We start from the raw sequence: 229,961 nt of genomic DNA on the forward strand, positions 1-229,961 counted from the left end.
ATGTTAAAGATCAACAGGTCAGTCTATCGCATGTGTGTATCATTAAAGTATAGCTGTGTCATATGAGCTCCATTGTAAAATTAGTGAAGGTAGGACAAAGTCTTACGAAGTGGCCAAATCAATGGTGTGTAAGCAGTTCTCACCTATGGAACAATATCAATCTAGGTCTATATAAGTATTACTGTATCATAGGCCACATATAAAGGTAAACAGATAACATATTAAATTAAGTATTTTACTTTGCTGGTATAGAGAAATCCACCATTATATAGTAGAACTAGCTGATATACCCGGCGTTGCCCGGGCGTGGAAGGGCAGGGGGCATGGAGTGGAGGGGCGGGCACAGGGCAGGGGGGCAAAGGGCAGGGAGGGGCGGGGGGGCAAAGGGCAGGGAGGGGCGGGGGGGCAAAGGGCAGGGAGGGGCAGGGGGGCAAAGGGCAGGGAGGGGCGGGGGGGCAAAGGGCAGGGAGGGGAGGGGGGCAGGGAGTGCAGGGGGGGGCAGGGAGGGGCGGGTTAGGCAGGGAGGGGCAAAGGGCAGGGAGGGGCAAAGGTCAGAGAGGGGCAAAGGGCATGGAGGGGCAAAGGGCAAAGGGCTGGGGGGGCAGGGGGCAAAGGGCTGGGGGGGCAGGGGAGGAGGGGCAGGTGGAGAGTGGCAGGGGACAAAGGACAGGGGGCAAAGGGCAGGGGGAGGGAGGGCAGGGGGCAAAGGGCAGGGGGAGGGAGGGCAGGGGGCAATGGGCAGGGGGCGGGAGGGCAGGGGACAAAGGCCAGGGGAAGGGAGGGCAGGGGGCAAAGGGCAGGGGAGGGCAGGGGGCAAAGGGCAGGGGAGGGCAGGGGGCAATGGGCAGGGGAGGGCAGGGGGCAAAGGGCAGGGGGAGGGAGGGCAGGGGGCAAAGGGCAGGGGGAGGGAGGGCAGGGGACAAAGGGCAGGGGAGGGCAGGGGGCAAAAGGCAGGGGGAGGGAGGGCAGGGGGCAAAGGGCAGGGAGGGCAGGGGGCAAAGGGCAGTGGGGGCAAGGGGCAGGTGGGCAGGGGGGCAGGGAGGGTAGGGGGGACAGGGAGGGTAGGGGAGGTAGGGAGGGTAGGGGGTGCAGGGAGGGTAGGGGGGGCAGGGAGGGTAGGGTGGACAGCGAGGGTAGGGGAGGCAGGGAGGTTTAGGGGGACAGGGAGGGTAGGGGGGGGCAGGGAGAGTAGGGGGGGCAGGGAGAGTAGGGGGGGCAGGGAGGGGGCAAAGGGCAGTGGGAGTCAGGGACGCGTTAATTCCCTTGCGTTTCCTCACCTTGCACACGGCCGCGCTCCTGTTCCTCCGGGTACCGGCCGCCCTCCTCCTCCACCTCGGGCTCCTCCGCGGAGAGGCTGAGCCGTGGGGAGCGCTCTCGGGGATGGTCAGCTGGGGGAGCGGCCTATGTGAGGGGAGAGCCGCAGAGAGCGTGGGGGAGGGGGGGGTGGTGTGTGTCTCTCCGTCTCTCCTTTGGCCCGTCACTCCGCCTCAGGTCAATGAGAAGTGTGCGGGGGCGGGCGGGCCAAGGGAGCAATCTCATTGGCCTGGCCCAAGGTCCAATGGGATTGCCACTAGGGACACAGGGAGGGACACAGGGAGACACATACAGACATAGACACATAAGACGCTTTCACAAATATATAGTAGATACAGCATTTCAAATGAAAAAAAAAAAATTCTCTTGTCTTTTGCGTCCAAGGTCAATTGGCGTTATGCCCAGACAGCTGGCTATACGCTCAGAAGTGTATCACAGGTCCCTCGTGGTACTAATGTTATTAATTAAAAATGAGTGATGCTGAGTGAAGTAAAATAAGGAATCACTGTAGACGTTTAAAGTACTACATAAGAAGAAGAAAAAAACAAAAGAACTTCTTTTTCCCTCTAGGAATAATTATTTAAATATAATATAATAATGATAAATAATTATACTAATTGCATTACACTGATACAGTATGAAGGTGAAACACACATTTGTGCGGAGATGCTGACTTCATTTCTGAAGTCCAAAAAATCAACATTTGTCTAATGCCAAAATTACAAAATATGTGACATGCTTTATAACTGCTGACCATTCTTTCCTTCTTTATCCATTTACTCATTGATCTACTTGGTAAAGAATTGCCATGTACCGTAAATTAGGTTGTACTATTTACTTTCACTCCAGATGGAGTTTATCTTGATGTTCTCAGCAATAACTTTGGTTTGGCAGTCTCATATATTTTGCAGGACTCTCTCTGCTGCACCTATTTTCGTGCTTCGGGCAAAGGATTTAGAGGGAGTGCCTGACAATGTTTGGGCTGCAAGTCTTTCTGATTTCTTCCGCAGAACCTGTTCACATTACGCTCCAAACCAATAAACCCCGCCCTGCGGTATCAGAATACCCTTTGAGACAGGAGGTACTCACCAGCATACGTCCTGTTATAACATTTTCCGTTAATCAAATCCTTTGCTACATTGAAAGTCTGTCTTGGTTCTCCCCACATTTTTTTTTAGAAAAGATCTTTAGGATATTGTTTTTGCAGGTCAATATGAACTTATCCAGTATGTAGATGACCTGCTTATTGCATCTCCTTGAGCAGCGTGCCTTCGAGATGATGATAAAAAAAATAATTTCATGCAACATTGGCTCAGAAGGGTCACAAGGTTAACAAATGAAAGCTTCAATTAGCAGAATCTTCTGTTTTTTTTATGTGGGACATAGGTTGTCTCCTGGCCAACGAGAACAGGTTGCCCCAATTTTTCCAGACCCACACACTTTGCAGGTATCAGGGGTAAGGGTTATTTCTGGGAATGGCTAGGCATTGTCAAAAGTGGGTTCCCAATTTTATCATTACCTCCTCCTGACAAAATTATATTTAAAAGATGCCCACCACTTAACCCTGCCTCTGTTTTGGCTTTCACACTGCACCAGGAACTCTTACCATGAATGCAGTATTAGGTCTATGATTCGCTTAATTCCCTGTTACTTCCCTCCAGTATTACTGGTGTTAGAATGTAAAGCACATACTTTTTCTAATGATCCAGTGTCTAAAGGCAACACTTTTGCTGATACTGTTGCAAAGGAAGCTGCCCTTCAAAACAACATCTATTTTTTACAAAAGAGCTGATGGGCTCGAGCGAGACACATATTGAAGTGCCCCTAGCACGTGATCAGTTCTAGTTAGCCTCCTCAGCAGAGGAGAACGGTTCCTAGTAAGCCTCTGGATGTGCACAAGTTTCAGGTGGCTTGTGGAGATCATGCAGGCTTGTCTCTTTCTTGCCTTATTTTGTTCGCTTGGTCCACGGAGTGGCCATGGGAACAAAGAGGGGATAATTTAATCCATCTCTCGCGAGTGGTACTGTATGTGCCGCAGGTTGTTACAATAGCACAATATTACTATTCTTCTTGTGTAGTTTGTCAGCAATAGAATGTAGGCTACAAATGTAAGATGTAAGATTGTACAGAGGGCTCATCCTGCCTCTGGGGTCTGTTTTTAAATATTCAGATCGGTTTTTATTGAACTTCCTAAATTGGTGCATTTCAGATATGTTTTGCTCCTCCTTTTGCACCTTCTCCGGATGGATAGACGCATACCCATGTGCAGGTGAAACAGTTGCAAAGAAACTGCTGCAGGAATTTCCCCCACAATTTGGGTTGCCCCTCTCGATAACCATTGATCAAGGTACTCACTTCACAAGTCAAATTGTCCAAGATGTGTCCAAGGTTTTGGGCATTACCTATCAGTTTCATTGAGCATATCGCCTCAGTCAGCGGGTGTAGTAGAAAGGGCCAAGGGACCCTTAAGCTTAAGATAGCAAAGATAGGAGCTAAGGCAGATTGGAAATGGCCAGACGCTCTACCCTTAGCCCTAATGAGTATGAGAAGTACTCCAGCTAGAAACATAACTTAATTATGTACTTTGTGTTACTTGATTCACTATATTCACTATTATAATAAAAAGTCAGAATTGATCATGGTTTGACTCACATGGGGGTCCATCCCTGTGGTCTAACCAGTCCCCATTACAGTGTGATGTCTGGATGTTGCACCTGTTGGCAACAGGACTCCTGAGTCTCCCGCATGATGTTGTGTTGGGGATTGCCAACCCAGACAGGCAACTGAGGTAGTGTGCTTGAGTCCTACCTAGATCCAGTGCAGCGCCTCCACCTCATCAGGATCCCAGCGTCCGCTTGTGGATGGTCCTGGTGAGGAACTCCTCTGTGGTGCAGCCCCCTGTGTAATCACTCCACACTTACACACGAGGGTATCTTTTATCAGAGTCATCTTTATCAGTACGGTGGGCCAGCTGCCCTCCACAATGGGTGTAATTAGCCCTCCATTGTTCACCGTACTTCCCTTTGAAAGGTATTGTCCTCCTAATGTAGGGATTCCCTATCCCCGTAGGGATATCTATTCTGCGCCAGGTCCCTGGTCACAGTCTCATTAGTCCTGTAGTGTACCAACTCTGAACTCCTCCAACTACTTAGCAACAATCTCTGAACCTAACTTTTGATCAGTGCTGTGCCTTATGTATCCTCTGGGGGCTGACACAACTCTGACATCACTAACCAGAGAGTCAGAGCCTGTGACCACTCCCATCCATACATAGGGCACCTCACCAGGGTGTAAGGGCAAACCTCCATAATTACTGCTGGCATGCCCATAACTTACCAGGCCTTACTGTCAGCAGGAGAGATGACTGCAGCCATTTTACAGCATGGTTACATATATGTAATGAGAATGGAGTTTCTTGTGTTTCTGAGGGCCTATGTGCATGATGAGTTAACTTTTGTCTCTTACAGATATGCTTAAATGTAGTTAATTTTGCTGTGAACAGGATACAGAGTGGAAAGTTACTTTTATAATGAGAAAGCTCTCCAGAGATGTGTGGGAGTCCCCTGGGAGCGGGAGTCCCCTGGGAACAGGCCTCCCCTCCTGCCTCCATAACTGGGATGTTCGCTGAATGCCTGGATGTGTTCTCTTATACATTTGTACAGCACAGAAATGTGCCAGACTCTCAACTGTCACAAAGCTGATAGAATACTCAGGACTGCGCGCAGAACAAATGGATCACAGAAAAGCAGCAATTGACCAGGCAGTTCATCTTAACCGATGATGGGAGTCCCCTGGTTGTTGATGACATCATGAGCGGTATCCTGAGTGCCAGAGAATGCTGAAATATATCCGAAGCTAAGTACCCAATAAATTATATTTACTCATAACAACGGGTGTTGGTGCTATTCATGTGTGTACTCGTGCCTAAGATCGACAATCCGAATCAATCTCTTAAACAAGTAATTTTCTTTTCAGAACAATATATAGTCACATGAAGAGTGCCGGGTGATTATCTGTTCACGCCACCATCAAACCAGCCCTGAATGGCCCTGTAAGATATAGCATGCTTCTTACATCAGCAAATCTAAATGTCAAACTACGGTACTTGTATCTCACAGAGTGTTTCCACTCACACTTCCTTTTAGATTGCAAGTTGCGTGGAGCAGAGCCATTTGTACCTACTGTATCAGTGTGTGTTAATGTTGTAAGTCTATTGTTATTGTCTCACACCCCATTGTACTGCACTGCAGAATACAGATATACTGTAGCAGTAACTATTGCTCCCGCTGGCGCGTTGCAGTGAGACACTCCACCAGTCTGTCACTGCAACGAGGGAAACCTTCTTTGTGTGTGCATTAAAAAACGTGTAAAACAAGGTGCCGGTTTTTGCACCCGATGGTAAGCACCAGTGGGTGCAATAGCACTTGCTAGATCTGTATGTTTGTGTAAATAAATGAAAAAAAACAAATTACAGTCAAATTGTACTTGTAGGTATAATGTTTTATCAACCATGTTATCTAGATTTCATGGGTAACTAAACCAGCTGACAATTTTTCACACCACAAAATATACTCCATTGCTATGTATAATTCTGCCCTCAGATCTGCTGTACACTTTTTCATGTTTAATGCATTTTCAATCTTCTCTATAAAAAAAAAGCAACTTGGTTATTACCACATCATTTCTTCCTGTCTTAACTCTCTGTGGCTTATAATAATCAAGCACAAGAGCACAGAATATTACCTTTCCTTGAAGATATAAAATACATCTCAAAGGCATAATTCAATTGTTCTTAGCCTTAAATGTGACTTACAGTAGGATGGTATGAAATTGTTACCTGAGGATGAGAAAATGGTTATCTGATTTTTGAAATATACCCCCTAGAACCTACATGGGCTTAGCATAGTCCTTATAAAATAAAAAGTAGGGCAATAGTTTTCTAGAAAAAATTATTGCTGTGGATAAGATGTACCTACCAATGGTATGCCATGTAAAGACAACTTAAAATTAAAATAATCATACTGTATATTGAATAATAAGGGGAAACGCGGGGCCATTTATTAAATTGTCTCAGCTGCAAAACAAGTGCAAAAATATTGCACCAGGTTTATAAAAAAAAACAATATCCCATTGATTTAAAAGAAAATTGTAGGAGAGGAGTGCAGAGGTACACCCAGAGAGACAGCTTTGGGAAATAAACAGTGGCTTTTATATAGCTTTTATCTTCCCAAAATAACACAGATTTAAGGCAGCACACAAATAAACAAAACAGGCTATCCCTTTGTAAGGGCTTACTCACACTTCCCAGTCCCTATCTGCAGGGCTGGGAGGCTAGGCCTCTTGCCAACCTCTGACCTCAAAGGCCAAAGAGGTACCTGTAAGCGGGGGGCTCTTTAGATCAGTCTCCTGGCCTGGGTTGGTGTCCATGAGGTGCACCCTCTGGTAGGATCCAGTGACGGTTGTGTCCTGGAATAGAATCTGGCTCCCTGGGATCCCTCTCTGATCAGCACACAGCTCCTTAGTGCTAGAGAGATCCCCTGCAATTTATGCAAGAGGCTTTTCTACTTGACTAATGAGCCAGGTGGAGACTGGCTAATTGTTTAGCGGCAATTAAACAGCTCCCTGCTGGACTCATCAACCAGATACAGGCTTCCCATTTGGAGCCTTATTTAGACAGGGTTCAAGGCCCACTACCAAGAATGTTTCACATTAATGAACAAAAAATAACCTCCATTTTGCACCCAGGGGAATTTGATAATTAAACAAATTCAATCTGTAGGGTAGTCCTTAATAATAGTAACTCTTGCATTTGAAAGAATAAATGCCTATCATATGGGAATATTTTGGTTATGGACGGTCTCTAGCATGTGCATTCAATCTATATTTATCAAAATGTAGGGCTGCAAAACAGTGTAAAAAAAACTGCACAAGATGTATTAAGGAAAAACATTACCAATTTGTGAAATTTAAACTATTTTATTAAAGGCATAAATACGATGTTTCGACCTCCACTCAGGCCTTTCTCAAGTGATAAAGTGGCATAACACACCTAAACAAAAATGTCTCTTATATAGTCCTTAAATTCCCAAGGTGCCTTCTGTTGGTAACGACCCACCAGTACCTTACATCTATTCTGATTAGTCCCATCCAGTTCCTCATTTGCGCATGTGACGTCATCCTGATGTCTCTATTGATTGGTCCTAAAATGGGCATCGCAGAATCACGTGTTCCGAAGGTGGGCGTTATCTGACATCATCAAAATCCTCTGTTTTCCGGCTCCACTGGTTGGTCCCTGCAGTATCACGTGTTCTGAAGGTGGGCGTCGTTTGACGTTGTCATAATCCTCTGTTTTCCGGCACAATAATGGGAAAAATTCCTATTATCCAGATCTGGAAAATAGCTAATTTGTCCATAAAAATAAAACATTATCCAGCATAAAGTAAATTAAAGTTGGACTTACCCCTGCCAGGATGAAGGCTACCCTCTTCTTCTTCCGTGTACTCTTCATCCTCAGTGGGCAGCAACATTAAAATCAAGAAACAAACTACTGGCCAATACCCCTTTAATTACATTAGCGGTTAGTAACCACTATAGTAATTAAGGGGGTTAACACCACCCCCTCCCCCTCCCGATACCCATCTGGGAGGCCTAACCACCCTCCCCAGTACAACTGCCCCACCCCCTCTACCCCCATCCCCACATATACAAATGGGCAAAGGTACAGTACTAGTAGCCAAAAATGGCTAATGACACATTTGCCCAAGAAAATACACAATCAAATAACATTGGTATAACAGTACAATACATTACACTTGCCTATAAATCCACAATTTGGGCATGGACTGCCACAATGACAATGAATGGGCAACCTAAAAAAAAAAAGAACCACTAAATAACACATTACATTGAAATAAAAACAAGCATTGGACAATAAAGCCATTGATTGTGACTGTGGTAAACCATGCCCACAATATAGGCATAGACTGCCACAATGGCAATGAATGGGCAACCTAAAAAAAACTTAACAAAAAATACAATACATACCAATTAAATAAACACAAGTATTTGCCAAAAAAATGCATTGATTGTCACGGTGCTTATATAAACCCAGAAAGGGGCATAGATAAGCGCATAGATAAGCACATTGGCAGTGAATGGGCACCCCTAAAAAAACACACAATTAAATAAAAGCATATCAATGTGTTTTGCCGTATTTACCCTCGTCCTACTCCAGCACCAACTCTTGACACTCGACGCAATGCTCAACAGCCTGATGCATAGAAGTCTATGGTCCTCTGTTGATTGAAGAGACGTCTCCAGTGAGTTTTCATTCTTCCTTCTTTTCCTCTTTCTTTTCTTCTTTGTAATCCAGATGTTCCTCTGACAGCTTCTTGGGCTCAAATGAGAGAGGACCGGCCTTATGTAATTATGTAATGAAGGGGTTAACGCTTCCTGGTAGGCATAAATACCCACCACGGGCCAACTACCACCTAAACCCACCCCCCACTACCCCCAATAAACCGGGGTATTTAACCCCTTTATTACATTACCGGTTAGCCACTAAGGTAATAAAGCTGCCTGAATGTATTTTTATTACATAGGATTGAAGTAGGGGGTCTCCGGAGCTGTTATTAATGCATATCCGCTCCAGAGACTCCCGGCTTTAATCCGGTGCAGTAAAAATATATTTTTTCTTCTAGGTGACATCACGGATCCCATCTTGCCATCTTTGATGTGGTAAGATAAGAACCTGTGAGTTGCTTGCGAGTTGCATCCACGATGTGATTCTTTGAGCTATTAGAATTGCTCAATATTTCCAAAAATGTGAGTTTGAGCATTTTTGGAGCTCCCACACAGTTTCTCTGAGCGGGAGTGCTACCGATCGTGGAGAAGCACTTCTCGAACGAGTTTGGCATGTTATCGCATACAGACTAATGGCCCATCAGATTAACATCGGGGGTCCCTGGCAGTCCCATTCAAACTGACTATGATTATACTTTGAAAAAGTTGCCTGGAGTGCCGAAACGCGTCAGGACGTACGCAGCGTCATTACGTCATCACGGAGGGACGGTGTATCATGGCCGGATCTCGTCTCTGGAGCTGCAGGAGGCTTAACAGCATTTACTGCTCATTGGAGCTAGCTCTCTTTGTGGGACTTTTTACTGAGGACCCAGGCTCTTCCCGGAGCTTCGTAAAAGTTGCTGAGGACCCCACTTGTGGTTGCCGGACAGTGTACTTAATTGATGTGGTGGTGACTATTTGTGTTCACAGCTGCTTTAATATCTGCATCCCTTGTGAGTGAGCCTGTTTCCCCCCCTTCCCCTAACCTTTTAATTAAATGTTTAAAGATTTTATGCGATGGGCCGTGCGCTTTCTTTTTTTCTTCTGTTTTAGATTTCATTTTGAATTTGGTTCACTCCCTCTGAAAGCAGCCCTCTCCCAGCTTGGACTTTTCATTTAAGTGGACTATCAAAAGGATTGGTTTATTTTATTTGTGTTCATTTTTCTCTCTGTTCTCTCTGGGGTTTTTTTGTGTTTTTTTTATTGAGGTTAGAGATGATTCCTTTTGGTCGTTTTTATACTTGAACTGTGCACTTAATTGTATTGGATTGTTTTATTACTTTATTTATTATAATTTTATTTTGCATTATTAGTTTATTAGTGTTGATCACGTGGCGCTGCTTGATTTATGTGTGTGTGTGTATATACACACACACACACACACACACACACACAACTCCGGCAGTCTGTATTTGAGCAAGTGACTAGGTGTAATGTTATATATATATATATATATATTACATTACACCTACTGTAGTCACTTGCTCAAATACAGGCTGCAGGGGTTGGGCCTATGCTTTGTCTATGCAATGCATAGGCTATGCGTGTCATTTAATAGGAAGGAGAATTTCAGATTGCAATTGTGTAAGGGGTTAATATTAACTTATTGAAAGTACCTTGCGCAGGAGAAAGGTGGGTTGGCTAGAGTAGCCGTGTGTATTAACTCTGGTTGCATATTTAAGTCACGTGCCCACTTGTGCGCTGTTGACAGATGTATATTGGGATGGATTGAGGGGAAATATTGTTAATTTGAGGGACCTTTGCGAAGGTGAAAAGTGCGCCAGCATGGGAGCGTATATTAACCCTTGTCACATGCTCACAGGTGTGCCGTATGGGACACACTCAAGGGGAGTTGCTTCTCTTTGGCATCTCCTAAAGTTGACACAGAGGAGAATGTTTCTCCATACAACTATACATGAAGAACTGCAAGTGAAGTATTCTAACTGGCTTTTATTAAGGAGTGTTAAACAAGTGGCTTATTCTGACAATAGGAAGTATATTGTGTTTGATAGTCTCTATGGTTTAGATTTAATTTAGTATTTCTATTTTGCTATTTATTTTACAGGTATGCTGTTGTATATCAGGCTTGCACGATATCATATTGGAAAGCACGATATCATGACATCATAATGTTGCGATGATACTGGAAGTGCATCTCAATGTGTTGTCCATGTAGGGAATGGGTGATTTTTTGGGGGTATATGTAGTGGTGTTTTTTGTATATTTTTATTATGAAGCCCTGATTAAGGTCTCAGTCTGGACCAAAACATTAGCATTGGATATGTAATAAAATATTCTCTATATTTTTAAGTTCCAAAAAGCATCCATAGCAGACTGACTTAAACTTGTTGCACTCTTATGTCAGAGTGTATGTACTTCTTACCCTTATGTAAGATTAAGCAATGCCCTCATAATGCATTTGATTGTACAGGTGGGTGTGTATTCTAAGTGTAAAGGGGTCACTCCCGGTTTCCCTGATTTTCCTTTGCCCCCTGCCTTACCCCTGTGGCAGTGGGGGAAGGGGACGGCGACTTCTCCCGGTTGGCGCCGCCATCTGGGCTGGCGCCATCGGGGTCCTGATGCTCGCGCATGCGCAGATAGCCATGGCGGCCATGTTGTGGTTGGCACGAGGTTCGCGCAATGCGCAGAGGTTGGCAAGGGTAGTGGTGGCCATTACAAGTGTGCAGGAGCTCTGGGAGGTTGCGCAGGCGCAGTTAAGCGTAACGGCGGTCATTACAGCTTCGCACAGGTGCAGTAGAGATCGCGCACGCGTCCCCATAGGAAAGAGGTCCTGAGTGGACTACATCCCCCAGCAGCCTCTGGGGAATGCCCTATGATCCCTGTCACCTGCTGCCAGCCAGCCACTGAGACTTGCAGATTCTCTGCAGCAGGGAATTGGTTACATTGTTGTGTGCAGTGTCAGGTAGCAGACTGTGAAGCACATGAGTCAGTGAGACTTAGGAGACAGAGGGGGAAAGAAGGGGGGCAGAGATCTGCGAGCTTCTGCCCTAGGCCAGAAATCCCCAGGCTAGCGTTGAGGCCTTGACTTCCCACTAGTGAGGGTGGGTGGTCACAGGGACAGACCCTAGTACAGGAACCTGCCCCATTAGAGCAAGCAAGAGGAGTATTATACCCACAGACTGTCGCGGTACTATAACGGAGGTTTGGGCTCAGACCTCTGCAAGCACAGCAGCAGCCGACCGGGTGGGATCGCCCTGGAAGGTATCCCTGGAGTGTCTTCATCGTCGGATCCTTTGTGAAGCCCGTTTGCAGGTCCGAGCGTGGGAGCGCTCGGCAGGTAACATCCACAAGTGCACCAACTATAAAACCAGAACATAGTTGCTGCGCAATCACACACACACATACCGCACTTTGGGGGTGGGATTGTGGTGTGGGGGAACTGGACACTGTGTGGGTACACGGTGAAGGGGTTGTGTCCTGCGAGACACGTTAGTTATAGTGTCTCCTATACAGAGAGACACTTAATGTATGACATGCATGGTTATGGTTACTGTTAGTAAAGTCACTGTTCTTTTATATGCTGTGTGCGTAGTATTAGGCCTCGGGCATAGTCAGCGCTTATGCGCTGACCCGTGCTGAGGCGTGCTGCTGCTCGGCACTGAGCCCCTGCAGCCGCAATGAGAGCGGCTTTAGCAGGGGCTCGCGCACGCGTCCGCACGCTTGGGGAAGCGTGTGTCTGACGGATGTTTGAAATTTGGCGCTCGCCGGATCACAGGGCCGGTCACGTGAGGTCCGTGATGTCACTGGCCCGCCCCCAGACCCACCCCCGACACGCCCACGGACGGCGCGCTGGGTAAGGCCTCGGCGCGCCTCAGCCCGGATCAAAGCACTATGTCCCAGGCCTTATATTATTGTCCTGTGAGGAACAACTCCCGCTCTGCTGGGAGCCATCGCAGGTGGAGGCGCTGCCCCCTATAGTATTGTTCAGGAGGATACACCCCAGGCACGTGGAGGCTCAGGCCTCCTGTGAGCCTAACAGGTAAAGCACCACACTGGGTAATACATATAGATCCCCTCACATGCACCCTATCTACGATTGGGTGGGGGAATATGGGTTACATATAATTTATTGCTCATAGGGAATATTAGGGTCTTAAACTGGTTTAATTACTATGTCCTTAAATCCTAAGTGATAACCCAAGATAATTTGGTCATTTGAATTAATTTACATAAAACAGTATGTGAAGCTTTCCCATAAAATGCCTTGCTATGCCAATACTTCTAATATATGTGATAAAGCAGCATCTGACCAAGAATCATCTCTGCAGGATAAACCACATGCTAATTTCCATATGCAAATTCACACGCTTCTTGCTTCTCTGGTAAATATCTGTCTACTCTAGAGATGTCTGCATATACTGTACATATATTTTGTGTATAATACATTGGGAAAGGATTTGAAAGGCAAAACAACAACAAAAACAATGATGCAGCACTCTGTCTGTAAAATAGTTTGGCAGGTGAGATGCAGTTTATATTTCCTTCATTTCAACTGATTTCTCATTTGCACGACCAGTACAGTGGTTTTTATTGGGTGCCGTTTGGCACCTGACATTGATAAGCAGAAAAATCAAGACTCAGCAGTTACCAAACGGTCACAAGAATCAATCAGAGTATTTTGGGCAGGCAGAAAAACCAAAGGGAGCAAAAGATTGAAGGAAGAATGTTGAAGAGAATAACAATTTAGGGAGAGTTGCCTTTGGTTTCTTTTCCCAATGACCTTCTATTACAAGTTGGAAGAGAAAGAAGCCAGCACACGGACTTAAGCAGTAATGTTTTATTCTCTCGGGTTTTCCGATGTTTTGGCTGTGCAATACAGGCATGCCCTGGTTTAAGGACACTCACTTTAAGTACACTCGCCAGTAAGGACATATCGCCCAATAGGCAAACGGCAGCTCGCGCATGCGCCTGTCAGCACGTCCTGAACAGCAATACCGGCTCCCTACCTGTACCGGAGCTGTGCGCAAGCGGGGAGACTATAGAGCCTGTTACAAATGCGTTATTTACATCAGTTATGCACGTATGGGATGATTGCAGCACAGTACATGCATCGATAAGTGGAAAAAAGAGAGTGCTTCACTTTAAGTACATTTTCGCTTTACATACATGCTCCTGTCCCATTGTGTACGTTAATGCGGGGTATGCCTGTATAGCCTTTTACAAGGTTGTAAAAGGCTGTACTGCACAGCAGAAACGTCGGAAAATCTGGCTTCTTTCTCTTCCAACGCTGACTACTACTGGGATCCTAGGAGCACCCTGATTGCCACGCACCAGCAGCTAAGTGCCCCACCTACCTCCTATCCATGCATTATCCCCACTGCACCACTTCTATTACAAGTTATCATGTCCACCAAAGGAAAAGGCATGTTTGCAGGTACAGAAAGTGGGGTAATCATGTTAACATCAGCTGCTTGCATTTTCAAAACAGGAAAAAAATATTAGTCCCAAGGTATGTCCTATTTTGGACATTTTTAAGGCTACAATGTAATAAGCTACAAAATGGTAATCCTTAGTCGACAACGCAGTGCCACAGAATCATGAAAGCGTGATCCACTGCATCGCGCCCCAATCGCCACAGATATTAATGGCAGATATCTACGATTTGAGCTCAATACAGAGGATCGATCTTTGATGACTCTGGAACAATGTGTTATGCTTCACTTTGTCACCAAGAATGGTAACAGGGGAATGTGTACACTAAATACTGTACGCAATAGACACAGCTGGTATAACACAAATACATTATTTTTTTTAACATTAAAAGATTTCATTTATTTGATATACAACAATGTTTTATATAAATATATATGTATATCCTGGAGAAATGTCGTGTTGTAGATTGGGATAAATTTGTTGTATATTGATAGTGACAGTGATGTCATCGCAGGATATATCGAGGGAGCCAAGCACACCCAAAAATAGTAAAGATAGAGTTAATGCATTTGTCATTTAATGACTATATAAGTCAAAGTATCCAGCGATTTAGTGCGGTGCATCTTCATCAGGGGGTCGTTGTACTGTGACTTGTATAGTCATTAAATGACCTTTTTGCATTAACTCTATCTTTACCATTGTTTGGTGTGCTTGACTCCCTCTGTGTGGTATGCTGTTGCTTGACTAGGAATTTTTGCCTGTAGCACCCACTTTTTGCAGTTCTTTTTCTCCCAGTCCCCACTACCTAGGGGCACCCCAAGTTGCTTTTTCCTGATTCCCTTTTTCTATTTTGACATCACAGGATATATATCATAGGGAGAGGGTTCCAGAACAGGGGTGCGCAAACTATTCCCCCTGCGTAACCCCTGCCTGCCCCCCCCCCCTTGCTCGTGCCCCCCTCCCCCTCCGGCTCTGCTCCAGTGCCAAATGACGCAGCAGAGTCATGTAACGTAACATTGCCATGGCGACATTTCACACAACACAAAGGTAAGCGAAGATACAGAGGCCTCGCGTGATCCCCCGCAGGGCTCTCCCTCCCCCCAGAATGGAGAAGATGTGAGTGGTACTCCATGTGCCTGTTTCATGTGTTTTAATAAATTGTTTTAGTGCATCTATGCTATGCTGCTTTCTCTTCCTATCCTATGTCACTGATGCAACAATATATGCATAACTGCAATCCACGCCTACAAAAGGACTCTTGAAGTCTATCAAGTTGTAACATATGTGAGTCTGTCTAAATCATAAGAGCACTATTGAATGCACTAACTACACTGTAGGATACAGATAGGTTAAGGTGTGCTCAAGAAGATCTCTACAACAAGGGTGTGTACTATTTCCTTTAATACAATCATCTCGGGTACTTACAACCTATGAGATTTGGAATTCTGGTATCAGACCCTTTTGTTAACAAATGTCCATCTTCATGTGGATGCCTCAGTGAAAACAGCTTTACTGTCTGATATTTGACACTGTTTCTTCTTCTCATATTTCCAATTGCATATATACCACTGCGCACTAACTGTTGGAGACCAGCACAAAAAAAAGGACAATTTTCCATAAAGATAAGTAGAAGGATTTGGACAATCTGAGTGACCTCAAAGCTGCAAGACTACACAAATAGATGTTGTAAAACACCCTGTATCACATTTTCATGTGTATATTTTATATGTTTTTTCCACTACAGTTTATTCCTGTTTGAGGTTGTATATAATCACTATTAATACTGTGGGTATAGCGGTGAGGTTGTGTTTCATTCTGTGGTATATTTTTATAGTGCCCACAGTGTACTCAGCGCTTTATAAAAAGAGACAGCAAAGGGAATTATAATATAATATAATAATATAATAAGAGCAACAAGCTCAATCATAAGAAAGGAAATCCATGCAACAGAAAGTTTACAATCTCAGTGTTGTGAGATTTACAGAGACAGCAGGTGAGGGAATAAGTGCTTGACCCCAATTTTTGGTAGGAGTGGCTGTGGGTGTGGGATAGTAGCCATGAGTCCAGGTTATTGCTTCATTGAATGGGTGAGTTTTAAGGTTTGGTTGAAAGGTGATGAGTGAAAGTTCTTGGCGTATTACTGAGTTCCACAGGTAAGGGACAGCGAGGAAAAAAAGTTTAAGGAGAGAGAGAGAGAGCAGCAGAGGTGAAAGGGGTAGAAAGGAGACCGGCATGGGAAGAGCGCAAGAGATGAGCAGGAGCATAACAAGAGATCAGAGCTGATATGTTGGGAGGAGCAGATCAGTTGAGAGCCTAAGGTAAGGAAAGGTAAGGACTAGAACTTGGTAGGTACTTGATCTGAAACTTGATGGAAAACCATAAGAGGAATTTAAGGAGAAGATGAGCAAAGACTGTTTTGGTGAATTATTTTAGCAGCAGAATTTTGGATAGATGGCAAAGGAGAAAGTTGTGAGGCAGGTAGGCCTGTTAGCAGTGTGCTGCAATAATCCAGGCGGTAGAGGATAAGAGTTTTGCAGTAGTTTGACAGACGAAAAGGTGGATCTTGGCAATGATACCGAGGAAGAAGCAACAAATTCTAGCAATGCTGTGAAAGTTACATAGTTACACCGTTAATGTGAATGGAGAAGGAAAGGGAGGAGTCACATTTCACTCCTGGGCACCATACTTTGGTGACAGGATAGATGGTAGTACCATTTACTGTGATAGAAAAGAGAGATATTAGGTCAGGTTTAGAGGGAAATATGAGGAGCTCAATTTTAGACATATTAAGTTGAAGGTGGTGGAGCATCATCCACAAGGATATAGCCAGGGGACAATCAGAGATTTGGGACTAGGTGTGAAGTTAAAGGTGCATAGATATATCTGTGTATCATCTACATAGAGATTATACCTAATGCCAAAACAGTTGATGAGGGATAGTGTGTAGAGAGAGAAAATGAGAGGTCCCAAGACAGAACTCTGAGGCACACAAACCGACCGATAAACAAGAGACATAGATATGTTGGCAACAGAGAACAACAATGTGCGATGGGACAATAGGAAAGAAAAAAGTAAATGTATTTTTGAATTTTAGTAGTTATTTTACTGGTGTTTTTGTTTGTTTTGAGTTGTATGAAGCTGGTTGCTCATCCAGCAGAGGGAGAAATTATTTCAACTGGATCTTAATAGATCAATATAATTGTTAAAAGTTTATTTTTTTTTCTCCAAACAGGTAAAGCTGTTTTGACCTTCCAGAGCAATTTATACCAGCCTTCAAACCACTGTAGAATCTCCAGTCATATGAAGGATTGTCTAATTTCCTCTGAAATGTTAGTCTAGCGTTACGTGTTGTTTACATTAAAAAAAACCTTTAGCATGATTAAGGATGTTGCTATGTAATTCAGCTATATTTGGAAGCCATAAACTCCTTGAATATTTATATAATCACTAGATGGATATGTTTTAGATTTTTTTTTTTTTTTTTTTTACAGCTTTAGATTGAGATATTATTAGTTTGTGTTTTAAAGTACTTTCTGCCCTTAGACACAGGGATCTCTTTACCAAAGTCTCCTAGTTGCCACAGCAGTGCAGAAATTAGCACTAGATTTATCAAAGTAAAGGAATCCTAGAGAAAGCAATACAACTTTTCCATCAATAAATCTAGAGCTGGTTTATGGTACAGGTTTTGCAGCCAAGACACTTAAATAGACCTGTAAAAGAAAACATACGCTAAAATCTTCTTATTTTTACAATTCCTCTGTATTCCTACTCACAAACATATTAAGATCAACAGCTCATCATAATAAAAATGAAAAAGGAGCCAAAAGCATGGCCCGACCGGCATACTACTGAGGCCAAGGTTGATGAATATGCCCCTGGTTCAGCTTCACTGCGAGTCTGTAATGCATGCAAGCTCCTACTCTGACGTCACTCTGATATAAATAGACCCCTTTGGTCCCATTCAATGAGCAATGAAACTGTCATCCCTCTGCTTGAGAAGAACAAGGGGAACTGTATTCACAGCATTATTGACTGTAGATGTGTACTGGAAATAAGTATTACCAGACATTTAAAAAGTTATGGTGGGTCAAAAAAAAGTGACAAAATAAGTACTGTATGTAAGTGAAGTTCATAGAATGTTAAATGTTTTCAAAAGTTTATTCACTACTCAAACCATCTGTCCTGGGCCGTCCGAAACTTGATGTTAGGCCCCAACAGAAGTCGTGCCCAACTTCCGCTCTAGGCCACCTTGGTGGTCCCCCTTCCACCGCCGGGTAGGGCCTGGACGGACACCACACACCTGTGCCACATATAGGGCCCAGGAAGAGAGAGGAGGGCAGGGGGTGAGAGATAAGGGGAGGACTGAGAGAAAGGGGGCAGAGTGCGAGAAGAGGGGGGGGGGAGAGGACAGTGAGAGAGTGAAGGGGCGGGTGTGTGATGTGGAGGAGTGAGGGATGGGGGTTGAGAGAAAGAGGGGTAGAGAGAGGGGGAAGAGTGAGAGTGGTGGAGAATTATAGAGAGGGGGAGAAATACTGTAGATGGTGGAATAATGAAAAGAGGGCTCAGCTGAGCATAAATAATATGCATTTCTATCCATATAATTTTTTTAGTTTACAGTGTAGCCAGGTTCCCCTCTGGGGTATGCCCCTTGTATTTGCCTCCGCATGGTCGGGAGCATGCAGTGGGAGGTTACCGGTGCGCTGAGAGGGCGATCGCGTCGCCAGTGCTTGCGGAGGGCGTCGCCATCTTGGAAGAGTTTGCACATGTGCAGTTGAGCGGCGGCGGCCATTCTGGGTTGCGCATGTGCAGTGGAAAAGCGCGCAAACACCAGCCATCAGCTTGATGAAGTCTGAGTCACACTGAGAGACAGCAGAGATCCGCTGAGGGAGAGCAGTACCTGGTGCAGAAAGGCCCAGCAGATCCGTGCCAGAGAGCACACAGAGTTCTTGATCACCATGGGAGGGGAGCTCAACAGTTGCAGTTAACAGTGATACCGAAGAACCTTTGTATCGCACACGCTTTGTACTTATTTCCTAACATCTGCATGAAGGCCCCGTGTTGCATATTGAGTAACAATAAAGGACTCGGCCTCCCAACTCAGCACCAGGTGATCTGTCTGGGGCCTTGAAGTATAGAGGGGTTACACAAATATAGGATAAAGTATAATCTGTCATCTAAATTTAGCATAGGTTGAACTTGATGGACGTGTCCTTTTTCAACCCTGTCTACTATGTAACTACAGTATGTAACATATGAGATTAGGAAAGGTTGAGACATTAGGGAGGACAATGGGAACAGGGAGCTCAGAGAAATTAGAGACTTTAGGATTAGAGAAGTGAGATTAGGGGAAATGTGACAAGAAAAGGGTGTGTGTGAGAGAGGGAGAAGGAGAGATGGGGACATTAAGGTTAAAAAAAAACTGACTTGAGTGGCAGTTAATGCAGATCGAGCCCCATTGTCCCTCATTGGAGCTTCATGAATTCCGCCATTAAATGGGGACATACGCGCAAAAGAGTTTTGGACATAAAGTTAGAAAGAAGGGACTGAAAGAGGGGGGGGGTGTCGTTGAGAGGGCATGAGTCGTAATGACACGATGCTGCAAGGAGCTGAAAAAAATACAGCAATGCACTTCAGTGGAAAGATTATATGTCGGCAACTCCATTTGTGCTGTGGGTTATTATAATTGTATCAATAAGTTATGTTAACATGGCTGTGATCAAACAATAATCAAATAATAATACAAAGTACACTTCTCAAATGTGAAGAAGTAACGATAAATGCCATTTGAACAAAAAACACATTTGTGAATCTCTAACAATGCTATCTGTTTAAAAGGAAAATAGTGGTGGACTAGCCTTGCAGCAGAGGTGGTAATACCGCAATATATGTAAAAAGAAATGCTTGGGATAGACCCAATATTAAAGAAAGCCAAGGATCAAATAAGGTCAGATAGGAAAATGGACCAAGTGGCTCTGATCTGCCTTCTAATGCAATGTTTCCATGAAATACAATGAGCTTTCACTGACACCTAATGGAAAAATCAGGCACTTACACTGCTGTTCACAGCTATACGGTGTGTACACTGTATGTATGTATGTATGTATGTATGTATGTACTGTATGTAACATGTTGTCCTCCTCCTTGAGGGTTATTAAATACTCCATGAAGGTTCATATTTACTAGAGTCACCCCGGCTGCAAAAGTCGGGCAAATTCAGGGCACAATATGAAACCAGATTTTTGAAAGGAAAATTGCTTTTGGTGGGATTCATGGATACTTTTCATCAGTAGATATGGTGCTGGGGGGGGGGGGGGGGGTTGCACCGGTTTTCTGGATGGGAGACTTTAGTCTTTTCTTTTAGTATTTGTCTCCGAAAAAGGATTGTAGGTAAAATCTTAATAAATATTTATAAGGCAACCAAACATTACAAAAACGGGCTGTCCGGAGCTGTATTCATGGGGAAATGTGTGGCGACAATGATTGTGCGTAAGAAATGCCTCTTTCTTTGCTTTTCCTGCATAGTAAATCTTCCTCTCCCACTTTTTTGTGCTTGATTATTTTTATGTGTATATTTGGTAGAAGAAAACTACACAACTACTAATTCACTTTTAAAATTATTTTGGTTTCAGGAATTAATAGGACAAACATTGCAGAGCCTAAAATAAAAAATTATATTTTTGGTGAAAAGCTGTGTATTTATTCCCAATCGTTCATGTTGTATTAAGCTCTTGCTATCCTAGATGTGTTGTATTGACTACTTAAGTAATAATCCCCGAAGAACAGGGCATTACTGGCCAATAATGCCCTGGCTGGAAGATTGCCAGAGGCAAAGCCGAGGGACTTTAACTCAGCCAGGGCATTATTGGCCAGTAATGCCCTGTTCTGAGGGGATTATTACTATTATAGGCTAAATGTAGACTTTTTTCATAAATAATAGACACTTTTGTATAGTTAAATAGATTTTTTTTACTGCCGCCCCCTCTGTGTACACACACATACACATACAAACTGCTGACACACACACACACACACACACACACACACACACACACACACACACACACACACACACACACACACACACAGCAGCTCTACACACACAAGCACACCACACACACACACAATGTACATTATAGGCTAAAGCAGTAAAATTCAGGGCATTATTGAAAACCCTTCTCTCTGATTCGATAATGCCCGGAATTTTAACCAATCAGTAATGCCCAGAATTTAAGCAGCTTGCAATGTGTAGTTTTCAATGTGTTTATTTCCAGCCAATCAGCTTCAGAACAGCTGAGACAGGGCAGGGGATTCGTCTGAATGAAGTAACAGCTCTGAGACAGGGCAGGGGATTGGTCAGGACGTATCAGCCACGGGTTGACTCCTCCCCCTCCCGAGCTGACTGAGATTTTCTGAGCATATTCAGTTGAATTGGGGGGGGGGGGGAGAGAGACTGCAAAGAAGTAAGTGGCTGTCTGCAGTTTGTGTGGCTGCTGTTTGCGTGTGTCAGTAGCAGTGTGTGTGTGCTGTGCTGCTGTATATTTGTGTAGAGGTGCTGTGTGTGTGTGTGTGTATAAAGCTCCAGTGTGTGTGTGTGTGTCAGCAGCAGTGTTTGAGTGTAGCATGTGTGTGTAGCAGCAGTTTGTGTGTGTGTGTAGAGGTGCTGTGTTGTGTGTAGAGGTGCTGTGTATAGAGGTGCAGTGTTGTGTGTGTATGTTGTGTGTGTGTAGAGGTGCTTTGTTGTGTATAGAGGTGCAGTTTTGTGTGTGTGGGGTGTGTGTAGAGGTGCTGTGTTGTGCTGTGTTGTGTGTAGAGGTGGGGGGGGGGAGGGTGCAACGTTTAGTAAGTGGCTGCATTTTTTATTGTGGCTGCAGTCTGTGTGTGTGTGTGTGTTGTGCTGTGGTATGTGTAGCAGCAGTTTGTGTGTGTAGAGCTGATGTGTGTGTGTGTGTGTGTGTATAGAGCTACTGTGTGTGTGTGTGTGTGTGTGTGTGTGTGTGTGTATATATATATATACAGTGGTTGACAAATCACCAAAAAATCTACTCGCCACACAAAAAAATCTACTCGCCACCTAGTACCAAATGTGTGCTGCTTGGGCCAATATTTACTCGCCCGGGGGTTAAATCCACTCGCCCGGGGCGAGCAAATGTATAGGTTTGTCGAACACTGTATATATATATATAGAGCTCCAGAGTGTGTGTGTGTGTGTGTGTGTGTGTGTGTGTGTGTGTGTGTGTGTGTGTGTGTGTGTGTGTGTGTGTGTGTGTGTGTGTGTGTGTGTGTGTGTCAGTAGCAGTGTTTATGGGTGAATCATGTGTGTGTAGCAGCAGAGTTTGTGTGTGTAGAGCTGATGTGTTGTGGGTGTGGGTGTGTGTAGAGCTGCTGTGTTGTGTGTGTGTAAAGCTGCTGTGTTGTGTGTGTAGCGCTGCTGTGTTGTGTGTGTAGAGGTGCTGTGTTGTGTGTGTGTATGTGTAGATGTGCTGTGTTGTGTCTAGAGCTCGTGTGTGTGTGTGTGTGTGTGTGTGTGTGTGTGTGTGTGTGTGTGTGTGTGTGTGTGTGTGTGTGTGTGTGTGTGTGTGTGTGGTGTGCTTGTGTGTAGAGGTGCTGTGTTGTGTGTGTGGTGTGCTGTTGTGTGTGTGTAGCAGCAGTTTGTGTGTGTGTGTGTGTGTGTGTGTGTGTACACAGAGGGGGCGGCAGTGTGTGGATATAGATATCTACAGTGTAAGCGTATATAGGAGGTGGTTTCATGTATTTACCATTTTATTTTAATAAAAAAATCTATTTAACTATACAAAAGTGTCTATTATTTATGAAATAAGCCTACATTTAGCCTATAATAGTAATAATCCCTGAAGAACAGGGCATTACGGGCCAATAATGCCCTGGCTGGGTTAAAGACCCTCGGCTTCGCCTCGGGCCTTCAACTCTTCCAGCCAGGGCATTATTGGCCAGTAATGTCCTGTTCTTCGGGGATTATTACTTAAGTATATCATCCCAAACTCTTTGCCTGCACAGATTTAAGGGACTAGCAGCATGCTCAGTAAAGGTCAGAGGTTACCAGAATACTAAAGGTGGGTTATGTATTTTGCAAGGAATGTGTATAGAGAATGGGTTTGTGCTCAAGTGCTTGGTCCCACGTAGATAATAGTTATAAGTGATCAAAGAGAAGACAGTCCATGGGGTCTATAGATCCATAATTCAGTGATACCAGTGATCAATCATTGAAACCTATATAAGGGCTCTATAACTCCCTGAAGCTGGAGAGAAGAATAAATTATACCTTTCCCCTCCTCATTGGGATGGCCCTATAGGTAAATCATAAAGTACTCACTGTATGTCCCCAGATGTCTCCTCAGGCATGCAGCCGTAGCAGACTCCAGAGATATCCCAAAAAAGTATCATTCCAGCGCACAGCAACAGAGAGCCAGGTCATAAAAATAAGATTCTTTATTTAAGCTGCATTAAAAAAACGTAGGATGCAACACTCCTACGCGTTTCGTGCGTGACCGCATGAAATGCGTAGAAGTGTTGCATCCTCCGTTTTTTTTTTAATGCAGCTTAAATAAAGAATCTTATCTTTATGACCTGGCTCTCTGTTGCTGTGCACTGGAACTATACTTTTTGGGAGTTATGTATTTTGCAAAGGCATCAATGCATGATTGTAATCTTTTCAATAAACAATCTATACTGGTAATTGTTGGGACTGTGCCAGAGTTAGACCAGTTGAATCTCTGAGACCTCAGACAGGAAGGATCTTGCTGTAAGTTGCATAAAAGTTGAATATCTTAGAATTGTTATATGTACAATATGTTCTGCAAGGAAGCATTTTGAGATTCAAATTGTTAATGGAAGGTCCGACTCGTAAAAAATCTATCCAAATCAGTGAATGTTCACTTTGGAAAAAGGACAACTGTGGAATATGATTTTTATTTAAAAAATATGTATACAATACAAAGAGCTTTTCAAGAATTGTAAAATGGAGATGGCAGTCTTTGACTTTATAGGGGGAAAAATGTACAGTAAAGGTAGTAATGTAGAACCTTTAAAGTCGTGATGGTAGATAAAGTGGGTACACCAAAGAAGATATTAAATATCGTCTTGGTGATAAAAGGTATTAAAGGATATGCTAATCAGGTTAAAACATGCAGAATATTGACCCCAATATAGACCTGATTTATGGAAATAATTTTATTATTTTGCCTTGTGAAGCATACCTAGTAAATGCACTGTTTCCCCCCCTGGATCTGCATACATTCAGATTTGTCACATAGTTTAGCATTATACAACAAAGTTGTATGTCTTTTTCAACATTATCTACTGTGTTAGAATTTAGTCCCTAACTCATTATTGTTTGTATCCATAAAAAAAGCAGTTTTACAACGTCTACAAGAGTTCATAGTTGTGTCTAGAAATTCTCAAAGTGATGGCTAAAATGGGCCTGGTCCCGTTTGTTGAGTAGCTGACAAGCCTTCTCCACGTTTTTGGTCATTCCAGGTGGTCCACAGCTGAAAACTCCAATTTTATGAACCTTAAAGAAAGAAATAGGGTTATCAATTATACTGGCATCCAGTAAACAATTCTCCATTTTATAAACTGTACCTGTATGTACTGTATGTATGTCTTTATTTATATAGCGCCATTAATGAACATAGCGATTATAGCAGTAATACACACGTGACAATCATATAAATAACAAATACAAACAACACATAAAGGGAAGAAGTGCTTCAGACATAAAAGTAACATTTAGGAATAGGAGTCCCGGCTCCGAAGAGCTTACAATCTCAGTTTTAGTAGTCAAATTGGTCCTGGGGAAATGTCGATTTGTTGTAGGTTGTGATACCTTTTAGGGGTTCAGTACAATTCTTCATGGATTAAATGATAGTGTGTAAAAATGTCACTCAAAGCAGACGTTTTGAAAAGCGCTGAGAATCTGTATTTTATAATGTTATCTACTATATGTAGAACTCTAATATTAGTCCCATAAAATATATCACAATCATTATAAATATACTTAGAAACCATAAGCACATACAGTATTCTACAACATAAAAGAAAAAGAAGTAGAATTACAGTGATAAGAATGACAATTATAACCTTTCTTCCCGTTCCCATTTATATCATGGAGTATGACTATAATTACGATTTTCCATGGTAGGCCACCAACACAACCATTTGTCTTTACATACAGTACAGTAGGCTACTATAGAACTTCAGAATTCTCTAAACATTTTGTGGTAAAGTCTACTCGTTATTTATAGAACTCTCCACTTATGAAAGTCATCAAATAATCTTAGAATAGTTCCACTGCAGCGGGGGCCAGCTGACACAATATGAAATGCAGTCGGCACTAACCGGTCTCTGAAATTATATCTAACAGTTGGAACCTGCCAATGCAATTGCTCATATTTTCGTAGCTTGAAGTTTTTTTTAAAGATTTTTCATTGAGCTTTATAAGGTTTGGAGAGAAAAAGCCATACTACCCATATAAAGAAATATGATTCACAAGCAATGCAAACTTTCACATTGTGACGGATGCTTTTTTATGAAGTTCTTTCATATTTATATTCTTTAAAACAGTTAATTAAAAAAAAAGTATATGCACTGTATACCAGTCTGCAAATCTGTGTATCCAAAGAAATATATTTCAGCTGAAATGATATCTGCACAATTTTGTTATGTATGTATGTATGTATAGTAGCTTTACTACTTTTGTTTGGCTATTGCAGAACTGAAAACGATGTGTTACAATAAAAACTGGATTACTTGCAGAACGTGACACCATTTCTCAAACACCATGGAACAGATGAACGTGGATTTTCAAGATCACAAAAGAACCTTCATCTGATATTGGGCCACATTTACAGAGCCATGCTACTCCATAAGATACCTTTAGCATGGCTTATAAATAATGCCCTTTATGGCCCTTTCATGTGAATGGAATTTAAGGTGTCTTCAAGCTTTGAAGGTGTCCAATCAAGTACATTGGCTTAGTAAATATATGACTCTTTATGGCCATGAAAAGGACCATAAGAAGTCTTCAAGCATGGGTGTTTTTCTTATGGTGTTGTAAATACTGCCCATTGGCCCTTTTTTCCAAGCAGTCCTCTGCCATCAGAAACCTTCTGGCGTTGGAATATACTGTATTGTATTGTATGTCTTTATTTATATAGCGCCATAAATGTACATAGCGCTTCACAGTAGTAATACATATCATATAAATAACAAATAATATAAATTACAGGTCATGGGAATAAGTGCTTCAGACATAAAAGTAACATTAAGGAAGAGGAGTCTCTGCTCCGAGGAGCTTACAATCTAATTGGTAGGTAGGGAGAACGTACAGAGACAGTAGGAGGGAGTTCTGGTAAGTGCGTCTGCAGGGGGCCAAGCTTTATGTATCATGTGTCCAGGATTATTCAGTGCTATTCATATGCTTCTTTAAGCAGATGAGTCTTAAGGTGAGTCTTAAAGGTGGATAGAGAGGGTGCTAGTCGGGTATTGAGGGGAAGGGCATTCCAGAGGTGAGGGGCAGAAAGTGAGAAAGGTATACCGTAGAGTCCATTTGCTTGAATGCCCCACAAAGAGCCTTATGGCAGAAGACTGCTTAGTGAATACGAGCCATTATCTGTGCCGACACCTATATTATGTGCTCTAAAATGAATTGAGCCATCAGAAATAGGCTATACAGACATACCCCGCTATACAGACCTTCACTTTACGGACTCGCGAGTACGGACATATTTACAATAGCACCATCCCCATGTATCCGTACGCTCGCTTCGCAAGTACGGACACTTATTCAGCCCTACAGACCGCCGTAGTTGTGTGACGCGCTGATTCCCCTCGCCCAATTGGAAAACGGCAGCTTGCGCAAGCAATACCGGCTTCCTACCTCTACCGAAGTGAAAAAAGGCAGTGCTTCACTTTAAGGGCATTTTCGCTTTACATCCATGCTCTGGACCCATTGCGTACGTTAATGCGGGGTACGCCTGTACTTTACCACTGAACAAATTGAATACTGTTAAAGTACTCATTTTTGGTTTGTTTACTTTAGTTCATTCCAGAGTGAGCAAAAATAGTTTGTTCTAAATTGTCTGCATTAAATAGGTTTGATGAAAAATAAATGATGTAGTTTAATTTATCTACAGTGGCTACAATATAACTGGATGTATCAGCCGGGAAAGTTATCGATATTAGTAAACACTCACCTCAGGATGAACTTCCTGCAGTGAAAGGAAAAATTGCTCAAACTGTGGTCTTCCAAAATGTGTGATAGAGCGTAAACCAGTGAACAGGCTGCGATTCAGGACTTTCTGGAAGTGACGTTCACAGATGTACTGAAATAGGAAATACAGCATGGGTTATCAAAAAATTATATTTATGAAGTCAGTTTAGATCCAGTACATGCTTTAAAAGTTAGTTTACTTGGGAATAAACTGCTACTTTCTTCACTATCGCCAAAACGGTCTTTCAGTGAATCTGAACAATTGACAGTATTCTCGTCTGCAGCAGCTAAGCAGTCAGGTAAAATCTCTCCAACTATACTGTAGGTTCACCGAAACTATATCATAGTCACATAGTTACATAGACGATGAGGTTGATAAAAGATATATGTCCATCAAGTTCAACCAATGCTAAATTTACACAACAGATACCTATCCTATATTTTGATTTACAGTATATTTATCCAGAGGAAGGCAAACAAAACCCCCACTAAAACATCATCCAATTATGTCTCATAAAGGCAAAAATAAATATCTTCCTGACTCAAAATATTGGTAATCAGATTTCTCCCTGGATCAACGTGCCCAAAACTGTACTACATATTCATATCGTACAGGTTATTGTCACAGTTTATTCTGGAGGCCAGGGTCATGTGTAGGATGATTAGCCCAGATAGGTTCAACTTGTTCCTTCTACAAGCACAACAAGTTATTTGTCTTTCTTCACTTTATTGAGAAAAGGCATGGATTAACAAAGGCACTTGTGGATGATGGTGTTGGGAGAGAATGTCTCTATGGTGCGTGCGCTTGATAGTGGGGAAAGGTGAAAAAGGATAAGTCCTTGCCAGTAGAGCAAATTACAGGAGGGTACTCACTCAGCCAGTGGTGAAGGTGGAAAAGAAAGTGCCAGTGTATTCTGGGTAGCAAGATAGCCTGGGGACAGACCATCTGTAGGCAAGGCAGAGGGGGAGAAGGCAGACTAGCCCATTCTCACAGAAAAGCTGAGGTTGCTGTAGCAACTCACTGACATAATGCAGAGACAGGGATCACAACACTGTGTCTAACACACAGGCACTGTGAGTGTACAGAGCAAAATACATGCAGCTGGAATGAGAACATGACAAGCAGAAGCTGCAAAGGAAGGGGGGGGGGCGGTGAAACAGAAATGTGGTTCTTGTTCCATGACACAGTTCATAAAGGATATACATGATGTCAATTAAGGGCCAATCATTTTTGTCAAAAGTTAGTTTACTTGAAAATAAGTGTTTATTTATTCAGTTTTCAAGTTTTTCCAAAACGTTGTGGTGAAAGCAGATGCCCCGTTTGGAGTTGGGAATTTCCCCATTTTGGGGATATTACTCAGGCAGGAAAAATTAAGCGTGTGTGAAAGAAGAGAGCGATAAATAACCAACAATGGAATAATAGAAAGTCTTTGGATAAGTAGTGAAGTCACTGCAGTGCTTGAGCTGATCTGCAAAGACAACACTTGTACTGTAGCACAGAAACATGTGCAGTACAGTACGCATTTGCACGAAGGAGTGTGTTTGAATAAAGAGGTTCAAGTCCCAAGATAATTGACCATTTAGAAAATAAGTTATAACATCTTCAATGTAAGAGGGCTTATGTTTATAGGACATACAACAGTGAGAATGAAAGTGACATAGGGAAAGATTTAGTAAACCTCACTGCACTGTACCACTTATTATAACTCAGTATCGTAGCTTCTGATTTGTATTGTATGTCTTTATATTGCGCCATTAATGTACATAGCGCTTCACAGCAGTAATACACGTGGTAATCAAATAAATAACAGATAATATAAATAACAGATCATGGGAATAAGTGCTTTAGACATAAAAGTAACATTAAGGAAGAGAAGTCCCTGCCCCGAGGAGCTTACAGTCTAATTGGTAGGTAGGGAGAACGTACAGAGACAGTAGGAGGGAGTTCTGGTAAGTGCGTCTGCAGGGGGCCAAGCTTTATGTATCGTGTGTTCAGAATATCCACAGTGCTATTCATATGCTTCTTTAAGCAAGTGTGTCTTAAGGTGGGTCTTAAAGGTGGATAGAGAGGGTGCTAGTCGGGTACTGAGGGGAAGGGCATTCCAGAGGTGTGGGGCAGCCAGTGAAAAAGGTTTAAGGTGGGAGAGGGCTTTAGATACAAAGGGGGTAGAAAGAAGACATCCTTCAGAAGAACGCAAGAGTCTGGATGGTGCATAACGAGAAATTAGGGCTGAGATGTAAGGAAGGGCAGAACAGGGTAAAGCTTTAAAAGTGAGGAGAAGAATGGAGTGTGAGATGCGAGATTTGATCGGAAGCCAGGAGAGGGATTTCATGAGGGGAGATGCTGAGACAGATCTAGGAAAGAGTAGAGTGATTCTGGCAGCAGCATTTAGGATAGATTGTAGAGGAGACAGGCGAGAGGCAGGAAGGCCGGACAGCAGGAGGTTACAGTAATCAAGACGGGAGAGAATGAGGGCCTGAGTCAGAGTTTTAGCAGTCGAGCAACAGAGGAATGGGCGTATCTTTGTTATATTGCAGAGGAAAAAGCGACAGGTTTTAGATATGTTTTGAATGTCTGGGGCAAATGTGAGAGAGGAGTCGAGTGTGACCCATAGGCAGCATGCTTGGGCTACTGGGTGAATGATTGTAGTTCCAACAGTAATGTGGAAGGAGGTAGTAAGGCCAGGTTTGGGAGGAAGTATGAGGAGCTCTGTTTTAGCCATGTAGAGTTTAAGGTGGCGGAGGGCCATCCAGGATGATATAGCAGAGAGGCATTCAGAAACTTTGGTTTGTACAGCAGGTGTAAGGTCGGGTGTTGAAAAGTACATTTGTGTGTCGTCAGCATAGAGGTGATATTTAAACCCAAAAGATGTTATTAGGTCACCTAGAGAGAGTGTGTACAGAGAAAAGAGAAGAGGTCCCAGGACAGAGCCCTGGGGTACCCCCACAGAGAGATCAATAGAGGAGGAGCTGTTAGCAGAAGAGACACTGAAAGTACGATGGGAGAGGTAGGATGAGATCCAGGATAGAGCTTTGTTCCGAATACCAAGAGTATGGAGAATGTGAAGGAGAAGAGGGTGGTCCACAGTGTCAAATGCTGCAGAGAGGTCGAGTAATATGAGCAGAGTGTAATGACCTCTGTCTTTGGCAGCATAGAGGTCGTTAGTTATTTTAGTGAGGGCTGTTTCCGTGGAGTGAGCAGTGTGGAAGACAGATTGTAGAGGGTCTAGGAGAGAATAGGTGTTGAGAAAATGGAGCAAGCGAGAGAACACAAGACGTTCAATGAGTTTAGAGGCAAAAGGCAGGTGGGAGACAGGTCGATAGTTAGAAAGACAGGTAGGGTCAAGCTTGCTGTTTTTCAGTAATGGTATGACTGTTGCATGTTTGAAGGAGGATGGAAAGGTTCCAGAGCAGAGGGAGGAGTTAAAAATGTGTGTGAGCGTAGGGATTATAGTAGGAGCAAGAGGTTTAAGGAGATGGGAGGTAATGGGGTCAAGAGAGCAAGTGGTAGAGGGAGAAGAGGCTATCAACAGCGACACATCCTCCTCTGAGACAGTGGAAAAAGAGTCAAGGAAGGCAGGAGGAGAGTTAGGAAGAGGTGTAGGATGGGAGCAAGAAACAGAGGGGATCTTCTGCCGTATGGATTCCACCTTTTCCTTAAAATAGTCAGCAAAGTCCTGAGCGGAGATGGAGGAAGGAGAGGCAGCTGAGGGTGGTTTGAGTAGAGTATCAAAGAATTTATTTAATAAATGATGTCTGACTGCATGACACTATACCCTCCAAATGTACCTTTTTAACACCCGTTTATCATGTCCTGTACTTACAGTAATAAACTCAGCCGTACTTGTTATACCTATTTCTGCCTGCGGTTGAAGCTTGGAAACTTCAGCAAATTAAGGCATTTGGGAGATTGATGACTTCTTTTGTGTGCGTATATATTTCTCATGTTAGGGACACCCTGCACATCATTGACTCGATCTCTGGGTTTACAGTAAGTGGAAATCTTCTTATAAATGTGTGTCTGCTGTGTGTGTTTTGTGTGCGTGTGTGTCTCCTGCGTGTGTGTGGCGATGTATGTTGTGTGTGTTTTTTGCGTGTATGTTTGTGTGTATGTACAGAGAGAGGCTACATTGTGTTTGTGTAAAGTGGGGGGCTGCATTGTGTGTTTGTGTGTATAGAGGGGCTGTAGTGTGTGTGTGTGTGTGTGTGTGTGTGTGTGTGTGTGTGTGTGTGTGTGTGTGTGTGTGTGTGTGTGTGTGTGTGTGTGTGTGTGTGTGTGTGTGTGTATATATATATATATTTATGCTTTAGTGTATTTACAATTTCATTTTAATATTTTAATAAACAAGTACAGTAAATGTATAAGAAAATGTAGAATAGCATGTTGATTAAATCAATATGACTGTACAACGTGGCTATCTAAGAAAAAAACAAAACAAAATTTAGCCTATAATAGTAATAGTCCCCTCAGAACAGGGCATTACTGGCCAATTATGCTCTGACTGTGTGTTTAAGTCCCTCGGCCTTTCTGCTAAAAATTATAATAAAGCCCTGGTAGAAGAGTCATTTTAAAAGCTAAATCCCTTGACAGAACAGTTCTTCTGTCTAAATATAAAGATAGAACTTCAAACTCTTCGATTAGATCATCCAATAAGAACCAATCCAGTGATTTCTCGTCTTCCTTTATTACTAAATTCAACCAGTCTGGATCTGGGATTAGGGGCATACTGTACAAGAGAAACACTGGAACTTTTTGGCTTGTGATCCAATACTGAATGGACATATTCCTGCCAAACCTAGTGTCATTTTTCGCAAAGCTAAGAGTGTCAACAACATTCTAGCACCAAGTAGATTAAAGACCATTATTCCTGAATCTGACTATTCAGATCATTCTTTGCGAAGAATAGGTCATTTGAAACCATGATACTCTCTCCAACCAGGTAACTCGCCTTCTCTACAGATGTAGCACGTCTCATTGACTCCAGAACCATGGCTAAAAAATAACAAGGCCACGACTCAGGAGGCAGTGTCTGCCACAACAGTGCTGTGGGGGGTCCATGCTTCCGGATTGGACCCCCAGCCCCCACACCGTTAATCCTCTGGCAGCCACGGTTGCATTTCACACAGCTTGCCCCGGTGCCGAAGACTGCCTGGCTTGGAACCTCTGTACCTTCCATGTCACCTGATTTCCCCTCCCCCTACACTCATCTAATATACATATTTTACAAATTCAATACCAAACACAAAACATTTTTTTGATACCAAAGAAAGTGCCCATCTTTACCTTTAAAGGATCGTACAGTAATTAGAAAGTGATTTAAAAGTTGCAGTGATTTCCGAAGTCACTGTATACTGTAGCTCATCTCTTTAAAAGGGACTAGAAACTTTTGTAATGTGCATTTTTATTTTTTGCATTCATTTCTTACCAGCATAGTCGTGCGGAGATCAAACTTTTCAGCAAGCTGAGTAATGTAGATGTGGACGGACACCAAATCACTCTTATCGTTCTCCTCTACCTCTCGAATGATGTCAGCCACCCACTCGAACTGGCGCTGAGTGCGTGTCACCCATATAAAATACACCTACAAAAGCAATTCAGACTTTTCATTTCAGCCCAGTACAGTAACCTCCGTTTGTGAATGGTTAACTTTTTTTTTTAAAAGCTTATTCTTTTTATAAAGCAATATTGTACTATTTGCTTTTTTCATTTTGATATATCTGGTAGTTCTTCCTATACTCTGGATTACATATTGGAGACAGAGTCCGCTTAAAGTTGTTTTTACAATCCAAATGCCTGATTATCTCCCTCAACACTGAGATATTCCACACCCGTACTTTAACCAGCTGAATTCTTTCCAAACAGTGTTACACCACATATTTCTGTTTTCTATTCCACATATTCCCTGGGACACTTTGCGCTGTAGATACTGTTTTTCTCTGTATTTGCCAAGACGATTGGAAAAGCGTCTTCTTTCTACGGAGCTTCACTACTCCCAAGGATTGTATTTTTACGGATTCCTTTCTGCACTTTGTTGCACATATAAATTCATTTACTTTTCACATTTATTCATCATCAATTTATAAGTGATAGATGCGCTTGAATTTCTTCTTTTTTTTTTTTTTTACATTTCTTATATATGCAAAAAAATGTACGTAAATGCCTGCAACATATTGCTGTAATATATCTAATATTTACTTCTGAGACTCAAAAATGCGAGTAGCTATATATTGTATATACATACAGTACAGTATGTAGCCAACGTTATTTCAACCCATGGTGTGTTCCCGTTGGTAACATGGTGCGATAGCCATGCCCCTTCTCACACGTGTCTAATTCAAAAAAATTTTTTTAGAAACAATGTATAAAAAAAATTATAAAAACAATTTTATACTTGACTACACTCTCTCCTCCACTCCCTGCTTCTAAGGTCCATTATTATACTTTTATAGTAAGGGAGTTTCACTGAAATAAAAACATTGTAACTGCAAAATATTGTAACAGCAGTAGGCTGTTTCTCTTGTAATATTTACATGTACTGAGTGCTGACTTAGTGATTTGGCCACAATATTGGCACAACTTGCCTACACTATCTACTGCATAGACAAAGCATGCACACAGGATCCTGTAAGCAAAAAAAAACGCCCATTGCAGATACCTGTAGTCAAGGTCCGATCTGATTTTTTAGCCTTTCGTTCATGTGAAGACAGCCCCCCACCCTCTTCTTAAATTCAAATTCAAAGATACACATATGCATTCCATAGACGCATGTACATAGACAAATCATGCACACAGTACCTTAAGTCTTTATTTCTTCAAGTATTAAAGTATAGGAAATATAGGCAAAGTGACTCATTGATTAAAAAATATATAAATATTACTAAGAACAGCCGAATTACCAGAAGCTAGAACTTATTAAAAATCTTAATTAAAATTCCAATTAATTCATTCTCTTTCTCTGCTCATTCTCTTTCTGTGTCCCAAATATGTAACATTCTTTAACATAATTTTATCCTCTTATGTTCCACATGTCCCTCGTTTTTATATCTCTTCACTAAAGTGTTACAGTTAATAAATGATAATGGCTATATATTTTAATGGAAGTTAATTAATAATAATGCAACTTACTGAATGTACCCATGAGTGTACTGTACCAACCCCTTCTCAGTCTTTCTCCTACACCCTTTTCTGTACCCTATAACTTTAACCTTTCTGGTTCCTCATCCTCATTTTTTTTGTAAACACCCAGAGAGGGGATCCATTTGCTCAACTCTGACATTGTAATTAAACAATTTCCCCAGTTTCATGTTTGTGTATCAATATAATGTCCTCACCTTTTTGCACAGTATCTTCGAGTTGACAGATGATTTGAAAACCAAATCTTTAAGAATAGACGCAAAGGGAGTAACCCCTATTCCTCCTCCAACCAGAACAGACACTTCATATTTGTTCCATTCTTGGTGCCCTTCTCCAAAAGGTCCATCCAGGTATATCTAAAAAGACATTATTTTGTATAGTATTACAAATTGGCATGTACATTACATAGTTACATAGTAGATGAGGTTGAAAAAAGACATATGTCCATCAAGTTCAACCTATGCTAAATTTAGACGACAGATACTTTATCCTATTCTTGTACTTGAAGTATATTGATCCAGAGGAAGGCAAACAAAAAAGCCCAGTGAGATATATAATTACTCCAAATATGCGCAATCAGCTTACTCCCTGGATCAACATTCTTACCATGTTTACTTATTTGGTATATCCCTGGATACCTTTCCTTTCTAAAAAAGATGTCCAATCTGTTTTTGGAGATATTTATTATATCTGCCTTCAGTCTCCATGGGTAATGAATTCCACATTTTAACTGCCCTTACTGTAAAGAACCCTTTCCTTTGTTGCTTGTGAACAAGCACCGGAGTTCGTTTTTTGGAGTGAGGGGATACAATTCAAGCCATAGGAGCAGCAAGAGAAGGGAGAATAATTCATTTCTGCAACACTAGGAAGCAAGAGCGCGGACTGAACTTTCTTTGTTTGCTTTTGAAGCTACTGCGTGGCTATGGGCACTATCTTTCTCCATCACGGATTCTCCTTATTTATCCCCATATAACTTGTAAGTTGCCTGTTTATTCTTGTTTCCCAAATGCATAACCTGACATTTATCTGTATTAAACCTCATCTGCCATTTACCTGCCCACGTTTCCATTCTATCCAAGTCCTTCTGGAGAGAAATTACATTCTACTACTGTACACAATTTAGTGTCATCAGCAAAGATGGAGACTTTGCTCTCTATGCCAACCTCAAGGTCATTAATAAACAAGTTAAAAAGCACGGGTCCCAGTACCGATCTTACAGAGACTATCCAATGTAAACTCCCTAGGAGCCGAGCAGGGAGGGTTAAACTAAAAACAGATGCAAAGCACTTTGCAATGATAAAAAGAAAGTAGAACTTTATTTTTTAATTGTTAGTAGATCCTTTTGCTGATTTAAGCTTTCTACGCTTAATGTACGGCATACAACAAGTATCTCTGTGTGTATGCAAACAATTATTGCTCACCAACCAGACCACCATGAAATCCCCATGAGTTAGGGAGGTGAGAACTTGGCTACTAGAAGCTTCTTCTGACTAAGCCATGTGATGCAAAACGCACATTAAATGTAGGAAGATGCTGAGAAAATAATGACCTATGTTATTTAGAGATCCACTGTTAATTACTATACCTGATTTTACATTTCAATTTTTTTTTCATTATGAACTTGATGCCTAATTTAGGATTATTTGTTTAATTATTTAATGATATATATATATATATATATATATATATATATATATATATATATATATATATATATATATATATATATATATATATATATATATATATATATATATATTGGGGATGTATCATGAGTGATTATCCGGTTTATGCTTTTCATACATGTATATATTTATTGCTCTCAAGTTACTTAGCATAAGGAGACTAGTCCTATTTTATGGTTAGTAATACAGCTCAACCCCGTTAAAGCGTGATCTGCTACAACGCGGATCCGCTTATAACGCGGTCTGAGCGTGGCTCCCGAATTAGAACATCTAAAAAAAAAAATCAAAAACTTTATTGCTAACAGACACACACGGGGATGGATGGACGGACACACACACACACAATAAAAATATATGGTATAACAGATTTAAATTTTGACAACAGTCCTGGCTTTCCTGCTCCCACCCCTCTGGATGCAGGGGTCTACAACTCCCACAGTGGGGACACAAACTGCTCTGATGATTTGGAGCTTGTCATGTTTGTCATTGCCAATCCCGTTTTTTCACTTACATCTCATTTTTCTGCTGTATTTTTGTTATTAGGGAGATCACACTAAAGTATACTTGGAAGGTGACGACTGTAAGAGGGGACAAATGCTGTGCTGGCTCCTGTGACTCCCTATAGGGAGTCTTTGCACCCCAATGCTTCCCACAGCCAGTAATAAGAAGTCATTCCGTCCCCCCAGACTACAAATCACCAGCATACTGTGTGACTGACAAACAAACACACACACACACACACACACACACACACACACACACACACACACACACACACACACACACACACACACACACACACACACACACACACACACACACACACACTTACCTTCTCCACTTTCTTGGGCCCCTTCACCAGTTCATGCCACTTAGGGATAGTTCCTCCGTCGCACCCCATGTTATTCCCCCAAACAAACACCTCTGACACAAAAGACAACCTCCGCTTCCGACAACAACGAGCTCCAAGTCATCTAGCCTACTGACTACTTCCGCACGGCCATATTGCTACACTCGAGAGAGTGCGGATCTTCTTACACCCGAGAGAGCGTGGCCGTGAATAGGTACAGTTATTTAAACATCATTTTGTGAGGAAATCAAGAGGAATCTAAAGCTTCGAAACTATTGCCATATATTTATACACATGGAGACAGACAGACACACACACACCACAAGCCCCGCGCGGTGGCCATTTCCCCCCCCTGCGATCCCGGTTATAACGCGGTCGCATCGGGTGGACCCCGTGCACCACATAATAACGGGGTTCAGCTGTAGTATTGTATGTCCACACATGTATTTTCGTTTGGTGGCGATACTACAGGTACAGTATGTACTCTGTACAGTCATCAGTTGTGATTTTATTTTATTATTTTTTATACTTTGGTCCTGAGTACAATTCACCTAATTTTGAAGGCTCCTTTTAAATGTGTATTAACTACAAGAATGTATTCCATGGGAAGAGTTGGTTTCTTTTTCTGATATCCCAAACACTGTAACATTTAAGTATTAGTGGAACTATTATTGACTAAAGTCTCCCAGATGCAAAACTAGGGTAAAACCAGTGCAAAAAAAACCCAGCATAATATTTATCAAAGAAAACGAATCCCATAAAGCAGTCACACTCAAATATGCCATCACAGGCCTTGATACACTGCATGTTTGGTGCAATACTTTTGCACTCTGGGACTTTAGTAAATAAACCTGCGTTTTTTTAACATTTGATAATAGGCATCTAATAGGGCATATGATAACTATGATATTTTCATTATAGGCCACTTTCAAGGAATAATTTCATGGACAGTATAAATAATTTCAAATGATAAAGGGTCATCCTTTGACACACAAAAAAACATTAGTTACAATTAAAAAATATATTTGGAAAATGTAAAAAAGAAAGAAACTGGGGAAGTAACAGTATTTAAAATATATCTCGCTTTTTTTTTTTTAACTTAAAAAGAATTCTGAAATTACCTTTGGGTATCCGCCGAGCTGAGCGACGCTTTGTGGGGAGTATAGCTCCCGCAAGCGTGTGGTCCAGGGCCCTGCAGCTCTGATGTGCAAGGTCAGTGTGTCCTCATGTGGAGCAGTGGTTAAAGTGAATGCATGGTATTCATTGGTCCCTAAAGTAAGGCAGGCAATTTTCACCCACTGACCAGATTTGTATTCAAAATCCCCGGGACGCTGGAATCGAAGGTGAGTGACATCTAGGAGACAAGCAAACAACTGTGATGTCTGCGGAGATTGAACCGTTGAATTTTTTTCTTTAAAAGTTATTAGACAATAGAATTGATTTAGTACAAAGCAATAATAAACATCAATACTTTATCAAGTACCGTATATATATATACTGTAACAAGAAAGTATGTGACAGAGTTATTATTAAGGCCGAAGACACTACTAGTGAGCATGAAAAAACACATATAAAAACGGAAGAATTAAATACTATAGGTGTTTGTGTGCAAGGTTAGAAAATGCACCGGTAATTTAACTTTTGGAGTTCATGTCAGGGGAAACGTTAAGCTTGATTTCAACATATAGGTCTTAGTGAACAGCATATTAAAACAAAGCTCTACGAATGGTCGTTTCACTTCCAGAGGGGCCAGTGCAATCCAGGCCCCTTTGGCAGCGAAAGGTAAAACTGTGTTTCCCTTGCAGCTGGGTCCGATATGGAAAACTTCAGAACCAAGTGGCACATGTATCATGATGATTCAATTTGCACCACAACACAGAGCAGGAATGTTCATCAAATTGAGCAAGTGACATATTATAAGCCTTGTTACTTTTGGCACAGACTTCCGAGAAGCACACCTACAGGGGTCTATTCTGGGAGTACCCAACTGTGACAAACCGCTTCTAAAGTGCACTTTAGAAGCGGATTGGCATGCTTTGCTATCCTGAAAGCCCTTATCGCATGTACAACCCGCATATAAACGGCTTTTTTAGAAGCATTATCACTCTTGCTCTGACAATCTGATCAGTTTGTCAAAAAAAAGCCTCAAACGTGGATTATTTGCCCACAGCTGCTATTCTCGTAGCTTCATATGCAAACCGCTTCTAAATACACTTTTTAACACCACCTAAAGAGTGACAAGATTGATATTGCGAGTTACATCCGGAGCCTGAAAGATAGGTTTGGCTGAGAGAGCAAAACTCAGCCAGACAGGGGAGGGAGTTAGCAACACCCCTGCTCATTCTGCTTCTAAAGCACAAACCGTGCGCTTTGGCTGTTAAACTGTGCGGTCATTTTTTAGCGGTTTGCAATACAGATGTACTGTAGATACAGTAATAGGGTTTTTTTCCCACATTTCATTCTGCTGCTTCTGTACATGCCAAACTGTGCGGTTTGCCAATGACAACTTTAGAGCTACTAGAATAGGCCCCACAGTATTTATTTGACACAAAGAAAAAAGAAAGCTGCACAAGCTTATACTGTAGGTACAAATGTTAATACATCTCATTATCATTCCCCCTGACTAACTCCTCCCCTGGCACCTTCTATAACCCCTCCCCCAAACCGGTCACTGATGCAAGTGGAGCAAAATGAGTCCGTTAAAAGCGTGCAATTAGCACCTGTTTTTGGAGCAATGCCCTTTCCATGCTGAAGATGTACAGTATGAATATATCTGCTCTGAATTAGTTTCATAGTCTCGAGAGGGCATTGGTCTTATTAATGCCACACTGTACCTGCTCTTACATTGAATGCCTGTTAATTATAGTACGCTACTGCTAATGGGAAGCGTATGCCAGTGAGCGCTGCAAGACACAGTTCCCAAATGTACCTGAAGGGAGCAGTTCAGCTTTTGTCACACTGATCTCTGTCTTCTTTCTGCTCAGACTTATCAGGCTGTCCCCCACAAAAACAATAGCGGGAAACATGAAATAAACATAAAATCTTGGCTGCTGAAGTAAGCCAAAACTGCCATGGAACATAATCTGAAAGAGGAGGACAAATGCTGTTAAAATATATAAACAATTCATGTACAGTACATTCCACAATTTAGTATATACTTTATATTTATTTTGTTTTTAAACAAATAATGTATGTAACGTGGTGTCAGAAGCTGGTTATACGGCATAATACATAGGACAAATCAATTGTCCACATTTCAGGGCAAAATCCTGGCCCCCTTATAAAATTGCTTACTCACTTTGAATAAGATTATGGAATTCAGCATTGTATTTTGAGGTGGTGTTTACAATTGCCACTTGGTGGAAAAAAAAACATGGATCAGTAAATCTCCCTCCATATAGGAAGACAACTGAAAAGACTGCTAGAAGAGTAACTTCAAATCCTTATCTTTAAAAACGCTAAAAATCCTATATAAAAACAAGCAGCGTTGACGATGATCATTTGTTTCATCCAATATGGGTGGATGCTTTTGAATATGCACCACCCATCCTGGTCAAGTCTTTTGAATATATGACCGTTCGCTGTGCCATGCATGACAGTCAAACTTTGTATTTTACCCTGTGTATAGACCGCCTGGACACAGGGGGTGATTTTGTGTCTCAGTTGTCGGATGTGGTAACTCCCATATTACTGGAGTTCCATCAATCTCAGGGGCTTGGGAAGCTCAACATGTGGGTTGATGAACCAGACAATGCGGAGGCTAGGGATCTTTTGAATACTAATGGGATCCATGGGATTTAGTCAATTTGTGCATGGCCCGACACATGTGCACACTCAGACACTCGACTTGAACTTCACGCAGGGTGCATCAGTTGGGGAGGCGAAGTTTTCCTACCCCCTGTGGACAGATCACAGGGTGATCCAGGCTCAGATTGGAAGTGCCCCACCAGCCCTTAAACGGAATGGTAGGCCCGGGGCAGCATGGGTATGGAAAGAGAGGCTGCTAGAGCCTTAGGCCCGGGCCATAGAGGGGGGGAGCTGTGCTGAGGCGAGCGGACGCTGAGGCGAGCCTGCAGAAGCTGGGCGATTTCATGCCCATACAGGCGAGCCAGCGTCCACGATCGGAGGTGGGGGGAGACTGTAGGGAAGCGGGGCAGTGATGTCGCTGGGCCAATCGCCCGCGACGCACTGACGTCGACGTCACGGCGCCGACGTCACGGCGCCGTGACGTTGACACAGCCCCACTCTCATTGGAGGGTTTCAGCCGACAGCGCGCTGAAAAACATCTTGGCGCTCGGCTGAAACCTCCAACTCCTCCGCACGCCTGCGGACGCTCGCGTGAGCCCCCTCTCAAGGCATCCTCATTGAGGATGCAGGGGCTCAGCGCGGAGCGTCCACATGCCTCAGCACGGCCTGTCCATCTATGGACACGGCCTTACTGATTCATGCTTTTTTCCCAGCATGTTACCATTTTCATCTCCTTAGTTATAGAAGAGCTTGCAATACAAACTGGGAAACCATATGCAGTATTTATGTAAATCACAACTACACTGTATGCAAGCCGTTAGTATATGTCATACAGTAGTATTGTCAAGGGAAAATAAAAATAAAAATTGAACAAATACAGTATGTTAATAGTTTTAAGCTCTCAAGACTACTATCTTAATTTTCTGCTTCTTAATATTTGTAAATCCAAACTTTCAGTCCTGATTGGGCCTGACATTTTGAATTGATACCAAAGCATTTGTTATTTAAAATACGGTCAGTTTGCTTTTGATCAAATGTATCCGATTGCCTCAAAATGTAGAAACTACTCAATTAAGCTTACTAAACGTTTACAATATAGGGGGGGCAGTGGATTAGATTAAGCCATTGATTTTAAACCAGGGTTGCGCGGGCACTCTTCAAGGCAAGGGTTCCGCGGCGAAGGGGGAGGGGGGAGCGGAGCTGTGTGTGTAAGTGTATGTGTACAGTAAGTGTGTGTGTGTGTGTGTGTGTAACTGTGAGAAGTGGGAGTGTAGGAGGGGAAGTGAGAGAGGGCAGAGAGAGACAGGGGGGAGAGTAGGAGGTGTAGAGGTTTAGGAGGGGGGAGAGAAGGGGGAGTTTAGGAGGGGAATAGAGCGGGAAGGAGTGTAGGAGGGGGAGACAGAGGGGGGGAGTGTAGGTAGGGAGAGAGAGACGGGGTGCGTTAGAGGGAAAGAGAGAGGGGGAGTGTAGGAGGGGGGAGAGAGAGGGGGGAGTGTAGGAGGGAGGAGAGAGGGTGGGGTGTAGGAGGGGGAGAGAGGAGTGCAGAGGGGGAGAAGGAGGGGAAGAGAGTATAAGAGGGGGAAAGCGAGGGGGGAAGTGTAGGAGGGGGGGAAAAGAGAGGGGGGAGTGTAGGAGGAGGAGAGAGAGGGGGATGGAGTACAGGGGCTGGAGAGACAGGGGGAGTGTAAGTGGGGAGAGAGAGGGGGGGGGTGTTAGAGCAGGGTTGCGCAAACTGGGGGGAGCTTCCCCCGGGGGCGGGAGATTTTTTTTGGGTGGTGCGGGCTGTTGCAGAGGCCCAGCGCTCTTCCCCAAGGCATTTAAATTAAATGCCCGGGGATCGCGTTAGGCCTCTGCAACGCTATACTTACTAAGGTAGGGAGGGGGGCCATGATCCAGGCAGGAAGGACAGGGGGGCACAGCTGCAAAAGTTTGTGCTCCCCTGTGTTAGAGGGAAAGAGATTGAGAGGGGGAGTGTGGGGGGAGAGGAGGAGGGGGAGAGAGAGAGGGGAGTTTGAGGGGATTGTAGGATGGGGAGGAGGGGTTGTAGGGGGAGAGAGAGTGGGAGTGTAGGGGGAGAGAGAGGGGTGAGTGTAGGAGGGTGAGAGAGAGAGAGGTGGCGTGTAGGAGGGTGAGAGAGGGGGTGGAGTGTAGGAGGGGATGAGAGATTGAGAAGGGGGAGTGTGGGAGGGGACTGTAAAGGGGGGAGTGTAGGAGGAGAGAGAGGGGGGTGAGTGTAGGAGGGTGAGAGAGGGAGAGGGAGAGAGGTGGAGTGTAGGAAGGGGAGAGAAAGAGAGAGAAGGGGGAGTGTAGGAGAGAGAGAGTGGGAGGGTAGGAAGGGAGAGAGAAGGAATGTAGGAGGGGATAGAGAGAGGGGGAGTATAAGAGGGAAGAAAGAGAGGGAGTGTAGAAGGGGGAGGGAGAGGGGGGAATATAAGAGGGGAAAAGGGGGGGTGTAAGAGGGGACGAGAGGGTGGTGTAAGAGGGGACGAGAGGGGTGGTGTAAGAGGGGATAACAGGGGGGAAGTGTGAGAGGGACAGGGAGTGTGAGTGTAAGAGGGATGGACGAGGAGTGGAAGAGAGACAGACGGGGATTGCAAGAGGGAGAAGAGGGAAAGACGGGGGGGGGGGGGAGGGGAAGAAGCATGGGGTTCCCAGAATGTCACATTATAATTATAGGGTTATTTCACCAAAAGAAGGTTGAAAATCACTGCATTAAGCATTAGACAATACCTGTTCATTTCATCTTCTTTTAAATTGTAAACTTGTTAGGGTAGGGTCCTACTTACCTACTGTATCAGTATGCGCTACTCTGGCACTTTGTATAATATATTATGTTACTGTCTTGACTGTGGAAAATGTTGATGCCTTAAAATGAATGAGAGCAAATGCCTTACAGTATTTGACTTATACTAGCAATAGCAGTGTAGTCAAATCCGGCCTTACCAAGATATACAGCAGGACATATAAATGATGGGTTACCCAAAACCCACGAAAGCTGATGCGTCGGAAATGGTGAGAGGCAAAAACATACATCATGGCTAGAACTGCCAGAAGTAGAACGCCTGTAAATCCTGTGGATAAAAAACACTGAAAGATAAATGAACAGAAAAAGTAATCACAAGATAACATAAAATCACTGTGTATAAATCTTAGTTGATGCTATTTAAGCCAATATACACTAGATGGTGCTACCCTTTACCATGCCCAAATGAATTTAGTTTAACGCGTCCTCAATCTTAGCATCCTTTAGGGTATATGGACCTTAGAATTTTGAGATGCCTTCATTTTTTTTAGCTGTACAATATGTTTAACTGTTTAAAAGTACCAAACTTTCTAGAACTTAAAGCTGCAAACCAAAAAAAAAAAAAATCTGTTCTGTACTATGAGAAAATACTTGTAGCATTTAAAAAAAAAAAATAAGTCTATGTCCAGAAAAAGGGGAGAATGAACTCCAATGTCCCATATGCTAAACAATCATATGTAGAAGTATACAATCACTGTCCAGGTAGAGCCAAGGATTGGAATCTCCAAGCAGGTATAAAATATAAAGTGCATGTACTATAAACATGGGGTGGTGTATGATTTTATGAAGGAATCAGTCGGAGGTTAATGAGCAAATGTGGACAAGGGGCACAGAAAAAAATGACCACCGTCAACCTAACTGTGACCCATAAGAGTCCCAATAATGCTAACCTTACCGACTGGTCTCACATACCACCCTTTCCAGCCACGTCAAAATATCATCTTTTTTAAGAGATATATTGACGATTTGATTATTATTTGGGATGGTGATGAGAACACCCTTATTTCCTTTATTCACTATTTAAACACTAATGATTATAATATTAAATTCACCTTTGAGCACAATATGAATTATGTAAATTATTTAGATTTAACACTGTACGTTGACAATGGGATGAAAATACAGACCGATGTTTATCGAAAGGAGAACTCCAGGAATATGCTTCTCAATGCGCGGAGTTGCCATCCCCGCTCATTGATAAGGAATATTCCTGGATCTCAATTTATGAGACTAAAAAGATTGTGTTCAACAAAAGACACTTTTCTGTCTAGATCAAAAGAAATGTCTGACAGATTTAAGGCCAGGGGTTATTCAACTAGTGACATAGATGCTGCCTTCATGAGAGCAGATTCTATGGATAGAGATAATCTCATTCAAGAAACTGTCTCTAGGAAAAAACATTCAAATTTTTTTAATAAAACGGATAATACGGTTAATAATTCTACACAGAGTCCATTTTTTATAACCACGTATAGCTCACAGTCCTCATCAATCTCAAAAATTGTACAAAAACATTGGCATACACTTTTGCTGGATGAAGATATTGGTCCCTCGTTGTCCAGTGGTCCAAGGTTTACCTTTCGCAAGGCCAAAACCTTGGCCTCACATTTTTCTCCCAGTCTGTTTGATTCAAAGACGCCCAAGAATCACTAATATACCCAAAGGTTTCTTCAGTTGCGCAAATTGTTCAATGTGCCAATATGCACTTCCAGCAAAATTCATTATGCATTCCAATGATAAAAAGAAGTTTAACATCAACAACTTTTTAAACTGTAATACATCTTATGTGGTTTACGTTCTCTCGTGCGCTTGTGGCCACAAATATGTGGGCCGCACAATTAGATCATTGAGATTACGCATAGCTGAACATACTCGGTTAATAAAAAAGCATGATTTAATACATCCAGTATCCAGGCATTTCTCCCAATGTCCAATGGGAGGCATTGGTAATTTTTCCTTTACTGCCATTGAACATATACCCCATCACCCAAGAGGCGGCAATAGAGAAAACAGGTTAAACAAAAGAGAAATGTACTGGATATACATACTTAACTCCCTTCACCCTTTTGGAATGAATTCAGATTGGGAGCTGAAACATTTTCTGTTGGATTAATATAGAATATATATGTGGTTACCTATTGAGTTTAAAATCTTATATGTATGATTTTTTAACTCATGATTTCTCTTTATGTATCTATTAAATGATTGAAATATAATAATGATAGTACTTATCGAGACTATTTAGTATTAATAATAGTTATGAATTTTTGTAAGTTTCTTATTTGTCATTTATATATACATTGTACATCTGTATTTCACTTGGAAGTCCATGGAATATTTAATTTTTATTATTATGCTTGACATCATGTTTCGTTGTTTTTAATCACATTGTAAAAAATTTTTTGTATACACATTGTCTATTGTATATATATGTTCGTATGTGTTCTACCAGACTGGCAGAGGTTAATATACTACACATGAGAGTCGCTACTCATTGTGATGATTGACATCTGCTGAGTCTGGGTCTAGAGTAGACCAATCAGATTTTGTTTGTACCTATATATATGTGCTTGGTGTATGTAACAAGTATCTTTGATAAAGTCCCTTGCACGGGATGAAACGCGTCAGAGCTTGTGTCTTGATGTCCAGCTTTTTGTAATAAAGAACTTTTAATTCACCACGCTTGTGATCGGTGCTTCAGGACGTAGTGACCATTCTTTTCCCTCTACAACCTCGCTAAAAAAAAAATAACTCTGAATGACATTTTTGCTGTATTATAATGTAACAAGCATTTGTTGTTTCAATAGCAACCATTTACAAAGTCACATCTCCTTCCTCTTTTGAAACAGGCTCTGGCACACCCCTTGTTGAGCCCTGCCCTCTCTCTAGCAGTGCACCTAGTATCTAGTGACTGCCTGGTCACATGATCTTCCCCACAGAATTTTGCATCTTTGATCCTCTTCTGCAGCACTGACAGGGATTTAGTGAACCCTCGAGCCGAATCTTCGCTGATCCATCATGGGAGAACGGATCGATCGGCAACTTAGCTAATTAATTATTGTGTGGACTGTATTGATGCACATATTAAAGTGGGGGGGGGGGGGAATGTAAATGTAAAAAAAAAAAAAACGGCAGCATGGACTGGTGCTTACTATCTGTCCACATTGATACAATTCCACATTTTCCAGCTAATTCGGTAAAGAAAAATAAAGATTTATTGTGTTTCATTACCATCTGTGTCATTTGTAGGAAACCTGTTACAGTATAACAAATAAACTTTTGTTTTTTTGTTTTACTCTAAGAAAGAGGCAAGGAGGACCTATAGACAGACACTTGTACAGTATATACTTTACCACATTAAAATGTGTACAATAGAGATGTGTTTTGGTTCTAAATAAAAAAAATGCCCTTTGGTTTTGCTCATTGATTGGTTTTGAATTAAGGGGAAAATTTTAATTTGATTTAAAAAAAAAAACCATAACGTCATGTAATCTAAAACTGTTTTTTTGCTGCCTATGTAAGTATTTGTCATTTTCAAACTAATTAGTAAAAATGATAATAAATAATAAGGAGGTGTATGTTTCCAAGTCCGGTAAAGAACAGGAAAAGGTCAAACAAATACAGCTCAACCCCGTTATAGCGCGATCCGTTACAACGCGAATCCGCTTATAACGCGATGCAAGCGTGGCTCCCAATTGTTGTACTTTTGAATACTTTACAACACGATTATTGGTGTCTTAAATACTTTATTGCACAATGCATACAATTGTACATTATTTCTAACGTCATCCGCTTATAGCGCGATGTGATTCTTTGGACCCCAAGCACAGCGTTATAAGGGGGTTGAGCTGTATAGGACACAAACTGCATGAAGAAAGTCAGGTCAACGCTACTAGATACAGGGAAGAGATTAGTTAGAAATATAAATCAAATCAAGTATTTTATGTTGGAGGTACGGTGCGTGAAGGGTACTGTTTTGAAGTAAGTCAAGACAAGACTACTAGTTGGAGATGGAGTCTCAAATGGTGAACCGCACCAGCTACAAGTTCAATGTACGGATGTCCATAGCACTCTCTAATGCAATTAAAATGGACTTATATTTATTGAAGTACAGCGGAGACAATGATGAACAAAAGGAGCAACCAAACACGCACAGGGAAGCCTTTTGAATTAAGAAATTTGGCACACCGGGGCCATTTGGTATTAATAAGGAACTTGGCATGGGTTTTTATTGACGTTGCCCACACAAAACACCCCCCAATTTCAGTGAAAAGACCTTGACACCAAAGTGACATAATTTGGTCTCAATTTTTTTTTGCCCTCTATCCATTTGGCAACATTTTCTTCCCAGATTTTCCTATTCTATTCTGGCTCTTAAGTTGCCCAAAACTCGAGTTGGTGCATCTTCCTGGGTAACTTCCCTCCTAAACTCTTTGCCGAGACTCTGTCTCTGCCTTATCCATCACACTCTGCCTTACCCACTATCTCCTGGCATCACAGATATGTCTGATCCTTTGCCCCTCTTTTTACTTTATCTTGTTGTCACCCCTCATGTCATTACCCTGTGTTTCTTCCCTTTGAGTTTGTGAGTGCAGTACTGTTTCCCCCCCCCCCCCCCCATTTTTTCTCCCTTCTAATCCTGTACAATTGACCTGGATATTTCCCCAAGAGATTTGGGGGTCTCCAGCTGCTACCCACATGACTCATGAAGAGAGTGTTAATGACTCTCTGGTCTTCTTACAGGCATTCAAAAATGTATTTGATGTCCCAGGTCAAGTGTTCTCGGCTTCCTCATCACTCCTTCGCATTAGTCAGAGAACATGTACAGTGGGCCAGTTTGCGATTGAATTCCATACCCTCGCTGCTGAGACAAGATGGAACAGTGAAGCTCTGGTGGCAGCATTCTGGAAGGGGCTTCCAGAGCATTTGAAGGATGAACTGACCTGTCGGGACACCCCCAAAGACCTGGAGGAACTCATCACTCTATGTATCCGAATGACCTCCGGATACAAGATCGGCAAACCGAGCAGGATTGTACTTCAAGAGCCTCTACTATCTGGCTAGCCCCCTGTTTCCAGTTTCCTCTAACTGCTCCAACCAATGCAGCTGAATAGTATGAAATTCTCCAAGCAGGAGAAAACTAGGAGACAATCCGTGTGTCTGTGCCGCTACTGTGGACTCTAAGGTCACTTTGCCCGAAACTGTCCTAACAAAACAGGACCCAGGGAAATTAGAGGAATATTATCTGAACATTTCCACTATTCCTCCACCAGCACAACCAGAATGGCTCCTCCTGCTGGCGTCATTTTCCTGGGGAACAGCTTCTATCTCCACCCAGGCTTTTATGGATTCTGGAGCCGCAGGGAATTTCATTGACCACACCTTTGCGGAACACCATTCCATCCCTCTGCAGACAAGAAATATTCAGTTGGCTGTGAAGGTCAATGATGGAAGAGGTGGCAAGGGCTAGTCACAGCATGATGCCGTGAGGGGGGGTGCAAGGGGGTGAAGCGAGCCGGGACCCTCCCTCAAGACTCTTGATTACCACCAACGTGGTTACAGAGGCCCTGCGCTCTTCCCCACAGCAATAAAACTGATTCCCGGGGAGAGAGCGGGTCCTCTAACAGCAGCCATCCTCCGTGCCGTCGCGGCGTCATGTGATGCTACATAGTCATGGTGACACGCCGTCACATAGCGATTAATGCAGCGATGTAATCAGGTCGCCCTGGGACCCCTTAAGACATAGTTTCGCCACTGGCAGTTGCTATTGAAAATTAATTAGCTACGCACAAAAAAAGGCCAGAGATAATCCGTTATTGCACCTCCTGGTGCGCCAGGGAGTGAAGTAGCACCTGCTACATCTGTATATATATTTATACACACACACACCTACTTATATCTTTAAAACAATATATTACTTATTACTCTTACCTGGTATGGTTTGGAAGAACCACCAATGATAGCTATGGGGCAGTTCAGACCTTTAATAATAATAGAAATGATTAAATTAGCAACTTGTCTTAACTTAATTCATTTTTAATGTCATAACCCCTACACACACACACGTTGATTGCTCCACATACTGTAACTAATTTAAAACACTTTAACTACATTTAATTGGTGTTGTTTCATATCTATAATACGGAACACTTATGAGTACATTCACATGTCTGAGACAGATCCACAAACCTGCCTTACAACATATTCACACAGCATACCGTGCGTCCACTACAGCAAAGGATTCTGGGTAATAACAAGCAAATGAGAACTCACTGTTTGTCACTTTTTGCTTCTTATCCACTTTAACATGGATTCCTGTAAACTTATGCCTGCTGTTTTACAGTTTTTAAAGAAAAGCTTGGGCGAAAGTGCATGGCCAGTAAACCTACAGTACCTACAGTACCTACAGTACTCACAGACCACAGTTTCAACATTTTGTGTCTCATCAGTGAAAAGATTGTTACTGATCATGCATTATGAAGCTGGTTGTGGCTACAAACAAAGTACACAAGTAAGTTATGGCAGAAAAAGAAAGTCTCATATTAAATATTATGCAAATTTCAATTCTTTAAAGCCGCAATCCCCCCCCCCCCCAATATTGTCACCTAAACCGTGGCTCCCGAGATATTTCTATTCTTTTCTGCAGGCTTAAAAAACAAAAAAGATGGCCACTGCGCTACAAATAAAGATTCATAATGTCACCTCACTGCTATTGGCTGCCGGAGGGAGCCTGCCCCCGGAGACCATTTTGTGCCCACTGGGATATTAAACACAAACAAATAGTAACCTTTCATGTGTTTATTGTATGTATGTATGTATATCATTATTTATATAGCGCCATCTATTTACATAGCGCTTCACAGCAGTCATACACATGACATAACAATAGAACACACAATAATAAAACACATAGGGGCCTATGCAGAGAGCAGCGAATTTTAAAATTGGCGAATTTATTAAAAAGTAGCTTTTTTGGAGAGTTTTATTCTCCATATGCAGAAAAGTGCGAATTCTGCTACGTTTAACATGGATGCGTGTGGCGAGTTTAAATTGGCGAGATGCGCGCTTCAGAAACGTGTAAAAACAAATTCGCGCCTTTTTTTTCCCATTGCAATGGCCGCGAGCGGCAGCTTCTTGCCAATTTTTTCTGGCGAGGCAAAAAGGAGACAATCGCGCCATTTTATTGGCGCGAACAGCCGCCAGATGCCGTTCGCGCCTCTCTGCATTAGGATATTTTTTAAACTGGCGAGATTGAGGTTCTCGCCAGCCGCGAGGCGAGTTTTACAAATAGAAAAGAAAAATTGGCGCGTTTTTCGGAACTCACCATTTTCTGCTGCTTTCTGCGCGATTTTCTCCAAAAAATGGCGAATTTCGAAATAGCGCTGCTCTCTGCATAGGCCCCATAATGGGAATAAGCGCTTGATACATTAATGTAACATTAGGAAAAGGGAGTCCCTTCCCAGAAGAGCTTACAATGTAAGTGGTAAGTAGGAGGAACGTACAGAGACAGTAGGTGAGCGTTCTGGTAAGTGCGTCTGCAAGGGGCCAAGGTCAATGTACAGTATGAGGTTTATAGTATGAGGCACGGAGCTACTCATATGCTTCGTTAATGAGACGTGTTTTAAGATGGGCTTTAACGGAAGTTGGAGAGGGAGGGTGCTAGTTGAATATTGAGAGGAAAGACATTCCAGTGGCTGTGACATCACGTGAGCAGTCTGCCCTCATTGGCTGAACCGCTTCACGCTGACGTCACGCGACCATTGCTTGGAAAGACAAAATATGTTGTCTTTCCAAAACGCGGTCGCGCCCACTGTGTGCACCTCCATTGACTTTAGGTATTTGTTCCGGCGTCGCCACCACTATAATCTCAGCCTTATCTGAACCAGACATGTCACATGACTCATGGTGAGATGAAGTAGTTCCATTTGACATTTGCTTAGCTCTGTTGAAGTGAATTTAAAAGCCATGTGGGGAAGAAACCTATAGAAGCACATAGGCTGTGGGGAGATAACTTAATATCAATCATTGTAAATACTTACAGCTGCCAAGCATCCTGATATGTTAGGGACAGTAGTAGCCTAACTGTGTCTGTCTTGGTGTCCCCAAGACCCTGCTTAAATCATTAAAAAAAATAATCCCCGTTTTCAAAATGTTACCTGGGTCAGGATATTGGGTGAAGCAGCTGAGGGTCTGATAAAATAAGGTCCCAACTGGCCGCTATCACTGCAATTGGCTGAAAACGGTCACTGGCTTGAATGGCAGTTTTAGACTAATTGCGATATCGGATCATTCAGCAAAGGTAGAGGATGCTGCCCCATTTAACATCACTTATATCAGAACTGAAGGTGTTAATTTAATGTAATAATTACCTGAATCATTGTGTATTTTTTAAAAAGATGAATTTGTATACTCCTCGTGCGAGGTCACAAACTGCAACAAAATGGCGGGCCCCCGGCAGGTAAAGGGTTAAGGCGGACAAACTGGTTTTTATTGAATCGAAAATGGCCCCGTTCAGTTTTTTAGGAACTTTGTAGCCTAATATACTGTATGCTGAGCTGGTGTAAAATCATTGCATGCTTCTTGGGAATAATTATTTACATGTACAGGTTTCGCTTCTCGGCGATCCGCCAATACGGCGTTACCGGGAAGGGGGCCGGCATGTTTGCGCATGCGCAGAACGGGGACGTCTGAGGTCGCGCATGCGCAGAACGTGGACGGCCGAGGTTGCGCATGCGCAGAACACAGTTCGCGCATGCGCAGAAGGGGGGACTGCAGGTCTGCGCATGCGCAGAAGACCTGCAGGAGACGCCGAAAATCTCCAGTTCCACTTTTCGGCGCTTTGCGCTTTGCGGCGGGGCCATAGAACTGAACCCGCCGTATTAGTGGGACCCTACTGTATAGTACTTACCCATCATCGGTAAACACTTTTGGAAACAGGCAGGAGAGAGTGCTGAGGGGGCTTATGGAGAACATGTAAATGTTGACTGCGTGGCCCACACTGTGGAGAACTGCGTAATAAAGAAACACAACTGTAAAAGGGGAATTCACATGGGTCCACTAAACACGGCAAACATTTGGGTGTGCGCAATTTTATTTGTATTTATTTATCAAAATGTTTTACTGGGAAGTAACGCATTGAGAGTTGCCTCTCGTTTTCAGGTATGTCCTGGGCACAGAGTTATAACAATACATGGTTACATTTAAAAGAGCAAAGAGGTTATACAGTCAATTCCCAGACATTTCATGGACAGGTAGAGTTGGTAAATTGGGTACAGGGGATAAAGGGGCGGGTGGGTTTCAGAGTTTGCAGAACCAGTGGACAGCAACTGTACTCACAGCAGGGTAAAACGCAAGTGCTGAATAGCAGTTAATGTGGAATTGCTTAGTGAAGTTCCCCCCAGCGCCTCACATGCACTAAGTAGCAATAAATTACTGTACATTAATGTCATGTTATTTGCTTCAGTAAATCCTTCATTCATTTTAACATGTTAACTTGTAGTAATCATCAGCATCATTGCACACCCCAACCCCTTTTTTAAAGTTTTCTTTTTTTCCTTAGTATAAGAGTCGTGGGAACCGTATGAACAGATTCTACTTTCTAATGAAACAATCTGAGCTACACAAAAAAAAAACAATACACACCCGTTAGTATAATGGCTGTTTTGGCTATAAGACGGTGGAAGTCCACAGCCGCGTCAAAGGGGATGTATTGGTTTAGGAACGTCTCCCTCAGGAAAGTGATGAGGTTACGACACATAGTGAGGAGGATGTATGAAAACATAAAGGAGATGCTTGCGGCCGAGCCTCTTGATACAATGATACCAGGCAAGCTTACTTCAGCTATTCCAGTGTGCTGTGATTCATAAGCATAATCTGCAGGCAAATTAGGAAATGAGTGTTATTGACCATGCAACAAAATCACTGCAAATTGATGCAAAGAACCCTTGGCCATATACAGTTTGGGACTTCTTAAAATACTGTAGTTACCACTTACACTTCTTTAAAATCATCGATTTAACATTCACAATCTTTGCCACTACCTATCGTGCATGCACGGTCGGCAAGTGCCTATTACGCCTGCGCGGCAGGCAAATTGACAGCTGCTCATGCGCAATGGGTGCTTGCCAATTGCATATGCGCGGTCAGCACTACCATTCGCGCATGCGCAAAATTTGTCCCGGTGAAAATATGGTAATTCTAATTATAGCTCAACCCCCTTATAACGCTGTGCATGGCGTCCAAATAATCACATTGCGTTATAAGCGGATTGTGTTAGAAATAATGTACAATTGTAGGCTTTGTTCAATAAAGTATTTAAGATACCAATAACCGTGTTGTAAAGTAGTCATAAATACGGAAATTAGGAGCAACGCTTGCATGTCGTTATAAGCAGATTCGCGATGTAACAGATGGCGTTATAACGGGGTTGAGCTGTATGTAGCAGTAGCTACCCTATGAGTATGCAGATAACGATGTTACGGTGGCGAGAACAAGTTTGTGAACCCCTTAGGATTTTCACATATTTCAAACCTATAATGTTATTAGATCCTAATTTAGGTCAGTGATTTTCAACCGGGGTTCCGCGAGCAGCACTCAGGGGTTCTGCAGCCATTGGGGGGGGGGGGGGAGAGATGGGACAACTCTCCCATGCTGTCCCAGGCCTGGCAGTGCAGCGGTACCCCACATAGCAGAGATCGTGTCTCCAGAGCTCAGCAGCAGCCGCCCCGTCACTGCTATCCTTCATCTGCCTGCTCCAGTCAGCGCCAGAAGTCGTGTCAACTTCCGGCTGACAGGTGGGCAAGGAAGGATCGGGTAAGAGCACGCTGTCAGGTGTGTGCAAGAGGGGAAGAGTGTGTGTGTAAGTGAGAGGGGGAGTGTGTGTGGGTAAGTGAGAGGGGGAGTGTGTGTGGGTAAGTGAGAGGGGGAAGAGTGTGTTGATGTAAATGTGAGGAGGACAGTGTATGTGCGTGCGCAAGGGGGAGATGGAGGGTAAGAATGTGAGGGGGAGAGAGTGTGTGTGTGTGTGTGTGTGTAAGTGAGAGGGGAAGAGGGTGTGTGTGCGTGTGTGTGTAAGTGAGAGGGGGAGAGTGTGTGTGTGCGTGTGTGTGTAAGTGAGAGGGGGAGAGTGTGTGTGTGCGCGCGTGCGCAAGGGGGAGAGGGAGTGTAAGGGTGAGGGGTGAGAAATACAAAAGACGAGTGGCGAGGGGGTGCAGGGCGAGAGTTGGGGTTCCCCAGAATTTCACAATAGATTTCTGGGGTTCCCTAACCAAAAAAGGATAAAAAACACATAACACATAACATAACTAAGTTGTAATAGACAAAGATAACCTGATCAAACAAATGACACACAAACATGATACTTTTTCAACATTTTGTTTATCAACAAATGATTCAACATTCAATATCCATGTGTGAAACAGCATATGAACCTTTAGATTCAGTACCTGGTGGCACTCCCTCAGCAATGACTTCAACCAAGCGTTTCCTGTAACTGCTCATCAGTCTCTTAAGTCGGTTTTGAGGAATTTTGGCCCATTCCTTCATACCCAACTGCTTCAACTCAGTGACATTTGAGGGCTTCCTTGCATGGACAGCTCGCTTCAGGTCGGCCACAACATTTCGATGTGACTAGGCCATTCTAAAACGTGGCATTTCTTCTTCTGCAGCCATTCTTTTGTAGATCTGCTTGTATGTTTAGGATCATTATATTGCTGCATGACTCACTTTCAGTTCAGCTCCCAGACAGATGGCCTGACATTCTCCTCTAGAATCTTCTGATACAATAAAGAATTCATGCTTGTGTCAACGATGGCATGCCGTCCAGGTCCTGAGGCAGCAAAGCAGCCCCAAATCATCCCATTCCCACCACCATGCTTGATGGTTGGGATGAGGTTCTTCTGTTCGAACGCAGTTTTGGATTTCGACAAACATAACGTTTCTCAGTGAGGCCAAAAAGTTTTACCTTTAACTCGTCTGTCCAGAGATCATTGTTCCAGAAGTCTTGTGAATCATCTATGTGCTCTGTGGCGAACTTTTGATGGGAGCAATGTTCTTTTAGAGAGCAGTGGTTTCCACCTGGCTATCCATCCATGAACACCATACTTGTTCAGTCTTTTTCTAATAGTTGAGTAATGAACACTCACATTAGCCAAGGCGAGAGTGGCCTGCAGATCCTTGGCTGTTACTCTGGGGTTCTTTGTGACTTCTTGGATGATTTGCCGCTTTGTTCTTAGAGAGATTTTGGTAGGACGACCGCTCCTGGGTAGAGTTACAGTGGTCTTGAACTTTCTCCATTTGTAGACTGTCTGACAGTGGATTGGTGGAGCCCCAAATCCTTCAAAATGGTTTTGTAACCCTTCCTAGACTGATGAGCATCAATAACTGTTTTCTGAGGTCCTCAGAGATTTCTCGTGGCATGATATGTTTCCACACACCTCTATGGTGAAGACCAAACTTACAAAGTAAGTATATGGTGAGCGAAGTGTTCTGTGTGTCTTTTATGAAGACCAAACTTACAAAGTTTCTGATCTTTGTATAGGGTGGGGCCTCCCAAACTCACACCTGAAGATCTACCTAATTATTTAAACACCTGATTCTAATTATCCCCTTTAAATGTTGTTGACAAAACCAGGGTTTCACTTACTTTTTCACATTCCCTGACTCTTAATTACTCATTATTTGTCGAATTCATACATCATTTTGTTTAAAAAGATATGGAATTGGTTAATATAAACCCTTTTGGATATTTACGGAAAAAAATGGTTTTGATTCAAGAAGGTTACCATGGACAAACTATGGAATTTCCGTAATTATCATTGGGGTTCACAAACTTTTTCTTGCCACTGTATATAGGCAGACCAATTCAGATAACTGCAAATAATAGTCATCTGTCTGCTTTTGGAGAAACGGAAAACTAAACAAGATTCAAACATTCTGGTCAATGATAAATACATTAGGTTCAAAGAAAAAGCAAACAAATGATGCAGTACTTACAGTAAGCTCTCTCTATAAACAGTCCAATGGAAATGCCATAGAATAATACCACACAGACAATATGGCGCCGGTAGTTTTCGATGAAGCGCTTAATCTCTTGCAGGTTCTGATGCAGTTTGCTTCTTTGGTATTTTTCCTTTTTAGCCTCTGTGTATAAATGCGGTTCTGCAGAATTATTTCTTGAAAGAAGCCAAAATAATTTTGTTTAGAAACAGATTTACGTTCTAGGGGATGACCTATTATGTAGTAACCATAGATTTTCCTTTCAATCTAATTAAAGAGATTACAGTACAGGCATACCCCGGTTTAAGGACACTCACTTTAAGTACACTCACGAGTAAGTACATATCGCTCAATAGGCAAACGGCAGCTCACGCATGCGCCGGTCAGCACGTCCTGAACAGCAATACCAGCTCCCTACATGTACCGAAGCTGTGCGCAAGCGGGGAGACTATAGAGCCTGTTACAAATGCGTTATTTACATCAGTTATGCACGTATATGACGATTGCAGTACAGTACATGCATCGATAAGTGGGAAAAGGTAGTGCTTCACTTTAAGTACATTTTCGCTTTACATACATGCTCCGGTCCCATTGCGTACGTTAATGCGGGGTATGCCTGTACAGATGTAGCAGGCATTATTACCAGCAGGTGCAATAGCGCATTAGCCCTGCCCCCTTGTTGGGCGCGTCTAATTAAAACAAAATGGCGTCCGCTCCCACTGGTGCTTTGTGTGTCCTGCTGCTTGCATCAGCGGGAGCAATAACTTCTGCTACATGCGTAGGTAAATCATCCCCCAGCAATATCAATACGTTTTTGAAATTGTAGACAACATGTTATCAAAAAATGTATACAAATTGACATGAAAATGAAGCATATTGCACCAGACTTGCCTATTACGCTGTGTATTTCCTTCGTCATAGTGTGCTTTATCTTTTTAGGTAGCGAGAGACTTCCTTTTGAGTCACTTTCACCTTATATATGTTACCCTTATTTCAAATTGTTTTCCTTTTTTACTCCAATTGGGACAGTTGTGGGGACTGGTGCTTGTTATTGTTTCAGCTGACCTGGTACTGTTGTGTAAGGCACTAGGGGTGCTTGCCTTTTGCTAGAACAACACAGGCACATACTGTAGGGGTAATCGTGTTAAAAAAATGGGTGTGTAATGAGAAACGTATGAAAGAGCTGGGTTTGCAAACAAAAATATACAGAGCAATAAGATATAAAAGTGTCAACAGTAACTTTATATCGAGACTATGCAACATTAATTGTAATATTATTATTACACCTGGTAAATCTAGACTTGGGACAGAGATTTCTGGACTTGAGGACTGGCTTGTGGAAAGTCTTTTACTATTAGACATTTCAGAGTGGGCCCAAAACTGGACGCTCTCTCTCAATTCACCGATTATGGAAAGCCGCACAGCGCCAGTCATCAAAGGCCACTGGTTCCAATGTTTGCTTTAAAGTAGCTGTTAACAGTGTATAATCCTAGCGCACTTCAGATATTAAACTTCTGTAAACGTCTCTTGCAATAAACACATGATGTTCCAGTGAACGGACACCGCCCCCCCGTTAAACTCTGCTGCCATCTCAAAATGTTCTAACCAGTAAGTTTCACTCTCGCTGCTTGCCATTATAGGTCTCTAATGTCCACTCTCCTGTAATGGGGAATTTACATTAACCAGATTACCTAACTCAGCCTGAACAGGGGCCCATGCAGAAGCAAGCTGTACCCTGTCTAGCTCCATTGCAATATGAACTAAAACAAACCAATGATTTTACAATACCAAACACCAACAAACCACTGAAAACGTGTCCAGATTTTGACAATTGTCCATCGGAATACTTTCTGGGTCCCACAAAGGCGACCTCACTGCTGCCAGCAGATGTACTGGAGCAGACTTGTAAGGCAGTAGGTGCTCTTTGCTCTTCATAGTAAATAATAGGCATGCATAAGGCCCGAGACATAGTGCATTTGACAGTGCTGAGGCGCGCTGAGGCTCAGGGAAAGCGGGTGCTTCCCCTGGCCTTACACGGCCCATCAGGGGGCGGGTCGGGGGCGGGTCGGGGGCGGGCCAGTGACGTCACGGAGCTGGTTCGCCCTCATTGGGCGAACCGCTCACGTGACCGGCCCTGCGCTCCGGCAAGCGGGGAAATTTCAAAACTCCGTCAGACACACGCTTCCTCAAGCGTGCTGATGCGTGCGCGAACCCCTGCTAAAGCCGCTCTCATTGCGGCTGCAGGGGCTCAGTGCCGAGCAGCAGCACGGGTCAGCGCATAAGCGCTGACCATGCCCGAGGCCTAAGGATGATTGTGTAAAAATGGGTGTTTTAAAGAAAGGGTAACGGTGCTGGGTTTACAACCAAGATACAAAGAGCAACACAATATAACAGTAACTTTATCTCTAGACTATCGGTGCGCAAACTGGGGGGCGTGCCGGAAGATTTGTCAGGGGCGGTGCGGGCAGTTGCAGAGGCCCCGCACTCTTCCCCAAGAAATTTAAATTAAATGCCAGGGAATCGCGTGAGGCCTCTGCAACACTCTACTTACCTTGGTTCAGACGCTCTGTGACGTGATGTCACTGGCGTCAAATACACCGCGGGTTACGTGACCTGGCGTCACATGACCCCATAGCGTCATTTGACGCAGCTTCCAGGTAGGAGGGGGGGGGCACGAGCTCCGGAGCAGGCAGACAGGGTGGGCGCAGCAGGAAAAATTTGCGCTCCTCTGAACTAGACTAATGGACATTCATTAAACTCCCAGCCCACTGGCTTTACAGTAGCTCAAAAATGGAGGGGAATGGGACAGGCAACTCTTAGCTTCCAGAACCCTCTCAGGTATTTCTCTCTCTCTCAAGATCTCTGCTAGCACGCACACTTTTTGTCACATGGGCTTCATGAAGAAATTGATTTTCTCCTTGTAACAGCCTCTTACAAACGTTTGCTCGGTAGCTGAACTCTTTGGCTCCCCTACTCTCTTAGGCTGCGATTATACAGAAAAACGCCTGTGGTGTCGCCCGTAGCGACACTACACGGCGCAAAAACAAATTTTGAAAACGCATCAACTGTCTCCTGCTTTGCAGTAGCAAGCGGGGAGAAAGTTGAATTGGTATGGCCACTTATCACATTTGTATGGAAAAAACATTTGCGCCGCGTGGTGTCGCCACGGATGTTTTTCTGTATAATCGCAGCCTCGGCACAGATTATAGTAGCGGCATGCGCAAGAGTGAAACATGCACGAGGCTGGAGGTGGCAGGGAGGCGAGCCGTGGCTGTGATGTCACGTGAGTGGTTCGTCCACATTGGCTGAACCGATCACGTGACGCCAAAAAAAATTGTATTTTCAAAAATCGCGCTCGCAATCGTGCTTGGTCGCGCGCTCTATGGCCTGCCTTATAGAGGTACCACCTTTTGTTCACGGCCTGCGTGCATCAACTATAATCACGGCCTTATAAGGTAGTAGACCTTCAGAGGTAGCATGACTTCTTTGGTGCCGCGACCACTTATGGTGGTCAAAGGAGTAACGCTGTGGGGGTTCCCATTCAGTGGTATGCCTCTTGCTTGTTCAGCCGCGGTGCTGGGGACAGTAAGCCTTACTACACCTTTAGGTCTATTACAATATTCATATACAATTCAACACATTCTAGGCAACATCACTCGATGTTGAATGAGGACTTTAATCCCTATAGTGATGAGAATATTCATTATTATTAGATTTATTACAATGGTTTAAAATATATAATAGACATTAGAAAATCATGTCCTGCTACTTACTCTTTTGTGTCCAATGTATCTAAAAAAGACACTCTTCTGCACATTTTGTTGAACACTTCAGGAGCATCCATACCTGCAAAACATGGATCGCTCTCATGAACGCCTGGGATACGGTATGTATACAGTATATGTCTTTATATATACTGCCACCCATGTACATATTGCTTCACAGCAGTAAAACGCGTTGTCACTATAATATAACACATACTGGGAATAAGTGCTCCCATCATAAAAGTAACAAAACGAAAATAAGTCCCTGCCAGAAGAGCTTACAATCTAAGTGGGAAGTGAGGAGGAGAACTTACGGAGACAGTAGGAGGGTGTTCTGGTTAATGCGTCTGCCATGGGTCAAGGTCAGTTTATATGAGATGAGTGGTACCAGCCAACGAAGCTGCCCATATGTTTTGTTAAAGAGGTTTGTTTTAAGATGGGTCTTAAAGGTGGAGAGAGAGGGTGCTAGTCGGATATTGAAGGGAAGGGCGTTCCAGACATGTGGGGCAGTGAGGGAGAAAGGTTTTAGGTGGGAGAGGGTTTTAGATTTAAAAAAGGATACATAGAAGTCATCCTTGACTAGAACGCAAATGTCGAGGTGTATAGCAAGAAATTAGGGCTCAGATGTAAGCTGGGGCAGAGCGTAGCCTTAAAAGAGGAGAATTTTGGCAGTAATACGTCATTTAATAGGAAGCCAGGAGAGAGATTTCAGCAGGAGAGATACTGAGACAGAATTAGGAGAGAGTAAAGTTATTCTAGCCACAGCGTTTAGGATGGATTGTAGGTTAGACAGATCAGAGGCAGGAAGGCCGGACAGTAGAAGATTACGATTGCCGAAACAGGAGAGGTTTACATTAGAGTTTAAGCAGTTGAACAACAAAGGAAAGGGCGTAAGTTTGCAATGTTACAGAGGAGGAGGAAAAAAGACTGGTTTTAGTTACATTGTGAATGTGAGAGGAGAATATGAGGGAGGAGTCAAATGTGACACGCAGGCAGCGTGCTTGTGATACTGGGTGTATGATAGTGCTGCCAACAGTAATGTAGAAGGGGGCAGTGGGGCCCAGCTTGGGAGGAAGTATGAGGAGCTCTGTTTTAACATGTTACGTTTGAGTCAGCGGAGGGCCATCCAGGATGATATTGCAGAGAGACATTCAGGAACTCAAGTCTGTACAGGAGGTGTAAGGTCAGGAGTTGGAAAGTAAATTTGTATACCCCACATTTTTCTATACTCTTAATAATCAAACTACAGATGTAGCAGACGTAATAGCACCTGTTATCGTTTTAAGGCACAATAATGAATGCAATACCTTCTGCTATATCTGTACTTGGAATAGTCACCATCGGCCACAGGGAAAAGCTATCGGTTCTGGGTCCTATAAATGACTTAAAATATTCTTGGCAAGTCTCGAATATGCACCATTAATAAAGAAAAGGGGCATTCCGAATACTATAATGCTAGAAAACAATGTAATAGTGTAAAATCGATCAGGCCTTAAAGCAGTAGTTCCACCGACCTTATTTTAATTTCGGATATGTAGCAGGAGTCTCTGGAGGAGAACCGCATTCATTTCAGCTCCAGGGAACCCCTGCTTTCCGAGATACTTACCGGGGAAGGGGCCGCTGGTACTGTACCGTCTTGGGGGAAAACAAAATGGATGTTTAAATCTCCCGCGTTGGGCCAATAGGAAGTTGCGACATCATCCATCCTGGCTTCCAAATGTCCCATGTGAAGCGGGGATTTAAACCTCCATGAAGAACCGACGGCATCTTCTCTGGTAAATATCTCGGGAAGCAGGAGCAAATGAATGCGGTTTAATGCAGGAGACCACCTGCTTCCCCAAAAATGGGAAAACTGCTCCTTTACGTAATACTGGGGGGGGGGGGGTAAAAAAAAACCACCGTACAGTATAAAGAGGAATATTTCCCAAAGAACTATGTTTCAGAGTATACTTGATAAAGAAGTTTCTGTAAAAGAGTACACTGGGCATTTTTATTTCTTTGTACACGATTCGCTTCTGGTTTTTTTGTGATGTTGAGCTATTACAATTAGACTATTTCTGTAACGTTCCCGTTTTCTGACTGCTGGGTGCCCTTTTCCTCTGTGAATGTCTCACACTGGATGCAGCCAATTTGCCCTGTAATTCACCCTCCATTGGTGTTAACCTTTGAAACGTAGTTGTGTAAATTGGAGCTCCTTGTTGTGGTCCCGGAGAAGATAATGGAAGTCCTCCCAAGTTAGCTCCTCTTTATTTTGGAAGCCGGCCTCTTTGAACATGATTTCGACCACCTGCTCTGCTTGGTCTTTGGAGAGGCAGTTGTTAGAAATTTCAATAAAAGATCTGAAATAAAGGAAGAATCCTATAAAAACCGACTGCTGCATCCTGCTGCTGTGCACAAACAATTTGTATTTGGGGTAAACAGAAAATACTATCATTTATTTAAATCTTTCTTTTTCCAAGCATATTGTAGAAGATGTTTCTCAAACTGCCATATTTCACTTATTTCCATATTTACTGGAACACCTCATGGAGGAGAAGGACGCGGTGCACCGCCGTACAAACTGAGCAAAGGCTGGTCAGGTGACAAAGGCCAATCGGCTGAAACGCGTCAAAGTATCTGCTAGCTCTACACTTGTAGCAATAAAGTTTTTTTGAGTCACCTGACCAGCCTTCGCTCAGTTTGTACGGCGGTGCACCGCGTCCTTCTCCTCCATGAGGTGTTCCAGTTCATCTGCTGTTCCCGGTTGCACGCCGGGTTGCTGGATCGGCCGCAACTCATCACACCGCCGGTCATAGACCGCCCTCACGACGGGTGAGTCGTTCGAGGGTTGGCGGTGCAACACATCAATAAGATTGTTACAGGCACGGCTCCGATGGCTACACCTGGGTGAGTCCTCCATATATTATTATAGTGCTCCGGGGGAGCCAATTTATTGTGAGAGACAATTCATCACCTGGGGAGCTTTGCCTAAGACCTACAACACTTATATATATAGAAATTGGCCATTTCTCAGCAACTGCTATATACTTCTGGAGCACCTAATTGGTCCACTTATGTGTACTTGCTTTTACCTATTTCCATATTTAACCATATTTCTATCATATTAAACATAAGTCTCCCATGGTTGGTTCACAACGTCATAAACATTTCCCAAATGTGACCATATGAAAGACAAGTGCTATACACAAGTAGTTTCCAACAAGGATGCTACGGTGCTGCTGACTTGCCCAAAGGTATCTGTGTACTGTATGTTCCAGGAATGAAGATCGGGCTGTGCAAAGTATTCTGATTTGCAACTGTAGTACTGTATGCTCTTTTTAGATCGATAGGTGTTTCACCATCGCCATTGTAGTTATAATGTTCATCTTGTGTAGTTATTGAAAACAATTAGGGTGCCCGATTTTCAGTCCAAGGAGTTCCAATGAACTCTTAAGGCTACTCCACAACCTCCCAGTCTACGGAATCTTCTACTCACCGCACAACACTTGCCTTTTCCTAACATACAGACAGAGGAATTGGTCAACACTTTGTTGTAGAGCTGTATATATGGGGGGTCTCTATTATTATTGGGTAAAATAAATCTGTATTGATGTTATAGGGGTATACCGTAGCAGGTATTAGTAATGAGAAGTTATGTATTAGTAATGAGGCTGAATGCTGCATTGGTAAAGGGGATGGGCGGGAGACGGAGGGGTCTATATTGCTGCTGAGAGGTTTCCTTGTGCCAGAAGACTACTTAGTAAATATGACCCACTGAGGATTTTTCTGTTAAAAGGAAAATAATATCTTAAAAATGGGAAACTACTTTTGACTGCTACAGGCATCCATACCAGGTATACATACGGTGGTTTAAAATATGAAAAACAACAGTTACATTACTTTAGCATTGTGCAAAACTCCTCCTTCGAAAGAAATCCATTTCCATCAATATCATACATCGTAAACATCAGCCTTGATTTCTCTTCTGGAGAGCCTACTTGGCAAAAAAGAATAAATATTTCTTTGTGTATATAAAATGAAATAGTAAAAAAAAAAAAAATACGTAATGCGCATAGATGTAAAGTACAAAATTATAAATAAATAAAGGACACATAGATGTAGCAAAGCTTAGTGCGGCGGTAGGTAATGGCACCGAAGTACTAACGGTGTGCGGGGTCCCATTCAGAAGCATGGAAACCCGGCAGCTCCATTGTCGCAGAAACTGTCCCAGGAGCTTGAACCTGAGGTAGAAATCTAAATCCGTTCTTCTGCCTCTGACTAATATTCGAATTGGTTTCTCATACCCCTAACCATCCAAGTCCTCCCTTCCTTATGGGGTGGGTGGGTGGGTTGGATAATCTAAAGTCAGTGGTGGTCAGGAGGGAGGGACCATAGAGGTTTAACTGTAGATCAGTGGCTCCATCTCTCTGGCTGGCCCCCCCTCTTCTGAAACCAAGGATCACATTATCATAGTAAGTGGGACTAGCAGTAGAGAGAGAGGCTCTGGTGTGCAGTTAAACCCCCTGCTATTCCTACAGCATGCGTTCTGCTATGTGGAGACGCTCAGCTCGCGATCAGCTGGGAACCAACGAAGCTGTTAAGCGGTTACATGTTAACTCTGCTAGTCGGTTTGTGAGTCCGGCGCGGCTCTGTGGTTGAGACGCTCTAGCAGCGGATCCGCTGGGTTCTGCGTAGCTTTCACGGTTTCCAGGTGCAGCGAGCAGTCAATCCATTGACTTGGAGCACCGGATCCATACAGAACATCATTGGACTGTCAGCTCTCACTTGGACTTAGTGGAACCCACTTTTACTTTCTTAAATGTAAGCTCATGTATTTGTTGTGTGTTTTTTTATATTGCACATATTACTATTCACTTCTGGTGCACTCTGTCTTCTGTTATATCTATCTATATATATATATATATATATATATATATATATATATATCAACCCTGATCATGTGTATTATATAAAATGTATTCACTGTTGGGCTGTTATGGGTCAGAAAAGGATCAAGTGACCCTCTTCTGAGCTCGAAAGTCAAATTGAAAGCCACGCGCAGTAAGTCAAAAAAGCAGCAACCAGACACCAGGAGCTATAACACTACGCTTTGGGCTGGACTTTCTTTTTACAAAGACTTTAGATATTCTAATCTTATCATGGAGCGCACCCCATACATTGTGTGTATTTTTTTTTAATATATTACATATACATATACCTTCCTCTGAATCAATATACTGTAAATACAAATATAGGACAAGTATCTGTCATCTAAATTTAAAATAGGTTGACCTTGATGGACATATGTCTTTTTTCAACCTCATCAACTATGTAACTATGTAAATCACACATACATAAGCGGCATGGGACTTGCCTTTCATCAAAATCACAAGTATGTTCAGGAACTCCCTGAATGACAAGTATCCGTTCCCATCTTCATCTGCTAGAGAGAACATTGACTCCACAAACATGGACTGAGGTTTCAGTCCCAAGGATTCCGCAAATTCAGTCCTGCTCAACTCGCATTTCAGAGCTTCTTTCACCTTGGCGCTGCTCCCTGTTGTGAAACTTTCAATGTCTGACTGACTGATGTGAAGAACCTACAGTGTTAAGAAACATAAAAAAAGAACAAAACATAGAGCCTATGGACTAATAGTCCCAAATATATTTTAGTACAAAATTGGTGTGTGTCAAACTCTATTTCAATTGAGCTTGTGTCTATGTTCTAATCTCAAATTCTCCATCAGCTTCAGCTTCGTCAAAAATGATTTGATTTCTTGTGTTTAGATGCGCAGAAAAGGACTGCACTTGGAATGCAGGTGTGAATGGGAAGTACTAAAGAAAAAGGTTTCTGATCACTAAAAAAAAAATAAGTGCATCAAAATAGCCCAGGAAATAGGCTTGGTATAAACCCCCAAAAAATACTCTTTATGGTGTTAGCGCAAAATCATGTTGCTATTTATAAAAACAAAAAAATTAATACATTTGATGCAGCAGGGATATTTTAGTATACAGGATGATATTTTCACGGTATGGCAAATATAAATAATATTACACCGACAAATGATATTCACTAATACAAGTTATAAAGAAAAAAAAAGCACATACTTTTGTGCGACTAAAAATAATTTTAAACAAATTATGCGTCATATTTATGAAACCTTCATACATACAACGCACATTTTCTGAAAATTTGTATTACTTAAAAAATATATATGTTGGTACATAGGCCCTGGTATTTTCAGTCTATTAATATGGGATGTATCAAATTCTGTGTCAGACCCATTCAAATCAATCTAATGAACATAGGAATGGCGTAATCGTACCACCAGCTTTGTTGCACTACAATGTACAGTAGATAGATTGTGCCATCATATCATCCTTTACAAGATAGGTCATCTCCCTCACTCATGAACCGTAGGCCGCGCTTATAGTCCCGGCTACGGCGACGCGACCGCGTGACATCATCTGTCGCCATTGTATTAGCGATTTCTGCCCATCGTGTAGGAGACAAGAGAAGGCGACCAGGGGGCGTGTCTATGAGCGGTACGCCCTCATTGGCTGAACCGCACATGTGCCCTCTGACGTCACGCGGCAGTCGCCGGGAAAAAAAAAATCAATTTTCATTGACTTCAGCGATTTTCAGGGCAGACTGAGAACCTGGACACCAATGACATCACAATATTCAGATTAACAGATATATAAAGTACCTGCGCGAATGATTGACGAAAGAAGGTTTCCAGAATTTGTCCTCTCTGCTTTTTGGTAACCGTTTCCTTTAGTAGGCAATGCTCATTCATTTTGTGTACGGTGAGGGGGATCCCATTCTCTTGTAGCTGGTGAATGAAGCTGGTGCATTCTTCCTCGCTATTAAAAAACAGCAGCTAAAGGAAAATATATAGGCAAGAGCGGTGTACGTTTAACCGGTTCTTATTTTGAATTATTCATTAAAGTTACATATTGCAGAATGGAAAAAGCATTAAAAAAAAAAAAACAAGTAAATACAGAATAATCAGAATAGGCGGATTAATAATACTTTTACATCATAAAATTGACGGTATGAGCAAATAATGAGGAACCTCAACAAGTACATCTGAGAAGGGATATGATTTGTAACTTTCAAGTATATCAAAGGTATATCAACAAGGTACTGGAAGGAAGCATATTTCAGAGAAAGAGAAGAGCAAGAGGTTATAATCTTAAACTGGAGGGTAGCAGGGTCAGTGAAAAGATGGGGAAGTACTTCTTCATAGAAAGGGGGCAAACCCTTCAAAATGCCTCTTGGGTTGCTAGATTATAATACAGTAAGTGCGTTCAAAACGGTTTGGGGTAGACACAAGACCTAACTACCTAGGACAAAGAGGTGGGACATTTGCCCTCTACCAAAATCCTCTGAAGTGACGTCATCATGTCATGAAATTAGCAGGCAACTCTAAGTAATATAGCAACTGAGAAGGGAGGAGCCGTGAGAAAGAGACAGAAGGCTGCTAGACCAAACAATGCCATCTTGGACCATCCCGAGGAGGCAACCTGAGATGAGAGGCTAAATACTTGATGTGCCTTTATCAAGCAGAAGTTTGTGAGTGCATTATTTAGCATTTGACCTTATTTACATTTAATAAACGTGCTGCACTCTGAGTGCTGTTTTGCTGCGCCCCTCTTTGCTCTAGATTTGCATTTTACACAGAGGACTGGGAACCTTCTTGACGAGGAGGCACAAAGCACTCACTGATGGACGGAGGAACACCTACAGTATACACATCAACGCAGACTAATCAGTGGTATTGATTGTGCGCATTCTGAACCTGTTTTTCTCCAAGACCTGAGATTTTGCAACAGATACTGTATGAAAAATGGACAGAGTTGATTGATTGTCCAAGTGGTTATTATTTCCCATCTCTACAGTATATGCAGCGCCATTAAGAACTAAATCTACATGTGGTCTTGCTGCACAAGCTTTTCTCATGTATAAGAATATATACAGTATATACAGTATAATGATACGCTTTAAGTACTCCTACCAGCATTGAGAGTATTTCAGTTATGTAAAGTCACACTTGCAATGTCATTGTTCTTATATTTAAACACATGCAACAAAGTCATCGAATCTTCTTAGATACATTTCTTCTAGCTTTTTCATGGAGATACACACTTCAGATAATGCTTTATATGTGTGAGTGTTCAAGCTTATTACTTTCCTTTAAATGAATAGTGTTATTTGAGTATTACCGCATTAGTTCTTCTTAGATTAATTTCTAGTTAGTCTGGCGTTTAAAAAACTCTGTACACTAGTGTTTCATCTATAAAGATCTCTTGTGTTGGTGCACTAAAGGGTATCAACACCTGCAAGGAATCTACACTTTGCCAAAGCCAATATAGCTACAGCAATAGAACTTTGTACTACAATATTACCCACCAAATCATATTCCTTGGGGACCTTAACCAACAATGTTTTGCATCCACGGTTGTTAGACTGGATCACGATGACCTGGTTGTGGTTCTGTAAGTTAATAGTACGGGTCACAGTGCACCGACTATCCAGCACTTTGATCACTTGCTGCGGGTGTAGCTGTAATAGCACATGACATGTGGGTTCTTTTGGCCCTTGCCATTCTTCAGCTGTGAGAAGGAAAATCACTTGACTAAAAGTAAGACAACAAAAAGTAATATGTACTGCAAGATATACAAGTAGATTTCAAATTAGAATGACAAATGTTGCCTTATAATGCCTTGCAGTATGAGGGTTAAATACAGAACCACAAAATGTTAGAATACACACATACAGTATACAGATGCAGCTGCCGGTTTTACAGCACTTGCCTTGGAAAATCTGTGGCTATCTCGCAGTAACTCGTGAGATTGTCCACAGAAGGCTGTAATGGCCCATCGGATTAACACAGCAGGAGTCCCTGTGTTTGAATGGGATTCACATCCCAGGTAAGATTCACACAGCGCGAGTCCCATTCAAATGTAGGGTCCCCCGCTGTGTTCATCCGATGGGCCTTTAGTCTGGCTGCAGAAATCTCGCAGCTTTAGATGGGATTTAGACCAGATTTCTCAAGGCAAGTGGTCTAAAACCTGCAGCTGTACAGCGATACAAAATTAAATCTAATATGAGAAAAATATGCTTATTTTCTTCTAAGGAATTAGTACACAACCTAATGACATCTCTATTGCAGATGTCATTTATGGTGCAGGGCCATGGTATAAAAGTTGCTAAACTGAATCACGATTCACTAGTAATTCTTTCTGCCGCCATTGAAACCACCATTATCTGTCTGTAATCCTTCTAATTCTTTTGTTATGTATTGAAAATAGTATTTGTTTAGAGATTATTTTTAGACATGACTTATTTTAATATCCACACCTCCCAAGTACTCAAAATAATATATTAGGTTGTCTCACTTGGTTAGTCAAAATTCGCTATAATTACCGTGGTGCTACCTGGGATCAAATACTTTGGAAATTATCGGGGTAGATCCACAGCACTCTGTTAATGACAATAAGACGTTAATATCACGTTAAGTGCTAACGAGGATGTCTAATGCTCAGTAACGATGTTTTAAGTGCTGTTTAACGCTAATGATATGAAAAGTGGTGTTCCCTCTAACAACGCATATCAGAGAGCTCCGTTATAGTTAATGCAGGGAGTTAACATTACATTAGTTAGGTTATAGCTAAAGGCGTCATTACTCCTATCCAGACCCTGAAATAGGTCTTTTACAGGGTCTGGTACGTGTAAGACCAATGCTAGGTATGATTTAACCATCATATTGTCATTTACAGGGTTGTTTTCCTGTCTCTCCTATCTTCTATTGTAACGCCACCTTTGGGTATTACAGGCTTAACGAATTGTTATATGAAGCCAACGCAATGCAGTGCTAACTTCACATAGCGCTAAATCTATGCTAATGAGACCACTAATGACAGTTGGTTTTGCATAGATTAAACACAGCGAAGGTAACAGACGTTACTATGATTTAACGGAGCTATGTGGATCAACCCAGTAGCGTTAATTAATCTCTCTCTCTCTCTCTCTCTCTCTCTCTCTCTCTCTCTCTCTCTCTCTCTCTCTCTCTCTCTCTCTCTCTCTCTCTCTCTCATATTTATATATCAAGGACATACTTGAAAACAAGCGGTAACTCTCAATGTATAACTTCCTGGTAAAACATTATACCATATATTATATAAATAAATATAGTACGGGCAGAATTTTACAGAATAACACAAAACGCAATAGTAGTGCACATTCTGCCTTTAACTATTGAATGTATGCCTTAAAAAGGTCTATGTGCAGGTTACTGATCTTTCAGGATTTTCCTGTTTTTCAATACAGAAATGAAGTAAAATGTAAGTAAGATTAGGTATGTATGATTTCTATGGGTTTATACGTTATTTGTATTTGGGTATACAGTACAGAATGTAACACCCAATGGAGAAAATTTCAACGTTGTTTACCCACTACAATGACCTACTGTCGACCAGTGCAAATCAGTTGCCAGGAAGCACCTTTTTCTAATCTAATGTTAATAAAGTATATAAATAAAAAGTCACAATAATTACTAGCACTATTCTAAAAACATCACCATTTATAATGTAAATATATATTCACCTGCCACTCCTTCCGCTGATAACACCTTTTTCATGCTGGAATTTGCCTGCTTCTTTAGGATTTTTTTAAAGTCTCTTTTTCGGGATTGAGCAACGCTCCAGGCAATGAAAAAACTTACTGGTAAATTAGTCCAAGAACAAAAGAGAAAAATCGGTAACGTTAAAATGCAGACAGTCAAAATGTCAGACATCGTCTATCTGAAAGAAACATTTGCTCCTAATCTATTCTCTGTGATATTCAAGATCTGCGCTATTAAAACATCCGTGACATATTTATTACTGTACATACTGTACATAGCTATTGTATGAATATACAGGTGCGCCGATGAGTATTCTAAAACTTGTCTTGGAAAATCTGGGGCTATCACCAACAAGACCCAGGTACATGCTGGGTACATGCTGGGATTAACACTGCAGGGGTCCTTGGCAGTCCCATTCAGTATGAATGGGACTGCCAGGGACTCCCGCTGTTAATCCGATGGGCCCTTAGTCTGTCTGCAGAAATGTCACTGAAATGTGGCAGCATGTACCCAGCATGTACCTGGGTCTTGTTGGTGATAGCCCCAGATTTGTTTTAGAATACTCGTCGGCGCTACAGTAAACATATTCCTGTTATTATTATTACGATTATTATAATTTATTTGTATGGTGCCAACATTTTCTGCAGCACATTGTGGGAGGGAGGACAATAATATTGTATGGACCAAAGAGTACAAACTGAGACCATAGGAAGGAGGTTCCTACCCAAAGGAGTTTATCATGTAGAAGGAAGGGAGTGGAGACAGTGTGTGTGTGTGTGTGTGTGTGTGTGTGTGTGTGTGTGTGTGTGTGTGTGTGTGTGTGTGTGTGTGTGTGTGTGTGTGTGTGTTCATTTCTTAGCAAGGGTTTGGCTATCAACATCAAGAGCTTGTTGGATAAGGCTCATTGAAAAAGTGTGTTTTGAATTAACGTTTAAATGCAGCGGAGAGTCTGATTGTGCCAGAGTTGGGGTGCAGCACGGGGAAGGTTTTAGAGGCATGAGTAGGCTGAAGGAGCAGTTCAGTGAGTAAAGGCACTGACACTGAAAACAGCACTGAGATTGAAGCACGGGAGCCCTTGTTGTAATTTCCCAGTGTCAGCTCCTTGTGACCTTGAGCAAGTCACTATCTCCCTGTGCCACAGTCACCAACAAAAAGAGATTGTAAGTTCTACGGGGCAGGGACTCATGCCTGCAACAATTCTATGTACACTGTCAGTGCCACACAAGAAACCCCATTGTTGTAATATGGGAGGTGGAGAGAGGTACATTAAGAGCATAGACTGTGTGTAGGCGTGTACTTGGAAATTAGGTCAGGGATGTATAGATGGATGTAGAGAGGAGCAGTATTATGCGTAGCTTTGTAGATGAACACAAGTGTCTTGAATGTGACTCCGTAAGTAAGTAACTTGCATAATGGTGCAGCAGAAAAAGAGCAATTAGTGAGGTAAATTAGCTTGAAAGTGGCATTTAGAATGATCTGGAAAGCAGACAGACAACAGAGGGGAGACAGACTAGTGGTCCAGTCGGGATATAATGGGGGCGTGAGTAAGAATTTTGGTGGATTGTTCCATGAGGAAGGGACGTATTTTAGCAATATTGAGGAGGTGGAAACAATATGGTTTGGAGAAGTACTGAATGTGGCAATTAATTCGTGATATCAGGTTTATGGTGGAATCCTTTATTGCAAGTTAGAAACCTGGTATAGGTATAGAGTTAGGAGGAGGAGAAATGATAAGTTCCGTTTTTGACATGTTAAAGTTTAAGATAGTGATTTGATATCCATGAGAAAATAGAAGAAAGGCAGTTAGTGACACAGGATTGGAGAGAAAGGGAGAGGTCAGGAGAGAAGAGGTCGATTTGGGTACCATCAACATAGAGGTGTTAGTGAAGAGGTTTAACTGGAGAGGCCTAGAGGTCCTAGAACAGAGCCATGGGGTACATCACCTGTGAATGTGAAATTAGCTCATGTGAATTAAATAATAGTGCTTGTATCTAAAAGTCTCATTCTGGCCACCCGGTGAAAAATCCAGTACGTCTCCTGGGATCACACTTCCAGGACACAGTTGACTCTATGCCCCTGAGGAAGTTGCAATAGCGACGAAACGCTTAGGGTTTAGGGCCTCTTTCCAAGTGGAACTTGGCAGTTACAGCAAAGCAGAAAATCTTACCTGTTATAGGTTATCTACAATGCGATTTCAACCTTTACCGTATGTTTGTGAGTGTGCATTTATAAGGTTTCTTCAATTTGCCAATTGTATTAAATGATAATACACTATGGGGCATGCGCTTCTGCTTTTTGTTTGTTAGAGTCTTTTGTAACTGATTATCTACTTTTATAAATAAATATACATAAAAACATTTTATATATACAGTTGTGTGAAAAAGAAAGTACACCCTATGAATTCTATGGTTTTACATATCAGGACATAATAACAATCATCTGTTCCTTAGCAGGTCTTAAAATTAGGTAAATACAACCTCAGATGAACAACAACACATGACATATTACACCGTGTCATGATTTATTTAACAAAAATAAAGCCAAAATGGAGAAGCCATGTGTGAAAACCTAAGTACACCCTTACTGCTTCCATAGGAATTAAGATGCTAAGTAGCAGACAGGTGCTGCTAATCAAATGCCCTTGATTAATTGATCATCAGCAAGTGTGACCACCTCTGCAAAAGCTGAAGTTTTATCAGTTTGCTGGTCTGAGCATTCAGGTGTGTGTTAACACAATGCCAAGGAGGAAAGACATCAGCAATGATCTTAGAGAAGCAATTGTTGCTGCCCATCAATCTGGGAAGGGTTATAAGGCCATTTCCAAACAATTTAAAGTCCATCATTCTACAGTGAGAAAGATTATTCAAAAGTGGAAAACATTCAAGACAGTTGCCAATCTTCCCAGGAGTGAACGTCACAACAAATTCACCCCAAGGTCAGACCGTGCAATGCTCAGAGAAATTGCAAAAAAAACAAGAGTTACATCTCAGACTCTACAGGCCTCAGTTAGCATGTTAAATGTTAAAGTTCATGACAGTACAATTAGAAAAAGACTGAACAAGTGTGGTTTGTTTGGAAGGGTTGCCAGGAGAAAGCCTCTTCTCTCTAAAAAGAACATGGCAGCACGGCTTAGGTTTGCAAAGTTGCATCTAAACAAACCACAAGACTTCTGGGACAATGTCCTATGGACAGACGAGACCAAAGTGGAGATGTTTGGCCATAATACACAGCATATCAGCACAAACACCTCATACCAACTGTCAAGAACGGTGATGGAGGGGTGATGATTTGGCCTTGTTTTGCAGCCACAGGACCTTGGAACCTTGCAGTCATTGAGTTGACCATGAACTCCTCTGTATACCAAAGTATTCTAGAGTCAAATGTAAGGCCATCTGTCCGACAGCTAAAGCTTGGCCGAAATTGGGTCATGCAACAGGACAATGATCCCAAGCACACCAGCAAATCTACAACAGAATGGCTGAAAAAGAAAATAATCACGGTGTTGCAATGGCCTAGTCAAAGTCCAGACCTCAACCTGATTGAAATGCTGCTGCTGGACCTTAAGAGAGCTGTGCATAAACAAATGCCCACAAACCTCAATGAACTGAAGCAACGTTGTAAAGAAGAGTGGACCAAAATTCCTCCACAACGATGTGAGAGACTGATAAAGTCATACAGAAAACGATTACTTCAAGTTATTGCTGCTAAAGGTGGTTCTACAAGCTATTGAATCATAAGGTGTACTTAGTTTTTCACACATGGCTTCTCCATTTTGGCTTTATTTTTGTTAAATAAATCATGACACGGTGTAATATGTCATGTGTTGTTGTTCATCTGAGGTTGTATTTACCTAATTTTAAGACCTGCTAAGGAACAGATGATTGTTATTATGTCCTGATATGTAAAACCATGGAATTCAAAGAGGGTGTACTTTCTTTTTCACACAACTGTATATATATATATATTGTGTATCTGGTGTGCATGTTTATTGTGCTTTTGTATGTGTACAAAGCTTTCTCTTTGTATAGTGTATAGCATGCATGTGTGTATGGTGCATGTATGGTGCACGCATCTGGTGTGTGTGTGTGTGCGTCTTTGTATGGTGCGTACATCTGTGTATGGTGCATGTATCTGGTGTTCGTGTGTCTGTGTATAGTGTGTTGGCCGTCTGAGTCTTGGGCCAGCAGGTTGGACTTACCCCCCAGGCCAAAATTTGCCAGCCCCTGAATGTCACTGAGGCCAATAAAATGGAAGGTGTGCAGAAGGAGAAAGGAAAAATCAATGGTAGCAGAAAGGTCCAAGAGAATAAATAAGGAGACCTTCCCTTGAGATTTGGCCTTAAGTAGGCCATTAGTGACTTTTGTTAAAGCAGTTTCAGTGAGGTTAGGAAGGAATCCAGACTGGAGTATCAAAAACAGTTAGAAGAGAGAAAGTCCAGCATGTGGTTATAAATGAGTCGTTCAAGAAGTTTGGATGCAAATGGTAGAAGGGAGATAGGACGGAGAGAATGTTTCTTCACGATTGGTGTGACAGTAGATGGACAGCATGAGGTACTGTATGAGAAACGTCTTCAATTGAACAACGATTTCCTAGTCAGGCTTATGCCTCCACACAGAACTAGCACCAATGTTTCTGTACTGTACATATAAAGGAACAAAAAGAAGTTATGAATCTGTAACACTTATTGCTCGGTGTACTATATAATATTACCAATTTGGCAACATATACAGTAGCAACCGCTCCAAGATTTTTTTTTATACTATATATGAATGCTGAGAAAATATGTACTTTAGGGAGAATTGCATTCGAAACACAGACCACTTAAATATCTAAACACATTTGAATGTATTATTTATTCATTGTATCGAGTGAGTATTGAGAGTAATATTTCAGGTTTTCATACATTCATACAGAAAACTGGTTGGTATACGCTGATGTTTTCGCAGATATGTATTTCAATATTTTTTTTAATAACATTAATTAATAAATTATACATTTTTATTTAGTGTGTGTTGTTGATGGCTTAGTCGTTTTAGGATCCGGGAGAATTTTGTCACTAGCAAATATTATATATTACCTCTGGCTTTATTGATTTATCAGAAAAGCTCAAGGTAGAGAATGCAAATATAATAAAGTTTAAGAATATGGACTTATTCAAACCCTCTTTTATATTATTATTATTATTATTATTATCGTTTATTTGTATGGTGCCAACATATTCAGCAGCGCGGTAGAGAGCAAAAGAACATTATATTATAAAAGAGTACATATATGTTAAGACAAGTTGAGAGCATAGGAAAGAGGTTCCTACCCCATGGAGCTTACAATCTAGAATGTGAGTATATCAATGCTTCTAAGAATCTGTGGTTGTTTTTAACCCTGGAAAGTTCATGGGTTTTTCTATAGATACATGGGTAGAATAGGTAGGTGAGGTGGCTCTTATCTATGTGTCTATGATAAACGTCTAAAACCTCGACGGACAATGATACATACCTAAAGGAAAAGAGCAAATAGCTATAATAAGAATGCTATATCCAGTTACACTATCTGCAAAGTAGTTAGTCACAGTTAGCGGAGTGCACTTGGAAAGCTGTCCAGCTGTAATTTGTTCTGGTTGAGGACATGGATCACCTGTTAGGAGAAAAAGCAACGTGAGGAACAAGAGTGGCCCAGGGTGTATAATTGCAGAGTGCAGCGATGTGTATTCTGCAGGCCCATGTGGACCACACACTGACGCTAGCCAAAACAATAAAAGAAAATTGACAGAAGCCAAAAAAAAGTTTTAGGTCTGTAAATTCCTGTGTTTTTATTAATTATGGGATACTTGTATGTGCTGTCACCAAGAACAAAAGGTTTCTTGGCATAGCACCGTTTAGTAAATATTTTAATTATATTCCAAGCAAAACATAGTTGGGTCATGTGTAGTCCTACATCTAATCTGCTCATCCCAGTACCACAGCAACTGGAAATATGATACAGAAATAACTATTTATAAGAAGGAATTAGGTGAAAAGATGACGTTCAGTTTAATTGTCCTGTGTCTACAATACGTGGCATTCTTTAAATGAATATACTGTATTTACAGTAACTGCCTTTTTTATTGAAAAAATGGGGATAGTCAAATATAAGCAAGTCTCTTCCAGAACCACGTGAATGTCTTTTCATTTCACAGATACAGCTCAACCCCCTTATAACGCTGTGCTTGGGGTCCAAAGAATCCCATCGCGTTATAAGCGGATCGCGTTAGAAATAATGTGCAATTGTATGCATTGTACAATAAAGTATTTAAGATACCAATAATCGTGTTGTAAAGTATTCATAAATACGAAAATTGGGAGCCACGCTTGCATCGCGTTATAAGCGTATTCGCGTTGCAATGGATCGCTTTATAACGGGGTTGAGCTGTATACTGTAAGTTGGAAACGGTGAGAGAAGGATATCAATGTGTGGAAAACTAGACATTTTGTTGGCTTACTGTAAATTCAAAGATCAAAAAGACATTTTTACATAAATAAATTCATAGGTCTTCTGTGTTCAGAGTTTTGTTAATGCTTAAAGCTCTGGTATTTAAAAATACACTCATATTTTCACTCTTTATTAAGCACTTTATTTTTTCCTTTAGCACTTAATCAACCCAAAAATGGTTTACAGTATTTACTAAAAATGGAGATCCACACTGCAAGAGATAAAGCCAGTGGTACCGCAGGTGCAGTGAATAAGTGACAGAAGGGGTTAATGGACAATTTCCAATCTATGATTGTGGGGGATTCAGCTGCCATTTGCTTTGAAGGTTAATATACCTGTAGCTGTTCAAGAATGATACTACAGTATCACCCAAAAATGTGTCGCTGTATATATATATATATATATATATTTCCACGTAAAATACAGTACTAATCGGAGACGTTTGTAAGAAATCAGGACAACAAACCAAATGACAAAATATAGGTAATTATTAAATACAGTGATATTTGATACTTTGAGAAAGAACAGGTGCTTTTAAGATCTTATGCAGCCAGCTTAAATGTTTCCTTTATGAATAACGTCAAAAGACAAAGCACCAAACACTCACCATCGACCCAGGTAAACACTTCCGTCTGAATATCTCCAACCTCTGCAGCGGTAACGGCCAAAAGGACATCATGAAATGAGCTATTTCGAATCCTTCCTATTTCATCACGAGTGAATAACCTGGGAGAAAATATACATACAGTATACACCGACTGATACATGGAAGTAATCAGAGTGGAGATAATAGTGCAGCACTGGAAGACAGCCTGCCACGCATTGACTTTAATGGATCTTCCACGGCTTCCAGTGCTATGGCAGGAAACTGCTTATTAAATCTGGCCCCCCATGTGCAGAATTGGGGAAATACAATGTTAATCTTGTGTTACTAGAACGCTTTCTTGACAAAGGATGTGGTACTCTAATTATCCATAAAACCAGGGAAGTATTACTTTTTAGTAAGGATTTAATACTAGTGTTTCTGTATATATTATTTTACGCCTTTTCAGTGCTGTGTTTATTCATTCTAGGTTAATAAGTAATACAATACTAACATGCTACCTTGTAGTGATGTTAATTGAAAATATTTTATGTACCCATTCTTAGCATTTTCAAACCAAAATCGATCTCCATCCCTCAAGCGCTGGAACTGGTCCCTTATGATGGCAGCGAGAAGCTCGCCTGGATCCCCGGCACTCTCCAGCATGGCCCCAGGAAGAAGCTCGAGTTTCCCAATGTCATTGTCATACAGTATTGCCAGATCCTCAAAGAGCTGCGGGAAACAAAGTGGCACCAATTAATGGGGAAGATTTTATTGGCAACTATAAATGTCCTCGATGTAATAACTACTGTATTAAACCAGTTGTAAAGTCAATACAAGAATACGTGTATGTCCGAATTCAATGGATGTCCACATGGTACACAAGCCACCTCCTATTGTTAAATCATGTAGGCAGACACTGGCCCCTATTGAATATAGCGATAAGTAGTGTAAAAAGCACGTAATGATACATTGAAAGTTACTGAATGCTTAACTGTGTGTTAACTTGATTCTCACGTATGTATATTGAATTGGTGCAAAAATGAATGGGTACTTAAATAGAAGGTGATACCTTTTCTTGGACTGACAAAATATATTTTCAAAATAAACTTGAGAGCAGTGCTGCCTTCCTCAGGTACAGCAGTTCTGACGTACACATTATTTGTACCCAGTAAAAAAGCAGAAAGAGGAGCAGAGGAGGTTAAAGGGTATTCCTTCGTAGGACCAAAGTGTACAAGTGGCAGTGATAGAGGTTACGTCACACAATTTTCTTTTACTAAACTTTGACGCCTAAACATTTTTTGTTAAAGGTTAATTTGTGAACACGAAGCGCTCAGATTTTGGAGTAGCTAGAGGAAATCAAACCCTTCTCCCTTTTATCAGATGTCCCTGTGCGTTCAATACGCGTTTAGACAGTGAGACACCCTTCCTCCCATCACGCTCCTCTCCCACCACCACCCTTCTTCCTCCACTTACTGTATCTCAATTGGCCCTCTGAGTAGTACAGGGTGGGCAAATGGAAAATAAAACACTTGATTGATAAACACAGCGCATTTCAAGGCACCTATGAAATTGTTTACAAAAGGTTGTTTTTTTGGCCCGCTACATGAGATTGCACCTTTAAATATAAGACAGCAAATGGTGAGATCTAGTGATGGGGGAGAGGGGGAGGAAGAGACGGCAAAAAATGTGCCAGGATACAGTATAAGAACAAAGAAATATTATCACCTCAAATATATATATATATATATTGAATAGAATCCAACTTTTTGTATAAGTTGACTAAACAACTATCTGTATATGAGTAAGATAGATAAGGGTATCTGATCTGGATGGAGTATGTTATCGCTTTTACAAATATAGAAAACTAATATTTGGATGTTTCTTTTCTGCCCTTTATTGTAAAGCTTTGGATTTGCTTATTTCAGTAATATCATGCAAGTAATGATGATACTGTGTTGATGTCTTTGATACAGCTCCCAAAATCAATCATTTGCCAGTAACTGTGCAGAAAAATGCCATTACACTTCAGGAAACACAGCTGCTCCAGCTGAATGCCTCTGACCTGTTTATCACTCTGATATAGCTGTGGATTGATGTCCTTCCAGTCTTTAATAGGAGCAAGTCCAAAGTATTCTCTTGCATGGTTATAACAGCCCAGCCCTAAATCTCTCCCTCGCTGGATGCTGCAAGCCATGTAGTCTGTGCGGGAATATTTTACAGGTCCATACCAATAATCTGTTGTAAATAGAGAAAAACACCAGACAGTGATCAAAATGCCCTATACTGACTTTATGTTTAAGGGAGAAGAGTGACAGGGTGTACAATGAATCAGAAAGCCGATACACCTCTGTCACCTGTGGGCCTCAGACCATCCTAAAATTATTTGGCTCATGCAATGTCCTGTAAAATGATTTCAGTGAAGTGCTTTGTGTGCATAAATCCATACTTCCAATACTTCCCATACTGTCATACCGTGCACCCCAAAACTGGAACAACCTACCAGAGACTCTCACATCCACCACCAGTTTAAGTTCTTTCAAATCTAAGGCTGTCTCACATTTTAATCGGGTCTGTAACTGTTTCATTCGCCCATAATATATATTTTCTTTAACTGTGCACGCAATGTCTTGTATATAATGTATACCTTGTTCATTTATGTAACTATTTGTAACCATGTATTATTTGTCTTAACTCTGTGCCCAGGACATACTTGAAAACGAGAGGTAACTCTTAATGTATTACTTCCTGGTAAAATATTTTATAAATAATAATACAGACGAGACAACGAGTATTCTAAAACTTGCCTTAAACTAGCCAGGAACATGCTGGGTACATGCTGGGTACATGCTGGGTACATGCTGGGTACATGCTGGGTACATGCTGGGTACATGCTGGGTACATGCTGACACATTTCAGTGACATTTCTGCAGAGGCTAATGGCCCATCGGATTAACACAGCGGGGGTCCCTGGCAGTCCCATGCAGTTTGAATGGGAATGCCAAGGACCCCCGCTGTTAATCCGATGGGCCATTAGTCTCTGCAGAAATGTCACTGAAATGTTGCAGCATGTACCCAGCATGTACCCAGCATGTACCTGGATCTTGTTGGTGATTGCCCCAGGTTTGTTTTAGAATAACCGTCGGCACTACTGTACATACCTATCAGGGAATGACCTTACATGCTCCTTTTATTTGCCCCTCGGCAGGTCCTCACCAGTCATCTGACTTACACAAAAGTGACATGTTTTCTGTCACTACGTCACTTTAATGTGCCCTCTGGGGTCTATGTTCATGTATCTACTACCTGAACTGTTCTTGGAAATAAAAAGCACCTCTTAAATCTTCAACCACAACATGATCTTCTCTCTCAGCGATCTGGGAGGACATCCCAAGCAGCAGTGCATCAACGTCCTGGGGTTTCTGTACATTTGGATTCTGTAATAACAAACCATAAAAAGCCATTATAAAGAAGTATAGGAAAATAAATAACCCCAAAAGTGTTTAGTACCTACACAATACTGCTATATCATGTACGCCTCTAAAGCCCAATCTAACTTACAGTAGAAGATTAAAAATATATATATAAATATATATATATACACACATATATATACTGTATATACAGTGTATGTGTGTGTGTGTGTATATATGTGTATATATACACACACATACAAATACATACATATACTGACTTTTATTATAATGTTCCCTATCACCAAATCCTCCAATTTTAAGACAATATTTAATTCACATATTTTTTGTGGGTCCTCTTAAATGTATTATTTGTATTGTTTTTTATGTCTTTATTTGTATAGCGCAATAAATGTACATAGCGCTTCACAGTAGTAAAACACGTGGTAATCATATAAATAACAAATAATATAATATAAATAGCAGGTCATGGGAATAAGTGCTTCAGACAAACGTAACATTTAGGAAGAGGAGTCCCTGCTCTGAGGAGCTTACAATCTAATTGGTAGGTAGGAGGAACGTACAGAGACAGTAGGAGGGCATTTTGGTAAGTGCTTCTGCAGGGGGCCAAGCTTTATATATCGTGTCTAGTAATATTTACGGTGCTACTCATACGCTTCTTTAAGCAAGTGTGTCTTAAGGTGGGTCTTAAAGGTGGATAGAGAGGGTGCTAGTCGGGTATCGAGGGGAAGGGCATTCCAGGGGTGTTGGGCAGTCAGTGAGAAAGGTTTAAGGCGGTATACCAATTGAGTATGAGACCTTTAACTAACCTCTAAAAAAAAAAGCAATACAGTACAGTATGTTTTGTATGCTCTATGTTTTTGGGAAAAGCTAATAAACATAATTTAAACTATGAAAATGTTACACAATGCATGACAAGCCCAGGTGCTTTTGCACAATTGTTAATGAAATATATGTTGCCAACTGTGGCAGGGACTTTAGCTTTTAAACCATTATCATAATCTGCTGTGTTAGATGTAAAACTGCACGTAGAAAAAGCACACTGCTCTTCATGCTAAACTGCATGCAGTTACGCCTAATTCTTAAGAATTCTCCAGTTGGAACACTCTTAAAAGAGTGTTCCGCTTAAAAGAGAGTGTTCCAACTGGAGAATTCTTAAGACTTAAACATAACTGCTCAAGAGATGCATAACTGCTCAAGTAAAAAGTGTGTGTTTTGGCTTGCACTGCTCTCCTTCAGATCTGCTTAACAAGAGTACTTACTGGAGCACTTAAATATTATTGATCCAAACACCAAGTTTAATATATTTATTTTGAGGCAAAGAAAGAGCGTTCCAATTTGAGAATTCTTACGACTTAAACATAACTGCTCAAGAGATGATTTATTGAGAGCTAAAGCCTTGAAACTGAAGGAACGCTTCCTTGCCAGAAGCTGAAGCAATGGGATCATTAATAGGGTTTAACGTTTGAGCTAACATGGTGACTTATTTGCGGAGTTCTAGACAAAATTCGATTTGCGGACGAATGTTAGAATGCGAACATGTTGTGAAAAAAGTATGCTATTCTGCCGGAAGCCACCATTCGCACATTTGATCTGATATTCGCACACTCATTTGATTTGCCTAGAATAGAGATGTCCTATTTTACTACATTCCTAAGTGCCAGATGGTGCAGAGATGACTATGTGGATTATTCATAGTGCAGACGGGGCACTAACACATGGAAACTCTCACTAACATGAATAGGAGTTTACGTGCAAGTCGTTCCTGATCAGCTCAATCTCACTATATAAATTACCACCTATGTATCTTTTTTGTCTCAAAACTGCGACATTTGGGCCTATTCAGGTAGCTTCGATACAATCACTGCCATATCGAACGGTTTGACATGACCCTACTGATCGGTCTGATATTTGTGTTATCACGGTATCCAGAAAGATTTATAGCAAGTCAGATACCGTTCGGTAGGAAAATGCCATACCGCTCGGAATTGCAATGTCTTTGGCTGTGTCTTTTTCTAAGTGCTGCACCTGTGATCTGCCTGCAGTCTGTAAGGCTGCGTCCATAGAGAGTGCAGCCGTGTGGAGGCGCGCGGAGGCTGAGGGAAAGCAGGTGCTTTCACTGGCCATAGTAGTCGGGCCGTGGGGGACGTTCCCAGTGACATCACGGAGCTGGTTCGCCCTCATTGGGTGAACCGCTCACGTCACCACCCTATCGCGCGAGAAATCCGTTTTAACTGATTTTTCGCGCCTCGCGCGCCCACTCCTGCCTCTGCACGCACGCACGCCGCATGGACGCGATCACTGCTTTGAGGCAGTCTGATCGCGCAGCATGCAGACGCGTCCGCGCGGTCGTACATACCATGGATGCAGCCTAAGAGCTGTGCAGAGAGAGCTGCATCTCCCTGCACAGCTCTTACAGGCGATTGCACTGTTTTTATTTTATTTTAATAACACAGTATTGAAGAAGGGGGTCTCCGAAGCTGAACCACATTAATTTCAGCCCGGGGACCCCCTGCTTGGGTCGGTGAAGGTGGTATTTGACTCTTTGTGGGTGTTTACGCCTTGCGGGGGGGATGTAGGTGGAGTTCACTCCTTCATTACCTTAGTGGTTATTAGCGCTAAGATAATGAAGGGGTTAACCTCTCCCGCTACCCACCTGGTATGTATAAACACCCACCAAGGGCCAAATGCCAACTTCACCCATCCTCACTACCCACAATAAATATTTTAAAACACAACAACCCTACTACCCACCTCCTCTACCCACCTCCTCTACCCCTAATTACCCCCCCCAAGACATACAGTACAGTAATTGGCAAAATTACTATTATCCAGATATGGATAATAGTGCATTTGCCCATATAAAATCAAACATTAGCCAGCCAGCATAAATAAAGTAAATAAAACGTTAAACTTACCCCTGCCATCATGAAGGGCGTCCTCATCAGCATACTTCAGGTCCATGTCCTACAATGGCAGCAAGAATACAAGAAAAAATACAATCTAATGGCCCCTAACCCCTTAATCACCTTAGCGGTTAATAACCGCTATAGTAATTGAAGTGTTAACCCACCCTCCCCTGCTACCCACCCAGGAGGCCGAACCACCCACCTCAGGATCACTATTCCCACTCTGTACCCATTGATTGGCACAGTGGTATATCATTCCCATATAATATGGGCATGATAAGCCACTATAGCACTCAATTGTCAACCTAATAAAAATAATTAAGGCCAAAAATACACAATCAAAGAAATTCACAAGCACCTAAACACCCCAACAATAAAACAGCTAAAAAGCCTCAACTACACATCAATTACATTAATCTATCACTAAAACAGCAAAATAATTCCAATTATGTTATTCCAAAACATAAGAATACAAATAAATAAACATCTAGCCAACAAATCAATTAATTAATTAATTTAGTAGCCAACAAAACAAACAATTAATTTAAAATGCTAACCAATCCTAAAATGTACTAAAAACAAGTCAACCACATTAAAAACAATTTAATCCAAACAATAAACATAAATCGAAAAAATAACAATCAATCGAAAACAAGCATTTGACAAAAAATGCATTGGCTGTCACTGTATATATCTGTACCCTAAATGGGCACGGATTAATACATTATCAGTCAATGGGCAATCACAAATATAAAAAGAAATAAATACAATAAAAAAACATTTACATACATTCAATATTTAAATTACCTTTAGAAGTCTTCACCCTCTTACTCCTGGGGTATCTGGAAGCTCTCGACCACAACGTCATCACTGGCAATCCGACTCCATCCTCCTTGAAGAGCAGCATCAGATAAAAAAAAAATCTTCTTTCTTTGATCTTCTGTCACCATCTTCTATGTTCATCTGTAATTATTTTCTTCTTTTCTTTAATCTTCTTTCTTTCAATCCAAAGTGCCCAATGTTAAATCCACAACGGATGTTGTCTCGTCTTCTTCTTAAGCTAAAATGTGATGTCACAGGCCCTATATAACAGGCCTTATATAGGGCCTGTGATGTCACATTTTAGGGTCAGATGGTACAGATCCAATCCGATTGGACGCTGTATCATGTGCCCGCCTCTTTTTTTTTTTTTTTTAAGGATGTGACGTCATCTCCAAGGGAGGTACATCACGTCCTTAAACCCACATGACTATATCTCATGGTATTACAGCCAATGGGATTGAAGACAATCCCATTGGTTGCTGTACCATGTGATAGGTCACATTAGTTCAAAAGGATGTGCCATCATCCCTTAAAGTGACACGTGACGCGCGTTACCGCGGCAACGCGTACGTCACATGACCCCGCTGTGTCATTTGAAGCCGCGTTGCCATGGCGACGCGTCCAGAAGACTAAAGAACCCCGGTAAATTGAGGTTGCAGAGCCCTGGACCACTGACATTTAACTTAAATACCTCGGGGAAGAGCACGTGGATGCTGCAACCGCCGCGCCCCCCCCCCCCCCAACAAAATCCCGCGCCCTCCAGTTTGTGCACCCCTGCCTTTGCAGCTAGCTGCTGAGGTAATGAAGCGGTTTTAAATTTAATAATAACAAACCGGGCACTGGTATTTAACCCCTTCATTACCTTAGCGGTTAGCCGCTAAGGTAATGAATCTGCCTGTAAATGTATTTTTATTACATAGGATGGAAGCAGGGGGTCTCCGGAGCTGGTATCAATGTGGGTCAGATACGGAGACCGATATAGCTACGGAGACACCCGGCTTCAATCCGATATAGCTACGGAGACACCCGGCTTCAATCCGATATAGTAAAAAATATTTTTTTTTTCTTCAGGGGGCGAGATCAGAACCTGCGAGTTGCAGCCCCGAGGTGCATCTCAGAGCTACCTGAATCGCTCGATTTTTTTAAAAAAAATGCCAGTTTGAGCATTTTTGGAGCTACCACTAGGTTTGCCATTGCTACTGCTCGGGAAGAAGCTGTTTTCTAGTGAGTTTGGCATGTTATCGAAGCTTTCTGAATAGCTAGACATGCAAACTCGCTAGAAAAGTGCTCAAAACTGCCGATAAGTCACTTATCGAAGTTTACTGAAAAGGCCCATTAGGGAGGATTTTTCTCTTCTTTTTTCCTCTATGCATGTCAGCTAGCGAATACGGTATAGGTAGAGATGGTGTGAGGTACAGTAGGAGTTACATTACCAAAATCTACATTTGTGATTTTTTTAGACATTAATATATTGTACCCATAGATAGAGCGGGAAAAGGAACCTTGTTATTCGTATGCATCACTAATATTGCACAGATTGCTATGACATAACATTAACTAGCTGCACTACCCATGTGCTGTTATCCTAGGGTGAAGAGATTTTGAAAATGAAAAACCGGGACACATTTTTTTTTTTTTTTTACATAACAGTTTATTTATTGTAGTAAACTTATACTTTACTACCATTAGTCCTTGTTACATAGTTGTGTGTGTGTGTGTGTGTGTGTGTGTGTGTGTGTGTGTGTGTGTGTGTGTGTGTGTGTGTGTGTGTGTGTGTGTGTGTGTGTGTGTGTGTGTGTGTGTGTGTGTGTGTGTGTGTGTGTGTGTGTCTGTGTGTCTGTGTGTCTGTGTGTGTCTGTGTGTGTGATGACCTCACTAATCGAACAAAAAAAAACCCAGATGTGAATGATTCTGAACCCATAAGACCTATAAAAGCTTGACCTTATTTCAAAATAAAGGCTCTGGAGTCCAAAATTCATTGCAAAAGCTCACACCCCACCCTGCGTTGCCCTAATGTAACAATTACAACAATGTAGCTCCCAAAGTCAATGTATTCCAGAGTTCTCTGGGATACAGACACAAGTGACTAAGAATGCAGAATTCTGTTATGTTTAAAGTTAAAAGTGTGTGTTTTGGCTTGCACCGCTCTCCTTCAGAACTGCTTAAACAAGAGTACTGGAGCACTTCAATATTATTGATCCAAACACCAAGTTTAATATATTTATTTTGAGGCAAAGAAAGCAATCCTGACTCTATACCAGTTTGTCATTTTCTTTATACTATATCATGGTATCGTGTGACATTCCTTTCCTATTGTCTGATTTTGCTGCGCTTATTGTATTATTATAAAACCCTGAAGAAGAACCTCTCTGCAGAGAGAGAGAATCAGCGGGCACTGCGAGCAAAAAAAGTCTTAAGGCTGGATTGTGCTAAACAAAAATGCCTTTATCAATCCATAAGCAAAAAAATAGAATAAAAGAGGGGAAGAGATCCCCTGTGCGCTCTAACGCGTTTCACCCCTGTGGGGCTTTGGGGGGAAAAATCAATCATAAGATTGATATTCGTTATATACACATCCACAGCCAAAAGGTTATATGTGATTAAAGAGTGTATAAAGAAACTGTAAACTGAACAATATTACAGTAAAATCAAGTAAATGCAAAGGGGATCTATATGAGAAGCATATAGTAGAAAATAGAAGTAGAAGTAGAAAATAATAGTATATATTGAACTATATGTTTGAAAATATAAAAAATATATATATACAGTGGTTGACAAATCACCAAAAATTGTACTCGCCACACAAAAAAATCTACTCGCCACCTAGTACCAAACGCGTGCTGCTTGGGCCAATATTTACTCGCCCGGGGGTTAAATCCACTCGCCCGGGGCGAGCAAATGTATAGGTTTGTCGAACACTGTTATATATATATATATAGAATATATGAAAAAATATATGTATGTGGAAAATGATATATATAAGAAAATGATACAAAATCATATATATATATATATATGTGGGAACATATGCTGGAACTCCAATCTGTATGATATGTGAAATGATGGATTATGATTCATCTAAGACATATATATAACCTCATATATGTTGTACATCTCAACAGAGCCATAGCAATGACAATACATAATGAAATTGATCATTGGTTAATAAATAATTTGCCCATCAATATGTCCAAATATATGTAATCTTATAATCTCCCACATGAATACATCTCATATTATAGTGTAGACTAAGGATAAAAAGATATTTATTATTTCTAAGGATCAAAGACCTAATGAAATAATTGTATTTGTGTAGTATAGTACTTACATACATCATAATGTTACTAAATAATAACTAATAATACATAAATCTTACTCTTAGGAAAACTAAAAATACTCAAGTATATCTCAAATTAACAAATCAAGTTAATAAAATTGAAATTAAATTAATCTAATTGATGTATTCTATGGCTGAAAATGTAAGATAATATAATTGGACATACGTAGGTATGCAGAGATAAATCTCCATCAGTACAAAAACATTTATACTATAATAGTAGTTTAAAAACTATAACCAAGAAAACAACAACAGGGGTCAACCATAATCAAGTGGAAGGGGTGTATAGAGAACACATTTCAAGGATTATTAAAAGAAATGTTTAATCTCCCAATCAATGTTCATGCCATTGGGGATTAAACTGTCCATTGAAAAAAATCCAGAACATTTCTTTTTGATTTAAAATACTCTGGCGATCTCCCCGTCTGATCGGAGGGGGAATATATTCAATTCCACTGAATGTGAGTAGATTTCATTTACCCATTGAACATTCAGGGAAATGTCTGGCAACTGGAAATCTTAGATCTTTGTTTTTTATAGACCTAATATGTTCCATTATATGTAATTTTAATGGACGTATAATTTTCCCAATATAGCTCTTTCCACACCCACATGTTAACATGTAGACTACATAATGGGTATTACATGTAATGAAATTCTTTATTTTAATCTTATCTCTATGTTTCTTCGTATGTACGTTTTTTTTATAGATTTAGCACATTTTACAAAATCCACACTTATAAAAACCTAAAGGTGGTACAAAACCTCTAGTTTTTACCACAGGTGAAGTGAATAAACTGGGTGAAACGTAATTTGATAAAGTTCTAGCTTTCCTAAACACAAATCTCGGTAAATTTTGAATAGATGGTTTGAGAGAATGTTCCAATGCTTAGATACAATGCATTGGCCTGGCGACTATGCTGTGTGATAAAGCATAATGGTGCATTCTGATTGCCATCTCTAATTGTATTTTGCTTATGTAAGAGATCTTTACGTGGCGTATGGAATGCATGTTCGAAAGCCCTCTGAATGTCAGTCTCTTATAATTCCATGTACTGTATTCTTTGTGAGGCACTGAGTACACTTTTGGCGCTATATAAATAAAGACATACAATACCATACAATACAATGTGCATGAGCTTTCGAGACACCAGAGGTCTACATGCTCATCATAGCAGGACAGGAGTCTTCATCTGTAATTGAGGTGTTCAGGTGATTAGCTGGGATATTGTTCCCCAGTGTATTTATCCATTGATGAGCTACAAGAGAAGTATACTTATCCTGCCTCCGTGCACTTATCCCTGCAGACTTTTCCTCTGTCACTGTGTAGTCAGTCACCATTACGGTAGCTGTTTGCAACACTGTGAATTAGGCAAATACAGCCCAATAGTCTCCTATTGCCATTATTAAGGCTACGATAATACCAGATGCCTCGCGCGGTCCCCTGGCATTTAATTTAAATGCCTGGGGGGGAGAGTGCGGGACATCTATAACTGCCGCGCCCCCCAGTTTGCGCACTGCTGGTGTAGACCAATGGGAGTGCAGGTAGTGTAGACCAGGGGTGCGCAAACTATTGGAGTTGCGCCCCCCTGCTTGGTCCCTCCGGTGCTCACACCCCCTTACCTCGTTTTGCGACGTCAAATTATGCCGCGGGTCATGTGACGTCACGCCGTGACAATGCGTCACTCCACGCATCTGAATCCCGGTAAGTGAAGTTGCAGAGGCCTCATACGATCTCCCGGCGTTTAATTTAAATGCCTTGGGGAAGAGCGCGGGACCTCTGCAACCGCCCGCGCCCCCCCCCCCAGAAAATCTCACCCCAGTTTGCACACCCCTGGTGTAGACCAATGGCAGGCTGTGATTTGTGCTGCTTTGCCATCATTGTCGCGACCCTCACCCCCATCATGGCCGCACCCCCCGTGCATCCCATCGCCCCCCTAGACTGCCCATCCCGGCTTTAATATGTGCATGCGCCGCCAGGCGCTCTGATGCGCGTGCAGCCGTGACCACTACATGAATAGCATATAATAACATTTAAGAAACGCAAATAAAAATGGCATTTACTATGATACAACCATTCTATGAGAGATTTCAGTGAAAAAAGGTACATTTTACAAACGAAGGAAAATCGACTACGTAGAGAAAGAGATCTCGGTCATATACAGTACAAGAAATCTGTCATAAGAAGAACGAGAGTGGAAATGTGTTTGTTTAAGCTACAGCACATCAAATTCCTAAAAAGCAAAAAAGGGTCACAATAATATTTGTTTTCTTGTATATCACTGACAATGTACGCTGCGCTGTACTGTACATAGAATTTTTCAGGCACGAGTGCCTGCTCCATAGAGCATACCATTTATTTTTGTGGGGGCCTGAGGCATAAGGAGATAAAGTGACTTGGCAAAGCTCAGATGGAGCCGACGCTGGTATTTGAACAAGTCTCTGCTGCTTCCAATTCAATGTCATTGTTTTCAGAGTGAGAGCCTTTAACTCACCGAGCCGCTCCTTCCTAAAACTACTGTAATAACCCAGAGTCAGCTTCAATTGTAACATAAGGGTCTAGTTGCTAAAGTATCCCAACTGCAAAAATGTGGCGAAACCAGTTTAAAAATATAGCAACATGTTTATCCAAGAAAAGGAATCCTATAGAAAGCGATTTGTTCTTTTGATAAATCTGATGCAATTCTTTGTCACTGGTTTTACTCCCGTTTTCTAAAGGAGACTTTGGTACATAGACGCCAAAGAGTGATGGATCTGCTGAGCAGCACACCTTACTCTATTGTGGGAAAGATGAACTTGATAAAGTATACCTAATATCCAGGGCTGTTTTAAGACCTTCGTAGGCCCTAAGCACTTTTATTTCCAGAGGCTTGTATGTCCGATATTTTCACTCATTTTTATGCTAATTTCATCGTTTGCTTGTTTCTTTCGATACTAGCGATCTTTGGCATCGATACCTTTGTTTCGATATTTAAAGGTATCGATACTTCGAAGGCATTTTAAATAAAAATTTGCTGTTTTCTCTTATTTTGTGATTTTTTTTTGTTTAGGTATTTTTGCAAGTGAAATATTGTAGGCCATAAAAGGTTCGTAGGCCCTAAAAGGTTCGTAGGCCCTAAAAGGTTCGTAGGCCCTAGGCACTGTGCCTAGTCGGCCTAATGTATAAAGCGGCCCTGCTAATGTCTACTGACTGTCAGCACTGTCTTTTTATAATTGTGAAGGGAAAAGTGGGTCATATTTCTTCCAACGTTATTATATCACGAGGTACTCAGAATAGAGAAACAGAATAATGGAGCATGAAGTCTTGTTTGCAGTCATTGATAGTGGAGTGATGTAAAGTCTGATGTCCCTTAACAGTGTCCCAAAGGAACTGGTCAATACCATGAAACTTTCTCACCTGTCTGCTCCAGTAGTTGTCACACAAGCGAAATGCAGGCCATGTGCCACCGTCTGAGCTAGTGACTTTCTGAAAATGGCATGTCTTATTTCTGCAGTGAAAAGAGAAATACGACGTTTTATTAATTGTTCTGAGTTCAAGCCACACGCAAGGAGGAGGTCACGATAGGCAAAAGCCAATCAGTGCCGAGGCTCCCATTGCTGTAATCTTTCCCTCTTGGAGGAGGAAAAAGCGGAAGATTTTGCCCCTACTGTTCCTCACTCTGCCTACTGCGTCCCAAGTCCCCTCTCTAGGCCCCATCTCTCCCTCCTCTATCCACTGCTCCTTTGTATCTGCCTTAACCCTGCTACTTCTCCCTGCCTCTTGCTCTTCTATCTCTCTCTACCTCTAGCACCCCCAGCACCCCTCTTTCTCTACCCCGCCCCCTTTCCCTACATCCTGCCTCTCAAGCACCCCTCTTTTTCTATCTCCTGCATCCCCAGTCCTCCACTCTCTCTCCCTCTAGCGCCCACTGGCTCTCTCTCTCTCCCTCTTGTACTTACTGTCCCATTTCTCGGCCGCTATCTGTCTTAATTGAATAAATCAAATGGAATATATCAAATTAAAATACATATAGTAAATACTACACACACGTGTGTAATATATATATATATATATATATATACATATATACATATATACACACACACGAACACAGTATATATGTATATACATATGTATATATATAAATGAAAATATATATTCACACACAAAGTGTGTATGTATCTGTCTGTCTGTCCCTATATAATCTGAAACAGGTCACGCACAAAAAAAATAAAACATAAAGGTAAAGGGAGGGTGTATACTGTCCAAAAAGATACAGAAAAAATAAAAAAAAGGGACAGACACTCCTATATGCAAAAAAAGTGACATTTATTGACTCAACGTTTTGATCCGCACTGGGACCTCTCTCAAGAGCAAATAAATAAGTGACAAGCAAACCAAGATATACTGTACACCACACCCAGTGTGAAACAAAATTATAGCCAAAAACCTAAGTGACACCCCCAGTGATGTCACAAGAGTGACAGAGCAGAGAGTAGGATCCTAAGGGGCCAAAGTGTTAACCCTTTCCGGTCGAATGTCGGAGTATATCCGACACTAGTATTTGCCACTTGCGGTCCAATGTAGGACCGGGTGGAGGGAGGAGGGAGGAAAGCTGTGGTGTGGAGTGAGGCACCTGCAGCACATCCCCTGCATTCCCCTGGCACCGCACTGATGCGCCCATGTGCCGATGCGTCCCCACCCAAGCCGATCCGTCCCCCCCTGCGCTGATCCGTCCCCCCCCACGCCGATCCGTCCTCCCCGCGCCGATCCGTCCCCCCCCTGCACCGATCCGTCCACCCCCAAAGCCCTGCGCCACTCCACCCACTCCCAAAGCCCTGCGATCTGACCACCCCCCCAACTCTGCACCGATCCCCGCAGGCAGCCCCACGATGACTCCCAGCAGCTGACACCGGAGGAAGGGAGGAAGGGGGGTAGGGGGCTGTGAGTGTGGTGTCAGTGTGCAGTGTGTGTGCAGTGAGTGTGTAGTGAGTGTGTGCAGTGAGTGTGCGTGCAGTGAGTGTGCTGTGTGTGCAGTAAGTGTGCGTGCAGTGAGTGTGCGTGCAGTGAGTGTGCGTGCAGTGAGTGTGCGTGCAGTGTGTGCAGTGAGTGTGTGCAGTGAGTGTGTGCAGTGAGTGTGTGCAGTGAGTGTGCAGCAAGTGTAGTGTGTGCAGCGAGTGTAGTGTGCGCAGCGAGTGTAGTGTGTGCAGCGAGTGTAGTGTGCGCAGCGAGTGCGCAGTGAGTGTACAGTGTGCGCAGCGAGTGTAGTGTGCACAGCGAGTGTAGTATGCACAGCGAGTGTCAGTGTGTGCGTAGCGTGTGCGCAGTGAGTGCGCAGCGAGTGTAGTGTGCGCAGCGAGTGTAGTGTGCGCAGCGAGTGTAGAGTGTGCAGCGAGTGTAGTGTGCGCAGCGAGTGTAGTGTGCGCAGCGAGTGTAATGTGCGCAGCGAGTGCAGTGAGTGTACGCAGTGAGTGTAGTGAGTGTAGTGCAAGTCGTGTGGGCGGCGCGTGTTGTGTGGGCGGCGCGCGTCGTGTGGGCGGCGCGCGTCGTGTGGGCAGCGCGTGTCGTGTGCACAGTGTGCTGTGAGTGTGCGCTGAGAGTGTGTGTAGTGTGTGTGCAAAAAAAAACAAAAAAAGCTGTATGTGTTTTTTTTCCCGAAAATTTAATTAGACCTACTGGCGCACTTAATGAAAATTAATTGGACCGCAAAGGGTTAAGGGGAGGGGATTCTAAGACAGGGAAGCTGGTCTACCACTAACAGAGCTTCCCTGTGTTAGGATTCCCTCCCCTTAACACTTTGGCCCCCTAGCGTGTGAAAAAAGCACGTTCTATGAAACAAGCTCATGCTCCACTGATTTTCCGGAAAGGCACTCCGCAACTCCTGACGGCGGATGTCAACCAAGGATCTCGGCATGCTGTGTCACCTCCTAGTACGGTCCTCCGGCAATCAGCGATGGATGACTGTGGTCCTGCCCTGTATTCGTGGTTCCACGTCTGGGTTAGCGTCTGATGATTGTAATCTTTCCTGCCCAGTATTTTTGGTGGTTAGATATTTCTTTTACAATTTCTCCAACAAAGCATTCCGCTCTGTCCGTTTTGCCTGCTCAGACACCCTTTGTAGTACTGTATTACTGTAGTTTATTGTCTTAACCTTTCTCTACAAATCTGTCTGGCAGACAGATTTGTAGGGAAAGGTTAAGACCATAAACTACAATGTATTACAATCATCAGTTAGAACAGAGGTTCCTGTATTCATTACCCAATATAATAATACAGCATTTAAGATTAAAGAAATCTGAGCAGACATTGCGGGATTATACTGAATGACCCTATCATAGGAGGTAAATTGCCACAAAAGATATTTCAAAAAGCTAGAAATATTAAAACCACGATAGCACCGAGCAAATGAAGAACTGAGAATAAGGAAAATACAATAAATGGATCTCTTCGGAATGGTAATTTCTCCTGCACGAGGACGCGATGCCTTACTTGTAAATATCATAAAAAATCAGTTAAGGTTACCTGACCTTCTAATGGAGTGTCATAACCCGTGATGGGCCACATAGACTCTTTGTCTACACATAATGTGTATGTAATAACTTGTCCATGCGGTCTTCAGTATGTTGGGCGGGCAGCGGGTACTGTACATTAAGTACGCGCTTTCTAGTTCACCGCCGCAACATACTGCATGCTTACCAGCTACACAGAGGCCTATGCATGTAGCCTTCATTAAAAAAAACAAACGCTGTGCCGTTTACGCCGACAGTTTTGACAGCGTTGCTATCACGGTATTCAGAAAGCCCCGAATACCTGTGATAGCCAAATGTGTGAAATTGGCGAGTAGTCATTGATGTGGCCCCTCTCGAAAGGGCTAACCTGGCGATCTGGCCTGCGCATATCTCGCCAGTGATAGCAAGATTGTAATACTGGTATTGTAGCAGGGGGTCTCCCGAGCAGAACCGTGTTGATTTCAGGTCTGGGGACCCTCTGCTTCCCGAGATACAGGCCCCAGTATTGGGTGCCGGTATCTACTGTATGCATTTAAATGTCTCATGTCACGTGACCGTGGGATTTAAATGCATAGGAGATACTAGCACCCCATAACAGGGCCTGTATTTCGGGAAGCAGCGGGTCCCCGGACCTCAAATAAATGCGATTCTGCTCCGGAGACCCCCTGCTAAAATACACTAGTATTAAAACCCAAATCAAAACAATTTGTTATCATAGCGGCTATGGTAATGAAGCTACTTTAATGTCATTTTTACTAATAGTGTGCAGGAACAGGGGGTCTCCTGAGATGAACCGCTTTGATTTCAGCCTCAGGGTCCCCCTGCTTCCCGAGTATCAAGCCCTGGTATGGGGTGCCGGTATCTCCTCCATTATTTTAATCCCCCGGTCACGTGACACGGCAGATTTTAAAATGGTGGCGGTACCGGCACCCGATGCCCCATACCAGGGCCTGTAACTCAGGAAGCAGGGGGTCCCTGAGGCTGAAATCAAAGCAGTTCAGCTCAGGAGACCCCCTGCTCCCGCACACTATTAATAAAAATTACATTAAAGCAGCTTCATTACCTTAGCGGCTATCCGTGAAGGCAATAAAGGGGTTAAGGCACAATAGCAACTTTATTTGGGGCAGAGGGGGTGAGGGAAACCAGCGAGCCACCTGGTAGGCCTAACCAGCCATCCTGGGCCAAGTACCCCCTTCACCCAATCCCTCTACCCCCAATAAACATTACAATACCTACTACTCACCAATATACAACCCCCCCCCTAACCTCCCCTAACCCATACAGTACAGTAATGGGCAAAATTACTATTATCCACATATGGATAATTGTGCATTTGCCCATTTAAAATAAAACATTAACTAGCAGCATAAAATAAATAAAACTTGCACTTACCTCTGCCAGGATGAAGGTCATCCTGATCCTCATCACCGTCCTTGTCTTCCGTTGCCAGCAACAATACAATAAAAAATACAATCTAATGGCCCCTAACCCCTTAATCACCATAGCGGTTATTAACCACTATGGTAATTAAGGGGTTAACCCACCCTCCCCCAATACCTACTCTGGAGGCCTAACCACCCACGGCTCTACTACCCACACTACCCATTCATTGGCACAGTGTTAAAGCATGCCCATATATGTGCATGCTTTGCCACTATAGCAATAAATGGGGAAGCTAAAAAACAGGCCAAAAATAAAACATATTACATTAAAAATATAAACATTCCAAATGCAAAGAAAACAATTAATTGGCACAGTGGTACCTCATACCCATAGAATATGGGCATGATTTACCACTATGACAGTCAATGGTCAACCTCAAAAATAAATAACCACCAACAATATCAAATTTAATCAAAACAATCACCAAATAAACAACAATAAACAAGTAAACACAACAGAATTACCAGCAATCAATAAAGCAATTAGCAAATAAACAGAATAAAAAATGTAAAGACCCAAAAAAATCCATCTATAAAAATAACACACCAAATAAACACCATTATTAAAAAGCAAAACAGTAACAAAAAAACACAATTAAAAATAGAAAACACCAAAACAATCATATTCAAAATCAAACCACAAAAGAAATTACAGAAATAAATACAAGCAAACAACCAAAATACATTTAAAAGAAATAAAAGCACTAGCCAACAAATCAATTAATTAATTTTAACCACTAGCCAACAAATCAATTAATTACTTTAAAATGCTAACCAATCCTAAAATGTAATAAAAGCAAGCAATCCAAATTACAAACAATTTAATCAAAACAATAAACAGAAATAGAAAAAACAACAATCAATTGAAAAAAAAGCATTTGACAAAAAATGCATTGCCTGTCACTGTGTGTATCTGTATCCTGGGCAAAGATTAATACATTACCAATCAATGGGCAAGCACAAACATAAAAATAAAAAAAATACAATTAAAAAACCTGTAAAAATAAAATACATTCAATATTTTTCTTAACTTTAGAAGTCTTCACCCACCGAATTCAGATGTATCTACAAGATCTCGTACCACAACGTCATCACCCGCAATCCAACGCCATCAACCTTGAAGACCAGCATCAGGTAAAAAAAAAAAAAAACCTTCTTTCTTTTATTTTCTATCACCGGCTTCTATCTTCATCTGTAATTATTTTTATCTTTTCTTTAATCTTCTATCTTCTTCTTTCAATCCAAAGCCCAATGGTAAATCCACAACGGATGTTGTCTCGTCGGCTTCTTGAGGTAAAATGAGACGTACAGTACAGGCCTTATATAGAGCTTGTGACGTCACATTTTAGGGTCAGGTGGTACCGCTCCAGTCCGATTAGATGCCGTATCATGTTCCTGTTTTTTTTTTTTTTTTTAAGGATGTGACGTCATTTCCAAGGGAGGTACACCACATCCTTAAAACCACATGGCTATATCACATGGTATTACAGCCAATGGGATTGAAGATAGTCCCATTGGTTGCTGTACCATGTGATAGGTCACACTAGTTCAAAAGGATGTGACATCCCTTTAAGGGATGGTGTCACATCATCAAACATCAAACGTTGAACGTTTCATTTACTTTATTCATGCTGGCTGGCTGATGTTTGATTTTATAATGGGCAAATGCACTATTATCCATATCTGGATAATAGTAATTTTTCCCATTAGTGTACTGTATGTGTTGGGGGGGTGGGGGTGTTGTTGGGGGTAGAGGAGATGGGTAGTAGGGTTGTTGTGTGTATTTTTATTTATTGTGGGTAGAGGGATTGGGTGAAGGGGGTAGTAGCCCCAAGGATGGATGTTTAGGCCTACTGGGTGGTAGCGGGAAGAGTTAACCCATTCATTACCATAGCGGTATTAACCGCTAAGGTAATGAAGGGGTTATCTCCACCCACAACACTCCCCCTACCCCCCCCCTCCCCGCAAGGCCTAAACTAAAAACTAGCAGCGCTATACAAGAACATGCCATTATTTATTATTATTATTTATATATATCATCTCAAAATATATATATATATGACCCCACAGGGAAGGTATTGCACATAGTGTGTGTGTATACATACTGTATGTACAGTATATATTATACACCACAGGTATCTGCAAAGGGACCCGCATTTCCGAAAGTCAGCCCTGGGCTGCCACTGCCTGCATCAATATGTCACAGTTTTCAGTTTCTCGTACCTCATGTAGTATTCAAAGCCATTAATCTGGGGAAATATACAATACTGTGTGTTTGTCAACTGACCATAAGATGGGTATAGTTGGTTTGAAACCCGATCTTAGCTATTCAATGCAGTCAGCAACCACTCTCAAGTTTATACTGTAATTAAAAGAACCATTCTTTTTATATCAAATGATATCTGCCATACCTTGTATAAATGCCGGGTGGCATTAAGGACGCCATGAACTGAACAGCAACTTGGAATTCATGAGAAAGACTTGGTTCCACATGCTGATTATACCCTAACAACAAGAATACAGTAGGTCACATTTGAATGAGCACAAATTTAAGCACACTTCATATCATTATACTCAAGTATGGATGTGTGATAAGAAAGCATCAACAACAATTGCTAATATTAGAAATGTAAGTGAAACCAGCAGTTAGAGCCGCCGAAGGGGGAGAGCCAGTAGTGTCCTGGGCCCGATGGCTGCTGGGGGTCACGGCTGGCGCTGGAAGTTGGGCCTGGTCAGAGGCCTCTTTTTGCCGCTGGACACCGGCTCTCCCCAGCTGCGGACCTCCCTCACTGTCTCACGCAGGGGCTCTCTCTGACTTTGGTGCGCACCAGCCAGGCCTCACTCTGACGCCGGTGCGCACCAGCCAGGCCTCACTCTGACGCCGGTGCGCACCAGTCAGGCCTCACTCTGACGCCGGTGCGCACCAGCCAGGCCTCACTCTGACGCTGGTGCGCACCAGCCAGGCCTCACTCTGACGCCGGAGCGCACCAGCCAGGCCTCACTCTGACGCCGGTGCGTACCAGCCAGGCCTCACTCTGACGCCGGAGTGCACCAGCCAGGCCTCACTCTGACGCTGGTGCGCACCAGCCAGGCCTCACTCTGACGCTGGTGCGCACCAGCCAGGCCTCACTCTGACGCCGGTGCGTACCAGCCAGGCCTCACTCTGACGCCGGTGCGTACCAGCCAAGCCTCACTCTGACGCCGGTGCGCACCAGCCAGGCCTCACTCTGACGCTGGTGCGCACCAGCCAGGCCTCACTCTGACGCCAGTGCGCACCAGCCAGGCCTCACTCTGACGCCGGTGCGCACCAGCCAGGCCTCACGCTGACGCCGGAGCGCACCAGCCAGGCCTCACTCTGACGCCGGAGCGCACCAGCCAGGCCTCACTCTGACGCCGGTGCGCACCAGCCAGGCCTCACGCTGACGCCGGAGCGCACCAGCCAGGCCTCACTCTGACGCCGGTGCGTACCAGCCAGGCCTCACTCTGACGTCTGAGCGCACCAGCCAGGCCTCACGCTGACCCCGGAGCGCACCAGCCAGGACTCACGCTGACGCCGGAGCGCACCAGCCAGGCCTCACTCTGACGCCGGAGCGCACCAACCAGGCCTCACTCTGACGCCGGTGCGCACCAGCCAGGCCTCACGCTGACGCCGGAGCGCACCAGCCAGGCCTCACGCTGACGCCGGAGCGCACCAGCCAGGCCTCACTCTGACGCCGGTGCGCACCAGCCAGGCCTCACGCTGACGCCGGTGCGCACCAGCCAGGCCTCACGCTGACGCCGGAGCGCACCAGCCAGGCCTCACGCTGACGCCGGAGCGCACCAGCCAGGCCTCACGCTGACCCCGGAGCGCACCAGCCAGGCCTCACGCTGACGCCGGAGCGCACCAGCCAGGCCTCACTCTGACGCCGGTGCGCACCAGCCAGGCCTCACGCTGACGCCGGAGCGCACCAGCCAGGCCTCACTCTGACGCCGGTGCTCGCGGGAAGCTACTCTGGCCTTAGACCATCTCCAAGATAAGTGTGTTTTGTATGTATTTGGGGGGGAAAGGGGGGTGCAGGGGTTGTTTTGTATGTATTGTGGGGGGTTGTATGTATTTTAAGGGGTTGTATGTATTTGATGCAGTGTTTTTTTATGTTTGTGGGGAAGTTTTGTATGTATTTGGGAGGTGTTCTATGTATTTGGGGGGGGTGTGTTTTGTATGTATTTTGGGGGTGTTCTATGTATTTGGGGGTGTGAGTTTTCTATGTATTTGGTGGAGGGGGGGTTATTGTGTGTGTGGCCAAGGGGGGGGGCAGGGAATGAGTGTGAGGGGGGTTTAGGGAGCAGGATTGAGTGAGAGGGGGTAAGTAATGAAAGGGGCGGGAGAGTGAGAGGAGAGAGTGGGTGTAAGAGAGAGAGAGAGAGAGAGTGAAGAATAGAGAGAGGGGGAGAGTGAGTCAGAAAGAGAGGGGGGTAAGAGTGAGACTGGGGGAGAGAAATACATGGGGAGATGGCGGGAAAGAGGAGGGGGCTCGCGAGGAGGTGTGAAATGGGAGGGCTCGCAAGACCCCAACACGGGGGAGCGGGGGGGGGGGCGTTGAAACTCTAGTCCTGGGCACCGGGAATTCTGTCGGCGGCCCTGCCTGCAGTTCTTTAATAAATAGTCTTTAAAGGGGCAGCCCCTCATTGGGCCAAAGTGAAATAAGGACAACGGGATATTTAACAAAATAGCTTCATAAGTATAAGAGGAATAAACAGCCCTCAATTGGTAAAGGGGCACTTTGGCATACCCCTCCCCTTCATTGCTTCTCGGCCACCAAATGATGGTGATGTCTCTGCTGCTACACACAGAAGAGGAGTGTCCTCCTGTCCCTTTTAGATTATGTTTACAGCAATGACTGTCACTGAATTAGGGCACCCGGGGGGTTACGGTACTAGATAAGCAAGACTAGTTAATAGATGGTCGCTATTTTTTGTCTTCAATTTTATTTAGAAGTCTAGTTTTTTGTTGAATTTAGTAAAGCATCAAAAAAAAATACCACGGCACATTGATATCGGGTTGCATATAGCACATTGATATCGGGTTGCATATAGCACATTGATATCGGGGTGCATATAGCACATTGATATCGGGGTGCATATAGCACATTGATATCGGGTTGGATATAGCACATTGATATCGGATTGCATATAGCACATTGATATCGGATTGGATATAGCACATTGATATCGGATTGCATATAGCACAGTGATATCGGGTTGCATACAGCATTTTGATATCGGGTGGCATATAGCACATTGATATCGGGTTGCATATAGCACATTGATATCGGGTTGCATATAGCATTTTGATATCGGGTGGCATATAGTACATTGATATCGGGTTGCATATAGCACATTGATATCGGGTTACATATAAAACATTGATATTGGGTTGGATATAGCACATTGATATCGGGTTGCATATAGCACATTGATATCGGGTTGCATATAGCACATTGATATCGGGTTGCATATAGTACATTGATATCGGGTTTGGATATAGCACATTGATATCGGGTTGCATATAGCACATTGATATCGGGTTGGATATAGCACATTTATATCGGGTTGCGTATAGCACATTGATATCGAGTTGCATATAGCACATTGATATCGGGTTGCATATAGCACATTGATATCGGGTTACATATAAAACATTGATATCGGGTTGCATATAGTACATTGATATCGGGTTGCATATAGCACATTGATATCGGGTTGCATATAGCATTTTGATATAGGGTGGCATATAGCACAGTGATATCGGGTTGCATACAGCATTTTGATATCGGGTGGCATATAGCACAGTGATATCGGGTTGGATATAGCACATTGATATCGGGTTGCATATAGCACATTGATATCGGGTTGCATATAGCACATTGATATCGGGTTGCATATAGCATTTTGATATCGGGTGGCATATAGCACAGTGATATCGGGTTGGATATAGCACATTGATATCGGGTTGCATATAGCACATTGATATTGGGTTGCATATAGCACATTGATATCGGGTTGCATATAGCACATTGTCCAAATGTGCACACATTGGGGTACATTTACATTTACAAAAAAGAGCACCAAAATGATCAAAGCATACAAATTCCATTGAAAGCAATGGGAGTTTTCAAATGATATATCTGCTGCAATTATGTTGCACTGATTTTGCTCCCGTTTTGCAGCTGGGAGACCTTCGTAAGTAACCACAAAGTAGCAGGTTTTCAGTCTTCTATCATTTCCATATTTCGTTAGCACAATACGGTATATTTTTATTTGCAACCTTATTCCAGTGAGTAATAGTATTATTTAACTTTTTCATATGCAAAGTTGGACATACAGGATAAAGAGAACAAGACAGATGTAGTTATTTTCCACCAGGCTTGGATGTGCATCTATAGCTACCCAAGAACATTTGGGGATTTCTGCATAAGGTCACCACATGACCATGCAACTGTTCTTCATTTATGATAACTATTATCTCTTCGATGTAAAAAATAAATAAATAAACTTACCCTGGTAAGATGATGCTGGCGTCTGTAGGAAAACAGGGAGCCATTCATACATTACAATATTCTGTAGGAAATAAGTTGGTCTTGTTAGGCAATATTAAAAGCATACGACACTGGTGTACAATGAAGACAAAAAGTAACATTCTGTTCATATCCAAGGCCTTAAAAACAGCGATCTACTGCCTAACGTCAACCATAAGTTGCTTGTTATTTAAATCTGCAGTTCATTTTTTTTTTTTTTTTTTTTACATTTATTTATTTACTTCAATAGTTTCATGTGTGCAATCTCTAATTACCTAAAGAACTGTATAGCTGCAGCTCAATTCGTTTTCCATGTATTGATAGGTCGAAATTTGGTGACATATTAAAAGCTGGCATTTGTTTATAATCTGCTTGACTGGCAGTGGAAGCTCATGAATATTCATGAGCACTGCTGCATTGACAAGTGCTAGAGGGAGGGCAGGGCTGACAAAGGGGTGTGCCAGGGCTTGTGACAGGACATGAAGGGGCAGTGCCTTAGCAAATGGCTGTTAAAATAGAATACAAGAAAATTGGTCTTTCAAAGTTGTTTTTTTAAAAACAGAAAATGCTAAAAGTATTTTTTCTTACTACAGAACTGATTTATTAAAAAAAAACACACATGCAGGATATTGACTGAACTGCAGCTTTAAACTATACAATATTATTTTCACGTCACAGACACTCAGATTTCCAAGAAAGTAAATAACTGAATATTCAGTGAATTTGCATATATGTAGGCAACATAAGATTGTTACCTCCAAGCATAATATATATTCAGGTAAGGACAGTCGTGAAGGTTAATATGACATCAGGTGCATCCTGTCTGTATTTCAACAGCATGTACTGTATACTTTCCCTGTTATGTATGATCTAATCAAACCTATCACTAATGTCTCTTTTCTTAAATAGAAGTCTTCTTTTGCCAATTCAGACGTTATTGAACTCGGCGCTTACCCACTCATTTTCTTATTGCATTCAGCTCCCATCCATGCCTTAGCAGATATACAGTACGGTCTGATGTTTCAAGCACACACCTGAATGATTTTAATATAGTAAAAGTATTTCACACTAGAAAACCTTTGTTATGTCCCCTTTAGGCTGTGGTCCCAGTGCGTTCTATAGCGCACGCCTTGCGTACAAGCACCGCCCCCCAAATCAGACTGGGCCCAGTACCTACCTCAGCGCGCATTTGGCAGCCACGCTGTACTGCAAGTTTTCTCAAATACAAAAAAATTGTATTTGGAACTTTTGACGGAGGCGTGGCCACGCCCCCGCTGGCGGTTCAGCCAATGAGGGCGAACCAGCCGCGTGAGGTCATGACCACACCCCTACAAACCTCCCGCCATGCTCCCTCCCGTCGCAATCTCTCCCTCTTTTCAAAGACCGCAGATCGCGGTGAAGCGCTGTGCACGCGCCTCCCCCCCACCGCCGGCCGCGCGTGCTTGCACACTGGGACCGCGGCCTTACTTGGTGCATTATCATATTCAAATCAAACATGTCTTTTGCTGTTAGAGTATGTAGATTGTTTTATTCCCTTGAACAGCTGACTTCTGAGATCATATCTGCATTTTAATGATGTCCAAATTATGTTTACCTGGCTTTAGGTTCTCGGTAGCCTGAGAAGATTCATCCTAATTGTATAAGCATAAACATACTTTGTACAGCGTAATAAATTACTATATTAAACAATGTAGTAACTACACACCAACTGCTAAAAACCTTAAGTGCATGCTTGCTAATTCATGATGCTATACCAATAAAATGGGGGGGGGGGGGCTTGAATTAATAACTAGATGGATATCATAAGCATTACTGAAACATGGTGGGATGAAACTCAGGACTGGGCAGTTATTTTGGAGAGTTATCACCTTCTTCGGCGGAATCGAGTAAATACAGTAGAAGAGGAGGTAAAGTATGTTTATATGTTAATCCAGATTTAATACCTATTGTAAGGAAAGATGTTTATGAAGAAATTGATGAAAATGTAGAGACTTTGTGGATAAAAATTAGCAGTGGAGAATTCATGCCTATATAATTGCAGATGTTGTGTAACTATTCAAGAATAACCCAATATGTTTTTTTATCCCACAATAATGATATTATTTATAATCTATACATCTTTATGTTCCCATCGTTATACTGTTGGATATCTGTACTCTGTGAAAAAATCTAATAACATATTTGAAACAAAGAAATTAGCAGTGGAGATACAATTACAAAAATAATGTTTGTGGGGAACCACCAAATATCTGTGAGCTAGAGGAAGCCCAAATACTTTTGCAAATCAAGAAGATAACAAAACTAGATCATGTTTTCATAATGGGTGATTTTAATTACCTGGATATAGACTGGAGCAATGAGAATAGCATTACAACAAAAGGAGACGTAGAACAACGAAAAACAGCGCACAGCCAAAGGGATTCAGGGTCAGGAATAATGAAAAAAATCTATTTATTGAGAAAACATCTTTAAAAAGGAGGTATAACGCGTGTTTCGTATGAGCCGGTACTTTATCAAGGATTTTGGGGGTGCTAAAAGACAATTACATGACCCAAAAGATTGAGAAACATCAGGAGAAAGGCATTACTGGATTTGGACATTTCAAACAATGTAGAAGTAATTACAAATAATAATAACTTTTTTTTTATATATAGAGCTTTTTTCCCCAATGGGACTCAAAGCAGTTAACAATTACAAAAAAGAAACAAGACGAAAACATTGCAGGTTATAAAAGAGACCAAACACACGGAAAGATACAATACAGGATAGGACGGTACTCTAGTACGGCTTAACCCCTTAAATTATGCCTTACATAGGAGACACTGACCTCAAAGTTACACCAATCCAATGGTGCAGTGGTAGAGAATCCCCACTAGTGTATGAAGGGTCATGGGTTCAATTCCTGCATGGTATGCTAAATGTATTAGTGTAGGGGGAGGTGTGTGTGTCCGTTAGCAATAAAACATTGAATGTTATAAAAAAAATAAAAATTGGAGATGTGCGCCGCGCATGTGGACGCAGCCTGATGAAGCAGGGAGAGAGGAGAGAGCCCTATCACGATCCCGGTTATAACGCGATCCCAAATACAATGTGGTCTCATTATGTGGACCCCGTCTGCCCGGGCCTGCTAGAACATGGTCTTTTAGGGTGCGTAAAGTGAGGAGACGTAGTGCAATGTTCCTTTAAGTAGGCTTCTGCCTGGTTTATTCAGTCCCAGGCACTGGGACTGCAACACTTTGAAAACAAATACAAAACAAAACCCTGCTCATCTGAGCAATAACTAAACATAGGATCACCCTGACTATGGTTGGGCGGCTTGCCCGCTTCCAACAAACAAAATTAGAAACTTTTACAAGTTAACATAGGATCAGAATGATTTAACCAGTTTGGGGAAAGGATCTCCCCTTTTGGCTTCCAGCAACAGTCCTGCCTCCAGGCTCATGGAGAGAGAGTGAAGCAGCAAACCTAGCTGCCATAAATACATGTTCCTTGATTAGGAGTGCAGGTGAGGGGAATTAGTACTATTATAAACTCTGGCCTGGACTTTCCATCCAGCAGCCTCAGTAAATGTGAAGCTGTGGAATGGATCATTTTACACTTTTTCGGCATTTTCTGATCTAAATCGGACAGAAAGCTGCATAATATCCTGGTACTATGTCACAATCGTTCTCATATCCCCTCTTAGATGCCTCTTTTCTAATGTAAACCAATCTAATTTAGCTGGCCTCTTCTCATAAATCAGATTATCCATCCCCTTTATTAATTTGATGGTTCTTCTCGGCACTTTCTCTAGTTCCATAATGTCTTTTCTAAGGAATGGTGCCCAAAATTGTACTCCATATTCAAGGTTTGGTCTTACTAATGCATTATAAAGGGGCATAATTATGTTTACTTCCCTTCCATCCATTGCCCGTTTAATGCAAGATAAGATCTGGTTGCAGCTACTACATGACTTTGGGCACTATTGCTAAGCCTGCTGTCTACGAGCACTCCTAAATCCGTCTCCATCAAGGATTCCCCTAATTTATCCCCATTTAATTTGTAATACATTTGTTTATTCTTGCTTCCCAAATGCATAACCTTACATTTATCAGTATAAAACCTCATCTGCCTATTACCTGCAGATTTTCAGTCTATCCAAGTCCTTCTGGAGAGAAATTATATCCTGCTCGGATTCTACTGCCTTACACAATTTAGTGTCATTAGCAAAGATGGAGACTTTGCTCCATATGCCAACCTCAAGGTCATTAATAAACAAGGTAAAAAGCAGGGGTCCCAGAACCGATTCCCTCCAGTTTTCAATCCGGTTGCAAATATTTTTACCGAGTCCAATTTGCTTTATTTTGTACACCAACCTCTTGTGTGGAACCGTATCAAAAGCCTTTGCAAAATCTAAGTAGACCACATCAACTGCATTACCCTGGTCTAAATTCCAACTTACCTCCTCAAAGAAACTAATACGGTTTGTTTGGAGCGACCTATCCTTCATACGCCCAGGCTTTTGTTGTGCTTTTATTCTTTTTTTATAATACGCCGCTTTCGGCACTCTAATCTTATTATTGCCTAATAGTTCATGTATAGGTTAATTTAGTAGCTAGTAAATAATTATATGAATTCTGATTTTAGAGTAGATACGTCAGAACAGCCCAAGACTGTTCTTCATTTTTAACCTGCATGTGCCTTTGCCTTAAGCTTGTTGTTTCCTGCCTCTGGAAGAAAAAATCATTTGGAACTGCCAGAAACCTGTGTTAGAACCAATTTATTGGAAACTATATACAAAGAATCTGTATTTCCACAAATTTGGAACGTTTCTTTTCAAGATACGAGGCCCACCCAACAAACATTGTTATGCAAATGTTATCATTGTCAGCTAACACCGAACCTAGGAAGGTCTTTATGGAATGTCTCCTGCATTGCCTTTGAAGTAGTATTAAAAGGACTTCCATATTATGACTAGTGATGAATCACACACCTGTTTCCTAGAACCTGAGGTACATTGGAAGAAGCAAAAGTTCACTTTTGTTTTCCATCTCCTTATACAGAAACTACAAGCAACGCCTTGAGTTATGTCAGACATTTTTGAGGGGTGTGATAGTCTCATAATAATTGCTTATGGTGAAAAACATTAGTCATGAGCAAGACTCAACAAGTGAGTCAATGTCTTAATGAAAGACTGTTGCTGTGAAGGAGAATAAAAACTATTTGAATTTCAACTCTAATATTAAGGGCCATGTATAATAATAAGTGCTGCATAAGACACCTTCAGGGTGAGAAGACACAATTGAACGGGCTGTAAATGGCCATGTTTTATAAGCGGTGCGAGAAGGTACTTTTCTGAGTACTGCTTACTAAATATGGCTCAAAATGTAATAACAGTAATTCAATCATTGCTTGTTCAGATCAGAGAAAAAGGAAACGAAAAGGAGGTAGATACCCGACAACTTAAGAGTTCGTAAACAAAACGTCACATTTTTAGTTATAAACATATGTAATATAAAGATGAAATATAAAATATCCCAAGAACAGAAGCAGCAAGAAGGCAACTGCAGACTTTAACTGAACGGACACACTGAGCACACTGGTGCTGAGGGAGCACCTGCGACGACAAAATACACTTCAAATTCTGTTTCCTCCACCCAGAACTGACAATCTGGTGCCCCCCTGTGTTTTGTTTTTTTTTCTTGCAGTTCAGAAGGGGGAGGAGGGACCCTCCCCTTCAAATACTGCCTCTCCGACCCCCCCCCCCCCCCCAAACTCCCCTCTGCACCTTGTGGGTCCGTGTAAGAGATATGTGCAGAGGTACATTTAATGGAGACCGATTAGGGTGAAATTAAATCCTGGCTTTATTGAGCCTGTACCTTTAACAAGGCAAAACAAACAAAATAAAGGCCTACTCCACTTCGAAGAATAACTAAACATTTACTCCAGCCCTTTCTAACTGAGTGGCTAGCTAAGCTGGTTACCACCCCAAACACACACATATATATACACACAACAGTCCAACAAGAAAGTCTCATCTGTTTCTGTTGCTGTAGGGGAAGGCCTCTCTGCTCTCCTGGGTCAGCAACCTTGTGTGCTATGGAAATCTCTGTGTACAGGTATAGAGGTCTTGTCCCCTCGTGCCTTGCTGTCAGCACACAGTAATGTGTGCTTCAAGACTCTCTCCCCATGGCAACACCTTGTGTGCTGAGGAAAATCTCTCTTGGTCTCTTTCAGCAGGAGTTTTAAACCTGTCCTAATTAGGTGGGTGGAATATGGCCAATTGCCTGTCTCCACGTAACCAGCTCCCTGCTGGATTTAGAGGTAGTTTCTTTAACAGGGATAAGTCCCTGTTACATACCTCTCCAGTTTGTGGGAAGCTTGGTCTTACCACGGCCGAAGCCCATCCTTCCACTCTCACTTGAGATATCTCTGCGGCTCGAATGAGAGTGGATGGAGTACAGGAACTTTCACTCCCGCTGGAATTGGAGCCCTTTCTCCAAGTTAGTAGTGTCTCCTCAAGAAGGTGCTCAGCACTCTTCAGTCACTCAAGGAGGACTTTTTCCAAGCACTGTCTTTCTTTTGACCGCTTGGTCACGAGTTTTCCCTTGCGTTGTGCGATCTTTTCTGGAGAACGGAGATGGCATTACGGATGCGCTTATAGCAACGCGCAGCTTCCTCCATTATTTTGTAGCATCTTTGCTGCAGATACTACCTAACATTTGACTGGAGCAAAATTACACACTGCTTCAAATGTTCATAATTCTTTCTTTGACGTTGCATTCTCCATATGGATTTGAGAAGGCAGGCTGCTTTATTCTGGAGATTTAGCTGATGAGTTTTCATTCCTCTGTAGGCAGCCTGAGCAAAAAGAGAAAGAAAAAAACGGAGCACTATATCCAAACCTGGCTGTGCCAGGACAAAAAACAAGGATGCGTTCCCATAATAAAAATTAAAGCTTATTTTAATGGAGCAAGAACAAAAAAACCACACCAACGCGTTTCGGACTCACAAAAGTCCTTTCTCTAGGTAAAAGGGTTAAATCCATTCTTTCAATATTTTATCACGTTTCTTGCTGTTTTCTATTGAGCACCATACAACATATTTTTCCTCTGTAGGCAGCCTGAATGGTGAGCGCGGCAGATCATTTGCGCAGATACATTTCTCTCTCCAACATCACTTGGACAAGAGCTTTGTAGTATTTCTTAATGACTCTGCTGCTTTTCTCCATTTTTAACAAGTTTAGCTCCTCAGCATGAGAATCCTGTTTCTGGAGCTTGCTCTGTGTGCTTCAATGAATCGTTCACTATATTTTGGAGCTCAGCGGATTTCTTCACTAGGTACCCCGCTGCTTGCCTCAGTTTCTGGACCTTCTTGTGCACCCTCTTGTAGCGAGTCACCTGGCCTCTAAGTTTGGCCTCTAGCAATGCTCTGTGATGCTCCGGGTAGCATTCAGTTTCTCATGCTGCTCTGCGGAGACACACTGGGTAATCAGACGTTCCTGCAGCACTTGTACTTCGTTAGCAGCCTGAGATTGTCTTCCTGCAGAGATCGCTGCTTCTCGTTGGCAATCTGTAGGTGCGCACGCAGACCTTGCAGTTGGCTCTGCAGTAGGTGCTCTGCCTGTGTATTGCTCCAATGCTTCTAACTTTTCATCTTCCAATAGTGTCTTCATTTTTTCTAGCTCGTGCAGCTTTTCATTCATTTCATTGACGTGGTCTGTCAAATCAGAATTTTCTTCTTTCAGCCTTGTATTTTCTCTTTTTACAGTCTCTGTAATTGTAACGGAGGGCTCACCACAAACACGGCGTGAACGCGGGGGCCAAGGTGGGGATTTGATGTAACACCAACCTCCAGCCACGAGGGTGCGTATGGAGTGTAGATTGGTCGAAGTAGCCGGGTCGGGTTGGAGAGGTCAGAATAGTCAAAGGTACTTGCCGGGGTCTGGATTGGAGAGGTGCGGATCGTTGCAGGTACTTTGTCGTAATCGGGATTGAAGAGGTGCGGATGCACCAATGAGAGACAGGCTGATGGGACAAGTCAGTAAACCGAACTGTGGTTGGATGTCCGGATGCCAGCGGCATGTGTAGGCAGTAGCCCTGATGAGCAAAGGTGATGCGGTGCGGGCGCACTGAGCGTGTGCGCGTTGTGCGCCGGTGACATCACTGCATGGGCGACTACATCGTTGGGACCACATAGGGACCACATAGTAAGTACACACACTTTTAGTAATGCTATATAGCCTCATACATTTCCACACCTACCCATACCATTGATATACACTCCCACTCCACACACACCTTTTGTAAAGCGCTGTACACACTGTGGGCTCTCTACAAATTAATATTTACATACATACATACACACACACACACTCTTACATCACTAACATTCAGGGACTATTTAACACCTCAAGTCATAAATTGCATACTACACAGGGGGGTTGTTAGGTTTCAGTCACAGATAACATTCTTATATGCACTGTTTTTAAGTTAAACCTTGCATCATTCAATGTACCATCGCTGGAAGAAGAGATCAGAGATCTCGAAAGCTCGCCCAAAACAGAACGGTATCGGCTATTAATTTTTGATTATTAAAGGTCGGCTAACACGGTACCGATACATATATATATATATATATATATAATTCTTTTTTAACACTATACAATTTTATTAGATTGGTTTATATAATCCTTTTTATGGTGTTAACATTACCATTGTTTTGTTTATGGTTCACGGACCAATTAATTTTGATCTTTTTGTTATAAACTATGTTGATGCTTATGTACACTTTATTCTATCTTACTCATCACATATATATATATATATGTTTCAGTATACAGAAGTGGGATGAATCTGTCATCCCCTTATCTCAAATCAACCATTTCTGTATATATATATATATATATATATATATATATATATATATATATATATATATATACAGTGTTCGACAAACCTATACATTTGCTCGCCCCGGGCGAGTGGATTTAACCCCCGGGCGAGTAAATATTGGCCCAAGCAGCACACGTTTGGTACTAGGTGGCGAGTAGATTTTTTTGTGTGGCGAGTAGATTTTTTGGTGATTTGTCAACCACTGTATATATATATATATATATATATATATATATATATATATATACACACACACACAACTTATTTCAATGCTATGTAACCACTTGTTCATATTACTCAAACTAAAGTATTCATATACTGTACATATTATATAGTATAGATTTCATATGTCAAAAAAAAGGTTTTTATATTTTTATACAGAAATGATGTTATACCAGTGTGGTTTACATGGTGACGGGCTGACAGTTTGTTCCAAGGTTATACATTAACACAAAATATATTCTTTCATCAATTGTGAAACTAAGTATGTTGTTTACTTGTTGACCTGTGGCTGTGGAAAGCAGTACTGTATGTGTGGCAGGACCATTAGACCATAAAAGTAGAGAATTATGGAGCACCTACGCTTGATTAAAAAAGAGGACCTAAATAACTTAGTCTCAAAACATGCATCTTCCTGTAGACAAGGGAGTGTGGACCTCTTTTGTTTGAAGGGCATAGAGCATATCCCTGGTCCATCCAGAGGAGGCAATAGGATTAATTTGCTAGATTGCAAAGAAATGTATTGGACATACAGGATGAGGACTTGAACACCACTGGGTCTTAACACTAATTGGAACTTGAGCAACTTTCTCTAGAAGAGGTTGCTTCAGGTATCCCGGTTGAGGGGATTTACCGTATTGTTTCTTGTTATACATTTATATACATTTAGCCATGCCCAGTAGCACTCCTCTTGACACGTATATACATATATATAGTGGTAAATTTGGGGTGGTTCTGAGAGCTTGCTGGGTATCTGTGTGTTTGTTAACTTTGTCCATCTGGTCTCAGCTGTTTTGGAGGTCAGTGGCTCCTCCCACCCAGGGTTTAAGCTCGCCCCTCCCCACTTTCCAAGTAAGCAGGTTTTCTTTTCATGCAGCTGGTTGTGACAGGTTCGATGCCAGGACCATTCTTCCTTTAATTATAGAGGTAAATAAGAATTGTAATCAGTTAGTGGTAGGACCTGCGAATTGGTCATGCCTTGATGTGGCTCGCAGGCTTACACGCTTTGGGCAAAGGGTTAACTAAATGACCCTTTTTCAAGAGATATATAGGTATTTCACTGTGTATTTTTGTCACATTAGATGTTGCTCTGGACTTCTTTATTTCTTGTTATATACATTTAGCTACGCCCAGTAGTCCTTTTGACACTTATATACATATATATATATATATATATATATATATATATATATATATAGTGGTAAATTTGGAGGGTTTCTGAGAGCTTGCTGGGTATCTGTGTGATTTACCGTATTTGCCAGAATATAGAGCTATGTTTTTTTCCTAAAAATGTCCTTCCAAAAACTGTGCTTGTATTATATGCGCAGCCTAATACCTTTTATTTTTCATGTAGAACACCTTCAAAACCTTATGGTCGTATTATGTGCGAGGCCGTACTATATTCGGGCCAATACTGTAGTTTACTTCGGTCTCACTTGAATATACCTCTATGTTTCTTGAACAATTTATTAGTTACTTATTGGAATCCTTAGTTCATGGATATCACCCCATTACCCACACTCTAGTTTCTACACACATTCCTCAAATTATTAATGTATAACCTTGGATCAAACTGTCAGCGTGTCACCCTGTATACTGTACCACGCTGGTATAACATCATTTCTGTATAAAAATATAAAAAACATTTTTTTTGACATATGAAGTCTATACTATATAATATGTATATGAATAGTTTAGTTTGAGTAATATGAACAAGTGGTTACATAACATTGACATAAGTTGTGTATATATGTTTTGTTCACATTATATAATTTTATTAGATTGGTTTATATAATCCTTTTTATGGTGTAAACATTATCATTGGTTTGTTTATGGTTCACGGACCAATTGATTTTGATCTTTTTGTTATAAACTACAGTATTTTGATTCTTATGTACACTTTATTCTATCTTACTCATCACATATATATATATATATACCATATACTTTTGAAGTTATGGTGGGTGAAAAGGGCAACAAAAAACCTCCACCGTTAGCATATAGCCACACATTGTGTGCACATTTGTATGTCATTTCCCAGAATCCCTTGCTGCGGTGGAAGCACTGTAGGTGATAGTGGTGAAAGGCAGGGTTGCAGACCTGTCTAAGACATGTGAATGTGCTCACAAGTGATATTCTTTATTGTACTGTATGTATGTATGAATGAATGTATGTATGTATGTATGTATGTATGTATGTGTATATATATATATTTTTTTTTTATATATATATATATATATATATATATATATATATATAAAAATATAAATATATATGTATATATATATATATATACTGGAACATGCTCCCTTTCTACATCTTTTATTATTTTAAATTATTTGTTATGATGTACGTAATATCATTGAGCAACAAAATAATAGTGTTTTTTAATAATCTTTCATATAGTTACTGTTGTTAGAGATATAGATATTCAGGTGTGTTTCTCATTAACTTTCATTAACTAGCAAATGGTATTTTTCTCATTTATTAAGTTTATTTAGCTACCTTTATATGAGGTTTTTCCTCGTATTATTGGTGATGAGGGTTCATCCTCATACAACATGTCATTATTTTTTATAATCACTCATGTATATACACTATTTTTAAGAAATATTTTTTTGTGTGTTAATAAAGTTGTAATTGTTTGTTGAAGTGTGGCGACGCAGAGGCGGCGGAGCGTGGCGTGCATGTCGTGCATCATGGATGTTAATGATTAGAGCGGCTATTTAAAAAGCCCACAAGCAGAGTTTAGGACTGCACCTTGATAAAGCGCCTAAGCAGCGCGAAACGCGCAGGTGGTCCGATTTGTATATCTTCCTGCCATGACCAATAAATAATTATTTTGGTATATCACCCTTCTCCACTTTATTTGACTTGTGGTGCACCGCAATTTTTCAATTTTTGTTATTTTCTTACAAAAAAATAGCATTAAGCCCATAATTTACTAAACAGTGCTAAACCTTACCAAACATTAAGGCCAATTCACTTGACTTAATTTTAAGACTTACTCTAGCATCATCTAGAGATCCTGACCCAAGAAAGATATTCGCTGACCAGTGTTTAGGCAGTTACATGCAAGTCAACTGTGCCTGAATACATTCATGTACTAGATCCCCAAGGAGATGGGAACTCCAAATGTGGTAGTCTGCCTTGCAATGAAGGACACACAACATTTAGAGGCATTTATATAATGTAAGCACAGAAAGTAGCAATTATTGTAGAATATTAAGATAAAGTAGAGCAGTCAGGCAATCTATTGAAAAAAACAAGCGACAAAGAAGCCCAATGCTACATCCAATATGACAAAAATACACAGTAAAATACTTGTGTATTCTCTTGAAAAAGGGTCATTTAGTTTGGCCAAAGCATTGTAAGCCTGCGAGCCATGACAAGGCAGACACCTGTTCACAGATCCTAACACTACCAGATAAAATACTAATATACCTCTATTAGGATAAAAATTCTCATTTACTTCTATTAGGAGGGAGAAAGACCAACATTGGATCTATATCCAGTAGAATGAAAAAGACCTGCTGACTTGGGAAGTGGGGTGGGGAGGGCTTACAATGCTTTGGCCAAAGGGTTAAACTAAATGACCCTTTTTCAAGAGAATATATAAGTATTTTACTGTGTATTTTTGTCATATTGGATGTGGCATTGGGCTTCTCTGTCGCTTGTTGTTACATGATTATGAAGTTCCTCCTCAGGCTACAACTTCTAGACATGAGGAGGGCGGTGAACGAGATTCTAACCATGATAGCAGAGGTGTATCTAGAAGTACTGGACAATCTTATTCAGACTCCAACAGGGATCGTGTATTTGAAAATAGAACATTTTTGGGGGCGTCAAAAAAACGGAGAGGTTCCAACGGACAAGACGTAGCCGAAAGAAAAGAACTAAAGAATCCACAAAAGAGGAAAAAGAACTCTTAATAGATGATACAGGGGTGATTAACCTGTCGGGTATACCCCTTTCACAAGTAGAAATATCAGTTCTGAATAAAGGACTAAAATTCGCTCCGGATTCAAAGTTCAAACTTTTTGATACCACAATAGATTTGCACAAATATGTGCGCAAATTAACTCTTAAAAGGTTTTTTGAGATTAAAGCTTCAGAAGAATATGTTCATAATATTGATGATGATACAAATGTTTATTCTGTTTCAGACAACCCAGCAGATAACATAGAGGAAAATAACAATGTTAAACTCACTTTCAGTGAATATTGTCATGCACACGATTTCAATTCCCTGTTGGAAGAAAATGAAGATGGGGATGAATTGGATCCCAACAATATTTTGGGTAGTATTGGTTCTGGCTTTAGAAAGAAGTCTACATTTTTTCCATTACACATGAAAGGGCACTTTTTGAACACATTTGAGAAACTAGTGGAGAGGGATCTGCCCCTGCTCTCCAGGGGATACACCTTTGAAGTGTCACCCCTGCGGAGCAGGTTCCACAATCTCTCTCACCTAGAAAAGGAGGCCTTATTGTCTCTTTAAGTCTAATGATTCCCTGGTTATTAAAGGGGCTGATAAAGGGGGGGCTGTGGTAGTCCTGAGTAGGACTCAATAAAAGGATGAGGCTTTATGCCAGTTAAATGATACTTCATCATATTCTGTACTCAAAAGTAACCCCACAACACAATTTCTCAAACAACTTAGATCCCTCTTAGATGATGGATCACATTTAGGGGTATTGGATTACAAGGAGTTAGAATTTCTGTTGCAACCTTACCCCACAGTCCCTATTTTTCACCATCTCCCAAAGATCCACAAGACATTGGTCTCCCCACCTGGGAGGCCAATTGTCTCCAGTATTGGGTCTTTGGGAGATGGTGTATCAAGATATGGGGATCATTATTTGCAGAGTTTTGTAAGAGAACTTCCATCTTACATTAGAGATAGCAGCGACCTCTTGGAACAATTGGATTCCATAATTTGGCAAAATAACTTTATATGGGTAACGTTGGATATTACATCCCTGTATACAGTTATAGACCATCATCAAGGAATGGCAGCTGTCAGACACTTCTTAGAGCACTCCACACTTTCACTTGTACAAATTTCTTTTATTTTAGATTGTATTCACTTTTTACTCACTCACAATTATTTTATGTTTGATGGGGTTTTCTATCTCCAAACACGTGGTACTGCTGTGGGCACCAGTTTTGCCCCTTCATACGCAAACCTATTTTTAGGTTTGTGGGAGGCAGACCACGTGTTTGGTGATAGAAACCCCTATCGACAGTTTATCACTTTCTATAAACGTTATATAGATGACCTTATTTTCATTTGGCACGGGGGGGGGGTGGACTCACTATTATTATTTATAGAATATCTTAATAATAATAATTTAAATTTGCACTTGACTCACACTTATAATTCTCATCATATACACTATCTGGATGTATTATTATTTATTGACATTAATATGCTTATTAGTTCAGATGTCTTTAGAAAACCTAATGCACGCAACACTTTTCTTAGAGCTGACAGCTGCCATCCCAAATCCCTTCTTAGGAACATCCCGAAGGGGCAACTGATTAGATTAAAAATAATTTGTTCCAACAATGAAAACTTTATTAAGCAATCACATGAACTATTGACCAGGTTCCAGGAAAGGGGATATCCACCCACAGATCTAAAAAAAAACATTAGATGAGGTTAATAATATTACCAGGGAAGATTTGTTGCTTAAACAGAGAAAAAAGACCTTAAAGAATGATACTAAGGCCATTAACCAACCGTTATTCATCACTCAGTATAACACCCAAGTGAATCAGATAAAACACATTATCAAAAAACATTGGGAGATCCTTTCAGGAGATCCTCTTCTCAAACAAGTTTATTCAAAGGGTCCCCAATTTGTTTTTAGGAAAGCCAGAACCATTGCCCATACAGTGTCCCCAAGTCTTTTTTCTAGCAAACGAAATTGTAATACCAGACGGTTACCTAAAGGAAGCTTTAAATGCCTCAAATGTATTTCATGTAAACATATGCTCCCAGGTTCTACTTTTACATCGTTTGTTACTGGGCGTGAGTTCCCTGTTACGTCATTCATCAACTGTGATACCACATTCGCAGATTATGTTTTGAACTGCGGATGTGGTAAACAGTATGTTGGCCGTACGACTCGTGCCTTAAAAGCTCGTATCAGGGAACATATGAGACTCATAAGAAATGGGGATCTCAGTCACCCAGTGGTACAACATTTCACCAACTGCAGATTGGGAAGTATTGATACGTTTTCATATATGGGCATAGAGCAGGTGCCAGATCCAGTCAGAGGGGGCAATAGGATGGAACTTCTAGATAAACGAGAACTTTATTGGATTTTCACACTTAAAACAAGAATTCCAGACGGCCTTAACTCTGACTGGGATCTGGCGCCTTATTTACGCTAATCAATGTTTCGTAACTCATATCACTGCTGTAATTCCTTATGTTTTTAGGAAGTGTCCTGCAATATGTAGGTGATGTCCTTAGAGGGATGGTTCATGATTATGAACAATATTTATATTATTATTTTCATGCCCTCTACTTGTACTCCCTATCTTGCACAAATGTTCCTATATTCATATACTAGTGTGTTACCAAAATTTATTAAAATTTAAAATCTATTATTATTATTTATTATTATCTTTTCTAATTCTAATTAAATGTATTATTTATGGGTTTTCTTCAAATTTATTGATCAATTATTTATTTAAAAATTTATTAAGAATTGTCATTATTTATATTGATCAATAAAACCAATTTTTCATTTCATTTCCTTACTATATAGCTCATTATACAGTTTCTTTCTTTCAAGTGGATATTCTTGCTCTATATGTATTTATGCTTATTATTATCATTCAGATTCATGTACATGCTTACATATATTGCCATTACTTTATCCACTTGATGGATATTAATTTTATTAGAGATTTTCATACAGTTAAGATATTTCTTTTTAAACCTAAACCTGTTTTCAATGTGGCTCTAGTTCTGGAAGTGATATCCAGTGCTTGTACGTCTGTTTATATATGGATAGTGTTTTTTAACATTTAAATGTTTTTTGTTAATAAAGTTGTGATAGTTTGTGGTAGAGATTTAGCATAACGGTGAAGGCAAATACATTTAGGGTTTATTCACTGACTGACTGTGGCACTTGCAGTAAGTCAACGACAGTAAAAAAGTATATTGTAAATTCTTCTTTGATAATCTGGTGCTGTTTTTGCCTTAGTTGGAAGGCTTACATAAACATATCGTCTTCCGTGCTGTGTTCGCCTATTGTGCTATATAAAAGTATAGTATTATTAACGGACTAATAATCATTGTGTGTCTAATATACTGTAGCACTGATTTACTGTAGCATTTTCCAGAAAATGGAGTTCTACTCCAAAGAGTTTACCATCTCAATTTGGTGCCTGGGGCACAGGGAAATAAAGTGACAAGGTAACTGACACTGGGATTTGAACTGGGTTTAAATGCATTCCTCAATGAGATTATAATGAATAGATATACTGTATATCAAAAATGACAGTCTGACAAACTGACAGATGGTGTAAGAGCTTCACAAGTAGATAATTCCACGTTGTCATGGCAACGTGGCGCCATTTGATATCACGGCGCCATGAGGAGGGATATTGACAGCAAGAGAGCGTGCAGGAGAAGGTAAGAGGTCCCGCACCGGGCCCCGCAGTTTTACTAGCCGGCCCTGCAGGGAGACACCATGTCACCAAAGATTTGCTGGCAACGTTACTTTTGCCCAAGTCCAGAAGAGCTCCAGCTCACTGAAGCAATGAACGTAGGCCTCCATATGAAACTCAGCAAGACCAAAATGGTACTGGACTGGATTCCAAGGGATAGGAAAAAACCAAGGTAACAACCAAAAGTAAGATGGATGGATGAAATCAGAAAATTCGATGGAGCAATGTGGAGAAGAGATTGCAACTGTAATACCTGGACGATCGTTGGGGAGGCCTTCATTCAGCATTGGACCACCAAGGAATGAAGATGATCATATATATTATACCTTCAGTTGTAGCAAGACTTACTGTCCCCAGCACGATTGCTGAAAAAGCAAATGGATGCGACATTACAGACAGTGTCTGCCACGATCATGCTGCGGGGGGGTTCATGCTTCCTGATTGGACCTCCTGCAATGTTAATCCATCTGGCTCACAATCATCGTGATCGCGGGACCATGAGTGATCTTGGCAAGACAGTCAGTAAATCTTGCTACTGTATGTATTAGATTTTAATATATATATGCAAATATAACTGTACAGTGTACAGTTATATTTGCATATTTGCTTTCCTGTGGAGGGTTTTTGTCACTTTTTTTACTCACCATAACTTAACTCAGTATTATGTTTTATATATATATATATATTCATTATAATGTGTGGCACATAACTTCTCATGACACTCCCCAGATTCCCTGATGTACATGGAATGAAATAGACACATAGGCCCTTATTCTGTACGGTGTGGTGAGCGCAGTTGATGTGCTATCCCTTGAAAAGCCCTATTGACCTTAATGGGGGTTTTCCTGTGGTAGCACGTCATCTGCTTTCATCACACCTTACAGAATAAGGGCCATAGTTTTTTGAGGCACTGAATAAATAATAGCAATTTAACGTCAAAATTCTCTTGATAAAGAAAAAAATAATATATATTAAAAAAAAACATATTTAACAATTCAGAGTGCATTTTAATTAAGATCCATCTTCACCCGCCCAGCATTTTAGTTACCTGATAAATTCCGATGACCCATTTTCTGGCATGTTGAAATAAGTCTTCATCTGACCACTGGGGATGCTTTTTAGAAAACTCCCCGGCTAGGTGATTGTGGTATCGGTACCAGATAATGCTCTCCGCTTGTAGGAATGGGTTCTCGTTGGCTCTATCGTTACCAAAGCCTAAAATGTAAATCGGCAAATCACTTATAAAGCTTTTCAAGTTTAATGTGTTAACAGAGAGTAATTAACAGAGCCGGAGCACAGCCAGAAATGGAGGAAAAAATTAAATATCCAGGGCAACTCAAAAATAATTCTTAGTTTATTGTAAGCTCACAAAGAATGCCAGATGAAACGCACCTACGCGTTTCACGTGTAAGCACTTTATCAAGGTGACACTGGCTCTACCCACTACTCTCTGGATCCTTTACATCACGGATTGCATGCTCCGGAATTGCTAGACTGTCATGTGACCAAGCTGAGAGGTAATATGCTATAGCCCTGCATTCAATTACTCTGTTATAGCATGTATCACTTATCCTTATACCTAATTGGGAGTAGCATTGTGTGCCACATATTGTGGTTGTCAGGTGGACACCGCTAGGCGCCTATTTCTCTCTGGTAAAACTATATATGGATTTTGTCACTCTGGACATTCATTACAATATCCGGATTCTTATGGACTTATATTTTCATATTGTTGATAGAGTTTACATGTGATTCTGAGCACCATCTCTCAACCAAATATAATTAATGTATTAACAGTCTAAATAGTATTAATTTTTTTAAAGCAACATTTTGGAAATGTCCAAGTAATTTGGAAGGTTTACCTAGCCACCTTTTTGGCTATGAGACATTGCGTCTATTTAAAAGCACATACTGTAAAGGACTATATTTAGTTACCGGTGATATTCCATAAAACACCTTTCAGAACCAGAAGACACCTGATTTCCCATTGAAATAAATGGACCATAAGATTTCTTCTAGTGTTGGTCTTATGGAATAATACTGTCTATATAAATATGGGCCAAAATCTATTATGACATTCTTTAGATAAAAATATATAAACAATTTCACTTCAGCCACCGAAAACAAATCTTAATCATATTTAAAGAAAAAAATGTCTAGCTTTTTCTCCTACTGTCGCACTCTTTTCCAGAGCGACGAGATGTACTTACAAATCCAGCACAGCTGAAATGTACAGTATTGATTAGCTTATGAGAACTTATTTGCAAATGTGTTCAATTTCAAAGTTTGCACAAAGCTTTATCTCTCTGAATATTGAACATCAATTGATTTGCTTTATTTCAAGTTAATTAAGTCCACATAACAGATGCAGATGAAATAACATGCTCTAAGAAACCTGAGAGAAAAATCATCAAATCCTATTTTAGACAACAAGGACAATTCCTGATAGTAGGATTCCTGCTAAAATTGTCAACGTATTGATGACAATGGGATGCTGTTTGAGTCTAGTAATGTACTGTTGTTTCTCTTTAAATGTGGATTTTTGAGCTCACTATAAATCCCTTTGGCTCCTCTGTGTCCTGTGGAAGGGTCTGGTGCTTTCCACATAGGAAGCCGGTCATCTGCTTCTTTTGGAAAGAGTGGCTCGGACCCAGAAGCCAGCCTGCCGTTGGAGAAACTCCTCAAGGCATCACTCCAGGAGTGAGAGGGTCCGTATATGGAGCTCCCATCAATCCATGCAGTCACAGAGTTTACCTGGAAAAAGACATTGGCACAGAATTATGAATTATATATGCTATTAATTTATGTTATGTATGAATTATGAATATAGCATATGTAACCCAAAATGCATAAAGCACATATTGTTAGATTAACTCTATTGCAGACTTTATTACGCATCCTTCCTCATCCTGTACTGACTTGTATCTGAGTCGCCTTTTCAGCTGTTTAAGTCCCCAAAATTCTCCTCTCCAACTCCATAAATTACCTGCTTACCACCACTATGTTAATGTTGTAAGATACAGAACTTTATGAAAGGCAAAAAAAACAGACACAAAAAAACAAGATATACGTTCCTGAGTTTATTTTAAATTTTTTGGGTTGTTGTGATACAGGCAATAGGAAAAACATCCACTTAGATAGTAAGGTTTTCATGGCAGAGACTCATTTTTATATTGTTTTATAATAAAGAAAAAAAGGGCACATACAAATGAACACTTGTAAATAACTGAATATGTTATAATATTATATCACGCTTATTACTGCAGTAAAACGATATGTACCTGGATTGCGCTATATAAATAAAGACATACATACATACATACATACAAACATACAAACATACATACATACACGGTGGCCTATGGATAGATATCAGAATCAGCAATGGACAAACACAATAATTAACATGAACGTACATGGGTAATTTTTTAATGAAGTATCTTTTTATCTGCTCTAAATTAGTGTATTCAAACATACAGGAAAAGAAAGGTAGACACAGGTGTATCTGGCTTCAGTGCTTTCTTTTGGTGGAATGGGTTGTAATAGTCTGCACCAACACTGCTGTTGAATTCTAGGGAAACTGTTTGATATTCTGCATTATCAAGGAATATGCTTGTTTGAGGCAACAAGGAAGCCTTCTGAATAGGAGAATATATATAGAAGTAGTTCATCCTAGTGTCAGCAAAGTAGCACATTAATAGAAAAACGGAGCAGGCACGCTAAGATCCAAAGAATGAAGATTTAATATCAACATTTTGGCTCCCAACGGAGCCTTTAAAAAAAAGCACTTATTGGAAGCAGAAAGGTTGATATTAAATATTCACTCCTTGGATCTTGGAGTGCCTGTCCGGAGATAGATATAGATATAGATATATACTTTTTTTTCACACGTGCACAGAGATTCACACATTTTTTACTGTATCGGTGGAACAAACTTGTTAATCAAGACTCCTATATTTGACTCAGATGTTAGTCAGAGGAGGCTACGCCAAGTCAAATTGAGAGTGATGTTTCACACCAAGAAAAGGGCATTATGGGATGCATATGCAGATGGAGAATTAAATCAATCCATTATAATGTGGCGTAGGTCACCTCTCACTAAATGCTTCACAGCCTCCAAATCACAAGCCGATGCAAAGAAAAGTAGTGGACAATACCATCGTACATAGATAAAGAGACAATCGTTAAGCATTAATGTTATAGCAAATAGGGCACGGGTATCCTTTAACAGCGGTGTGCAAACTGGGGGGCGGGAGAATTTCTAGGGGGGGCGCGGTGGTTACAGAAGCCCCGCGCTCTTCCCCACAGCATTTAAATTAAATGCCGGGGGAGGCGTGAGGCCTCTGTAACTCACTTACCTGCTGCCAGGCGGGTCTTCGTGACTTGACGTCACATGACCCGCGACGTCATTTGACGCCAAGCCATTGGGAGGGGGGGGGGGGGGCGCGAATGCTGCGGCTCCCGGCAAGCGGGCCGCAGCTCAAGAAGTTTGCGCACCCCTGCTTTAATACATAGCCTCCTACTCTAATGAAGCAGAATTATCTGTGCCACCAGTCACTCACTTTTAAGGTAAACATTTTGGGGGTATTTTTATCTTACCTGGTGCCTCGGATTATTTGGACTTTGTCCGCTATGTTTGCACCATTGACTGCGCTGGAATGGAAGGATTACTTTCCCGGTTCGATCTGGGTCAAATATCTGATCGCCAGCAGGTATTTCAATATTCAAAAACTCAGGAGGGCATCCAGATTTCTCTGTGCCAATAATTTCAGAGAACACATGATACCCTGAAAAATCAATAGACATGTGGATAAATAACATATCTCTCCATGGTTTCCTTATTTATTTTTTAACCCTGTGTACAGTATCATACAAATAGGGTTGTTTTGTTGCCATTTTGCATGTAAATGAGATAGACTTGCAAATTACATACTCGTCAGCTATTTATTAGCCTGCGAGATTGCACAACCCCATGCAAGTCACAACCAGAAATCTCCCCCTATGCGAAATAAGGCTTTTTCTGTAGAAAAGAGATGCCAGTTTAGAAGTGTGTCAATGTACCTACTGTATGTCCCCAGTAGGTACAGATGCAGCGGCCGTTATTCGAACATTTCACGGAGCCGTTTTCGTGTGCGCTGCTGTATTCCACGCGGCATTCACGCGGCCAATCACCCTAGGCACACCTGTGTTTATCGCGGTTGCTTTGTTTGAATGTCATGGATTCTGTTTCGTATCCGTGGCAGAAATGAATGAATTGTAATGTGTACAGTACTGTGCTACTGTGTCACTGGGTTACTGTGTTACTGTGCTACTGTGTCACTGTGTTACTGTGTTACTGTGCTACTGTGTTAATGTGCTACTGTGTCACTGTGTTACTGTGCTACTGTGTCAATTTCATGTGTTTCAAAGCCAGAACACTAAAATGTCATTTTCTGCACTCGCGTCTTAAGACGGTACGGTTGGAAGAAATCACGCGCCATGACATGGGTATTCCGAGGTACACACCGCGTCAAGTGTTCGAATAACGGCCGCTGCATCCGTACATAAAAGCCCTATTTTGCATACCTAAAGGCGGTTAGATTGTCAGTTTCCATCTGGTATTGCACCAAATTTGGTGAAAAGTGCATGCAAATGAAAGGTCAAACTGCAATATTTATGTATAGATAATAGATACACTTTATTAAGGTGACTAGTATTCTGTCTGTCATATTTATCAAGTTTCTTCATTTGGGGTAAATTTCCTCGGCAGGTTATTCTAGATTTATTAGACAAATAATGGCAATGAATGCTAATACATTTTATACTTTGGGCCTCATGCAGAAAACAGCGATAAGCCACTTATTGCCAGCTTATCGCCAAAAAAGCCTACTGCTTTTCAGTAAGCCCCGATAAGTCGGTGATAAGAGAGCTTTTTTGGCAATTTTTTTTGCCGGAAAAAAAAAAATAGCCAAATGAGCGGCGAAAAAACACTTGTCGCCGCTTATCGGCAGCTTGTCAAACTCGTGCTATAAAAGAAGCCCCGTTTAGCTTATTGAGACTAATCGCTGCTCTAGAATTGCTATTTCCTCTCCAAATCGTCTCGCCAGGAAAAGTTGGCAAGAAGGCGGTAAGAAGCTGCCGAGAAGCGGCGAGACAGCACTTAGGGAAAAAAATGCATTTTTCCTGCATCGGGTTGATGCCGGTGATCTCCAGAGCTGATATCCATTAATATCTGCACCGGAGAACCTCAGCATCAATCCTCAAATACTTTCTGGGCAAGCTACCCAGCATACCTGAACAAGCTCCTCACCCCTACCACATACAGCACCTATCACCTGAGATCAGACTCCAAAAGACTATTCATGGTCCCAAGGCTCAACAAAGTATCCGGACGTTCCTCCTTCTCCTTCCGTGCACCCCAAAACTGGAACAACCTACCAGAGACTCTCATATCAACCACCAGCTTAAGTTCTTTCAAATCTAAGGCTGTCTCACACTTTAATCTGGTCTGTAACTGTTTCATACGCTCATAATATAAATTATCTCTAACTGTGCATGCAATGTCTTGTATATAATGTATACCCTGCTCATTTATGTAACTGTACTTGTAACCATGTATTATTTGTTTTACTCTGTGCCCAGGACATACTTGAAAACGAGAGGTAACTCTCAATGTATTACTTCCTGGTAAAATATTTTATAAATAAATAAATAATAACCCATAGATGCCCACAGTAATACTGATGAGAGTGGTCAGCAAGTCAGGGCGTCACCTATTTTTGGGAGCCCTGTTGCCCATTTCATCACACCTTCCCTCTTGAAGAAATGGGACTCTGGGGGCTGGCCTCAATGGGCTAGCAACTGAGCTCCACAATCCCTGGGTCAGTCCGTACTCAGATCAAGGTGCCAGCAAGGCCCGCCAGTAGTCACATATACTGGGGAAGTTATCCCCAGATCATCTAGGTCCATCCCTGTGTCAAAGTGGACTGTCACCTCCCTTCCAGAGGCATTGAAGCAGTGATGGGGATCCTGGCAGTGTAGGCGGAAATAAAATGGGGGATCGGGTCAGGTAACAGCTCCATGTTCAGAGCCAACCCGCTCCCAAGGGGTGTACAAAAATCTTTGGGCCCTTTAAGACACTGGGCCATTGTAAGGGTGCTGGGGGACTCTTAATTACCCCTCCAAAAAGGGATTGGGTAGTCCCAGGCAAGGGCCTGAAACTTTTGCGGCTGCCTCCTGCAGCCAATCCGCCCATGGATCGGACGGCCCAAGTGAAATGGGGAAAAACACATTGTCCTTGCGTTCCCTGAGTGCTTGGTGCTGGATTGCTCCTGCGCACAGCCATGGAAGGAATGGGTGCTCCGATTCCCATCACCATCCTCTCTGTGGCCGGATTGGTTGGGATCACTGCCTCAACCGGGCTAGAGCCTACTCAGCCAGATAACATAACACTAGGAGGTGATCTCCCTCTGGACCATCAGTTACTTCTTCCATGGTTGCTGCATCCACCATGACGCATCTGCTAGCTTTCCTGCCTGTAGCTGTGGTTATCCCGCTAAGCTCTGGTTCCAGAAGCTCCCCCTCCTCCATGCAACTTGCCTCTTGCCTCACACTGGGATCTGCATTTCTGCTCTGGTGCCGACTGTATTCAGACTCGCTACTTCAACATATTTTGCTGCTGGGGTTCCGTTTGCACCTTGCCCTGCTTATGTTACTTGGATTTGCAACCTCTTCTGTATTGCCCCAAAGGTTGATGTCTGAAAGAGTTCCCCAAGAGCGACACCCCTTTGTACAGAAACAGCATGCTAAAGGTTAGCATCTGGGATTGCTTGCAATCTGGTTCATCAGCCTTTCCCTCTGCAATGTCTATTTCCCTGGACAAAAGACTTTCATAACACAACTGAATTAATTCAGAACCTCTTCAGCCTACATTTTAGTCGCCCCAAAGGTGGCAGCCGAAGGGCAGCCAAAGGGTGCCAGCTGTTACAATCTTAAACAGCAACTTTCACATCCCCCTGTTCCCTATGTTTTCCCTTACCCTCTCTCTGCTTGTCCATCTGGCCTGGTTATATTAATTGGAGTACCCAATCCCAAAATTGGAACACCAGGTGTAGCTAATCACAGACAGGGGTGGAGTGCAGCTTTGCTCTGAGCTGTTGGGGTAGAACAATGCTCCAGCTTCGAAATGCAAGTCCCCTCAGCAGGTAGTCAACCCCTCCTCAATTGCCCAACAAAGAGCACAGAATAAACACATTGCTAACACATCCGAAACCATACACAACATGGATATAATGGGATCCCCTCCCCTGGCATGCAATGTCTGATATTCACACCATGCTTACATTAATTAATTGATTAAAAGCCCCTTTGCAAGAAAAGACGGGAGTCACAAGTAAACTATGAAACAAGGTTTTGAGTTAAATGGTCGAGATATTAGGTCAAGACGGCTATGTTTGGAAAAAAAAATGGCTATCGCAAATATATATTGAACTATGTAACTTTATAGAATGATCTATGTACATGTAAATACTATATGCTAAATGAAATGTTTTGCATTGTATCTGTAAACTCCCTAATAAAAAATACTTTATTAAAAAAGCCCCTTTGCAGAGAAAGTCCAGGTCAACCCCTGAGTGTCCACTATCTCCTGCACAGAGCCGTCTCATTGCTTTGAAACATTTGCACACAAAAATACATCGGCATACCACTGTGCCCAACATTCACCCATGGTTGCCCACAGCAATACTGATGAGAATTGGCAGCAGATCAGGGTTTCACCTCTTATTTCAGCAGCTTTGTTGCCCATTTAATCACAGTCTTTTACCACTAACCCCTTCTATTGCTCCACTTCCCAACGGTATTCCGACACAATCAGCAAAAGTGCAGAAAACCATGACACGTGAATATACTTTGCCAATCCATGACCATTCGAAAACTCTACCATATTGGATCTTCTCTTCTTCTGCCTTAAGTATGTTTTTGGTAGACAGAAGAGATGTTTTCACAATTGCATCATTATTATGAGCAACTGTTTACATTTGAAACACACCCTAGCAACAATAAAAAAAAAAGGCAAGAGAGACAGAAGCACTCCCGGGGGAAAAAAAATAGGTGAGTTGCACAACAGCCTGCAGAACGCCAGTCACCACAAGCTTTCTAAATTAGGCTATTTGCAAAAACACATGTTAAATATGCACTTAATTGCCATTAGTTCCTCATTGTCATATTTCCCTTCTTCATCCTGGTCATTTTATTTGCCAGCAAGTTTTTACTGATTCTTCATTATCTCGAAGAAAAAAAGATAATATTAATTATTTGTAGCAATGTATATGAGGAAGCATGCTAAAAATGAGGAGAAAATGAAGTACAATTGGAAGTTTCTGGCCCACCCCCAAAAAGACATTTTAATAGAAAAGTTTTGATTTTCGTCAGCGAGACTCCAGTCAAATCTATGAAACACTAATGCTAAAAATGAATGAGACTCGCAGGAAATAAGAGAAGGATGTAACCATGCCATTGCAGCTAGGGTTGCCAGATGTCCAGTATTGAACTGGACTGTCCTGTATTTGGATACTCTGTCCAGTAAAAAATGAGAGGTATTGTAATACTGGACATGTATGCGTCCGGTATTTTCTTCCCTGGACATAGTGACCTGACGCACCTTTCACCATTGAGTCCAGTATTTTTGGAGAAGCCGCCTGGCCACCCTAATTGTAGCACAAACAGTAGGTACAAGTCCTGGTATAGTTATGGCACATGACATAACACTTGTATGATAATCCGGTGTATTCTCTATTACGCACTGTTGTACGGTGTTGTGGAGAATGATATAGGTGAAGAGGATAACGCATCATTCCTCTCATTGTTTCAGAAGGGGAGATAAGTGATAGTGTATATGGGAAATGCAGTCTGTTATGGTTTCTGCATAACAAATTAGAGAAACTACGTATAAAACTTGGGCCCAGATCCCAAGCGCTCCATGAAATCAGGGATCATAATGCAACGTTACCTTAAACAGGGATGGACGTTATGTTCCCTGACTTAACATGGTATCCTCACAGCTAATTCTATGCAAACACATTTTATTAGCATTGTTAGGCTTAGCATCACGTTATTGTAGCATAACATTGGGGTATCTTCCTATTAAAATGGGGGCATTATGTCAGTCTTGGCATTACTCCTATCCCGATATCCATACCCCAAGATAGGTCTTTTGCTGGAGTGGAGAGAAAAAGGAAAGGGAAGAGAAAATTAGTCTTCGAAATAACCCATAGTAATTAAATTATGTCTAATTATGTCTTTGTTGTGTTTTAGTCGATGTATGAATTGTGTTTCTATTGACCCAAAGCCTTATTAGCCAGCTTTCGCTAATAGGGCTATTAACCATGACTAAAGAGGGTGGAGTCCGTGACACATAATATGTTTCTCAACTGGTTAACCTGCATTGTTGTGTCAAATATGCATATTGATGTCAATTATGTAAAATGGGAGAATAGATGTCATTGTACTTTACTGAAGCCTATCAATATATATTTATATTGATAGGCTTCAGTAAAGTATAAAGAGGGCATGGTCAGGTTTGTTAGGGAGGGAGGGGGGTGAGTGTTAAAAGGTAAGTGGCCAATGGAGGAAAGTCAGGCTTCCCCAGGTTTATTGAGGGCGGGGTTACCCCTTGTATAGCATAGTTTGCCGCTATGATATACAATGGGTAACTATTAAGGTAGTTATGTTTTGTAACCCCTTGGCTACCATAGAAGTTAATACATTATATATCTTTGGATTATGTAAGGTACATATATTGCTTTTTAATACAGTTTACTGTATATCTGGCATCTTAGGGTTGTTTAAAAAATAAAAAAAAGAATTCAGAGCAAAAGTGCAAGTTCTTCGGGATGAATGGATGGATATGTCCAGTTGGATACAGCTCAACCCCCTTATAACACTGTGCTTGGGGTCCAAAGAGTCACATCGCGTTATAAGCGGATCGAGTTAGAAATAATGTGCGATTGTATGCATTGTACAATAAAGTATTTAAGATACCAATAATCGTGTTGTAAAGTTTTCCTAAATACGAAAATTGGGAGCCACGCTTGCATCGCGTTATAAGCGGATTCGCGTTGTAACGGATCGCGTTATAACGGGGATGAGCTGTATATATATTCATTTTATTTATATATATATCATATTCATACAGAATGTACAGAATATTGCTTGCAAAAAAAATCTGAAGTTTCCGTCTTAAACATTTTTCTTTTCAGGTAAATCTGTAAAAAAAATTTTTTTTATATTTTTCTAATTAACTGAGTACATGAATATGTGTGTGGAGAAGGTTTATCATAAAAGGCACAGCCTCAAATACTTGGTGGTCTGATTCCAACTTCCGCTTTTTACGCTCGCTCAGAATGAGTGACCTCAGCCAAATTACCTCTCCTTGCGAGTCAGGCAGTAAACATTAGGTTTTAAGCTCTGTGTACTCACTGAAAGTGTATTATTCTACTATCTTCTGTTCTGGGGCTTTTTTTTATTAAACTGTGAGAATGGTGTTTTTGTGCAGAAATGTACATTTGTGCACAGAAGCATATCTCCCTGTATAGTCCTTGCATGTCTAAATAGTGCAAAAACAGCATAGTACAGGCATACCCCACATTAACGTACGCAATGGGACCGGAGCATGTATAGCGAAAATGTACTTAAAGTGAAGCAGTACCTTTTCCCCACTTATCAATGCATGTACTGTACTGCAATCATCATATACGTGCATAACTGATGTAAATAACGCATTTGTAACAGGCTCTATAGTCTCCCCGCTTGCGCACAGCTTCGGTGCAGGTAGGAAGCCGGAATTGCTGTTCAGGACGTGCTGACAGGCGCATGCGTGAGCTGCTGTTTGCCTATTGGGCGATATGTCCTTACTCGCGAGTGTCCTTAAAGTGAGTGTCCTTAAATGGGGGTATGCCTGTAGGTTGTGATTGGGTTTTGGTGGTGCTATTCTGTGTGTTCGGCAGTTGTAGTCCTAAGTCTTTCTTCTTATATACCACAAAACTACTTAACCTAACTCAGAATAAGATGTTCAAAGAACTGTATTATATATGCAAAAATGCACATGATACAAGCAGAAATATGCATTGTATACTATATGCAAAAATATTCAACTATTTCAAGTAGTTCATTCTCATTACGAGTTGAAAACTGTCTGTGAAATAGGTTTGTGGTATACAAGGTGAGAGGGAGACTACTATAAAAAGACTTTCTTTCCCGCTGTCTCTCTTCATGTAAAATACACAAGACTTTGCTTGCCTGGCTTAAAGGCCAATGGTCTATTCAGGTAAGTTAGCTGAAAGGTGTCCTATGGAATAACTCTGTTTAGTTAATATGGGCCATTGCATGAAATAGAACACATTTGTTGCGAAAAGTGCATTAAAAATGAGATTTTTAATCATATTTCTGAGTAGATCATTCATGATGAATATGACGAAAGAGGCAGATTTGTATCACATTACCCTGTGGTCTGTTTTTGGGGCAATATTGCATGGCAAAACTCGCACAAATAGGCCCTTCTACGTTCACTAGTAACACTAGATAAGAATAATGTTTCATTATTTATGTTATTAAAAAAATAAATACAATACTTGTATGATGTCACTTCCATATGGGACACGTTGCACCTTGGTAAGCAGAGGAAATGCATGTATTGTCATGATCTTACCAAAAAAGACTCCCAGCACAGTTCGGTTCCTGCGAGACGGGAAACCCGAATCGCCCTTCATAGCCACGGTACTGATCCTCCTTGGGTTTGGAAGCTGGGGTTCCTGCATGGCTTGGTAAACTCCATCAGAGTAGGTGGCTGGCAGGAGACGCAGAAGTCTAGAACCTGATAATCATGTTATGAAGCACAACAAATAGCAATTAGAGATGAGCGAGTTGGGGGGGGATACAAATTCCCTGAACTCCTGCTTTTCAGCCCTACGTACAAAGGCCTGAGATGAAACAAGACAAAACCTCTTTCCCACTTTTGGCTCAACAGAATAGGCAGCGAAAGCAACTGTTCATCGTTATATTTATATATATATATATATACAGACATACCCCGCATTAACGTACGCAATGGGTCCAGAGCATGTATGTAAAGCGAAAATGTACTTAAAGTGCAGCACTACCTTTTTCCCACTTATTGATGCATGTACAGTACTGCAATCATCATATACGTGCATAACTGGTGTAAATAACGCATGTGTAACAGGCTCTACAGTCTCCCCGCTTGCGTGCAGCTTCGGTACAGGTAGGGAGCCGGTATTGCTGTTCAGGACGTGCTGACAGGCGCATGCGTGAGCTGCCGTTTGCCTATCGGGCGATATGTCCTTACTCACAAGTGTACTTAAAGTGAGTGTCCTTAAACAGGGGTATACCTGTATATATTTAGTGCTGTGTGTGCTGGTGTACATATACTCACATATATATTACAGAATATACGATTATGAGGCTATCATTACCAGATAAGGTTACAAATATGGATGACACAGAAAACCCATTTATTACTCACATTAATCAAATAAATAAAACGTTTACTTTAACAGTGATGACATTCTTCTAAGGAAGCCCATTGCATTAATCACATTGTTTTCTTATTTTTCTTTTATTTGGGTGTGGTGTGGAACTCCCCTTTCAAGAGCACCCAAAAGACATTAACCCTATAACCCCAAAATTAACCCTATACTAGTGGCTGGACCCTAATGTCTGCCCTTATAACTCTCTTAACACTCATTTATAACAATTCACAGGGGAATAATCAGTTACTATCATTTAAAAAAGTGCTGGTGTATGTGTTGCATCAGTTTTTTTTAATTAAGAATATGTATTATATTATTTATTATATTATATTATGTATTATATATTATATTTATTTATTAAGGGCAGACACTTTCACTGGTGTTTTGGGTTAGGTTCTGAATCATTTTCTTGTTTTGGTTTTGCCAAAACTCAAAGGTTTTGGTTTTAGGTTTTTTTTTTTATTTATTTTTTTTAAATATGGAACAAAATCAAAACATTTTTCTTTGGTGTAATATATCCAAACTTTAACCTTCTCGCAAAAGTTCGACAATTTCTTTCTTTAAAAAAAAAAACATGAAGGATTTTTGTTTAAATAATAATAATAATAATTTTAGGAGGAGCCTTTCTTGGATTTAGGCTTAGGCAAACATCTAAACATCTAAATTTGGAACAGCTCAACCCGGCGTTAAAAATGGTTTTTGAGGCAAAAAGTGACACTGTGTGCTCATTTGCATGTAATTTCCCAGAATCCCTTGCTGCAGTGGAAGTGCTGTATGGTGGGTGATAATGGGGAAAGGCGGGGTTGCAGACCTGCCTAAGACATGCAGATGAGCATACAGTTGTATTTGCATATTTGCTTTCCTGTGGAGGGTTTTTGTCACTTTTTTTACTCCCCATAACTTAACTCAGTATTATGGTTTAGCCTATCCCATAGCCTCTTTGCATACCCAGTTAAAATCAACCCCACACTGATGAGACCCATTAAGGTCGAAACAGCTGTCTGTGGTTGGTTTTCTGGGTATGCACCTTAACCCTGGCTGTGCTCAAAGCTGTGACCATGTAGCAAGCTTAAGCCTATAGGGAACCATGTTAAAAATGGTTTTTGAGGCAAAAAGTGACACTGTGTGCTCATTTGCATGTCATTTCCCAGAATCCCTTTCTGCAGTGGAAGTGCTGTATGCTGGGTGATAATGGGGAAAGGCGGGGTTGCAGACCTGCCTAAGACATGCAGATGAGCATACAGTTGTATTTGCATATATATATATATATATATATATATATATATATATTTATACTGTATTAGGTTATTGACATATAATTAAGGATTTGTATTTTTATATACGCACCTAGTAATACTTTTTTTGCTTTCTTATACTTAACAATGCAGCCTCCATTTCCAAACATTGTTAGTTACTACGGACAATTTAAGTGTTATTAGTGCTGATAATGATTTTAAAAAAAGCTCTTATGTCACTGCATGTTGTGCATCACTCATCTTCTCAACTGGTTGAGTAAGGGTTCAAATGTACTTTACATAAGCAGCTGTAGCCTACAGTACCTGCAGATCCTCTGTTGTGATGTGCTAAATTGTTATACCAGCCATCATAGCGTTGAATCTCCCACTGGATATTGCTTTGTGCACCTACAGTATCAGAAAAGAAAATACAGTGTACATGTGTTAGCAAAAGTGGAAAGGGAATTAAGACTAATGTTTTAGCTCAGTAAAAACACTATAACAGGTTTTCCCAAGACAGACACAGTTTTGTCCCTTTATGCCTAATCCAAAACAAATCATTTCCTTTCCAAACTCTACCACAGCCTTATCTACAAATCAGTCTGCTTTTCTATATGTTGATCCTGCCGTAGGGTTGCCAAGTGTCCAGTATTGAATTGGACTGTCCTGTATTTGGACACTCTGTCCAGTATTTTTTTTAGAGGTAATGCACATGTATGTGTCTGGTATTACCTGCCTGGACATTGTGACCTGACCGGCCTGGGTGGCCACGAGATTTCCCCAAGCCGGGAGAGAGCAGGGCTACTGATAGGGACTGGGTAGCTTCCTCCATCCTGATTGGATGCATTACTTAGCAGCAGCCAATCAGGAGGTGTCAGGAGCTTGATGGTCGGGCAAAGGAGAGGAGGAAACAGCATGGAGCGGAGAGAGGAGTGTGTTTCTCGTGAGCGCGCGTGTCCCGAGTGCATCGCACCTTTCACCATTGTGTCCAGTATTTTAGGAGGAGCCACCTGGGAACCCTACCTGTGACAGTAAATTTACTGACTAAGGTGTGTGTTTAGGTTAACAATATTCAGCTTTTCTGATGCAGCTGATAGTCAAACTTTTTTAAAGTTTAGCAAATTGTTACACTTAAAGACCTCTTTATTAAATTGTGAGTTTTACCATCCAAATTCACATGAAAAGGTCATGCAAATCGATTCAATCAAAAATGGGAGTATATATGATAAACATACAGTAAGATAAAAAGAGAACAATTGAGTTATACTCAAGGCTACAAAATTAAATAACTGTTTAGGAATGATTCCTAAAAAATTAGAGAAGAGCTCACAACTCCAATAGTATTAATAAACGAAGAAAAAAGAGCCTATCCATAGCACTCACCGAAGTTCCTCCCAGTAAGAGATTTATTTTTAAAACACATCAAAATTATATAAATGTATAAGTCAAGCTAGAAAATTCATGAGCTCTATTGTTAAAATCCATAGTGCTATGGATGTTTACAGTATACACCTCAACCCCCTTATAACGCTGTGCTTGGGGTCCAAAGAATCACATCGCCCTAGAAGCGGATCGCATTAGAAATAATGTACAGTTCTATGCATTGTACAATAAAGTATTTAAGACACCAATAATCGTGTTGTAAAGTATTCATAAATATGAAAAATGGGATCCACGTGTGCATCGCGCTATAAGCGGATTCGCGTTGTAACGGATCGCGTTATAACGGGGCTGAGCTGTACCTTCATTTTCTAGCTTGACTAATACATGTGTAGAAATTTTGATAATCTTATGTGTTTAAAAAAATATGTATATATTGTATTGGGTGGGGCTCGATTAGTGCTCTTGGTAGACTCTACTTTTAATCCTCTTCATATAGCAAAGATACAAATTCTTCTTTGAGAACATCCCGATTTGAATATGTGGAATATCTGCAATACTGATATGTTAATATCAAGAGCTCTCTTCCCCTCTCGTTCCCACCGAGCATTTCTGTGCAAAATGCAATCTTACAGATTATTGAAAAGCATACTGTGAGTGTATATACAGTATGTGTGTGTATATATATATATACAGTGGTTGACAAATCACCAAAAAATCTACTCGCCACACAAAAAAATCTACTCGCCACCTAGTACCAAACGTGTGCTGCTTGGGCCAATATTTACTCGCCCGGGGGTTAAATCCACTCGCCCGGGGCGAGCAAATGTATAGGTTTGTCGAACACTGTATATATATATATATATATATATGTATATATATTTTTTCTCTAATTTCTTTATTTATAAATAAACTGTGCATATTGCCCTGATTTGCACAGCTGGAACCAGATTGTGTCTATGGTTTGAACATGCAAAAATTGTTTAATTAAAAAAGCATTATTTTTATTTTTTTGGTTGCGAAAATGCACCACGATATTCTCACAGTTTCATGAATCGGCCCCATAGAATGGCACAACTATTTTACATGTTGAATTTAAACAGTTGAGGATTTATCTTGCAATAAATTACATATCGACTTACAAATGCAGCTCCATATCTCTGCCAGGAAAAGCCAAACAAAAGGATGTGTATTCATTTTCAAACAGGAAACACTAGAAAGAATAAAGAAAAATTATATTCAAAGGAATGGTAAAATTATAGGAGAGTGTCTATTTTTTGCCCAGCACCAGCAGACGTCACTATTTGACAAAGAGCCCCCACTATAAGGCTGAGTCCCCGCTGGCGCTGAGTTCGCTGAGCGGGCGGCGCTTGGCGCGGTTACTTGCATATATATATATATGCAGAACTATATATATATATATATATATAGTTCCGGCTCACGCGATGCGCGCGGGCACACACGCTCGGCGCTTTTGTAAATAACATTTTTAAACTTTCCCGCTTGCTCTGATAGCCCGCAATTGCGCCCCGCTCCTCCCCTCTGCGTGCGCAAGTTGCAGGACACCCGGCGCTCATGCTCTAAGCATGAGCGCGCTCAGCGCCAGCGGGGACTCAGCCTAAGAAAGGGCAGCACAGCATTAGATAAACCTTTTAGCCTTGCAACAGGGTATGTGCACAGTGCTGGCAGACAGACTACACAACACATTAATTTGACAAAAGTAGCACAAAAGCCCTTGAGGAAACAGCATGAGACACTGGAACTGATTAGTCATGGTGGGGAGGGGAGTGGGGGAGCACTGAATGGCAGGACAGAATGGCAAGGAACAAAGGCGTAGGGGAAGAGTGCCACGGGGTAGACTTATAGAAAGGGCCACATATATTTCAACAAGGTATAAAGATGTAAGATCTTGACCTGGCTGGAGCTACGGGCAGCATCGGACAATCGATGGCACATTCTCATAGTTAACAGCATACATATTTACAGCAGGTGAAGGTGCCTCTTGATGCGAGGCTGAATATCATAATAAGTCATATAATAAAGCATCAGGTATCAGTCCAAATTGCAAAGCAATGCATTGCAGGCCTCTTTAGCAGGACAAATATTTACATTATGTTGATGAAAGTCCCATGTTTGACACAAATGTGGGACAGTTACATACATCTGAACATCAGGTGCGTTGTGGACCGTCTAATGAAACCCATTCATACATAAGGTAGCATGCCTCCTGTAAGTGATGCTGCTGCTACTGGCTCCCTAAGGCTTCGTCCCCTGCGGCAGCGGCTACGCGCGCGATGGCGTGCGCGACGCACACAAGGTACAGCCCTCTGTGGGGCAGGCCCCAGTCGGTGTGTGTGGGCGCACAAGGCGCGATGCGCGACCGCCTATGCCTAAAGACAAGATTTTTGTCTTGGCCAATGAGGGCGAACCTGCCTTGTGATGTCATTGCCGCGCCCCCACCGCGCCTCCCCTTCGCGAGTGGCCTGAAGTCCATCAGGTCACGCTGATGCAGGTAATCCCTTGGGGCCTTAGTCTTACTCTTAGCATCAGTACTACCCCCACCCCTTCCAACACACCATCTCTTTTGCCAAAATAGGGGAACGCACGCCCAATAAGTGGTAACAATCATACAGTCCCCTGTGCTTTGTGCACTCGTTCACATTGTCATGATCAGGGTTGATCGGACTACCAAGAATCTTTAGACAGAATACAGAGGTTTAACCAATCCGAGTTTATTTAGCTGCCCCTAGCAGCAAATCACATAACATATGAAGTACAAACAATAAGACATAGGGACTCGGGGACAACAGGTAATACCTAACAAGGTAAGTAAACTTATGTCATCATCAACAACACGAACTCTTATATTGACGTTAAAAAAAAAAAGACGACTATTCCTGGTTTGCACTGCTGACGTTCTTCGTGAATATCAGGTACCAATGCAGCCAAGGTACCAGAGGGACAGCGAGAGGAAAAGTGTCCTGAGCCAGTGGGCGTTTATACCCATTACCAATTAGTAGCGTGACTCTGTCTGGCTGCTAACAAAGGATTTCGCAACTAACCCAGACCTAGGATGTTAGGAGGTTGGCATATGGTTCTGGCTCCTTAGCATACCTAATTCACCCCATTCTATCCAAAGTGGTAATGGGGCAGGATTAGGATTTGAGGCTATACAGGGGAACTGCAAGCCACATAGGAATACATGATATACATCAGAGGTGCACAAACTTCTTGCCTTACGCCCCCCCCCCCCCCCCCCCCCACCCCCTTGCCGGCTCTCCACCACTGCTCGCGCCCACTTTACCTGCTCTGAAGCGTCAAGTGATGCCGCGAAGTCATGTGGCATCACGGCACGTGACCTCGCGGTGACATTTGACGCCGCATTGCCATGGCGATACGGCGCCGAAGCTGACTAAATCACGTGAATTTGCAGTGAAGTTGCAGAGGCCTCACGTGGTCCCCCAGCATTTAATTGAAATGGCTTGGAGAAGAGAGCGGGGCCTCTGCAACCGGGGGTCCCCCCCCCAAAAAAAATCTTGCACAACTTTGATATACATGATACATGATAACAAATATACGCAGGCATAAGTAAATTACGGTACATACACGGGAAAATCATGTACCATCATACACACAATTAATGGGGTTCTGAACCTAATTCCGGCTTGGTGCACCAGGGGTTTTGAGGTGGCGCAACCTGACAAGTGTGGTGGATGAGTGACAAGTCTATGGGAACAACAGGGGTGAAACAGAAGTACTTTTTGCAAAATGTGTTTCTCTTGCATCTGAGCACATTTGTATAACCAGCGGGAAAACGCCCCTTTTCTCTGGAACCGCAGCTCGGCTCCGGCTGTACAATTTGCCGCTGCTGTCCAAATGCTGAAATGGGAGTCAAACGGAGAATCCTGAGAGAAGGGTTAAGGGTCTTTCCCTTATCCTTAAACTCGTCTCTAACTGGATCCCTCCTTGGTAGCTGTTGCAATCGGGTATCAGTCATATCCGTGGGTCTCCTTATTTCGTTTTCTTTATTTGGGGCCCCTCCTCTAGGAAGTCCCTTAGTACCAATATTTCTGCCAGTTTTCTTTGTACTCCACTCTCGTTGTCTAATGCAAACTGGGGGGCGCGAGACTGGATGCGGGGGGGGCGCGGTTTACAGAGACCCCGCGCGCTTCCCGAAGGCACTTAAATTAAGTGCCGGGGGAGCTGCAGGGCCTCTATAAACCGTTACTTACCCTGGCTCCACACGCGTTGCCATGGCAACGCCGCGAGGTCATGTGACGTCGTGACGCCGGAGGCAAGGTAAGTGGGGGTAAGGGGGGGCGCGGGGGTGAGGTGACCGCCGGACGGTTGGGCGCAGGGAAAAAAGTTTGCGCCCCCTGGTCTAATGCATTGGTAATCTAATTTATCTCTTAGGACTTTTCTTTTTTTTTATTCTCAATAATAAAAGAAAGGCAGACACAAGAGAGAGATATGGTACCCCACACAGACAGTTTTGAGGGGTGTGGGTATTTTTTAATCTTTCCTCAAAACCTTTAACAAATGAACATATGTGTGAGTGTGTCCTGGAAAAAGGGTTATCTTTTGCTCCCACCAATGAGCCAAAACTTTTAGATTTTTTCATTGATTTGAACAAATTTGTAAGAAAGATGACTGAAAAGAAAAAAAATAATCTAAATTCTATCAACATAGACCTAATGGGGATGATCAAATTAATCTAATAATTAAAGAATATGGAAACTTTGAAGTGTATGATTTCATTATTGAATGAGCACGAGACTTCTGAAATCTCACTTGGGGGCAACAACCTGATGCTGGTGTGCCAAGGTGATGATGTGGATTTACGCAAACCTTCTGATGGGTTACTGGGAGCAGCTGTCACGTAGCGTCCCGTTGTCCTGGCAACGCGGCGTCATTTGACGCTACGCGGCCATTTTCACGGAAGCAGCAGGAGAATGCTGGGAGACACTGCACCACGGCGCCGGTACCTCTGGCCAGTGGGTAAAATGCACTCGCCCCAAGGGAGGGTGCGAGTGCATTTGTCGAGCCCTATATATATATATATATACAGTGGTTGACAAATCACCAAAAAATCTACTCGCCACACAAAAAAATCTACTCGCCACCTAGTACCAAACGTGTGCTGCTTGGGCCAATATTTACTCGCCCGGGGGTTAAATCCACTCGCCCGGGGCGAGCAAATGTATAGGTTTGTCGAACACTGTATATATATATATATATATATATATATATATATATATATATATATATATATATAAGGGTTGTTCATGTAATGTGAGCTTGAGATAAAAGGTGGCACTGTGTGCTCATTTGCATGTCATTTCCCAGAATCCCTTGCTGCAGTGGAAGTGCTGTGTGCTGGGCGATAATGGTGAAAGACAGGGTTGCAGACCTGTCTAAGACATGCAAATGAATATACAGGAATATTTACAATTGCTATATATATATATGTATAACAAATTTATTAGTTGACATAAATATAGGGGAGAAAAAGGTAAAAAAAAAATGGAGGGGGACTCCAAACAAACTCCTCAAGGGACCAAATGGGCCAGGAAATTACATAAAAGTAACATTTTGAAAAAGGAGCCCCTGCTCTAATTGGTTGGTAGGCACAACGTACAGAGGCAGTGGGAGGGCGTTCTGGTACAGAAAGTGCGTCTGCCGGGGCCACGCTTTATGTATCGTGTATAGTATCAGCCACGGAGCTACTCATATGCTTCGTTATGCAGGTGTGTTTTAAGGTGGGTCTTAAAGGTGGAGAGAGAGAGAGAGTGCTCTTACATTCCCTTACTACCTGTTTATTTAGCCGTATTTTATTTCTATTACATTTATTACCCAAGGGTATACACTAAGTGTACTAATCTAGCAATGTTTTAACGATTGACAATTTATCTTCCATAATGTTTCCTGCAAAAACATAAATGATCCAATGTATTCCTTGCTGATTATTCCTTAGCTGACTGAAACCCGCCTTTCTAACATTCAGAGCCCTTCCGCTAATAGTAGAGCTGTTAGGAGGAGTGGGTGTTAAGGGTAGGTGCCTTGGGCGGAGTAATTAGGTGCCCTGGGGGAAAGTGTGGTAGGGGTTAACCCCTTTCTTACTTTATCAGTTAGTAAAGCATTGCCATGTAATGCCTTACTAGCCTTTTAGGTAGCCAAGGGGATAGGTAATGTAGTGTTAGGAAGGTATTAACTCCTTTGGTGCCTGTGCTATACATTGGTAGCCAAAGGTATCTAAGGAGTTGATGTATTTTTTGCCATGATGTTTGTAATAACTCTTCTAGCAGAAACCTCTGGTTGAAGTCTATGACGCCCCTCCCCCAGTGCATCGCTTACAGTAATTAATTCCTATTTGTCGGTAGAGTTAATTACTGCATCACAAATACCATTGTTATGCACGCGGTACATTTTTTCTGCAATGTTGATCACTTAGGCCATAACATGGCGGTAAAAACACCCGATCATTTTAATTGCGTTTGTAGCCTTTAGACCAGGGGTGCGCAAACTGGAGGGCGCTAGATTTTTTTTTGGGGGGGGGGGTCGCGACGGTTACAGAGACCCGGCGCTCTTCCCCAAATTAAATGCCGGGGGATCGTGCGAGGCCTCTGTAACACACTTACCGTGATTCAGCCGGCTTCGGGCGACACGTCGCCATGGCAACGCAGCGTCAAATGACGCAGCGAGGTCATGTGACATAACGTCACATGACCCCCCCGCGGCGTGATTTGACGCCCATCGCCATGGCAACGCGGCATCATTCGTAACGTCACATGACCCTGCGGCGTCATTTCACACTGGCATACAAGTAAGGGGGGGCGCGAGCAGTGGAGGAGAGCAGGCAGGGGGCGGGGCACCAGATGTTTGCTTACCCCTGCTCTAGATCAGCGGTGCGCAAACTGGGAAGATTGTTTAGGAGGGGCGCAAGAGGCAGGTGGCGAAATGTGGTGTCTGCGGGCCGGCAGACACCAAAACATGCTGTACGTGGGCGGGCGCAGGGAGAGGCGGGGGGCGGCGGCGATTTTGCCAAGAGCAGAGAGAAAAGCAGTCGGTAGTTACAATTTATCTTTCAGCCATTAGGTGGCGCTGTGCTGCACAGCTCATGCAGCTCCTCCTTTGCCTTGCTGTGTGTGAGTGTGTGAGTGTGTGTGTGTGTGTCATGGGGAGGGGGTGAAAGAGAGACAGGGAGAGGTGGGAGGGGGTGAAAGAGACATGGGGAAGTGGGTGAAAGAGACATGGGGAGGGGGGTGAAAGAGAAATGGGGAGGGGGGTGAAAGAGATGGTGAGGGGGGTTGAAAGAGACATGGGGAGGGGGGTGAAAGAGACGTCGGGAGGGGGGGTAAAGAGACATGGGGAGGGGGTTAAAGAGACATGGGGAGGGGGGGTGAAAGAGACATGGAGAGGGGGTTAAAGAGACATGGGGAGGGGGGGTGAAAGAGACATGGGGAGGGGAGGGGGAAAGAGAGACATGGGGATGGGAGGGTGAAAGAGAGATATGGGAAGGGGGTGAAAGAGAAATGGGGAGGGGTTGAAAGAGAGACATGGGGTGGGGGGTGAAAGAAAGACATGGGGAGGGGGGTGAAAGAGAGACATGGGGAGGGGGTGAAAGAGGGACATGGGGAGGGGGGTGAAATAGAAATGGGGAGAGAGGGTGAAACAGAGACACGGGGTGGTGAAAGAGAGAAATGAGGGGGTTAAAGAGAAATGGGGAGGGGGTGAAAGACATGGGGAGGGAGGGTGAAATAGACATGGGGAGGGGGTGAAAGTGCGACATGGGGGTGAGAGACATATTGGGGAGAGGGGGAGAGAAAGACACTGGGGGGAAGGGGAGACACCTTGGGGGAAGGTGAGAGAGACACTGGAGGGAAGGGAGAGACACATACTGGCTGGAGGGAGAGAGAGTGACACTGGGGGAGGGAGAGGGAGACACTGAGGGGAGGGAGAGACACTGGTTGGAGTGAGAGAGAGAGACTGGAGAGAAGGAAAGTGAGAGAGACACTGCGGGAGGGAGGGAGAGACACTGGTGGGAGGAAGAGACACGCAATGGCTGCGGGAGGGAGAGTGTGAGAGAGACACAGGGGGAAGGGAGAGAGTGAGAGAGGCACTGGGGGGAGTGAGAGAGAGAAACTGGGGGGAGTGAGAGAGACACTAGGGGGACTAGTATAGTGCCTGCGCACACGCCTGCAGCCCAAGTGACTTGTGATCTTGGCTGCAGGAGATTGTAGACGCATGGCGGACGCGTCACAAAGCTGGTTCGCCCGCATTGGCTGAACCAGCTCACGTGCGCTGACGTCATTTGATTTTTATTACATCAGGCGGGGGGTGGGGGGGCCGAGAAATGTAATGAATGAAAAGGGGGGCTCGGCATAAAAAGTTTGCTCACGCCTGCTCTAGATCACAGTCTCTACATATTCAGCAATCCCTTCATAAACATCTCCCCTTATAAAAGGTTTTAGACATGGCTTTACGTATGAACATACACCCTACTTCTATTTGCTCTTTCCTATCAAAAAAAGGGAACAACCATCTAAATTAATTGCCCATTTATGCGTTTCATCCTACCATGTTTCAGTCATGCATTTTATATCATATTGCTCTTTTCTCACTATTATTTAAATCTCCTCCAATGTATTTGCCAGCCGTCTTGCAATAGCAAACATGGATTTTCCAAAGACACTGCTACTGTTGCCATTTTTCTACTATCTGTTAGCATTACTGCTCCTGCCTTTCTCCACCCATGGACTATACGTTTTCTATTATTATCTGTATCCCCGGTTGCTAAGCTATCCCTTCCTCTCACCCCAACCCCATGACGTACATTATAGCTATTTCTCAGTTCTTCTATGTCAAGCCCATTACATCTTGCTTTTTAATCATCCTCTCACCTAGCACAGAAGATCCCTGCTCCCTGAGGTGCAATCCATCCTTACCATAAAGAAAATGAATAATGAGCAAAAAATGTTTGCCACACCTTGAAAGCGTCAGGAAGAACCACGACATATAATTGCTCTTTTTGTACAAACATTTTGCAATACTTTCAGACATACCATTTGCACACACAATTTGCAGTGCAATCAAGCACGCAAGGTGAATGACACCAGCTAAACATGGCTAAATAAGTCTGCTATATCACTAAAATATGCCATTATGGCAATTAGGAAATAGAGTACTTCAGATCCCTATGTGTGAGAACTGCAGTAACAATACAAGATCCTCTGTAGTATTAACGACTAGTTCTTACTTTTGTCCGTCTAGCTACAGTAGTAGCAATTCGTCAACAGGGGCTCAATACCTTCAGCACCCTACAGACGTATGTCATGAAGGGTGGCACCCCGTGGCCATCTTCTGACCATGAACTAACCCTTTTTTCCCCAGGCTCCTGACGCCTACTCCTGATTAGCTGCTGCTGGGTAATGCTCAGGATTGAGGAACCTTCCCAGCCCCCTAGCAAAAGCCATGTTCGTTGTAATCCTGCAGGTCCCCCAAAACGGTCAGCTCACTATATCCAGAGAGGTAATACCAGACACATCCAGTGTTACTTCTAATTTATACTGCACAGTGTCCAAATACAGGCCAGTCCGGTCCAATACTGGACACCTGGAAACCCTAGCCCACACATAATGCGCCAGCGTGAGCAGACACCGTTTAAAAACGAATTAGCTGCACATGAAAAAGGGGCGAGACTAACTCATTGTTGCATCCACTGGCGTGTTCGGGCAGGTACAATAACGTCTGCGACATCTGTATGTTGTGATATTCTGAACCAACACTGTCACTGCATGCTATGGAAACTGTGGTATTCTGGGTTATAACAGGGTATGTTATGTTTTTGGGGTAACAACGGTTACAAAATCAGTACCTGGAGAGAGGGAGATTCCTATTCAGTAGAGCAGGCAGGGTCACAGACAGATTTCCCGGGGCCCAAGACTACCGTTCTGAAGCTCGATGGCGTGGGACAGAGAGCGGAAAGGTCCTGCAGGCAGCTGAGAGCCAGGGACCGGTCGCGACCGGCAGCAGGGCCTTGCCAGAGGTCGGGGGAAATTTTTAGCGCCAGCCGGCCGGGCCCTCCCCGCCCCCCCCTCCCCCCCAGCCAGCAGGCCCGGGACACCAGCTCTGGATATCACCCCCCCCCCCCCCCTCTCGGCGACCCTGAGAGCAAGGGATGCACAAACTTTTCAGTCTGTGCCCCCCTGCCTGCACCCCCCCCCTGCTCGAGCCCCCTCCTTACCTTGTCTACACTGCGAGGTCACGTTGCCAAGGCAACCCAACATCACCTGACCCCCACGGTGTCATTTGAAGCCGTCGGAGACCAGTAAGGGACCTTACAGAGGCCTTGTGCGGTCCCCCCGGCTTTTAATTTAAATGCTTTGGGGAAGAGCGTGGGGCCTCTGTAAGTGCTGCGCCCCACCTAGAAAATGTTGTGCCCCCTCCCCCCAGTTTCACACCCCTGCAGTTCCCATTCCTTTTAAGTACAGTACCAATTGACTCACTGTATATACCTCCCATGCCGTGCTGAAAAGCGGTGAAATTTGGCAGGCATAAGCTTATAGGGGTCCATGTCAAAACGGACAGAAGCAAAAAGTGACACACCGTGCATGCTCATTTGCATATTTTTTTACCCAGAATTCCTGGCTGCAGTGGAAGCTTTGCATGCGAAGAGATAATGGGGAAAGGCAGGGTTGCAGACGTATCTGAGACAGGTGAATGTGCTCACAAGTGATATTTTTATTTGCTATATACCTTACAAAACACTTATCTATCCCAGGGGTGCGCAAAGTTTCGGAGCTGCGCACCCCTGCCTGGCAGCCCCATTTGATGCGCATTGCCATGGCGACGAATCACGCCACATGAACCCCAGCGCTGTCATTTGATGCCACGTTGCCGTCGCTGAAGAGCCAGCAGAGAGCAGGTAAGGGAGTTACAGAGGCCTCACGCCTCCCCCGCCATTTAATTTAAATGCCGTGGGGAAGAGAGCAGGGGATCTGTAACCGCCCCCCAAGTTTGCGCCCCCCTGATCTCTCCAACACGTGAAGAGATACCTAGGAGATGAGCGCATTTACACACCTCCACTTATCACAAAAAAAGGTTTACTCACAATATGAAGAACCAGGTCCTTTTATTAATAATAGCAGACACTTTCACCACCTCCAGCAGAAAATAAATCAAAACAGCTAAGGATCTAGAGACTGGTGAAAATCAAAGAACTGAAAGTATATTTATGATGGTTTGCCCAAAACAATGTCTTGATAACAATAAGGGAAGCGCTCTAACTATAGGCAGTCCAAACTTGTATGAATAATGTGGTGCAGCTTGAAGAGTAGAACTGTTTCCCCATTCTCAGCAACAGTAGATTTGCAAGGTGATCAGCGCACCTCGTTGAAAGGGCGTACAAGAGAAGAGAAAGGAAAAAACACAATAGTGTAGCAAGTTCACAGCATGCAGCGAGCACAGATAAGTGGTGAGGTACTGTAGTGCCAACGAGTATTCTAAAACAAATCTAGGGCAATCACCAACAAGACCCAGATACATCCTGGGTACATGCTGGGTACATGCTGGGTACATGCTGCAACATTTCAGTGATATTTCTGCAGACAGACTAAAGGCCCATCGGATTAACCGCGGGGGTCCCTGGCAGTCTCATTCAAACGTGTTAATACAATGGGCCATTAGTCTCTGCAGAAATGTCACTGAAATGTTGCAGCATGTACCCAGCATGTACCTGGGTCTTGTTGGTGATTGCCCCAGATTTTCCAAGGCAGGTTTTAGAATACTCATCGGTGCACCTGTATGCACGTACATTGCAGTGCCTGCAATCAGGCACGTACAGGTTTCTTGGCAGTCTCCCCCTCTGCAATTATGGTGAAAGATTCGGAAGCCTTCTTTTGTAAAAGCTCAGCTTTATGTGCAAAATCAGGATTACATTTACACAAGGCAGTGTAAAAACATAAGGACCGACAAGTTCGTGGTCTTCAGCAACCTTCTCCGGTCTCCGCCAATCCAGCCGGCGTTCTTCGTCACTTCCGGTTTCCTGGCGCTCCAGCGAAACTGGTCCTCTCGGCAGCCCTACGCGTTTCAAAGGCAGTCCTTCTTCTGGGCTTTTACAAAAGAAGGCTTCCGAATCTTTCCCCGTAACTGCGGAGGTGAAGGCTGCCAAGAAACCTTTACGTGCCTGATTGCAGGCACTGCAATGTAAGTGCATATGTCACCACTTATCTGTGCACGCTGCATGCTGTGAACTTGCTTCACTATTGTGTTTTTTCTTTCTCTTATATTGCACGCCCTTTCAATGGGGTGCGCTGATCATCTTGCAAATCTACAAAACAATAGCTGTACAGTGACTCATTGTTGCTACTGATTCGAAGGAGATACTATCCAAACTCGGGTTACAATGGCATAACATTTTGTAGGCGACCTAACTTTAGATTAGCTATAAACTAAAATGAATCATCCTAAATGACAGACTAATACCATATACTATATAAAGTGTCCTTTACGAGCGCTTTCAACTTTTACAGCTACGAGACAGCAAGTCTCCATGCATCTGTATGTGCCTGTGTACTTGAAATATCAGATTAATTATTATATTACTGTATTTTCGGTATGTGATACAGTTTTTACACATTTCTTAGGCAGTCAATGCCAGCGCAAATCTAGTGATTTGAATTACTCTACTAAAGAGAAAAGAAATAAGTCAAATGTTGCCAGTTATTGGTCAATATCATCCATAACTTGACGCTTTCCATAATTGTCCTGTGTAACCACTGTCCACATTATTTGCATGTGTACGTGATGTAAAGAAGTGATCGAAAAGAACTATTAACAGAGACCTGCAAAACAGGTGCAAAAACAACACCAGATTTATTGAAGGATACGCTTCTCATTGCTTTTAACGAAACAGATTTTTGTATGTACCAATATTAATTGATCAGTTATGTACCAATATTACCCCAACTTTGCAGCAAATGGACTTTAACCCTGTGAGTGCCACAGAGAACAGCATCACACAGGGTTAATAAAAAAAAACAGCTTGACACACGCTGCAGGCGACATGTACAGTATTAAAGTTGCCAGCTGCACAACTAGGGAATTGTTATTGCAAAAACTACATTAATAAAAAGGTAATGAATAGGATGTTTTTCTTTCATACATATGCTGGGTTCTTCAACAGTTTAGCAGCTGGGACCTGGGAGACTGATACAAACGCCACATATTGAGCTTCATAAATAGCCAAATCAGCTTAAGTGTGCTACAAGTTAAACATTCATTCAATATGCTTAGAAAGGGAGAGTGGCTAGAGTGGCCAAAAATAAAGCTTTTCTTTATCATTAAAATACAAGTTGAACTGGAAGTGTGCCATTCAAAAGAAGTAGCATTCTGGGATTGTGTAGGTGATACAATGTAACTCCTCACACCACACTTCCACACTTCAATCCTGGGTTATGTCCAATATACAGTAACACTTTCCAACAATCTTACAACTCAGCAGAATAGCAAACTTTTACAATTAGAAACTGCAAACACTGACCTTATTTGAAGATGGTTTAATTCTGTGTTTTCTACTTGTGTCCCTCTTGTCCTTTTCTGACTACGGTAGCTTGTCCATTGCCAGTGTGTGTAAGACAGAATCCTTGAGTCAAGCTATTTCTTGTGTCATTGAGAGAGGGCTGGGTTAGGACTGATTTGAATACACAACTTCAGACATGTACATACAAATTTAGAGCCCTTGGCAACTGGTTTACACCTTCCCACATAGATAGCATATGAAGAAGATCATTTTGGTTGCGTTCCCCGTACAAGGACATAAAAGGGGAAGCTAATATGGATTATTAAAGTCACTTCGGGTAGCTAAAACTGGACTGGATATTTACTGAACAATACTGCGAGGGACTGGATCCAGGTAAGGGAGCTGCTGCAAGTTACCTCTTTATTGCTACATTGTCCCTCTCATTCCAAGACATTTTCTATCATTCTTTTGTTCTTGTCCTCTCCCAGACATCGCTTTTCTTTTTATATATATATATTTTTGTTTTTTTCCCCCTGTTTAATTTCTCTGTTGCACTTCACCCACAATCTCTGTTTCCCTCCTCACTGTCATTTCTCTTGGTTCTGGTTTCCATTAAGCTTCCCATTTGAAGTCACGATTGGTCTCTTACAATCTCTCTGGATTTCCGCTCTTAATCCTTTTATATTCATTTTATTTTACTTACGGGTGGTCACTGTCACTGCTGTTTTGGTAGTGGCTGTAAAAAAAATGTGTTTGTTTTTTGGGGGGCAAAAACTTGATTAGTTTTAGCTTTGGACTTTATAAGCAGTTGACCCATACTGCACCTGAATACTCTGCATGCTGGGAGTGCCTCAGCATAAAAACCTTTGTACTGACAACATTGCTGTCCCACTTTATATTCACAGTATGCTATTTATTGTTTAAATATATATTATCCGTTCTACTTGCTAAGCATAGATATTGTATAAATGTAAAATATGGGTTAGAATTGCAGTTCCACAATGTTACATAAATGTAGATTTCTTTTTAAATTGGTTCTGGCAACACACACACACACACACACACACACACACACACACACACACACACACACACACACACACACTGCAGATACACACACACACACTGCAGATACATACACACACACACACACACACACACACTGTGCAGATACATACACACACATACACTGTGCAGATACACACACACACACACACACACACACACACACACACACACACACACACTGCATATACATACACACACACACTCTGTGCAGATACACACACACACATTCTATTCTCTATCTCTCAGCGGAATGTGTGAAAACATTCAAGGACAGAAAACATTTGAAGTCAAAATAATAATGCTCTTGGACACTAAAAAAAAGGACTTGATGCTGATATGGAGATTCTTACACATTCATCATTTCTTGTAAGGTTTCTGCCTGTCTCACTGTTATTTTTACTTTTCACCCCCTTCTCCTTCCCCGCAGCACCCCCACCCCTCCCTGCACACTGCTGATGGATGTATGGTCCTGCATTATCTCCATATTCCTCACTGTGCCTTTTAGCCATTTATTGCCCTGTCTGTTTCTTTACTCATTCCTCTGCTATTCCTTCTCTACCTTCCCTGCTTTACATTGTTATCTTGGCTTTCACATTTGCCTTATACTCATGGAAACTTTGTAAAATTAGCATTGTTGACCTCAGGAAGAGAGAGAACTCTCAAACTTGTCCTAAAATATTAATCGTTATAGTAAATAAATAAAAATGGTATCACCTAATTCTAAAGTACTAATTTACTCTGCACTATCGCAATAGGACTAACACGGCTATGCCTATTTAATATATATATATATATATATATATATATATATATATATATATATATATATATATATATATATATATACAGTATATATATACACACACAAATATTGATAGATACATAGATACATAGATAGATATAGGATATCCCGTATACAATTATACAGAGGGGCTTGAGAAAGGACCGTGAGGTCCAAAATGTCGCTACATTTTTTCTGTTACTACTCCTGATGCTTGTGATGTTCCATTAAAACCTTCTTGCATTTGACTACATTTTGTGAGTGCTGCAGACATTTTGGATCTCTATATATATATATATATATATATATATATATATATATATATATATATATATATATATATATATATATATATATATATATATATATATATATATATATATATATATATATATATATATATATATATATATATATATATATATATATATATATATATATATATATATATATATATATATATATATATATATATATATATATATATATATATATATATATATATATATATATATATATATATATATATATATATATATATATGCAAATATAGCTGTATGCTCATCTGCATGTCTTAGGCAGGTCTGCAACCCCGCCTTTCCCCATTATCACCCAGCATACAGCACTTCCACTGCAGCAAGGGATTCTGGGAAATGACATGCAAATGAGCACACAGTGTCACTTTTTGCCTCAATAACCATTTTTAACATGGTTCCCTATAGGCTTAAGCTTGCTGCATGGTCACAGCTTTGAGCACAGCCAGGGTTAAGGTGCATACCCAGAAAACCACCCACAGACAGCTGTTTCAACCTTGATGGGTCTCATCAGTGTGGGGTTGATTTTACTGGGAATGCAAGAGAGGCTTATGGGATAGGCCAAACCATAATACTGAGTTAAGTTATGGTGAGTAAAAAAAGTGACAAAAACCCTCCACAGGAAAGCAAATATGCAAATATTTGCATGTCATTTCCCAGAATCCCTTGCTGCAGTGGAAGTGCTGTATGCTGGGTGATAATGGGGAAAGGCGGGGTTGCAGACCTGCCTAAGACATGCAGATGAGCATACAGCTATATTTGCATATTTGCTTTCCTGTGGAGGGTTTTTGTCACTTTTTTTACTCACCATAACTTAACTCAGTATTATGGTTTGGCCTATCCCATAAGCCTCTCTTGCATTCCCAGTAAAATCAACCCCACACTGATGAGACCCATCAAGGTTGAAACAGCTGTCTGTGGGTGGTTTTCTGGGTATGCACCTTAACCCTGGCTGTGCTCAAAGCTGTGACCATGCAGCAAGCTTAAGCCTATAGGGAACCATGTTAAAAATGGTTATTGAGGCAAAAAGTGACACTGTGTGCTCATTTGCATGTCATTTCCCAGAATCCCTTGCTGCAGTGGAAGTGCTGTATGCTGGGTGATAATGGGGAAAGGCGGGGTTGCAGACCTGCCTAAGACATGCAGATGAGCATACAGCTATATTTGCATATTTGCTTTCCTGTGGAGGGTTTTTGTCACTTTATATATATATATATATATATATATATATATATATATATATATATATATATATATATATAAAGCATACATTACCAGCAAAGGTAAGGAGACAACAGCACTCAGAAGGTATAAGTAACTATAAACTGTATTAAAGAAACTTGCACATATATCCAACGTTTTGGTCCGCTGCACCCCCCTGAGGAAGGTCCCGTTCAGCGGACCGAAATGTTGGATATATGTGCAAGTTTCTTTAATACAGTTTATAGCTGCTTATACCTTCTGAGTGCTGTTGTCTCCTTACCTTTGCTGGTAATGTATGCTTTATTATTTTTTATGACATAAGCACCAGGTCATTATACCACTACAGGAGTGCCAGATATTCATGATTTGTTTATATATATATATATATATATATATACAGTATATATATACACACACAAATATCGATAGATAGTATATCCCTTATACATTTGACTGTTTTGTGCCCACTGCAGGTAACATACTAATACAGATGTAGCTACCTGTTCTCTACCTCTTGCCTTGCAAGTTTTGCACGACAACCTCTCCCACGCCGTGACATTCCAGCGGCCAGACTAATGGCCCATCGGATTAGCACAGCCGGGTCCCTGCTGTGTGAATCCTAACTGGCTTCACCTGTCTGTAATAGACACGCAGTAAGTGATAGACTGAATCAGTCACTCTACCTGCGCGCCTCTAATATGCGATCGCGGGGGTTTTATTTGATTAATACAGTATTTTAGCTGGGTATCTCCAGAGCTGGACCCCATTGATTTCAGGTCCAGGGACCCACTGCTTCCCGAGTTACAAGCCCCGTTAAGGGGTAACAGTACCCCGGCGGCCATGTTTAATTGTCCCGCGTCACGGCCCACGTGATCGGGGGATTTAAACAAAGCAGAGGGATACCAGCACCCCATAACGGGGCCTGTAACTCGGGATGCAGGAGGTCCCCAGACCTGAAATCAATGCGGTTCAACTCCGGAGACCCCCAGCTACAATACTGTATTATTAAAATAAAAACCCTGTGATCGCCTGTTAGGCTAAGCCCCTGGTGGTGGCTGCTGCACACGCGCCTGGAGTCCAGGCACAACACAAAGCACAGCCCAGCAGCTCAAAGCACTGCGCTCCCATTGGTCCAAGCTATCTGCCCTGCTATTGGCTCCCAGCACATCACATGACCGTGTCGCCGCACAGGAACACAATCGTGTTGTCTCCCCTGCTGGCTGACGCGCCACCGCACTGCGTGAGCCAACACGCGAGAAGACACTGGGGCCTGCCTGATTGAGGTTAGTGACGTGTACAGAGCGCACGCCGCCGCACACGCCGCCGTCACCCCCGGGGACCTATCCTTAGAGGCACAGAGGTAGAGTGACTGATTCAGTCTCTTACTGCGCGTCTCTTACAGACAGGTGCAACCCTGTAGGATTCACACTGGGAGTCCCATACAAACGCTGTGTTACCCCGCTGTGTTAATCCAATGGGCCATTACAGCCTGCTATGAGCCATCTTGATTAGTTTCCGGCAAGATGGCCACGCTTTTGTCCCATGATTCGATAGAGAACATGCAGCTACATCTGTATGTCTATAGCTTGTGCTTCACCCTTGTTTCTGATAGATAAACTACCACAAATTTACTATCTTATGCACACACACAATTGTCAATGCAGCGGTTTTTTTTCACTTTTTTTGTGGCATCTTTTGCTTATGACTTTAATTACCTCTCTAGCTCTCATTCCCACTATGCCTCCGATCCCCTGCTTCCTTTCAGTCGCTATAGATCAGGGGAGTGTGTGAGTGCATACCTCACCAGCTAATCTTTAAAGGGTTGCAAGGCCGTGCTTCCCTATTTTGCTTTTTTCTTTTCTTTTGTTTGGAGGTGCGCTGATTCCCCTGAACAAATCTTCAATTAAAGAACTGGGAACAGTTCTTTCTTCAAGCAGCACCCTTTCATCGGTTTATTTAGTTTAGACACCATTATTCTGACCGCTTCTTTATTGTGTTAGATCAGGCATCCAATCATGCAATGATGCCGCTGGGTCACGTGACGTCACGTTGCCATGGCAACCAACCTGCCTGCTCCTCTCCGTTCTGAGCCACCCCTCCCCCTCTAACCTCGCGAGGCATCAAATAACCGGGGTCACGTCACATGACCCCGCGACGTCATTTGACGCCGCGTTGCCATGGACACGAGTGACGCCGGCAGAGTCCAGGTACGTTTTAGAGTCGCAGGTGCCTCACGCGATCCCTAGGCATTTCATTTAAATGCCTCAGGGAAGAGCGCGGGGCCTCTGCAACCGCCCGCACACCCCCCCCCCCCCTCACCCCCAGACAAATCCAACGCCCCCACTTTGCGCACCGCTCGTATAGATAACTCAAAACCATGTGGTGTAGCGAAAATACTTCTTTTAAACAATAACTTTGGGGTTAATGGATACTATTTAATTCTGCATATTATATTGATTTCTCTAGTAAATGTTTAATAAGCATTTTGAAAAGATTTACCAATTATGCCCTAATTTAATCATTTCCATTTTTTTCATAATGCATTACGTTTGCTTTTATACATAAGTTTATTCTTTCTGTCATATATGGACCTCATCCAGCATGCACCAATAAAATGGTTTAGGAAGTTTACGAGTGCCTGGGCCATACATTCTTGCCGAAGTAATGTATTACCCTATAGCAGTAGTTGAGCAGTGGCACCTATCTATAAACTGTTAATACTTCTGTTTGAACTCTTTTAAAAGTTGGATTTATAAATGCTTTAGCAATTAAACAAATTGGGACTTGTATCTGTTATATTGCAGTATCTTATGGTGCAATAACAACAATTGCTGTATATTGCCCGTTCAAGTAAATAGCCATAAATGAGTAATATGCACCAGTGTATTTGCAAATGAAAGGGTAAATTGTGTTAGTACTGCCAGATACTACATGTCATCACGCCATGACTTCATGATGCTGCAGGACTACGGGCCCCGCTACCGGCATGCTGCCTACACACAGACACTCTCTCACACATACACTCTCTCTCTGTCACACACACACACTGACACTCTCACAGACTCTTACATACACACAGACACTCCGCCCCCTGTCGGTGTGCATTGAGAGCAGGGGCGGACAGTGTACAAGGAGGGCTCTGACTATCTCTGCCCCCAGCCATCCGACTAGCTCCAAGCTCCAGCCCTCTGCCTCCTGCTCTCCTCACTGAATGGCACAGCGGTGACTTGACCTGTCAATCACCGCTGCTGCCAGGCCTAGTTTGATGTCGCTGAGAGCGCTGTTGCTGGTGGCAGCGGTTGTCACGTATAGCACACCTGTGAGCACATGACCTGCATATGGGACACGGGTTAATACGCCGCTCGCATGCTGGCCCACCTTTCACCTTTGCAAAGGTCCCTCAAATTAACAATATCTCCCCTCAATCTGTCCCCATATACTATCTGTCACGAACAGCACACAAGTGAGTATGTGACTTAGATATGCAACCAGGATTAATACACACAGCTACTCTAGCCAACTCACCTTTCTCCTGCACAAAGTTCTTTCAATGAGTTAATATTAACCCCTTACTCGATTGCAATCTATCCGCTTCCACACTCAAGAAATATGCAAAATATGTCAATTAATATACTGTATCTTCCATGGTCTCAGGTCCTTGTTTATTAAAGAAAAAAATATGCACTTAACGCACAAAAATCTGTTGTAGCAAAATGTGTCCGAAAATATAAATACTCTCTACAGAGCATACAACAGTTCATTCAGAGACCAAAAGCATTACTTATTAAAGAAAGTTTTAATATATATAAAAAAAATACAGTGCTTCAGATTACAGAGAAAGATCATTACAAGAATATACAATTACAATAAATGCAGGACAGTTTCTTAAAACAACAGGATAAAACAAAAATCCCTATACATTACTTTACCATTTATGTCATAAGTTTTCCGCAAGAAAGATCACTGGCGTAGAAAGATGAAAATTCAAGTGTTTGATACTAAACACACCTCTGTTAAATTCTGATTTTCATAATACCTTGGCAAGTCTTATGTACTATTTTTTCCCCATTGAAACAACATAAGCCCACTCCTGTCAGCTGCTAGATTAATAGTTTTACAACAGAGTAAAAAAAACTAACGACGTTTACATTTTTGCCTCAATATATAAATGCACTCGTAACTTATTTTCTCTAATACTTACACGTAGACAAATGTGAGTCATATCAAAAGATTCAGGCAATTATGACAGATGTAACTAGACTAATTATGACCGTCTTGCTCCTAAATTTGAGTGACAAATGGATGTCTGTCCTTGGCACCTTTTGCTCATGTCATGTCTGGTCTCATTGCATGCAACTCCTTACAACGATTACACATATCTGAACTTTACACTTTATAATCGATGTTCTCCCCAGATAGCTTTATTTTTAATAAAGTGCTCAAATTAAGGCGTGACCTTGGGGTAACCTCTCTCTGGAATGGGATGCACCAGTAATCATTCCAGAACGTTTAGTTTTCTTTGAGGCTGACAGAATAGTATCCGGTTAGCATTTATTGCATTTTAAACATGTCACTTTTAGTGGGCCATCATTTTCTTTGGTAATAGTGTTAATTGAGATAGTAGCCAGTTTGTCCCAATTTTTTTTCCCATTCCTCCATCTCCAGGACTTCGCCTATATCCGCCTGCCATTGTCTCATAAGTTGGGTTTTTGAGTCTCTGCTACTTGGAATCATGTGTTGATACAGTAGGGATATCAAACCCTTGTTCACTGGGTTTGCCCCACAAATAGACTCTAAAAGGGTACCATTGAATGAAGGTATTCCTGGGCCTTGTGAGCTAACAAAGTGTCTCAACTGATAGTATCTGAAAAGTTCCCCTTCCGGTGCTCCATAACTTCCTTTAAATGTGTTGAATGATTTGATCTTGGTGTCCAACAGGAAATCTCATAGCCTGGTTATACCCGATGTTTCCCACCACTGCAAGTTCTGCCCCAGCATCCAGGTTTAAAATATGGGGTTTCGAGAAGTGGGGTCATTTTTTAACGTTTTAGGGTAAGCATGTGTTGGATTTTATTTATGTCCCAAATATTCAGTGAGTGGGAGATCATCATAATTAATGCCACAACTCTCAGTCAAGAGTGGGCTGAAAGCAACAGTAGAGACCCTAGTAATTGGGGGCTAATAACTGCTGCCTCAATGTCCACCTACACCCTTTCTCCTCTGTCCAAATGCCACAGTATCAGTTGACTCACTTGTGCTGACTTGTAATACGAGTAAAGGCATGGTACTGAAAGGCCTCCAGAGCTGGTCGAGCGTATAATAGTCTTATACAGGACCCTCGTTTTTTTACTGTTCCAAATAAACTTGTCATATGTTGGAGGCTTATGATATCTTTTGGGGGGGGGGCGGAAAGGGAGGTATAATATTTTGGGTAACAAGTTAATTTTATCACAATGAATTCTTCCTATCCAGGAGATTGGGAATTTTTTGACCATTGGGCTAGGTCAGGGGTCGGCAACCTGCGGCTCCGAGCCACATGCGGCACTTTCCGTTACTACTTGCGGCTCTCTGCAGGTTGCCGAACCCCAGCTGCTGCCTCTCTCCCTCAATATCCTGCCGGCATACCTAATTTGGCCTGATCCACAGAGGTGGCCTGCTGGAAGGTGTCCGTGGAGGTGCCTCTCCAGGCAGCTTGCTGTAGACCATGGGTGAGCAAACTGGGGGGCACTAGATTTTCTGAGATGGGCGCAGCAGTTATAGAAGTCCCGCGCTCTCCCCCCAGGCATTTAAATTAACTGCCAGGGGACCGCGTGAGGCCTCTATAACACACTTGCCTTCCCTTCCAGTGACATGTCGTCATTTTATTGCTAACCCAGTGTCAAATTACGCCACAGGGTCACGTGACATCACATTAACATGGCAACGTGACGTCACATGAACCTGCGTGTCATTTGACGCCGGGGCTGAGCAGGTGTGGCCGGGGGGGCACGAGGCCCAGAGGAGAGCAGGAAGGGATGCGCACGGGGGAAAGTTTGCACAACCCTGTTGTAGACTGGCAGAGGCACATCCGTGGGCACCTTTCAGCAGGTAGCTTGGCAGGCTCCCTCCACAAGCCTCTAAAAGGCCTCCTTACTCCTGCAGAGCAGCCGGTAGGCAGCAGGCACACAGATCCTCTCCTCTCTTCCAATATCCCTGTCACCCCCCTCTCACTCTGACTCCTCTCTCTTCCCATCTCTCTCACTCCTTTCTCTTACAATCTCGCTCTCTCACTTCTCTCTCTTCCCATCTCACTCCTCTCTTCCCTCTCTCTCTTTATTCTTCCCCGTGCCTCTTTCTCCCTCCCTCTCTCTCTCTATATCTCTCCTTACTCCCTCTCTCTCTCCTTCCCCCTCTCTCCCCCTCTCTGTCTCCTTCCCCCTTTCTCTTTCACCCTCCTCTCTCTTCCTCCCACTCTCTTCATTCCACTTTTTTCTCCTTCCTATTTTCTTTTTCCTTCCCCCTCTCTCTCTCCTTCTCTTTCCCTCCTTCCTCATCTTTCTCTACTTCCCCCCTCTCTCTCTCTCTCTCTCTCTTCCCCCCTCTCTTTTCTTCCCCTTCTCTCTTTCCTACGCCCTCTCTCTTTCCTTCCCCCTCTTTCCTCTTTTCTATCTATAATGCAAATAGGAGGGGTGAAAGTGGGCAGCCCTGTCTCGTGCCACTTTTTATTGGAAATGGATCTGGTGAAAACCCTACAGTCAGGACCCTAGCCACCGGGGAGCTGTAAAGATTTCTGACCGAATTGAAAAAAATCTCTCTGCCAAAACAAGATAGGGTGGCACAGAAAAAGTTCCAGTCCACCTTATCAAACGCCTTCTCTGCGTCCAGTGCAAGAATTATGGTAGGGATCTCATTTTGGTTAGCTTTGTTGATCACGTTTATGTATGTAAAATGGCCCCATTTTTTCCTAATAGCATAAATGTTCTGGGATTTAATTTGATTTCTCAATCTAGTGGCTAGCATTGTGTCTGCCTTGTTCCTTTTTTCATAGAACTTCTGGTTAGTCCATCTAAGGGCTCTCTCTGATGTTTCGGACAGACATAAATTACATTCTCCCCGTAATAAAACTATTTGTTTCCATATCTGGCCGGATTCCTGGTGCTTACAGTATGTTTACTTTCTAACTCTGATAATTTTTGGGAGAGTTGGTCAATCTTTTAATTTCTCTGTCTCTTCCTTCTTGCTGTTTGTTTAATTAAGATTCCCCTTACTCTACTGCCTTATGGGTTACCCATAGCAATGACGGAGATATATCATGGCTTATTTTGTTTTTGAAATAGGACAATATCTCCTCTCTTAAATAAATAAAAAAAAGAACTTGTGAACACGTACACAAAGTGCGAGTTCTGGTGCGCTAGGTCTGTGTCCACTTGATGGTAAATGATATCGTTGATATATAAAAATATATGTTTTCAAGAACACTTTAAATCATATACTCAGTATGGATTTTGTTTCTGGTAGTATTCTCCAATGATGCAATAAATGTAATGAAAAAAATATATAAAATATAAAAGACTATATTTAAATTGTGAATATATTTGTTAAAAGACGCGAAACCACTGATAAATGCGTCCTTATAGATGCAGACGCAGCAAACACACAGATGTGCTAAAAAATAACACCCCTTCATGAGCTCTTAAAAAGTGTCAACATGAAACAAGTGTTTATATAAAAGGGGATACAATGTATGTTAAATAATGTCCTCTTGAATGAGTGCTTGTATTGATGGGTCTTTTAACCAATGCAGCCAAAGATGTCAGGCTACCACTCCTCCTCAATACTTCAAATACAAACAAAAAGAATAGAGGGCGCGAAAAATTTAAAATTCTTTTTATGATACTATTCGATCAACATTTAAATACCGTGCACTCACAGGAACATTAAAAATAAAAAATATATATAATGACTGAAATTAATTGTTGTATCAGTTTCTGTTCTCCCCTATCAACGATCAGTGTAGAATCCTGGTGTCCAGTCTCTTAGTCTGCAACCCGCTGGGTGCTTTGTCTTGTCTTTGTGGATGGGGATGATGGGAGCTTGTGAGCCGTTGACCCCTGTTGGCTAACAGCGGTCCTGGCTACACTCCGCGGCATGCCCCCTCCTCCGACCGGCGCTCTGCTTGCTGCGGGACTCTCCAGAACTGACGTCACGTCCGGGAGTGGCGACTCCTCTGCCTGCGTGTCACTGCAATCTGGCGTTCCTCTCTGAGCTTCAGCCGCGACTTGACTGACCACACACTGGATGCTGGAACCAATTTTGGTTGATGACTATAAGGGGGAGATACCATGGGAGAATGCTCATCTGGTGTTTGCTGCTTCACCTCCTATGTTTCTCCACCTACTGTGGTTTCCTCAGGGATAGTCTGCATCTATAATGGGTCCCTAATTTATACCTAAATTCATATCAAATGGCCCATGTTTTTTCACTCAATCTAATTAATTGATTGGTTGATCCTTAATAAGACACTTTATTTTAGACAGGTGCCTTGTGAAGATATCCACTTATTATTGCTATTTGAAATTATTTTGTTATTGTTTTTTCTTCATTTAATTATTAGGATTTTCTTATTAATTTATGTGAATAAACCAATTGATTCTCATGTTGTTTTTGATGAGGGTTATAAATGTTATTACTCATTTCTGTTTGCTTAATACTTATAAGCTTATTTTCTCAATTTAATGTGTGTCTTCCATTACTCATAGTGCTGGGAGGATAAGTCTCATTCCAACCTACAATCTCCAAAGTTCCAAGAGGTAGCTTTAAGCAGGGGCCCTTTGTGGCAGTTTCTGAGTCTGGTTGGTGTCCGTTGAGGGACCAGCCTCTGGCGGGTTCCAGGGTCTTCTGTGCCCTGGAATAGAGGTCTGGTTCCTAGTGTCTTAATGTCAGCACAGCCCTGTGCTCAAGACCCCGTCTCATTTTGCTGCATTGTTGGGACTGTGCTCAGGAGTCTCTCTCTTGCAGTTTAAGCAGGAGGCTTTTCAACATGTCTGATGAGCCAGATGGAGACTGGTTAATTGCCTTTGGCTGCAATTAACTAGCTCGTTGCTGGATTCCTCAGACCACTACAGGCTTTCCATTGAAGCCTCCTTTATACAGGGGGTTATCGAGGGAACCCTCTGGGCAGCAAGTTTACCTACAGTGTATTATAGCATAGCACATGATCCTCAGCACTCCACATGAGCACAAGGAGCAGAGCCACAGAGGGTTTGATTACTGTCTTCATTTGCTATTCCCATTTACCTTTCATTGACTGTTGTGGACTCCTGGTGCTTCTTTGCAAGCTGCTTTCTTGCAAGCTGTGTTCAGCCTTTACTGTACCATTGCCCACAGTTTCTTGTGGTACTTGAACTACTGGCATTGACTTTAGTGGATTCTTGCTGCCCTGCTATTAGCTGTTTAGCTGTATTTAGCCTACAGTACACTGTATGTTTGCTATCTATTTTCAGGGGTGTCTGATTTGACCAGTTATAGGGGAAGGGAGGCTTAGGGAAGTACCTCTTGGACATTTTGGACCAGGGGGAATGGGCCAGATGAAGAGGTAGTCCCTCGAAACGTCGCCCCCCTAGCATACTTTCCGTTCTTCGTTTTTTGTGTATATTCCTTGTGTTTCATGTTTTTTCCCCTTTTCCTTCCCCCCCCCCCCCCCCCCCACCCCTCACTTTGTGACATGCCCATATGTGATACTGGTTTCTGCAAACACATTTGATTTATTTCTGGTTTGTTTTATTATTAAATGTTTATTCTGCATTACAACTGTTTTCATCCTTTAGCTATTAGACAGTGAGTGCTGGTACTTACGTAGATTTGATAGCATAGCACATGATCCAAAGTAGGGTCAACAACTTGTTGCCATAGCAGCCACACACTGCACCTCTCATCTATGTGTCACTTTTTATACACTTCCCATACGCCTACCCATCAAAACATTCAATCTTACATTTAAGTGGGAGGGTTCTCCGACTTTATTACAAATATCTTGTGACAGCATAAACTGTGACTCAGGAAAACTGCGGAGTGGTATTCTCCGCGCCCTATTCCGTACATCATGAGTCTAGTATTATAAAAGTACATTGTTATAGGTGTGTTGCAACTTTCTGTTTCGTGCTTTAATGACGTAATTCTAACTGACATGTAAATGACTTAATTCTAACCAACATGTAAACTTATAAACTCGTAGGAGCTGAGTAACTCCATAATACAATCATTTTCAAGATCTTCCTGACCTTCTGTTAATTATTCCACGTGGTCTCTGAGGACCTTTCTCTCCTGGTCTGCCATTTTCTGGGCTACTTAGATCTGATCGACTTTTGATTAGACTTAGACTTAGATTGTAAGCTCTCTGAGGCAGGGATTTCATTTCCTATTGTCTGATTTTGCTGTGCTTATTGTATTATTATAATCCCTGTACTGTATTCTTTGTGAAGCGCTGAGTACACTTTTGGCGCTATATAAATAAAGATATAAATACATACATTTGTCTCGATTGTATCCGTTCTTTCCCCCAGTTGATTAAGGTATTGGTGAATTCCTCTGAGGGTGACTTCCAGTTCTGTATTAAAAGGCCTTTAATGTTATCAAATAGGTCTTTAATGTCCTGCTTTGTGTGTAGAAGGCAGGGGGACGTGGTCTCTGTGTCCGATTCTACGTCGGCGCGCTGGGAATCACTCTACTCCATCACGTTGATGTGGTTTTCCCGACCCTTGAAGAATTCTTTGAATTCTTGCGAGGAGGAAGCATTTTTTCCCTTGGTAGGTGGCATTGTCGAGTGCCTTCCTTGTTCTCCTACCTTATTAATTAGGTCAACACGCTAATTGGATTCATTATGAGATTAAAGTTATGTCATTTCCTCCGAATTTATGCAGAGCTAGGCTATGTGGCAGCCATCTTGTTTATCGCTACACACCATGTGAGGTATGTTTTAAGTTGATCCAGGTCCCCGCCCTTATGAGGTATTACATTCTCTGTATCTTTTTGGTTGTAGCGCATGTCTGCACAACTTTATTGTTGTATTTGTAGCTTTTCACTTTGTTTTGGGATTGAATGTATTTTTCTATTTGTTCTATTTAATATAAATTGAGGGGTTTTCCTTTTGAATGGGATTTTTTGACTCATCAGAGTCACCAGCCGGTCCAAGGCAGCATGACAGGTGCATGCCCAGGACCCTCCTCTTTATGACTTTAGGTGAGGGGTATAGTTTGTTCTGGCAGGTAATCAGGGTACTGTGCAATCCAGCTCCGCTGGTTTCGGAAGTGTCTGAGTCAGTCAGATGTTGGGGCCTTCTATAGCCTTCCAGTAAAGTCGATTTATTATTAATTATTCATGTCCCCTTTGTTTGTAAGGGGAGATTTGCTGTTTTGTTCTGGTGTGGTTTTTATATTCCCCTGAATTCCCGTCTCCTGATCGGGTGATTGAGGGTGATTCCTGTTCCCACCCTTCGACCCACTCTTCCAGGTACATGCCTTGCCTGTTATTGGAGACTCCTCCTGACAGATCAGGAAAACTGCATGGTCCCTCCGGCCATCTTGAAATGGTCCGTTGTGCAGGAAGATATGTGCAGGCCTGCTTATGTGCAAAAACCAGGGCACGCTTCGATGGGCGATCAAACTATTTTAGAGTAAAGGTATAACTCGAGTGCTTGAAGGAGGTCGGAAAGGTACCAGAGCTGAGGGAGAACTTGAAAATATGTATGAATGTAGGGATTGGAGAGGAAGCAAAAGGTTTGATTAAAAGGGATGAAATTGAGTGAAGATGGCATGAGTGGCATATCATGATTACAGGCACATCAGGTTTAGCAGGTATTAAGGGACAGATATCCATTTGTCACTCAATTTTAGGATTAAGAAGGTCGTGATTAGTCTTGTTGCGTCCGTAATGACCACCTGAATCTATTGATGTAGTTCGTGTGTGTAAGTATTACAGAAGGACAGTTAAGAGTTCGTTTAGATATTGAGGAAAATTTTAAACGTCGTTTGTAAGGTTTTTTTTTTTCACTCTGTTTTAAAACTGTCAATCTAACAACTGATTTATGACGGGTGTGGGTTTATGTTGTTTCAATGGGGAAAAATTGTACTTAAATCTTAGCAAGGGTTTATGAAAATGAGATTTCAACAGCGGTGTCTTTGGACCAAATACGTGAGTCTCACTTCTGCGCAAGTAACCTCTCTCGGAGAAAACCTTTGACATAGGGTAATGTATAGGGTTTTCTGTTTTATCCTTTTATTATTTTGAGAAACTGTTCAGCATTTATTGTATTTGTATGTTCTTGTTATCCCTTTTCTGTAATCTAAGCACTGTATTTTTATATATAGTCAAACATTTAATAAGGGATGCTTTGGGCTCTGAATAAACTGATTGCACGCTTTGGAGAGTATTTACATTTTTGGACACATTTTGCTACAACCGATTTTTGGGTGTTAAGTGCATAGTTTTTCTATCATAAATAGGGACCTGAGACCCTGGCAGATTTATTAATATTACATCTTTTATTTGCATTTCTCGGGTGATGGAAGCGTATAGATATAATGGCAATTGAGTAAGGGGTTAATATTAACTTATTGGAGGTACCTTGCGTAGATAAAAGCTGAATTGGCTAAAGTAGCCCCTGTGTATTAACCCTCATTGCATATCTAAGTCATGTGCCCACTTTTGTGCTGTTCTTGACGGTTGGTATATGGGGACGGATTTAGGGGAGATATTGTCCATTTGAGGGGCCTTTGCAGAGATGAAAAGTGGGGCCGCTTGCGAGCTGAGTATTATGTCCTATATGCAAGTCACGTGCTCACAGGTGTGCCATACTGTACGTGACACACCCTCTCTCCTCCTTTAATACCTATCTTAAAGTACACCTCTTAATGTAGCATTAGGGAATATATCCCTTGGCTAGTACTATAGTACTATATCTCATATGCATTTAGCACGCCCTCTTACATATGCACTTGCCATAACACACTCCTACTGTCTTTATAAGTTCTCCAAACATAACCTAATGTTAACTCTTATGTCTAAAGCACTTATTCCTATTATGTCTCCTATTTTTATGTCACGGGCATTACTGCTGTAATGCTCTATGTACATGGATGGCGCTATACAAATAAAGATATACATACATACAGGCACACCCCGCATTAACGTACGCAATGGGACAGGAGCATGTATGTAAAGTGAAAATGTACTTAAAGGGAAGCACTCCCTTTTTTCCACTTATCGATGCATGTTCTGTACTGCAATTGTGCATTACTGATGTAAATAGCGCATTTGTAACAGGTTCTATAGTCTCCCCGCTTGCGCACAGCTTCGGTACAGGTAGGGAGCCGGTATTGCTGTTCAGGACGTGCTGACAGGCGCATGCGTGAGCTGCCGTTTCCCTATTGGGCGATATGTCCTTACTCGCGAGTGTACTTAAAGTGAGTGTCCTTAAACCGGGGTATGCCTGTACATATGACAGGAGTTAGCAGAATTATCTAGGTGGGCTAAACATGACAACTGGATCAGTGCCGTCTCTTCCTGCTTCATAGACCAAAGCCTCCTACTCCCTCCCCAATCCAGCGCTGCCACCTCCAGCTTCATTGGTCCTTAAGCCACCTCCTCTGGGTCTCCAGAGACATCCAACCAAGGTCCTGGCCTTTGCTCAAATTCTGAACGAGCTCCCAATCTTCTGTGCGGGTGAACCGGTTCCTGGCTCACCCCACCATTCCACTCCAACCATCCAGCTACTCTGGTTTGCTGATCCGGTATGTATGATTGCTTACTTTAGATTGCAAGGTATGAGTTGAGGTGTTTGGTCTGAGGAAGGGACTTTTGTCCAGAAACGTTACCTTGTTACGCTCTAATGAATTAATACACGTGGAAGTCTTTTGACACTACCAAATCTCTTGTGTGCTCTTTGTATTCCTTTGCTTTGCGGTTGACCATATTCCTCATGAACAAGTATTGTATCTCTTCCAGTTAGCAGCACTGTTACTCATGGAAGTAATTCTGTAACAGTGCGTGAACTGGAATTATGCTGTATTTTTATTAACAGGTTATGGTTTTTACCACACTCATCAGTATTTGGCATTGTGCCGTTTACAGTTGTCAGCATGGGTAGACCGCATAAGTGGTGGATAGTGGACCACTTGTTCATACATTGGGAGGGTGAATGAGCGCAAGACAGACCGTACGGTCTGCAATAAGGAATACCACATGAAAAGATGGTCTTGTTCTGGATGGTCTCTATCTGGTTGGAAATGATACCACAAAGGTTATGGCAATATGCTGATTGCTAAGTGGCCATTGAAAGAGCTGGGTGGAGAGAGAACAAAAGGAGTTTCATCTTTTCATGCAGGGATATTGTGATAAGGCATAGGGAAATAGATGGGCAATGCAAAGGGATGTACACAAGCAATAATGTACACCTATTAGAGGTCTGGACATATTAAAACTAATGTACATGGGATGCTCAAAGCATTATTACAGGCTGTGATGAGCCTCATAGATTGGGGGGCTTTCAGTCCCATGTAAAGGGGTCTTAAGAGTAGCGATGGGTGAATGTTTTTTTTCTAATTTGAATCTGCCATGCATCAGCTTTCATCCATGGATCAGTCTCAAAAAAGGCAATTCTGCCTTTTTTTTCCCTATCACTGAGAGCACAAGACTTCCAGTTTAATGGTGTGTGTGCGTGTGCGTGTGCGTGCGCATGGAGGTGCCTGTGTTGTAAAGGTAGAACACCTGAGGTACCTGGCTGGGAGATATGCTAATGGGTATGCATACTTCCTAAAAGGCTTTCCATACCAACTATATAGAGTTTATAAGCCTAAAACACCTAGTGACTGAAATAGTGTACTGGTGCCAAACTCAACAGGGCTAGAACCCACAACCACTGTTTTTCAAAGCAGCAGCTCTAGCAGTGTGAGCTAAACCAGCGGCTGGTTAACATCACGGTCAGTCACATAATACTTTTTGAGCTGCTCACTGCTCACATGTGTAGCTAATCCAGCTACAGTTTTAGGTATCTCAGGTGGGCTCCACCATTGCTCTATACACCATTTCAGTCACTGGGTTCTGTAGGCTTATCAACTCTATATAGTTGGTGTAGGAGATGTGTGCAGAGGTGAAAACAGGAGACTGCTTTTGGAAAATTAATGTAGGCTTTTATTTTGCCCAAAGCTTTAACAACATAAAATATTGCTTCTGTTCAGCATATAAGGAGCAAACAAAATACCCGTACGTAGCTCCTATCCAGAGTGCTGACTAATACAATAACTTAGTCCCTATCTGTGGGTTGGAGGGCTAAGCCCCTTACCAACAATAACCCAAACTTAGTCATAGGTGAGTTTTAACCTTCGGGCCCCCAGCTTCCTCCTTCTGGGATAGGGGGTGAGAAGGTCCACGGTGCAAGGTAATCTCTCTTGCACGGTCCAGTACTTTCCTTGAGCAGAGAGATCCTTGCAGAGAGTATTTGTAGGCTTTTACAACCTTGACAAGGCAGCTGAAGATGTTAATTAAGCTAATCTACCTGGTAATTACCTCCTCAGTGCTGGCTCTGTAAGTCTGTTTCCCCTGCATAATTACGTGACATGGAATCCATCCGGTTACAGTTGCTATGGAAATCTTTTAAGGAAGTGTGGGATGGGACTCATTTAAATATACTTTGCATAGCATTAGCATATCTCCCAGGGTACCTCAGGTGTGCTCCTTTATCAGCACAGGCATGTCTCCCTAATTTATTTGGGTGGATATATATACAATTGGAGATACTACTAAATTGGAAGTTCCCTCCTCCCTCCCCCCCTCCCCGACTTTCCCCCTCTCCCCGACTTTCCCCCCTCCCCGACTTTCCCCCCTCCCCGACTTTCCCTAATGTTCAAGGGCATGAAGCCTTCTATCCAACCCACAGACCCCTGCAGACTAGGAACAATACTGGTGGGACATGAGGGGAGACCCGGCTTGGGTAGGGGCCTGTGCTGCCTCTTCCGTGCCGCTCCCACACTTGACTGCAGCTGGAACTCTAGCAAGGCTTACCGGGTCGGGTTGAAAATGTATGGCATGAATGAAGTACAATTAAATCTAATCAGACCACTCATCTGAAATGAGTTTGACATCCCTGTTCTAGATGGACAATTTAGGAAAGATATGTCTACTCATGGCACAGATGGGTCAGTCACATGCACAATATTAGTAAATAGTTATAAAAGGATGTGGCATAATAATCAAATCTTTTATGTAAGCATTTCTAAAAGACTGCCCGACACACACAATATGCCTATACTGGTTTAACAGGTCCAATAGCATTGTTCATAGACATCACCCTTTAGCATTTTGGGTGTATAGTGAAATGCTTGAACACCACAAACACGCCTGTTCAACTAGTTAACCATCAGAGGAGTAGATATATGGAAGTTGGAAGATGTAGGATTATGTCAGCAAACTGTAGCTAAAAAGGAAACCTGTGGAGTAATGTGAATTTGATCAATATTATTACTTATTATAGGCTAAAGCAGTAAAATTCCGGGCATTATTGAAAACCCTGCTTTCTGATTGGTTAAAATTCCGGGCATTATCCAATCAGTAATGCCCGAGATTTTAGCAACTTGCAAAGTGCAGTTTTCAATGTGTTTATTTTCAGCCAATCAGCTTTCAGAACAGCTGGGGCAGGGAATTCGTCTGAATGAAGTAACAGCTCTGAGACTGGGCAGGGGATTGTTTAGAATGAAGTAACAGCTCTGAGACAGGGCAGGGGATTGGTCAGGACATATCAGCCACAGGTTGACTCCTCCCCCTCCCGAGCTGACTGATATTTTCTGAGCAGATTCAGTTGAATTGAGGGGGGAGGGGGAGTCTGCAAAGAAGTAAGTGGCTGTCTGCAGTTTCTTTGTGGCTGCAGTTTGTGTGTGAGTGTGTCAGTAGCAGTGTGTGTGTGCTGTTGTGTTGTATAGCTGTGTAGAGGTGCTGTGTGTGTGTGTGTGTGTGTGTGTGTGTGTGTGTGTGTGTGTGTGTGTGTGTGTGTGTGTGTGTGTGTGTGTGTGTGTGTGTGTGTGTGTGTGTGTGTGTGTGTGTGTGTGTAGAGCTCCAGTGTGTCTGTGTCAGTTGCAGTGTTTATGGGTGTAGCATGTGTGTGTAGCAGCAGTTTGTGTGTGTAGAGGTGCTGTGTTGTGTGTAGAGGTGCTGTGTATAGAGGTGTTGTGTGTGTGGGGGGGGGGGGGGGTGTGTAGAGGTGCAGTGTTGTGTGTAGAGGTGGGGGGGAGAGTGCAAAGTTTAGTAAGTGGCTGCATTTTTTATTGTGTGTGTGTTTGTGTGTGTGTAGAGCTGATGTGTGTGTGTATAGAGCTACTGTGTGTGTGTGTGTGTGTGTGTGTGTGTGTGTGTGTGTGTGTGTGTGTGTATATGTGTATATAGAACTCCAGTGTGTCTGTGTGTGTGTGTGTGTGTGTGTGTGTGTGTGTGTGTGTGTGTGTGTGTCAGTAGCAGTGTTCAGCAGTGTTTATGGGTGTAGCATGTGTGTGTAGCAGCAGTGTGTGTGTGTGTGTGTGTGTGTGTGTGTGTGTGTGTGTGTGTGTGTGTGTGTGTGTGTGTGTGTGTGTGTGTGTGTGTGTGTGTGTGTGTGTGTGTGTAGAGTTGCTGTGTTGTGTGTGTGTGTAGAGTTGCTGTGTTGTGTGTGTGTAGAGTTGCTGTGTTGTGAGTAAAAAAAGCTGTAAAATTCCGGGCATTATTGAAAACCCTGCTTTCTGATTGTTTATAATTCCTGGCATTATCCAATCAGTAATGCCCGGGATTTTAGCAGCTTGCAAAGTGCAGTTTTCAATGTGTTTATTTCCAGCCAATCAGCTTTCAGAACAGCTGAGACAGGGCAGGGGATTGTTTAGAATGAAGTAACAGCTCTGAGACAGGGCAGGGGATTGGTCAGGAAGTTTCGGCCACAGGTTGACTCCTCCCCCTCCCGAGCTGACTGAGATTTTCTGAGCAGATTCAGTTGAATTGAGGGGGAGGGGGAGTCTGCAAAGAAGTAAGTGGCTGTCTGCAGTTTCTTTGTGGCTGCAGTTTGTGTGTGAGTGTGTCAGTAGTAGTGTGTGTGTGCTGTTGTGGTGTGTTGTATATCTATGTAGAGTTGCTGTGTGTGTGTGTGTATAGAGCTCCAGTGTGTCTGTGTCAGTGTCAGCAGCAGTGTTTATGGGTGTAGCATGTGTGTGTAGCAGCAGTTTGTGTTGTGTGTAGAGGTGCTGTGTTGTGTGTAGAGGTGCAGTGTTGTGTGTGTGTGGGGTGTGTGTAGAGGTGCTGTGTTGTGTGTAGAGGTGGGGGGGGGGAGAGTGCAAAGTTTAGTAAGTGGCTGCATTTTTTATTGTGTGTGTGTGTGTGTTGTGCTGTTGTATGTGTAGCATCAGTCTGTGTGTGTGTAGAGCTGATGTTTGTGTGTGTGTATAGAGCTACTGTGTGTGTGTGTGTGTGTGTGTGTGTGTGTGTGTGTGTGTGTGTGTGTCAGTCAGTGTCAGCAGCAGTGTGTATGGGTGTATCATGTGTGTGTAGCAGCAGAGCTGGTGTGTGTGTGTGTGTGTGTGTGTGTGTGTGTCAGCAGTTTGTGTGTGTTGAGCTGGTGTGTGTGTGGCAGCAATTTGTGTGTGTTGAGCTGGTGTGTGTGTGTGTGTGTGTGTGTGTGTGTGTGTGTGTGTGTGTGTGTGTGTGTGTGTGTACACAGAGGGGGTGGCAGTGTGTGGATACAGATAGCTGCAGTGTAAGTGTATATAGAGGTGGTTTCATGTATTTACCATTTTATTTTAATAAAAAAATCTATATATAGCCATGCATAATAATGGTATACTACTTTCCTCTCTGTTGGCAGTAAGTCCTGATAAGTACAGGGATGCCAGCAGTAGTTATGGAGGTTTTCCCTCACACCCTGGTGAGGTGCCCTATGTATGGAGGGGAGTGGCTGTATGCTCTGAGTCCCTGGATAGTGACATCACAGATGCGCCTGCCTCCTGAAGTATATAAGGCACAACACAGATAGTTAGTGTGTGTTCCAGCAGCTATGCGAAGTAGCTGGTAACTTGTATTTTCCTGCATAAGGGATTGTAGGAACACTTTGTGACCCTAGTGCAGTAACTAGCGGTCCAGGTTGACCAATCAAGCCTGTCTAAGCCACTCTGTGTCCAGGCACAGAGAGGATCTCCCTAGGAGAAGAGGGAATCCCACTTCAATTTGGGAGGGCGTACCTGGCAAAGGGACAGCACGGAGAGATGTGCGGCTAGAGCCGGCAGCTGCATGGGGCAGTCTGCTACATCCCAATCTACAATAAAGATGACCTTGTTAATGAAACCCCCACTGTGTGAGTGTGAGATTACTCAGCAGTGGCAGTCACCACCAAGAAGGAGTTCCTCATCAGGACCATCTCCCTGCGGATGCACAGACCCTGATGAGGTGGAGGCGCTGCACATGATGTAAGTTGAACTCGCACCCACTACCTCAGCTACCTGTCCTGATGACATCCCCTAATACCATCAAGCGGGAGACTCAGGAGTCCTGTTGCCTACAGGTGCACCACCAAACACAAACACGTAATGGGGGTTGGTTAGACTACGTACCCGGGCCAATGTGAGATTGGGGGGGGGGGGGGGGAAACCCGTTACATATATAACCATACAAAAGTGCATATTATTTATGAAAAAACTTACATTTAGCCTATAATAGTAATAATCCCCTCAGAACAGGGCATTACTGGCCAATAATGCCCTGGCTGGGTTAAAGTCCCTCGGGCCTTCAACTCTTCCAGCCAGGGCATTATTGGCCAGTAATGCCCTGTTCTTCGGGGATTATTACTTAATTAATGAGGATGCTGGTTTTTTTAGTCCAGTGATACAATGAACCAATACAAAGAGTTACTACATCAAATCATACAAATTCTACATATTGTATGTGCTCACTTATTAGATGAGATTTACAGTATAAATAGCATGATTAGCTGAAAGGGGGTGTTAATGCACCAAAAATAGACTGAAGATTCCTCGAGGTAAACAATAATTGTATCTGTATTATACAAATGAAGTTTTCTTTTTATGAATTGTATATGTTTATTGTTTTAATGTCTTATTCGTAAAAACAAATGCAATCAACATCTTGAATTAAGTAAATGTATTGGCACAATTTCTAGATGGAGTCATCCCACTTCTCAATTTGCACTCTGGTCAAAGGAGGAATTCTGTAATAAATGAGTTTGTTAACCAATATTTTAAAACTAATATTTTGCTAAACACTGCTTACTAAATATGGCCTTTTATGAGTCGTTTCAGCATGTAAGGTGTCCTAGGGGGTAGCATTTCTTAGTAAATATGACTCTTAAAATCTTCTAAGGTTACCTATAGTCTGAGGGGCTTCTTCTAAAATGGTGTATGCTGTACCCCTCCCTGGTACTAAAAGGTTATGACAAACTCCCACCTTTTCCCCTGTTTCTTTATCACCAAACTTTTTACTTATCTCCATAATGATAGATACACACATCGTCTAGAGCAGTGGTTCCCAACCCCAGTCCTCAAGGACCAGTAACAGTGCAGGCTTTAAGGATACCCCGGCTTGAGCACAGGTGGTTCAGTCACAATGATTAGCACAGGTGGCCCAATGAGAGGATTGCCTTAAAACCTGCACTGTTAGTGGTCCGTGAGGACTGGAGTTGGGAACCACTGGTGTAGAGAGATCTATGGCTTCTTCACTGTTTTTCTATTCCCCTTATACAACCTCCTGTCCATACATAACTCTCTTGCAGTGGGAACGCAGTCAGGCTGTCTCCTACGTTATTAACAAATAGTTTGTGGATTGTGCTCTCCCTAGAGCTGCTTTCAGCTATGTCAGTGTGGTCACTGGGATAATGAAAAAATGCATGTCATAGAGCTGGAGGCAGGAGTCTTGCAGATGTCCCATAAGTCTTCATTGTCCTCATAGCCATGTTACAGGAGCAGGAAGATACCACAGTGGTTTACCAACGATCTTGCTATTGATGTCAGAGAGAACCTCATTACTTTACGTTTGTTTAGTCTCCCAGTGGTGGAGACCAATAGGCCATTCTGGAAGACTTGTCCAATATTTTGTGACTATAGATAGCAGACTGCATTATACCGCCAGATAGCACAACGTATCCTGTTCAATGCAGAATATAACAGAGTTTCCATAGGATTCAATGGCAGTGTTAGGGCAGAATATTACAGTACATCATATTCCAATAAAATGGAATGAAGCAGGAAACGTGTAGTAGAAGCCTGCACGCATGCAATCTATTCACTTGTTGCATTTAGTAAATCAATACATCAAAGCGAGATTTTACAATTAAGGGACTCAAATTATACTTGCTAAGTAACCTCCTGCTTTCTTTGTTTTTTTTTTACAGATATTACTGTCACGTAAAGCCCACCTGTGAGCACGAACACAAGTATCTGGCTGGTCCACTTCTCCCCTTCGCAAAAGGTCCCTCAAATGAACAATATCTCCCCTCAATACGTCCCAATATACCATCTATCACGAACAGCACACTGGTGAGCACGTGACTTAGATCTGCAACCAGGGTTAATACACACAGCTACTCTAGCCAACCCACCTTTCTCCCCCACAAGGTACTTTCAATGAGTTAATATTAACCCCTTACTCAATTGCAATCAGATCTATCTACTGCCACCACCCAAGAAATATGCAAATGTCATACATACATACACATATACACATATATATATATATATATATATATATATATATATATATATATATATATATATGTGTGTGTGTGTGTGTATGTATGTATGTATGACATTTGCATATTTCTTGGGTGGTGGCAGTAGATAGATCTGATTGCAATTGAGTATATATATATACTAGCTGAGAGACCCGGCGTTGCCCGGGATGTAAATGCGTAATAGGTCGTATTATTTATAAATCGTGGAACAATAGATGACTATTTGTTGTAAAGGTTTCATAATAATGTTGAAAAGAAAGATGGAAGAAAATGTAATACGATGTTGTATAAAAATGGTTTATTGTAAACACACCACAGTACAATGTATATTTTGGTGACATAAGTGATGTGAAAATGTGAGGCGTGTGTCTTCCTAGGGTGTGAGGCGGCGGATGGGTGTTCAGTACGGGTGGCGCGTGGGTAGTGAGTGCTGGCTGTGGGTTGGGGTCCTGCTAGGGTGTGAGGCGGCGGGTGTGTGGCGAGTGCGGGTGACAGCTGGTCAGTGATATTGTTGCGTAGGGGCAGGATGCGGCAGGTGTGTGTCGAGTGTGTGGGTTGTCTGTTGAATGCGTGCGGCGGGTGGGGGGAGGTGGGAGGTGGTGTGAAGGGGGAGGAGGTGGGAAGGGGAAGGGGGGGTGGAGGCGGTGGGAAGGGGGGGGGGAGGCGGTGGTAAGGGGGGGGAGAGGCGGTGGGAAGGGGGGGGAGGCGGTGGGAAGGGGGGGCTGAGGCAGTGGGAAGGGGGGGAGGCGGTGGGAAGGGGGGGGAGGCGGTGGGAAGGGGGGGGGAGGCGGTGGGAAGGGGGGGGAGGCGGTGGGAAGGGGGGGGGAGGCGGTGGGAAGGGGGGGGAGGCGGTGGGAAGGGGGGTGGAGGCGGTGGGAAGGGGGGGGAGGCGGTGGGAAGTGGGGGAGGCGGTGGGAAGGGGGGGGAGGCGGTGGGAAGGGGGGGGGAGGCGGTGGGAAGGGGGGGGAGGCGGTGGGAAGGGGAGGTGGGAGGGGGAGGTGAAGGGGGGTGGAGGGGAGGTGAAGGGGGGTGGAGGGGAGGTGAAGGGGGGTGGAGGGGAGGTGAAGGGGGTGTGGAGGGGAGCTGAAGGGGGTGTGGAGGGGAGGTGAAGGGGGTGTGGAGGGGAGGTGAAGGTGGTGTGGAGGGGAGGTGAAGGTGTAGAGGAGGTGGAGGGGGGGTGGCGAGGAGGTGGAGGGGGGGGTGGCGGGGAGGTGAAGGGGGGGGGGGTGGCGGGGAGGTGAAGGGGGGGGGTGGCGGGGAGGTGAAGGGGGGGGGTGGCGGGGAGGTGAAGGGGGGGGTGGCGGGGAGGTGAAGGGGGGGGTGGCGGGGAGGTGAAGGGGGGGGTGGCGGGGAGGTGAAGGGGGGGGGTGGCGGGGAGGTGAAGGGGGTGTGGAGTGGAGGTGAAGGGGGGGGTGGAGTGGAGGTGAAGGGTAGGTGAGGGGGGGTGGAGGGGAGGTGAAAGGGGGTGGAGGGGAGGTGGAGGGGGGGTGGAGGGGGGGTGGAGGGGAGGTGAAGGGGGGGTGGAGGGGAGGTGAAGGGGGGGTGGCGGGGAGGTGAAGGGGGGGGTGGCGGGGAGGTGAAGGGGGGTGGCGGGGAGGTGAAGGGGGGTGGAGGGGAGGTGAAGGGGGGTGGAGGGGAGGTGAAGGGGGGTGGAGGGGAGGTGAAGGGGGGTGGAGGGGAGGTGAAGGGGAGGTGGAGGGGAGGTGAAGGGGGGGTGGAGGGCAGGTGAAGGGGGGTGGAGGGGAGGTGAAGGGAGGTGAAGGGGGGTGGAGGGGAGGTGAAGCGGGGTGGAGGGGAGGTGAAGCGGGGTGGAGGGGGGGTGGAGGGGATGTGGAAGGGATGTGGAAGGGAGGTGAAGGGGATGTGGAAGGGAGGGGAAGTGGAGTGAGGGGAGGTGAGGGGTGGGTGAAGGGCGGTGAGGGGAGGTGAAGGGGGTGAGGGGAGGTGAAGGGGGGGGGGTGGAGGGGAGGTGAAGGGGGGGGTGGAGGGGAGGTGGAGGGGAGGTGAAGGGGGGGTGGAAGTGAGGGGAAGTGGAGTGAAGGGGGGTGAGGGGAGGTGAAGGGGGGTGAGGGGAGGTGAAGGCCGCTCACTCACCCGTACGGCAGGTCCCACGTGGATCTGAGGCGGGAGGCAGCGTGTCGTGGCCGCTCCCCCGCTGTGTCCCGGGCGCTCGCTCCCCCGCTGACTGTAGCGGCGCCGGGGGGGGGGCTGAAAGCGCGGGAAACAGGGAGGCTTCCGGCCGCCGCCGCGAGTGAGGCCGCCGCCGCGAGTGGGGCCGCCGCCATCTTGGGCACTCGGTGCCGCGAGGCAGGCTGCCTGGCCACTGGCTGTTCCCCCGCCGGGGAGGGGGGTGAGTTGTGAGCGCCGGGGAGGGGGGGGGGCATGTATATGTGTGGGGGGGAGAGGTGGGAGATATAGAGGGGGGGGTCTCGCACGGCCGCTGACACTGGGTGGGGGGGCGCTGAATCGGTAATAATAGTGTGTGTCCCGCTGACTGTAGCGGCGCCGGGGGGGTGGGGGGGGAGCGGGGTGAAACACGGGAGACACGGGGAGAGGAGGAGGTGCGCGCGGGTCACGATGTTCAGGGAGGTGTGTGTGTGTGTGTGTGTGACACTGTGTGTGTGTGTGTGTGTGTGTGTGTGTGTGTGTGTGTGTGTGTGTGTGTGTGTGTGTGTGTGTGTGTGTGTGTGTGTGTGTGTGTGTGTGTGTGTGTGTGTGTGTGTGTGACACTGTGTGTGTGTGTGTGTGTGTGTGTGTGTGTGTGTGTGTGTGTGTGTGTGTGTGTGTGTGTGTGTGTGTGTGTGTGTGTGTGTGTGTGTGTGTGTGTGTGTGTGTGTGTGTGTGTGTGTGTGACACCGTGTGTGACACTGTGTGTGTGTGTGTGTGTGACACTGTGTGTGTGTGACACTGTGTGTGGTGACACTGTGTGTGTGTGTGTGTGTGGGTGTGTTTTTTTTGGCCCGTCACTCCGCCTCAGGCCAATGAGAGGTGTGCGGGGGCGGGTGGCCCAAGGGACCAATGAGATTTCCCCTAGGGACACCGGACATCCAGGCAGGCAAACATACAGTGCTTTCACTAATATAGTATAAGATATACAGTGTTCGACAAACCTATACATTTGCTCGCCCCGGGCGAGTGGATTTAACCCCCGGGCGAGTAAATATTGGCCCAAGCAGCACACGTTTGGTACTAGGTGGCGAGTAGATTTTTTTGTGTGGCGAGTAGATTTTTTTGTTCGGCGAGTAGATTTTTTGGTGATTTGTCAACCACTGTATATATATGCAAATATAACTGTATGCTCATCTGCATGTCTCAGGCAGGTCTGCAACCCTGCCTTTCCCCATTATCACCCAGCATACAGCACTTCCACTGCAGCAAGGGATTCTGGGAAATGACATGCAAATGAGCACACAGTGTCACTTTTTGCCTCAATAACCATTTTTAACATGGTTCCCTATAGGCTTAAGCTTGCTGCATGGTCACAGCTTTGAGCACAGCCAGGGTTAAGGTGCATACCCAGAAAACCACCCACAGACAGCTGTTTCGACCTTGATGGGTCTCATCAGTGTGGGGTTGATTTTACTGGGAATGCAAGAGAGGCTATGGGAACCATAATACTGAGTTAAGTTATGGTGAGTAAAAAAAGTGACAAAAACCCTCCACAGGAAAGCAAATATGCAAATATAACTGTATGCTCATCTGCATGTCTCAGGCAGGTCTGCAACCCTGCCCATTATCACCCAGCATACAGCACTTCCACTGCAGCAATATATATATATATATATATATATATATATATAGAAATAGAAATAAGACTGCGCCTTGTGATGTGAACCAATCCCCAGCTAAAAGGTATATCAATTAACAACTAAATGAACCAATTAATGTGGGGTGTGTTGGATATCAATCAGATGATGTAACAAAAAAGATCAAATAAATTAAAAATATATATATATAAAGTATATATAGTGATATAAAAACTAAGAAAAAAATATATATAAAAATGTATGTCTATATATTGCTGGTATATATAAAACTGATAGGAGTAGCATATACCACCAGTAGATGGGTCAAGGGAAAAAATGAAAACAGAACAAATTAGGACAATGAATAAATGATAAATACAAATGCATTAACTGATGAGAAAAGTCCAAAGTTATATGGATCAGTGGTAGGATCTTGCTGCAACCAGGAACATACTGCTTTCCACGGGGAACCAACGAATTCCAAACCAATCTGTACAAAAACACAAAAAAGAAAGCGCCCGATCCTAGTGTGTATTGTGTATTTTTTTGGACATATTGCACTAGGATTGGGTGCTTTCTTTTTTGTGTTTTTGTACACACATATATATATATATATATATATATATATATATATAATTATTTTTCTTTTTTTCTTCTAGGGTCTCAGGTCCCTGTTTATTATAGAAAAACTATGGACACGAAAATCTGTAGTAGCAAAATGTGTCCAAAAATGTAAATACTCTTCAAAAGTGTGCAACAGTTCATTCAGAGCCCCAAAGTATTATTTTTTAAAATATTGTTTTAATATATATTAAAATACAGTGCTTTAGATTACAGAAAAAAAGATTACAAGAACATACAATTACTATAAATGCAGGTGAGTTTTTTAAAATAAGGAAAGGTCACTAGAGTAGAAGATGAAAATTCACGTGTCTGTTCCCAAAACAAACCCCTTGTTGTATTCTAATTTTCATATTACCTAGGTGAGATGTTTGTACCATTCGTCCACCCCTGTCGTAAATCAACTCTCCTATCATTTTTATGACACATTAAAAAAATTACTTTTCTTCTGCCTTTTCAAACGTCTGGCTGAATATAGAAACACACTCATAACTTAATTTCCCCAATACATAGACAGACGCCATCATTACACGCACGCAGTCACCTAACATCTATTTTTGCAATAGAAACTGTTACAGGGAGAATGAGCGGCTCAGTGAGTAAAGACACTGACTAGCACTGAGTTTGAAGCAGGGGAGCCTGGTTCAATTCCTGGTGCCAGGTTGGGCAAGTCACTTTATCTCCCTGTGCCTCAGGCACCAAAAAACATAGATTGTAAGCTCTACGGGGCAGGGACCTGTGCCTGCAAAATGTCTCTGTAAAGCACTACGTAAAACTAGCAGCGCTATACAAGAACATGCTATTATTATTATTATTATTATTATTTGTCTTAGGCACCTCTTATCTTCATTTTTACTAAAGTCCTCCAACTAAGTAGTGACCTGTTTGTCACCTGTCTCTGTGATGCACAAGTGATCATTCAAGAATCTCATAGCTTTCTTTGAGGCTGACAGCCCAGGATCTGGACATCATCTATTCTATAGCCTTCTAAAGACACATATTTCACTTTTAATGGACCTTAAGTGATAGGGCCCAACCCCTGCCTCTCCCCCACCCAACCCCCATCCAATTAAGCCCTCTTTGTGATCATCACAGACCCAGGAAGGGTCTCGTCCCGTCATAAACACAATATCTTGTATTTTTTAAGACAAACTAACCACATTAACCCCTGAAGCACCAGATTCATTAAAATACCTAATATTCCACCACCATTTTCATTACAATTCACTGGACCGAATATCTTTTAACATGATTTTAAATGCAGCTGGAAAACAAATGAGGACATCCCAGTAGAGTCTTTAATATATTTAACCTTTTTGTTTCATGTTCAGGTTTTCCGTTCTGTAGGAAAGAACAATGTATGGCAGAGCTTTTCCTTTTTATTCCCGGCCGAGGACACCGTTCGTGTTTGATGTCCGAAGCATTGAAATCATCGTCATTTTTGTGGTGACGGCATGCACTCTCATCATCATATTACCTGGAATCAGGGGGAAATCGGTAAGGAACTTAATTGCGAACAATTAAAGATGTGAAAACCACAGTCATTTTAATACTTGTCTCTTAAAGCCCCAGTTCCACTTACATTTGACCAAAATATCATTTGTAGTCAAGTACAATACTGTCAGGTTGTAGCCTGCAGTACCCATGCACATCCACCGGGACAGCTGCTGCTCTTGCTAGTTTTCTCAAAGAACCTTCCAGACTCTGAAACCTGACACCTCTGCACCTGTCCCATGCCTCCAGCCAGACTGCCATTGACTGCTTCCTGATTGGTCAGTTGCCATGCTCCGTGATTGGCCATTCCAATTTGCATTAGGAAGAAGCCTGGCTACAATCCCACTTCTAATTGGCCCCAGTTTAACGCCCAAGTCCATCCTATTCGATGGTTTATAATCTAGCCCCCTAGTTTTGTCTAGTTTGCCAAACTCTGGTCCCTTCCCTAGTCCTCTTCTGGGCTCCATCTCAGAAGGCTTACATAGGGATGTAAGCTGTGTGCTGCTTGCAAAGCTTGTCTTTTGGAACTACAGCAGAATCACTGAAATGGTGAAAAGCTGAATTGATGCAATAAAGGACTCTCACTTGTTCCTAGCATTTACGTTCCGTGTCTCCTGGACGACAACCTCTGCCTGGTTCATCAAGCTATGTGCGGCCAGCCTTCTTACTGTATAAGTCATAGGCTTCTATACCACCTACTCCCTCTCTCCATCCTTTATTACTACATGGAAGAAAGGATCAACACGCTACTCACCCGTCATTGCATTTTACATAGATCTTTTGCCTGGCTGATTGCAAACTCACGTGCTGGTGCAGCTAGCCATTGCATTTTATTGTTATTTGTAAGGTTTTTGCTTTGTGTTCTGGGTGCTCTGTTGCCTCTGACTTGGTGCAGATGTCATCTCCAAGAAACCCCCTTTGTATTTTTATAGTGATCACAGCTATGCCAGCTGGTGATGTACTTTCCAGCGACCAACATGTTTTGGTGTCGTGGTCACAGACGTTACGGAACATGCCATAAAACACCTTACTGTGCCACAAAACTGAAAATAACTGGTGAATAGATGCAGAAAAATGGGATACAGATCTGTTGTGTATAATTATAAATGAATTAGTCTGCAACAGATTTCAAACAGTTCCTTTCTTTATATTTTATAGAGGCAACAGTATTAAGCCTCAGACTGTACAGGAAAGAGGCAGGTTAAGAATGGAGAGCAATGCTTTGAGGCGTGGTGTTTCTTGTAAACTATTCCCAAACAGACATTGGTACGAGAGACCAGGACTTTTCCACAGAGTTAAGGATCCAGACAGAAGAAAGCAGTTCAATAACGACTATTTATTCTAGTCGGAGCTAGAAAAACAAAACACAAACCACAATCAGAGCTTACCAAAACAGGGGATACGGGGGAGGATTCCTAGCTGACTAGGTGCCAGGAGCTATATTAAAGGCTTACCCGGGGTTTGTTTCCAGTCTTGTGGGGTTAGGGACCATCCAGACATCTCTGGTGCAATTCGCGGCTAAGCACTTTCCAATTCTCTGCTCAAAAGTACCGCTCTCCGCTTCTCCAGCAACTCACAATTCCAAAGCACCAGAGCACTTTTACATTTCCCTCGCGGATCTGCTCCTAGCCTAATTTCTAGGTGTTTTCGGCACAGCACTGCTTAATCCACCTCCGCGATAAGATCAGAATGAGACTTGGAACTCTGATCGGGTCCCCCTTTAATAGACTCCCTGCTGCCATAGGCAATCATTTCCCATAAGGATTAATGCAGCGTTGTACCTGCTTATGAATGGGACTCCCGCTGCGTTAATCTTACCGGGCCGCAACTGTCTGGAAGAGTTGCGCAGACATAGCAGAGAGAAAAGGCCCCTGTCTCTCTGTGTCTCCCCGGACCGGCCCCCATCTCTCTGTGTCTCCCTGGACCGGCCCCCGTCTCTCTGTGTCTCCCCGGACCACTCTTTAAAATGTAAAATGTCATTTTTATTTGTAGTACTTTATACACAGTAGGATTGAAGCAGGGTGTAACCGCATTACTTTCAGGTCCGGGGACAACCTACTTGCAAAGGTACAGGCCTCCGTATCGGGCGCCGGTATCGCCTACAAGTTTAAATGTCCCAGTCACGTGGGCAGGACATTTAAACTTGCAAGAGATACCGGCGCCCCATACTGGGGCCTGTACCTCAATAAGCAGGGGGTCCCTGAACTTGAACATTATGCGGTTCAGCTCCGGAGACCACCTGCTTTAATCCTACTGTAAGTGATTAAAAATAAAATAAAAGCAGAGATTTACTACCTTAGTGGTTAACTGCTAAGGTATTGAAGGGGTTAACCATCCCTCTACCCACCTGGGAGGCCTAACCACCCACCTCGGGGCAACTACCCCCTTCATCCACCCACTTTACCCCCAACAAAACACACAAAAATGGGCAATAGCCCTATTAGCCAAATATGGCTCATAGCGCTTTTGCCCATTCAAATATACCAAAATACAAAACACATAAATAAATGTTTTGCTTGCCCCTGCCCTGTGAGGAACAAATTCGGCTGCGGCGTCCTCCTCCTCTGACTCTTTGTCCTCACAACACCAACATCCCAGAAAGGGCTGATGCCCAACCATTGAAACACCAGTAACTCCTTAATTACCTTATCTGTAGTAACTGCTAAGGTAATTAATGGGGTTAATCCATCCCGCTACTCACCCAGGAGGCCTAACCAACAACCATGGGGCAACTACACCCTTCAACCAGCCCTTCTCTCACCAACAACCCTCTCCCCCCCCCCCCCCCCACCACCACCACCAGACAAAGGAATGGGTAATAGCCCTGTCAGCCAAATATAGCTAGTAGCTCTTTTTCCCGTTCAAATATACAGTACTACACATTACAATAAAATAAATACAAATAACAATACAATCGAAATAATCACTAACCATTTAATCCACTGATTGTCACTGTGATTATCTATGCCCTCAATGGGGGCACAGATAGCCACATTGGCAATAAATGGGCACCCTACTACCCCTAACCCCAACAACCCCCCCCCCCACACACACACACACAACACAGTAATGGGCAAGGCCCTATTAGCCAGATATGGCAAGTAGCGGTTTTGTCCATTACAAAGCAATCAATAGCCAGCCACCCTATATTAAATAAAAGTAGTACTTACCCCTGCCAAGATGAAGGATGTTGTCCTCGTCCTCTTCAGTGGCATCAACGTTTAACACACTAGTTACTGGCCTGTAACCCCTTAATTACCTTAGCGGGTAGTAATGGCTATGGTAATTAAAGGGTTAACGAATCCCGCTACCCCCACCGGAAGGCCTAACCACCCTCCCTGGGACAACTGGAGGTAGTTGCTCCAGAGTGGGTGTTTATGCCTTCCGGGTGGGAAGCTGGAGGGGTAACCCCTTCATTACCTTAGTGGTTAGGCTTTAAGGTTATGAAGCGCTGCTTTTATTTTAGTTTTAGTACATAGGATTGAAGTAGGGGATCAGCTGGTTTGCAAACTTCAGCGATCACTTTGCACACCTCTACTGCTAAAAAGGCATACAAATGCCTTCAACTTAATGCTTGTATTAATATTATATATACAGATTTAGTGGTCATTATTGTACCAGCTTAAAAAAAGCAAGGATAGTGACATTTTCCTCATGACTTTTTGTTACCCAGTATGTTTCTTTGAATGGAGCCACTGAGAAATAAAACGTTAACGGGACAATAACAGCATTTTTTGTGTTGATACTTTTATGTTTCAGAACCATAGTAGTTCCATTAAATTTAATAAACTATTGTTTCTTTTTCACAGAGACCATTCTGGCTTTTGAGAGTACTGACAAGTCTGTCTATTGGTGCTGTGATTCTTGGTAAGCAGTAAGGGATGTTAGTGAGCTGTAAGCAGTAAGGGATGTTAGTGAGCTGTAAGCAGTAAGGGATGTTAGTGAGATGTAAGCAGTAAGGGATGTTAGTGAGATGTAAGCAGTAAGGGATGTGAATGAGTTGTAAGCAGTAAGGGATGTGAATGAGTTGTAAGCAGTAAGGGATGTTAGTGAGCTGTAAGCAGTAAGGGATGTTAGTGAGATGTAAGCAGTAAGGGATGTTAGTGAGATGTAAGCAGTAAGGGATGTTAGTGAGATGTAAGCAGTAAGGGATGTGAATGAGTTGTAAGCAGTAAGGGATGTGAATGAGTTGTAAGCAGTAAGGGATGTTAGTGAGATGTAAGCAGTAAGGGATGTTAGTGAGATGTAAGCAGTAAGGGATGTTAGTGAGATGTAAGCAGTAAGGGATGTTAGTGAGCTGTAAGCAGTAAGGGATGTTAGTGAGATGTAAGCTGTAAGGGATGTTAGTGAGCTGTAAGCAGTAAGGGATGTTAGTGAGATGTAAGCAGTAAGGGATGTTAGTGAGATGTAAGCAGTAAGGGATGTTAGTGAGATGTAAGCAGTAAGGGATGTTAGTGAGCTGTAAGCAGTAAGGGATGTTAGTGAGCTGTACGCAGTAAGGGATGTTAGTGAGATGTAAGCAGTAAGGGATGTTAGTGAGATGTAAGCAGTAAGGGATGTTAGTGAGCTGTAAGCAGTAAGGGATGTTAGTGAGATGTAAGCAGTAAGGGATGTTAGTGAGATGTAAGCAGTAAGGGATGTTAGTGAGCTGTAAGCAGTAAGGGATGTGAATGAGTTGTAAGCAGTAAGGGATGTTAGTGAGATGTAAGCAGTAAGGGATGTTAGTGAGCTGTAAGCAGTAAGGGATGTTAGTGAGATGTAAGCTCTAAGGGATGTTAGTGAGCTGTAAGCAGTAAGTGATGTTAGTGAGCTGTAAGCAGTAAGGGATGTTAGTGAGCTGTAACCAGTAAGGGATGTTAGTGAGATGTAAGCAGTAAGGGATGTTAGTGAGATGTAAGCAGTAAGGGATGTTAGTGAGATGTAAGCAGTAAGGGATGTGAATGAGTTGTAAGCAGTAAGGGATGTTAGTGAGCTGTAAGCAGTAAGGGATGTTAGTGAGATGTAAGCAGTAAGGGATGTTAGTGAGATGTAAGCAGTAAGGGATGTTAGTGAGATGTAAGCAGTAAGGGATGTGAATGAGTTGTAAGCAGTAAGGGATGTGAATGAGTTGTAAGCAGTAAGGGATGTTAGTGAGATGTAAGCAGTAAGGGATGTTAGTGAGATGTAAGCAGTAAGGGATGTTAGTGAGATGTAAGCAGTAAGGGATGTTAGTGAGCTGTAAGCAGTAAGGGATGTTAGTGAGATGTAAGCTGTAAGGGATGTTAGTGAGCTGTAAGCAGTAAGGGATGTTAGTGAGATGTAAGCAGTAAGGGATGTTAGTGAGATGTAAGCAGTAAGGGATGTTAGTGAGATGTAAGCAGTAAGGGATGTTAGTGAGCTGTAAGCAGTAAGGGATGTTAGTGAGCTGTAAGCAGTAAGGGATGTTAGTGAGATGTAAGCAGTAAGGGATGTTAGTGAGATGTAAGCAGTAAGGGATGTTAGTGAGATGTAAGCAGTAAGGGATGTTAGTGAGATGTAAGCAGTAAGGGATGTTAGTGAGCTGTAAGCAGTAAGGGATGTGAATGAGTTGTAAGCAGTAAGGGATGTTAGTGAGATGTAAGCAGTAAGGGATGTTAGTGAGCTGTAAGCAGTAAGGGATGTTAGTGAGATGTAAGCTCTAAGGGATGTTAGTGAGCTGTAAGCAGTAAGTGATGTTAGTGAGCTGTAAGCAGTAAGGGATGTTAGTGAGCTGTAACCAGTAAGGGATGTTAGTGAGATGTAAGCAGTAAGGGATGTTAGTGAGCTGTAAGCAGTAAGGGATGTTAGTGAGATGTAAGCAGTAAGGGATGTTAGTGAGATGTAAGCAGTAAGGGATGTTAGTGAGTTGTAAGCAGTAAGGGATGTTAATGAGTTGTAAGCAGTAAGGGATGTTAGTGAGCTGTAAGCAGTAAGGGATGTTAGTGAGCTGTAAGCAGTAAGGGATGTTAGTGAGTTGTAAGCAGTAAGTGCTAGGCTGTGAGTGATGTATTATGTTATTGAGCTGGTACCTGTGGAAACATTACTTTGTTATTGAGTTATGTTTATACATCTGTAAAACAAAGTCAATTAGTCTACAGATATACCGAAGCTGCCATTATTAAACCCATTATCACACGATATTGTGTTACCGCTTGTGCAATATTTAATGCAAGATTTCTCAAGTTACCAATGTATTAATGGAAATAATATTGCCTGCTACACGTGTGTGTGTGTGTGTGTGTGTGTGTGTGTGTGTGTGTGTGTGTGTGTGTGTGTGTGTGTGTGTGTGTGTGTGTGTGTGTGTGTGTGTGTGTGTGTGTGTGTGTGTGTGTGTGTATAATATATATATATTTTTTTTATTATTATATTTATTTTTTTAATATGTACCTAAACAAAATATAACTTACAGTTTTCCTAAAACAAAAACCCTACTATGTTATGCTGCTCCTGCCCTTATAACAATCAGGAGAGGTCTACGTTAGTGTCTTGAGGGAATAAGAGAATTACAAACAGTGTTAACCCAACTGTAACTAACTGGTTATGTTATGCAGAAATTTACATACATATAAATTACTGTATGTATATATGACAAAATGCAAAATGATCCTACTCTCTTTTAAGGCTCTACACTCCTCTACCTCTCCTTACATCTCAGTCCTAATTTCCCGCAATGCACCTGCTCGACTCTTGAGTTCTGCTCTAAGATGTGTTTGGTCTACCCCTTTTGTATCTAAAGCCCTCTTCCCCCTAAAACCTCTCTCACTTACTGCCCCACATGTCTGGAATGTTCTTCCCCTCAATATCCGACTGACCCCCTCTCTCTGCACCTTTAAGACCCATCTTAAAATGCCCCTTTTTAACAAAGCATAAGGGTAGCTCCGTTGGCTGACACTATACATGTCAGATGCATTGACCTTGGCCCCTTGCAGCCACACTCACCAGAACGCCCACCTACTGTCTGTCAGTTCTCTCTACTTACCACTTAGATTGTAAGCTCTTCGGGGTAGGGACTCACTTTCCTAATGTTAATTTTATGTCTGAATCCCTTTTTTACCATTATTTTTTATATTATTATGTCACATATATTACTGCTGCAAAGCGCCATGTACATGGGTGGCGCTATATAAATATACATAAATAAAGATGATATACATATTACATATAAGAATTATAGAAACGTCTGTATACAGTATATATCATATTTAATGTCTTCATCATTCTGTATCATCCACTGCAGCTGTTAACTTTACCAGTGACTGGGAAGTGGGATCCGTAACCGCCACAACTGTATACAAATCATTCAGCAGTGCCATGGTGAATGCCAGCATTGGGCTGTGGGTCGGTTTAAATGGTGTAAACATCACCTTGACAGGTGAGTCTATTAGTACTCTATATAATATATATTTACAAACAAATGGTGATATCCCAATTATCTGATAATGAGTATTATATTTTAATAGGCAGCACTTCCTTGAGAAAGTCACTATAAGGAACTAATACGCTGGCACTTTGTTTAATTAAACAAATGTGTGATTGTGTGTTCCTGTGCACATGTAAAAGCCAGCACCTTTGTTTATGCAGCATGCTTCACAGTTACAACAAAATGTTGAAAGCCCCTCTGGTTGGAATCTATTAGATGACGCACAGGGTTGTAAAGTTGGATCAGAAACAGTGAATCCCTACTGTACTGTATCTCACACTGGGCCAAATTTAATAAGCAGTTCTACTCAGGGTTGCCACCTCACCGGGTTTGAGCCGGAGACTCCAGGTTTCGGACACTTACCTCCGGGTTACGGGTTGCTGTTGTCAATCTCCGGTTGGTGGCGTGGTGCGGTGGCGTCTCCGTCATTCTCTGTTATTCTCCAGCAATTCCCTCTCTAACTGCAGTGAACATGGCTGCGCGACGTCAAATTGCCATGGCAACCGGACGCTACGTGATGTCATGACGCTTTTTTCCCCTTCCGGGTTGGCCTTCAGTAGAAGGTAACAACCCTGGTTCGACTCCATAAGGCGCATTCCAGTGCTAAAAGACACCTTGGCCTATATTTACTAAGCAGAGAAATACTACAAGACACATTATGGCGCTGGAAGATATCTTATAGTCTATTGATGCATGAGCCATTAGGTGTCTTTCAGTGCTGTAAGGTGTCTAATGGTATTGCACCACTGAGTATTATGGCCCCTCTCACTTTAATGGACTATAACTAAGATGTCTGGTGTTGGAAGAGTTCTTATGGAATAGCTCAACTTAGGCCCAGATCCACAAAAAGATGCTAAGCCTTAGCATGCCGAAGCTGCCATCCATATGAATGGGAGTAAACGCATGCTAAAGCTTAGCACTCTTTTGTGCATCTGGGCCTTAGTGCTGTAAATATGGTCTATTGTGTTCATTGTAATTGGTTGCAAATTTTACTGTCTGGTATACAGTATATTTGGTAAACCTAACATCATACTAAACCTTTAGGTACCTTCCCCACTATTGATGTCAGGCTTACAGGTCTGTAATTCCCCGGTTGTAATCTTGCTCCATTTTTAAATATAGGCACATCTGCTTTACGCCAATCTTGTGATACTGAGCCTGTGGAAATGGAGTCTTTGAATAGGAAATGTGATGGTTTGGCTATTACTGAACTTAACTCCTTAAGAACTCTTGGGTGCATGCCAGAGGCCAGGTGCTTTATTTACTTACATTATATCAAGCCGCCTATGTTCTTCTTCCTCAGTTAACTCATTGTTTGTTAATATAGTGGTGTGGCTTCCTCCTTAGGCACTATTTTTGCAATTGATTTCTCCCTGGTAAATAAAGAGGCAAAGAATTTGTTTAATACGTCTGCTTTTTCCTTATCTCCAATAATCTGCCTGCCCATCTCACACTGAAAGAATCCTATATTTTCTTTTCGAACTTGTTTGTTATTAAGGTACTTGCATACATTTTTAGTTTTGATCTTACTTTCTGTTACAATCCTTTTTTTATTTTCAATTTTTGCTAATTTGATTGCCCTTTTGCAACTGTGGTTACATTCCTTATAATTCTGATATGATGCCTCCATCCCTTCTTACATTAAGGGGCCTATTCTAGTAGCTTCGATAACAGCTAAATCGCAAAGTTTGGCATGTTCCCGCCGAACAGTTTGTCATTTGAGTTATCACGGTATTCAGAAATAATCTGAAACCCTCTCAAACCGTGAGATAGGAAAATGCCAAAACCGCTCGGAGTAGCAGAAAAGTAATCTCAGCTTTTTTCTAAGTTCTCCCCTGCCTCTCCCTGCACAGCTCTTGCAGGCGATCGCAGTGTTTTTATTAACATTTTTATAGTAGTGTGCGAGAGCAGGGGTCTCCTGAGCAGAACCGCATTCATTTTAGGTCCGGGGACCCCTTGCTTCCCGAGATACAAGCCCCTGTATGGGGTGCCGGTATCTCCTATGCGTTTAAATGTCCCGGTCACGTGACGCTGGATAATTAAACATTGCATGGGATACCATCACCCCATAACGGGGCCTGTATCTCGGGAAGCAAGGGGTCCCCGGTCCTGAAATCAACATGGTTCTGCTCCAGAGACCCCATGCTCACACACACTAGTATTAAAATTAAAATAAAAACAGCTTCATTACCTTAGCGGCTAGATGCTAAGGCAATGAATGGGTTAAACCTGAATAGCCTGTTTATTGGGGGCAGAGGGGGTAGTTGCTCCAGGGTGGGTGGTTAGGTCTGCCGGGAAGGTTGCAGAAGGAGTTAACCCCTTCACTACCATAGCGATGGGAACCGCTATGGTAATGAAGGTGTTAACCACTCCCGCTAACCACCCGGTAGGCCTAACCACCCACCTTTGGGGCAAATACCCCCTTCACCCAATCACTCTACTCCCAATAAACTTTAAAAAACACAACAACCCTACTAACCACCTCCTCTACCCCCAACAACCTCCCCAATACATACAGTACAGTAATGGGCAAAATTACTATTATCCAGATTTGAATAATAGCTCATTTGCCCATTCCAAATAAAACATTATCCAGCCAGCATAAAGTAAATAAAACTTGCACTTAACCCATGCCAGGATGAAGACACCATCCTCCACGTCCATGCCCTCCGTTGGCAGGAACACAACAATAAAATTACAAGCTAATGGCCCCCAACCCCTTAATCACCTTGGTGGTTAGTAACCGCCATAGTAATTAAGGGCATAACCCCCCTCCCCCGCTAGCCACCCGGGCGGCCTAACCACCCATCCCTGGACAACTATCAACACCCTCTACCCATTGATTGGCACAGTGGTACATCATGCCCATATAATATGGGCATGATAAGCCACTACAGCAGTCAATGGACAACCTAAAAAAAAATCAGCATCAAAAATACACAACAATAAAAAATACCTAAACACCAGAAGACTAAAAGAAATAAAAATCCTAATTACCGGAAGAATAAAAGAAATCAAACATCTAAACACGAGAAGATTACAAGAAATAAAAAGCCTAAACACCAGAAGAATAAAACAAAACAAACGCCTAAACAATCCAAACATTTAACAAAAACAAGCCCTACAAATACTTAACAATTAACTCAAAACAATGAACAAAAATGGAAAACATAACAATTAATTAAAAACAAACAGGAAAAAAATGCAGTGCCTGCTACTGTATTTATCTATACCCTAAAGGGGCACAGATAAATACATTGGCAGCCAATAGCCAAGCAAAAAAAGAAAAATTCAAAAACACAATAAAAAAACTTGAAAAATTTAAATTACATACATTCAATGTTTTCTTACCTTTAGATGTCTTCACCTTCCAAATCCCGATGTATCAGGAAACTCTCGATCCGCGACGCCATCCTCCGCGATCCTCAGCATCAGGTAAAATCTTCTTTCTTCAATGTTCTTTCTTGAATCTTCTTTCTTGAATCTTCTTTACTTGTACTCCATTGTAATCCACAGGGAGATGTTGTCTCGTCGGCTTCTTAAGATAAAATGAGACGGAACAGACCTTATATAAGGCCTGTGACGTCACAGTTTAGGGTCAGGTGCTACAGCTCCAATCCGATTGGAAGCTGTACCATGTGACAGGCTTTTTTTTTTAAGGATGGGACGTCATCTCCAAGGGAGGTACGTCACATCCTTAATACCATATGGCTGCCATCACATGGTACTACAGTCAATCGAATTGGGGACAATCCGATTGGTTGAAGTACCATGTGACATTTTCCATTTTTTTTAAAGGACGTGACATTACTTTAAGGGATCCGTTTTTTTTAAAAAAAAGGCTGCCATCACATGGTCCAGGAACAAATGGGATTGTGAGTGTACCACGTGGTATATTTCGCAATCCCTTTGGTTCCTATTCCATGTGATGGTAGCCTTTTTTTTTTTAAAGGCTGCGACATCATCTCTTAAAGTGATGTCACATCCTTTTAAAAAAATGGAACGTAACATAATACTTCAAACAATCGGATTGTCCTCAATCCAATTGGCTGTAGTACCATGTGATGGCAGCCATGTGGTTTTAAGGATGTGACGAACCTCCCTTGGAGATGACGTCACATCCTTAAAAAAACTGTCACATGGTACAGCGTCCAATCGAATTGGAGCTGTACCATCTGACCCTAAAATGTGATGTCACAGGCCTTTTATAAGGCCTGTTCCATCACATTTTAGCTTAACAAGCCAACGAGACAACATCGGTTGATGGATTTACTGTGGGGATTACAAGAAAAGTAGAAGATTGAAGAAAGAAGATTTTTTTACCTGATGCGGAGCATCGCGGAGGATGACGTCGCTGATCGAGACCTTCCAGATACGACGGGAATCTTTACTCCTACCATTTTATTTGACAACTCTGGGATTAAATGCATGTCCACAAGAAGTATTTTCTCTTTGGTTTCTTTATGAGACTTTCAATGCTAAAGCAATTAAAAACAAATGTGCGCTGTACACTTCCAATCGTGAGGTTAGAAGTTCGTTTCCAAGCTGAGAAAAAATTTGAACCAGAACCTAAAAAAGGACTCATCCCCAGAGCCATCTTCAGAATTTTCTTTCTGTTTTCCTACTTGTAAAGTCACAAATAACACAATCAAATGTCATTTTATGATGTATATCTGGTTCGATTGTCATCAAGAAAATAGTGTTCAATCTTGGTTGAGGCAGCAACTGTGGAGCTAGTTTTTGATAAGTTTCCCCTCTGCAAATTGTAACCATCATTGATGGGAACATTAAAACAATTTCAATGTTAGGAAAAGTTGACTCCAGTTTGTCACGCTGTAATATTTTTTTGTTGTGCATTATTTTTTTATATACATTTCCCACAAATCAATGAAACTACCTATTCCATATAAAATTGTAGAAACATTATCTTTGAATATTTTTTTAAAAATTAAAACCTAGGCTATATTAAATTAAAATCAGTATACTGTTGTAACCACACCCAAAATATTTAAAAAAAATTAAAATGATAATTATGTAACGTTTGCTGCGTTCAATTAGAATTCTTAATTCAAAATGTTGCCCGTAGTATTTGTGGAGTTTCTGAAAGGTCAGGGGCCCTTGTAATCTCTGGGGCCCTTGGAAGGTCAGAGGCCCCGGGCTAAAGTCCAGTTAGCCCATGGCACTGTCATCCATAGATTATTGTTGTAGGTTTTTTTTTTAGAACCAAAACACCCTGCATTAACCCTTACCGGCAGCTCATTTTGTAGGGGCTGGCGGGACCGACAGCTTCAACGACCACATGTTGCGTAAGCCACTGGCACTGTAAAGGTTAATCACAAGTGCGCACTGTCTAAGGCGTAGGCTTTTAAAAAATCACATCATGTTGCATTATTCAAAACCACACAACAATACATGCTGTACATTGGACAATTTCACTAGAAATGTTGGATTGAAAAGTTTGTTTGAAGCTTTTGCAGTTTGTTGTAGATTTAGTCCTCCGCAAACAAAACAAATGATCACCAATGCACTCCCTATGTGAGAGTAGGGCTGCGTCTATATAGTGCGGAGGCTGAGGAAAAGCAGGTGCTTTCCCTGGCCTTAGTACGCGCGCCGTCCGGGGGCGTGTCTATGGGCAGGCCAGTGAGATCACGGAGCTGGTTCGCCCTCATTGGGCGAACCACTCACGTGACCACCCTATCGCGCGAGAAATCAGTTTTGACTGATTTCACATGCATCGCACGCACCCGCACGTTCTATAGACACCATCACTGCCTTTAGGCAGTCTGATCGCTAAGCGTGTGGACACGTCCGCGCGGTCTGCCCCTGTATGGACGCAGCCTAAGTCGTATTATCTGCATATCCAGTTGTGACTTGTGTTCGTCAGAGAAAATCTATTCTACTGACATCTCTATTGCTCACTAACAGTGAAAGACTTCTCTTTCTTTTTATCATTTTTTTTTTGGTAGGAAATCCTGTGTATCAACTGAATGAAACCATCAATTACAATGAGGAATTTGCGTGGGAATCAGGGAAACAGTTTGACGAAGTTTATCGAGAGGGTTTGGAAAAAGGTCTGCCAAACCCAATCTTGTATGTGGCTGAAAAATTCATCATCGATAGTCCTTGTGGACTTCATCGGCAGTACCGCATCTCTACATATTATTCATCTGCAATCCTGTGGTAAGGTTTAGCAGGAATATAAAATAACAGCAAAAATCAGTGGAGCAAAAAGCATCTATTTGAATTAGAAATGTGCCCTTTACCCCGTGTTTTGGCTTTAAAACATGTTTGTGCTCTGATTTTCCCCAAACTCAGTTGTTGTTTTTTATTTTCGGTTATGGAGAATATGCGAGGCAAGGAGGCAGCCATTTGTAAATACCTTTTAATTAAATCAAGTATGCTATGTTGGAGATGGAGTACATACTTTATACTGTAAGATGTTATTTTTATCTGAATTGTGTTACATAGTTACATCATAGATGAAATCGGAAAAAAACATGTCCATCAAGTTCAACCTATGCTACATTTAGACGACAGATACTTAATGCTATATTTGTACTTACAATATATTGATACAGAGGAAGGCAAACAAAAAACCCCAGTGAAATACCATCTGATGTCCTTGAGCACTTGCTCGTTGATGCGGCAAAAATGATCGTTTTGCAGCAAAAGACAAATACAGTATGCTGAACAGAAAAAGTCACAAAATATTACAAAATAATTCATGCTAAAAATTCACCCAAAGTGGCTAACCATGCAAAATGTACCGTTTTATCAAACTGTTAAAATACAAGTTTACAAGAAGTTTGTCTGGTAAAAAAAAAATCTCCACAGCCTAAAGTATGACTTTTACAAGAGAGGAGACAACATGGGGAGAGAGACCTGGTAACATACATGAGAGACCTGGGAAATATAAAACCGTCAAGCAGGCTAACTCATACCAGAGACAAAATGAATATGATAATAAATCACCCTCCAAGCTAGGACAGTAAGAATAGTACCAGAAAAAGAAAAGTCCCGCTGCTAGTGCTCAAAAATATCTCGAAATTCAGAAAAACTAATCTGAGGTGCAAGACTTCATCTGAATAATATAAAGAAGCAAAATTGGAAGAAGGACCAAATAAGCCCTTATCACAAGATATTAGAATGAGTCTGTGTCAAGAACCCTGCTAATGGTTAATAAAAAGAAAAAATATACAAAACCAAAAATATACACCAATGCAATACACGCACAAAAACCATAAAATCCTATTAAATGTAAATATAGGAAATAGAAAGGAGAGCATGCCATGCACTCTGGCCGAGGACAATTGGTTACAGTCGTTTTGCCGCCACTAATTCACTGCCAGCATTTAGGCGCCCCTCACCTTGCCATAGGGACATCTCTTCGCTGGCCATTTTGCTGTCAAGGTAAGCCCCTAACTTTACCCCTTACCCTAAAAAACACTAATCTGAAACCTTAATACTAAAAAGATTAATCCCTTACTCGGAACCTCCTTACCTTAAACCCTTTATGCTAAACCCCTACACAAAAAACCTTAACCCCTTACCCTAATCCCACCCGGGTAGCTCAACCACCCACCCCCGGGAAACTATCCTCTTTATATGGCTAATAGCACTTTTGCTCATTCAAAAACAATCAATAGCCAGAAACCCTATAGTAAATAAAATATGTATTTACCCCTGTCAGGATGAAGGCTGTCCTCATCTTTATTGGCACCAGCATTAAAATAAAAAAACACTAGCTACTGGCCAATAGCCCCTTAATTACCTTAATTATGGGTAATTACCCCTTTACCTTAATTATGAGTAGTAACCGCAAGGGTAATTTAGGGGTTAAGCCCTCCCACTACCCACCCAGGACGCCTAACCACCCTCCCAGGGGCAACTACCCCCATCCCCCACTCACTCTACCCCCAATACCACACACCCAAATGGGCAAAAGCACTAGAAGCCAAATTTGGCTAAGGCTGCGTCCAGGGCAGATGTTTCAGTGCATGCCACACCAATTCTAAGGGGTTCAAATTGGGGGATCTGCAAATAGAGAGAGATATACAGTACAGTTTATTGCCAAGAATAAAACAAGAACACACAATGCAGTACAGCACAGTTAGTAGTATACTACAGCTCAAAACAGTTACAGTACTTACTCGGCCACTGTGGATTCCCCCGCCCTTAATAAATGTAGCAGATGCACTGTATTTTGGTTCATTGTCTTGGAAGAACCGATGACCCAATGAGAAGCATTCTAAAATGTATGGTGCTGCCTGGATGATAATGGCCTCATGGAAGCACGCTTTATCTATGATTCCTGCAGAACAACAAATGCCCCACTGTTATACAGGGAGAGGGTCTCATTCAGATACAGTTTGAGTATACTACTGTTCACAACACTGAAACCGGAATGTGCTTAAATTCAAATATAACTATAGGTCCTGGTCCAAGTCTAAAGATTGCGCCCCCCCCCCCCTCCACATGAAACTTGAATGGATTCTTTGACCGAGGTTTCTGGGATAAACAGCTTTTCTCCGGAATGCCATTATGGAAAATCTTTACAAGGCAACTGATGTCTCAACAGAAAATATAACATCCTCAAACTTTTCTCCACTTTTCTCTCCAATTATAGGGTGGCTTTTTCTACATGGATCATCTCCAATGTCTTATTCTCCATGCCAGTCCTACTGTATGGGATTTACATGATGTTGGTGACGGCCATCTGCATAATATTTTCACTTGTATCATTTGCGAGCATCAGGCAGACGCCGATATGCAGCATTCAGTTTGGTAGTTCATCCCTACATACAAGATTTGGACTTTCTTTCTGGCTGAGTTTAGTAACAGGTAACCTAGATATAATATTTACAGCATTATATCTGATTGTATTATTTTATCTGGCATTGCATCACGTCATAAATATGGATTCAATCCCCTTTGAGTTGACAGGAGCTAGGTGGAAATTTGACGTCAGAATAGATAGACTTCCTTCTGTCTATCTATGTTCTGTGTCTATTTATCTATGTCTGTCTATCGGTCTTTTAACATTACTGAGCGTACTGTATTATGCTTCAGATGAGTGCTCTATATACGGTATGCAAAAATAGTCATGTTAAATGTCAATTATTAGAACCTACGGTAACATGGCATTCTAAGTATGACCAAACACCATACTACAGTATATGTTAACTTACATAGTTACATATTAGATAAGGTTGAAAAAAGACATATGTCTGTCAAGTTCAATCAATGCTAAATTTAGACAAAAGATTCTTTATCCTATATTTTTAGTTACAGTATTTTGATCCACAGAAAGGCAAACAAAAACAAACAAATGAAACATCATCCAATGCTGTCTCAGAAGGGTACAATTAAATTCCTTTCTGACTCCAAATAATGACTATCAGATGTCTCCCTGGATCAACATTCTTCCAAATGTTTACATATTTGGTATATCCCTGTATACCTTTCCTTTCTAAAACAATGTCCAACCACTTTTTTGAATATATCTATTGTATCTGCCATCACAGTCTCCATGGGTAATGAATTCCACATTTTAACTGCCCTTACTTTAAAGAACCCTTTCCTTTGTTGCTAATGAAATCTCCTTTCCTCCAACCTTAAGGGATGATCTGTGTCGTTTGTACTGCCCTTGGGATGAATAGTTCTTTGAAAGCGTCTTGTATTCTCAGAATATATTTCTATATAGTGATCATATCCACTATTTTCTAATGTATCATCAAAATTATAACTATACATAATTAAAAATGCACTCCATGCTAAAACTGCTTAAAAATGCAGGCTCCAATATTTGTTAAAACTTAACATGTTGAATAATGTACCATACTAGATGGAGACTTACAAAATGAAACCTAAAATACAATTATTGAAATATCACTTTAATAAAAAGATCCCAAAATATCAAAAAGATTGTCACCTGTATTTAAGATTACCTTAAAGGCTTGCAATTATTCTGCAGTCACTACAACTCAAGCAATCTCTGTCACATTATTTCCACAATTCAGTGAATGCTTTCTATGTTTCAGGCATGCTTTGTCTTATCATAAGCCTTGGGCTTGTATTATTACATCGCACGAAACCGAAGACACTGAGACGCTTCTTCAACCACGTTGAGACAGACGACTTCTCTGAAAAAACTGATAGTGACAAAGGACAAGTGTACATCTTGGATGACACACACAGGATGACATTACAGGAAATGTTATAAGTCTTAATGCTACTACTACAACCTTTACAGATGCAACTTTTTTATAAATACTAGTGACATAGATAACGAAGAACAATCTACTAGAAGTTTAATCCCAATAACTAACTGGCAGAAAACGCAAGGATTTGCTTGAGAGGAAAAAAAAACCATTCAGCTCACTACAGAGCTACAGTCCATCTGAAAAAACTCAGCCGTGTGTTTGGCTGAAAGTGCCGGATCTCCAAGGAAATGTATACAGTATCATAAACATTTGTGAAAAGAATGAAAATCTAAGTTAACTGCAGATGGCATGTAAACATGCGCGCTAAGGGTAGGTCCCCAGGGGCCACAGCTGTGTGCGCGACGGCGTGCGTGCCGCACACAAGGCACTATGGGGCAGGCCCCACTCTGTTTGTGTGTGCGGGCGCGCACAAGGCTCGTTGCTCAACCGCCTTGGCCAAAACACAAGATTGTTTTCTTTTGGCCAAGGCGGCCGAGCTTTGGCCACGTGACGGCGGCGGTCAGCTAATGAGGGCAAACCAGCCATGTGACGTCATGGCCGCGCCCCGCCATGCTCCCCCCCCCCCACCACCCCTCTCCCAGGTCGGATCTCCTGCTCTTCACTGCAAGCACAACCACAAACCACAGGTCGCGGCTGAAACGGGAGCACGCGCCGCCAGATGCTCCGGCGCGCGTTCAGCCGTGACCACTGTGTCCGTAGCCTAAGGGTGTTATACAGTAAGTGAGTTTCTGTGCAGTAGTGCCCCAATCACCCCTATTACCCCCTGCTGAATTTTCCTAATTCATATTTCATGATAAGATAAGGCTGCCATTTTCAACATGCTTACTGTACTCTAGAAAGCAAGAATATAATGGCTTTTTGTAATGATGGTGGACTGCTCAATGAAACCTGCCAATCATTTTTGAGGATGGCAAAACTGGCGTCGGTGGCTCCAGAACATCTAACAGGAACAAGTAAACTCACAAGAATCTTGTCAATGCAAAAAATATTGTTACATAGCAAAATAATGAAAAATAAATCATCACAAAATAAGAGACCACCATTATATTCAATGGACAACGCAACATTTCAGCCACTAGAATTTACTTGCTGGCGGGTGGACTCATTTCTACAACCACATTTTGGGGTCAATTCCCAAATCATACTACTACTTATTGGACATTGCTTAAGAAATGGCAACGCTGGACCGGAAACTTTGTGCTGTCCATTGCATATAATGGTGGTACTGTATGTAACTTATTCTTTCTGTAGGGTAAGTTTGTTAGAATATTTGGGTAGAAAGTATATATTTCTTAAGAATGAAAATAAAAAAGTGTTATGGTCTAATAAAAACAAGCATAGTTATTTCCACACGTATTTTGTTGTTAATAGTCATGATGATTACTATCTGATGAATGCAGCTGGAACACTCTTTAATAATTAGTTTTGTCCTATTCATATTGATTTTATTGCAAATGATTTTTGGTTCTACAGATGCAGCGGCCGTTATTGAAACACTACACGCGGTGTATACCTCGGAATACCCATGTCATGGCGCGGGATTACTTCCAACCGTACCACCCCTTCCCGCCTTTAGACACGAGTGCAGAAAATGGCATTTTAGTGTTCTGGCTTTTAAACACCTGAAATTGACACAGTAGCACAGTACTGTACACATTACAATTCATTCATTTCATTTCATTGCACACAAAGAAACAGAATCCATGAAATTCAAAACCGCGATAAACACGTGTGCCTGGGGCAATTGGCCGCGTTAATGCTGCGTGGAGTACAGCAGCGCACGAAAACGGCGCCGTGATTTGTTCGAACAACGGCCGCTGCATCTGTCATTCACTAAGCTCAGAAAAGGGGTATCAGGGCTTGATCCGGCATTAAACACCATGAGGCCACCCTGTAATGGCATGTTCCTACCTCACGGTATAGCATTTGTGGGGGGGGGAAACAGTATTCACTAAAGCAAAACGCATTTTTTTTCCGTTTGTTAAATAAAATGACACTTGGCACTCCTTTCTAGTGGCTTGACAAGCAAAATGCTCGGAACGTGCGATTTCGCCCCACCAGTCTGGAAGAGCTGCACAGAACGCAGAGAGAAACTGTGCAGCTCTTACAAGCGAACACTCTGTTTTTATTTGAATAACATAGGATTGAAGCAGGGGGGGGTCTCCGGATCAGAACCGCATTCATTTCAGGTCCGGGGACCGCCTGCTTCCCGAGGTACAGGTCTCCGTTTCGGGTGGCAATATTTCCTGCAATATTAAAAGGCCAGCGTCCCGGCCCACGTGACTGGGACATTTAAACTTGCAGGAGATACCGGCACCGCATACGGAGGCCTGTACCACAGGAAGCAGGGGGTCCACGGACCTGAAAGTCATGTGGTTCAGCGAGTATTTCAGCTGCAGTTTGCATCTCGGAGCTACATGAATAGCAATGGCTGCCAAAAAATGACGCGTTTCATCATTTTTTGACCTACCGCAGAGCTTGTCAGAGCAAGACTGATAATGGTTGGGGGGGGAAAGCCATTTTGCAGGCAATTTTCATACGTTATCTGTTTCCTCCCTCTGTGGAGTGGGAACTATTCCACCTCACCCCATCAGGGGGTAACGTATGGGTTCTTGGGGCCTTAAGCCCCTGGGGTCTAATCCAGGGAAGGAGGAAAGAGGGACCTGTATGTGGCAAGTATGTGCTGGTTCAAGAATAAAGACAGGTTGTACGGTGGCTGGTGTGGAGTCTATTACTGGGAAAGAAGGTGCCTGTGGGGAGCACTCCTGTCCCTGGCAGGAGCCTCGCAGGATGGAGGTGCTGTACCAAGAGATGACTGCCTGATAGCCTGACCTGTTGCTACTCCCTACTACATCTGCGTAGACTTAGACCTAATTGAAGATCACAGGTGAGCTAGAACAGTACCATAGCACACAATGTAGCTACCAATCTCCCTTGTGGGGGAGGGGGGAAGATGTTACACTAGTATAAATTGAGATACATATGTTGTGGTCTCTTGTGGGTCCCAGACTCTGTTTTGCAGCTCATCAGGAGCAGGCGTCAGCAATAGATCTTGTGGGTATTGTGCCAAAAGGTCACACCACATAACAGTGCTGGCTGGGATGTCCCCGGTGCTCGGTGCAGGCACATGTGCGGGGCCTTTTACCTGGGGCATCTCATCCTCATGGCACCGCGATTTTAAATGGCATCCCGTTGTCATGGCACCGCAACGCCATTTGATGTCGCTGCGCCATGATGAGGGACCCTGCAGGAGGAGATGCTGCTAGGACCCCGTTCTCTCCCCCTGGCAATCAGTTTAATTGTGGGGAAGAACGGGAGTCTCTGTAACCATGGGGCTCGGTCCGAATGCACCGCCATCAACTGGCTTTACACATACAGATGTAACATGCTTCATTATTCCCTCTGGTTGGTATGTTGTGATATTCTGTACCAACACTGCCATTGAACCAGCTGGAAAATCTGGTACAGTCTATGTTTTAATGGTATTGGTTGTATTATCTGGGGGGGAATAATGTCATGTGCTACATCTATATATAGCAATTTTTCTCCTTTTTAATAGAGCATTTATTTACAGCATCGGACACAAGAATACATAGATATAAAATAAATCCTCTCTGGTTCTACCCTATCTGTGCCCAGGACATACTTGAAAACGAGAGGTAACTCTCAGTGTTACTGCCGGGTAAAACATTGTTGGAAATAAAATAAATAAAACAAAGGCACAACAATGTCATGGTTAGTTACTTCTTTAAGTATTGTTATTCAGCGAAATACCAGAGCCCTATATTAAATCACACATTCCACAGTAGAAGGAAAGATAAAAGCCAGAACCTTAAGCTTAGCTGTGTGGGACATATTTTTTTTCTGATGCCTACAAAAGGAAATACTGCTCTGTGGATAAAATGAAAAAAAAAAAAATAATAATGTTCATTAATGTCTCAAGGTTATCTTAAAATAAACATCTTCAATTATTTTCCAAAGGTTGTCCAGCTTTTGGCAATTAATATTTTCCCGAGAGCTGAAAATATTGAAGCCGAAAAACGAAGGTGTTTTAGAAATAATATCTAGAAGTTAAATACAGAACAGAAACTCAGACTTACATGCAACAATTAGTATACTATTATAACGTCGCTCGTCTCTGAATAGGAAGCGGACCTGCAGGGCTGAGGTAGGGGTATAAGATCACCGACCAGAGCGTTAGAGGAGTCGTGATACAGGCAGAGGTCAAGGCAGGCGGCAAAGGTGCAAGTCCGGGTACAGGCTGGTGTCAAGGCTGGCAGCACAGGAGTGGTGGTCGGGGTCACATGCTGAGGTCGGCAACAGGGAATCCAAAAGAACAGGGAGGGCTCAGGAACAGAGCAGGCTCAGGAATCAGAATACAAGGGGCCCGGCACACAGGGAAATGCATACAATGCTCAGGCCCGGGCTGGAAGTCATTGAAAGCTATTTAAAGCTGCAGTTCAGTCTTTTTTTTTTTTTAATTAATTTTTTTACTTCAATAGTTTTATGTGTGCAATCTCTAATTACCTAAAGAACTGTATAGCTGCAGGTCAATTCGTTCTCCATGTATTGATAGGTCGAAATTTGGTGACATAATTAGTGAAGGGATCGGTTTATATTCTGCTTGTCTGTCAGTGGAAGCTCATGAATATTCATGAGCATTCCTGCACTGACATGTGCTAGAGGGAGGGCAGGGCGGACAAAGGGGTGTGCCAGGGCTTGTGACAGGACATGAAGGGGCAGTGCCTTAGCAAATGGCTGTTAAAATAGAATACAAGAAAATTGGTCTTTAAAAGTTATTTTTTTTAAAACAGAAAATGCTAAAAGTATTTTTTCTTACTACAGAACTGATTTATTAAAAAAAACACACATGCAGGATAATGACTGAACTGCAGCTTTAAGCCCTGGAACAGATGCAGCCAATACAGCAGGCTGCCAGTGATCAAAATGTCCACAGCAACCAGGTATGGGCGGGTTCCAGCCAAAGCTGGACTGGGACCCTTACAACTATTACCATAAGTAATATTGACTACACTCCTTTATTCATTTGGAACCTCCACGAGCACTTTTTATATAAGAACTTTTATTTCTTAAGGAGGAGTGCCCAAACTGTACTCCATATTTAAGTTGTCTTTATTAAGGATTTGTACAGAGGCAAAATTATGCTCTGTACCATTCAATCTTTATAGCACTTTTATGTATGACAACAGATATGTGGTGAGACTGGCTCCGAAGCCGTGGTTGATAAAGCTTTAAACAGTGGCCCGGAGATAGTGAAGGCCGCCAACATGGGTGGGGGGTTTATCCTGGACATGGCTCTCTCTGGCGTCAGAAACTGGTCCTCTTGTTGTTGCCGTGCCCCGGCTCTCCTCTGCTGCGGGCAACCCTCACTGAAACTGTCCCACACCGAGCCTATGACCACAGCGCACACCGGCAGCTAGCTGGGTCCAGCTTTCAGCACACACTGGCATGAGAGAGGCCCGGCGCTGGCCGGCGTCAAGGGCTCGGTGTGGGACAGTGTCAGTGAGGGAGAAAGGACCGCACAGCATGAGAGGGGAAAGTCTGGCAAGAGACCAGCAGCAGCTGGGGGAGAGCTGGGGCAGCAGAGGCCTGAGACCATCCCCAAGGGCGGTAAGTCTGTAAAGGGGCATTGTATGTATCTGTGGGGTATTTTTATCCATGTATTTGGGGAGTGGTGATGTGTGTGTATTTGGGGGTGGGGTTTCTATGTATGTATTTGGGGCTTTATATGAATTGACTCTGGAGCGTGCTCTTGGACCCACAATCATGACAGGATGTTCAGGAACTGTTCCATTGCCACAACCTCTAGGATCAACTCCTTGGTCTTTCCTTCTGGCTTGACCCATTTCCGGAGCAACTAAATTAGTTGTGCATATGCTTCACGTGGTCCATCAATGCTGGAAAACTTAAATGACCGGAATTTCTGTCTGAAGGTTTCCATGATTATGTCATAGCAATGTAAGATGGCTTCTTTTACGGTCTCATCATTTTCCACATCTATTTGACTTAATGTACTATTCACCTTCTGGGCCTTTCCAGTTAAATACGGGCACCAGGGGTGTCTCATCGGGGAGAGACCCCATAGATGATGCCACGTTGTCGCAGGATATCAGTGACTTTATGGGAGAGCTAAGCTTTGGTGGCCTCCAATGGTATGTTTTGGGCATCCAGTTTAGGCGGGTCGCGGTCCCCACCACACAGGGTTAGGTAGCCAGAAAGCTACTAGTCACTTCTTCCCTTATTTTCCTGAGAGGGAGTTTCTTCACTTGGGGCAGTTTGTGGTCCCCGCCACACAGGGCTAACAAGTCTAGCAGCTACTAGCCACTTCTAACCTGGAAGGGATCTTCAATATTTGGGGCATCTAGCTTCGGTGAGTGGCGGTCACCACACCAGCAAAGTAGCCAGGAGGCTACCAACCACTTTTGTTCTTTTTCTCCAAAGGACTGCTTTGTTCTGTATTGCTGTATGTTCTGTATTTCTGTATGTTCTGTATTTCTGTATGTTCTGTATTTCAATTGGGCTCACATGAACTAAAGGACTAATAGAACCCAGGGTCACTTAGCCTTGGCGGCATCCTGGATCATAGTTATTAGTCCCATTTGTGATTGTGACAGAAAGGGGCCCAGGGACCAGCATAATAAAGGTTAAGCCTAGTCCCTGGCCCCTGTCCATCCTTCCATGGGGCTCATCTGGCCGCCAGACCCCTTTGCTACCCTGCTGGTACATGCCTGGTAGCCCATTGCATCCATGTAAACTGTGATTCTTTATTCTTGTTGTAATAATGTACCAAGTGAAAAAGGTGTTTTGAAGCATAGCCAAGGTCTCTGGCCATGCGGGTCTGAGAAACCTTTCTGCAGCCTGCATGCCCAGAAAAATAGCTGTTGCTGGGACTGGAGGGGGAGGGGAAGTGCATCAGACATTGTTGATGTGGGGAGCGGGTGTGTACTAAAGAGTGGGGAACTGTGAGGACAGGGCCATTGTTCTGTGCAGACTCTGAGTAATGCATCTCCACAGGAGGTATCCGGCTGAAACTGTAACCTCAGGTCTGGGTCTAAGCCCTAACAGACTCAGGTTCCAATGGTTAGTTTGAATTTCCTACAGCCCTGATTGGCCCACGTAGCATCAGTGCTCTGATTGGTTGGCAGCCCTCCTGCATAGTTTCAGATGGAGGCCGAGGTCTATGTAAAGAGCTGCCAAACTCACTTCCAGAGTTCCTTCTGGTCCCGACGTGGAGGTGAACTAAGCGGTGTTCTCCGAGGCTGTGCCGGAGACACCTGAAAACAAGGCAGGAGGCTAGACGAGCGGGATATTTGAAACTGCTTTTGCGTTACGGACTTGTGTTGCCAGAGAAGCAGAGTGGGACTTTTGAGCGGGGACTTTGAGAGTGCTCAACCGCAAAGTGCACCAGAGGTCTGGGTGGTCTCTATCCCCACAGGAGTGGATGCAACCCCCGGTTAAGCCTTGGAAGTGGCACTCATGATTCCCCATATTCCCTGATTTGGGGAGTGTAAGCTCTGTTTGTAATTTTGTGCTGGGCTTGCTGGCTCCGGCTGAAATATTCTCTATTGAACTGCTTTGTCCTGCCTTGTGCCTTGATCTCAATGTTAAGTTCTGGTCTTTCGTGACCGTGAGTATTTGCCCCCCTTACATGTATATATGCATCGATCCTGGCAGCATTGGATCTCTGTGCTGTACCCTACCCATAAGAAAATGTTAGGTTTATTAGTTATTTGGTTCCACCTAGTTGTGACCTAGGTCTCAGGGAAGCCCTTAAGAGAATACCAGCGTTGAACATATCCAAACAGGCTCAGGTAGCAGCGGACAGTAGGGGGTCGGGGCACAGATCGAGGATCTCTGGTCGTGAGGTACCCTCCCCTAACGTGAGAAGTTCTTAGATGAATGTTACAGCGTTATCTTTGCATTCACAACACCCCCTCCACCCAATTATGAATCCAATTGGGGAGCACCACTGCATCATTCTTAATGTCTGTTGAGTTAGTCAAATCAGATGTATTGACTAGCTGGATAGATACATATCTTTTGAATAGCTTTATTGGAGGCAATTGGAGTTTCGTGAATATAAGTAACTAACCTTGCAATGAGCACACACTTGCAGAGTTACACAGCACTATAATAAATATGGTACAGACATATCTTTTGAATAGCTTTATTGGAAGCAATTGGAGTTTCGTGAATATAAGTAACTAACCTTGCAATGAGCACACACTTGCAGAGTTACACAGTACAATATAAATATGGTGCGGACAGCGTATTAAAAACAGGGTTATTGCTTAATTATGAACCGGGAAAGCCTTTGATGAATTACAATGATGTGATCGATATAAAAGATCATGAGATGTAACTGAATTACATGCTGTACACCAAAAATGGCAGGACCACAAATGATACAATTACTAACAATAACTTCATACACAGAACAGCACTTTATTTTTCAAAAGCCTTAAAACATAAATCTTACAAATTGCACTCCAATACACATTTCCAGAGTGGTTAGATTGATAATTAGGAAATAGGTTAAAATGAGGACAGAGCGGTCTTGAAAAAGGGACATTTCTTTAGCCAAAGAAATCTGACGTTTCGGTTGAGCCCTCACCTTGATAAAGTTTGCATGTTGCCACCGAAGCTTCAAATTTATTTGGCTAAATACATTTCCATTTTGCAAGACCACTGTGCCCCCTTTACCTCTTTCTGCATCCTAGCCTATTGGGCTGTCCAGGAGAGGCACTTCTGAGCAGGAGCATCGGCACTTACTCTGATTTGGGATTAGGTGTGCTTGTGGAGCTTTTACTTTGTAGAGTAATAATCAAGCACTGTCTTGTGTGTAAATATCACAGCTAGGGTAACAAGTATTCAGGAGTTTAGTAATATCCTGTATGATCAACTTGAGGGAAAGTGGCTTATCTATTACATAGAGCACGACATTAATGATTACTTTAAGAGCTCCATCTACTATATGATCATTCTCATGAGAATATAACCTTGTGCCTGTGCCTCAATCATTATTGAGGTTGATGAACAGGTGGTACACAAGTCAGAGGTCAATGCCCACCAACCCCAAGGTCATTCAGCCCTAACATTTCAAGCAACCACATACAAGAAGCCTCATATGCCACACCATCAACTGATAGGGTTAGTGTGCGATATCTGGAACACAATACATTCTTTGGGCGAGTCAGATGTGCAACTTGTGCATGCCTTATCTGGTGCTCTCCCCTCCTTCTCAGTGGCAATTCAAAGAGCAGATGGTCTATGGCATGAGGCAAGCAGACTTGTGTTACGTGAAAGTGTATGTCCCACTGCAAGCCAACTTCCATTAACCACTAACAGTATAAAAGGTGCAGAAAATTGAGTTTCTAAAAGATTATTTATTCTCACGCAGAATTTGATGTCAAGGGTGTTAGGACCAATATGTCAGGCCCAGAATCTGCACTCATGTTAAGCTTCCATTTTGTATGGTCATAACTAGTTAAGATTCTGTAGTCAGCCTTTTGCTGAAATATAAATTCATAGATGCACTCAGTTTCTCTGCTAAATTGCATTTCCTTTCTTCCTGGTCAGAATATTACTAGATACTTTTGTGATGTCAATTTCCTGGTGTTTTAGTAGAATATAATAGAATGGTTCTCTGCAAGAAGCAAGGTAGTGAAATATAGTTGCAAGACTCAAGGTCTCTTTTGATAACAGACAATGAATAAGCTATGTATTTAGACAATTGCTTGTATTGAAAAAAAACACGTCTCAAAAGTCACGCCACTAATATGTCCTGCCCCTAAATCACGCCTCTAATCAAAGCTACGCCCAAGACACACCTAGTATACGCCCAAGACACGCCTATGTTACGCCTCTAAACAATATCTTTTTTTTTTTCTGTATAAAAATCATTACCCTATGAGTAATAAATTGAAACAAAGGATTTGAAACCTGGCGTGTGTTACGTTTCATTTCATTCGTCTTCCAGGCCTGATAAGGTTCATCAAAGATCGAAGATAACAGTTGCAGGGCGTGAAAGCTTCCTGGGAAGTCTGCTGCAAACAGGTGCAGATAGTGTATCCAGTCACAAGGCTTCAGTGTACCTGGCAGAGGAAAAGTTCCTCTCGGTTCTGAAGCCCGGGGAGGAAATAACGGATTTTCCTTCAGTTTTGGCGTCCAGAAGTGGGAAGTTCACAGAGGTTGTGAGTATATATGTACATTTTTATATATGATGCTTCACCCCCTCTGGGAATTTTATAGACCTAAATTGTGACTGAAGAATTGGGATAGGCCCTTTTAAACAGAATTTTTGGTTAGAGTCCAGTAAATTCTGTGCATGACTGGACTGTTATCTCTGATCTAGCTGAACGACCATTGTACACTGACGACACACTTTATTCGAGCTCGGCTAGTCCCACGAATTCGGGTATACCCGGGTGTATTGAGGTTTGTGACTGTTTTCTGCCCGAGTGCATTGAGGTATTTTCCAGGCAGGGATTGAAGCATTTTATTCCCGCTGGCTGCAATACTGCACAGTATATATATATACTGCATTACAATTCATGAATTTATGCCATCTGGTAGACACGCGAAGCATTGCAGCCTATTAAATCCTAATCATTATCATTTAACAGATCAGCCGCCCGTCAGCCAGGCATGAACCCAGGCTGGGAAGGCAAACGCAACGGGGCTTGTCAGAGGTGAGGAGCGGCGCATTCCAGGTATCTGCCAGGTACATACTGGGTATTTGCTCGAATAAAGTGTGTCGGTGCAGTATATTGTGTAAGTATAAATATTGCAATTGTCATAATTCAGCTGTTTTTCTTTAAGCTACTAATGGGTGCTTGCATGAGGAAGAATGACTCTGGACGGAAGCCTAGGAATGTACAAATTTTTAAATGCGAGTGTAAATCTGGTCGGATTCCTGAGGAATTTGTTGCTCAGACAGCTAGTCATTACCCGTTTGTCAAATATGCAGAAGGTTGTTCTCGGCATGAAAATAAGGCAATGTATTTACAAGGCAGAGGGCAGAATAGACGGAGATCTTATGCTGGTCCCAGAAATCAATCAGGGAGAATAGCTCAGAATAATGGTGCCTGTTTTAACTGTGGTAATACTGGTCATTGGCAGAGAGAGTGCCCATATCAGAGTCAGAAGCAGGGAAGTGCTGCTTTGCCCGTGGGGGCTCAGAGTGAAAGTCTCTGTAAAAAAAAAAAAAAACCACCGCTACTTTATGTAAAGCTTGTTTGTAACACTGATGAATTTTTTCCTGAATGATTTCTTGTGTGAAAGACACTGTGTGGTCATGCTGATTAACATCTGTACAAAAATATGAATATTAGTTGCTCATGATGAAATCTAAATTTTAAAAGGTTTTAAAAAGGTGTACACCGAATAAGGGAGAAATGCCTCACAACGGAAGGGGAGTATATTCAGCTCGGTCCCTGGTTATAGTTTGAAAGGTTTATTCGTCCTGGCCAGGCGGATACTTTTTAAACCGGACACATTTCTTTTCGTTTGTGGTATTTCTATCTTAATAAAAGGAGGGGCACAGCCTCTCCCTTACAGTTTAAAGAATGCGAAGCATTCACATTAAAATTAACTAGCTGTGCTTAAGCAGTTTATTCATGAGTAAAAAGGTAATGTAGAACTGTCTTCTTTTCCGTAAAGCAGTAAGATAACACATTTCAATTTTATTTCTACAGGATTAAGATGTTTTTGTTTAAAATGCTGGTAAGAGCTCATAAGCACTGTTTGAATTAATATATTGCATTATATATGTATATAACGCCATTAATGTACATAGCGCTTCAAAAGGAGGGTGTCTGTGGTGTGAGCGGAGTGTGATGATATCTGCCTTTAGCAGCATGGAGGTCAGTTATTTTAGCGAGAATTGTCTCCGTTAAATAAGCAGTGTAGAAGCCATACAAGACAGGTAGGGTCAAGCTTGCTGTTTTTTTTAGTCATGGTATAACTGTTGCATGTTTGAAGATATTTTGTTTAGCTTAAAAGAGGGCATAGTTAAAACGGGATAGAAATTGTATTGATGGAAGTTTGCAGGAATATGAGATTTCTTTCAGAAGGCATTCAGGGGAATGAGTGAAAGAGTGTTGCATGCTCTTGTTGGTATAGACTTGGTGTTTATAAGTAATTTGAAATATTCCCGTTAGTTAATTTTTGAAAGACCATACAAAATGCAGTTTTAGGACAGCGTGGAAAGCTTCATATTTAACATTAAACTAATGTTACAATCCCCTGCGTGAGGATTAATCCAGCAGTTAATATGAATTAGACAGTGAAACCCATTGTCTGCTATCTGTACTGTGAAATTTCTGGCTGTTTTCCCAGAAAGAGGAAAAAAAAAAAGCGCTTTGAAAATTATTATTTTTTTTTTTCTTTTTAAAGTCAGAGTGTCTTTTAAAGTTAATGCTGGCCGTGTGCTCAGCACTTTGCAAAGAGTTCAAAATTATTTGTCTATTTTAAAAGGAAATCTTTTGTTCAGGATTTCAGGATTTTTTCTTATATTGTAAATGCCACAGTTGTTAAAAGACCTACTGCAGGCCTTTTCTTTTAACACAAGCAGTAAATATTTTTATAGTCACAACACATACAAATCTATTTACCAGTTTAATGTTGCTATATATCAAAGCAACCTGTTTTCATAAAAAATTTTTTTTGTATTTTTGTTCACATATATAGATAATATATGAACAAAAGAGGGGAGATACATACATAGGTTCAGAATTTATTATAACAATGTTAACTCCAAGGGCTGACAGGCCCCTGGTAAATAATAATAATACCTTTGCAGATGTCACAGCAAAGCAGGTAGCAAGCCGTCCCTATGTTGAGGGATATATCATATCTGCCAAATTTATAATTTTGTAACCATTTATTTGTTTTTGGGTATGTCCTGGAAATAGAATTAAAGGACAGGGGATATATAATTGCATAAGTGTACAGGTTATATATATTATATACAAGGCATTTCACATTTTTAGCAGAATAGTTACAGTGGAGTGTTTGAGGTGAAAGCCAGGAGTGACTGTGGGTGTGGGACAATAGCCATGAGTGCAGGCTGTTGGGATGCTTGACTTGTGGGGCGAGTTTTAAGGTTAGTTAGTATTAAATGACTAAAAGGTTGACACCATTTGCATCAGAGAAAATGGCAGATGGCAGTTAGGTATGAATGAGAGTAAGTGTGTATTGGGAGAAGAGAGATTGATTTGTAGTTTGAGACAGTATTTTTGTCCCCATTTTTGAAGATTGGGATAACTCTAGCAGTTTTTCAGGTCTTAGGGATATGGCCTGCAGACAGGATAGAATTGATTATGGAAGCAATTGGTTTGGCACAGGCTGAGGTACCAAGTTTTAGGAACTTGGATTGTAGCAAAGTCAAGTCCATATTGGTTGCTTAATTTAAAATTTGAGGAGCATTAATAGGGAATATCTCTGTTTAATATTGCGGATGCTAATAATAGTAGTAACCATATTAATACAAGAATTTATTTCTAGGTATAAATTCTCTCCCTATGAGACACTTATGGGATGAGTTATGACCATCAGTAGTTCAAAGTAACGAATTAAGGACCATGTTATTGGTAATAAAACAATTAATAAGTATTGCATGCAACTAATATATATTTTTGAGTCTTTCTAGGCATAGGTTAAAGCTGAAAGTGCACCTACGCAAGACGGGTTAATGGTCAAGCATTTTCTACGCAAGCACGCTCTTCATCCCAGATGAAAAGGCCATTTAAATACTACTCATCACCAGCATTGCAGTAAAAATTTCTTATCATCATGGATACACATCATGCACGTCAAAATAGTGCCAGCCTAGGCACAAACAGCTAATAAAGACAAAGACATAGCACCTGCAAATAAATGTTTTGATGGACACAAAACTCTCTGACCACTAATCATCAAGGGAGAAAGGTCATAGACAAAAATGTCCAGGCCTCAACACACGAACTTTGAACTTTTTATTTTTTACAGGTTTTTATTATTTTTCAGTTACAATGTATGCTCCATTATGTTTGTGTAAGTGGCGTCCCATAAGGATGACAAAATAGTATAAGGTATTATTTGTTTAACTCTGTTCATTTTGTTTGGATTTCTAGGTTAATAGAATCTCCCTGCAGAATGATATCCCGGTGGGAGAATGCTTTATTAGTCAAACACACGGTTATGTTAATTGCTCACAGGTAGTTAGAAACAAAAGAGATGCACCCAATACACAAGTGCTAAAAAGTAGTCTATGGGAAGAATAAGTTTCAGGGAATTTATTCCCAAATGTAGGAGTTGGGTTACTGTATGACAGGTTTACAGGGATATCCTAAATCATACAGCCACAGACATTTACTCACTTAACCAAGAATAGGTTTAGTTTAAATTAATGACCCCGCAGAATAAAATAGCTCTAGACTATATTTTAGCCTCAAAAGGAGGGGCATGTATGCGCCCTAGTTAAAGCGCAATGTTGTGTATTTATCCAGGATTTAGGGATCATGGGGACTTGGTGGTTGGATTGATTTGCTTTGAGCGAAGCTAGCGAATGTTTTTGTATGTGTGTGTTTGTCCTACTCATTGCTCTCTATGTATTAAGTACAGCAAAACTCTGATCCAGAAGTGCGTTGCAACCCCCACCGACGCTATGCCTCTCTGCGGTGATGATGTCGCCAGTCCCCCAGAAGAAGAGACCAAAGAAGAAATCAACTGGGCTGATATAATGGCCGGAAAGGAATGCAGTTATGCACAACTTGGACATCTTGGTCCATCAGGACTATGAAACGGTTAACTGTTCTGTTCTTTAAATAGACTGTCTCTTAAGGATATGGGGGGACTGAGAAGACTGGATATGAGGAAGGTGGGAGGTCACAAAGGGAAGTGAGTCAACCACAAGGAAAGGATCACAAGTCAGCCATTTTGACCATAGCAGCCATCTTGGTCCGTTTTGCCATTCTGAGTAAATGCAGTATGAAAGATGTATGCAAGAAGAATGTTTGTGCAGTCGCTCTTAGCAGAAATTAACCCCCACCAATTCTCACAAATAGCTGACCCTTAGATTATGTGACATATTGAGATGTAAGCCATTTTCTAATCTATAGAAATATTTAATGATATATATATATATATATCTCTCTATTGGTTGTGTGGCATGTGGGCCACTAAGATTGTACCCTGCAATCACACTGCCCTTTGTTATCTAGGTTTCATTCTTCCCACTTTCTATGTATCCAACACGTTACCCCAAGGGAAGCTGAGAAATCGAAAAGATCTGACCAGGACCATTAGTCCAACCCGCATTGCAGCTGGGGTTTTTATACCTAGTTTAGGTGTTCTGGATCTCTATTCTAAATTAAGTGATCTTATGGTAAATATTGATGATGCTATTAATCAGACAAGTGATGCTATTATCCGTCTGACTAATGAACAAGAGCAGATCCGAACAGTATTATTACAGAATAGAATGGCTCTTGATTATCTGCTAGCCTCACAAGGAGGTGTTTGTAAACTTGTAGGACAGAAGTGCTGTGCCTATATTGAAGATGAGTCTGACGCTATTCATAAAGATATGGATAAGCTACAGGAAATTCAGGCAAGGATGCGTAAAGAATCCTCAGGCCTTAGCTTAAATTGGATGTCAGGACTCACTAGTTGGATCGGAGAATTGGGTATGAAAATTCTCTATGGTTTTATTGTAGTGATTAGTATAATCGCAGCAATTTTTGTTATTTTTCACTGTGCTAAGTGTGCAATGCTTTCATTTGTCTCAAGGAAACCTTCAGTTTCATCTCACGCCATGTATGCAACTAATAATTCATATGTGGCCATGAACAGAGTCTATGATACTATTGGTCCCCATAAGGCCATAGTCATAGAGAAGCGTACCTAGTAAGGGTATTTGTTCTATTAGAGAACAAAAAGGAGGGATTGTTAGGACCAATATGTCAGGCCCAGAATCTGCACTCATGTTAAGCTTCCATTTTGTATGGTCATAACTAGTTAAGATTCTGTAGTCAGCCTTTTGCTGAAATATAAATTCATAGATGCACTCAGTTTCTCTGCTAAATTGCATTTCCTTTCTTCCTGGTCAGTATATTAGTAGATACTTTTGTGATGTCAATTTCATGGTGTTTTAGTAGAATATAATAGAATGGTTCTCTGCAAGAAGCAAGGTAGTTAAATATAGTTGCAAGACTCAAGGTCTCTTTTGATAACAGACAATGAATAAGCTATGTATTTAGACAATTGCTTGTATTGAAAAAAAACACGTCTCAAAAGTCACGCCACTAATATGTCCTGCCCCTAAATCACGCCTCTAATCAAATCTACGCCCAAGACACACCTAGTATACGCCCAAGACACGCCTATGTTACGCCTCTAACCAATATCTTTTTTTTTTTTCTGTATAAAAATCATTACCCTATGAGTAATAAATTGAGACAAAGGATTTGAAACCTGGCGTACGTTACGTTTCATTTCATTCGTCTTCCAGGCCTGATAAGGTTCATCAAAGATCGAAGATAACAGTTGCAGGGCGTGAAAGCTTTCTGGGATGTCTGCTGCAAACAGGTGCAGATAGTGTATCCAGTCACAAGGCTTCAGTGTACCTGGCAGAGGAAAAGTTCCTCTCGGTTCTGAAGCCCGGGGAGGAAATAACGGATTTTCCTTCAAAGGGGTAGGAGAGCAAATGGGGGCACAGGATGAAAAGAGCATGGGGGAATGATAAAGGAACACAGAACGGACGATTAATAAGATCAGGAAGACCAACAAGGAAAAATACACAGAGGGAAACATTGATAGGGAGGGAAAGGCATGTAAGGGAATAGTAAGAGAAAGAAAGAAAAATAGCAAGGCTTTGAAAAAGGGGAGAATGATAGATTATAATGCCACTATTAACTTCCACCCTCAACAGTCAGCGATACCCGAATGGAAGTTATAAAGCCAGTTTTGAAAAATATCACCAGCGCCCATATTTCTTTGTATCCATATCAAAAGGTTTTACAAAATTACTCCAAAATAGAAAAACATGAGCATTACCCCAACAAAGTAGGTGATCATGATGTAAAAGAATTTGAACAAAATAAAAGTAGGACTAAAATGTAAGCATTACACCTTAAAAACCATTAGAAAATAAGTCATTCATAAACTCCACCGGGAAATTAAATAACAAAAAGGTTGGGCATCTTTTTACAAAGGAAATGCATACAGGATATACCAAATAAGTAAACATGGGAAGGATGCTGAAGGATTAAAAAAAAAAAAAAGTGCAAATTGGAATTTCTATTCAACTAAAAAATACATCTATAGAGTCTGCTTGTATTTAGCAGTTTATGGGGATAGAAGAAAATAGCTGACTTTTTTTTTAAAGTTTTAGGGAGAATAACAAAATAATAAAATGGTCCATAAGTTTTTTCGTGTGATCACTTAAACGTGACCGTCGTTCCTGAACTAACACTGTAGCAGTGACATGTTGGATTAGGTCTGGGTGATTGACACCTTTTTTACCCTAAAGTTAGTGAACACAGGGAGCGGAAACTCGGGACTGGTTTCATTTCCTCGTGCTGCTCCCTCGTGTCTGACGTCATTGTGCTCAACAAACGTTTGCACCGGCAAAGCCCCATGTCTCCCCCTCCACCTTATCTATATTTGCTCCCTGATAAGGACAGGGTGGGATAAATGGAAGGAAAAAAGAAAACCCACGACTGACAAACACTCCCCCATTTAGAAGTCCCTAAGAAATGTAACTTGTAATTTATTTACAAAAAAGTGAAAGCAGGGGGGCGTGCCGATGACGTCAACCGGTGCAGTCGGGTAGAGGGAGAGCTCCGGAGACCCGCCTAGATAACTGACAAAAAATAGCACTTTTCGTTCGGTGAAAAACTCCCCAAATTGACAGGATAGAACCGTGAACATCCAGACATGTCACACAAGGGGAAAAACCAGACGGCCCAGGGCATTACCAAGTACTTTACTCCCGCAAAGCAGAGCGCTGGCGGATCCCAGCCCGGCGCACGAGGCCCCAAGCAGGGACTGCCTGACCCCACAAGCCCAAGCGAAAACCTTCCCCCGGACGGGGGAATTACAAAAGCGTTCCTGGAGGAGCTTCACGCCAAGCTCCACAGATCCCTCCAAGCTGACCTTAAGGATGCGGTGTCCGAGATTAAACAGGACATTCAAGGCCTCCAAGAGCGTACTACAACGCTGGAAAACAGACTGTTAGAGGCCCTAAAACACCAGGCGGACACAGACGAAGAAATCATCCGCATGGGCCAGGAAATCCACGCACTGCGCGACGGGCTGGAGGACCAAGAAAACCGGGATCGCCGCCAGAATCTGAGGATCCGCGGCATCCCGGAAGCGGTCTTACCCGGCCAATTAAAAGAATACCTCACAGATTTGTTTGTCTCAATTGCTGGAGAAATGGACCAACGAGACCTGTGAAAGCAGACATGTTTGTATGCAGTTAGACGTGTTAAATATACAACAAAAAAAACACATTATTTTTTTTGGCCGGCTACGTAGGAGCTCACTTTTAAAATGTCAACATCAGCCATTGCCTCTCTCTGCAGCTCATGACATGGCAAAGAGCTTTTTCTGCAGTCTTGAAATCGCCCAGGCGCCAGGACAATTGTTTGTCTCAGAAGTTTCCAGATTTCACCAATACATTCCAGGAAGTGCGGCGGAGTGATGGAACAAGGCACATTTGCAGCAAAAAAATTCAAACACATTGCGTCATTTTCATCTTTCGTCCCTCTGGGTTAATACATCAAGGTGTTTGTTCCAGGTTTTGCGCTGTGTGTATCAGTTTGTGATTTTGGTGGTGTCAATAGGTGGTATAACATACAGATTATAATGGAATGTACAGAACTGTATCTTAGCGCAAACTTGTTTTCATACGCCTCCGGCTCACGCCCCCCCCCCACCCCGCATGGCCCCGGCGTCAAATGACGAAGGGTTATGTGATGTCACTTGCTTGACGCCGGTTGCCATGGAGATGTGTCGTTGGAACGAAAGTAAACTAGTTACAGAGGCCTCAAGCGATCCCAGGAATTTATTCTAAATGCCTTTGGGGAAGTGCGGGGGGTCCCTAACACCCGCGCCGCCCCAAGACAATCTAGCTCACCGCTGTCTCAGTGCATCATTGTTTTATCTTGTATTAATGTGAACAAAATGTGTCAGGTCTGAAGTGGCGTAAACTTTTCGGGTTAACAATGTGTGGCAAATTTCTTACATTTTACGCATACAGAAAATGGAGCAGTGTGTCAAAACAAACATCTATGCACCTTTTTAAGTTGATACATGTTTGTGGATGCCTTTGAACTTGTAGTTCGATACAAAGTACTGGTCAATAATCTTCCACTTCAAAGTTGCACGCGCAAACTCCAGTGGTGGAGCCTTGATCCTCCATCAAATTGTCTCTATAAAAGTGTTTTACAAATATGCCCACACAGGCTTAAGGTTTTGTTCACTGATTGGGATGGAGAGCAGCTAAATGAAGGTTTTGGCCAAGTTTAGATTTTATTATAAGGCTAAGTCCCCGGTGGTGCGCTCCGCACACCAGACACTAAACTCAATCAGGCAGGCCCCAGTGTGTTCTCGTGCTTTGGCTCACACAGTGCGGTGGCACGTCAGCCAGCAGGGGAGACAACACAATTGTCTTCCCATGCGGCGACGTGGTGTGCTGGGAGCCAATAGCAGGGCAGATAGCTTGGACCAATGGGAGCCCAGTGCTTTGAGCTGCTGGGCTGTGCCTGATGTCATGACCGTGCGCGCCTCATCCCCTCCCCGTTTGTTTTGGCCATGCCCCCACACACCAGTTTTAAAGCTGTGCACGCACCGCTAGAACACCAAGCGCGCGTGCAGCAGCCACCACCGGGGACAGCCTAAGGCTGATGTCAGAGCTTCCGAGGCACACTCTGGTTACAGTAAGCCATTTGTTCACAGCTCTTTTAGTCTGGGTAAAGAGGGGTTTCTCCACTCACTGCATGCAACTTTTCTCCTGCACAAATTACTTTACATTTAATAAGAAATGTACTAAAAAATAAAGCTTTCCCCCCCCATTCTTTGCATGCAGACAACTTCCCTCCTATGTACAGTAGTTTCTCTGACAATCAGAAATAGACGCTGCTAGTAAATATTACTTCCACACTGTGTGTACATAAAACTTTTCTCCAGTGTGAATAATCTACTGCTTGTTTTTTTCGCATTCAGCCACACCTTTTGTGTGCGTTCTCTGATGCTTAGTAAGTGTTGTATTACGAGTAAAGCTCTTCCCACATTCACTGCATGAATACGGCTTTTCTCCTGAGTGGGTTCTATGGTGTTTACATAATTCTGAGATGGAACGAAAGTTTTTCCCACATAGGGGGCATGCGTACGGTTTTTCCCCAGAGTGGATTTTCTGGTGCTTAGAAAGATTTCTACTGCAAGCAAAGCTTTTCCCACATTCAGTACATGCGTAGGGTTTCTCTCCGGTGTGAGATCTCTGGTGCGCATGGAGATCTGAGCTGCCAGTATAGCTTTTCCCACATTCAGTGCATGTATATGGTTTCTCTCCTGTGTGGATTCTCAGGTGTACAATAAGATGGGAGTTGAAAGTAAAGCGTTTCCCGCATTCATTACACGCATATGGCTTCACTCCTGAGTGAAGTTTTCGGTGTGTATTAAGGTGTGTGCTGCTAGCAAAGTTTTTACCACAGTCAGTGCATGGATATGGCTTTTCTCCAGTGTGAATTCTCTGATGGATAACCAGAGTTGAACTGCAAGAAAAGCTTTTTCCACAGTCTTTGCACGAATACGGCTTCTCTCCTGTGTGGATTCTCTGATGTACTTGAAAAGTTGACCACCAAGGAAAGCTCATCCCGCATTCAGTGCATAGATAAAGCTTTTTCCCATTATTCATGCTCTGATGCTCATTGAGATCTGAACGGAAAATAAAACTTTCAGATTCAATCTTCTCTACTGTGTCGATCATCTGTTTTTTAGAGGGTTCTGACCCGGAAGGAAAACGGTCTTTAAATCCTGTGCGACTACCATGGCTTAAAACAACAGTGTCACTGTGAGAAACTTCCTTGAGTGTTTTACTTTCAGAGTTTGTCCGATTGCTTATTCGGCTTCGTTTCCTGCAGTTTTCCTTTTTGCGAGAAGATTTAGAGATCTTCAGATCAGTTGAATGTAAAAGTGTGTCTGATTCTTCAGGTGTATGTTCAGGCAGGGGCCCACTATCTGTTCCAAAGAAGAACAGAACAAAACTTATTCAAAATATACAGAAAATATTGATTTGCTTCTGTTTTTAATACCTCTGCTTTTTCCTTATAAATTGCCTGCCCATCTCACCCTGAAAGGGTCCTATGTTCTCTTTTCTAATCGTTTTGTTATTAAGGTAATTGCATAACTTTTTAGGGTTGAACCTACTTTCTATTGCAATCCTTTTATCATTTTACATTTTTGCTAATTTGATTGCCCTTTTGCAACTTTTGTTACATTCATTCCTTATAATTCTGATACGACGCCTCCATCCCTTTTCACTTTAAGAATGTAACGTCTGCCTCTTTTCGATTTCCTCCCCTACCTGTTTATTTAGCCACATTGGTTTAGACTTATTTCTTTTATACTTATTACCCAAGGTATACACTGATAAGTGTGCTTTTCTAAGAATGTTTTAAAGACTGCCCATTTATCTTCCACATTTTTCCAGCAAAATCATCCCAATTTATTCCTTGTTGATTAGTCCTCACTTTATTAAAATCTGCCTTTCTAAAGTTTAAAGTCTTTGTTGAACCCAAGTTATATGATTTTTGATTAATTTATTTCAAATGAGACTATGTTATGATCACTGTTACCCAAATGTTCCCGGACGTTAATATTTGTTACTTCTACATTGTTTGATATTACGAAATCCAGTATTGCCCATCTCCTGGTTGGTTCCTCCATAATATATGGGTCATGCAATTATATGGGTCATGTAATTGTCTTTAAGCACCCGAAAAAACTGTTTCCTTTCATTGTAATGCCAATCTCATTGCCCTGGCCTATATCTGGATAATTAAAATCACCCATAATGCAAAAATGACCGCGTTTTGATGCCTTCTCCAGTTTCAAATCTATTTTGGCTTCCTCAATCTCTCAGATATTTGGTGGTTTATAGCGTATCACTACGAACATTTTCTTTGTACTTCTACCTACACTGCTAATTTCTATCCACAAGGTCTCTACATTTTCATGATTAAACATCTTTTCTTGGAATACATTTTAGATCCGGTTTAACATATAAACATAATCCACCTCCTCTTCTATCTACTCAATCCTTCCGAAAAATGGAATAACCCTCTAAATTAACTGCCCAGTCATGAGTTTCATCCCACCATGTTTCAGTAATGCCTATGATATCATACTGCTCCCTTATAGCTATTAATTCAAGCTCCCCCATTTTATCTGTCAGGCTTCTTGCATTAGCAAGGATTTAAGTTTTTTTTTCAGTCTGTACTATTATCTTATCTGCTCCTTTCTTTCTACTCCAATTGGATTTAGTGTTTAGACTTTTTTGTAGTATTATCTCTATTTACTATGGGTGTCTCACTGCTTGCCAGACACCCACTTGCCCCCATTTAACACCCTTGCCATTTCCTCATCTCCATCTATTCTTTTTAGTTCGTTATCTGTTTCTTGTCCCTTTTTGTCTTGTAATTTAGTTAACCAGTAAGCATACCTTTGAATTGATACCTTCACCAGTATTGATATTAACATTTTAATGAAAGGGGGGGTGGGGGTTGGAGTTTTTACAATAATATCATTGACCCCCATCACTGAATCATATGTTCTGTGGTAGTTACGGCCCAATGTAACCTCCTAATGGAGTACCTGTGTTCCTGGTCCCTCACCACCTTTATTGTAGGGTCCATTGTTTACCCTCTGGTGCCACATCACTCCAAGATTAGTTGTATGATCTTGTGCGGATATTAAAATTATTTACTTTTTTAGCATTTATCCTGTTTTGATCCTTTATTCTATAGTCAGTGAGTGCTGGAACTTTAGTTCATATTTACTTAAATTAGGCAGAAGCCCAATTTCCAAAGGTATAAAAAATATATATTTAAAGACATAAGTTTGTCTTCAGCCAAATATAATGCTTAGTTGCTTACAATGTTTTTGTGACATAAGAGGGTCTCGCTCTTTACAACTGCAAGCCCCCTCCTCCAAAAACAAAGATTTCTTTTTTTTAAATCATTTTAATGCCAATTCATATGAACCTGAAAGGGGGCCCCAGAGTTTTATCCGGCGTTTAAAGCTCTACCGGCCAGTACTTCCCAAGAAAAACAAAAGATGGCTGCGTGGTCACCCAAACAGAAGCAGCAAGGTCGCAGCTTCTTATTGGCCACCAGAGTGAGGCCAACCCCAGTGGCCATATTGTTTTTCTAGGACAAGAATACTTGTAGGGGTAGGAGGAATAATTCTCAATAACCAGGGGGAGTTAGCTCCAGAGGACAGATAGTAGCACGGATTGCTGATATAATGATGCCCTCTGGATAATGAGCAGTTCTATTCCCATCACCTTTTTGAGGAGTTCTCAGAGGTTCTGTTTAATGCTTACCCTTGATGGTATTTGCAGACGTGTCCTGCGGACCCCTTACACATGGCTCTTCTCCCTCGATAGTTGATGCAATCTTTGGTTTTACATTCAGACAGCCTGTTCAGGTCAATTTAAATTGTTACTAAAATGTATTAATTTTCTCATCAAGATATTTTGCAAGTGATTATACATCTAATCTACGGTATGTATTTCACACTTGCCACAAATGAAAAAGTTACACTTGCACTGTTGATCTACTCCAGGGGTGCGCAATCTTTCCCCACTACGCTCCCCTGCCTGCGCCTTCCCCCTTTCCCTCCCTTACCTTGTCTCCTGTGTCAAATGGCGCCGCAGGGTCACGCGACTCTCGTTGCCATGACAACGCGACGTCACGTGACCCCGCGTTGCCATGGCGAGGCGACGCCGAAAACAAGTTAAGGATAGTTGAAGAGGCCTCACGCGATCCCCTGGCCTTTAATTTAAAATGCTTGGGTTAGAGCGCGGGGCCTCTGCAACCGCCGCACCCACACTGAAAAATCTTGCGCCCCCCAGTTCCACTCCATACAAAGTAATATTGATGGCACCATTTTGAGGGTACAACTACTAGCACGTCTTGAAGTAAGCAACTTGCAGACATTAAAACTAGCTGTTACTGCCTAGAGAGACGCTCAAGGAAAATTTAAGCACAGAAGACGAGAGGATGATAGACCCAATTCCCCCCCGCCCCCCCTTCCCACCAGTTCCTCTTTTTTGTTACTTTATTTATTTGTTGTTATATGTAAGTATTATAGCATAACTAGGTAGATATATATGCAGGCCAATGTTCACTGTGTTGTTTGGTGGTAAATTCTCAATAAAATTTTAGTTTAAAAAATAAATAAATAGCAGTGTTGTCCCTTAAATACAATTATACTGACTAAAGTGTAATTAGTGCTCCTGTATGCTGGAAATCTAAAGCAGTGGAGAGAGCCTCTGACTCTTTCAAGCCAACGCTCGTTCTTCAATGTAAAGAAATTTCCCCTTACCCAGAGAGCGGAGGGACTGGTTATTTTCCACCATCACGTCCTTATCAATCTCCTGTCCCTCTGAATTATTTAAATTCCCATCTGAGTAACAGGCACTCTCCTCCTCAACCGTTACTGGTACCTGCGATACAGAAAATTCAACATCAGACATTAGTCTTAAGACCCCGACATTACTAAGCTCTTCTGTAAAGATTGTGTCCATGGAACCACTGGGGCAGTGATCCCAAACTCCAGTCCTCAAGAAACCCCAACAGGACAGGTTTTAAGGATATCCTCCTTTCAGCACAAGTGGTTGCCAAAATGACAGACACTAATTGAGTCACCTTTGCTCAAGCAGCAATATCTTTAAAACTGGACCAGTTGGTGGTTTTTGAGGACTGGAATTCGGGACCACTGTACTAGGGCGAATGACACTTTGCAGCTTTGATTTCCAGGTTTGTTTGTTTTTGTACACCACACACACACACACACACACACACACACACACACACACACACACACACACACACACACACACACACACACACACACACACACACACACACACACAGTAAGCGTTTATATTGTTTTTACCACTTGTGGTAATTATTACATGCACCATGCCACAGGTAGACTTAGAGAGTCCTTACCCATTTCAAAATGTCATTAAATCACAAGTAACGTGGCTTCCTGCTCTGATGAAGCCATGTTACATTGTGAAACACACAAGGAGCGGGACCTGTCTTTCACAATACTCTACAATACGGGGTCCGTTTCCACCACTACAGTGTCCCCCGGCTCCCAGATTTTTTTTTTTTTTTCATTGAATATGGTTTTTTTTTAATTGAATATGTTATTCCTACAAAATGACCCAGAACCTAGATTAATATGACTGCAAAGCCTCTCTCCAGTAGTGACATTAATAGACTTCAATAGAGAAGATAAAGATCACAGTTGTGTGTGATAAGAACTTTTGTAGTCCATATGGAAAACAGATCAGTGCTGCGTGATGGAGTGGAGATGGTGAACAAACAGCCGGTTGCCGTGTGGCCACTACATGCTTAGGACCCTAAAAAAATATATAAACAGCTAAGGAAAAAAAGTATTAAGGTTGGTTAATCTACTATATATTTCTCAAAGTGTCCTATGTGTCTGTCTGTATGTATGTGTCTCCCTGTGTCTACGGTCCCTGTGTCTACGGCCCATCGCATTGGACCTTTGGCCCGTCACTCCGCCTGAGGCCAATCCGCCTCAGGCCAATCACATTGCTCCCCTGACACACCCGCCCCCGCACACCTCTCATTGGCACTGACACCACGGCCTCTGCCCAATTACATAGCTCCCTTGGCTCTACGCCCGCCCCCGCACACCTCTCATTGGCCTGCAGCCAACACACCAACCCCACTGCCACACTCTCCCACCCCTCACTGAGCTTTGGAAACACTTCACAGCACCTAACCCTCACTGCTCTGGGAGACGACGCTTCACAGCTCTCACCTCTCAACCATCAAAAACCTCACCGTCTGATACCACCAAAACAAGGACGCAGGTACACACTCTTACCTATCTATATATTCTTTTCACCACTACAACAGCGCCCGATCACCTACACACACCGCACGCTCACAGAGCGCACACCGACGGCCACCCCCTATTAACAACCACACACCCAACAATGCATACCACACCTCTTCCGCTACCGCAGCCCCTCTACCACCCGCACACACTCCTGCCTACCCTGCCAACACCCCTCCCCTTCACCTCAACATAACACGTTCATCCCCAAAAACACCACACACCCCCCAGCAAACATCGCCACCAAACAACGCCCGCATCTCCTCCACTACCACGCAACACACTACCCCACCTCCCAAGGCCGCAACACAGCCTCCCGTAGCCCTCATCGAGCGCAACCCCTCCCATGCACCCTCCCATGCCAAAACGCACTGACGACGCCACAAACCCCTACCTCCGGAGGCCACCCATCTCAAACACGCACGTGGAGCGCAAGCCCTACCGCAGGAGGGCCCACATCCACCACCGTACGCACAAAGCACTAATTTACACCGCCCTTACCAATAAATACACTCCCGTATCCCGTCCCGCACCCCCCCCCCTCACACCCACCGAGCACGCAACCACAACACCTCCCGCTGCACGCCACAACCCCCCTCCAGGGACCACATACCTCTACTTCACCCTGCTGCCGCTGTATTGTTTCAGTGTACGTCGCAATACCTCCTGGATGACGCACCAAACACCCCACACACTCCCGTAGACCGCCCACCCAAACCCCCCCAAAAACACTCACGTAGCCCACCCTGACCCAACCCCCCCAAACACTACCATAGCCCGCCGGCCCCCCCCCACCACCTCCCCCCCAAAAACACTCCCGTAGCCCACCCGGACACCCCCCCCCCCACAAACACTACCATAGCCCGCAGGACCCCCCCACCCCCCCCCAAAAACACTCCCGTAGCCCACCCGGACACCCCCCCCCCAAACACTACCATAGCCCGCCGGACCCCCCCCCCCACACAAACACTCCCGTAACCCACCCGAACCCCCCCCCCCAAAAAAAACCCACTACGCCACACATCACAACCACGCACGTGGAGCGCAACCCCTACCGCAGGAGGGCCCGCATCCACCACCGTACGGACACCCCCCCCCCAAACACTACCATAGCCCGCCGAACCCCCCCACCCCCCCCAAAAAACACTCCCGTAGCCCACCCGGACACCCCCCCCCCAAACACTACCATAGCCCGCAGGACCCCCCAACCCCCCCCAAAACACTCCCGTAGCCGACCCGGACACCCCCCCAGCCCCAAACACTACCATAGCCCGCCGGATACCCCCCCCCAAAAAACACTCCCGTGGCCCACCCGGACATCCCCCCTAAACACTACCATAGTCGCCGGACACCCCCCCCTCCAAAAACACTCCCGTAGCCCACCCGGACACCACCCCCCCACAAACACTACCATAGGCCGCAGGAACCCCCCCCCAAAACACTCCCGTAGCCCACCCGGACACCCTCCCCCACAAACACTACCAAAGCCCGTCGGACCCCCCCCCCCCCAAAACACTTCCGTTGCCCGCACGCCCAACCCCCCAAAACATTACATTAGCCAGCCACATCAAAACTGGCCCGTAGCCCTGACCACCCCACAAACCCTACCGTGACCCTCCCCCCCGCACCCCACATCGCCACACGTAGCCTGCAAACACACCAATACCTCCTGTAGCCCAACACACCTCACCTTCAACCTCATGCAATATCAGTGCTTCACAAAATAACATAGCACTCATTCCATTTAACAACACCTCCTGACACATGTCTGCTTCCTAAAACAATATAGGATCACTGTGTCCCTTACACACAAACACACACACAACAGTAAACCACACACCCAACAACCACACACACGCCCCCTCAATCACGTGCCCGCACAACCCCTCTGCCACGCCTCACGTCCTCAGCCACGCCACATACCCTCAGCCACGCAATACCCTCACCCACGCACTCACGCAGCACACACAGCCTCAGCCACGCACCACGCGCACACACGCGCCCTCAAACACGCCACGCGCCCTCAGCCACGCACCACACACACACCACATCACACACACGCAACACACCAACACACACATGCCCTAATCCACGGTACACGCCCTCACCCACCACACACAACCCTCCTCTGCTGATACGCCACACTAAACAACACTTCCACACACCCCTACCTACCCCCCACACCACAACGCATGCTGCCGCATATTCAACCCACCTCCCCTACACAATGCTTTAACACACACCCACACGGACGCCAAAACACAACAACACACCATTCCCGCCCCAAACACACCTCCCCTTCACCGTGCTGCCACAAACACACTACACTCAACACCATGCTGATTTACAAGTCTGCAACACCCCTCCCCTTGCACCTCAACCCGCCACCACCCCAAATCTGCGCAACAACACACACCCTCCGCTGCCACCTCACACAGGAAATCAGCTCTTCGGTCCAATACAATTGATTCACAACACATACACATACAGCCGTCTGTGTCATTTATTGCACACACTTTCAACACACCCGCACACAACACACACACACACACACACAACATTCACACACACACAAACACACACAACAATCACACAACACTCAACTCACACACACAACACACCCACAACCACACACACAACACTACAGAAAACACACTCACCCACACACCCAACCCACCCTCACTCACCTACCCACCACACAATCACTTACTCACCCACCCAACACTCACCCACACACACACCACACACTCACCCACCCAGAACACACTCACTCATCCACCCACACACCCCACACTCAACCAATAATCACACACAACACACATACACACAATATTCTGCCACATCACACACCCACCCCACACTCACTCATCCACCTGCACACCCCACACTCACCCACATACCCCACACACAAACAACTATCACACACAACACCCATACACACACTATTCAGACACACACAACCAACATACATGTGCTTTCTACTGTTGTTGGTTTACAAACACACTTTTCTAAAATATTACATAACATTCACATGACATTAAAACTTTGCAATACACATTATCATACAACATTTACACATACTTATTCACGGTTCACATCCCGGGCAACGCCGGGTCTCTCAGCTAGTCTGCTTTAAATAGCACTACATGGAGCGCATTCTCAAAACAGGTGATAGTGGGAAAATGTCCCTTAAATTATAAAATGTTTGGGAGTTGTGAGCGCTTTATAATGCACAATATTGCTGCAAAAGATCTGTGTGTTCCTTTTAAGATGTTGAGAACGCAGAGATGGTGCTGCACACCAAGAAATGAGCCAGCGTACCGATGAATGCTGAATGTATACTAGGAAGATCACAAACACATACAAAAAGCAGTAACAATAAACCAATATGTACAAACGTTCAAAAAGGGTCAAAACACGCGGTGAGAAACCAACATTTTGTGGGGCAAATAAACTTTATCAAAAAGAATTGTAATAAAGAAATCATGAAGTGCAAGAACCCGCGTTTCCCCAACCACCCTCCTGAGCCGGTCACATCCGCACGTTACTGTCGTAGTCACCTAAATAGGAAGCATGACAAGGTTCCCTTTTCCATATGGCACAGTACTGAAACCGGCAGTTTCTTGGATGTCTTGGTTGACACCCGAGGGATGAGTTTGGTGTTGGTCGATATGAAGAAACCACAGACCAAAATACTACTACTAGCCTCCAGATTCCATCCATGACCACTCAAACTGGGTTTAGCATCAGTCCAGTTGTTGAGAATGCGTAGGGTTTTCGGGTGATGGGAATTTTAAGGAGCATACCAAAGAAACAGTTGACGCAAAGAAGGGTCTTATAGCAATTTCTAGGAAGTCTTTATTAGCCCCCATTAAAATTAAAACAAAAAGAAACGTATTCCCTGTGGTTTCTACTCTTACAATGCATCTTACTTGGCCAATTTGAACAGTAGATGAGGTTGAGACCCCCCCCCCCAAAAAAAAAAAAAACACATGTCCATTCAGTCCAACCTATGTTAAATTTAGTCAACAGATACTAATCCAATATTTGTATTTATAGTATTTTGATGCAGAGTAAGGCAAACCAAGAAACCCAGTGACACATTACTCTTCTCAGTGTTCCATTAATGATCTTCCCACAGCTTGTAAGGAAGCCTCAATACACATGTATGCAGATGACACAATCCTGTATGCACACAGCCATAGCCTCTCTGACCTTCAACACATACTTCAGTCTGACTTTTTGAGACTCGAAAACTGGATTTCCCAAAACAAACTGTTTTATTAAAACACTGACAAGACTGTAACAATGGTATTTGGGACCAAGACTAAATTTGTAAAGCTTTCAGTGACTGAGCTCCTGATTAGAACCAACGCCTAAAACCACCCTAACACCTGTCACTAGTTTTAAATACCTGGGCTTATGGTTTGACTCCCACTTAACATTTGGGATGCACATTGATACCCTGACAACCAAGACCTATGCCAAACTAGGGGTACTTTACAGGAACAAATCCTCCCCTAAGTCTCCTGGTCAGAAAGCGTATTGCACAGCAGATGCTAATGCCAATTATTGACATATGGAGACATAGTATATTGGCTCGGCTCCTCAAACCCACCTTAGCAAAACTTGACACCCTCTACAATTCAATTTGTCGTTTTGTTCTCCAATGCAACTACAAACACACATCACTGCGAAATGCTCAAAGAACTAGATTGGTCATCACTAGAGTCTAGGCGCAAAGTTCACCTTTCCTGTCTCACCCTCAAATACTTTCTGGGCAAGCTACCCAGCTACCTGAACAAGCTCCTCACCCCTACCACATGCAGTACCTATCACCTGAGAATCAGACTCCAAAAGACTATTCATGGTCCAAGACTCAACAAAGTATCCGGACGTTCCTCCTTCTCCTTCCGTGCACCCCAAAACTGGAACAACCTACCAGAGAGTCTCATATCCACCACCAGCTTAAGTTCTTTCAAATCTAAGGCTGTCTCACACTTTAATCTGGTCTGTAACTGTTTCATTACGCTCATAATATATATTTTCTTTAACTGTGCATGCAATGTCTTGTATATAATGTATACCTTGTTCATTTATGTAACTGTATTTGTAACCATGTATTATTTTGTTTTACCTCTGTGCCCAGGACATACTTGAAAACGAGAGGTAACTCTCAATGTATTACTTCCTGGTAAAATATTTTATAAATAAAAATAAATAAATAAATTATATCCAATGCCGTCTCAGAAGAATAAAAAAATCCTTTCTGACTCCAAATATTGCCAATCAGATTACTCCCTGGATCAACATGCTTCCCATGTTTACTTATCTGGTATATCCCTGTCTACTTTTCCTTTCTAAAAAGATGCCCAATTTAGTTTTTTGAAGATATCTATTGTATCTGCCATTACAGTTTCCATGGGTAACGGCAGAAAAGAGCCCCCATATTAATAAAGGGGATGGCTAATATGACTTGTGAGGAGAGGCTAGCGAACTTAGATTTGTTTACATTAGACAAGGTGTCTAAGAGAGGATATGATAACAATATACAAATATATTCGGGGACAACACAAGGAGCTTTCAAATAACTATTCATCCCAAGGGCAGTACTAACGACACAGGGTCATCCCTTAAGGTTGGAGGAAAGGAGATTTCACCAGCAAACAAAGGAAAGGGTTCTTTACAGTAAGGATAGTTACAATGCGGGATTCATTACCCATGGAGACTGTGATGGCAAATACAATAGATTTGTTAAAAAAAAAACAACAACAAAAAAAAAAAAGAAGGTTGGACATCTTTTTAGAAAGGAAAGGTATACAGGGATATAACAAATACGTAAACATGGGAAGGATGTT

The 229,961-nt window shown here is 42.5% G+C and overlaps 3 protein-coding genes across 8 annotated transcripts; 1 reads left to right on the top strand and 2 right to left on the bottom strand.

Annotated features, from left to right (window-relative positions):
* Positions 1-23,957: 23,957 nt before the first annotated feature.
* LOC142469048 (dual oxidase 1-like) lies at positions 23,958-149,526 on the bottom strand. 2 transcript variants are annotated; one of them, XM_075575900.1, is made up of 33 exons: positions 149,368-149,526; positions 136,970-137,040; positions 134,772-134,855; positions 132,372-132,536; positions 124,286-124,473; positions 122,239-122,440; positions 120,735-120,901; positions 102,885-102,945; positions 98,760-98,853; positions 91,815-91,905; positions 81,250-81,352; positions 79,981-80,153; positions 78,472-78,647; positions 77,940-78,058; positions 76,361-76,498; positions 70,849-70,965; positions 68,653-68,855; positions 66,947-67,120; positions 65,611-65,836; positions 64,137-64,230; positions 62,421-62,596; positions 60,267-60,339; positions 56,491-56,669; positions 53,140-53,370; positions 52,406-52,505; positions 49,429-49,478; positions 43,638-43,765; positions 39,877-40,030; positions 38,069-38,301; positions 34,610-34,768; positions 32,704-32,859; positions 27,261-27,389; positions 23,958-24,577 (listed from the first exon to the last, which is right to left on the bottom strand). In XM_075575900.1, the coding sequence occupies exons 2-33, from the start codon at positions 137,022-137,024 to the stop codon at positions 24,455-24,457; spliced, it is 4,521 nt and encodes a 1,506-aa protein (XP_075432015.1). In that variant the 5' UTR covers positions 137,025-137,040; positions 149,368-149,526; the 3' UTR covers positions 23,958-24,454. The 2 variants fall into 2 exon arrangements, with proteins under 2 accessions (XP_075432015.1, XP_075432016.1); XM_075575901.1 differs by lacking the exons at positions 120,735-120,901; positions 122,239-122,440; positions 124,286-124,473; ... (2 more) ...; positions 136,970-137,040; positions 149,368-149,526 and adding an exon at positions 116,207-116,243.
* Positions 149,527-149,539: 13 nt separating this feature from the next.
* Positions 149,540-198,126, top strand: LOC142469051 (dual oxidase maturation factor 1-like). Of its 5 annotated transcripts, none has more exons than XM_075575905.1 (9): positions 149,540-149,739; positions 174,095-174,317; positions 180,132-180,297; positions 184,104-184,161; positions 187,529-187,663; positions 191,069-191,146; positions 193,678-193,891; positions 196,338-196,552; positions 197,752-198,126. In XM_075575905.1, exons 3-9 carry the CDS (start codon positions 180,157-180,159, stop codon positions 197,931-197,933), a joined length of 1,023 nt encoding a protein of 340 aa, XP_075432020.1. In that variant the 5' UTR covers positions 149,540-149,739; positions 174,095-174,317; positions 180,132-180,156; the 3' UTR covers positions 197,934-198,126. The 5 variants fall into 5 exon arrangements, with proteins under 5 accessions (XP_075432020.1, XP_075432022.1, XP_075432018.1 ...); XM_075575903.1 differs by having other exon boundaries at positions 149,543-149,739; positions 174,095-174,239; XM_075575904.1 differs by lacking the exon at positions 149,540-149,739 and adding an exon at positions 171,873-172,157 and having other exon boundaries at positions 174,095-174,239.
* Positions 198,127-206,116: 7,990 nt separating this feature from the next.
* LOC142469050 (uncharacterized) lies at positions 206,117-222,786 on the bottom strand. Its single transcript, XM_075575902.1, has 3 exons — positions 222,550-222,786; positions 221,546-221,641; positions 206,117-219,180 (listed from the first exon to the last, which is right to left on the bottom strand). The coding sequence occupies exons 1-3, from the start codon at positions 222,749-222,751 to the stop codon at positions 218,141-218,143; spliced, it is 1,338 nt and encodes a 445-aa protein (XP_075432017.1). The 5' UTR covers positions 222,752-222,786; the 3' UTR covers positions 206,117-218,140.
* Between the last annotated feature and the right edge of the window lie 7,175 nt (positions 222,787-229,961).

Source organism: Ascaphus truei, chromosome 18, assembly GCF_040206685.1.
Source record: "Ascaphus truei isolate aAscTru1 chromosome 18, aAscTru1.hap1, whole genome shotgun sequence".
Classification (NCBI taxonomy): domain Eukaryota; kingdom Metazoa; phylum Chordata; class Amphibia; order Anura; family Ascaphidae; genus Ascaphus; species Ascaphus truei.

Coding starts and splice junctions, on each gene's coding strand:
- LOC142469050 (XM_075575902.1), bottom strand. CDS start 222,751: ATGGACACAATCTTTACAGAAGAGCTTAGTAATGTCGGGGTCTTAAGA. Junction 221,642..222,549: donor CCAGTCCCTCCGCTCTCTGG/GTAAGGGGAAAT, acceptor TGACCTGAACAG/GCTGTCTGAATGTAAAACCA. Junction 219,181..221,545: donor GTCTGCAAATACCATCAAGG/GTAAGCATTAAA, acceptor TCTTTGGAACAG/ATAGTGGGCCCCTGCCTGAA.
- LOC142469051 (XM_075575905.1), top strand. CDS start 180,157: ATGTATGGCAGAGCTTTTCCTTTTTATTCCCGGCCGAGGACACCGTTC. Junction 180,298..184,103: donor CTGGAATCAGGGGGAAATCG/GTAAGGAACTTA, acceptor TCTTTTTCACAG/AGACCATTCTGGCTTTTGAG. Junction 193,892..196,337: donor TATTCATCTGCAATCCTGTG/GTAAGGTTTAGC, acceptor CTCCAATTATAG/GGTGGCTTTTTCTACATGGA.
- LOC142469048 (XM_075575900.1), bottom strand. CDS start 137,024: ATGAATACACATCCTTTTGTTTGGCTTTTCCTGGCAGAGATATGGAGC. Junction 70,966..76,360: donor TATTTGCTCTTTTCCTTTAG/GTATGTATCATT, acceptor CTAATTTACCAG/TAAGTTTTTTCATTGCCTGG. Junction 56,670..60,266: donor GATACATTGGACACAAAAGA/GTAAGTAGCAGG, acceptor GCTTCTTTCAAG/AAATAATTCTGCAGAACCGC.